Source organism: Neofelis nebulosa, chromosome X, assembly GCF_028018385.1.
Source record: "Neofelis nebulosa isolate mNeoNeb1 chromosome X, mNeoNeb1.pri, whole genome shotgun sequence".
In the NCBI taxonomy this organism is placed as follows: Eukaryota; Metazoa; Chordata; class Mammalia; order Carnivora; family Felidae; genus Neofelis; species Neofelis nebulosa.
The window spans coordinates 93579282-93867639 of record NC_080800.1 but is presented as its reverse complement, the minus strand read 5'-3'; the positions used below and the strand labels follow the sequence as shown (position 1 = coordinate 93867639).

The window sequence follows — 288358 nt, the reverse complement described above, 5'->3', positions numbered from 1 at the left end:
CATTGTGAGCGCTGTGGCTCTGCAGGACCTCTGTTTGGGGAGCAAAAATGTGGGTGGTATGTGTGCAGAAGTGACTAAACCAGGAACCACTTAAATGACCTCAAATCGATATTCATTTTGAGAATATCATGCAATCCAAAGGAATAAGGATGGCTGGTTATGTCATGAAGAGAAATTCTTTTTTTTAAATTTTTTTAAATGTTTATTTATTTTTGAGACAGAGAGAGACAGAGCATGAACAGGGGAGGGTCAGAGAGAGAGGGACACACAGAATCTGAAGCAGGCTCCAGGCTCCGAGCTGTCAGCACAGAGCCTGACGTGGGGCTCGAACTCACGGACTCGAGATCGTGACCTGAGCTGAAGTCGGACGCTCAACCGACTGAGCCACCCAGGCGCCCCCATGAATAGAAATTCTTAGCCATCCATGTTCATTTCTAAAGTATTTGAGTAATATCTGAGCAAAGATATGGAATCTATCAATGAGACTACAGAGTGTGGACAACGAAGCCAAATACACTAAAATATTTATTTCATGGAAAATAATTTTCTCTAGGCTCATAATTACTTAAAATTTTTTTTTAACACTTATTCATTTTTGAGAGAGAGAGAGAGAGAGACAGAGAGTGAGCGGGGGAGGGGCCGAGAGAGAGGGAGACACAGAATCCAAAGCAGGCTCCAGGCTCCAAGCTGTCAGCACAGAGCCTGACGTGGGGCTCGAACTCACAGACCGACTGAGCCACCCAGGCGCCCCACATAATTACCTTTAAAAGCATTAGCTTCGTATAGTATGGGTTGTTCTAAAAATAATCCTTTTATTTTATTAGAAATTTATATGATTTTTTTTTAAATAATAGAGAGATCCCATGTACATATATTCAGTCTCCCTCATCATAATATCTTGCAAAACTATAATACAATATCACAACCAAAATATTGACATTGATAAAATCCACCTATCTTATTCAGATTTCCCAGTTTTACTTGTACTAATTTATGGGTATATCTGTGTGTTTAGTTCTATACAAACTTATCACATGTATTACTTCTTTAATTCATATAATGATTGAGAGATTTCTCCTCACTATTCATTATTTTTCATTGCTATATAGTATTCACTTATATAAATATCCACAACTTTACTATTGATGAGATATGGTGCTGAGTTCAAGTTTTAGACTATTACCAAGAATATGACTATAAATATTTATTTTTTTCAATAGACATGTGTGTTTCTGTTGGGTATATACTTCAGAGTAAATTTGCTAGTCCTAGGGTATGTATTCAGCTTTACTGCTAAAAGTACTTGTGCCAATTTCCTTGGTCACCAGAAGTGTATAGGATTCTTGTTACTCCGTATATTATAACACTTGGTAATGTCAGTCTTGAAAATTACAGTCATTCTGGATGCCATGTAATATGATTTCATCCCGATTTTAATTTATATTTGCCTAAGAACTAATTAGATTAAGCATCTTTACATACATGCGTTGGACATTTGAATATGCTCTCTGATGAGTATTGTCTGTCCTTTTCTTTCTGATTAGTGGAAATTCTATATGCGTTCAGGATCCGGTCTTACGAACGTTTTAAGTATTTTTGTCTTCAAATGTGAGAAACGAAGATGCATCTTGTGTTTTTTTTTTTTTCTTCTACTTAAAAATTGACTTTTGATTACTATTAATTAGGACACAAAATTTCCAGATGTGAAAGTAAAGGTAACTTATTCAATTAGTATAAAACAAACTTTAAAATAAAATACAAAATCTCTGGTCTTATTACGCATGTAATTGTCACTTAGGCATCTTTTTTCAAAATATTCGGACACAGGAAATATCAAGTAAAATTGCCCTTTATATTGAAACTCTACTGATTTATATTCTGTTCAGTAACTATGTGTGGTCATATATTTAACTGAATTGAGGCAGCAATTTCTCAACATGGCAGTGTGTATAACTAAGTTATATAAACTAAGTTTTCATAATCAAGTTATAAAAATCTCAAACTTTGGAATCATCCAACGACATATTATTTTATGCAATTCAACATCCCTTTTTGCATCAATCAACAGTACTGTTTGATTTCCTTTAGATCTGGAAAGTCATACATCTACTATACAAACATTTATTTAAGTCAGAGGCCCAATTCTCCATTTAGGTAAATGAATGAAACCCTAGAACATTTCATTTCCTGCAGGGAAAACTGTTAAATAATAGACCCGTGAGGCAGTGTGCTATGCTCCTCTACATATGTTACTTTTTTATTCGGGTGACCCCTGTCTTACTTGCATTCATTTGTGTGTATGCGCACGGGTACTTAGCTCTGTATAATTTTGTCACATGGGTAGGTTTGTGTATCCACCACCACTATCAAGATACAGAACAGTTGGGGCACCTGGGTGGACTCAGTCCATTATGCGTCTGACTCTTGATTTCAGCTCGGGTCATGGTTTCATGAGCGTGGGATCGAGCCCCACAACAGGCTGTGTGCTGACAGCGTGGAGCCTGCTTGGGATTCTCTCTCTCCCTCTCTGCCTCTCTCCTGCTCACTCCCTCTGTCTCTCTCTCTCTCTCTCTCTGACTCTCTCCCTCTTTCTCGGTCAAAATAATTTGAAAAAAAATTAAGAAAGATACAGAACAGCTGTATCATCACAAAGGTCCCTTGTGTTGCCCTTTCGTAACTTCCCTACAGACTCCCATCCCGAATCCCTTATAACCACTAATGTGCTCTCCGTGTCTATAGTTTTGCTATTTCAAGAATGTTACATAAGTGGAGTCATATAGAATATAACCTTTTGAGATTGGCTTTTTGTCCCCCTAAAGAGTTGTATGCTTTTCTTACGTTTAGGTCTATTTTGAGTTAATATTTATTTGTGGTATGAAGGAGAGATCCAACTTCATCCATTTGCATGTGGATGTCCCATTGTCCCAGCACCATTTTTCGAAGTATATTCTGTCACCATTACAGTTTCTTGGCACTTATTGTCAAAATCCACTGACCACAATATATGTGTTGGCTTCTGCACTCTTAATGATGTTCCTTTATATGTCCACTTCCATGACGCTGCTACACTGTCTTGATTACTGTAGCTTTACAGGGGGTTTTGGAATCAGGAATGGTAACTATTACAACCATACTCTTTCCCAAGAATGTTTTGGCTATTCCGTGTCCTTTGAGTTTTCATATCAATTTTAGGACCATTTTGTCAACTTCTACAACGAAGTCAATGGGGCCACTAATATGTAGGTCACTTTACTGAATATGTAGACCGCGTTAGTGATTGTTGGCATCTTAACAAAATTGAATCTTACAAACCACGAACACAAGATGTTTTTCCAGTTGTTTGGATTTTCGTCATTTTCTTTCGACAGGATTTCATTGCTTTCAGCATATAAGCCGTATACGTCTTTTGTTAAACTTATTCCTAAGCATTTGTATTTTTTGATGGTATTTTATTATCTTTTTTTAATTTTAAATTTTATTCTTCATATGTCATGGCCAGTGTATACAGAAATACAACTAATTTTTGTATATTGGTTGTGGACCCTTCAACTTTGCTGAAATTGTTTTTTGCTTTGGCTAAAACCTCAAGCCAATGTTGAATAAAAGTAGCAAGAAGAGACATCCTTGTTTTGTTCCTGCGTTAATGGCCAAGTTTTCAGTCTTTCATAATAAGTGTGATGGCAGCTGTAGATTTTCTGTAGATGCACTTGGTCCGGTTCTATTCATAGCTTCTGAATGATTTTCTAATCACGAAAGGATTTTTACATTTCAGATGAACAATTAGTTGTTCATTTTATTGAAGATGCCTTGTCTGAGATAAGTCACTTTGTTCCCGCTGCTTTCAGGATTTTCTCTTTGTCTTTCAATAGTTTAATTATAATGTGTCTATTTGGGGGCCACTTTGAGTTTATCCTACTTGGAGTTTGTTGAGCCTCCTAGATGTACAGATAAACCTTATTTGCCATGATTGGGATATTTTTCATCATTAATTCTTCAAATATTCTTTCTGCCTCTCTCTTGCTTTTCCTGAGACTCTAATTATGGGTATGTCGACATGCTTGTTGGTTTGCCACAAATTTCAGAGGCCCTATTTATTTCCTACATCATGTTTTCTTTCTGTTCCTCAGGCTAGATAATCTTTGTGGACCTATCTTCAAATTCACAGCTTATTTATTCTGCCAGTTCAAATCCGAAGTTGAATCCCTCTAGTAAATTATTTTTTTAATGTTTGTCTGTTTGTTTATTTATTTGGGGGGGGTTGGGCAGAGAGAGACAGAGAGAGATAGAGAGAGAAAGAGAGAGAGAGAGAATCCCAAGCAAGCTCATTGCTGTCAGTGCAGAGCCCAATGTGGGGCTTAATCTCAAGACCGAGAGATCTGAAATCAAGAGTCCAACGCTTAACTGACTGAGTCACCCAGTGTTCTTGTATATGTTTACTTAACTGGACTACATTGATGAGTTATTAGAGTGATTACATACTTTTGTATTATAAGCGATACTATATTTGAATATCCTTGTACATACATCTTTGCACGCTTTTCAAATCGCCCTTTTAATGGAATTCCCTATTTATAGTAAATTTCTAGAAGTAAAATTGTTCAATGAGTCCATATAATTTTGTTCAAAGATTACAAAATATTGCCAAAATGCTCTACAGTCAGATCAAACCAACTTATGCTCTAGTCAGCAGTGAATGAGATTGTCTACTCCCTGATCCTTTCACTAAGACGGGCAATCAATGATAACTCATTTGGATTAATTCATATTTATTTGATTAGTGGTGAAATCAAACAAGGTTATACCTTTTTTGTCATTTGCATTTTTTCTTCTTATTTTTTTTTACAATTATCTGTACATGCCCTTTGCACATTTTCCTGTTGAGCATTTTTCTATCTTGGATTTATAATACTATAGTAGATTTTTACATACACAATATGTAACAGCTTTGTCGTATGCACATATTTTCAGTCATTTGCATTTAAATTCTGCCTATTTTCATTTTGAGGCATACAGTATATAGCTGCTTAACATGTTCATATCATGTATGCTATCATTCTTTTTCTTAATGGTCTCTGCCTTTAATGCCATTCTTAGAAAGACCATTGTCCTCCTCTTTATATATACGCATCAATTTTTTTTGAGTCTTTACAATTTTTTATTTTAGGCCTTTGCTTTTTATGCTATCTGAAATTTATTTGGATATGTTATATGAGGAGAGACTTAACTTTTTGTCAAATTATTAACTAGTTTTTCCAGCCCCATCTACTAAATGAGCCAACATGTTGGTCACTAAGTTTTGTCATTCTTAAGAGTATTTCCTGACTCTTTTGTCATTTTTAATTTCAAATACTTAATTATTTTAAGCACTTAAGGTCTTTCAGTAAAATGTTTAGGTCTTCATAATGAGTGTCAAACATTACTTAATGAGGTTTATTTCTAGGTACTTCCCTTTGTGCATGTGTGTTTAATGTGAAGAAGGTTTCTTTTATTTGTTTTATCTTATAAATGTTTATTCCCGATGTACAGGAAGGTGCATTTTTTCATATTGAATTAACAAAAATGACTTCAATATACTAATTTAAAAAAATCTTTTGGTTTGTATTGTTTTCCTTGTATGCAGTCCTACTATCTACAACTAATGGTGATTAATAATTATACCTCTTATTTATTTGTTTGTTTATTTGACCTGAATTGCATTGATAAGACTCTGCAACATGTACTTTTATATAATAATCAAAGTGCTATTATATCCCAGTATCGTTTTTTTCCTTGACTTACTGGGAATGACCAGAGTACATTTTGCGGGGAGGGGCCTCTAAATATTTTCTTTTGAGGTAAGCTCCATGCCCGATGTGATGCTTGAACTCATGACCGTGAGATCAAGAGTTACATGCTCTACTGACTGAGTCAGCCAGACACCCCTCTTATTTTTCCGTGTGCTTTTACATGTATGTGTAGAAATACTTCTGTCTTTTTTCATGTTTTAATTTAAATTCTAGTCAGTTAACATATAAATCACAAACCGAGGGTTACCAGAGGGGAGGTGGATGGAAGAATGGGTAAAACAGGTGATGGGGATGAAGGAGTGCACTTGTCGGGATAAGCACAGGGTATTATTGTAGAGAGGTGTCGAGTCACTATATTGTATACCTGAAGCTGATATTACACTGTATGTTGACCGTAGTACTTTTTGTGTACTTATTTATTTTAAAATGGATTTATTTTAGGAGAGAGAGAGAGGAGGGGCAGAGAGAGGGGGGAGAGAGAGAATCCCAAGCAAGCTCCACGCTATAGTGTGGAGCCTGACATGGGGCTTGATCATGACCTGAGATCATGACGGAGAGATCATGACCTGAGCCAAAATCAAGAGTTGGATGCGTAAGCGACTGAGCCACCCAGGCTATCTTTCAATATGATCATGTGTTTTTCCTTCTGTGATATGTTAATGTAAGTAATCATATTAAATCAGGTTTCCTAATATTTTTCCATTTATGCTATTTTTTTTTCCTATGGTGCCTTGAGGAGGTTTTCCTGCTTTTTAGAAAGAATTCTAAATTTTAAGAACTACAAAGGGATAACTTTAACTTACAAACATATTGTGAAAGAGCTACTGTATGTTCCAGAAATGCATAATCAGAATCATTGCTAAGTGAGGTTGATCTGTAAAATCAAGAAGAAAGCTGGAATATGTTGCCATTTGTTAGTCTTCCCTGTCTTCATTTTTTTTAACCTCTAAAGAAATACTTTGCTAAAGTATTTTTACTCATTTAGATGCTTCTTGTTAGTGCTTTTAAGGATTTGTATGCATATTTTTATGTCTGTGTATGCCCATCTGTGGCCATACGAGATATAATGTTTTTCGTCCCTTAAAACACAAATTTTCTTTTTTCCTCCAGACTATCAGTGTTGTCCAACTGATCCCAGGCCCTACTGGATCCTTTTAGGGTTTCCTAGGTTACGTGTCTCTATCTTGTTGAATGGCTGTTTGTACTTCTTTTTCTTAGTCTTGGAAAATAAGAGAATCCAAAAACCAGTAGAAGCTACTGTATTAAACACAATGAAGGCTTCTGTGGGAACACAGGACTCTGTCCCTTACCATTGACTCAATTCCTTTTCAACTCTGTCCCACTCTGATCTGCCAATCAGAGACCCAGTCTTTAGCTCATTTATTCTTTTGTAATAAGTTAACTGAGATAAAATAATTAAATGATTCAATTAGCTTCTTAAGCCTTATTCAAGCATCACGATTATCCACATTTTGAGTTTGTTCAAACAGTAAATTTCTTAAGTGTTCTTAAGAAAGTTGGCTTAAAAATGGTTTAATTTTAGAAGGAAAATAACTAAACATCATGCTGTGTAGCATATTACTACAGTACAGCCTTCTTGCTTTTTCTTATCCTAGATTCTTTTCTCAAGTGTCCACTTTAATGATATTGTGTGACCTTCACCTAACACAGTAAATGGTTATAGTATTAGTGTGCCAAATCATCCAAAAGGAAGAGGTTTCGATGCGATTGTCTGTAATCATCTATGCATTTTCTTCATTCAAATAGTAGTTTTTGTTAAGTTCTTTTTTGAGAGCTTCAATTACAAATTATCAGTTACCAAATATTTTAGAGATAAACACAACACGCGTTAAAATACATCAAGTTCAAGTTTGTGAGGCAAAAGAACAAAACTGTTTCTAAAGGCCAAAAAAAGAAAAAAAGAATGCGTTATATACGTATCATTCATGAGCTTTTAAGTCTCTCAGTAATATATGCGACAATACTATCATCCAACCAAGTGATTCCTCAGACTCAGAACACATTTTAGGCCTATTTTTTTGTCTTGTTATTTTTCTGTGTTATGTATTTCTAACTGCAAGGACAACAGAAATAATAAGGGACTGTGTAGACAGCAATTAGCGTTCCTTGTTTCTCATGCTTTCCAAGACTATCAAGTGGGACTAAATTGAATCAGTAATATGTTTTCATACCTTCTTATAGCATAGCTGATTTTGTAAATAAACTAGGATTAACATAATGTTGGTCCGGCTAATGGCAACGCGCATCACATTTGAAAAACATTCTTGTAAGGCCGCCTTGTTTACGTTTGATTTGGATTTCAAAGAATTCAGAGCTACCTGGAGGCAGATTTACACGACACTTTTATCAGAAGCCTGGAATATTGCTTTGTTGTTGTTGCTGTTAACATTTTCAACGTAAGAAGAGTCATTTAAAATTCAAGCAGACTCTTCTACGGTTTATTCGGCCTGACAGAGATGGCTTCTGACCTTCATTACTTTGTATCGAAGAACGATCATAGAAATTAATTCTGCAACATCGATATCGATTACTTTTTCTTTTTAAGCGTTAGCTAGAATATTACACGTAAGTCGTTTATGGTAGCATTACCTTGGTTCTTCCAAAGTAGCAGAGTACTTCTCACTCATTGCTCCTAACACTTCCTTATTTCTTTTACGTGCTTTACTTGGCCTTTTACTCAGGGTTTCTCAAACCGTGTTCCGTGATTCTTTTGCACTAGAATCTCTTATGTTGGTTGTCAGTTACAGTGAAACCTTCTGGGTTCTATCTCAGAGGGACTAAATCAGATTCTCTGGGTGTGGGCCTGGAAGTATGCATTTTCCGTTTCCCAGGGTGATTCTGAGACTCAGTGAAGTTTGTGAACCACTGTCTTCAGAGTAAGGGTTTTGAAAATATCCTCTATGCGTTCTTTTTGAGGAAGCTCAACCACATCCATTAGTATGCTAATAGCTCCAAAGCTATATCTATAGCAAAACTCTCTTCTGAGAGCCAGGTCTATATGGACATACATCACTACTTCTCTCATACAACTGACACAGGTCCCAAAGTGATCTCTTGATCATTCTGCCTATCTCACAACACACACACGCACACACACACTCCTTCCTCCTTGACCTACACTCCTTCTTTTGAAGTCTACCGCCAACCAATCACCACAACATTATGTCAACCATGACCACTTAATCACCAAGCCCTGCCAATTCTTTTTATATACTTTCAGTCCATCCACATCTCTCTTGTTAGATAACATCACCATCTTCTTTATTGATTTCTCTACTTATTGGTCCCTCACAAAAATGTTCTCTAAGCAACAGCAATAATGGTCTTTCTAAAACAGAAATATGATCGTGTAGCTTGTCTCCTTAAAACCTCCCATGGGGCGCCTGGGTGGCGCAGTCGGTTAAGCGTCCGACTTCAGCCAGGTCACGATCTCGCGGTCCGTGAGTTCGAGCCCCGCGTCAGGCTCTGGGCTGATGGCTCGGAGCCTGGAGCCTGTTTCCGATTCTGTGTCTCCCTCTCTCTCTGCCCCTTCCCCGTTCATGCTCTGTCTCTCTCTGTCCCAAAAATAAAAAAAAAAAAAAAAAAAAAAACGTTGAAAACCTCCCTCACTGGTCCCTGGAAGAGTCAAGATGAGTGTCCACACTTACTAAACTCTCACAGCTACTCATTGTATTCTTCATGATATGATTGGTCTTTTTTTTTAATTTTTAAAAAAAAATTTTTTAACGTTTATTTATTTTTGAGACAGAGAGAGACAGAGCATGAACCGGGGAGGGGCAGAGAGAGAGGGAGTCACAGAATCCGAAACAGGCTCCAGGCTCCGAGCTGTCAGCCCAGTGCCCGACGCGGGGCTCGAACTCACGGACTGCGAGATCGTGACCTGGCTGAAGTCGGATGCTCGACCAACTGAGACACCCAGGCGCCCTTCAAAAATTTTAATAAATGATTCAGCCTTGGGGCATACTTACCCCAGTACACTGTTATTTTTAACTTCAGTCAGTTCTTAAAAAGATTTGTGAAGACCAGGAGGTAAGTTTTACAGGATGAGGGAAATGGATATTTTTCATAAATCTGTATATAAAATTCTATAAGATTTTATAAGATTTGAGCTTTTATCTTTCTTTTGTTATTTTAGACCGCAAATCATCAGTGCAGAGAATCCGAAAAGAATAGTTTCCTAAATAAATGTTATACCTTTTTTTTTGTTTAAGTTCTGCAGTAATACTACAAGTAAAGTTTTAAGGGACAGTTTCATTTTTTTCCAAAACAAATCAAGAATCAGCATCTTGGAAATATGACACGGAAAATAGGACAAAAGTTATATCTCCTAATTCACAGGCATAGAAACTGGGGACCAGAAAATATATGTAACAGAGCTAACGTCACATAGCTGGATGAGTGTCAAGATAGAATGTGTGTGTGCTGACTTTCAATGTATTGTTTTATTAAAAACCAATAATCAAATTAGTTCATTATAATAGGGAAATATAATGAGAAAACAGTGACGATTGAAATGGAGGAAAGGATGCTACAAAACAAGTGAAAATGGTAAGAGGTGGCTAATTAGATCAAGGATATGATGGGGTAGAGAGTTTTAGATCTTGGGAGCTTCAAAATAACAGGTAACTTAATTGGGCACAGAACAATACTCGGGTACCTTGAAAGCTGTACCGAAACAGATCTTTTATGGAAGAGGACAACCATGTGGATGTAGGAACAATAAATAAAACGAATGGTGAAACTTTAGAAGCAGGTTTGTTCTTTAAAGACGTCGTATCGGGGCGCCTGGGTGGCTCAGTCGGTTAAGCGTCTGACTTCGGCTCAGGTCATGATCTCACGGTCCGTGAGTTCGAGCCCCGCGTCGGGCTCTGTGCTGACAGCTCAGAGCCTGGAGCCTGTTTCAGATTCTGTGTCTCCCTCTCTCTCTGACCCTCCCCCGTTCATGCTCTGTCTCTCTCTGTCTCAAAAAAAAAAAAATAAATAAATAAAAGTTAAAAAAAAAAAATTAAAAAAAAAAAAAATAAAGACGTCGTATTAAAAATGCCGTAACACTTATCTGACAAAACGACCAACCAGAGTCTAAATGTGTATTTATCAAAGGGCAGTTTGCTGACCATTTGCATTAGAATCAGAGCGGATGCTTTTTCAACATGCAGTTTCCGAGACCCCCCCCCCCCCAGACCCCCCTCTCAGAACTATAAAATCAGAATCTATAGGAACAGACCCTGGGACTGCATTTTATGATCACCACACACACGCGTGCACGCACGCACACACACACACACACACACACCACCACCACCACTTTGATTCTCTTGCAGGATAATATTTGAGGTCATAAATTAGTTTAAGAAATATTGATAAATATTCATATTAAAAAAAAACGGAGCGAGGTAACGTGAGCATTGCAGTGACATAAGATGTCTCTCTGTTTCTCCCCGTTTTAACCACAAAATAGACATATAACCACTCACCAAAACACCTTTGCAGGTGTTACGGAGTCTAGCATCATATGGCAAGAAGGAGTCTTACCTATCTGTGCATCTGGTAACAGAGAGACAAACCTCAGTATAGCTGCAGAACCAGCAGAACCAGAAAACCTGTCTGCACCCTTCTTCTCATGGCTGGGGAAAAGTCTGGAACGTGCAGATGTAGGCAGATACCCACGCAGGAGAGAGGATTTGCAGAAGCGTAGCCTTCCTGAGGGGAAATTCCAGCACGTGAATGTAGCAAAACAAAACAAAACAAAACAAAAAAACAAAAAAAAAAAAATTGACTTCGGTGGCAGTGCAGAGAGTAAGAAGAAAAACTTTCCAGCACCTCCTTCCCCAAGGGAACTCTGCATGGGATTGATCTATCCAGTGATGGTGTCCACCACTGTCGGGGAAAGGATAGCAGTAAATGAGTGTCCAGTTACACCGTTGTGCAGGTCAGCTGGAGAAACCTGTTTTGCTCCAACAGCACCCAAAGTACTGAGGTGGTACCTCCATGACTGGGCAGGGAGGAAGTTGGAAAAGAGGCACATAAGAATTTCAAAGGGCATTAAAGGGATTGCATTCAGCTCTACACAGGGTTCCCTGGGAGTACCACACTCAGGGATCTCCCTACTAGGTACACGGGCACCCCAACATTCTAAGTGCTATACCCCTACTTCTTCCAACTCTGTGGCTGGTTCTTTGTGCATGCTTCTGTGTGTGATGCTGGGAGAGTTCTAGTAGACCAGAAACGTGCTCGGTAAAAAGGCACCATCTGCAGACGAGGGGGGAAACACAAACTTGACCTATAACGCCACCTTCTGGAAAACAAGAGAAGTTTCCAGTAGCCAATCTGGTTAGTTACAATATGTAGAAAGCGAAATGTCAATACTCCCCAAAGCAATCTACACATTCAATGCAATCCCAATCCAAATTGCACCAGCATTCTTCTTGAAGCTAGAACAAGCAATCCTAAGATTTGTATGGAACTGCAAAAGACCCCGAATAGCCAAAGTAATATTGAAGAAGAAAACCAAAGCGGGAGGCATCACAATCCCAGACTTTAGCCTCTACTACAAAGCTGTAATCATCAAGACAGCATGGTATTGGCACAAAAACAGACACATAGACCAATGGAATAGAATAGAGTACCCAGAATTGGACCCACAAATGTATGGCCAACTCATCTTTGACAAAGCAGGAAGCAATAGCCAATGGAAAAAAAGACAGTCTCTTTAACAAATGGTGCTGGGAGAACTGGACAGCAACATGCAGAAGAATGAAATTAGACCACTTTCTTTTTTTTTTTTAATTTTATTTTTTAATATATGAAATTTACTGTCAAATTGGTTTCCATACAACACCCAGTGCTCATCCCAAAAGGTGCCCTCCTCAATACCCATCACCCACCCTGCCCTCCCTCCCACCCCCCATCAACCCTCAGTTTGTTCTCAGTTTTTAACAGTCTCTTATATAATTCACAAAAATAAACTCAAAGTGGATGAAGGACCTGAATGTGAGACAGGAAACCATCAAAATCCTAGAGGAGAAAGCAGGGAAAAACCTCTCTGACCTCAGCCGCAACATATTCTTACTTGACGCATCTCCAAAGGCAAGGGAATTAAAAGCAAAAATGAACTGGAGGGTATTATGCTAAGTGAAATAAGTCAGGCAGAGAAAGACAGTTACAATATGTTTTCACTCATATGTGGATCCTGAGAAACTTAACAGAGAACCATGAGAGAGGCAAAGGGGGGAAAATTATAAAGAGGGAGGGAGGGAGGCAAACCATAAGAGACTTAAATACTGAGAAAAAACTGAGGGTTGATGGGAGGTGGGGGAGATGGGAAAGTGGGTGATAGGCATTGAGGAGGGCACCTGTTGGGATGAGCACTGGGTGTTGTATGGAAACCAATTTGACAATAAATTATACTTAATATAAAAAAATAAAGAAAACTTTTCACACTAATTAAAAAAAAAACATGAGAATTCTGCCGCAAGAGGGAGCAAAGAAAAGTGGAGTAGGTATACCCATACAAAGGTGGAGAAAACCCCAGAAAATAACAAAACCATCAAAGAGAATACTTCATCTGAAGGCAACTAGCAAAGTTTTAAGGAGATGTCTGCTATTTCAAATGTGAAAGCAGCAACACAGATCTACAGGGAACATAAAAAAAATCAAGGAAACGTATCATCACAAGAAGAAGTAATTATTCTCCAATAAATGAGTTTAATAGCATGGAATTTTGTGATCTAGTAGATTAAGAATTCAAAATAGCTCTTTTGAAGAAACTCATCAAGCTACAAGAAAAATCAAAAAGACAATTCGATAAAATCTCAAAAATAATTACATGATCAAAATGAGATTTTAACAAAAATAGAGAAACCATGAAAAAGAACCAAACATAGCTAAAGAACTCAATGAATGAAATAAAAATGCAATAGAGAACATGTGCAGTAGTATAGAACAATTGGAAGGTAGAATAGGTGAGTTAGAAGATAGGAATTTTGAAATAACCCAGTTAAAAGAGAAAAAGAACAATTGAAAAAAGTGAAGAATGCCTACAGGATCTATGGGAATACATCAAAAGAACAAATATTAGAATAATTAGGATTCCAGAAGAAGAAGAAGAAAAGGGACAAGGGAGCAGAACATGTATTTAAATAAATAATAGCTAAGAACTTCCCAACGCTGGGGAGAGAATTGGATATCCAAGTTCATAAAGCTAATAGATTATCTCTATTATCTCATCGTAAAAATACCTTTTCCAAAACACGTTATAATAAAACTGCCAAAAACCAAGGATAAAGAAAGGATTCTGAAAGCAGCCAGAGAAAAAAAAGATTGAAACTTACAAAGAAACTCCCATTAGGCTACCAGTGGTTTTCTCAGTAGAAACTATACAGGCAAGGAGAGTGTGGAATGAACATTCAAAGTGCTGAAAGAAAAAAAAAATTGCCAGCCAAAGATACTCTGTTGAGCAAAGCTATCCTTCATTTATGAAGGAGCAATAAAGAATTTTCTAGATAAGCAAAAGCTGAGAGTTTACATCGCCAGACACCAGACATGCCTTGTAAGAAATGCTGACTGAAGTTCTTCAAGGTAAAAGGAAAAGATGCTAAATCAGTGACATGAAAACATACAAAAATATAGAACACACTGGTTAAGATAAATACACAGTCAGACATAGAAAACTAAAAGTCCATAATAGGATGTTGTGTTAACCACTTAACTATAGTATAAAGGTCAAAGGAAAAGAGTATTGCACATAAGTATAGCTAATACAATGTGTTATCAAATACATAATATAAAAAGAAGGAAATAATAATATCAAATCTATAAAAGGGGGAGGGAGTAAGAGGATGTTTTGAAGATGATTGAAGATTAGTTGCTATTAGCTTACAATGGACTGTTCTATCTATGAGACGTCTTATGAAACCTCATGGTACCCACAAGGCAAAAATCTAGGGTAGATGCACAAAACAGACAGAACAAGGGAAGGATAGAGCATACCACCATGAAAAATCACCGATTTACAAAGGTAGTCAGAAACAGAGTATAAAAGAAAAATAATGGGAGTGCAAAAAATCAGAAAACAATCAGATAAGATTAGTAAATCCTCAATTATCAATTATAATTCTAAATGTAAATGGATTGAATTCGCTAATCAAAAGGCACAGAATGGATAAATGGATAAGGAAAAAAAAAAAAGAAAAAGACCTAACTGGATACTGCCCACAAGGGACTCACGTCAGTCTTAAGGGCACATGCAAGCACAAAATAAAGGGATGGAAAGATATTCCATGCAAGTGGGAAACGAAGGAAAGGTGGGAGAGCTATGCTTATAGCAGACAAGATAGATTTTAAGCCAAAAATCGTTAACAAGAGACAAAGAAGATCATTATGTAATGATAAAGGGATTGATTCATCAAGAAGATATAACAATCATAAGTATATATGCACTCAACTATATATAGTAACAGATCTGAAGAGAGAAATACACAATATATAACAGCAGAGGACTTGAATAGCTTACTTTCAGCGATGGATAGATAATCCAGACAAAATCAACAAGGAACCAATGGACTTGGACCATATGTTAAACCAAATGGACCTAACAGACATTTATAAACATCCTTCCAACAGAAGCAGAAAACATGTTCTTCTCCAGTGCACACAAAACATTCTCTAAAACTGACCATGTGGCAGGATACAAAATAAGTCTTAGCAAACTTAAGAGATTAAAATAACGTCACATATCTTTTTTTGACTAAACTGGAAATCAACAACAAGAGAAAAGCTGGAAAATCTACAAATATGTGGCAATTAACCAACACGCTCTTGAACAACCGATGAGTCAAAGAAATCAAAAGTAAAATCAAAAGATAGCTCCAATTTGCGGTAACGTGGATAGAACTGGAGGGTATTATGCTAAGTGCAATAAGCCAGGAAGGAAAGACAGACACCATATGTTTTCACTCATATGTGGATCCTGAGAAACTTAATAGAAGACCACGGGGGAGGGGAAGAGGGGGAGAAGTTCCAGAGAGGGAGGGAGGCAAACCATAAGAGACTCTGAAATACTGAGAACAAACTGAGGGTTGATGGGGGGTGAGGGAGAGGGGAAAGTGGGTGATGGGCACCTGTTGGGATGAGCACTGGGTGTTGAATGGAAGCCAATTTGACAATAAATTATATTTACTAAAAAAAATAAAGCTCCAAACAAATGAAGTAAAACATGACATACTCAAACCTATAGGATGCTGCAAAAGCAGTTCTGAGAGGAAAGTTTATAGCAATAAATGCATATATTAAGAAAGTAAAAAGCACTCAAATGCACAACCAAACTTTATACCTCTAGGGACTAGAAAAAGAAAGAAGTAAGCCCAAATTTAGAAAAAGGAAGGCAAGTACAAAGCTCAGAATGAAAGTTAATGGAACGGAGACCAGAAAAACAACAGAAAAACATCAACAAAACTAAGAGCTGGTTTTTGGAAAAGATAAACAAAACTGGCAAAACAAGCTAAACTATGAAAAAAGAGAAGACTCCAATAAAAATCAGAAATGAAAGAGGAGACATTAAAACTGATACTATAGGAGCGCCTGGGTGGCTCAGTCGGTTGACCATCCGGCTCAGGTCATGATCTCGCGGTTTGTGAGTTCAAGCCCCGCGTCGGGCTCTGTGCTGACAGCTCAGAGCCTGGAGCCTGTTTCGGATTCTGTGTCTCCCTCTCTCTCTGCCCGTCCCCTGCTCGTGCTCTGTCTCTCTGTCTCTCTGTCTCTCTCTCAAAAATAAATATTAAAAAAATTAAAAACTGATACTACAGAAATCCATAGGATCATAAGAGACGACTGTGAATAATTATATGCCAAAAATTGGATAATATAGAAAAAAGGATAAATTCTAGGAACATAGAAACTATCAAGACTGACTCAGGAAGAAATAGAAAATCTAAATGTATCAATTATGAATAAGGAAATGGAATCAGTAATCAAAATCTAGCCAACACAGAAAAGCCCTAGACCACATAGCTTCACTGGTGAAGTCTACCAAACATTTCAACAATTAATGCCAATTCTTCTCAATCCCTTGTAAACAATTGAAGAGGAGGGAACACTTCCAAGCTCATTTTATGAGGCTCACGTTATTCTGATTCTAAAGGCAGATAAGAACACTACAAAAAAAAAAAAAAAAAAAAGGAAAACTACAGGCAAATATCCCGAATGAATATAGATATACAAAATCTCAACAAAATACTAGTGAACCAGATTCAGTAATACACTGAAAAGATGTCCAAGTGGGATTTGTCCCTGGTTCAGTGTATCAATAAATCGATAAATGTGAAATGAAGGTAAAAATCACATGATTATCTCAATAGAAGCAGAAAAAGCATTTGATACAACATCCTTTTATTATTAAAACCATCACAAATTAGGTGTGCCTGAGTGGCTCAGTCGGTTAAGCGACTGACTTAGGTTCAGGTCATGATCTCACAATTCGTGAGTTTGAGCCCCGTGTCAGGCTCTGTGCTGATAGCTCAGAGCCTGGAGCCTGCTTTGGATTCTGTGTCTCCCTTTCTCTCTACCCCTTTCCTGCTCACGCTGCCTCTCTCTCTCTCTCTCTCTCTCTCAAAAATAAATAAACATTAAAAAAAGCATCAACAAATTGGGTATAGAAGGTACAAACCTCAACAAAAAATAGGCCATGTATGGGGGCGCCTGAGTAGCTCAGTTGCTTAAGCGTCTGACTCCCGATTTCAGCTCAGGTCATGATCTCACAGTTCGTGAGTTCAAGCCCCACATTGGGCTCTGCGCTGGTGGTATGGAGGCTCCTTGGGATTCTCTCTCTCTCCCTCACTCTGTCTGTCTGTCTGTCTCTCTCTCAAAGTAAATATTTGTTTAAAAAGGCCAGGCATTGGGGCGCCTGGGTGGCGCAGTCGGTTAAGCGTCCAACTTCAGCCAGGTCATGATCTCGCGGTCCGTGAGTTCGAGCCCCGCGTCAGGCTCTGGGCTGATGGCTCGGAGCCTGGAGCCTGTTTCTGATTCTGTGTCTCCCTCTCTCTCTGCCCCTCCCCCGTTCATGCTCTGTCTCTCTCTGTCCCAAAAATAAATAAAAAACGTTGAAAAAAAAATTAAAAAAAATAAAATAAAATAAAATAAAAAGGCCAGGCATGACAAACCACAGCTAATATCATACTCAATGGTGAAAATGCAAAAGCTCTTCCTCTGAGATTAGGAACAAGACAATGGTGCCCATTCTCATCACTCCTCTTCAACATAGCATTGTAAATCCTAGCTAGAGCAAGTAGGCAAGTCAAAGAAATCGAAAGCCTCCAAATCAGGAAGGAAGAAGTAAAACTGTTATCATTTGCAGATGACATGATCCTCTCTGTATAGAAAAATCCTAAAGGCTCGAACAGAAAACTGTTGGAACTAATCAAGAAATGCGGCAAAGTTGCAGGATATAAAATCAACATACAGAAATCAGCTGCTTTTCTGTACACTAACACCCAAACATCTGAAAACAAAGAGGGGAAACTACGCCATAAATAATGGCCTCAAGAACAATAGAATATTTAGGAGTAAATTTAACCAAGGAAGTGAAAGATCTCTACAATAAAATATACAAGTCCTTAATGAAAGAAATTGAAGAAGACACAAAGGAGTGGAAAGGTACCCCATGTTCACAAACTGAAATATTGTTAAAATGACCATACCACCTCAAGCCATCTGTAGATTCAATGCAATCCCTACCAAAATTCTAATGGCATTTTTCAGAGAAATAGAAGAAAAAACAATTCTAAAACTTGTACGTCCACAGAAGGCCTCGCATACCCAAAGAATCATGCAAAAGAAGAACAAAGCCTGGGGCATGACACTTCTTGTTTCGAAAGGATACTACAAAGCTACAGTAATTAAAACAGTATGATACCAGCCTAAAAAAAGACACTCAGACCAATGAAACAGAATACAGACTAGGCATAAACCCAACGGATATTTGGCAAGGGAATCAAGAACACTCAATGGGGAAAAGAATAGTCTCTTCAACAAACGGAAAAGTGGATAACTACATACAGAAAAATGAAATTGGACCCCTATACTGCACGACTCCCCAAAATTAACTTGAAATGGATTAAAGACTTAAATGTAAGACATCACACAGCATAAAATTCCCAGAACTAAACATAGTGAATAAACTCCTTGACATGGATATGACGCCAAAGGCACAAGCCACAAAAGTAAAAATCAACAAGCAAGACATCAGACTGAAGCTTATACACGTGTAGTCAAAATAGCATGGTGCTGGCACAAAAATAGACACAGAGATCAATAGAGCAAAATAGGAAACCCAGAAATAAACGTACAGTTATATGGTCAAGTAATTAAAGGAGGAAAGAAGATGCAGTGGGGAAAAGAAAGTCCTTTCAACAAATGGTACTGGGAAAACTGGACACAACATGGAAAAGAATGGAATTGGACCACTTTCTTAGGCCACACACAAAAATAAACTCAAAATGGATTAAAGACCTAAATGGGAGACCTGAAACCCTAAGAATCCTAGGAGACACCCAGAGAGTAATTTCTCTGACATTGGTCATAGCAACATCTTTCTAGATATGTCTCCTGAGGCAAGAGAAACAAAAGCAAAAAATAAATTACTGGGACTTCATCAAAATAAAAAGCTTCTGCACAGTGAAGGAAACAATCAACAAAACTAATAGATAACCCACTGAATGGAGAAGGTATTTGCAAATGACATATCTGATAAAGGGTTAGTATCCAAAATATATAATGAACTGATACAACACAACACCCAAAAAATAATCCAATTGAAACATGGGCAGAAGATATGAAGACATTTTTCCAAATAAGACATCCCGATGACCCACAGACACATGAAAAGATGTTCAACATCACTCATCAACAGGGAAATACAAATCAAAACTACAATGAGATATCACCTCACATGTGTCAGAACGGCTAAACTCAATAACACGAGAAACAACAGTGTTGGAGAGGATGTGGAAAAAAAGGACCCTGGTGCTCTGTTGGTGGGGAATGCAAACTGGTGCAGCAACTGTGGAACACAGCATGGAGGCTCCTCAAAAAGTTAAAAATAGAACTACCTATGATCCAGGAATTGTACTACTGGGTGTTTACCCAAAAAATACAAAAACGCTAATGCAAAAAAAAAAATATGCAAAGAACCCTCACTCTAATGCAAAGGGATAAATGCACCCCTGTGTTTATTGCAGCATTATCTATATAGCCAAATTATGGAAGAAGCCCAAATGTCCATCAGTAGATGAATTGATACAGAAGACGCTACACACACACACACACACACACACACACACACGAATATTATTCAGCCATAAAAAAATGAAATCTTGCCATTTGCAACCACATGTATTGAGCTAGACAGTATAATGCTAAATGAAATAAGTCAGAGAAAGACAAATATCATAGGATTTCACTCTTTATGTGGAATTTAAGAAACAAATGAACACAGGAAAAAAAAAAAGAGAGGCAAACCAAGAAACAGACTCTTAACTATAGAGAATAAATAGGAGGTTACTAGATTGGAGGTGGATGGGGGGGTGGGTAGAAAGGTGATGGGGATTGAAAAGAACACTTGTCATGATGAACCCTGAGTAATGTATAGAATTGTTGAATCACTATATTGTATACCTGAAACTGTTTTAACACTGTATGTTAACTCTACTGGAATCAAAATTAAAAAGTTAATAAAAAATAAATTAAAAAACTTCTGCACAACAAAATGAAAAGGCAACCTACAGAATGGAAGAAAATATTTACAAACCATATGTCAGATAAGGGGTTAATATCCATAATGTATAAATAACTCACACAACTCAATAAAAAAAGAAAATCAGAGTGGCGCCTGGGTGGCTCAGTCGGTTAAGCGTCCGACTTCAGCTCAGGTCACGATCTCGCGGTCCGTGAGTTCGAGCCCTGCGTTGGGCTCTGGGCTGATGGCTTGGAGCCTGGAGCCTGCTTCCGATTCTGTGTCTCCCTCTCTCTCTGCCCCTCCCCCATTCATGCTCTGTCTCTCTCTGTCTCAAAAATAAATAAACATTTAAAAAAAAATTAAAAAAAAAGAAAATCAGATTAAAAATGAGCAGGAGTACTAAATAGATTTTTTTTTGTCTAAAGAAGATATTAAAATGGCCAACTTTGGGGCACCTAGGTGTTTCAGTGTGTTAATTGTCAGACTCTTCGTTTCGGCTCGGGTCATGATCTCATGGTTTGTGAGTTTGAGTCCTGCGTTGGGCTCTGCACTTGTTACAGCTTGGGACTCTCCATCTCCCTCTCTCTCTGCCCCTCCCCCGCTCATGTTGTCTTTCTCTCTCTCAAAAATAAAATAAACATGTAAAATGGCCAACTTGTACATGAAAAGGTGTTTTAATTGCTTATCAAGAAATGCAAACCCAAACTACAATGTGATATCATCTCACACCTGTTAGAATGGCAATTATAAAAAAAGGACAAGAGATACCAAATGCTCAGAAGGATGTAGGGAAAAAGGAAGCCTTGTACACTATTGGTTGGAATGCGAATTGTTACAGCCGCTATGAAAAACAACATGGAGGTTTTTCAAAGAAATTAATTTTTTTTAACATTTATTCATTTTTGTGAGACAAAGACAGAGCACAAGCAGCGGTGGGGCAGAGAGAGGAAGGCACGGAGTCCGAAGCAGGCTCCAGGCTCTGAGCTGTCAGCACAAGGGATCGAACTCATGAACCACGAGATGGTGACCTGAGCCGAAGGTGGACACTTAACTGACTGAGCCACCCAGGAGCCCCATCAAAGAAGTTAAAATAGATCTAGCATATGATCCAGCAATTCCATCCTGGGTATATATCCAGAGGAAATGAAAACAGCATATTGAAGAGATATCTGCACCCCTATGTTTACTGTAGCCTTATTCACAATAGCCAAGATACGGAAACAGCCTAAGTGCCTGCCAATGAATGAACGGCTAGAGATGTTGTCACACACACACACACACACAGGAATATTATTCAGCCATGAGAGAGAAGGAAATCCTGCCATTTGTTTCAACACGGATAGATCTCGAGGGCATTATGTTAAGTGAGAGAAGTCAGGCTGATAAAGACAAATACCGTGTGATCTGGCTTATATGTGGAATCTCAATAGGCCACATTCATAAAAACAGTAGAAAGCTGGTTACCAGAGTGTGGGGGTGGGGTGGGATGGGGGAACTGGGAATGTTTTTGTCCGAAGGAACCAACGTGGAGAACTAAACACACAGCAGAGTGCTTACAGTCAACGGTATTGCATCATAAACTTCAAAGTTGCTAAAGAGACTGGATCTTGTTTCCAGCACAGAAAAGAAATAATTACGTGATGTGATAGTCTTCACTGACACGACAGCGGTAATCATATTGCAAAGGTCAAAGTCAACACCTTATGCACCTTAAACTTACAGAATGTTATACATCGATTTCATTTCCATTTTGTAAAATGGAGCAAAAGCTTCATTAAGAATGCTGAACGAACTAACTTCTCTTTAACTGCATGTTTAACTTAATACGTATTAATGGAAATTCTCCTTTTTTTCCCACGTTCCTTGTTGATAAATTTTTCTGAAGCTGTTCGTTACCTTACAAAATGGGCATGACCCTCCTTGTGGCCCTTGGTAGACAGGATACCACAGCTGAGCAAGGCTGGAGAGGGGTCAGCAGGCTACTTCCGTGTCCGCAGTCAGATCTGAGATCAATGGTCTGTTATGAGGGGCTTGGGCCGGCATGGATCCTATTTGGTCCTGGGCAGACAGGACTACTTCTGGGACATCGGTCAGTAGGGAGTTCACTGGGGCTAGGGTCTAATTTAGGTTCCCAAACAGTGGACCTGTTACCAGGTGTGCAGACAGGTGTGACTCCTTCTGGGTTCCTGGGGTGGGGAGGGGGGCTCCTTCCGGATCACCTGGCAGGTCTTTGGATAGGCAGGACTGGCCCAGGACCACGGCCGGGAGTGGTACAATTGAGTAACAGGGCCGCTCAGGGTCCACAGCGGGGAGCAAAGATGGCGGACCTGCCACCGGGGGCGTGGATGGGGGTGTCTCCTGTCGGGTCCGTGGGCAGGCAGGACTGCCCTGGATCATGGCCAAGCGGCACCGGAGCTGGGCAAAGATGCACTTCAAGGTTTGTGGTCAGGTCTGACTTCAGGGACTTTTTATCGAGGGCACAGGAGGGCATGTATGCTCCCAGGTCCCTTGGTAATCGGGGCTGGTGGCAAGACTGTGGCCAAGGAGGGCTACAGCTGAGTCCACGAGGAAATGAGGCCATTTCTCGTGCGCAGCCAGGGTCGTGTTCAGTGAGCTGGACACTATGCACGTGCCTGTGTCCTCACGGCTTTTAGGGAGGAGCCATTTCTCAGAAGTCCTTATTTCCCCATTCCACTGGGGCAGTGGGTGGTTATTTTTAGTGAGTTCGTTTCGTGCCATTGTCATTTCTCTTGAGTCACATTTAAAACACATCTTTCTTTGGGGCGCCTGGGTGGCTCAGTCGGTTGAGTGTCCGATTTCAGCTCAGGTCACGATCTCACGGTCTGTGAGTTCGAGCCCCGCGTCGGGCTCTGGGCTGATGGCTCAGAGCCTGGAGCCTGCTTCCGATTCTGTGTCTCCCTCTCTCTCTGCCCCTCCCCCGTTCATGCTCTGTCTCTCTCTGTCTCAAAAATAAATATACGTTAAAAAAAAAAACACATCTGTTTTCTATTTCTCTTCTGAGATTTTCTGTCTTTCTATGCCTTTGAAGACTATTTCGCCTTGTTTCATGACACGTGGTTATGATGGCTACTGCCATGTATTTTATTTTTGGATAATTGCAACATTTGGGTCCTCTCGGGGTTAATGTCTGTTGCTTGCGTTGTCCCTGGAGACCTTACCAGAATTTGCTGGGTTTTTTTTTTTTTTTTTTTTGTATATGGAACAATTGTGACCTGGCGCTTGGGCATTTTTAAGACTATACAATTCTGAGTCCCTTAAAAAAATCCTATTGAGATTTGTTTTTGAACCGTCAATTGTGGGGACACCTGGGTGGCTCAGCCGGTTAAGCCTCCTACTTCTGCTCAGGTCATGAGTTCACGGTTTGTGCGTTTGAGCCCCGTGTGCAGCTCTGTGCTGACAGCTCAGAGCCCGGAACCTGCTTTGGATTCCACCTCTCCCTCTCTCTCTGCCCCTTCCCTGCTCTCTCTCTGTCTCAAAAATAAAGAAACCTGAAAAAATAAATTAAAAAATATAAATAAATGGTCAATTGTGCCAATTAGGTTTAGGCCACATGCTTCTACTTGCCTTCATTTGGCTATGGTTCCTATGTGAGTCCAGTTTCCAAAGCTTTAACAGGTATTTGGCTTCACCCACGGTGTGTGCCTCCCGGGGCCCAGCCTGAGACCTGTGGCGTGCTCTGACAGAATCGCATTTGATGCATGCACACCTTGGATTGGAGTCCAGAATTCACTGGCAACCTTACGGGATCCCATTCTCGAGTTCATCCTTCTCCCTGATCTCCTCCATGTTCTCTATCTCACCAAGGTCCTGTTTTTCGGTTATCTCACTAGAAATCCAAGGTGTTTTTTTTTTTTTCTTTCTGCTTTGTAACAAACTGCCCATATCTGGCCGTCTCTGAGGCCAAGCAGCAGGAGGAGAGAGAGAGAGAAAGAGACAGAGAGACAGAGAGAGAGAGAGAGAGAGTGTGTGTGCATGCTCATGCGGGCGACAAGTTTTCCCACCACAATGTGTGGGCCACAGTTTTTCAGATAATGGAGAAGGATTTTCCCTCTTCTGAGATTGAGGTGTTTGCTTGACTGCTGCTGTACCACTTTCACAGGTTTAAGCACCAGAATTGGAGCCGGCCTTGCAGGCCAGGCCAGGAAAATGCAGAGGATACCTGCCACTCTTTCTGTCCCTTAGGCATCCTTCTTTCCCTCACTTGTAACAGAAAGAGAGGACTTCTCCTGAACTTCTGTCTGTCCATGGTGCAGTTCCGGGAACAGGCTGTATGTGAGTTCAAGTCAGGACCTACGGAAGTGAAAAAAATGGATGACCCAGTGCCAGATGGTTCATTTCTGCAGTGCTCATATCTTTCCCCAGTCTTCTTGCTACCAAGTTACTTTTCCGATGCCCCAGTCAGCTGCTCCATTCGGTCTGTCCAGGGATTCAGTAGGGTCAGTCTGTTTTCTCCACCTTAACAGGAACCGGAGCTCCCTTCAGTGTTTGAAGCACTGGAAATAATCTTTTATTCTTTTTTTCTATTATTAAATATACATATTTAAGCTTTAAATTCATTCAAGTGTATCGTAGGAAAAAATTACCTGCAACGAACATATAATGACGGTCCAAAGAGCATCGCTCCTAACATCCAGATTAAAAAACAAAAAACCTCAAGACAGAAAATCTCTTTAATAAAGGAGGATTGAACACACTTATTTTCAGAGGCATATTTTTGTTCAGAGGTTAAAATATGGAACAAAATAAGCTCTTCTCTGTCTTCCGAGTTATGAGTAAGCCCACCCACAATACACCTCTCCTTTGAAATTTCAGAGTAATTACTCAGTTAGAGCAGTGAGTAATTACTAAGTTAGAACAGCGATTTGAAGAACCAGTCAAGTAAGGCTTATCCTAAAATCTTCTCCCAATTAATCTCAGACATTCAAGGCACATAGGAAGAAATTCCCAGTGTAATTCTGCTGGGAGCTGTAATACTAACAATTTGAGTTTTATCCAAAAGGTTATTCTTCAAACCCTGAATTTCTCATTTGTATAATATTATAGATAGGCATTATATTCTTGAAGGAAATTCAAGTGGGCTCTCACACCCCCAAGGACAAAATAACCCCAAATGCCAACAATGCTCAGAGACACTGATTTTATGCTAGTTCACTTTGAACTGATACCTAGATCAGTTCTTATCCGTTTGGGGGCCAGCGACCTTTTAAAAAATTACATGAGAGCTAGGTCCCTTCCCCCCCAGGGAACAATACACACACACACACACACACACACACACACACACACACTATTTTACACACATTTTCGGAGATTTCAAATACTCCTGTAGCCTGGATTACAAACCCTTGACCTAGATAGGAATGATAAATAACTTTATATTTTCAACCTCCTTCTCTCTTTTTAAAAAAATGTTTGTTTGTTTATTTATTTAGAGAGCGAGAGAGCACAAACAGGAGGGGTGGAGAGAAAGAGAGAGGATCTCTCAGAGGCAGAGGATCCGAAGCGGGCTCTGTGCTGTCAGAGCCCCCACGGATGTGGGGCTCTAACTCACAAACCGTGAGATCATGACCTGAGCCAAAGTTGGACACTTAACCGACTGAGCCACCCAGGCGCTCCTCAACCCCTCGCTCTTGAGTCCCAGGCATTCCTTTTCAATGATCTATGGGAAAACTCTACCTATGTGTACTGAAGTCACCTCAAATTGAACTATCATACCAAATTTGCCACTTGGCCAAAGTTGTATTCTCTCAGTTAATGGATTCACCATCTACGTCGTCACCAAAACGAAAAACCTAGGAGCCATCTGGGAATCTCGTCTCTCACAACCCACTTAGAATCAAAACTAGCCGTGTGTGTTCTGCCTTCTAAGTGCAGCTTCAATCTGTCCCCTCATTTTCAGCCCCGCTGCAGAGACCTGAACTGCAGCCCTCATTATGTTAAACCTGATCTATTGTAAAGGGCTCTTAAGTTGGCTCTCTGCCTCCATTCTTCCATATTCACTGTATTTTTCACGTTGTTGCCAATCAGATTTCTAAAACATGAATTCGAATATCGCATTCTCCTCTGCTGCCTAAAGCAGGGATGTGCAGAAATAAATAAAATAAAATAAAATAAAATAAAATAAAATAAAATAAAATAAAATAAAATGTAAATTAGGAGACTCCTGTTTGTTTCTCAAGCAAGATCTCTTGGGGAAGCCTAACATATCAAACAAACAAATGGGAAAAAATTGGTACAAAATATCATTTCCCAAACTTGCCATTTTCTGAATAACTCCATGCATGGGGAGCCTGTTAAAAGGAGCACTTATCAAAGACTCACTCCAGACTTATTCAGGCATAATTTCCACGGGCAGGCCATAAGTGCCAGGTGATTTTTATAAACAGGCTAGCTTGTAAACCACTGGCTGATTCACATATAAATGCTTTAACATGACACACACACACACACACAATCACAATTTGCCCCCGATTTCTTTGAATTTGCCACACCACTTTTGGTCAATATACCTTTGCACATCCAATTTCCTATTCCTGGAATGCCTATCTTTTTACTTTTTCTCCCTGTGGCTTGTCGACCTATCTTTGGAGAACTAGAACAAAGGTCAGTTTCTGTGGGGAACACTTCCTGACTCTTTATACAACACAGCACATTATACAATACATCTCAGTTTCTATCATCAGCTTGATGGCAGGGACTATATCTTAACTCTACTTGTGTCTTTCACAGCCCAATATCCAACACATAATAACTACTCAATAAATATATGTTGAATATTGAATGAGGGAATTCATAAATCCTCAATAAAAAGTGAGTAAATTCATAAATAAATGAACGACCAAGGTTAGCAAATATCATACTTTGAAAAAAGAATATAATAATTTGCCAAAAGGAAGACAGTGGGACTTATGTGCCCTTGACTGTAATTTACTGCAAAATGCTTTGACATAAATGATGTCATGATATGGGTGGGGGTCAACATTAATGTGTAACCCAGATGCAGTTAGTTAACCTTTGACGTAGTCTCATGCAACGATTCAGATTCCTCTGGTGGAGACTTATTCAAGGGTATGTTCCATTTTTTTTTCAAGTATTTATATCTAAATGTACAACCTAGGGTTTTGTAATTTGCATAAGAAATGAGTTTTCATAGCGATATGAGAATAGTTCAAGTTTATAGTTGGCTAGAAAGCCATGCAAGCTCAGCCAACTAACAACTTCAAAGAAACTCTCTAGAGGCAAGACACTGAATCTTTGCCAGTTCTCTACCTTGGGCCTCAATACTTAATATGGGAATCTGTTGTCTGATGCAATTAGAAGCCTCACTGATCTTGCCATCAGAACATTGGTGCACCCATTTCTAAGTGAAACTTTGACGCAAAGTGTTGTCTAAGTTTCCAAGAAGACAGATGACGAGGGCTTCGAAGAATATAGAACAGATCATATGTCTTTTTTTTTTTTTCACCTGTTAATATTTTTAGGTGTGGCACAATTTAGCCTGAGACTTGCTTTTATTGTAATATACCTCCTGACTGGTGGCGCCATCAGAAAAGACGTATATAACGCCTACTTATATTTTCTCCGTAACTTTTTAGTTTGAAAAAGTTTGAACCCGCACAAAAGCTGCAAGAATAATAAAATATGCTACCACATACTTTTCACCGAGATTTACGAGTTAGTTCACATCTGTGCATCCTCTGTGTGTGTGTGTCTCACCCCCAAACATATTTAGTACTTAACCAAGAGTTAGTTGTGTCTCCCCACCGTCCGTGTGTATTTAGTACTTAATGTGGAAAGTGAGTTGTACATTTCATGACAATTCACTCCTAAGTACTTCATCATGTATCTTCTAAGAAAAAGGGCATACATAACCACAATGCAATTATTACACTTAAGATCTTCACATTTATATAATACCATTGTCTAATATGCGATCCATACCTATGCTCCCTCAATTGTCCTTTATAGAGCTTTATTTCCTGATCCAGAATCCAATCAAAGGTCATGAACTGCAATTGTTGGACATGCCTCTTTAGCTTCTTTAATCTAGAACGGTTCCCTAGATATTTTCTCTTTTAGTTTGTTTTTAATGAAAGTGATGTTTTTGAGGAGTCCAAGCCAGTTGTTATGCACAATATCTATCAATTTGGACTAGTTTGATTTTTTTCTCCATGATTGCATTTAGGTGCAAAAGTTTTTGACAGAAAAACCACATAGATGATGTTCCACCCTCCTTAGTACATGACATCAAGAGGTAATTTTGTCCCATTATTGGTCATTTCAAGTCTGATCACTTGTTTCACAGGGTATCCAACAGATTTCTCTTGCCACTTGGTTAACAATGTATCCAACAGATCCCTCTTACAGAGGTAACTTTCTTCTTTGTAGTTAATAAGTAATCTGTCAGGTGATACATTTAGACCAAATGAATGTCTTATTGCTCAAGCCTTTGTGCATTGATGACTCTTGATATTATTAAGTGAAGCAATTATTATATGGTGTTTGTAAAATATTCGTCTTTCAATTCTATTACTCTTTCTATATTTATTAGATAGACTTTTCTACAAGAAAGAACTTCCCCCACTTTACTTTTTAATGTCACTATGCCTCCATGAGTTATTTTCTATTCATTGTGTTTCAATCCATTGCTATTATTATTTATTTTAATGGTTAGATTGTTTCCAAAATGATCCAGTGGATTTTTCCTCAAGCTGACCTTCATATCCTTTTGATATTTTCCCTTTTGTATATCAACAAGATACTCTTAGCTTGTCTTACACTTTCCCTCTCATACCTGAAATCAGCTGTTTTTTCCAAGGAGTTGTGGTTCTTTTTAGGAACAATAACATTTAAAACCAAGACGTGGGCAATAGGTTTTCTTATTGCTCCTGGAGTCTCATTGATTCTTGGACCTTTCATTGAACAAGGCTTTTGATTCATGAGTTCATACTGATAACTCTAATTCCAGTCCATATATAGAATTTTTTTCCTCTTTACGAATTTTCCTTTTCTCACTTTCGAACCATTTCCGCCTACGTATCAATATATTTACTCATTTGCTCAGTTTTACAGTTTGCATAAAATCGCTTTATAATTACTGCCATATACCACTGCTAACCAAAAATAAGTAAAGTTTCTTGATGTTTTTACAGTTCTTTATGCCTTTAGAATATAGCCCAGTGAGGATACATAGCAGAGTCATATGTTCAAATGTTACTCGGTTTAATTTTCTGTGTAGTTTTGTTATTAATTTGATTAATAAGTGCATCTATTTCTGTTAGTATTTAATTTTAACTTTTTTTCTACTCCTGCTAACTAAGTTTCAGTTTTTGAATATGTAAAATATCAACATGGTCTGAAAATCAAAACTATATACCAACAGAGTCGTTGGAGAAGCCTCAGTTTAGTTTCTTGTGTCTCTTTTTATAAAAATAAACACACACACACGCACACACTCCTCATATTGTTCCTTCTTTCTTAGCCAAAATAGATATTGTTGAATTCCCCATCTCCATCATAGGATTTGTATTATTTTGCATTCCCATTGGCAATATATGAGAGTGAACGTTTCCTACAATGTTGTAAACAAGCTTACTATCAAGCTTTTGTATTTTTCCAGACGAATAAATGAGAAATGGTATTCAGTAGAGCTTTGACTTGCATTTCTCTTATTATGGGCGGAGTTTACCATATTTTTGTATGTTTAGGGCTAATTGGTACATCTCTTTTTATGAACTGTCTATTCATGTCTTTTGTCCATTCCCCTTTTCTATTGAGGTTTTGTGGTTTTCTCAATGTTACGCTGTGAGACTGGCCCTTTATCTGATATCTCGCCTTTCCTTTATTGTCTAAGGCAATAAAATACCAATTGTATTACAAATTCCCTAATTTATTTTGGCAATAAATATTGTAAGTTAATTTACTGCTTTGAGTGCACTGTGATTTGAGTCTCCTTACTCAAATAAGAGGTGGACAGTTCAAGTGGATTTATTATGATAATCTGAATTTACGTCCTCAATTGCTTATCTGAAACTCTTGGGAACAGGTATTCTATACAACATAGGGTTTTTTGAATTTGAAAAAAGTAATGGATGCAGATACTGTATACTAGGTAATATCACCCATCAGATGTGGGCCAACAGCACATAATCAAATACATTAAATATTTCTAAAACAAAACTCACAAATATTTATACTAGATGGGATAAATAGAAACCACTAGGAGACTTATAGCAGCTGAGGTCAGGTTTAGTGGTCAGATTAGTTTAGGCAATATCAGATTTTGCCACCAAATGCTTTATAAATAAAACTTTCAGTTTCTAGAGGTTTTTTGGATTTTGGAATGGTGGATAAGAGACTTTTGACCTGAGGCTCATTAAACCAATCATCTCTGTGTACTGTTTATTAGAGAAAGTGGTATGCTATTAAATACAGCTTTAAGAAAATCATTCAAAACTCAGTAGGTGATGGGGATTAAGGAGGGCACTTGTGATGAGCACCAGGTGATGTATGAAAGTGTTGAATCACTATATTGTACACCTGAAACTAATAATACACTGTATATTAACTAACTGGAATTGAAATAAAAACTTTAAGAAAGCTTTTTCTTTATTCTTTTTTTTCTTTTTTACATTTATTCGTTTTTGAGAGACAGAGAGAGACAGAGCACAAGCGGGGAAGGGGCAGAGAGAGAGAGAGAGGGAGACACGGAATCTGAAGCAGGCTCCAGGCTCCAAGCTGTCAGCACAGAGCCCGACGCGGGGCTCGAACCCACGAACTGTGAGATCATGACCTGAGCTGAAGTCAGATGCTTAACCGACTGGGCCACCTAGGTGCCAGAAATCTTTTTCTTTAAAAAAGCAAATTATTTATACTAAGCTGACAATACCAAGTAACTTCCTGAAACTATACAGACCCTACGTAATCAATGTGAATTTGGAATTAGGTTCAAGGGTTGCTTGGGACGGTGTATAATTTGTTTTTCTTATGTTGGGCACATTTAGTGTAAGTTTTTAAAAAAAGATACATAAATAACTTTCTTCCCTCTCCTCTCAAATTATATATTTATTTGTTTGCTTATTGTTGTTATCCCTCACAGTCTATTTCATTCACTGCTATAACCCTAATATGTAACTCAAGGTCTGATGGGCTGTAAGTGCTCGATAATTATTTTTTAATTAATTCATGAATGAAAGAGATCATAAGGAGAAGACATAATAAGAGGAAACAAATATAATTGTCCACCCATCGGCAATAAAAATACAAGTTGAAAACAATAATCCAAAGGGTAATTCTACGTTACCTCTTATTCAATCCAAATTCAGATTTATCTGGAAATAAATTCATATACGTCTAGAGTAAATACAGCTTTTGCAAAAAGGAGGAAGCTCTGTTTGAACAGGTGGAAGCTTGTTACCTCCAAAAGCCATTACCTTATATCTTCTCTTCTTCCCCCCAATTATCACCCCAAAAGTAGATTAGAGAAAAATTAAAATATGTACCTCCTGTTCATATTTTCATTCTGTCCTCAATTTGTTGAACTGCCTTTGTCTAATAATACTTCTCCTCTTTTAAAATATTTGCTTTACTTTACATTTCATTGATGTATAAATCAATACATGTTTATGACAGATCATTCAGAAAAAATTATAGACAATTTGGAAAATGGGGAAAAATAGGAAGAAGGAAAAATAATCCACAAGTTTACTCCTCAAGGACAATTTAAAAAAAAAGTTAAGGGGCGCCTGGGTGGCGCAGTCGGTTGAGCGTCCGACTTCAGCCGGGTCACGATCTCGCGGTCCGTGAGTTCGAGCCCCGCGTCGGGCTCCGGGCTGACAGCTCGGAGCCTGGAGCCTGGAGCCTGTTTCCGATTCTGGGTCTCCCTCTCTCTCTGCCCCTCCCCCGTTCATGCTCTGTCTCTCTCTGTCCCCAAAAAAAAAAAAAAAAAAAAAAGTTAATTCATAATATTTTGGTACATTTTCCTGTAGTCATTCTCCTCAGCAGAGTATAGTAAACCATGGATTGTAACTTGTTCTGCGAGTGTTCTGCAAGATGAGCAAGCATTTCTAATAAATTTTAACTGGATAAACGAGCGATGGCTTGCAATACGAGTATTATGTGGAGCTGAATGTCACATGACCACAACTGAGCCTATGGTTCTTGAAATTTGCTTTGATATACGAGTGCTTTGGATTACAAGCAGGTTTCCAGAACAAATTATGCTGGCAAACCAAGGTTTTACTGTATTTTTTAAATGTGCCATATAGACATTTAAAATCTTGTTTTCCAACCCTTTACACTATAAATATGTTCTGTATTGTTACAAAATTTTAATGAACATAATTTTATTTTATTTTATTTTATTTTAAATGTTTTTATTTATTTTTATTTTTGAGACAGAGAGAGACAGAGTATGAGCAGGGGAGGGGCAGAGAGAGAGGGAGACACAGAATCTGAAGCAGGCTCCAGGCTCTAAGTCTCCAGCCCAGAGCCCGACGCGGGACTCGAACTCACAGACTGTGAGATCATGACCTGAGCTGAGGTCGGACGCTTAACTGACTGAGCCACCCCGGCACCCCAATGAATGTAATTTTAAACAAAGGCATAATCTTCCATTATTCCAAACACCACCTATTTCTTCATTTTGCCCAATTATCAGATGTTTCCATTGTTTCAGATGTCCAGATATTATAAAGCTTTAGAGAACAGGTTGTAAATGTTTTTTCTGTTCTTTGCGTTGTTTGCTTAGATAGTCTCCCCGGTGCAGAATTACTGGGTCACGTGGAATGAAGATATATAGGCAAGTTGGACACTCTTACAAAATCTTTCCATAAAGCTATGGAATCTTGAGAGATACCTAGCCCTATGAGATCATTCGAAATCCCAATAAGTATCTGGCAACATGAACCTGGAAACACATCCAAGAACTCCATTTCTCACTTGCAATAGGACTTTTGTTCTGAACTACTAATTATCCTCTTTGACTTTGAAATTGAGGTAGTTTTGTCAAGCAATGAAGGAGTCTGAACACTTGTTTTTAAGAATGTATTAACAAATTGCCAAGGAGATGTTTTCATCGTGTTTGCGCTTAGTAGTGTTCAAGTTACTCCTCATTTCATGGATTCAGTCATTGCATTATGTTTGAAAACACCTGTATTCACTTTTTACTGACTTGATCCTCAAAGTATTTGAATTCCCCCTGGGGGTTCTGAGAACACGGCAGCGTTTTGACTTATTGTTGCATATTTGCCATCTAGTGGCTTAAGTGGGAAATTGCAGATTTACGCCCTCTCCAGTTGGGGGAAGAAGACACTCCGAGAATGTTTTTCAAAAGAAATCCACAGTGATGGGAAACACAAACTGTGCGTAATACTCAGTAAGGATGGGTAGGATTGCTTTATAGGGTGTACCCATGTTCATTTAGAAGTCTACCCTAAAAGGTGGTAAGGCTCAATGAATATCATACATAGCTATTCTCCAGCAAAGGCTATCTCATCATCCTTATACCCAAGCACGCACTCCTCTCAGGTAAATCAGATTCTAAGGGATACTAAAGGCAACTTTCAAGTGTAAAACAAATCATTGAGGGCACCATGATCTTAAGCAAGTAAGAAAGGAAGAGTACCTCACTTAAGTAGCTTTGGATACTGGGTGTTTATTAGATGATTGTTTTAAGATGAGCCCAGATCTGTTACTTACCCTCTTAGAGAATTTCCTCCTTTCTCCTTCTTTGTAGTCTGAGGCATTTCTAACTAAATAGAATGTGTGGCTAAGAAAGCAAACGTGCCCAGATTTACTGTTCCTTTGAATTAGATGTATTTGGTAACTTTCTCTCTGCTCTTTAAGCTTTTCAAATTATCCCAACTTAATCAAATGATAAATAATTCTGAGAACAGGGGTCACACAAATTACATAAGAGATTCTTTCTAAAGATATACAGTGAAGATGGTCTGATTTGGGGAGTGAATAAAGGTAAGGGGGTAAGCAAAGTAAATAAAAGGATGGAGTATATATGGGTCTGGAGGGGCATTCTTGAAAACTAAGTTGCAGGGTTGATGGGGGGTGGGAGGGAGGGCAGGGTGGGTGATGGGTATTGAGGAGGGCACCTTTTGGGATGAGCACTGGGAATTGTATGGAAACCAATTTGACAGTAAATTTCATATATTAAAAAATAAAAAAAATAAATAAAACATAAAAAAAAAAAAGAAAACTAAGTTGCAGAAAGGGCTAAGAGCTGAGCTGATACTCAAAGTTTTTAGAAATTTTCTTTTGCCTTCAGACATACAGGACCCAGGAACGATGAAGAAAATGTTAAAAAGTGGGTGAAGTTAGAGGTAGTGAAATATTTTCAATAATGGCAGATTTACCAAAAATACTGAGTTGGAACCATTTCTGGGTAATCAGTTCCGCATGCCATTTACACAAACTTACAAACTGTAAACACACATGTGCACACACACATTTTTTGATACATGTATTCCAGAATCATTCCATTTTTTTTTCATTTGACAAGCAGCTACTAAGTGCACCTCAAAATAAAAACAAACAAAAAATATATACCTTTGACTCAACAAATCCATTGTGGAGGATTTTCTCTTTGATTATATTCAGGAAAGTAGCACAAAATACGGTTGTCAGCTTATTCCCTGCCACATTGTTTGAAATAGCAAAAAAAACTACAAATGGTCCATCAATGGTGATGAGGTTAAACTAATTAAAGATAAATTCAGATATGATTCACCACTACAATGGAATAGTATACATCTGTTAGAACTGAAGCAGAGGGGCGCCTGGGTGTCTCAGCCAGTTAAGCATCCGACTCTTGATTTCGGCCCAGGTCATGATCTCACGGTTTGTGAGTTCGAGCCCCGCTTCGGGCTTCGCGCTGACAGCACAGAGCCTGCTTGGGATTCTCTCTCTCCCTCTCTCTCTCTGCCCCTTCCCTGCTCGTGCTCTCCCTCTCAAAATAAATAAAGAAGCTGTAGAAAATTTGAAAAAAAGAATGACACAGAGTTCTATATGCTGGTACGTAAAATACAGCAAGTTGTAGTTAGTGAGAGGAAAGCAACTGATACAATAATACTTATACATTTATAAAGTATATACACACCTACATATATAACTGTATGAGGCCAGACATTTCATTATGATAATTTCCCCCTGCTGGAGTTTAGTTAAAAGAACAACGATAGCTAAAACAAAGCCTTACTGACAAAGATTGTGAAATTCTTCAAAGCCTTCAGAGCCCAGTTTATGAAAGCCTGATCAATGGTGTGAGTTTACCCAATCTGTACTATTTTTAACAATGGGACAGTAAAAAGAACTATCAAGTATTTATCTTTCTTTTTTTTTTTTTTTTGGATGAACCATGTTTTAAGTTAATGATGTCTGGAAGTATGCTAACATTTTGGATGGATGACCTAGGACTCCAGGATCTGTTTTTAGCTTTCAAACTGAAATCCTAATTCAGGTGCCAACGTCTGCAGCCGGCATCCTTTGACATACTGTTGAACTTCTTCACTTGAGTACTTGATTCTGTTATGTTGCTTATACTTGGTACAATGAATATTCGTTGAAGGCAATGGAATACGTAGTATTTACTGATTGCTTACTTAGTTACATACAATATACTAAGTGATGAAGTTTCGGGGTGATGGGAGGGGGGTTGATGGGGTCTGGAGCTGATGGCCAAGAAAGAATTTTTGAAGACGTCTTTGGTGCAAGAAGGTGATTTTATTAAAGCACGGGGACAGGACTCATGCTCAGGAAGAGTTGCATAGTTAAGTGTTGGGGGGGACCATTTTATGGAGTCAGGGGATCAAGAGGGAGTTTCCAAAGAGACTTTCTCCCATGCCGAAGACTTACTGGAGGCCTAGCTACTGTTAAGCTAAAGTCATTTTTCCCTCCAGCCAGGCATTAACATTAAGACAGTAGGGAGTTCCTGGACTTTAGGCTATAATGGGATTGCCTTTTTCTGGTAAACTGGTGGAGACTCTTATCAGTTCCAAGGACTAGCATACATATCCCACCTGGGGGGGGGGGTGTTAGCTTGTGCTCTGTCCCTCAACCTGCCTCATGCCCCCCTCATCACCAAGTACTCATTTATCTTTGCAACTATGTTGTAGGATAGGTATGCGTGTGAGTCTCACTTTACAAATCAGAAAACACATTTCGATGCCTTACCTAGCGGGACGTCTCTAAGTAGCCTATCTAGGACCAGGACTCACTTGTCTCTTCTTTCTTCTATTAAAATGTTTCTGTCCTCTGCATTACTCCTTCAGGACCATGTAAATTTTTCAAAGGTGATAAATCCATCTATACAGAGGTTTTTTTAGGCTTGATTGGAGATTAGCCTGTCAACCTTCTTTGAGAATATTTACTTATTTAACAGAAAGGTTTGCAGACAGAGCATATATTCAATTATTCATTAGTTGACCAATTTACATGATAGGCACTGGAGATCTCTCTTCTCTTGGAATTTACAGATTTGCGGAGCAGAGAGATATTAATCAGATAATTCATAGAAGCATATAACTTTGAACCCTGATAAATGCTGTGAAAATGAAGTGATCAGTGCCAGTCTGGAGGATTAGATAGGTTTATCTCAATATACATATAGGAGTTAATTAAGCAGATTGGGGATGGGGACATTCGCCTCGTGAATACAGCAAGGACAAAGGCTCAGGGATGATTGGGAAACCAGTGATCCAAGAAAGAAGGCCCGAGTGACTGGAATATTCAGCCTTACACTGAGAACAGTGAATAAAGAGACGGGAGGGGGTTAAAAAGAAAACCAGAGACTTAAAATGGCATCACTTTGGCTGAGTCACCAAACCATGGTGTAATACCTAATCTAATTGCACATTCAACCTCCCTCAGAAATGGAAGTCTTAACCAGGGCAGTCAGGAATTTTCCGATGAGCACCAATGAGGAAATGTGTGACATGAGCTATCTCCAGGCCCCAAATGAGGGAGGTCATCTACATGAGGTCATCTACATGGTCAGACCTCCTTCCCTTCCTCCTCAGGGAAAGTGACTTTACCTGGAACCATCCTTTTCTTTTGTTAATAACTTTGTTGCCCCACCCGTCTCCCGGTTACAACTTTTTTTTGCACAACTCCTTGGAGCTCCCCTCTATTTGCTAGGTGGGGTGCTGGCCCATTCATGAATCATTTAATAAAGCATATTTGATAGGGGCGCCTGGGTGGCTCAGTCGGTTAAGCGTCCGACTTCAGCTCAGGTCACAATCTCATGGTCCGTGAGTTCGAGCCCCGCGTCGGGCTCTGGGCTGATGGCTCAAAGCCTGGAGCCAGCCTCCTATTCTGTGTCTCCCTCTCTCTCTGCCCCTCCCCATTCATGCTCTGTCTCTCTCAGAGTCTCAAAAATAAATTTAAAAAAAGTTAGTAAAAATTCTAACTGGGGTTAGCGGGTGCATTAAAATGCGCATTCCCTGTGTTATAATGAGGGGGGAACAAAACAGGAAGTAAGAGTGGAGGGAGTTTAATTTGGGGGCATGTTAAGTGTTATGAATCTTTGGAGCATCCATAGGAACATGTCCGGTTGAGAGAGGTGTATTTGACTCTATAACAGGACAGATAGGTAGGCCAGAGTTCAAGATTAGGGCATTATCGGTATATTAAAGGTGTGGACATGAGAGTATACAGGATAAAAAAGGGCTTAAATGGCGGCCTGGGTGGCTCCCTTGGTAAAGCCTCCGACTTTTGGTTTCGGCTCAGGTTATAATCTCACAGTTCGTAGGTTCCAGCCCCGTGTCAGGCTCTGTGTTGACAACGCAGAGCCCGCTTGGGATTCTCTGTCTTTTCTCTCCCTCTCTCTCTCTCTCTCTCTGCTCCTCCCCTGCTTTCTCTCTCTCTCAAAATAAATAAACACTTTAAAAAGGGGCTTAGAATAAAACTTTAAAAACAATAGCATTTAAGGGGTGGGAAGGAAATAAGGATCCCCTGAAGACAAGTGATGAAGCGATTAGAGCAGAAAACAAAAATAGAAAAAATGATGTCACAGAATTCAAAGAAGGCATTGTAAGAAGGAAGGAATGATCGACATTGACAAATATAAGAGAAATCTAATAAGGTAAATACAGGGATGTATCCGTGAGGTACACAGTGAGGAATTTCTAGGTGATCTTTGTGTAGGAAATTTCATAGAAGTATCTAAATCCAGAGGGTGCTGGGATGAGGAATAAGTAGGAGGTAAAATAGTGAACACAGTGAGAACAGATAACCTGTTCATAAAGTTTGGTTGTAAAAATCATGAGACATATGGAGCGAGTGGAATCTCTCCCTCCCTCTCTCCCTCCCTCCCTGCCTCTTGCTTGCTTGTTGGAAGAGGCTTCAGAATATATAAATGGTGGGAAGGAGCCAGTATAGATGAGAAGGCCAAAGATCAAGGCAAGAGGATAAGAAATGAAGATAAGTTGCTAAGAACGAGGGAGTAAATGGGAGGCAGATTATAGGTGACAAGATTATTTTTTATGTTTATTTTGGGGGGAGGCGGGCAGAGAGACAGAAGCTCAAGCAGGCCTTAGGCTGTCAGCTCAGAGCCTGAAGTGGGGCTCGAACCCGTGAACCGTGAGATCATGACCTGAACTGAAATCAAGAGTCGGCGGCTTAACCGACTAAGCCACCCGGGTGCCCGGGCAAGATTATTACTGCCAAGGATGTGGGATGCTGTTTTGATTCTGAAATGTGGCGAGGAGAACAATATACTGACAATGGTCTAGAACTTGTGGTAGTCCCTTAATGGAGGATCTTTCTTACATTTTCTCAGTGAGGAAGAATTCGTTTCATCTGATTAGAGGGAGGGGAACAGATGGTAATGCAGACTTCTGAGGAGAATAGAGAACAGCCACAGTGGACAAGGGGAGAGAGAATGGATAAGGGAAAGAGGAGTGTTTGGTAGCATTTACGGCTCAGTGCAGGATGAAGACTAAGTCTGCATGGGAAGCCATTGGTATGGTAGTGTGATTTTTATCTCCTGTTCAGCAATCAAAAGATAGAACAGGGAATATTAGGTTAGACCCAGGTATGGAGACAGCAAACGACTGTGAAGGTGTATGTTCACCTGCCCTGGAAAGAGGCACTCACACTGTAATTTAAACCACACTGGGGCGCCCGAGTGGCTCAGTCAGTTGAGCATCCGACTTCAGCTCAGGTCATGATCTCAAGGTTCGTGAGTTCCAGCCCCACATCTGGGCTCTCTGCTGTCAGCCCTGAGCCTGCTTCAGATCCTTTGTCCCCCTCTCTCTCTCTGCCCCTCCCTGCTCGCTGGCCCCCTCTCTCCGTCAAAATAAACCCATAAATAGACCGCACAGCCTGTGAATATCCTACATGACTACACGCGGGAGCCCCAGCAAGATGGGCTTCCGGGCAGGTGAATACAGTGAAAGGATAGTGAAGAAAGGAGGCTGAGAGTCTTGTGAGATGTAAAATGATAGTCCATGGAACTAAGCTGGACTTAGTGAACAATCCTATGATATGTCTTGTGCCTCCCAAAAGGGCAATTCCAACATTCCCTCCAAAGGCCCTAAGACTCCCCCTGAACTATATTCTTTTTCTGGAACCCCAGCACGAGTGTATGGCCTGGCATCCAGTTGCGTGACATCTCAAGTACGGAATCTGACGGATGCCACGGAAGCTTGCAACCCCTGACGAAAATGACATCAGAAGTGTGGCCTCTGAAGACGGGAGTAAATAAGCGAGCAAGCAAACAACCTTAAAATGCTTCCCAGCCCCCTGGTGTTGGAATCGAGTATAGACATCAACAAGAAAAAGCTCATCCTGACCTTTGCTCAGTTGTCTTATTTCCAAGTGCGTAATTCCAGTAGTTTCAGACGTGTGATAATTTGGCAAATGCTTCTTTTGTCAAACATGTCTCCCAGAGAGGGGTGCCCGGGTGGCTCCGTTGGTTACTAACCGTTCGTCTCTTGACTTCTGCTCATGACTTCGGCTCAGGTTATGATCTCACGGTTTGTGAGTTCCAGCCCCGCGTCGGGCTCTGTGCTGACAGCACGCAGCTTGCTTGGGATTCAATCTCGCTCCCTCTCTCTCTGCTCCTCGCCTGCTGGTGCTCTGTCTCTCAAAATAAATAAGTAAACTTTTTTTTTAATATTTAATTTTTTAACACATTCATTATTGAGAGGCAGAGCACGAGCAGGGGAGGGGCTGGGAGACAGGGAGACGGGGTGACACAGAATCCCAAGCAGGCTCCAGCCTCTGAGCTGTCAGCACAGAGCCCGACGCGGGGCTCGAACCCACAGACCGCGAGATCATGACCTGATCCGAAGTCGGACGCTTAACCGACAGAGCCACCCAGGTGCCCCAATAAATAAATAAACTTAAAAAAAAGTTATCTCTCAGATAAAATTTGAAGTCCAAGAGGTAATCGTTGAACTTAATAAAAATAAATAAATAAAGCAAAATATGTGAGTTGATTTGTCAGGAAGACAGACAGAAAGCAATTAATCGAAATTTATGATTAAATCATCATTTACCAGCCAAACTGAGGGCAATTATATTCATGCTGTATTATGATTGATGAGTTAATTTATTTTCAGAATTCAAATTCTCAGTATGATGGGGAAGAGCTATCATAGATCTTGCAAATATATAATTTAACATATTTTTTTAATTCATGGTCTAAAATGTTTTGAGTGTGTGCTTAAATCTTCATTTTGCACTTTCTTCTCTATTTCTCTTGTCTGCAAATAGGCCATGAATCAACGATTTCATAGTCCATTCCTTTACGTTAAATGGTTCTGGAGATGGGGCACCTGGGTGGCTCGGTCGGTTAAGCGTCCGACTTTGGCTCAGGTCATGATCTCACCGTCCGTGAGTTTGAGCCCCGCGTCGAGCTCTGTGCTGATGGCTCAGAGCCTGGATGGAGCCTGTTTCAGATTCTGTGTCTCCCTCTCTCTCTGCCCCTCCCCTATTCATGCTCTCTCTCTGTCTCAAAAATAAATAAACGTTGAAAAAAATAAAATAAAAATAAATGGCTCTGGAGAGCCTAAGATCAGATTCTGGCCCTGTAATTTTATCCAAACCATACAAATTATATCTGTGGATCTTTCACCCTATTAATCCTAATTTGGAGCTGTGACAAAATAATAACTAAGAGTAAATACTTTGGCATAAGTCATATATTTGAAGTCACACAGACCAGAAAAGACAAACTGGAACTTCTCTAAAAGGAGAAATTAATGAACTTTGTGTGTGTCTGTATGTGTGTAGACCAAAGATAAAGTTTATTTTCCCACCCTCAGTCTCCCTCAGAATCTTGACAAGGGCATGAGAAAAACATGTGAAGCTTTAAGAAGTTAAACTGTTATCACTGAATTTGTTACTGAAGGGCCAGTAAGAAACCCTAAATAAACTTTTTTTTTTTGGTAAAGCATTTGACCTCAGTCCTATTTGACGACATTCCTCAATATGTGTTAGAATAAGTTGAGTGTGTGAACAATAAAAGGTTTTCTGAAACAATAATATGATTTTCCATGCCTCTACCAAATGAATCAAAGTATCTTGTTGGGTGGGGGTTGGAAAGAGTCATTTAACAACTTCAGAGGGTAAGTTTTGTTTTGTTTTGTTTTTTAATGTTTATTTTGAGAGAGAGAGAGAGAGAGAGAGAGAGCAAGAGCAGAGGAGGGGCAGAGAGAGGGAGACACAGAATCCGAAGCAGGCTCCAGGCTCCGAGCTGTTAACACAGACCCAACGCGGGGCTTGAACTCACGAACAGCGAGATCATGACCTGAGCCAGAGTTGGAGGCTTAACGGACTGAGCCACCCAGGCGCCCCAAAAGGGTCAGTTTTGTGTATACTGTCCACCAATTTATATTTGTGTGTATGTGAGTAGTAGTTTACAAAAGGACTGGAGGTGCCTGGGTGGCTCAGTCAGTTAAGCATGGGACTTTGGCTCAGGTCATGATTTCGTGGTTCATGAGTTTGAGCCCCACATCTGGCTCCACGCTGACAGCTCTGAAGCCCATTTTGGATCTGGTCTCCCTCTCTCTCTGCCCCAACCCCGCTAGTGCACTCGTGCTCTCTCTCTCTTTCTCTCTTTCAGAAATAAACATTAAAACAAAGTTTAAAAAAAGACCGGAAAACAGAAAACCATAATCTCAAGTGTCTCATTTTGGTAGACGCCTACTTTTACAACTTTCCATGAAAGTTTTATTGTTTATAATTTTTCCAGCTGAACAGCTTTCTTAAATTGGGTTTTCACAGAAACATACGAATATAGAAGTCGTTGACTACGTACTAAAATTGAAGAGAAATTGTTCACCGTATATGACACCATATATGTCTTCTCTGTGATCCTAGAGCATTTTCCTCCCTGATTTAAATTGTCACCTACAGGGGCGCCTGGGTGGCTCAGTCGGTTGGGCATCCAACTTCGGCTCAGGTCATGATCTCACAGTTCATAGGTTCGAGCCCCGTGTCAGGCTCTGTGCTGAAAGCTCAGAGCCTGGAGCCTGCTTCAGATTCTGTGTCTCTCTCTCTGCCCTCCCCCTCTCTCGCTCTCTCTGTCTCTCAAAAATAAACATTAAAAAAACTTAAATTGTCACCTACATAGAAATATATATATATATATGATTGCTTTACACACACACACACCCACACACACACACACACACACACACACACACACACCCCTTCCATTAAGTTTAGTCTCCTCTGAATTTAAATTTTAGTTCTTAGGATATCCAAGACTAATTACTTGATTTCAAAACATAAATTAGGAGAAGGCGATTGTTTTGGAAATTCCATCTTATTACACAAATTTCTTGTTAGACATCTTTGGCTTGTTTACACTTTGGTCCATATGTTTGTACGGCATTGTTCCATCTCATAAAATACGCCGGTTTTACAGAGGCACTAACTGTTCAGAAAAGACGGATCCAGATGGGTTATCTGGATAATGGCATGAGTATTATCACCTTGGAAAAATGCCCCCTCTCTGTGATAGGCTCACGTTGGTAGCCTATGTTTCCTTATTTTGACCTGAGGTGTGTCAATGATGGCATTTATCATCTTTCTTTGTCCGGTGGGGGGAAACCACCATGGGTTTTATGATCTCTTCAGCGCTCCTTTTTCCAGAACACTAAAAAGTGCGCGGCAAAACTGTGCGGATATAATTCATGGTAGGAACACATTATGAATCTGAGGGAAAGCTAAATCGTATTTTCAACAAATTAGACAATAAAAGTAGACGATGGCAATGGCAACATAGGGCATCCGTACTGACACTGCATTCTTGAGTGGTTTTTCATTTGGAAGAGGAACGAGGAATGACCGCAGATGGACTTTATATTTATATGATTTATACGAGGTTGAAGGCTTAGCAGAAGCAGAAAGTGTGGTTAAGTGTGTCTCATTATGAGGCTGGAATCAATAGCACCGCCAACTTGCATGCAATACTGTATCAACGCATTCAAAGTACTGGGTGGCTTGTTTTCTAATCTTTCCTAAATCTCATGAGAGTTTATGGCTGTCCTGAGAGAGAAATGCCTTTGTTTCTGATCTTCTAAGGAGATAGTTTGTTTAGCCTCTACTCTGGTAAATAAATGTGTCAAATTGCTTTGACCTTTTCACATCAAAATCCCATGCAAATCCAAATCGGTTTGAAAACAGAACAGTAGACTTCAGTCAAGCTACTTTTATTACTGAAGAACAAATGATTAGTAACTGGTCACACACTGATTACTTGACTTACGTACCTTTCCACACCCCTCCTAAACGAGCTTTTTAATGTGATGATTAAATTAGCCCTAGCATGTCTAATGCCTTTGAAGATTATCTTCTTAGAGTAAAATGTCAGTGTATATATTTGTATGAATTAAACAGCTTATATTCTCAATCACTACGACTTCTCAATGACTAAACAAATTACATTTATTAAAAAATCTTAGAGGCACCTAGCTGACTCAGTGAGTAGAGCATGTGACTCTTGATCTTGGGGTCATGAGTTTGAGCCCCATGTGGGTGTAGAGATGACTTAAAAATAAAATCTTTAAAAAAAGATACGGGGTCGCCTGGGTAGCTCAGGTGGTTGAACATCCAGCTCTTGGTTTCGGCTCAAGTCTGATCTCACGATTCACGGGATTGAGCCCTGCATGGGATTCTGTGCTGCCAGTGAGGAACCTGCTTGGTATTCTATACCCCTCTCTCTCTGCCTCTCTCCTGCTCAAGAGCTCTGTCTCTCTATCTCTCTCTCAAAATAAATAAATAAACTTTAAAAAATAAAAAAATATATATTAAAAAATAAAAATTTAAAACATTAAAAAAAAGAAATCATAGAGTATTCACCTCTGGACACTAGCCCCCATTTTGGCCAGTTTGGATCTGTTCCTCTTGTTTCTTTGAAAAAACCTTCATTGAAAATGCTTTTCATCTCCATGCTAAAGACAAAACTGTCACATCATTATATAATATAATATAATTTTATATTAATTATATATATAATATATTATATTAATATTATGTAAAATTAATATATTATATTATACAATATATAAATTTAATGATACAAGTGTGTGTATACTGTCGTTGATAATAACATTTTTGTCAGATAATCTATATGTTTAATCTCCTACACCAAGAACTGTTATGACAAAAATAAGTTAATGATGAAGTGATTATGAAATTACATGCATTAAATATTTTATATTCAGTGGCGCCTGGGTGGCTCAGTTGGTTAAGCGTCTGACTTCAGCTCAAGTCATGATCTTGCAGTTTGTGGGTTCGAGCCCCATGTTGGGCTCTCTGCTGACAGCTCGGAGCCTGGAGCCTGCTTCGGATTCTCTGTCTCCTTCTATCTCTGCCCCTCCCCCACTTGTGCTCTGTCTCTCTCTGTCTATCAAAAATAAATACATGTAAATAAAAAATTTTTAAATATTTTATATTCATTTTTTTAATTATGGACATAACTTACCTGACACAGTCAAGTAAAAATTGCTGTGGGAGCATATGCAGGAAGGTTTCACAGAGAGAGTGAAATTTAAAGAATAAGTAGAGATTTATCAAGCATAAAAAGAGAGTATCATTTTGATTACTCAAACATATTTGTCTTACAGAATTATGAAATGGTTAAATTTGAAGCTTGACTGTTTATAAATGATAAAGCTGCTTGAAACAATGACTTAAAAGCCAGTGACATCAAAGTCACTTAAGAGAAAAAAAAAAACGTTAAAAGAGTGCAAATTAATTGCTGCTATAAGATAAAAAAGGAGTCCTGGCCAAGTATCTCTGAACTTTTTAATTTTGCTGTAAAATTGTGTCTGGGGCAAACATGATTTCAAACTAAGCAGACATAAGAAGATTAGTGATTCTCAGCTATGGCTGTACATTAAAACAAATACTCAGGTGGGCTTTTCAGAAAACAACGTATCAGGGTCCCATCAATAGATGAATTCTAATACAGAGTCAAGAGTTGAGAAACAACGCTGGTCTAGATGATCCAAGAGTTCTCCTATTTTAAATGACTTAATATTCTGTGCTATGTCTAATTAATTTTTTAAATATTAGCAAAAGCTACTCATATGTAAACGGCCATTAAAAATGCTTATGGGGGTGCCTGGGTGGCTCAGTCGGTTGGGCGTCCCACTTCGGCTCAGGTCATGATCTCATGGTTTGTGAGTTTCAGCCCCACGTGGGGCTCTGTGCTGACAGCTCGGAGCCTGGAACCTGCTTCCGATTCTGTGTCTTCCTCTCTCTCTGCCCCTTCCCCACTCACGCTCTGTCTTTGTCTCTGAAAAATGAATAAACCGTAAGAAATTTAAAAAATGCTTATGGAATAGGTTCTTCAAACATGATCAAATCATTCGTTTAGATGAACTGGTAAAGGTGGCAAGGGCTAGTGTTTCTTAGAACGGTATCATTTTCAATGTCCTATTTTTCTAATTTATGGAATACCTTTCTTTGCTGCTCCCCACCTGTATTTGTACAGAAGTAAAATTCATTTACATATTCAGAGGCAGGAGAAGCGATTAATTGAGTGGCTGTATTTTATGTTCTTCTTTTTGTGTTAGTGTATGTTGTTCAACTGATTGATAGCTACAAAAATTTATCATTTTCCCAAAGATTTTTATTCTGAGACACCGTTTGTGTCCTGGAGATTTAGTTGGAACAAAAACATTAGTATTTTTTTTTTTTTTTCTGTGCAGACAGCATGACTGCTTCTATATGGCCAAATAAGAAGACAGAGTTGTCAGCAGCATGATGCAAATGTAGCATATGTTATCACTTAATTACCCACTCAAAGGTTGGGGTCGTGAGGCTACGAAATAAACATTTTTCAGGCTTGGAAATTAGCTACATGTTCCTTGATGTGTTGCACATATATTTTTGATGCAGTTCTTCTAAAAAGACGACTTTAAACTTTCCCTTAGTATATGTTAATTCTCTGCACCCCCCTCCCCCACCTCATAATACTCAGTGGAATGAAAGGAAATGCTTGGCAGTGGCTGAGTCCATTCTGTCTCAGAGACAGTATATATAATCAACACGAGACTCATTGCCGTGTATTTGAACGCTTTCGGTCAAGCTGATCTACTTGACAATATTCTTAATATTCACTCAGTTTTTCAAACAATGTTACTGATTGCTTTCCTTGAGCAACACATAGGTGATGTGATAAATCATGACCGAAATCTTTAAAAATTTTTTTTTTCCAACGTTTTTTATTTATTTTTGGGACAGAGAGAGACAGAGCATGAACGGGGGAGGGGCAGAGAGAGAGGGAGACACAGAATCGGAAACAGGTTCCAGGCTCCGAGCCATCAGCCCAGAGCCTGACGCGGGGCTCGAACTCACGGACCGCGAGATCGTGACCTGGCTGAAGTCGGACGCTTAACCGACTGCGCCACCCAGGCACCCCATGACTGAAATCTTTTAACACCTAGACTGTATAATCAGAAAGACACAGGTTAAATTCCTACTTCTGTTTATTGGCTGCTAGTCCTTGGCTAATTTGCTTAAATTATTTAATTCTGTTTCCTCATCTGTAGCACTAGAGACGAAAAATAACCCCCTGACTAGGTCTTAGAAAGGATTTAGACAGAAAATGTACATAAACACACACAGCAGAGTTTCTAACACAAAGCAGACATTCAATGTACATCAAGTTCATTTTTCTCTTACAAAATTATCTACAAATTTAGGCTAGACAAATTTTATTCAACAATTTTTTTTTTTAAATTTTTTTTTTCAACGTTTTTTTAATTTATTTTTGGGACAGAGAGAGACAGAGAATGAACGGGGGAGGGGCAGAGAGAGAGGGAGACACAGAATTGGAAACAGGCTCCAGGCTCCAAGCCATCAGCCCAGAGCCTGACGCGGGGCTCGAACTCACGGACCGCAAGATCGTGACCTGGCTGAAGTCGGACGCTTAACCGACTGCGCCACCCAGGCGCCCCTCATTCAACAATTTTTATAAATTGTTTAAGTTTTTTAAAAAAGGTTAACAGTATTATCTACTTACCAGTAATTTTGTATAGATAAGTTTTACGGTCCATTTCAAAAAGGACATAAAAGAATGATTTCTTTACTATAATATAGAAATTCTTTTTTTTTTAAGTTGACTTAGTTTAAGAGAGAGAGCTCACGTGTGCGAGCCGGGGAGGGGCAGAGAGAGAGGGGGAGCATCCCAAGCAGGCTCTGAGCTGTCAGAACAGAGCTCCATGAAGTTTGGAACCCATGAATTGCGAGATCATGACCTGAGCCAAAATCAAGGGTGAGATACTCAACTAATTGAGCCTCCCAGGCACCCCATAATATAGAAATTCTTAAAATTCAATGAGAAGGAAGCAGTACACTAGGAAAAAAAATGGACGTGAACAAGCAATTCAAAGAAGAAAAAACATTTAGGGTTAATAAACATATAATAATCACTCAGCCTAACCAAAAATTAATTATAATAACGATGAGATATTATAGAGCAAATCTTCGCTTATAGAGTACAAACTTTGCACAAAAGTCATTGTTGATAAGGATGCCAGGAAAAAACACAACCTATCCACTTTGGAAGGAGTATAAAGTGGTACAGCCTCTTTGGAGGGCAGTTTGGCAACATAGCATTGTAAAATGCATATTTTCTTTGATTCAGAAAATGCATTCCTAGAAATATATTCTATAGACACCCTTATAATACACAGACATCTATCTGTGCAAGAATATTCCTGCAGAATTGTTTGCCAGAACAAACATGAAAAGCAACTACACATCTAGCAATTGAAGATTAGTTAAATAAAATTTAAAAGGCACATAAACGCTAGGGGTAAATCCAAATCATATTCTATCAATTTAAAAAATCATTATTAAACTTGTCTTTTGGCAGTATACATTTTGGCCTTATAAGAAGTATAACCTGAAATGATTATACATTATATAAATATTTCTATAATAAATTTAATAAAGATATTAAAAACATACATAAAGTAGAATTCGTCATAAGAAAATATTTTTTCTAGTGAGTAAAATAATTATATTTAGTAAAAAAGTAGTCTGACGTGATTTTAATATTCTTTTTTTAATTTTAATATTCTAATTTTCCTCTAACATGGTAACAGAATGTAGCATTCAATGCTTTTTTTTAAGCATATTTCAAAAAGCCTGATAAGCTAATTAACATTATTTTGATACTCTTAAAGGGTAAGCATCAAATAATTCTTACAGATTGCCATCTCTATTTTTGAAATTTAGAAGAATATTCATCAAAATGTTTACCCAGTTGACTTTGAACAACATAGGTTTGAACTGTGTGGGTCCATTTGTATGCAGATGTTTTTTTTTTTTTTTTTTTTTTCAACGTTTATTTATTTTTGGGACAGAGAGAGACAGAGCATGAACGGGGGAGGGACAGAGAGAGAGAGGGAGACACAGAATCGGAAACAGGCTCCAGGCTCCGAGCCATCAGCCCAGAGCCCGACGCGGGGCTCGAACTCACGGACCGCGAGATCGTGACCTGGCTGAAGTCGGACGCTTAACCGACTGCGCCACCCAGGCGCCCCTGTATGCAGATGTTTATAGTGCAGTATTGTGAATGTATTTTCTCTCTTTATAATTTTCTTAATAACATTTTTTTTCTCTAGCTTACTTTATTGTAAGAATACAGGACATAACAAACAAAATATGTGTTAATCGACTGTTTCTGTTAACAGTAAGGCAGTCAACAGTAAGCTATTAAGTTTTGGGGAGTCAAAAGTTAAATGGAGTTTTGACGGCATGGGGGTGTGGTGCCCCTAACTTTTGTGTTGTTCATAACTTAGAAACTGTATTCTTATAATCTACTTTCTTTTTTGATGTTAATTTATTTTTGAGGCCGAGGGAGAGACAGAGCACGAGTAGGGAAGGGGCAGAGAGAGGGAGACACAGAATCTGAGCCTGACACGGGGCTCGAACCCACGAACCCAACCGTTTGATGGTGACCTGAGCTGAAGTCGGATGCTTAACCGACCGAGCCACCCAGGCACCTCAGATATAATCTCCTTTTTTAATTTAAAACCAAGTGATATTGCCAAAATTTAAATGAAATAAGATTACATTGGGGACATTGTAACACTGAAATTTCAGTTCATCCTTTATCAAAACGGTTAACACAAATGAAATACGATCAAATATTTAGTTCCTTGTGTTCTACTTTACGGCATGTCACTGTGTCTGTGTCGCATTTGGGTAGTAGGGTAACAGGGTTAGTTTTGTCTTCTAAAGCATAATACTGATCTAGAGAAAATGACCCAGTCATTGTGGAAATGTCAAAAACTAAAAAATGTGGTCATACAAAATGAATTGTTCCTCAGGGCCACAGTTCTAAATAGAAAAGAATCCTAGGAGAGCTTTCAATTTGGTTTCCTATAAATATTTTCCCAGTTCACTTGGTATTTGAAACGATTCAGGTGAAATGGAGAAAAGGAAACTGAGGAAGTCTAGCTTTCAGCCCAACTCTGCTTTCTTTTTAAGTAGTTGCTTAATGACTGGGGATTTTAGGTAGATCTCTAAAGAGGATTTTCAGGAAGATTCGCTGTTTGGGTCAAAATTTCTCCTTTCCCAATGCCAGGGATTAGCCTTCAATAAAATTTTGGAATAGGCAATATTTATCTTTAATGTTCTCAGTAGTGTTTTATGTCTTTCTGTCCATTTCGATCCCATATTCAGTGTCTTGCCTCCTCTCCTGTAAACGCCCACTCCTGTCATTCTGTCCTACCTTGGGCGTCATTGAGAAGCAATATTTTTCTTAAAAAAAAAAAAAAAAAACTACAGTGGTTGATGTAGTTGGCTTTTTAGGATAAAAGGGGAGACAGAGAAGGCAAAGTTACTGAGGGTATAATTTCATACACTGTGGGTGGAATATTTTTGTGCCAAACAGATCAGCCACAGAAATAATTAAAAGCCCTTCTGCATAAATGTCCTTTGGTTATTACAAGTTTAATTGGTATTTTATTTTTCACAATTTATTTTGATGTCCTTCGTTCTTTGGATTTCTGTATAGAACCTAGTTTATCAATTTCTACAAAAGTTCTTTCCAGAATTAGGATTTAAGATTGTGCAGAATGCATGGATAACATGGGAAGTATTCATATCTCATCAATATTGAGACTTTGATCCATAAACACCCATAAGAGACTCTTAAATACGGAGAACAAACTGAGGGGTGATGGGAGGGGCTGGGGGAGAGAGGAAAATGGGTGATGGGCATTGAGGAGGGCACTTGTTGGGATGAGCACTGGGTGGTGTACGTAAGCAATGAATCACGGGAATCTACCCCCGAAACCAAGAGCACAGTGTATACGCTGTATGTGAGCCAACCTGACAATAAATTATATTTTTAAAAAGTTGTATAATTCAACTTATTATCATCTCCTGTAAGTTCTGTTATTAATATTTTGCCTTTTTCAGCATAGACAGTTTATATATAATTTTTTCAATTGATCCTTACTTTGTTATGACTTTAAGAGACCTTGAGTTTTCACATTTAATTTGACATTTGCTTATTGACCTATATCCTTCTTCCTTGCTAAATTCACTTATTCGTTTTTACTGTGGCATAAGATGATCTATAGGACAATAGAGACAGTTTTCTTGCTTTCCAGTGATTTTTTTTTCTTTAGTGTAATGGCCTCTATCTCCAGGACAATGCCTTGTTCCTAATCTTCAGAAGAAAGCATTCATAATTGTATCACTAAGTATGATATAAGCCAATTACATTTTCTGTAGATGTTGTTTATCAACCTTAGGGGTAATTTTCAGAAAATTTTTTCCAGGAAGTATGTTTGGGTGGTAGCCCTCTGTACCTTGTCAAGATTAATCTCCCAGTTTTGCTAACTCAGATCTTAAATCACGCTTTGGGTTAGGTATTCTGTTTCTCTGATTTCTATTTTGTGGTAACATGCCCTTGTTTTTATTTCCTTCCTTCTACTTACTTTGGGTTTCTTTTGCTCTTTTGGTTTTCATCTAGTTTATCAAGGTGGGACTTTAGGCCAGGGATCAGCAAACTTTTTCCGAAAAGAGACACAGTAAATATTCTACGCTTTGCAGGCCATACGATCTCTGTTGCAACTCCTGGACTCTGCCATTGTAGGGCAAAAGTAGCCATAGACAACTTATGGGCATGACTATGTCCCAATAAGACTTCATTTACAAAAATATTCAGTACGAAATATTTCCTCTGTTTTCTCCTGCGATTTCTTCTCTGACTTGCGGGTATCTTACAAGTGTATTGGTTAATTTTCTAACATGCAAGGTTTCCCCAAGATATCCTATTGCTATCCTTTGTTATCCGAAAGATAATTCCTTTGTGGTCAGAACATACTCAGGTGATTTCAAATTTTTTAAATTCATGAGGCTTGTTTTACGGCCCAGAATATGTTCCCTTTCGTTGAATGTAACATACGCCCCGCCCTCAAAAATAATGTATATTCTGCAATTGTTGGGCATAGTTATCTATACATATCAATTTAGTCAAGGTGGTTGATAAAATAATGCGTATCATCTATGTGTTCACTGAGTTTTTGTCTAATGGTTCTATCTATTGCTGAGAAAGAATGTTGCATCTCCAAATATGATTTCATACTTACTTATTTATCGTTTTAAGTCTGTCAAATGTAGCTTAACATGGTTTTATTTGTTATGAAGCTTAGACATATTTATTTATTTTTATTTCTTTCATTTTTTTCATTTGTGTGTGTGTGTGAGAGAGAGAGAGAGAGAGAGAGAGAGAGCACAAGTGGGGAAGGGGCAGGGAAAGGGGGGGCAGGGGATCTGAAGTAGGCTCTGTCCTGACTGCAGAGAGCCAGAAGCAGGGCTCAAACTCATGAACCATGAGATCATGACCTGAAATGAAGTTGGACACTCAAACGACTGAGCCACCCAGGCGCCCCAGGCATATACACGTTTACGATTGTTATATCTCCTTGATGACTTGATCTTCTTTGATTATAATATTTCCTTTCCTTCTATTACTCCTTTTTTTCTTGAAATCTGTTATATCTGGTGTTAGTGCAGTCTCTTCAGATTTCTTATGTTTACTGTTTATATTGAACATCCTTTTAAGTTTCCACGTAATAACTATTTTACCAAATAAAGTGAAGGTCCTTCCTGGAAGATTTGCAGAGCCAAGAAGCCAGTGATTTAATGGTGTTGCCTGTGTCCTGAGGAGACACTAGGATTTTTGGAAAGCTTTCACGTATAGCCTATAGGTTGTCCCCCAGGTGAATTTTCAGCCCTGTAGGCAATTCTACTCTGTGGCTAATTAAGGAGAGGAAGAATTAGGGGCGCCTGGGTGGCTTAGTCAGTTAAGCATCTGATTCTTGGTTTTGGCTCAGGTCGTGATCTCACGGTGTCGTGAGTTCAAGCCCCGAGTCGGTCTGTGTGCTGCCAGCATGGAACCTGCTTGGGTGTCTCTCTCTTTCCCCCTCTCTCTGCCCCTCCCCCAACCCATGCTGTCTCTGTCTCTCTCAAAATAAATAAATAAACTTTTAAAAAAAAAACGAAGGAAGAATTAGAAAATAAGAGAAGGGAAAAAGGGGAGAAAGAAAGAAGAAGTCGAGACGGAGGGGAAAAGGGAGACAGAGATCGGTCAGTGCCAGTCCTACACTTTGGGGTAATGTCAGTGAAGGGGGTTGCCTGGGGAAAAGACTATATGATTCCGTCAACCACGACCTCCTTGGTAGTTTACCCTCCATCGACACTAATGTATTTTGGCATATGCTTTTTCGCCTATTTCCTTTCAACTACCTGTGACATTATATTGAAAGTGCCTCTGTTGTAAACGGAGTATCATTACGTCGGGATTCTTTAATCCTACTGACAACCTCTGCCTTTGCTTTGTTTTTCTTTCCTCTATTCTCTTTCTTTTCTCTTTTGGGTTAAATTGAATATTGTCAGCAAGCAGACCAGTCAGGAAGTTATTGCAGTAATTGAGGGGGTGGTGAAAGGGGCTAAAATCAGGTGGAACTGGAGAAAGGGATCAGATTCTAGATCTATTTTACGGTACAATAGACAATTCTTCCATACGGATTATGGATTAAGCTCGGGAAATAATACCAGAAAAGTGCCTCGCTCCTGTCTGCTACATAATAGGCACTCAAGAAATGTTGGTTTCCTCTTTTCTATATCCCTAATACACATCCTCAACTCCAGTTGGACTCTCCTCATTGTCCCCTCAAACACACGATGTTCGTTTTTGTCTTTACATGCCTTTGTTCGTGTTCAACTCCTGTGTCTTCCATTAAGTTGTTTATCCTAGAAAATCATTAATAAATAGCAAGTTCTTTAATTTTTTTAAGTTTATTTATTTATTCTGACAGAGAGAGTATGAGTGGGGTAGGGGTAGATAGAGAGGGAGAGAGAATTCCAAGCAAGCTCTCTCTGCACTGACATAGTGCAGAACCCGATGCAGAACCGTGAGATCATGACCTGAGCCAAAATCGAGAGTCAGATGCTTAACCAACTGAGCCACCCAGGTGCCACAATAAATAATAGCTTCTTAATACATACGTAAAAATAATAACATAAACTCCATCACATTCTAAGAGAAGCTTTCCTAGAAAAAAGGTCTCAGTATGTTTAAGAAGTAAGAAGCTGATGGGGCGCCTGGGTGGCTCAGTCGGTTAAGCGACCGACTTCGGCTCAGGTCATGATCTCACGGTGGTGCGTGAGTTCGAGTCCTGAGTCGGCCTCTGTGCCGACAGCTCAAAGCCTGGAGCCTGCTTCCGATTCTGTGTCTCCCCCTCTCTCTGCTCTTCCCCTGCTCATGCTCTGTCTGTCTCTGTCTCTCAATAATAAATAAATGTTAAAAACTTTTTTAAAAAGAAGTAGGAAAATAAGATGGAAACAAAGTCCATTAAACCTAAGATTATAGGTTGACTGGGGGTGGGGGGTGGTGAGCAGAGGACAAAGCCCTGTTTCTAAGAGAGAGAAATAAATCTCACATTTAAAAGACCGGAAAATCTTTGACTTTGATTACCCACCCATCAACCCCTCATTCCTCAAACACAGGCAACAGCAGGCTGTACAATCCCCTTCAGCCCCCCCCTCCCCAAAATGTGAATTCTTCTCAATGACCATTGAATATGTTCCTGTGGAGGACAAAGGACAGAGAAGATGTGCCCATAGAGCTGAAACAGGGCATGAAGAACAAAAGAAATCCTTCTAAATTACAAGCTCAATATTGTCTGATGAATTCAATTTGCGAGACTAGTGGCCCTTCAGTAATCCTAGCCAATGGCATGTGAGATACACTATGAATCAATATATTGTTTACTAAGTATTCTCTTCTCTGAGTGGGAATTTTTATTAGTTGCCCCAATCTTTTCCACCACTGTATACTGCATTCACTGGGGATGGATACATTGTCATTTTTCAGATATGTCACCACACTCTGAGGCAGCTACCTCTGGACTTGATAGCAAGGACAATACATAACCCTGAGATACTGTATTTGGTTCAGCTTTAATAACTGGATGAAATATTGAATCGTTTTCTCTGGATAGGGGAGGTGAGTGTGCATACTGCACATTTTAAGCAAAGCTTATAAAAAGGGAGTAGGTATTCATGCTGGACAGACAAAAAGATAGTTTGTAGTGGAAAATCTGGTTGCCTTCCAAATATCCCCAATGGTTTAGCACCCGTGTAGCTTCTGCGACTGGCCTAATCCCATTGGATAACTCCACTTTTTTGGTTAAAGGTGGTCTGATTGGAATGAGTTTAAAATATCTGTTTATGGGAATGCAAGCTGGTGCAGCCACTCTGGAAAACAGGATGGAGGTTCCTCAAAAAACTAAAAAGAGAACTACCCTGCGGCCCAGCAATTGCACCACTAGGCATTTATCTACGGGATAGAGGTGTGCTGTTTCAAAGGGACACATGCACCCTCATGTTTATAGCAGCACTATCGACAATATCCAAAGTATGGAAAGAGCCCAATGTCTATTGATGGATGAATGGATAAAGAAGATGTGATATATATATATATATGTGTGTGTGTGTGTGTGTGTGTATACATGTATATACATATATACATATATATACATATATATACATATGTATGTATATATACATATACATACATATGTATATATATATATACACATATATACATACACACACACACACACACACACACACAATGGAGTATTACTTGGCAATCAAAAAGAATGAAATCTTGCCATTTGCAACTATGTGGATGGAACCGGAGGGTATTATGCTAAGTGAAATTAGTCAGTCAGAGAAAGACAAAAATCATATGACTTCACTCATATGAGGACTTTAAGAGACAAAACAGATGAACATAAGGGAAGGGAAACAAAACTAATACAAAAACGGGGGGGAGGGGACAAAACAGGAGAGACTCCTAAATATGGAGAACAAACTGAGGGTTACTGGAGGGGATGTGGGAGGGGGGATGCGCTAAATGGGTGAGGGGCACTAAGGAATCTACTCCTGAAATCATTGTTGCACTATATGCTAACTAACTTGGATGTAAAATTTAAAAAATAAAAGATAAAATGAAAAAAAAATCTGTTTAATACATTTTGAGAAGAAAGTTCTCCTTTGCCCTAGATATAAATACAAAATATAATATGTCTCTCTCTCTGTATATGTATATATATCTGTATCTATCTTTATATCTATATCTATAGATCTATCTATCTATCTATATTTATATCTATCCATCTCTCCATCTCTCTATCTCTCTAGACCAATTTGCTACTGGTAGTTACCATGTGATTCCATGCATTGAGGATAGTAGCTTTGTATCCTTCCTACCTCTTCTCTCAATTAGGATGACTATCTCCTTTAATATCCTGGTAACTCTTTCTGGGACAATCTAGTTTGTGCTTCAGTGTGTAATACTCCACGTATAGTCAAATTAAGGCGAGGTGGAACAGGACTGTCTATCCACAGGGAAAGTAATCTCTGATGGAAAGAGACTGGGCTGGGATCTCAAATCTCAAAGTGACTATAGCATCAGGCCACACCCCTTTTGGGGCATTTGCAGCACAGTGTGGGTAATTTAGGCAAATATACTTTACTTCTACCCATGGCTTTGTCTCCAAAGCTCTGTCTGGTATACTCCTCATCAGCCTGGACTACATGTGAGCTCAAAGTTCCCTTTTGGCTTCTAGCTAAGGGCTTGAATGAGAAGCAGTCTAAAACCATCTCCTTGATCCTTTTCCCCATAGCCCTTCCCCTTGTCTTGATACAGTCCCATACAGCACTGACAACAAGGGGATGCATGGAAGAGAACGTGAGCTCATTTTCAAAAACACTGCCGCTTACTTAAATCATTTATTTTCCCTGGATCTACAGACCTCCTGCTTTACCGGCCAAAGACAGAGGAAGCGCTTCTCAAATAGAAAGCAGATTCAAGTCTGTGTTATTCTGTCAGGAACAACCATACTTAATGGGGAAAGAGCATGAGGAATTCCAAAACAGTCAAGAAACAAGGCAGCTTCTCTTGCATTCCCACTTTGTCAAGTCACAGGATCTCTTGGCTTCTCTCTGTCTCTCTCTTCCAATCATGCTTTCTCTGCTCTACTTAAATACTGTCAATGTCATTTCAGTCTCCAGTTTACATACATTACCAACTCAATGCCCGATGTTCCCTGATCTAGTCTCTCTGGTTACAAACTGCAAATTCCAAAACAGAGAGCCTAATGGAGCCAGACAAGACTTGGCATGACACCTCCTGGCTGAGATGTCAGTTCTTGTCCAAATATGCTTCCCTATAGAGGCCACCCCTTGTGGGTGAAGAAGAGGTATCAGAAAGAACCTGTGGCTTACTCTGATCATGGTCAGGGGTCAGAGCAGCTCCTTTTTGCAAAACAAATGACGACGGTGAGAAGGAGAATCTGCAGGTATTAGGATATCCTACCAAATAAGGATCTCAACACGTAAAATCATCTTGAGTTTGATCTGCTTCTTAAATGGCCCTGCAGGAGAATGTATCCTCTTAAGAACAGAATGAAGCTCCCTAGGGCGCCTGGTGGCTGAGCTGGTGAAGCGTCCACCTCTTGATTTCGGCTCAGGTCATGATCTCAGGGTCGAGGGATCGAGTGCCATGTAGGGCTCTGTGCTGAACATGGAACCTGCTTAAGATTCTCCCTGTCTTTCCCTCTGATCCTTATCCCCCACTCGTACTCTTTCTCAAATAAAAAAAAAAAAAGAAGAAAACAGAGCTCCAGATTTTGATAGGAAACAAGGAGCAAGCAAATACTTAAATTACATACTCTTGCCAAGAACGGTTTTGGTTAGATGGGTTCTGATTTCACCTACTCTCGTGTTTTCACATCATGGACTCACCTGTGACTTCCAAATCTATATTTCTGACAAATTTCTCTCGTGAGATGATCTACTTTTGCATCTGGAAACACCAATAGTTTACAACTGTTTGACAAAAGAGAACATGTTACTTACTTGTCTATTGCCAGGATCTAACTTTCCGTCTGGCTTATCGTAATCATTTGCTGAATGAATGGATGAATTGAAAGCTTGATTAGCTGGGAAGGCAATCCAAGGATGCACTGAAAGGGAGGAGGAAAAAAAAAAAAGAAAAGGACAAGGATGATGGTGGTGGGGGGAGGCTTGGAGCAATGGGAAAACATCAATTTTGCTTACTTAATATTTGGCCAAAAATTGATCTTGGGAGTAAGACAAAGAGAACTGGGTTGAAAAGGTGTGTGGCTTCCCAGAAACTGTCTTTAGCTAAATGGATCCAACAACCAATGTTCTGATCCAATGTCATTCTGGCATATGCCATTGTTTTACATTTTCAGTTACCCTTTAGTGTCTTATTATTTCCATTCAGGTGCTTTGCCTCCACTTTGGGTGTCAACTTTCAAGCAAAAGGTGGAGTTGTGTGTTTGATTGCATATGCTCAAATGTTAGTCTATTCCAGAAAAAACCACTTAGAAATATAATTCATATTTAGTCATCTTTCTTTTACTTTTCTTGCTTTTTTAAAAATACAATTTATTGTCAAATTGGCTAACATACAGTGTATATAGTGTGCTCTTGGTTTTAGGGCTAGATTCCCATGATCCATCACTTACATACAACACCCAGTGCTCATCCCAACAAGTGCCCTCCTCAATGCCCATCACCCATTTCTCCCCCTCCCCACCCCCCCATCAACCCTCAGTTTGTTCTCTGTATTTAAGAGTCTCTTATGGTTTGCCTCCCTCTCTGTTTGCAACTTATTTTTCCTTCCCTTCCCCCCTGGTCTTCTGTTAAGTTTCTCAAGTTCCACATAGGAGTGAAAACATATGATGTCTGCTGATTTACTTTTCTTTAAAGATATTTGTTTTAAAAACCAGGATAGATAAATTATTTAGCAACTCATTACACAAAAGTGATATTCATGGTAAAACGAGACTTCCTTGGGGCCAATTTATAATCACAGCTTCCCCAAATTTCAGCTTTCCTTTTTTTTGTAATTTTAATTGATTCTTAAATACACGCATACGACTGTAAGTACCTTTGAATGTAAAGATTCAAACAAATAAAAGGTAAAACCAGAGTCCTCTTTGGCCGCTCAGATTTTGTTTCTGCTGTGATAATAACCACTTTCTGTCCCTTAGGCTGTGATTATTAGTGGCTCTCCACTGTTATCCTGCCTCCTCTTGGCGAAGGCTCCCCACACCCAGGCCCCACTCTCTTGATAAATCAATCACACAACTTCCTTCTGCAATCTGCCTTCAAGAGCGATTTTGTGTAGGACAGATTCCTCACACTAGCCTGACCCCGCTATGCATTTTCCTATCCCTGCGTGTGCTATTCTCTTAGCCTCTCATCGCCTTCCCCCTTCTCTCCACCTAGCATAAGCCCACGTTTTCTCTTCCCGCTGTGATCAAAGGTCACCTCACTTTTGAAGTCTTTTCCCTTGTCGGCCAGTGGTTTTACGTATTAAGAGGACCTTGCAGAAATGAATGCCATGAGATGTGGAGCTAGATTTTGTGGGGTTTCGTGTCTTGCAAGGTCCGTGAGACCTTAGACCAGTGACTTAACCTCCCCGGAGTCCTTCCCTCATTTGTGAAATGCGTACAATATCAACACCTACTTGATCATGCTGTGAGCAGGGTTCAATGCGTTATTAATGCATGTGAAGATTGCCAGCCTTTGATGAAGGCTAGTTGTGATTAATAAGGTACCTTCCTTAATTAAAATACTTACCAGGGTTTATTAAAACTTTTGCCTGTCTGCCTACCTTGTCTTTCCTCAAGGGTTGCAGTCCCGTTACTGTTTAGTTTGTTTCACTCCAATTTCATCGTGCACCTACCCGAAACTCCAAAGCCTGGCGCGGAGCGGGCATTCCATAAAGAAAAAAAAAAAATGAATGGGATGGCAGTAAGTTCCTTCGGAACAGAAATCTTCAGTCTGGGGGTACAAAACAGCATGTTTTCAGGGGATTCTTTATTCTAGCTCGCAGCCTCCAGGCTCTCCTGCTTTCTCTTTCCCTTGAGGCTAAATGAAAAAAGAGGTTTTTCTATTCTCAAGATGCAGCAAATGGTGTTGAGTCCACAGCAAGAGGTTTCTTTGGCCCCCGACCGCTCTTCATTCTTTGTGTCTCATTTTCCCATTCCCTACAATTCCACCTTATTGATCACTTTTTACCAATCGGAGGGTTTCTTACAGAAGCAGTCTTGGCAATTTTGACAGAGTGCTTCAGGTTTCTGGCCCCAATTGATCCGACATTAACAGTCTACGCTTTCATTCTTTCTTGCCCTCGCCCTCGCTCCAATTTTGAAAACAATGGAATCAAACAAAAGAGCTCTTCTGCTGGATTTCACCTCTCACAGTTAACTGGAATTGAGCCTTGTAGCTTTTAACCCAAGGGAATGACGTTGGAAAAAAAACAAAACAAAACTATCTTATTGGTGTGTTTCAGTTGAGTAAATTCTGTTCTCTAAGAAGTTTATTTTTTATGTTTAAGTTTATTTATTTTGAGAGAGACAGAGACAGCGCGAGTGGGGGAGGGGCAGAGAGAGAGGGAGGCACCGTGAGTGCAGAGCCCAGTGTGGGGCTCAATCTCACGAACTGAACTGTGAGATCATGACCTGGGCCAAAGCTAAGAGTCGGCAGCTTCACCGACTGAGCCACCCAGGCACTCCGGTTCTCTAAGAATTTTAGAAAGTAACAATGCACCTGCAAGAATACAGTTAAGATAAAAAGAGATATAGAATGAAATGCTGCAATTAAGTGATATAAGCAAATAGATTCATAACCGACATGGCTTCTTGATTCATTAGAAAAATGAACACATTATCCTAGCTTTGGGTGAAACCAGTGGAAAAATTCTTCTGGAAATGCACTGGGGTATTTATGAGGAATGTTCAGAGAAATGGACCTGGTTAATTCTTAATGAAATGCATGTTACTATAAAGTTGCTATAAAATCAGCTGAACTTATGGGAATGTCTTAGAATGAATCCTCTTTTATAATGGCCAGTAATTCAAAGGCTATACTTTATTAAAAGAGCCCAGCGATGTTTTAAACTGTATTATACACAAACTCCAAATCTAGCACACTCCCAATGCCTTTTCATTTTCTACTTCAGTACTTATCTGCTTTAGTATTTCCACTTACTATAAAGGATTTTTTGACGAGAATCTTGGAAGATCAAACAAAGCACTTAAAATAAGAAGCAAAATGGGAAACGAGTATTGTTTAGTTTCAGAGCAAACCCCCAGCAGTTTGGAGTTCTCATTGAAGCTTTTTCCAGAACATACGTTTTGACCTTTCTCAACTCTCCTGACTTCTAGGAGAATGAAATGTTTATCTCAGAAACTACTGAGACGATCTTACGATTCCAGGCTGCTTGCGAAAGTAGCTGTGCAAAACTTTTCAGCAGATAAAAACAAACGAGCAAAAAAAGCACTGTGCTGAGCCAGGAGGCAGGTCTGAATTTTAGCTGCTAAACTAATGTCATGTCACTTAATTCCACCATACGATGGGGATAACAAAAGCTTGTATTATTCTCACAGGGTTGCACCCTCGGGTGAGAAAACGGATGTATAAAAATAGTGAAAAATAGTTTACGACATATTACTTTTATTATTTATATTCTCATTTCGAACCATACTATTATTACTCTTTTTTAAAGATTATAGGGTTGGCATGTATCCAATACTATAAATTGGTTCCTATGGAAAAATTTTAACGTTTATTTATTTTTGAGAGAGCATGAGCGGGGGAGGGACAGAGAGAGAGAGAGGGAGACACGGAATCTGAAGCAGCCTCCAGGCTCTGAGCTATCAGCACAGAGCTCGATGCGGGGCTCGAACTCACAAACTGTGAGATCATGACTTTAGCTGACGTTGGATGCTTAACTGACTGAACCACCCAGGTGCCCCTCCTATGGAAAATTTTTACAAGCGGGGATTTAAGAGTTGACGTGTATTGACCCAAGCCAGTTTTGCATTCAGCATATGACAGCTTCTTTTTGTAAATATTGGTAGTGTCCCACACTTATAGTTAGGTTGGGCCTTTATACCTCCTACCCTGCAAATTTACTGTATGCGCCACAGCCCTAGGCTTTCCAAGTGCTACCTTATGTGAAAGATTCACCTGAAGGCAGACACGATGATATTCTGCCTATAGGATGCAAGAATAATGGGTCTCTAGACCTCCAGCACTGCACAAATGATCCCACCTTGCCTTGTTTGTTTGATTCACATATGTAGTTCACGGGAGGGCAATGCGACTCGTACAAATCTACATATCAATGACCGACTCTGAACACTGTGCATTTTACCAGTTGCAAAACATTTATAATATCCTTTGTGGGGGCGCCTGGGTGGCTCAGTCGGTTGAGTGTCCGACTTCAGCTCAGGTCATGATCTCACAGTTCATGGGTTCGAGCCCCGCGTCGGGCTCTGTGCTGACGGCTCAGAGCCTGGAGCCTGCTTCGGATTCTGTGTCTCCCTCTCTCTCTGCCCCTCCCCCGCTCATGCTTTGTCTCACTCTGTTTCTCAAAAATAAATGAATGTAAAAACAAAAATTTAAAAAAAATTTAGAAATATCCTTTGTGCTTAGTTATGAAATCCTTTCATGTAGATTTCACTTATGATATTTGAGGTACCAAGTGATCAAATCTCACATATTGACCTCTAATTAGGCTACCCCTAAGATGGAGAATAGAAGTTTTGCACGTTTATGTATTACATGGCATAATGTAGTTAGTATAAAATCCAATGCCAACTATATAATGAGTGTCATTTGGTCATGATAGGAAATAAGACTGTATTCCACTCTAGGAACTGTTATCAAAGTCTCATATCTGTTTTTCTTTAAAAAAAAATGTGCTTTAAAGAATACATAACGTCTATATGTATGGTTCCTTAACAGTGTACGTTAAGGAAACTTATTGTGGAAATCATTGCGCAATATATGTAAATCAAAGCATTATGCCATACACATTAAACTTACACAGTGCCAATTATATCTCAATAAAACTGGAGAAAAGTAATGCTTTTGACATTTGAAGACACAGACATCACTCGTTTTTTAAATTTATTTATTTATTTTGAGAGAGAGAGAGCAGGAGCAGGGAGGGGCAGAAAGAGAGAATCCCATCAGGCTCCTCACTGTCTGCGCAGAGTCTGATGTGGGGCTCGAACTCACAGACCATGAGATCATGACCTGAGTGGAACCAAGAGTCAGAGGCTTAACCGACTGAGCCACCCAGGCGCCTCAGACATCATTCATTTTAATAAATATTTCCTGAGTACTTAGTATGTGCCAAGCACTATGATGCATCCTGGGGTGATTAAAAACTAAGCGTGATTTTAAGTTCTTACAGTCCTAATAAGGAAGCAGGTGTCGAACAAATAAGCAGAAAACTGCAGTGTGATATTTGCTCCAAAAAATAAAACACAATGCTATGAAATCCTTTAAAATATCATGACACTATGTAGAAAAAGCTTATGGGGAGAGGCAGAGATAATTTATCTCATGAATTAGAATTGCAAATACTGAGTTATCATGGTTAATTTCTTTTCCTTTTACTGTTTTACATAAAAGATGAAGATAAGGAGCAGAAGCACTTCTAACTGGGAAAATAACTATGTACTGTTGGATGGCGTGACTGAAACTATGAAGCAGGTTAACAACCGAATGTCACAGGAATTAAAGACACTTCCTTTGAGTCAATACATCAATACATTACTTCCATTTTCCCTGAGGAAATCAACTTGCTTCATGGACAATTCAAGGCATAGTAACATTTTTCTGTGGCCACTGAGGAAAACCACCACAACGCAGAGAACGAAGTTTAGGGTTTTAACTGATTTTCTTCTGATTTTTTTTTTCACTGTTAGTGTTTTATACATTTAGGCAGAAAACATCAATAGGGTTCAAGTGGAAAATGACCTTAAAGACAATTTCCAGTTGTGTGGCATACTTCCTGATTATGCCGAGACCTGATTCATTTACCTATTTAATTTCTGTTATAATTGATTTGAATTTCCTTTTGCTAGTACTTAGTATTATAAGTTCGATGCTTTTCACTGCACTCTTGGGAACTCTGTGAATTTTCATATGCATTTCTATAGAATGTATATGGTAAACTCTATTGAATATACATCATTAGAATAGTTTTATGCTTAGTCACTGACATACAGTTTAAGAAACATAAAGTTCACTAATGAAAAGAAAGTTGTTAGATAAGGTTTATTCATTTTGCTTTTTCATAAGATGGTGAATACATGAATAACGCAATTCTCAACAAAAGAAGCTCTATTCATGTTTTTCTTCTGGTCTTTAATTACTAACATGCCTTTTCATAGACTTTGATTCATTTGATCTTTAAAAATTCTAGCAGACAATATTGAAATCAGCAAAATGCACACAAAGGAAAACCTAGCAATTATAATCTGATTGACTCTGAACCCCTTCTTACCATTTTTTCTACCAGTATTTTAAAGTCCCATTAGAATAACAATTCATTGAAAATTATCATAGAATTTGAAATATTTAGGATACGAACTCAGACATACACGAACACAGGCACGAAAACAGCATACACGCACTCACACTCAAGTGCATCATTGTTTGGTATATTTCCCTGACACCTGAGATAACACCACTGCGATATTGACATCAGCAGTTTCAGTGTCTCTATATTTTGACAGGTATGATTATTCAGCAAACTCAGTGGCTCAAAGAATCTGTATAACTCCTTTACATGTTTGATGTCTTGATATAGTTGATAATATTTATTGAGTGCCTACCATGTGCCACGAACTGTTCCAGATTTGGGGCTTAGACCAGTAAACAAAGCAAGCATGGCTTTTTCCCTCATGGAACTTTTATCCCGCAGAACCACAGATAAATAAATAAATCAGTACACGGACACACAGATGGATAGGTAGCTAGAAAGATGAATGATGGATGATAGATATAAATATAGATGCAGATATACCTATAGATAGTATGAGACACACACACGCGCACACACACAAAGATGTTGATTGCTGTTTGTTCTATTGGCTGATCTTTCCTGTAACTATTGGTGCTAAAAATCACTCAGCTGAAACAAAAGTTGCTAACAACCCTGATAGTTTTTTTTTTTTTTAATGTTGGTTTTTAAGAGAGGAGAGACAGAGTGTGAGCAGGGGAGGGGCAGAGACAGAGACATAGAATCTGAAGCAGGCCCCAGGCTCTGAGCTGTCAGCACAGAGACCGACGCGGGGCTCAAATTCACGAACCCGTGAGCTGAAGTCAGATGCTTAGCTGACTGAGCCACCAGGCACCCCGTGGCTATTCCAGGTGCCCCACAACCCTCATAGTTTAAAGAAAATACCCTCTTTGGCCACCAATTTGGGAACAGGCTGTCAAACTGTTTCTATCCTCCTTCCCAATCTACAGGAGAGGATTAGATATGGGAAAAATTTGTTGGGGGCTGTGTAGGGTGTTGGTTAGTGAGAGAATACTCTTTTCCTTGGTCTTCTCTTTCTATGCCAAGTAAAGGGGGAATTCCAAAAGGCTATCTGAAGACTGGAAATATTTTTCAAAAAGGAGACACTAGCATCACGTTCCTTGGCTTAGATGTTTGAGGTGATGAGAGCAGTATTAGAAACACGCAAGGAGACAGATTTCTTGAAATCGCTCTTGAAGTTTGGGGTCCCCCCAGAACATAGAAATGGCGTCCATTTCACTGGGCACCTGGGTGGCTCAATTAAGTGTCTGACTCTTGGTTTCAGCTCAGGTCGTGATCTCACAGTTGTGAGTTTGAGCCCCGAGTTGGGCTGATAGTGTGGAGCCTGCTTAGGATTCTCTCTCTCCCTGTCTCTCTGCCCCTTCCCCACTTGCGTTCTTTCTCTCTCAAAGTAAATAAATAAACATTAAAAATGGGGGGGTCACCTGGGTGGCTCAGTCGGTTGAGCGACTGACTTGGGCTCAGGTCATGATCTCACGGTTGGTGGGTTCGAGCCCCGTGTTGGGCTCTGTGCTGACAGCTCAGAGCCTGGACCCTACTTCGGATTCTGTGTCCCCCTCTCTCTCTGCCCCTCCCCCGCTTGTGCTCTGCCTCTCTCCCTCTCAAAAATAAATAAACATTAAAAATTTTTTTAAATGGTGTCCATTTCTGGCCTAGAGATTTCTTAAGACAAGAGACCCAGCTAAGGTAGCTCATGCCCACAGCATGTGAAGAGACCGCGGTGTAATGAGCTGGGGCAGAAAAAGGCGGTGAGTGGCAACTTCCATTCCAGTTTGCCCTGGCTTTTAGAGTCATGGAAGGAAGGCCCTCGGAGGCTCCCATGATTCCTCACGAGAGCGAGTGAAGAGTAGAGGTTACCCTGGTGGCTCCCAGGGTAAAGCAACAGAAAGTCCAATTGAGACAAGGAGTTGGGATCTGATGGAAGGGCTATAGCGAAATTTGGCTACCTTTCTCTGAGGGCGGTCTTCAGAAATAGCGGATGCAGGAGGAGAAAAACTCGGCTTATGTGATACGATTTCAGGTGTGCTGAGAAGAATTGCTCACCCCTTACAAAAATTCCGTTCTCCTTATTTACATTGCAAGTCCCTTTTCCATTCAATCAGATATTTCTTGAAGACTATGTTCCAGGCACTATTGTAGGTGTTAGGGATATAACACTGAACAGAACAGATAGAGGGAGAGAGAGACTGTAAATTGGGTCCACCATGAGTCGAAGCTCCTACCACAGGAATTGCGAGCTGTACTGATCACAGTGTTCGGCATAAAGTGAGAGCCGGATATGTGTTATAATGAACGAATAAGTGAGGGTGAACTAGACGACGTATATCTTTTTTTTTTAACTTAAAAAATTTTTTTTATTGTTTATAATTTTTTGAGAGAGAGAGAGAGAGAGAGCAAGCAAGCAAGCAGGGAAGGGGCAGAGAGAGAGGGAGACACAGAATCGGAAGCAGGCTCCAGGCTCGGAGCGCTCAGGACAGAGCCCGACGCGGAGCTCGAACCCCCAGACCGCAAGATCATGACCTGTAGTCGGCCGCCCAACTGACTGAGCCACCCAGGCGCCCCTAGATGACATATATGATATTAAACTACCTTCCTAATTTTAATATTTTTAAATTTTCAGTGCTAACTGTATGCTAGATAATGCTAGCGTCTGTCATGTATTTGCATATACTATCTCATTTAATCTTCATGGTAACACTAGAAAGTATATTTTGTTATCCCATTTGATTTTAATTTAATTTAACTTAATAATTTAATTTAATTTAATTTAATTTAATTTAATTTAATTCGGTTTTGTTTTATTTTATTTGGGAGAGAGTGAGCAGGGGAGAGGGCCAGAGAGAGAGACAGAAACTCTTAAGCAGGCTCCACGCTGAGCACAGAGCCTGATGCAGGGCTCTACACCACGACCCTGGGATTATGACCTGAGCTGAAATCAGGAGTCAGGTGCTCAACTGACAGAGCCACCCAGGTGTCCCTTACTATTCCCATTTTAGATGACATGTTTTACCCAATCAGCAGAAGTGGAATTTGAAGGTCAGGTATTTCGCTCCAAAGCCCGTAAGTTTCCTACTAGGTCACAGTCTCTCCTACTATTATTGGACTGTATACTACTACAAAGTGTTAGAGCATCATATATTCAGCATTTATAGTGAAAACTTAATTTGTATATCACGTAACAGTTTTCAAACCATCATACATATCACCTCCCTTGGCATAGAAATATTGACTTTTCCTATTTATACTCTGCGTAGGTGGGAAAGATCCTCTTTTCACCATTTTACAGGTTAAGAAACTGAAATTTAGGAAAGTTAAATGATACAACTAATACAACTAATAAGGAACAATACTAACAATGGAACGCGTATCTTCCAATGCCTTCAATATGCCACAGTATAGTATACTAGTTTCAATATACCACAATCTTTCAGTGGTCCTTGGAAGATGCTCTTTCATCCCCCAATCTCCTTCAAATTCCATTTAAAAACTTCTAGAAAGAATTTCTGGTAATACCACTTGACCTCATATCGTGTGTATTCTCCAAGTATTTTCTGTACTTCTGTGTTACATACAGTAACAATGGCTGATGTTTATTAAGAGCCTACCTGGGGCACCTGGGCAGCTCAGTTGGTCAAGTGTACAACTTTTGATTTCGGCTCAGGTCATGATCTCACAGTTTCATGGGTTCAAGCCCCGTGTCAGGCTTGACACAGACAAAACAGATGAACATAAGGGAAGGGAAACAAAAATAATATAAAAACAGAGAGGGAGACAAAACAGAAGAGACTCATAAATACAGAGAACAAACTGAGGGTTACGGGAGGGGTTGTGGGAGGGGGGATGGGCTAAATGGGTCAGGGGCCCTAAGGAATCTACTCCTGAAATCGTTGTTGCACTCTATGCTAACTAATTTGGATGTAAATTAAAAAAAAAATTAAATTAAAATAAAAGAAAAAAAAGAAAAAAAAAGTTTAACCATGTGTAGTGATGGATATTAACTAGACTTAACTGTGGTGATCTTTTTGCAGTTATATATACAAATATGAAATCATTATGTCATACATTTGAAACTAATATAACGTTGTATGTCAATTCCATCTCAATTAAGAGAGAAAAGAAGAAATTAAATACCTAAAGACCTTCTTACAACACAGATCAGTGGATCCCACTCTAAGATTTTCTGATTTACTAGGTCTGGGACAGGGTCCTAGAATTTGTATTTTGATCATGTTCTCAAACGATGTTGATGTGCTTGTTCTAGGGACCACACTTTGAGAACCACTGCTCTACAGAATTCCTCTGCTCCATGAATTTTGAAAACCTTTCTAAAGTATCCAATTACTTACATTTTTCATTTCTTATGGATTATTATAGAAGAGAAAATCGGGCTCTATCATAACCATCTCCTGACCACTTTGATTAGAAGTCTCAGGGCTCTATACCATTAGTTACTACTACTAATGATCAAATGTTAATAAATGTTAGCTTTGAAGGCTTATATTATCAAACCATTATGTAGCAGATGATCTCATTTTATTATATGATAATCTATCAGCTCGGTAATATTACTATCCCCATTTTACAGATGTGAAAACAAAGCCGCACAACAGTAAGTAGGGCCAAGATTCACACAGAGGTCTGTGGACACCAGATTATGAGGCTTTACTCCCTCCCCACCATTTCCTATCAGATAGTAATTTATGAAAACCAGAGATGTTATTCTGGTGTTTGTCACAGAGCTTAACTGAACAGAAATCATTAGTCAACTAAAGGTTTCCTGAAGACTTAAAACATTTTTTCAAGCTTATTTATTTTGAAAGAGCGCAAGCGGGGGAGGGGCAGAGAGAGAGAGGGAGGGAGAGCGTCCCAAGCAGGCTCCATGCTGTCAGCACAGAGCCTAAGGCGGGGCTCAAACTCCCGAGCCATGAGATCATGACCTAAATCTCAAAGGTGAAATCAAGAGTTGGACACTTAACCAACTGAGCCATGCAGGCACCGCTTTATTGGAGATCTTTAAAAGAGCCTACTATGTGCGCTGTGATGTTCTCAGCACTACCCACGCGCTGATTCACTTAGAGCTCACGGCAACCTCTTGAGATAGATTCCGCTTCAGTTCCCATTTTATGGACGAAGACACTGAGGCACGGAGAGGTTACATGACTAGTCCAAGAAATAGTAAGTAGAAAAGCTGGGATATTAGTGCAGACAATTGGCTTCAGAGGACCTTCATTCCTACCCAGTTCACTGTACATTCCCTGTGAATTGTTTTAATTTGCTTTCTTTTTTTTTTTTAATTTTTAATGTTTATTTAATTTTGAGAGAGACAGAGCATGAGTGGGGGGAGGGGCAGAGAAAGAGGGAGACACGGAATCCTAAGCAGGCTCCAGGCTCTGAGCTGTCAGCACAGAGCCCGATATGGGGCTTGAGCCCATGAACCGTGAGATCATGACCTGGGCCGAAGTCAGCTGCATAACCGACTGAGCCACCAACGCGTCCCTATTTTACTTTGCTTTTGATTAGATATTGTTTAATGTGTCGTTAAATCTTTTGTCATGTCTCAGTCTTTTTTTTTTTTTTTTGAGAGAGGGACAGAGACAGCGAGGGAGGGGGAAAGGGAGAGGGAGAGAGAGAGAGAGAGAGAGAGATTGAGAATCTTAAGCAGGCTCCTTGCCTAATCATGGAGCCCAGCACAGGGCTCGATCTGACAAACCATGAGATTATGACTTCAGCCGAAATCAAGAGTCGGATGCTTAACCGACTAAGCCATCCAGGCGCCCCTGGAAATATTTGACATTAATATGAAAACATATCATGGGGCTTTTCTTGTATATTAAATTTACTTTTCCAAACTGACATTTAGAAATTGTTTTCCAGGAATCAGAATTGGTTTGAGCTGATAATTCATAAGTTTTTCATCCACTGTCCCTGGTCATCAAAACACTGATTCTCAAGTTAGTTCCAGAGGGGAGGGTGGCATTCTGTACGCAGAGTTTAGAAGAAGACAAAAGAGTCCACAGAAGAGTTAGGTCCACTTCTAGTCGGTTTCTATGTTACACATACATGTTATTTATTCCATGTTACATATACATACTTGCCAGAGTTGAATCTCTTAAGCAAACATGATTCCTCCATTCCCATGATTTACAACATTCAATGGCTCCCATATGCCTGTGACGGTGTTCTTCAAATCTGGCTTAAATAAAAATAACCTGGACAGCATGAAATAAATGTAATTTCCAAGGCCAGGGAAATTGTGTATTTGCCAGGCTCCCCAAGGGATTTTGATACTCATTCAAAGTTGAAAAACATTGGCTTCTTAGAATGAAGTACAGCCTTTTCAGCTTTGCATTCAAGAGTTCCCATCATGTTGTTCTGTTCGGGCATTTCCAGCCTTTTCGACTGGTAAGTCTATATCTGAATCAGCTTCATATTTCCAAAACCTTTAGTACATGTTTTGCACAGAGCATTCAGTCCGTTTATAAACTGACCTTGTGATTGTCGTGTTCTAGTCCACTGAGCTAAGCAGCCATCAAGGTGTTGTGGGCAGTGATATTGTTCCGTGTCCTTTGCTTACTCGGCTACTTCTTTCTTCCCCGTCCAATGTAGCGCTGCCCGAAAGATGAAATACCAAGGTGACGTTCAGTTTTTACTTAGTCATTGAACTTCAGAGAGGGTCACGGTAGACTGGAGATGTAGAAGCCAGGAGTATCCCTCATGCCCTGAATAACAACCCCTAAGGCCGAGCAAAAATCCCAATCCAGTCACCTCCACCATCATGTCACATTAATGATTACAGTTTCAAGGTTTAAAATGCTGATTCTTTGCTGTTTCCAAAAGCCCTCAGTTTCTCCACAGTCCCAATGCCACCTTAGATTCAAAGGGAAAGACGTAACGCCAGTTCTTACTCTCCTTATTGGCCTGTCTGTTGAGGTCTTATTGACCTTCGCTCCCTTGAAAACAACGTCAACAGCTATAAGATCATGTCACGGTTTCCTGCTGTCTATTGTGAAAATTCTCTACATGGAAACACGAATTCTGCCGACACGAAAACCAACATAGCCCAACATTTACTTTAATGTTTGACAAGTCAAGTTGACAAGATATGAATAGTAAGTAACCAAACCAAAGCATGTGCTTGTATGGGCATGTAGGTGTGTTTGTGTATTCATTGTGTTTGTATTTCCTTAATGAGTGGTCAGGTCGAGAACTTTTTCAAATGCTTAATGGCTAATTGGTTTTGTGTTCGACTAGTACCTGTTCAAGTCGTTTTCTGTTTTGTTTTGTTTTGTTTTGGTGTACCTGTCGTTTTCTTTTTGATTTGTAGGAGTTCTTTATATGTTCCGGATATGAATCCCTTTATTCATTTGTCTGCAAATATCTTCTTTCATTCAATGACTTGCATTTTCACTCCTATTAATGATGTATTTTGATCCAAAAAATTCTTAGTTATATTGAGGCAAGATTTATCAATCATTTATTTTACAGCTGGTGAACTCTGTGTTCAAGACGTTGTTCCCTCTCTCAAGGTCATAAAGATATTCTTCTTTGTTACTTTATAGATCTTTACTTTTTTTCTATCACATTAAATTCTAAAATCTAACTGTAGGGTTGTGTGTGTGTGTGTGTGTGTGTGTGTGTGTGTGTGTGTTTTCGGTATAATGTGAAATAGAGACCCGATTTCATTTTATTTTCATTTGGATAGCAGTTATCCCAGCAGCATTGGTTTAAAAGATTATTTTGGGGGTGCCTGGGTGGCTCATTTGGTTAAGCCTCTGAGTCTTGGTTTCAGCTCAAGTCATAATCTCACAGGTTGTGAGTGCGAGCCCTGAGTAGGGCTCTGAGTTAACAGTGTGGAGCCTGTTTGGGATTCTTTCTCTCCTTCTCTCTCTGTCCCGCCCCCACTAATGCTCTACCTCTCTCTCTCAAATAAATAAATAAAAACTTAAAAAAAGAGATTATTCTTGCCCCACTCCTGAGCTATGGCAGCTGTGTTATAACTTACTTGTGTCTATATATGTGGGTCTGAATCTGAGCTTTGGTCTGTTCCACTAGTCTATTTGATGACCCTGAAAAAATGTAACACTGTGCATAGAAATTTTAGAATCAAACTTTCAGTTCCCACAAACACAAAGAAAACCAGGATTTTGATGTTGATTGCCCTGGGTGTGTGGATTAAATTTTGGAGAAATGTAAGTTTATAATCTTGAGCATTCTAATATATGGATATGGTGTGTTTCCTTTATTTATTTAAGGTTTCTTTAATGTCTTTCTATAATGTTTGTAGATTCCCATGTAGACTTATTTCTTGATTTTGACATTGTGGATTTTATCTTTTTAACTTTAACTTTTTAAAGTGTTTATTTATTTTTGAGAGAGAGACAGAGGCATAACACGAGTGGGGGAGGGGCAGAGAGAGAGGGAGACACAGAATCCGAAGCAGGCTCCAGGCTCTGACCTGTCAGCACAGAGCCCAATGCAGAGCTTGAACTCATGAACTGCGAGATCATGACCTGAGTTGAAGTCAGACGCCTAACCGACTGAGCTACCCGGGTGCCCCTTAACTTTAATTTTTGAGAGACACAGAAATAAAATTGATATGTGTGTATTGACATTCTGTTCAGACTTCATTTTCTTTTTTATTATGATAAAATACACAGAATATAAAATTCACTGTCTTAACATTTTTAAAGTGTACAATTCAGTGGTTTTTAGTATATTCACAAAGTTTGTGCAACCATCAACACCATCTATCTCAGAACATTTTCATCATCCCAAAAGGAAGCCCTGTACCTATTAGAGTCCTTCCCCTCCTCTAAACACAGCCCCCCTGTAATTACTAATCAGTTTGTGGTCTCTATTAATTTGCCAATTATGGAAATTCATAAATGGAATCATAAAACATGTAGCTTTTCATGTCTGGCTTCGTTCATTTTAGCATAAATACTTTAAAGGCTCAGCCATGTCATAGCAGACATCATCCTTCATTTCTTTTTGTGGCTGAATAGGATTCCATTTAGGGATATACCACATTCTCTTTATCCACTCATTAGTTGATTGGCATCTGGGCTCTTTCCACTTTTTGAATATTATAGATAACGGTGCCATGAACATTCATATATAAGGGTTTCATGGATCCAGGTTTTCATATTTTATGGGTCTATGGCAAAAGCTGAAATTATTGGGTCATATGACAACTCCAACTTTCTAAGGAACTGCAAACTGTTTTCCAAAGTGCATCGTCTTACCTTCCCACCAGCAATGTATGAAGACTCCAATTTTTCCACATCCTTGACATCGCTTGTTATCCAATTTTTCCATTATAGCCATTCCGGTGGATGTGGGTTTGCTTTATATTTCTTTCAAGATTAATAATATTGAGCAACTTTTCATGTATTCAATGATCATTTGTATACATTCTTTGGAGAAATAGCTGTTCAAGTTATTTGCCTAGTTTTTCATTGGGTTGTTTGACCTTTTTTGTTGAGTTATGAGAGTTCTTTATGTATTCTCTATATATCACAACTATTCTCTCCCCTTTTGTGGGTTCTCTTTTTCCTGTCTTGATAGCATCTTTTTTTCTAATTTAAATTTTGGTTAACATACAGTGAAATATTAGTTTCAAGAGTAGATTTCAGTGACTTATCCCTTACATACAACACCCAGTGCTCATCATAACAAGTGCCCTCCTTACGAGCCATCACCTATCTAGCCTATCTCACACCCACCTCCCTCTGTCAGCCCTCAGTTTGTTCTCTATCATTAAGAGTCTCTTGTGGTTTGTTTCCCTCTCTTCTCTTTTACCCCCCTTACCATATGTTTATCTGTTTTGTTCTTCAATTCCACATGTGAGTGAAATCATACGGGATTTGTCTTTCTCTGATCGACTTATTTCACTTAGCATAATTTTGGTAAAGCCTTGCTTACCTATTTTTTTTTCCTTTTGTCACTTGTGCTTTTGGTGTCTTATCTAGGAAACCATAGCTAAGTCCAAGACGGGAAGGTCTCGCCCTAGGATTACTAGCAATAGTTTTATAGTTTTAGCTCTTACACATAGGTCTTTGAGTTAATTTTTATATACTGTGTGAGGTAGGGGTCCACCTTCATTTGATTGCATGGGGCCATCCAGTTGTTCCAGCAATATTTGTTGAGAAAAGAAAAAAACGACTGTTCTTTTCCCCATGGAATTGCCTTAGCACCCCTGCCCAAGTCGATTGCCATAAATGTGTTGGTTTATTTCTGGACTCTCATTCTATTCTACTGAACTATAAGTCTGTTCTCATGCCGGTACCAGATAGTGTTGATTAGTGTAGCTTCGCAGTAAGTTTTGACATCGGGTAGTGTGAGTTCTTTGTTATTTTTTGTTCAAGATAGTCTTGGCTATCTGAAGCCTCTTAAATTTTCATGTAAATTTCAGAAGAATTTCATCAATGTCTCCTAAAAGGCTGTCAGGGATTTTGATGATTGCATTGAATCTGTAGATCAATTTGGGGGGTACTTAGTTCTTAACAATATTCAGTCTTCCAATCCATGAACATGAATAGTGGATGTGGGAGTGAACATCCTCATCTTCTACCTAAATCGTAGGGAGAAAGCATTTTACCTTTCACCATTACATGTAATGTTAGCTGTGTGTTATTCATAGATGCCCTTTATCAGGTTAAGGTTATTCCTAGGAGCCGTTTTTTTCTTTTCTTTTTTTTTTAACATGAAATTTATTGGTTTCCATACAACACCCAGTGCTCATCCCAACAGGTGCCCTCCTCAACGCCCGTCACCCACTTTCCTCTCGCCCCCACCCCCCCAATCAACCTTCAGTTTGTTCTCAGATTTTATTTATTTATTTATCTTTAAATTTTTTTTAACGTTTATTCATTTTTGAGAGACAGAGAGAGACAGGGCATGAGTGGGGAAGGGGCAGAGAGAGAAGGAGACACAGAGTCTGAAGCAGGTTCCAGGCTCCGAGCTGTCAACACAGAGCCTGACACAGGGCTCAAACTCACAAACCGGAAGATCATGAGCTGAGCTGAAGTTGGACGCTCAACCGACTGAGCCACCCAGGCACCCCTAGTCTCAGTTTTTAAGAGTCTCTTATGGTTTGGCTCCCTCCCTCTCTAATTTTTTTTTTCCTTCCCTTCCCCCATGCTCTTCTGTTAAGTTTTTCAGGATCCACATAAGAGTGAAAACATATGGTATCTGTCTTCCTCTGTATGACTTATTTCACTTAGCATACCTCTCCAATTCCATCCACGTTGCTACAAAAGGCCAGATTTCATTCTTTCTCATTGCCAGGTAGTATTCCATCGTGTATATAAACCACAATTTCTTTATCCATGCATCAGTTGATGGACATTTAGGCTCTTTCCATAATTTGGCTACTGTTGAAAGTGCTGCTATAGACATTGGGGTACACGTGCCCCTATGTATCGTCACTCCTGTATCCCTTGGGTAAATTGTTAGCAGTGCTATTCCTGGGTCATAGGGTACATCTATTTTTAATTTTTTGAGGAACCTCCACACTGTTTTCCAGAGTGGCTGCATGGTCTGAAGTTTCTTTTTTTTTAAATTAAAAAAAAATTTTTTTTAACATTTATTTATTTTTGAGACAGAGAGAGACAGAGCATGAATGGGGGAGAGGCAGAGAGAGAGGGAGACACAGAATCGGAAGCAGGCTCCAGGCTCTGAGTCATGAGCCCAGAGCCTGACGCGGGGCTCGAACTCACGGACCGCGAGATCGTGACCTGAGCTGAAGTCGGACGGTCAACCGACTGAGTCACCCAGGAGCCCCTGTAGTTTCTTTTTAATGTTCGCTTATTTTTGAGACGGTGAGAAACAGAGCATGAGCGGGGGAGAGTCAGAGAGTGAGGGAGACACACAATCTGAAGCAGGCTCTGAACCGTCAGCACAGAACCCGATGCGGAGCTCGAGCCCATGAACCATGAGACCATGAGAACCGGAGCCAAAATCAGTCACTTAATCGAGTGAGCTACCCAAGCACCCCGGTGCGTAGTTTTATTTTCATGTGATGTTCTTTTGGGTGTTGTTATCAGGTAACATCAGTCTCATAGAATGAATTGGGAAGTGTTCTCTTTTCTTCCATACTTCAGTAGAGTTTGAGATGGATTGGTGTTAACTCTTTTTTAAACTTTAGATAAAATTCGCTAGTGAAAACACGTGGTCCTGGACTTTTCTTCATAAGTTCATTGATTACTAATTAAATCATTTTACTTGAAATAAGTATATTCAGATTTCCTATTTCTTCTTAAGTTAGTTTCAGAAGTTTGTGTCCTTCTATGAATATATCCATTTCATCTAGGTTATCTAAGTTTTTTGACATACAGTCATCCATAGTGTTCTGCAATAATCCCCTTTATTTTTTAAGGTTGGTAATATTGTACCATTTTTCATTCCTCATTTTGGTAATTTGAGTTTTCCCTATTTTTTTCTTGGTCAGTCTAGCTAAGGGTTATCTGTTTTGTTGATTTTTGCAAAAAGCCAACTTTTAGTTTTACTGAATTTTCTCTTTTGTTTACTATATTCTATCTCATTTATTTATGCAAAAATTTTTACCATTTACGTCTTTTTGCTTGCTTTGAGTTGGTTGATTTCTTTTTCTTTTTCTCGTTTCTTAAGGCGTGAGCTTATGTTACTGACTTGAGATCTTTCTTATTTAAAACATAAGCATGTACAGATATAAATTTCCCTCTGAGTATAACTTTAATTGCATTGCATATAAATTGCAGCATGTTATGTTTTTATTTATCTTAAAATACTTTTAACTTCTCTTTTCATTTCTTCTTTGACTCATTGTTTATTTAACTATGCTTTAATTTCCATATATTTGTGAATTTCTCAAATTTACTTCTGGAAATCATTTCTAACTTTAGGTCCCTGGTCAGACAACAATATTTGTATGATTTCAGTACTCTTAATTGAGACTTGTTTTATGGCCTAGCATACGGTCTGTCCTAGAGAATGTTCCATGTGCACCAGAGAAGTGTTCAATGGCTGTCTGTTAGGACTACTTGGTTTATAGGGTTGTTAAAGTCTGCTATTTCCTTCCTAGCTGATCTTCTGTCTAGTTGTTGTATCCATTAATGCAAGTGGAGTTTTTATGACCTGTGGTTGTTCTATCTGTTATGGAAAGTGGGAGGTGAAGACTCCAACTATAATTCTTGAATTGTCTATTCTTCCTTTAATTCTGTCCGTTTTGCTTCATGTATTTTGGGGCTCTGTTGTTAAACATTATAATTGTTATATCTTCCTGATGAATTGACTTTTTTAATTATTACAAAATGTGCTTCTTTTTCTCTAATGACAATTTTTGTCTTAAAGTCTTTTGGTTACTGGTTTCATGGCCTATCAGTTACCATTTCTTTACTTTCAACCTATTTACGTCCTTGAAACCAAAGTGAGTAGACGCTATATGTCTACTATATGTAGACGGCATATAGTTAGATCATTTATTTTTATCCAGTTTGAACATCTCTTCCTTCTAGTTGGAGTTTTATTCCATTTAAATTTAATGTTATTGGGGCACCTGGGTGGCTAAGTTGGTTAAGCATCTGACTCTTGATTTCAGCTCAGGTCATGATTTCACAGTTTGTGAGTTTGAGACCCACATCGGGCTCTGTGCTGACAGTTCATGGAGCCTGCTTGGGATTCTCTCTCTCTCTCTCTCTGCCCCTACCCTGCTTGCTCTCTTTGTCTCTCTCAAAATAAATAAAAATAAATTTAAAAAAAATTTAATGTTATTACTAATAAGGTTATATTTACTTCTGCTGTTTTGCTATTTGTTTTCTATTTATCTTATGTGATTGTTTTGCATATAATTTTATATATTATTATATATTTTATATATACCGTATGTTTATAGTATATGTACTATGTATATATATTTGTAAAATGTACACTATATATTTTATATACCATGACAAACCTGGAAATCTGATTCTCTCTCCTTCCCAGGGTTTGTTTCTGCTGCTGGTTGTTGTAGTTTGTTTAGTGACTTTTCTGCACTGTCTATAGGTTCTGTATCTTTTTTCGTGTGTGGACTCTGAAATCTCTTTTCAGTTAGTTTAATAGCTAATCGGCAGAAATTTCCTTAAATGCCTGGAACCACTAAGCTTCTCAAGTCTTTTCTGAGGGGCTCTGCGTGCATATTGGGGCATGCCTTGGAAACCAGCTAGGAAATCTACTAGTTTACCTTATCCTTCACTACTTGCTTTCGAATAGCCATTTTTCATCAATGTCATCTTTTCCTTTCTTTCCGATTTAATATTGTTTGAGGACCTGGCATGCATCCTTCACATGGCATGGATCATCCCATATTCTCCTCCCTGTATCTTTATAAAGTAGGTAGTATTACCCTCACTGTATAATGATAAAGCTAGGTCTCTGTCACATCTTTTGAGTGTCTGAGCCGCATCTTGAGTTCACATATGACTTCAGAGTTTGTCCCCTCAAGCAGAATCCTGTGTTAATGTTTTCTTAAATAGAAAATCAACGAGAGCGTCCTTCTTCCATTTTAGATCAGGTGAAGTATTTTCATCCCCTTCTCACAGCGAGGAGCCATCCATCTAAATACTGTTAGTGTGGATCCCTGAGGGGCAGGAAATTATTTTTGCAAAGTAACAAGAGATTCAATTTCCCGCAAGTGCCATCGTAGTAGGCCCTTTGCACTTTTCTTATATTCAAAATGGCTAGTGATAGCTGACATCTCCTCAGTGGCTATAGATTCAACTTCCGTTATTATGTCATAGAGCGTGTTTTTATTTCCTCTAAACTCACAGATTCCTCTCCTCCTGTATTTTCTTTCTCTTAAGCGCTGTGACCCCTGTGCATGTGTGTGAAAGTGTGCCTTACGGTCTTTCTCCTGGAGACTGATTTCATGTAAATCTTCACTGGTGGTTCAAATAATCACTCTGACCCCCCCCCCCCCACCAAATCCCATGAAGTTTATCCAGGTCATGGCCAAGATTTATATTCATTTTTATCATTTGGAGGAAGTGAGGTAACATTATTGTGTTAGCTGAAGCCCTCTGAGGAGCACACTCCAAGATGCAATTAAATATAAAATAAAATTAAGGGATTCTGTGAAGGATAAATAGGGAGGAGGCAGGAGAAGGCAGAACAAGGTTACAGCCTGTGAAACAGGTAGGCAGAGAGAGGCTTCAGACTCTGACACTTCCTAAGGAAGAGGGGACTAAAGTAGGGCTTGGTAGGAAAAATCTGAGAGAACAGTGGAGTTGTGTCCACAAACCAAACTGCCCATTAGCAGAATCCCATGCCCCACAGGAATGGGCCAGAAATAGTGTCATTGCCATGTTCAGTCAGTGGCCATGAACAGTCCCGGGAAAGTGTGGTCTTGGCACTAACAGGGTGGTGAATCCACATGAGCAGCAGCTGGGGCTATCACTCAACTGTGCTCCCCACGGTGGGGTAACTTGCTGGTGCATATTCATGGCTTCACACTTAGATTGACATCTCACGTGGTCATTTGTTTCTGTAAAGCATTCGGATTTATGAACCAGATCAAAGGTAGACAAAAACGACGAGAAGAATTTCCTACAACAACCATGGATTGCCAGAACCCCTCCAAATTATTAAACCTTACAATAATTCAAATATAAGCTGGGTTTGCGTAATCATAAAGCAAACGTTACTAGAGTAAAAAAACAATTGTCACTTGAACCCTTCCATACCGGTAAGAAAATAAACTTACCAGTTACTTGAAATTTTATTCTAAGTTAAAAAAAGTTGGTATCCAAAAAGAGAAAAAATATAAGTGAATTGATTCCGTTACGTAGGGATTAGAGAAACAAATGTTAAAATTGTGTCTATAGCCATGGGGGGAAAATGGTTTCACCGTTTAGACTAACTAGACTTTTGCTTTAAAAGAGAGCAGAAATTTTTCACAGCACTAGTACAAATAGTCTTAAAATTTGTATGAAACCACAAAAGACCCCAAATAACCAAAACAATCTTGAACAAGAAGAACAAAACTGGAAGTATTCAGATCCTAGATTTCAAGATACACTACAAAGCCATAGTAACAAAATGGTATGGTAGTGGCACAAAGATAGACACAGAGAGCAATAGAACAAAATAGAAATCTCAGAAAAAAACCCCATAATTACATGGTCAATTAATCTGCAACAAAGGCGGAAAGAATATGCGATGGGAAAAGACAGTCTCTTCTACAAATGGTGTTGAGAAAACTGGGTAGCCATGTGCAAAAGAATGAAACTAGACCGCTTTCTTATACCGTACACAAAAACTCAAAATGGATTAAAGACCTAAATGTGAGATGCAAAACGATAAAAATCCTAATAGAGAGCATAGGCAGTGATTTCTTGGACATCAGACACAGCAACGGTTTTCTAAATATGTCTCCTGAGGCAAGGGAAACAAAAGCAAAAATAAACTACAAGGACTACATCAAAATAAAAGTCTTCTGTGCAGTGAAGGAAACAATCAACAAAACTAAAAGCCTGGTGAACGGGAGAAGGTATTTGTAAATTACATTTCCAATAGAAGGCTAGCATCCAAAATACATAAAGAATCTATAAATACAACTCAACACCCCAAAAACAAATAATCCAATTAAAAAATAGAAGACATGAACAGACATTTCTCCAAAGAAAACATCCAGATGGCCAAAAGGCACATGAAAAGATATTCAACATCATCCAACAGGAAAATGCAAATCAAAACCCAAGTGATATATCACCTCACACCTGTCAGAATGGCTAAAATCAGAAACAGAAGAAACAAATGTTGGTGAGGATGTGGAGAAAAAGGAACCCTTGTGCACTGTCAGTGGGAATGCAAACTGACGCAGTCACTGTGGAAAACAGTATGGAGGTTCCTCAAAAAGTTAAAAATAGGACTACCATATGATCCAGTATTTGCACGACTGGGCATTTACCCCAAAAGATATGAAAACAATAATGCAAAGGGATACATGCACCTCTATGTTTACTCTAGCATTATTTACAATGGCCAAATTATGGAAGCAGCCCAGGTGTCCATCAATAGATGAATGGATAAAGAATACACACACACACACACACACACACACACACACACACTGGCATATTCCTCAGCCATGAAATTTTGCCATTTGCAACAACATGGATGGATCTAGAGGGTATAATGCCAAGTGAAATAAGTCAGTCAGAGAAGGACAAGTCCCATATTATTTCATTCATATGTGAAATTTAAGAAACAAAACAAATGTACAAAGATACAAACAAACAAAAACCCAGACTCAACCATAGCGAACAAACTGATGGTTACCCGAGGGGAGGTGGTTGTGGGGGATGGGTGAACTAGGTGAAGGCGATTAAGAGTATACGTATCATGATGGGTGCTGAGTAATGTATAGACTTGTTGAATAGCTATATTGTACACCTGAAACTAACATAAAACTGTATGTTAAATATGTTGGAATTAAAAATAAAAATAAAAAAACAGCAAATATAGCAACCAGAAAGAAAAAATAGATAAACTTTATTTCATCAAAATTAGAGTCTTTTGTACTTCAGTGGACCACCAAGAAAGTGAAAAGACAACTCCTAGAATGGGAGAAAATATTTGCAAATCACAGATCTGATAAGGGGCTTGCATCTAGAACACATAAAGAACTCTCAGGACTCAACAGTAAAAAGACAACTAACCCAACTTGAAAATGGGAAGGAATCTGAATAGACTTTCCTCTAAAGATATACATAGCCAATCAGGGTAGAAACAGTTGCTCATCACCATTAATCATCAGGGTAATGCAAATCAAAACCAAAATGAGATACGACTTCACACCCACTATGATGACTATAATCAAAAACACTTAACAATTACAAGTGTTGGTGAGATTTGGAGTAGCTGGAACACTTACAGCTGCTCGTACTAATGGAAAGAAGTATGATTACTGTGGAAAACCGTCTGGAAATTTCTCGAATAATTAAATATAATTAAATAATTAAATACCTTCTGGTTGCAGAAGGTCCAAACAAGGCAAATTTCAGTCAACTAATAAAGGGATAAATAAAATATGGTAAAATCCATACTAAGGAATGTGATTTAGCCTTAACAAGGAATAAAGTAATGATGCGTGTTATATGTAGATGACCCTTGAAAACTATCCTAAGTGAAAGAAGCCAATCTCAGAAGGCCATGAATTGAAATGTCCAGAATAGTCAAGTCTATAGAGACAGAGATGAGCTGTTGTGTAGGCATGGAGGGATACGGAAATGGAAAGTTTTGACCAAAGTATGGGATTTCTTTTGGGGCGATTAAAATACTCTAAAATGTATTGCGGTGCTGGTTCCACAATTCTGTGAATACATTAAAAACCAGTGAATTGTACATGTTGAATGGGTGACTTTTATACTGTGAATGTTACGCTCAGGAAAACTCTTACAACAAAAGACAGTGACAGTAACAAACTGCTTTGTGATTACAGATGATTCTAAGTATAACCCATTGTAAATACGATACAAAGATGTTAGTAACATGTCTGTTAATCTGTGTGATAGAATCTGCTTTATTTCACTGCTGAGAGGTGAGTTCAAATGATTACCAAGTATAATGTGTCCATATGGACATTTCAACTTGAAATGCAATTACATTTAGAAAAGCCATTAGCAATATAAAACAAGCTTCAATGAGCTCGATGCTCAGTAATTATCCTAGAAAAGCAATATGTTATTAAAGTATAAAGAATCCTTGTTGCATGCAGAAAGTAGAAATCTGTCAATAAAATGAAACATAAGGCATTAACAGTAATTAAAGCCTCTACACTAGAGCGAGTAAAAGTACAACAGCGTTTAAGTGGGAACATTCATTTCTGTGATAACACAGATACCACAAGTAAATTTAAAGTATATTGTTCTCGGGGCGCCTGGGTGGCGCAGTCGGTTAAGCGTCCGACATCAGCCAGGTCACGATCTCGCGGTCCGTGAGTTCGAGCCCCGCGTCAGGCTCTGGGCTGATGGCTCGGAGCCTGGAGCCTGTTTCCGATTCTGTGTCTCCCTCTCTCTCTGCCCCTCCCCCGTTCATGCTCTGTCTCTCTCTGTCCCAAAAATAAATAAAAAAAAAAATAAAAAAAAAAAAAATAAAGTATATTGTTCTCAAAGTCAAGGTTGTATTTTCTCTTTTATCCTTTTAGTATTCTATTTCACTTCTGCACTTAGGAATGAACAATCTTCAACCTTTTAATTTTTTAATTTAATTTATTTATTTATTTATTTATTTTTTAACGTTTATTTATTTTTCAGACAGAGAGAGACACAGCATGAACGGGGGAGGGGCAGAGAGAGAGGGAAACACAGAATCGGAAGCAGGCTCCAGGCTCGGAGCCATCAGCCCAGAGCCCGACACAGGGCTCGAACCCGCGGACCGCGAGATCGTGACCTGAGCCGAAGTCGGACGCTTAACCGACTGAGCCACCCAGGCGCCCCAATCTTTAACCTTTTTAAAAATGAGATAGTGTCTTAGCTCAGTGTAAATGAAGTGTAAGGACCAGAGAAAAATTCAAATGATTTCAAAACAAAGAGCTTATGGCATATGGAGACTAAAACTGAAAACCGGTCAAGAAATCAAGGTAGTTAGACCAGAGACCTCCATTCTCGCTCCTTTTTTCTTTCCCTTTGGCCCTTCTTCTTGGACAGTTTGCTCCATTCTTTGCGTGGCATCTGTATTCTCGATGGTCTTTTTTTACTGTTCCTCAAAATTTTGCCTTCAAGATGGCTTTTTTGGCATATACTCTCAACTTTAGCGTGCCCCTCCCCATTAGGCAAACTCTCTATCCCAATGACTTCACATAAATACCTCACTGGTGACTGAGTAGATGAAGTCATATTTCGTTTTTGTTTTTTAACCAGATTATAAATCATAAGTTGCTAGCAAGCCTATGGATTGGCTACACTTTGGCTCCTGCCCAGTGTGAATTTCTGCAATTTGCTGTAAAATGTGAAAAGGCCACACAGCATAAAACCACCTAAGCAGTAGGAGGTATAAGGCAGCTACTTTAGAAAAGCATGTAGTCCCATAACTCAATTTCCTTAGTGATGAATATACTTGTAAATGTATAGGTGCCATACATTAATTTTAACTCATTCCCATAGGCTACTTGTAGACAGATAATGCCTCTTGCCTGATAAGTCTAGTACGATATTAAGTAAATTTTGAATTTCCCATTTTGTTATAATTTTTTTGTTTAAAATACACTTTTTTAAACGTTTATGTATTCTTGAGAGACAGAGAGAGGCAGAGCACGAGCAGAGGAGGGTGAGAGAGAGACACACACAGAATCTGAAGCAGGCTCCAGGCTCTGAGCTGTTTGTTAGCACAGAGCCCGACGCGGGGCTTGAACCCACGAACTGCAAGGCCATGACCTGAGCTGAAGTCGGACATTCAACCGACTGAGACACCCAGGCGCCCCTGTTATAACAATATTTTTAAGGTCATTGCTTGGTAACCTTGAAATCATTTTCAAGATATTTCATTCTATCAGTGTGTTAATAAATAACACAATCAAAAGGAAAAGCTTATAAAATATATATGGAGGACATAGACTATATGACTCTATTGGTTAAAAGTTTGGAGGTCTGAGAGCCTAGGTTAGACCAAGTGAACATTATAAATTGTCCTATTTCCTTGAGTCTGATATACCATATTGCTTTGCTACTATGGAAATTTACCCTTCGGAGTGGTTGAGGATATATGAAGAAAAGCCTTTAAATAAATAAAAAAAAATCTTTTAGGATGTATTGCATACAGTTAATATATAGATATTTTGGTTCTTCTTAATTTCATAAGGTTAATTTGATTGAATATTTTGTATATTTTTCTAAATAAGAAAGTCTTCAATGTAATAAGGTGTGCTCTGTTTTACAAAGATTTCTTTTATTTTGGGTTTATCATTGGCTATTGATAAAAAATAACCTTTCAACCACTATTATGTTACATGACTCCAATGCCATTGATATAGAGTCACATAATTCAATTTTGTTAGTGATGGATATACTTGTAAACTTATATGTGCTACATGGTTAATTTTAAGTCGTTTCCATATGTTGGTTGCACATGAAAACTGGAGTACAACATCCTAAAAGTTATAGCATCATATGAGAGACTGATAAGAATCAGCTGAAATAAAACCACATAGTTGAAAGATGGGAATAGGATTCAGGAGATTGTTCTAGTCCAGGATTTAAGCCAGTATTATCTATGTGAAAAAGCAATTCCTCTTTTATGGGTCTCAGATGTTTCAAGTATCAAATGATGAAATCCAAGTAGATCTCTAAGGACCTTTCCTCTATGGCAGATACTAGTGATGCTCACTATATGTTTGCTTCTCCTGCCCTCTGGGGCCCACACTTCCCTACTTTCCTAAAGTCGGTCATTTGCTTTGGCCAATGAAACGTGGGTACACGTGAGATGGGTCATTTCTGGGTGGAAGCATTGAAGAGAGAGTGAACAATTCTCCGTTTTGCCTTTTCCTGCTGCAGCTACGTGAACATTGATGATGGTGGAGGCTCCATCACCCTTGTGCTCTTGAGTGGAAATAACATGAAGCAGAGAGGCCTGTGAACATGAAATGGGCAAGTGGTGAGATGAGAAATACACCTTGTTCTTTTGAAGCCGCTGAGAGTTAGGAGTTGTGCATTCTTTATAGCATAATCTAGCCTTTCCCGACCGACACAAATGTTGGTACCAGAAGTAGAACATCATAACCAAAAACAAAAACAAAAACAAAAACAAAAAACCCTGTGATAAATGACATTAGCTTTGAAGTCCAGTAATGTTTGGAAGAGGAAATGACCACCTGAGGCTGAAAAGATGAGGATATATTGACAAAACATTTGCCCAATAGGTCTTCTGTTATATTTTGGAATGTAGCTCATGTACCTAATGAACTTGCAACTTCAGAAGAGATTGGGAAGCTGAATGTTAGTAGCAGGAGTTACTTGCTTTTGGCAGCGTTTGATCATAAGAAAAAATGAGTTCAGAAAAGAAAAGAGAGTTAGAGATCAGGAACAATACAGTGTTGGAAAAGGCAACTGCTTCTTGGAGGATAAACAGTAAAGGATAAAATGAAGAGAGACTTTGAAAAACTCAGGTTAAGTAAAGCTGACCCTCGAAGCAGAGGCCAATGGAGAATAAAACTCCTCGCTTGTTAAACTCTACAAATGGATATAGGTGTTTCAAAACAAAGGTCAAATTAAGAGTGTTATGGTCAATAAATCTTTTACAGTGGAAGTAATGACTCAAAGAAAAACATCTAAAAGAGAGGTTCTCATTCTGAACCCCTTGGCTTAAATAACTGGCCATTGATTTGACATGGAAACAGGGAAGCATTAGATCCAATAAATAAAATCTTTCTAGAAAATATGTCTTGAACAGAACTGCTGTTGAGGTTTTTGGCACACGAAATGGACTATAATGGATAAGAAGACTATTAAGTTTTTGAGGAAATTATATTGCTAACTGGAGCATGCCACTGTGATCATTACGATTTAAAAGGAACCCACGGGGCGCCTGGGTGGCTCCGTCGGCTAAGCGTCTGACTTGGGTTCAGGTTGTGATCTCACAGTTCGTGAGTTCAAGCCCCGTGTTGGGCTCTGTGCTGACCGCTGGGAGCCTGGAGACTGCTTTGGATTCTGTGTCCCCTTCTCTCTACCCCTCCCCCTGCTCATGCTCTGTCTCTCTCACTCTCTCTCTCAAAAATAAATAAACATTAAAAAAAAAAGATTTAAAAGGAACCTTGAATCCCCAGCTATTTAAGCTCGTTAAGAAAGCTGTTCAGCCCTTCAGGAGTCCATATGACACGCATTCACATATGGCAAATTCGGTAGTGCGAAAACAAATGCGTTGGGAGGCCTTTCCCAGAGATCAGGATCATCCCCATTATGTCTCGCTTTGGATACTGAAATGAAAATATTTCAGGATTGTAGTTTTGGCGGTTAATTAAATGGAAAGCACATAAAATTGCTCAGTGACTATTAAAAAATTTCATAGACACGGACATAAAAGACAACTTCTAGGCATTTGATAATTAACCCCGGGGGGGGGGGAATAGTCCCTTAAATGTTGTTTCTTTCCCAAAGAATTTTTTTTGTTTTTATTTAGTTTTATCTCTTCAAAGACAATTTTCGAACCCTTTTAGGTTCACGGCAAAATTAAGAGGAAGATGAAGAGATTTCCTCTATACCTCCGGCCCCTACGCTTGCATACCCTCCCAATTATCAATACCCGCCACAAGACAGGTACGTTTGTTACAACTGATAAACATCATAATCGCCCAAAGTCTGTAGTTTACATTGGGATTCACTCTAGGTGTTGTATAATCCATGGGTCTAGAGAAATGTATCCATCGTTATACTATCACACCTGATGTTTTTGCTGCCCCAGAAATCCTCTGTGCTCTGCCTATTCATTCTCCCTACCCCAAATAACCCCTGGAAACCACAGATCTTTTTACCCTCTTCATAGTTCTGCCTTCTTAGAATGTCATACAGTTGGAATCATACAGCACATAGCCTTTCAGATTGGCTTCTTCACTTAGTAATGTGCGTTTAACTTTCCCCCACGTGTTCTCATGGCTTGAGAGCTCATTCCTTTTTCATGCTGAATAATATCCGATTTTCCGAACGTACCACAATTTATTTAACCATTCACTTACAGAAGAGAATCTTGGTTGCTTCCAATTTGGGGGATTATAAATAAAGCTGCTATCAACAGCCATGTGCAGGTTTTTGTATAGACCTGAACTTTAACTCCTTTTGGTAAATGCCAAGGAGTATGGTTGCTGGACGGTATGGAAAGAGTATGATTAGTTTCGCAAAAATTCAGCAAACTGTCTTCCAAAGTGACTGTACCATTTTGCATTTCCGTAAGAAATAAATGAGAATTCCTGTTGCTTCACATCCTTACCAGCACTTGGTGTCGTCAGAATAATAGATTGGGGCCATTTTTAAAAGGTGCGTAGTGATACATCATTGTTTTAAATTGCAATTCCCTGATAATGTATGACGTGGAGCATCTTTTCATGTACTTATTTTCCACCCGTATATTTTCTTTGGTGAGGTATCTATTAATGTCTGGCACATTTTTAAATGTTTTTGAGTTTTAAGAGTTCTTTGGGGGTGCCTGGGTGGCTCAGTCGGTTGAGTGTCCTACTTCGGCTCAGGTCACGATCTCACGGTTCGTGGGGTTGAGCGTCTCCTCAGGCTCTGTGCTGAACACTTGCTCAGAGTCTGGAGCCTGCCTCAGATGCTGTGTGTCCTTCTCTCTCTGCCCCTCCCCTGCTCGTGCTGTGTCTCACTCCCTCAAAAATAAATAAATAAATAAATAAATGTAGAAACAAGTTAAAAAAAAAAGAGTTCTTATATTTTTTGGATAACAGTTTTTGATCAGGGGTCTTTTGCAAATATTTTATCCCCATCTGGCTTGGCTTGTCTTTCTCTTGACATTGTCTCTCGCTCAGCAGAAGCTTTTAATTTTAATCAAGTCCAACTTACCAACTATTTCTTTCATGGATCATGCGTTTGGTGTTGCACCTAAAAAGTCATTGTCATGCCCAAGGTCATCTAGGTTTTACCCTATGTTATCTTCTTGGAATTTTATACTTTTATATTTTACATTTAGGTCTGTGTCCATTCGAAGTTAATATCTGTGAAGTGTGTAAGGTCATGCCTAGATTTTTTCTGCATGTGGATGTCCAATTATTCCGGCACCATTTGTGGAACAGACTATTTTTCCTCCATTGTATTGTCTTTGCTTCTTTGTCAAAGGTTAATTGACTAGATTTATTTGGGTATATTTCTGGACTCTCGATTCTGTTCCATTTATCTTTTGTCTGTTCTTTTAGCCATGTCATATGGTCTTGCTTACCATAGCTTTGTAATAAGTTTTGAAGTTGGGCAGTGTCAGTCCCCCAAGTTTGTTCTTTTTCAATATTGTGTTGGCTGGTCTGGGTCTTTGTCTCTCCATACGAACTTTAGAACCAGTCTGTCTATATCCACAAAATAACTTGCTGAGATTTTGACTGTGATTGCGTTTACTCTATAAATCAGGTTGGGAAAAACTGACATCTTGATGATACTGAGTTTTCTATCTATGAGCATAGGTAAATCTCCATTTATTCATTCTTTGATTTAATTTATCAGAGTTTAAATTTTGTTTCCCCATATAGATCTTGTACATATTTTGTTAGATATATACTTAAGTATTTCATTTTGGGGATGCTAATGTATGATATCGTGTTTTTAATTTCAAATTCTACATATTCATTGCTCGTACATAGGAAAGTGTTTGACTTTTGTATATTCATCTCGTATATCCTGCATCCTTGCTATAATCACTTTTTAGTTTCAGGATTTTTGTCATTGCTGATCTTTTAGATTTTCTACATAGACAACCATGTCTTCTGTGAATAAAGATGGTTTTATGTCTTCCTTCCCAATCTGTATACCTTTTGCATTTCTTTTTCTTGTCTTGTTGCATTAGTCAGTACTTTTAGTATGATGTTGAAAAGGATTGGTGAGAGGGAACATCCTTGCCTTGTTCCTGATCTTAATGGGGATGCTTTGAGCCCTTAGAGATTTTAATAAAAACATACTTCTTCTGACAAAGTACAGATAGTTAATTATAACCGGTAGAAATTATAAATTTTCTTACAATTAATGACTTTTCTTTTCATGGACTTTTCCTGATCCAAAAATCCTATAAAGGGTACTTGTATTTCAAGTAATGGTGGGGCAGCTACTTTGGACTAATTCTCCCACTTAAAACAACCAGGATAGCTGATTAAAATATAAAAATCATCTGCTCAGATGTATTTGGGAGCTAACAAGATAGCATAAAATTACTGTGCTAAAATTTGGGATAGTATGGAAATTTTGGAGGTGGTTGGACATATAGAACCGTTTTACTTTTATGGCGGGATTGGTGATTTGTGACCAACAGGCCATATCTTGCCTAGCTCCTATTTTTGTATTTAAAGTTTTATTAGAACGTAGACTCGCCCATTTATTTATATATTATCTGTGGTTACTTTCATGCTACGATAACAATGTTAAGTGGGTATAACAGGGACCTTATGGCCTACAGAACTTAAAATACTTACTAATTGATCATTAGGGTATTGGGTGATTCTAGAGGAGGCAACTGAGAGTCTGAAAGGCTGAGTAGAACTTTGAAATACCTTTCAGAGGTAGGGAGGTAAGGTTTAAAGTCCAGCACCCACTTGATGGGTAGGCAGGACATCTTACTTCTAAAATTCGATGGAAGTGATCTCAAATTGCTACTGTCAATAGGCACCCAGCAAAAGGAGACGCAAATCCCTCCTGGTGAAAGACTGTTTCTTCCAACAATTGTTCAAATACAATGGCCAGGGAAAAATAAAGAATAATCAGGTACAAAAGAAGAAAAGGCTACATGCATAAAAATCAGCATAAACAATAAACGATGGAAACAGACTAAAATCAACTCTGCAGACACACTTCAAAACCCATCTGAGACTTGATATTGGAGGAGATATTTCATATCAATAATTCACCAGGTTTCCCTAAAAGTTTTTCTTTAAACCAACCACTTGGATGGTTGGCATGTGGCTAATAAAAAAAATGGTGCTTTTTTGATAGTATTTTAATACATTGAATCATTGTTTATGTCATGTCTATTCAGCTGGCTCTGTCCTATTCCTGTATTCTCAAAGGCATAGAGTGTATATACTGTACAAATTGATTGATGGAAATCAGAAATGCTGCTCTCTCTAAATCACTTATTGAAACACCATCAAGTATCCTGTCGCCAAAAGATAATGGCTCTTGTAGCTTCCAATGCCCGACCAAATAGCTTAGATTTCTGATGGACTGCTAAGATCAATCATTTATTTTAAGCAGGCAATCAAAACCAAAAATTTATTCACACCAAACAGCTAAGTAGGGCTAAGTAAAGTTAAGATATTAATGAAAGTTGGGGCATAAATAAAATTGCCTAAAAGAAACATCATTCTGTTTGACAAGAGAAAAATGAGGTTGTCTAAAATCACAGTGTGAAAACGGAATTGTTTTAAAGTGGTCCAAACTACTTTTCAATTTATTAAAAGCCAGAGGAAAGTGAGGAGAGCCAAAAATAGCTCTCAAAAGATGCTAGTATCGGGGACTTGGCATAGATGGTGTCAGCCAAAACCTTAGCCACTCAGCAAGGTGGGGCAGTGCAAGCAGGTGAGTCCAAGTTCAGAGGCATCGGTCTTAAGTCAGTAATGCTATCCCAGATGGAGGAAGACACTTTGCAGGCATGCAGCGTATCATCGCGAATTTTCTGTAATCTGTATGTTCTGTCTCTCAGTTTGCACGGCAATCGCTCTGACCTTTTGAGTCGTTTACTGAGCCAGAAAAAATGAAAGGCCAGTCAAATCTTTGAAGAGAAATGGAAAGGAAGACAAATGCTTTTCAGATGTAGCCCCCTCCCTTCTGACAACAGGCATCTTTTCAGCTCTAATCAACAACTTGGGCAATTTCTAAATCTATAAAAAGTAGGCAGTTGCCATGTACTTTCCCTCTTTCGCTGACCCATGTTACTTTCTAGATCCTTTCGGTATTCTTTGAATACTAAAGACTTTACCTATTTAAAGAGGATTTGGGGGGCGCCTGGGTGGACAGCTCAGAGCCTGGAGACTGCTTCGGGTTCTGTGTCTCCCTCTCTCTCTCTGCCCTTTCCCTGCTCGGTCTCTCTCTCTCTCTCTCTCTCTCTCAGAAATAAATAAATGTTAAAAAAATTTTAAAGAGGATTTGGAATATAAAGACGAGAACTAATTGTTATGCTCTCAACTACTAAGTAAATCATCTTAAACTCATGCTGAATGTCCTGATAATTGGGCCCTGATCTATATTTTTAAATACATCCTACAATGGTTTTGGGCCTTCTTCTCGAAGTGTACTTTCTCTTAGTTTCTTCCAAAGGAGAAATCTAAGTTCTCCTGGTTATTGACTTCAGTAGTAACCTCTCTGGGTTTTAACTGCTCCTTTTGCTTCATACCTGGAATGGTGAAATAACATGATCATGCTTGCTGATCACGTCACTTCGGTGTGCTTTGATTTTCGGGTTTCAGTGTACCTTCTGATTAATGTTTACCCCTGTAGCTATTCCTCTTTTTTATAATGGAGAGAACTTTAGACCCTTAACACAGATATCACTGTCAGATGTGAGAGACAGTAGAGTGGTTAAGTGCTTGGATCCTACAATGAAACTTCCTAGGTTCGAAACTCAGCACGCCCATGTATCAGCTATGTGGCCTCAGGTAATCTATTTTAGTCAGTTGCTCGGTAGTTAGGTTCCAGTTTTTAACCACCAAGAGAAAAGAAAATCTGCTTTGAACATTTGCATAAGATTTGATTTCCATTGATTTTAGTTAGACATCTACTGGAATTTCTGGGTCCTATGGTTAGCGTATGTGACTTTTAAGTAACTGCCAATTCTTTTTTTTTTTTTTTTCCCTTTTATTTATTTTATTTATTTTTTAATATATGAGATTTACTGTCAAATTGGTTTCCATACAACACCCAGTGCTCATCCCAAAAGGTGCCCTCCTCAATACCCATCACCCACCCTGCCCTCCCTCCCACCCCCCATCAACCCTCAGTTTGTTCTCAGTTTTTTTTTATTTATTTTTTTTTTTGGATGGAAGGGAAATTTTTAATTTTATTTAATATTGAAGTGTAATTGATGTACGATATTATATTCATTTCAGATATACAATATGCTGATTCAATATTTATGTACATAATGAAGCAATCACCACGATAAATCTAGCTACCATCTGTCACCATATAAAGTTGTGGCAATATTTTTAATTAGATTCCCTATGGTGTATATTGCATTTTCATATTTTATTCATTTTATAACTAAATTTATGCCTCTTTTTTTTTTTTTTTTTTCCCTTCCCCTCCCCCATGGGTTTCTGTTACGTTTCTCAGGATCCACATAAGAGTGAAACCATACGGTATCTGTCTTTCTCTGTATGGCTTATTTCACTTAGCATCACACTCTCCAGTTCCATCCACGTTGCTACAAAAGGCCGTATTTCATTCTTTCTCATTGCCACGTAGTATTCCATTGTGTATATAAACCACAATTTCTTTATCCATTCATCAGTTGATGGACATTTAGGCTCTTTCCATAATTTGGCGATTGTTGAGAGTGCTGCTATAAACATTGGGGTACAAGTGCCCCTATGCATCAGTACTCCTGTATCCCTTGGATAAATTCCTAGCAGTGCTATTGCTGGGTCATAGGGTAGGTCTATTTTTAATTTTCTGAGGAACCTCCACACTGCTTTCCAGAGCGGCTGCACCAATTTGCATTCCCACCAACAGTGCAAGAGGGTTCCCGTCTCTCCACATCCTCTCCAGCATCTATAGTCTCCTGATTTCTTCATTTTGGCCACTCTGACTGGCGTGAGGTGGTATCTGAGTGTGGTTTTGATTTGTATTTCCCTGATGAGGAGCGACGTTGAACATCTTTTCATGTGCCTGTTGGCCATCCGGATGTCTTCTTTAGAGAAGTGTCTATTCATGTTTTCTGCCCATTTCTTCACTGGGTTATTTGTTTTTCGGGTGTGGAGTTTGATGAGCTCTTTATAGATTTTGGATACTAGCCCTTTGTCCGATGTGTCATTTGCAAATATCTTTTCCCATTCCGTTGGTTGCCTTTTAGTTTTGTTGGTTGTTTCCTTTGCTGTGCAGAAGCTTTTTATCTTCATAAGGTCCCAGTAATTCACTTTTGCTTTTAATTCCCTTGCCTTTGGGGATGTGCCGAGTAAGAGATTGCTACGGCTGAGGTCAGAGAGGTCTTTTCCTGCTTTCTCCTCTAAGGTTTTGATGGTTTCCTGTCTCACATTCAGATCCTTTATCCATTTTGAGTTTATTTTTGTGAATGGTGTGAGAAAGTGGTCTAGTTTCAACCTTCTGCATGTTGCTGTCCAGTTCTCCCAGCACCATTTGTTAAAGAGACTATCTTTTTTCCATTGGATGTTCTTTCCTGCTTTGTCAAAAATGAGTTGGCCATACGTTTGTGGGTCTAGTTCTGGGGTTTCTATTCGATTCCATTGGTCTATGTGTCTGTTTTTATGCCAATACCATGCTGTCTTGATGATGACAGCTTTGTAGTAGAGGCTAAAGTCTGGGATTGTGATGCCTCCTGCTTTGGTCTTCTTCTTCAAAATTACTTTGGCTATTCGGGGCCTTTTGTGGTTCCATATGAATTTTAGGATTGCTTGTTCTAGTTTCGAGAAGAATGCTGGTGCAATTTTGATTGGGATTGCATTGAATGTGTAGATAGCTTTGGGTAGTATTGACATTTTGACAATATTTATTCTTCCAATCCATGAGCAGGGAATGTCTTTCCATTTCTTTATATCTTCTTCAATTACCTGCATAAGCTTTCTATAGTTTTCAGCATACAGATCTTTTACATCTTTGGTTAGATTTATTCCTAGGTATTTTATGCTTCTTCGTGCAATTGTGAATGGGATCAGTTTCTTTATTTGTCTTTCTGTTGCTTCATTGTTAGTGTATAAGAATGCAACTGATTTCTGTACATTGATTTTGTATCCTGCAACTTTGCTGAATTCATGTATCAGTTCTAGCAGACTTTTGGTGGAGTCTATCGGATTTTCCATGTATAATATCATGTCATCTGCAAAAAGCGAAAGCTTGACTTCATCTTTGCCAATTTGGATGCCTTTGATTTCCTTTTGTTGTCTGATTGCTGATGCTAGAACTCCCAGCACTATATTAAACAACAGCGGTGAGAGTGGGCATCCCTGTCGTGTTCCTGACCTCAGGGAAAAAGCTCTCAGTTTTTCCCCATTGAGGATGATGTTAGCTGTGGGCTTTTCATAAATGGCTTTTATGATCTTTAAGTATGTTCCTTCTATCCCGACTTTCTCAAGGGTTTTTATTAAGAAAGGGTGCTGGATTTTGTCAAAGGCCTTTTCTGCATCGATTGACAGGATCATATGGTTCTTCTCTTTTTTTTTGTTAATGTGATGTATCACGTTGATCGATTTGCGAATGTTGAACCAGCCCTGCATCCCAGGAATGAATCCCACTTGATCATGGTGAATAATTCTTTTTATATGCTGTTGAATTCAATTTGCTAGTATCTTATTGAGAATTTTTGCATCCATATTCATCAGGGATATTGGCCTGTAGTTCTCTTTTTTTACTGGGTCTCTGTCTGGTTTAGGAATCAAAGTCATACTGGCTTCATAGAATGAGTCTGGAAGTTTTCCTTCCCTTTCTATTTCTTGGAATAGCTTGAGAAGGATAGGTATTATCTCTGCTTTAAACGTCTGGTAGAACTCCCCTGGGAAGCCATCTGGTCCTGGACTCTTATTTGTTGGGAGATTTTTGATAACCGATTCCATTTCTTCACTGGTTATGGGTCTGTTCAAGCTTTCTATTTCCTCCTGATTGAGTTTTGGAAGAGTGTGGGTGTTTAGGAATTTGTCCATTTCTTCCAGGTTGTCCAATTTGTTGGCATATAATTTTTCATAGTATTCCCTGATAATTGTTTGTATCTCTGAGGGATTGGTTGTAATAATTCCATTTTCATTCATGATTTTATCTATTTGGGTCATCTCCCTTTTCTTTTTGAGAAGCCTGGCTAGAGGTTTGTCAATTTTGTTTATTTTTTCAAAAAACCAACTCTTGGTTTCGTTGATCTGCTCTACAGTTTTTTTAGATTCTATATTGTTTATTTCTGCTCTGATCTTTATGATTTCTCTTCTTCTGCTGGGTTTAGGCTGCCTTTGCTGTTCTGCTTCTATTTCCTTTAGGTGTGCTGTTAGATTTTGTATTTGGGATTTTTCTTGTTTCTTGAGATAGGCCTGGATTGCAATGTATTTTCCTCTCAGGACTGCCTTCGCTGCGTCCCAAAGCGTTTGGACTGTTGTATTTTCATTTTCGTTTGTTTCCATATATTTTTTAATTTCTTCTCTAATTGCCTGGTTGACCCACTCATTCGTTAGTAGGGTATTCTTTAACCTCCATGCTTTTGGAGGTTTTCCAGACTTTTTCCTGTGGTTGATTTCAAGCTTCATAGCATTGTGGTCTGAAAGTATGCATGGTATAATTTCAATTCTTGTAAACTTATGAAGGGCTGTTTTGTGACCCAGTATATGATCTATCTTGGAGAATGTTCCATGTGCACTCGAGAAGAAAGTATATTCTGTTGCTTTGGGATGCAGAGTTCTAAATATATCTGTCAAGTCCATCTGATCCAATGTATCATTCAGGGCCCTTGTTTCTTTATTGACTGTGTGTCCACTTCTGTAAGTGGGGTGTTAAAGTCCCCTGCAATGACCACATTCTTATCAATAAGGTTGCTTATGTTTATGAGTAATTGTTTTATATATCTGGGGGCTCCGGTATTTGGCGCATAGACATTTATAATTGTTAGCTCTTCCTGATGGATAGACCCTGTAATTATTATATAATGCCCTTCTTCATCTCTTGTTACAGCCTTTAATTTAAAGTCTAGTTTGTCTGATATAAGTATGGCTACTCCAGCTTTCTTTTGGCTTCCAGTAGCATGATAAATAGTTCTCCATCCCCTCACTCTCAATCTAAAGGTGTCCTCAGATCTCAAATGAGTCTCTTGTAGACAGCAAATAGATGGGTCTTGTTTTTTTATCCATTCTGATACCCTATGTCTTTTGGTTGGCGCATTTAATCCATTTACATTCAGTGTTATTATAGAAAGATACGGGTTTAGAGTCATTGTGATGTCTGTATGTTTTATGCTTGTAGTGATGTCTCTGGTACTTTGTCTCACAGGATCCCCCTTAGGATCTCTTGTAGGGCTGGTTTCGTGGTGACAAATTCCTTCAGTTTTTGTTTGTTTGGGAAGACCTTTATCTCTCCTTCTATTCTAAATGACAGACTTGCTGGATAAAGGATTCTCGGCTGCATATTTTTTCTGTTTAGCACACTGAAGATATCGTGCCAAGCCTTTCTGGCCTGCCAAGTTTCAAAGGAGAGATCAGTCACGAGTCTTATAGGTCTCCCTTTATATGTGAGGGCACGTTTATCCCTTGCTGCTTTCAGAATTTTCTCTTTATCCTTGTATTTTGCCAGTTTCACTATGATATGTCGTGCAGAAGATCGATTCAAGTTACGTCTGAAGGGAGTTCTCTGTGCCTCTTGGATTTCAATGCCTTTTTCCTTCCCCAGTTCAGGGAAGTTCTCAGCTATAATTTCTTCAAGTACCCCTTCAGCACCTTTCCCTCTCTCTTCCTCCTCTGGGATACCAATTATGCGTATATTATTTCTTTTTAGTGTATCACTTAGTTCTCTAATTTTCCCCTCATACTCCTGGATTTTTTTTATCTCTCTTTCTTTCAGCTTCCTCTTTCTCCATAACTTTATCTTCTAGTTCACCTATTCTCTCCTCTGCCTCTTCAATCCGAGCCGTGGTGGTTTCCATTTTGTTTTGCATTTCGTTTAAAGCGTTTTTCAGCTCCTCGTGACTGTTCCTTAGTCCCTTGATCTCTGTAGCAAGAGATTCTCTGCTGTCCTGTATACTGTTTTCAAGCCCAGCGATTAATTTTATGACTATTATTCTAAATTCACTTTCTGTTATATTATTTAAATCCTTTTTGATCAGTTCATTAGCTGTTGTTATTTCCTGGAGATTCTTCTGAGGGGAATTCTTCCGTTTGGTCATTTTGGATAGTCCCTGGAGCGGTGAGGACCCGCAGGGCACTTCTCCCGTGCTGTGGTGTATAACTGGAGTTGGTGGGCGGGGCCGCAGTCCGACCTGATGTCTGCCCCCAGCCCACCGCTGGGGCCACAGTCAGACTGGTGTGTGCCTTCTCTTCCCCTCTCCTAGGGGCGGGATTCACTGTGGGGTGGCGTGGCCCGTCTGGTCTACTTGCACACTGCCAGGCTTGTGGTGCTGGGGAGCTGGCGTATTAGCTGGGGTGGGTAGGCAAGGTGCACGGGGGCGGGAGGGGCAGGCTTAGCTCACTTCTCCTTAGGTGATCCACTTCAGGAGGGGCCCTGTGGCAGCGGGAGGGAGTCAGATCCGCTGCCGGAGGTTTGGCTCCGCAGAAGCACAGAGTTGGGTGTTTGCGCGGAGCAAGCAAGTTCCCTGGCGGGATCTGGTTCTCTTTGGGATTTTGGCTGGGGGATGGGCGGGGGAGATGGCGCTGGCGAGCGCCTTTGTTCCCCGCCAAGCTGAGCTCTGCCGTCCGGGGGCTCAGCAGCTCTCCCTCCCTTTGTCCTCCAGCCTTCCCGCTTTCTGAGCAGAGCTGTTAACTTCTGACCTCCCAGACGCTAAGTCGCGCTTGCTGTCGGAACACAGTCCGTCCGGCCCCTCCGCTTTTGCCAGCCCGACTCGGGGGCTCTGCTTGGCCGGCGAGCCGCCCCTCCGCCCCGGCTCCCTCCCGCCAGTCCGTGGAGCGCGCACCGCCTCGCCGCCCTTCCTACCCTCTTCCGTGGGCCTCTCGTCTGCGCTTGGCTCCGGAGACTCCGTTCTGCTAATCCTCTGGCGGTTTTCTGGGTTCTTTAGGCAGGTGTAGGTGGAATCTTCAGCTTCCCCAGCGTCAGGCTCACGTCCCCCAGTCCCGGAAGAAACCAATGGCCTCGGTCGCCGCGCTGTTCCACTCGCTCCAGCACTACGGAGCTGACCACCTTAGAAGGAAGTGACGTTACACCCGGAGGCCTCCAGAACACGACAGACCCCAGAGAGCGGACAACCCGAGTAATCCTCCCCGGGCTCCTAACGACAACCTGCTGCTCCTCCGCTCACTACCGACGAACCACGCAACCTGACAGTCCCAGTTTCCCACCGGGGTCACTCGCAATCGCAATCCCGGTTGCTTCCGGCCGTAACTGCCAATTCTTATCAAAAGTGGCTGTACATTTTACATTCTCACTCTCAAGGTATTAAGGTTCCAGTTTCTTGACATCATTGACAACAGTTGTACTTCCAGTCTTTGTTATTATAGGGGTTTTAGTGGGTTTGTAGTGATATCTAACTGTGGTGTTAATTTGCACTTCCTGAGTGATTAGGGGTATCTTTCCATGTACTTACAGAGTAGTTGGTATATCTTTTTTAGTGATACTGAGATGCCTATTCAAATAATTTGCCAATTTTTAAAGATTTGGTTTGAAATGTTTATTTATTTGAGAGAGAGAGACAGGACAGGAGCAGGGAGGGCAGAGAGAGAGGGAGACACTGAATCCAAAGGAGGCTCCAGGCTCCGAGCTGTCAGCACAGAGCCTGATGAGGAGCTCGAACTCACCAACCGCGAGATCATGACCGGAGCTGAAGTCGGACGCTTAACTGACTGAGCCACCCGGGTGCCCCTAATTTGCCCGTTTTTAATGGCTGTATTTCTTCTTATTTAGCTGCAATAATTCTTTATATATTCTGGACGTAAGACTTTTAGTTGTTTTATCAGGGCTTAGCAGATGTTTTCTGTAAAAGGTCAGAGTATAAATACAGTAAAACCTTGGTTTGGGAGTATCATTCGTTCTGGAAACATGCTTGTAATCCACAGCACTTGCAAATCCAAACAAATTTCAAGAACCATTGGCTCAGTTGTGATCATGTGACCCCTGGCCTCATGTCCTACTCGTACATCGTTCATCGGGTTAAAATTTCTTAGAAATGTTTGCTCGTCTTGCGGAACACTCGCAGAACAAGTTACTCGCAATCCAAGGTTTTACCGTATTTTTGGCTCTGTCAGCCATACGGATCCCGCTTCAACAGCTCACCTCTGCCATGTAGCTTGAAAGCAGCCATAGACCATACTTTAACAAAAGGGCATGACTGTGTTCTAATAAAAGTTTAGTTATGTAAAAATAAGCTGGCCCGTGGGCCGTAGTTTACTGATCCCTAAATTCCATGGCTTGCAAAAGCATTCTTGAGTGAGACAGTTGGAGGCTATGTAAATATTCCGTTTCCCTTTTACATCTCACCCCTTCGTTTTAGCATTTCCCTGTGGATCTTCCTTTCAGCAATTATTACTATACCGTCCTCATGGTGATTTTCTACTTCCTGCATTTCTTTTGCATTTATTACTTGGACTTATTCTATAAAAATAATTTATACCTTCTTTTTTTATTTGTGCAATAATTTATTCATAGGAGTCTGATTTCATGTGCATTTGTTTCGTTGCCTTTAAGGGTTATAAACTGATACTCTCAATATTCATTTTGTTGCTCAAATCATTCTATTTAGGAGCTCCCTCAGAGCTGTGTCCCTTTGGTTCCTGTATTCTTTTGACATGCCCCCATCCTTTGTGTTCTGAACACTTCCTTACTCCCTGGAACTCTGAGATGCTTCCGGCTCATGTTGGATTTTTGTTACTTCAGCCCTTGAATCAGCCATTTCTCCAAGGAGACCTGTTCTTTGGTTGCTGTGGTTGAGGTTTTATTGGCAAATGGTATTTAGAAACTAAGATGTGTGTTTGGCATAGTCTTGCAGTTTCACTGTATTCCTAAGGTCTTTTCAGTCCCTGCATGTATGTATGTATTTCTATCTATAACAAAATACACATGGGTTCCACTGATATCTCTCGCTCTAATATGCCACCCCATACGCACTCTAGCTTTTCCTGCTTGCTATTTGTCGATTCTTCAGCTGACAGTGAGAAATTCAGCCTTCACTGTCTACAATCTCTTTACTTACGGATTCAAACCTAGTTCCATAATTGCCCACCCATACCCTCTGAGAAAACAACTTTACCAACTAAAGGACAAGATTTATATACAGTTTTGTTTTTTTTTTAATTTAGATTTACACCATTCAGCCAAAACGCTATGTTACAAAGACACTCAGGTCAGCTCCTTTTTCCCACTCTTCTCGGGGAAGTTATATTACACGTTTGTAATACAGGTAGACTCATTCGTCCAAATCTGCGCTCCCTCCTGGTTTCCCTCTGACATTCTGGTTGATTTCGTTTTTCTTTTTTAGGTCTGCGTACAACGAAGTGTCCTCTCTGTGGTGAATGGTTGTATGAATTTTGCCAATGAACAGAGTCACGTATCCACGACCACCATAGTATATATGATGTTGCTCTGCCCCTGAGCTTTGTCTGCTAATCCTGACTTCTGAACTCACTCAGATCCCCTTTCTGTTGACTGCTTCATTTTCTGGCTTTGGGCCGCACTTCCTCTTTCTTCGCACGTCAAGTAATTTTTTTTTTATTATTAAAAACTGGCCATCGTAGATTACACATTGCAGTGACACGGGAACCTGTTCATCTGAAGATTACTGCTCATTTACTGAACCAAGCACTGATCTTGCGTGGACTCGAGATTCACAGTCTTTCTTCCAGTGATGCTGGAAGCGGGGTGCCTGGGTGGCTCAGTCGGTTAAGCGCCCGACTTCGGCTCAGGTCATGATCTCGCGGTTTGTGGGTTCGAGCCCCACGTCGGCCTCTGTGCTCAGAGCCTGGAGCCTGCCTCGGATTCTGGGTCTCCCCATCTATCTGCTCCTCCCCTGTTCACACGCCCTCTGTCTCAAAAATAGATAAACATTTAACAAGAATTAAAAATTGGGCAGATTTAGTCCAAGACTTTTGCTCACTCTATGTTCCTTTGCTTCTAGAGTTTTCTTCCTAAATTTTCCCTTGTTATTCCAGGCTTGAATTCTCATCTCAAGCCAGTAAGGTCTCTAGTTTACATCATTTAAGCTGTGTGTGTGCGTGTACGTGTGTGTGTTGGAGAATGTATTATGTCAAAATCACAGCAAAGTCCCAAATCTGATCATGAAGAGTTCTGTGTATCAAGGTAAGTTCCCACCTTCTAGATTCTATTTGATTTTTCAAAAGATTCCCTTGGTTATCTACATGTCTACATGCCTAGTTTTAAGACCGGTCTAGAAATTTGGGCAAATATTGTATTCACAGTTTGGCCATCAGCCTTTTTATTTAATAATTTTTTTTGATGTTTTATATTTGAGAGAGAGAGAGAGAGAGAGAACCTGCACGCGCATCAGCGAGGGCAGAGAGAGATGAAGACAGAATCCAAAGCAGGCTCCAGGCTCTGAGCTGTCGGCATAGAGCCCGTCGCGGGGTTTGAACTACTGAACCGTGAGATCATGGCCTGAGCCGAAGTCGGACGCTTAACTGACTGAGCCACCCAGGTGCCCCTGGCACCAACCAGCCTTTTTATAGCTCTCTCCCTTTCAAAGTTTCCACCTTAAATTTCTCCCTGCTCTGCTGCTGGCCGTTCTATAATCTGCCACCTTGAGCCAGGGGCTGAGTTTTTCCACTACTAGGGTTTCGGACTGCTACCAGGGTTTGGGAATTGAAAGCACTTGCAGGAAAAGAATACACAAACCTGCAGTTCTTTAAGTAGCAGTTATTCCAGAGTAAACCCTTAGCTAGTTTCAACCTGCTTGTGGTCTTTCCCCGGTATTTTCAAATCGTTCGCCTTAAAATAATTTCTGTCCCGTTGTTATAGCTACTATCTGCACGGGGATTCATATGACGGCTTATCCTGCCATTACTGGAAGTATCCTTGTCTTTATTTTCTCGTACAAATAGTACAGAAAATAAACTAGTATATTTCCCCACATATTTGCCTTATTCCCAGCTACAGTCCCTTCTTTTAGGCTCTTTATCTTTATTTATTTATTTCTTCAAAGAGTGTCTTTCACTGGAGTTTCGGTTTTTGGTATAGGCAAAACAATGCCCTCCCAAGGACGTCTATAACCTAGCGCTTGCAACTTGTGAATAATTACCTGACATAGTAAAAAAGACTTTTCAGATATGATTAAGTTAAGGACCTTGCTGGGAGATTATACTGGATGATCTGGGTGGGCCAAATGTAATTATAAGAGACTTTATAAGAGGGTGGGAGGATCAGAGTCAGAAAGAGAGTGGAAGATGCTTCTACTGCTGGTTTTGAAGTTAGAGAAAAGGACCCTGAAACAACGTATGCAGGAAGCTTTTAAGAGCTGGAAAAGGCAAGGGAATAAACACTGTCTCAGACCTTCCAGAAGCCATGCAGCATAGGTGACACCTTCCTTTTAGTCCACTGAAACCCATTTCAGGCTCTTGACTTCCAGAGCTGGGTGATAACAAATTTATGTTGTCTTAGCCACCAAATTTGTGATATGTGTTACAATGGCAATAGGAAATTAAGACACAGGTTAACTTTTTTTTTTTTTTTTTTTCACATTAAAGATGTCTCTTGTCCTCTGTGGTCAATAAAGAAAAGTCAGAAACTCTTCTTATCGCTGTTCCTCCCTACGTAGAGTGTCTTTTTTCATCCTAGCTGGGAAACATTTTTCCTTTATGTTTATATCACAGCAGTTTCATTATGATTTGCTTAATGCAGCATGCTTCGCGTTTATTTTGCCTAGCGTTTGCTCAGCTTTTTGGATTTGGGGGTGATGTTTCTTTTCATTGAATTTTTCAGCTGTCATTTTTTTTCAAACACCTTTCCCCCCTCTTCTTTCTTTTCCTCATTGTACGATAGACCATATAATACTGGCCCACAAATTATTGAGGCTCCATTCATTTTCTTCCTCTCTCAGTGCTTCAGATGGAATCATTTATTTTACTGCCCTCAACTTCCCTGATCCTTTCTTCTGCATTGTCAAATCTACTATTAACGACATCTAATGAATTTTTTATTTCTGAGTTTATGGTTTTCAGTTCTCAGATTTCATTTGCTTCTATTTGAAGACTTCATATCACTTTGCAATTCACCTTCTTCTTCTTCTTCTTTAAAAGTTTATTTATTTATTTATTTTGAGAGACAGAGAGAGCACCCAGGAGGGGCAGAGAGAGAAAGAGAGAGAGAGAGAAGGAGAGAGAGAGAGAATCCCAAGCAGGTTCTGCACTGTGAGCACAGAGGCCGGTGCGGGGCTTGAACTCACGAATCGTGAGATCATGACCTGAGCCGAAATCACACGTCAGATGCTTGACTGACTGAGCCACCCAAGCACCCAACCATCTTACTGTTCTCTATGTTCACATTTTCTTATAAATATATTGGCATGTTTATAGTAGCTAATTTTAATGTCCTTGTCTGCAGATTTCAACATCTGGGTTATTTGTGGATCTGATTTTATTGCCCATTTCTTGTTTAGGGGGGTCACATTTCCCTGCTTCTTGACATGCCTAGATATTTTGCGTATTTACTGAGCATTGCAGCGTATTTGTTATATTGACTCTAGATTCTGTTCTTTTTCCCCAAAGAGTATTAAATTTTGTCCCAGGAGGCAGTAAAATTACTAGCAAATCATGGCTATCATCTGAATGCTTGGTTTTAGGCTTTTTAGGGCAGGCCTACTTTAGTTTTGCCTTTATTTGTTAGGCACAGTATGTAGTCCTGGGATATGGCACTTAGTTCTAAAGTGTAAACCTTCTGAGTTTCTAATGGAAACCCTGGGTGTTCATCAAACTCCCCTGACTTAGCAAAACTTGAACTCATTACTATGTTTCTCCAACTATTGGAAAATGCAAAAATATCTACTCAGTTCTTCAGACCTTTCCAGAAGGACTTTTCTTCAGACCTTTCCAGAAGGACTTTTCTAAGGACTTCTTGGAGTCTCACCCTATGCAGACAGTGTCAGCAGAGTATATAAAGATAATTTGTATGTAAATTTTGGCTCACCTCCATCTGTGGGTCCTTCCATCCCAGAATTCTTCCAATCAATTTTCAGGCTGTCTGGAAACTTCAATTAGCAACGTTGTTGCCCTCTGCTGGAATTATATCCCTCATTTTCAATGAAGTTTATTTCACCTAGGAAATATTAAACACTGGAACAGAGATAAACAGAATAAATAGAAAGCAGAAAAGCAGTAGGATTAATGAAATTAAATGTTTGTTCTTCGAAAAATGCAACAAAGTTGACAAAACTTTAGTTAAACTAAGGAAAAAAAAAGAAAAAGCCTCAAATTACTAAAATCAGAAATGAATGTGGGGGCATTAATACCGAAACTTACTGAAATTAAAAAAAAAGGATTATACGAGAATACTGTGAACAATGGTATGCCAGAAAATGAGATCACATAAATGAAATGGACACATTTCTAGCAACACACAAACTACCAGACCAATCAAGAAGAAAGAAAAATCTGAATAGACCTATAACAAGTAAAGGGCTCATATGAGAAATAAAAAAAATCTCACGACCGGGGAAAGCAGAGAGATGCCCTGGAGGATTCTACCAAACATTTAGAGAAGCAGAATGGTGATGGAGATCTAGTGCACATCATCGGGACTGTGATTAACAATACTATATTGCACACTTGAACTTTGCTAAGAGAGTAGATTTTACATATTCTCACCACACACACACACACACACACACACACACAGATAACTATGTGAGATGAGGGAAATATTAATTAGCTTGGTTGTAGTCATCATTTCACAATATATACATATATCAAAACGTCGCATTGCACACTTCAAATATAAACCATTTTTACTTGTTAATTAGATGTGTATAAAGCTGCGGGAAAAAGAGAAGAACTGATCGTTCTCGAAGTCTTCCAAAATATAGAAGAGGGGGCAACAATTTATAACATGTTGAGGCCGCCGTGACTCTGATAACAAAGGCGGGCAGAGACATGATAAGAAAACCACAGAGCACATTCTTTATGAAGGTAGATGCAAAAATCCTCAACAAAATAGCAGCAAACTGAATCTAGAACATAGTCCAAAGATTATTCCTAATGACCAAGTGGGGAATTTCTGCCAGGAATGCAGAGGTGGCTGAATATATGAAAACTGATCAAATGTAATACACTGTGTTAACACAATGATGGAAAAAAATACATAATTATCTTGATTAACTCAGAGAAAACATTTGACAAAGTCCAACACCCTCTCTCAATAAAAATGATCAACAATCTAGGAATAAAAGTAAACTTTCTCAACGTAATAAAGGCAGTATATGTAAAAAACCCATGTCTAACATCATACTCAATGGTGAAAGACTGAATGCCTTCCCCCTGAGATCAGGAACAAAACAAAAGTGCCACTTTCATCATTTCTATTCAATACTGTACTGAAGTTCTAGACTAAAGAATGAGACAACGGGGGCGCCTGGGTGGCTCAGTCGGTTAAGCGTCCGACTTCGGCTCAGGTCATGATCTCGCGGTCCGTGAGCTCGAGCCCCGTGTCGGGCTCTGTGCTGACAGCTCAGAGCCTGGAGCCTGTTTCAGATTCTGTGTCTCCCTCTCTCTGACCCTCCCCTGTTCATGCTCTGTCTCTCCCTGTCTCAAAAATAAATAAAATGTTAAAAAAAAAATTAAAAAAAAAAAAGAATGAGACAACGAAAACAAATAAAAGGCATCCAAAATGGAAAGGAAGAAGTAAAACTATCTCTATTTGCAGACGACATTATCTTATGTATAGAAAATCCTAAAGAATCAGAGAAGGAAGAAACCCAAAGAAACTCTTAAATACAGAGAACAAACTGAGGGTTGCCGGAGGGCAGATAGGTAGGGGGATGGGCTAAGTGGGTGATGGATATTAAGGAGGGCACCTGTTGGGATGAGCACTGGGTGTTATATGTAAGTGACGAATCACTAAAATCTATTCCTGAAACCAATACTACACTGTATGTTAAACAAATTTAATTTGAATAAGTAAATTTAAAAAAGAATCCACAATAAGCTATTAGAACCAATAATTGAAGTCAACAAAATTTCAGGACCCAAGATATATAAAAATCACTTACATTTTTATACAGTAGCAGTAAGCAATCTGAAAACAATTAAGAAATCATCCTATTGGTAATAGAATCCAAAAAATTAAAATGCCTAAAATTAAATTTAACCATGGAAGTGAAAGACATGTTCACTTAAAACCATAAAACATTGCTGGAAAAAATTTAAAGATCTAAATAAATGAGAAGACATTCCATGTTCATGGGTTAGCAAACTAAATGCTGTTATGATGACAATTCTTCCCCAAATAACTTATAGAGTCATTGTAATCCCTATGAAATGCAGATAATGTTTTACAGAAATAGATAGCCTGATCCTGAAATTCATATGGAATTACAAGGGACCCCAGCTAGCTAAATTAATCTTGAAAAGAACAAAGTTGAATGACTCACATGTCCTGATTTCAAAATACACAACAAAGCTACAGTAATTAAACCAGTGTGGTACTGGCATAAGGACAGACCTATCGACTAATGAAATAGAATTGAAAATCCCCAAATAAATCCATACATCCATAAGCAATTGACTTTCAATGAGGGTGCCAAGACCATTCAAGGGGGGAAGAATGGTCCCTTCAACAAACAGTGCTGGAACAGCTAGAGGGACACACATTCGAAAGACTTTTAAAACTTACTTCATATCTTATACAGAACTAACTGAACGTGGATCAAATATCTAAATGTGAGCATTAAAACTATATACTTCTGGCAAGAAAACATAGGGATAAATCTTCTTGACCTTGGATTTGACAATGTTTCCTTAGATGTGATTCCAAAGCGACAGCAACAAAAGAAAAAAAAAATAGATGAATTAGACTACATCAAAATTAAACCTTTTATGCATCAAATGACACGTTCAAGAGAGTAAATGTGTATGTGTGTATATATATATATATATATATATATTACATTTACATAGTAAATGTATAAGTATATATATCACTACATATATTACATTATAAATACTACATTACACTATTATACTACACTATTATACTACATATATATGTATATTATACTACATATATATACATGTATATATATGTGTATATATATATATATATGTAGTAATACATATATAAGCAACTTGACAACAAAAAGGCAATTTAAAATGAGCAAAGGACATGAATAGATATTCCCCCAAAGAAGATATACAATGGATAACAAGCATATGAAAAAATGCTCAACATTATTAGTCATTAGGGAAATGCAAATCAAAACCACAGTGATATACCATTTCATACCCACTAGAATAGGTATAATCAAAACCACAGAAAATTACAAGTATTGATGAGGAGCTAGAGCAATTGACCATCATATATTGGTGGTAGAAATACAAAATGGCATAGTTACTGTGAAAAAGTTTGGTGGTTCCTTAAAAATCTAACAAAATTATCATATGGCCCATTACACACTCCTAAGTATATACTCAGTAGAATTGAGAGCAGATGCTCAAATTAATATTTGCACAAAATGTTAGTTACACTATTTGTAATAGGTAAAAGGTGGAAACAACCTAAATGTCCAACAACTGATGAATGGAAGAATAAAACATAGTATGTTCATAAAATAGAATATCATAAAAGGAATAAGGAATAAAATTCTGATACATGTTATAACATAGAAGAACCATGAACACACTGTGTGAGTAAAAGAAGCTAGACACAAAGGCGGCATAGGAACCCATTTATATGAAATACCCAGTAAAGGCAAATTCTTTTTTTTTTTTTAATTTTTTTTTTTAACGTTTATTTATTTTTGAGACAGAGAGAGACAGAGCATGAATGGGGGAGGGTCAGAGAGAGGGAGACACAGAATCTGAAACAGGCTCCAGGCTCTGAGCTGTCAGCACAGAGCCCGACGCGGGGCTCGAACTCACGGACCGCGAGATCATGACCTGAGCCGAAGTCGGCCGCTTAACAGACTGAGCCACCCAGGCGCCCCTAAAGGCAAATTCTTAAAAAAAAAAAAAAGGAAAAAGAAAAGAGATTTGTAGTAGCCAAGGGATTGGGAGGGATTGGGAAATGGAGAACGACTACTTAATGGGTAAGGGGCTTCCTTTTGGGGTGATGAAAATGTTCTGGAACTAGATAGTGGTTATGGTTGCACAACATTGTGCATTTGCTAACTGTCACTGAAATGTTCTTCTTACATGGTGTATATGGCTAATTTCGTTACGTGTATTTTGCCTCCATAAGAAAACTTGAAGCAGAAAAAAAGTAGATCTCATTTAATGTCCTTTTGGTCATTAAGTGTTCATATTCCAGAGCTCATATTTGTTCCTGATGGTAGTGTCAGTCCTATATGACATGACCCAGTGCCTTTGTACTCTGTGGGTACCCCTTGTATGTGCCTACCTTTCAAGTGTTAATTCTTTCTTGCGTTGAGCCACATTCGTTGGTTCTTGGTGGATTACTCCACTGAGGTGCTCTTATGATGGTTTCAAGTTATGGACGATACATTTCCTCCCTGGTTCTTTATGACTGTGTTTCGTCCGGACCCTAGTGACTGATGCAATATCTGTTTTTGGGTCACCAACCAAGCTGGCAATCCTCTTGAGCAGAATCCATTTCAAGACGACTCAGCTTTGTTTACTCCCACAAGACCCATAACTGTCTTATGGTAAATGTGTACCTTTGCCCCGTCACTGGTGGAGCTGCAGCTCTCTGTTTACTTTCCCCATGTCTCTCCCTGCTCTGTACCACAGGCTTATTAAGTCAAACCTTACGTGCCCTCCGTCTTTTTCAACGATGGTTATTTGGCCCTCCCTTATATAACTTGGCAATGGGTGCTTTCTGTTGGCAGGCCAATTTTAGTGATATAACCATTTCACCATATCTTAGCATGTTTTGGTGTACCATCTAACTTGAGCATGTGAGGCTAACTTAGCCCCTATTTACTTGTTCTCTTAACTTTCAAGCCTTTGCTGAAACTCTGAGCCCTTGGGAACAGTCATATTTAACACCGTGTTTTATTAGTAATTTATTTGTTATCCTCTTGTTACGCCTAGCCATTTAGATTTCGCTCAGCTTCCCTTATCTTACATTTTCACAATCATCATTCGGCTTGGCAACCTAAGGAACTTCCTTAAGATCTCCTTTACTCATCAGATCACAAAGTATTGTAAGTAACAATTTTATCTTATATAAATAATTTTTTTCTCTCGCAATTTTCTCGCCATGATTTTTTTTTATTAGAAAATAATAACTTCTAGGGGCATCTGAGTGGCTCAATCGGGTGAGCGTCCAACTCTTGATTTCAGCTGAGGTCATGATTCCAGGGTTGTGGAATGGAGCCCCACATCGGGCTTGCGATTTTCTCTCTTCAACCCCCGTCTCTCTCTCCCTCTCTGCCCCTTTCCCCCAATTGCGTGTGCTCTCTCTCTAAAATAAAAAAGAAAAGAATAAGTTCTGGGCAAAGTATGACTAAGAAGCCTGTTCCTTTTAGAAACAATATGTCCTATTTTCTTCGACCATTGGCTGCTTCTACTTTATAAATGCAGGCATACCTCATTTTACTGCGCTTTGCAGATACTGTGTTTTCAACATATTGAAGGTTCGTGGGAACCCCACATTATCGTGGGAACCCCACCCCACATATAAAGTCTATCGGCATCATTTTTCCAACAGCATTTGCTCGCTCTGTGTCTCTGTCACATTTCGGTAATTCTCATAATATTTCAAATTTTTTCATTAGTATTGTATTTGTTATGGTGATCTGTGACCAGTCATCACGACTTGCTTAAAGCTCAGATGACGGTTAGCATTTTTTAGCAACAAAGTATTTTTAAAATTAACATATGTGCATTGGTTTTTAGACTCAATGCTATTGCATACTTAATAGACTATAGTATAGCTTAAACATAACTTTTATATGCACTAGGAGACAAAAAAGTCATTTGACTTGCTTTATTGCAATATTTGTATGATTGCAGTGGTCTGGAACTGAACCCGCAATAATTCTGAGGTATGCCTGTACCTTATCTGACAAATAAAAAACAATTGATAAATTTATCATATGTACCATCAAATAACTGTAGTGTTTTTTTTTTTGCAAACTGTTGTCATTCAAGGGATAAAGTTTATTTTTAATATTCTGAAGTCTTTATCTCTCTCCTATCCTAATATCACCTAATACCAAATTACTGTAAAACGCTCCTTACATACTGCTGTTTGTTTTTTGCTTTGGGAAAAGAATCAGGGTGAGAACTGACAATGTGATTTACTTCATGCTGCACAGGAAATTCACAAATAGAGCCAACACGGAGAGCGCTATTATTCCCAGTAATTGACATTATCCAAGCTAAATTACATTACCTATGAAGTTTGAATAATAACCAAACACAGTCTAGGAGTTCTTTGGAATTGCTTTCTGACTCGAAAAAAACAAACAGGGTTTCTCTACTTATTTCTTTGGGACCAAGTTATCACTGTCAACCTTATGATCTACTGCGCGCTTCTGAAATGTGATTCTTGTAATTCTTTGTGTCCCCTGAATAAACTGCTTAATTTGGTCCCGAAAAAGAAGTGTCTGCAAAATGATTAAGGTAATGTTGTGTAATTATGTACGCTGTCACAATGTAATTAACGTGATAACTACACAAAGATGTAACCTTAGATATCCTATACGACACGGTCTCACATTAAAAAAAATTTTTTATGTTTATTTTTGAGAGCAAGAGAGACAGAGCACGAGTGGGGGAGGGGCAGAGAGAGAGGGAAACACAGAATCCGAAGCAGGCTCCAGGCTCTGAGCTGTCAGCACAGCTCGATGTGGGGCTCGAACTCACAGACAGTGAGATCATGACCTGAGCCGAGTCGGCAGCTCAACCGACTGAGCCACCCAGGGCCCCCGGCATGTTCTCACATTTAATGGAGATAGTATAATTTATGGAGGTTGATTGCTAATCTGTCCTTCACGGCACACACAAGCCGAGTAAAAGAGGGGAATAAAGAGGCAGCAATTTCGCGGGTTCAAGTGACTGAGAGTGCTTTAGGCATTTTGCTGATCTTTAAATACACTGTTGCTCAAATAAATCTTTAAGCTTCCTGACTGGACTGTACAATAGGCTGTGGTTTCATTTGAAGATTTTCCCACATTCCTTCCACCACCCGTGAACTGCTTTATAACACACGGACACCAGGAAAGATAGAATGACACATTTCAGAGCATTTTGGAAGGTTGAATATTGTTCAGCGTGGATCCTCTTATGTAATGGCTCCAGGACCCCACTGCACATCAATCTTATCTGAGGATCTTTAAGAAATACACATGCCTAGGGGCGCCTGGGTGGCTCAGTCGTTTGAGCGTCCGACTTCGGTTCCGGTCATGATCTCGCGGTTCGTGAGTTCTAGCCCAGCATCGGGCTCTATGCTGAAAGGTCGGAGCCTGCTTCGGATTCTGTGTCTCCCTCTCTCTCTGACCCTCCCCCATTCATGCTCTGTCTCTCTCTATCTCAAAAAGAAGTAAACATTAAAAAAATTTAAAAAAAAAGAAATATACGTGCCTATCCTCATCCTTGGTGTTAGGATTAACTTTGGCCAAGGTGGAGGGAGAGGTTTGGGGGAAGATACTCCTGCTTTAGTACAAACTCTTTCTGTTCAATATGATGAAACAGACCTAGGGAAGGGAGGCTACAAGGCAAAGGTCATAGCAGTGAGTAGCAGGGGTAACACTCCTAGGACTGTGTCTCTCCATTTCTGTCACATGATATCCTTTTCTGAAAAACATTAGAAAGTAAAACCGTTATTCAATAACTGAGATTTCAATTTTTTAATGTTTATTTTTGAAAGAGAGACAGAGCGCAGTTGGGGAGGAGCAGAGAGAGAGGGAGACACAGAATCCGAAGCAGGCTCCAGGCCCTGAGCTGTCAGCACAGAGCCCGACGTAGGGCTCAAACTCACAAACCGTGAGCTCATGACCTGAGCCGAAGTCGGAGGCTTAACTGACTGAGCCACCCAGGTGCCCCAAAAACACATGTTTTAGGTGACTGTGTTCAGCTATCTTTTGATTTTGTATATAGGGTCTAGAAATCCTTAATTTTCAATCGGTCAACTTTATCAATTTTTTTTTGCCATGGGGCAATGACTGTGATTATCTTGGACTAATGAAACTTTAATTGTTGGGGCTGGGGAGAGAAATAGGTCATGTCATCAGGGTATAAAAGTTGGAACCCTATTGACAATAAAGAAAGGAAATGAGGGTGGATTTGGGGCAGGCAACCTACAGTGTCTGCTGTGCTAAAGCACAGCCCATAAGATCCTATATGGTATGGCCCATCCCTATTCTTCTGTCCTCATCTACTCCCTTCACCCATCTATACTGCCATTCACTGTGTTCTACTTTAGAGTCTTTACACTTTCTGCTTCTTTTGCCTGGGATGTGGAAGGAAATGACTGGGCAAGAAACCAACACTGTCTGCCAAAAGCCCATTTTCATATCCTTTATTTCATCACCCAAACAAGTTAACTGAGGTAGGAAGGGGAAACTCAAGGTGGGGGCCACTTCCCCTTCTAATAATCTTGCTCACATTCTCTCTCCTGCTCACCTAATAGAGTGGCAGAATGTTTTGTGTATCTTAGTGTGCTCTCATATGGTGCCTCAGTTGATTCTTATGCAAGATCCATAAGGTAGGCAGAAGAGCCCAGAGAGGTCAAGTGATCTACCTAGAATCATCCAAGTGACTCTTGGATCAAAAACCATTTTACCTTTCCATGCTACCCAGGGAGGGGTCCGTATGGCATTGTTTTGCGTTCCCGTCGTAAGTTAAAGGGGAACTTTCACAAAGGCCAGAGCCCTTGACGTCCTGCAAATGAAGGAGGACGATGTCCTCAAATTCCTTGCAGCAGCAACCCACGCAGGTGGTGCCAACCTTGACTTCAAATTGGCACAATACATCTACAAAAGAGAAGTGATGGTATCTGCATCATAAATCTGAAGAGAACCCGGGAGAAGCTTCTGCCAGCACCTCAAGCCACTGTTGTCATTGAAAACCCAGCTGATGTCAGTGTCCTATCATCCAGGAATACTGGCCAGCAAGGTGTGCTGAAGTTTGCTGCTACGATTGGAGCCTCTACTACTGCTGGTAACTTCGCTCCTGGAACCTTCGCTAAACCAGATCCAGGCAGCCTTCTGGGAGCCGAAACCTCTGGAGGTTACTGGTCCGGGGGTTGACCACCAGCCTCCCACAGAGGCATCTTATGGTAAGCTGCCCACCAACACTCCACCATTGCCATCCATTGCAACAGCAAGGGAGCTCGTTCAGTGCGTCCGACGTGGTGGCTGCTGGCGTGGGAAGTTCTGTGCATGCGTGACACCGTTTCCCGTGAGCCCGCAGGGGAGGTCATGCCTGATCTCGACTTCTAGAAAGATCCTGAGGGGACGGAAAAAGGAAGAGAAGGCTGCTGCTGAAAAGGCTGTGACCGAGGAAGAATTTCAGGGTGAATGGATGGCTCCAACTCCTGAATTCATCGCTACCCAACCTGAAGTCACAGACGGGTCTGAGGGTGTGCGGGTGCCCTCTGTGCTTATTCAGCAGATCCCGACTGAAGAGCCGCTTAAGACTACTCAGCGGTTGTTCGTACCCATTCAGTGGAAGACTGGAGCCCTCGGCCTGCCGCCGAAGGCTGGTCTGCAGCTTCCACAGCTCAGGCCACTGAATGGGTACGAACAACCGCTGAGTAGTCTTAAGCGGCTCTCCCACAAGGGCAAACAAAATGGAAATAACGATGACGGAAAATAAACAGTCGCTCACAAAACAATTCTTTCACACAACTGTGACTCCTTACGCCTTGGTCCATACAGTCTTTCAACTGACCGTTCACTGTTAACTGTGATCATACTCCCACTTCTTTCATTTGCGAAACACTGCACTAGATAATAACAGGGGATCGTTTGGACAAAGGAGCTGAAAGAAACTGTAGAAAGAGAATGAATTTAGTCGAGGGGGAAATATTTGCCAAATCATGCCTAGGTCTCAGTACTCAGGCAGTAGGAAATCTGAGCCCACAGTCCAGTTAAGTCAGCCATTTGCATAAACCTCAGCAGGAAACTCCAGAATGGCTTTGCACCTGCTCCAAAATATTGGCAAACGAAGCACTTTGAAACAGGCCAACCAGGGTGCATTGGAAGTAGGCTTCAGAGGCTTGCTCATGCCTAGCCAGTTTGCAGTAAGCCCAGATGGTCTCATACTGTGTTGCTTATATCATACAGGATGGCTGTGGATTCTGACATTCAAATGTCTATTGCAACATCCATTTTTTTCAGTCCCCCCACCAAAAAGATGAAAGCAGACAAAAACAAAGCCATCCCCCTCCTAACTAAAATCAGATTGATGTGACCATTATCTTTTATCATGAATTATGTACTTCTGTTTACCTGATTATTGCTTTAGGTATCATAATATATGACTGGGCCTGACAAGCTGTTTTCATTTGAATACACCATCTGAAAAAAACTTAATTTTCTTTGTTTAGGTGTGTGGGTTTAAATGTGTACGTTTGTTTGTGCAGGTGGTTTTGCGTTGTACACGTTCTATGCAGGAAATAATTTTTGCTGTTTTATTTTTTCCTCTAAGTGAAAGCATGCCTAATAGGACATTTACAGGGCTATACATGAGCTTAATTAGAAAGATGCGATTAACATTATGAGTCTTCTGTTCCGCTTCTTATGTGCTTAACAGTGTACTATCCTGTACCTCCCTCAAGCCTCATACCCAAACCCTACTTTCATCCCTAGATGTATTGTCTATATTATATTTGTTTTTTAAAATTTTTTTAATGTTTATTTATTTTTGAGACAGAGAGAGACAGAGCATGAATGGGGGAGGGTCAGAGAGAGAGGGAGACACAGAATCTGAAACAGACTCCAGGCTCTGAGCTGTCAGCACAGGGCCCGACGCGGGGCTCAAACTCACAGACCATGAGATCATGACCTGAGCTGAAGTCGGACGCTTAACCGACTGAGCCACCAAGGCACCCCTGTCTATATTATATTTGTATTAAAATATAGCTCACTGTTTTCCTTTACCATTGGAGTAAATCCTTTGCATGGTCTATTTTTATTATTTAAGAGATTTTCTTTGTTCCTAAATTTCAGTGATTTGGAAAATAATATTTTAAGGGACAGAATATTTAAAATGAAAATATTCAGTGGAACAGAATAGAGTCTATAAAGAGACCCATGCTTGGGTTTGATCTTAGGTAAGCTATTAAATTGCCCTAAGTTCCATTTTATGCATAAAAAAGGGACGATTTTCATACTTCTCTAAAAAGTTTTAATGATTGAATACTTAATGAAGCATAAGGGAACACTTCTATATTCATCTTATGAGGCAAGCATTACCCTGATATTAAAACTCAGACAAGGACACTACAAGAAAAGGAAACTACAGGCCAATATACCTAAAGAACATGGATGCAAAAATCCTCAACAAAATATTAGCAAACTGAGTTCAATAATAGATTAAAAGGATAATTCGCCATAATTAAATGGGATTTATTCCAGAAATGCAAGATGGTTCGACATCTGCAAATCATGTGATACACTACATTAATCAAATGAAGGATAAATATCATATGACTGTCTTAATAGATGCAGAAAATGTATGCAACAAAATTCAACATCCATTCACGATAAAAGCTCTCAACAAAGTGGATATGGAGGGAATGTACTTCAACATAATAAAGCCCGTGTATGACAAACCCACAGCTAACATCGGACTCAATGGTGAAAAGCTGAAAGCTTTTCTTCTAAGATCAGGGACAAATAAGTATGTCCACTCTTACCACTTTCATTCATATAGTGCTGGAAGTCCTAGTCAGAACAATTTGGTAAGAAAACAGAAATACAAGGCACCCAAATATGAATGGAAGAATTAAATCTGTCTCTATTTGCACATGGCATAATATTATACATAGAAAACATTAAAGACTCCACCAAAACACGGCTGGAATAAACAAATAACTTCAGTTGAGTCACAGGATACAAAATCAATATACAAAAGTCAGCTGCATTTTATACACTAATAATGAACTATCAGAGAGTAAAATTAAGAATCACACTTATAATTGCACCAAAATAATAAGATACCTAGGAATAATAAACCACCAAGAAGGTGAAGGATCTTATGCTGAAAACTGTAAGAAATTGATGAAAGAAACTGAAGAGGTCACAAAAATTGGAAAGATATTCCATGCTCAGGGATTGGAGGAATTCATAGTGTTAAAATGTCCATACTACTCAAAGCATTCTACAGATTCAGTTCCAATCCCTACCCAAATTCCAATGGCAATTTTCACAGACATAGAACAAAAAAATCCTAAAATTTGTATGGAACCACACACACATTAAAAAAACCCAAATAGCAAAAGCAATCTTGAGAAAGAATTTTTGAGAAAGAGAGAGAGAGAGAAGGAGACAGAGACAGAGACAGAACATGAGTGGGGGAGGGGCAGAGAGAGAGGGAGACACAGAATCCGAAGCAGGCTCCAGGCTCTGAGCTGTCAGCACAGAGCCTGACGTAGGGCTCAAACTCACAAACCGTGAGATCGTAACCTGAGCCGAAGTCGGAGGCTTCACCGACTGAACCACCCAGGTGCCCCAAAAGCATATGTTTTAGGTGAATGTGTTCAGCTATCTTTTAATTCCATCAGATCAATGGAATAGAATAGACGGCCCAGAAACAAACCCATGGATGTAAGGTCGGTTAATTTATGGCAACAGAGCCAAAAATACATAATAGGGAAAGGACAGCCACTTCAATAATTGTTGGGAAAACTGGACAGCCATATTCAAAAGAATGAAACTGGAGCCCTATCTTACACCATACACAAAAATCAACTCAAAATGGATTAAGGACTAAAACATAGGATCAAAAGCCATAAACCTCCTAGAGAAGAGAAAACATAGTGGGTAATGTCTTTGACATCAGTCTTGGCAAAGTAAAAAGCTTCTGCACAGTCATGAAAACTATCAACAAAATGAAAAGGCCACCTAAGGAATGGGAAGAAATATTTATAAATTACATATCGGATAAAGGTTAATATCCAAAATACATAAAGAACTCATACAACTCAAAAAACAAACAGTATAAAAAAATTATAGAACTTGCCAATAAACAAAAGTGAAAAGTAGACTAACATCTCAGGAGAATAAGGGGCAGAGGCTTTAAACAGATATTTTATATAAAAGAAAATAGAGGGGCGCCTGGGTGGCTCAGTCGGTTTAGGGTCCGACTTTGGCTCAGGTCGTGATCTCACGGTTGGTGAGCTGGTTGGTGAGTTCGAGCCCCACTTTGGGCTCGTTGCTGTCAGCACAGAGACAGCTTCTAATCCTCTGCCCTCCTCTCTCGCTGCCCTTTCCTCCACTCAAAAATAAAAATAAACATGAAAAAAAAGATTCTCTCTCTCGCCCTCTGCCTCTCCACCCCATTTGCTTGTGCTGTCTCTCTCTCTCTCAATAAATAAATAAATAAATAAATAATAATAAAAAAAAAAGAAAATAGAAATGACCAAAGTCAGTACTCAGACTTTATTAGCAATAAGGGAATCTGGTCAATCCTGAATTCTACTCCCTCTACTACTGCCTTTCATGTAGTGATCATAACAGGAGAGGAAATGTGAGTTCATTAGTTACAGTGAGCTGAATTGTATGCCTTCCAAAAGATACACCAATATCCTAATTCCCAAAACCTTTCAATATTACCTTACATGGGAAATGGGTTGATTTAAATGTCTTGAGAAGAGAAGTTTATCTTGGATTATTGGGATGGACCCTAAGTGCAGTCACAGGTGTCCTTATAAGAGAGGGGTAGAGGGACTTTCGACACACGCAGAGAGAAAAAAGCAATGCGAACACGGAATCCGAAATTAGGCTGGTGCAATCAACAAGCCAAGAAATACCAAGCAATGCTGATGGTCACCAGATCCCAGAAGAGACATGGAACGGATTCTCCCTTAGAGCCAGAGGGACTATGGCTCTTCTGACACCATGACTTTAGATTTCTGGTTTCCAGAACTGGGAGATAATTGATTTTTGATTTCTGTTGTTTTAAGCTACCAAGTCTGTGGCCATTTGTGACGACGGTCCTAGGAAATGAATACACTAATATTTGCTTATCTAATCTGGCCAATAGAAAGGATGGGCAGGTGCTCTGATGGTCCTTAAATGCAACACAATTGGTTTCTGCTTTCCTCAATACCACCCATCTAAAAACAATTGTTTCCCCTCAGTTTGAAAAAAAAAATTAAAGATTGATAATATCCAGTATTAGCAAAATATGACTCAAAGTTCCATCTCATACACTCCTCATTAGAAGAGTACACTCTTATTAGTACAGTCTTTTAGAATAATTGTCAATGACTATTCAATTTTTTTTAAGTTTATTCATTTATTTTGAGAGAGAGCATGTACACAAGCTGGGCAGGGGGACAGAGAGAGAGAGAGAGAGAGAGAGAGAGAGAGAGAATCCCAGGCAGGCTCGGCACTGACAGAGTAGAGCCTGACTTGGGGTTTGAGGTCAGGAACTGTGAGACAATGACCTGAGCTGAAATCAAGAGTCCCGACTGAGCCACTCAGGTGCCCAATGCCTATTTAATTTTAAAGCTTACACAGGGAGGCGCCTGAGTGGCTCAGTCAGTTAAGCATCCAACTTTAGCTCAAGTCATGATCTCAGCTCAAGTCACGGTCTCAGGGTTCCCGAGTTTGAGCCCCGCATCGGGCTCTGTGCTGACAGCTCAGAGCCTGGAGCCTGCTTCGGATTCTGTGCCTTCCTCTCTCTCTGCCCCTCTCCCCCGCCCCTCTCTCTCAAAAATAAATAAACATTAAAAAAAATTTAAATAAGAAAACAAAGCCTGCACAGCAATTCTACCTCTAAGTCTATTCTGAATAATATTTTCACTCTTCACTGCGAGGCACAAGAATATTCATTGCAGTATTGAGGAAAAAGAAAAGATATATTCACTTATATGTCCCAGAATGGAAAATAGGTAAATCAAATCTGGTTTAGCATATTAAGTGCTGGTTAAAAAAGAAAGCAATCGATTTATATAACTGACGTGGAATGCTTTATATCATGCATACTTTTATTGGAAAAAGATCAGAACATAGGATGTATAGTCTAATAAATATAATTATGAAAGGAAAGAACTTAAGTCCTTCTGCAACACCACTGTTCCCACCATAGTCCAATCTACCACCTTCTGTGTCATTACCATTGGGCGTCTCTCAGCCTCTCGGGGACTTGATTTACATTTTCTATCACAGGCATTTGGCCCAATAACCAATAAACCTCTGGTACTTCTCAACTCATCTTGGTGTCGGTGTCTCAGTGGAGCAAGACTAACACCGTTATCTAACGCGGCTTCCTTCAGTCAGTATTTCCTCTTTTTGTTTATTTTCTTCAGAGTATTAATGTAACCAGAGATGATGGATAACTTGTGTACTCATTGCCCTCCCATTACACCATGAGCTCCATGAAGACCTTATTTGTTCTGATTCATCCTGTGTCCCCAGATTGGTGCGTGGCACTAATTAGGTACTCAGTAGATAACTGTTGAACCAATTGATCTATTCATCAATCATGGGGTGAACAAAGAAAAGGTGAAACTACAAAATCGTGCTAGGGGTATTAAAAAGAGGTGGGGTGCCTGGGTGGCTCAGTCGGTTAAGCATCCGACTTGGACTCAGGTCACGATCTCGGCAGTTCGTGGGTTCGAGCCCCTTGTCGGGCACTCTGCTGAGAGCTCAGAGCCTGGAGCCTGCTTTGGATTCTGTGTGTCCCTCTCTCTCTGCCCCTCCCCTGCCCTCTCTCTCTCTCTTTCTGCCAAAAATAAAAAATAAACATTAAAAAATTTACAAAAATAAGAAGAGTTAGCAATGCTTAAATTTACCTATAGCGAGGAGAGTAAGATTGGGGGACAGTTTGGAAGAAGAAATTTCAAATTTTCTTCTGTGTATTTCTAAAATTCAGCAAATTTGTGTTGTCCTCACTTAATTTATAATTTCAAAGAAATTAAGATAAACTAGGTAAAAATTAAAAGATGAATCACTCATATCGATGGAAGAAAAAGAATTCAAACCAAGTGCCAGTAGAAATCAAAATAATTCATTATTACATTCACTTTATGATAATCTTAATGAGATTTTAAAACTTATTATACATTGTAGTATCCCTTTGTTTAATGAATATAAGATAATCTTCATACTTGCTTCGTAATCCCATAATTTAAAGAGAGAATGGGTAATGATTAAAATACATAAGAAAAGGATGAGAAATGTTTCCAGAGTCACTGCATGACAAGGCACAAAATAGTGTCTAGCGTTCTCTAATCCTCATTTGCGATCTTATGATGATTAAGGAAAAGCTGCCCGAAAGAATTAATAATAGATTTTAGGAAAGGCATGTTGTCAGGTAAGCACAAGGATGTCATTTTAAACATATGAGACCTCAAAGTATTAGCTGAGATTATACAACTTCAGCAAACCAATAAGGCAGGTGTAGGAAAGTGGTGTCTGTTATAACAACCTCAGTGCTTTTCAATGCCTACGATGTGTCGGGTGTTGAGGTAGAAAATTTGGATAATAAAGTCACAGTTCTTAAGCTCCTATGACTTATTAGTTTAATGGAGAAGTCTGGTGTGCAGATGCATAAACGTCTTTTTTTAATGTTTATTTATTTTTGAGAGACAGAGAGAGACAGAGGGTGAGCAGGGGAGGGGCAGAGAGAGAAGGAGACACAGAATCGGAAGCAGGCTCCAGGCTCTGAGCCATCAGCCCAGAGCGGACGCGGGGTTGGAACTCACGGACGGCGAGATCGTGACCTGAGCCGTAGTCGGAGGCTTAACCGACTGAGCCACCCCGGTGCCCCGAAGTGCATAAATATCTTATGATGTGCACTATCAACAAATGTGGTGGCAGCGTGGACCAAGGACAGTGGTGGTAGAAAGGAAAAGTACCACCTGCATTCTGTGTGTTAAGGATGCTGGAGAACAAAGTGGAAGGAGCTCAAAGCCGGAGAATGAGGCTGAGGCAAGACATGGAGAAGCTTTGGACAATATGCTAAGTAATTTGGACTTCTTCTCAGGGGACAGAAATAGTCTTTATCATCACTTTGGACAATAGGTGTTATGTAGGAGAGTAAAATCAGATTTGTATTTCAAAAAAAAAGATTACTGATGGCAGTGTGGAGAATAGATTGTAAGAATATGGGTACTTGAAGACCATTTTTGAGCCTGTTGCACTCGTGATGACGAGTGACTAAAACGGCATGGTTATTAGGGAAATGAAACATTGGGGGTAGATTTCAAAGATATTTACTAGAATAGGTATTATGAGTATTTGACAGGTCAGATATGAACGGAGATGGTCAATGCAAAGATGAATTAGAGGACTGATCTAGAAGTTTAGGCTATCTCCCTAATTTCTTAGTTTGATTTTTGCTGCCATTAACAAACAAAAAGACAAAAATGAGACTCAAAAGTGAGCAGAGTTGAAAGTGGGGTAGGGATAGATTTAATATTGGACTTCTGAGTTTGAAGTGCAAATGTAATATACAGGTGGAAGTGTGTGACAGGCATTTGGGTTTGTAGAAATGAAGCTCAAATCAAAGATGTGGAGAAAACAGAGAAGGAGGCAAACCATAAGAGACTCTTAAATACAGAGAACAAACTGGGGGTTGCTGGCGGGTGGGGGGGTGGGGGGATGGGCTAAATGGGTGATTGACATTAAAGAGGGCACTTGTTGGGATGAGCACTGGATGTCATATGTAAGTGATGGATCACTAAATTCTACTCCTGAAACCAATACTACACTGTATGTTAACTAACTTGAATTTAAATAAATTAATTAAAAAAATAAAGATGTGGACAAGACATCTACTCTGGAGAATGACAGTTGAAATCACAGGCTTTCTACCACATTTTCCAAAATTTCTCCTGTCACCGTTCATGGCTAAATTAAAAATCCGTATTAGACCAGTTATTTTTAATGCTGCACTTACATTGTAATCAGCTGGGGAGCTTCCTTATTTGTTATTTATCTTTTATTTTATTTTATTTTTTTATCTATTCTCAAGTTAGTTAACCTGCTGTGTCGTTTTGGTTTCAGGAGCAGAACCCAGTGTTTCATCACTTACATATGACACCCAGTGTTCATCCCAACAGGTGCCCTCTTTAATGCCCATCACCCATTTTCCCCACCCCTGTCAACCTTCAGTTTGTTCTCTGTATTTAAGACTCTCTTTTGGTTTGCCTCCCTCTCTGTTTTTATCTTCTTTTTCCTTCCCTTCTCCTACGGTCATCTGTTCAGTTTCTCAAATTCCACCTCTGAGTGACATCATATGATGCTTATCTTTCTCTGACTTATCTCGCTTAGCATAACACATGCTCGTTCCATCCCTGTTGTTGCAAATGGAAAGATTCCATTCTCTTTCATCGCCAAATACTATTCCATTGTATATATATGCATCTTCATAATCCATTCATCAGTTGATGGACATTGAGCTCTTTCCATACTTTGGCTATTGCTGATAGCGCTGCTATAAACATGGGGGCGCATGTGTCCCTTCAAATCAGCATTTCTGTATCCTGTGGATAAATTCCCAGTAGTGCTATTGCTGGGCCGCAGGGTAGTTCTAGTTTTAATTTTTTGAGGAACCTCCATACTGTTTTCCAGAACGGCTGCACCAGTTTGCATTCCCACCAGCAGTGCAGAAGAGACCCTCTTTCTCCTCATCCTCGCCAATATCTGTTGTTGCCTGAGTTGTTAATTTTAGCCACTCTGACCGGTGTGAGGTGGTATCTCATTGTGGTTTTGATGTGTATTTCCTCATCTGGGAGTTTTTTTTTAAAAACACTACCGTAGATTGATTAATTCGGAATCTCTATGGGTGAAACTTAGGTAGTGATACCTCTTTTTAATACCCCCAGCAAGATTTTGGCTTCTTATTAGTTTATTCCTAGTGATTGGCATTTTATGTTATTTACGTAGGCTTTACATTTTATTTCCCAGTTTTTTGTTGCTATTATGTAAAAACACAGTCAATTTTGTATTAATTATAGTTCTAGTCGTGTTGTTGTTGTTCTTCTAGTGGATTCCTTAGCACTCACACATAAATAACTGTGCCTTCTTTTGTTAAGTACCACTTATTCTTAATGCATGATCCTTGCCATATTTTGAAGTATTTGATTTGTTAATATTTCATGAAGGATTTTATATCAGCGCACATATGGGATATTCTTTACTTGTTATGTGCTCATCAGGTTTTACAATCAGGTTACGTTGGTCTCATAAAATGAGTTACAAAGTTTTCCCTCCTCTTTTATTTTCTGAGAGCTTTTGCATAAACCTGATATTAATTTTTTCCTTAAACAGTTGATGGGAGTCAAGAGTGAAGCCTTCCGGGCCAAAAGTTTTCATCGCGGAAATCTTTTTTATTTCGAATTCAATTTCTTTATGGGATACACTGTAATGTCCATTTTTTATTGTTGTGTTTTGTTAAATTGTGTCTTTTGAAGAAATTGTGTATTTCTTGGAATCTGTTGAATTATTATCATAGAGTACTTGGACATGGTTCCGTATATTTGGCCCATAAGAAAATAAGTGGAAAGAAATTATAAAAATCTATGACTCATAGCATAGCAGGCGGTATGAACTTTATGCTCACTGATCAGTTCTCCTTCCCCTCCAAGTCCCATGGGGGTGATGTGGAGTGAGCCTAGATGGATACCGAACACCTAACTTCATAGAAAAATGAGAGATTCATGAAGAATCATCTCCCAATATTTGCTTCTTCATTGTTGTTACTACCTGTGTTTTTTCCCATTGTCTTTCTTCTACATTCTTCATAATTGTTCATAAATCTGAAAAAGATTTTCAAGGCACGGTGGTTCATTTTCTGCCTCCTTAATGATTGCTCTTACTTTCATTATTGTGTTACAGTGACTTTTTGTTTGAGTCTTGTTTTTTTTTGTTTTTCTTTCTTGCACTTTCAAGGATGGACGCATAAATCCCTACTTTTAAACCATCCTTATTCTCTGATGCGTGCATTTAAAGATAAGATTATCGGGGAGCTTGGGTGGCTCAGTCAGTAAAGTGTCTGACTTTGGCTCAGGTCATGATCTTGAGGTTCGTGGGTTCGAGCTCCGTGTGGAGCTCTGTGCTGACAGCCCAGAGCCTGGAGCCTGCTTCGGATTCTGTGTCTCCATTGCTCTCTGCCCCTCCCCTGCTTGCACTCTGTCTCTCTCTCTCTCTCTCTCAAAAATAAATAAAACATTACAATTTTTTTTAAATAACAACAAATTAAGATAAAACTACCTTATTGCCACTTTACCTGCCTCCCACAGTTTTTGATATGTTCTGGTTTCATTATTATTTCATTATTATTCAGTTCTAGGTAGTTCCCAATTTCCATCAGAATTTCACATTTGACCTTTATTTAGAAATGTATTTCTGAATTTCCAAATATTTAGTAATTTCCTAGATAGCTTACTGTTAATCATTTCTAATTTAGTTATGTCGTGGCCAGGGAATATATTATCTCTGAGGTAGATCACTTGCAATACAGCGAGACATGTTTTATCGCCTAACGTAAGACCTATGTTGATGAACACTCGTGAGCACTAACAAAGGATATATATTTCTGTAGCTATTGGGTGTATATTGTATTGTATGAATGTCATTTAGATCATGTTTGTTGAGAGTATTGTTCAAATAAGCTCTATTATTACCGAATTTTTGGCTATTTGTTCCATCAGTTTCTAAGACGGGGTTGTGGAAGTTTCCAAGCATGATTGTTGATTTTTCTGTTGGTCACTTTCCTTCAGACTATTTCAGTTTATTGTGTCTGAAGCTCTGTTGTTAGGTGCCTACGCATTTATGGTAGGCACTTCCACATTTATCACTAGTAATACACCTGGAATTAATTCTACGTTATCTGATATTACATAGCCACACAGGTTTTCTTTTTTTTTTTTTTAATTTTTTTTTTCAACGTTTTTTATTTATTTTTGGGACAGAGAGAGACAGAGCATGAACGGGGGAGGGGCAGAGAGAGAGGGAGACACAGCCTCGGAAACAGGCTCCAGGCTCCGAGCCATCAGCCCAGAGCCTGACGCGGGGCTCGAACTCACGGACTGCGAGATCGTGACCTGGCTGAAGTCGGACGCTTAACCGACTGCGCCATCCAGGCGCCCCGCCACACAGGTTTTCTTATGCTTAGTGTCTGCATGCATTTTATCACCCCTCTATGTTACTTTCAGTCTTTCTGTGACTTTTTATATGATCAGTATTTTTTTTAAATAAACAGCATAAAGTTGGGTCTTGCCTTTTTATCCTGTCTGACAATCACCTCCTGGTAAGTGGACTGTTTATATTTACTGTAATTATTGGTTAGAACATGCCTCGGTGGTTGTCTCATCTGTTCTTTTTTAAATTATGTTCCTTCTTTCCCCAGTTCCTTTGGATTGACGTAATATTCTTAGTACTCAATCTTATTGCTCCTGGTGACTTTTTAGGTCTAAGATATTTTCAACAGTTACTCTAAAAATTAGAATATGTATCTTTAATTTACCTTCATCTATCTTCAAGTACCAGACATAAACATTTTTACCAGATGAAAAATCTTCAAACAATTTAATTTAATGTATCCATTTTTTTCATAGATTTTGTTCTATATATGTTATATACCCACAACACATTGTTGGTTTTGATTTTCAATATTAATAATCGTGTCAGTAATTCACATGCATGTATATACATACTGTTGCACGTGCAAGGCAGTTCGTTGGGAAGCAGCCTCTTAGATGAAGATTCCCATTAAGAAATTTTATTGGGGATATTCTCCATATTAATAACTGTAGACGAGAAGGAAATAGGATTTGGCCGAGAAGTTGGGATACAAAGCTATCTCAACAAAGGCCTTCGCCTATCCCACTGGGGGCTGTCAAACTGGGATGAACCTTCAAATTGGTCCTGTGATGCAGCAAGGGAACTAAGATATATTCTCATACTGACACCGATAATTGGATGCACGGTTCCCAGAAAGAAGCTGTGATCTTGGAAAGAGTTAGTTATCGCCAATACGGGCCATTTTTGGGCTGAAAGCTGAAGGCTATCAGTCAAGAGAACTCTGAGTAACTTGAAACTCGTTGATCTTGGTTGGATCTGTGGGCTGTTTTGTCAATCATGAAAAATTCTTAGTCATCTCTTCAATTGTTTTTTTCTTCCTCCATTCTTACTCTCTTTCCTTTGTCCAGCTGCCATTACGTGCATGCTAGACCATTTGGCATTGCCAACATCTTTCAGATGTCCAGTCAGGCATTTTGTTTTCTTTCTCTTTGTTTCAGTTTGGATATATTTCTGTTGACTATCTTCGAAGTCCCTGACCATTTATTCCACCATGTCTATTCTTCTATTAAGCCTGCTGAATGAATTTTCAATTCCAATGCTTTCTTCTTCATTTCAGTGCTTCCACGTAATCATTTTATACATTTTGCGTTCTTCTGCGTACACTGCACCTCTATTCAAACATGTAGGTTACCTTTTCTCTAGACTCTTCCACATTATTTATCATACTTATCTTAAAATCTTTCTCTGTTAATTCCTGTATCTTAGTGAATATTTGTCGCCTACGATCGATTGATTTCCCTCTTTATTATGAGTCATGTATTCCCACTTCTGTACATTTTTCATATTATTTTGATTGAATGGCAGGTACTATTTGTAAAACAACAGTAGACACTGGACTATATTATACTAACCCTGAGAAAAGGGCACACGTCTTCCTGTGCGAGACAATAAGGTAGCGGTTTGAGTCGTCTAAGCTGTGACGGAGCTGGGTCTGGGATTTGTTGCAAATTCAGTTCTCCGCGGAATTAAAATATTTTGAGGATTTTATGACTTCATCTTCAGTATTGCTTGGGCATTATTGTTTGCTTTAATCCCAGCTTCCTGCTTTCGGAAATGTAGGCACATATACCCTGTTTTTAAGCTCATTTCACCATCTTTACAAGACAATCAGGAGTTCTGTTTTATCTTCATATCCAACTTGGCTCTCTGTGCCTTAGGAGAGCTTTCCACTCTGCTTCTCCGACACCAGCCTTCTGCAGACCATTAGTGCTGTACTCAGCAAGACCCCCATTGGCCTTGATTGGAGTCTCTCTCAGTCCTCTTAACCTTATGTCTAGCTCTCAGCATGCTGCACCCATGCATTCAAGGAAGGCCATGGAAAACTTAGGCAGGTAAGTGGAAATCGGTTTTGTGATCACAGCTCCTCTGGATTCTTATCTCTTGCTCAAAGCCACAGCCAGCTAGCCATTAAACATTTGTTAAGATTGGCCGATGTCTCCTTTACCCCAACTGTAGTGAATTTCCTCCTCTTCGTATAGTGCCACCAAAGTTATGAACGTGGCAGTCACACACACATCTGTCCTCTCCTAGGAAAGGGTTACCCTTTATTGGAAATTAGTGCTTTTAGTTTATTAGCTCTCTGTGTGATACACACACACACACACACACATGAAAAGAGAAAGAGAGAGAGCCAGGGAGAGAGAGTGTATTCCATTCTTTCTCTTTGTCGGGCTACCAGTGGGGGTGGTCTCGTAAATTTCTACATCGAACCTGGACATAGAAGTCAGGTTATTACTTACTAATAAATATGTCCTCACAGTATGTATTTTCTTTATCAATACTCCGACTTAATATTGTATTATAAATTCTCAATCACATTTATAATTTCCGTTTAGATTTAAATTTTTCTAAGATGCATTGTTTAGCACCACTTTTCTTTCCTTTTTTTTTTTTTCTTTCCAGTATCATATGTTTAAAATACTTGCATGTCTCGGGTGCCTGGGTAGCTCAGTTGGTTAAGGTCTGACTCCTGACTTCGGCTCAGGTCATGATCTCACGGCTCATGAGTTCGAGCCTGCATCAGGCTTTGTGCTGACAGTGCAGAGCCTGCTTGGGACTTGCTCTCTCCCTCTGTCTCTCTACCTCTCCCCTGCTCATGCTCTCTCTTTCTCTCTCAAAATAAATAAATAAAATTAAAAAAAATACCTGTCTGGTAATTGCTTTTGTTTCTGACAGGGGAATGCTATCTTGATTGGCATAGTAAACTCAGATTTTATTGCTTTTTCAAGACAGTCTGATATCCCCCCCCCCCCCCCCCCCGCATCCTAACTTCTTGCTTCTATTAAGGTAGTCTGTGGACCGATAGCTCTGTCATCACCTGAACGTCTGGTAAAATTGCAGACTTTATAACTCTATTCCAGACCTACTGAATCCGAACTCACTTTTTTTTTTTTTTTTTAAATTTTTTTTTTTCAACATTTTTTATTTATTTTTGGGACAGAGAGAGACAGAGCATGAACGGGGGAGGGGCAGAGAGAGAGGGAGACACAGAATGGGAAACAGGCTCCAGGCTCCGAGCCATCAGCCCAGAGCCTGACGCGGGGCTCGAACTCACGGACCGCGAGATCGTGACCTGGCTGAAGTCGGACGCTTAACCGACTGCGCCACCCAGGCGCCCCTGAACTCACTTTTTGAAAAGACCTTTAGGGCATTGCTGTGTACATTATAATTTGAGGAGCACTGCTCTAGTTTTCTCCTTTTGTGATGACAAGCCTGATTCTAGTCTGAATCTGTGCCTTTGTAATTAAACCGATCTTCCTGAGTGAAAGCTTTTTGTATTTTTTCTTTGACTTTGAAATTAAGGGATTTCACCAGGGGTTTTGTCTAGTTGTGCACCTGTTTTCATCAATCCTGCCTAGTAACCTTTTCAATCTCTAAAGTTAACTATTTCTATATATAACATGTATTTTATTATTGCTATAATTCCATCTGCATTTTTCTCTTGTATAAAACAATGCAGTATAGTTCTTATTGTATAAACTGGTGCTATTCAAATCCTAGCTTTGTCACTTAAAACCTCTGTAACCCTGGGGATTTTCCTTAACTTTCCTTTGCTTTAGTTTTCTTATCTATAAAATAAAGATTATGATAATGACAGTGTCCACTCCATATGGTATTTTGGTTTGTGTGGTGTTTTGAGGCTTAAATAAGGCTTAATACATATCTACTTGAGGCTTGATACATATCTATTCCTTAGGAAGAAGGCCTGGCAACTTTCAAGTGCTCAGTAAATGTTAGCTAAATCTCGTATCTTTAGGGGCACCCGGGTGGCTTACTCGGTCGAGCATCCGACTCTCGATCTCGGCTCAGGTCATGATGTCATAGTTCGTGGGTTTGAGCCCTCTGTCGGGCTGTGGGCTGACAGTGCAAAGCCTGCTTGGGATTCTCTATCTCCTTCTCTCTCTGCCCCTCTCCTGCTCGTGTTCTCTCTCTCTCTCTCTCTCTCTCAAAATGGAAAAAATTTAAAAATAATAAAATAAAAATCATTTCCTTGAAATAAAAAAATAAATAATGTTTCCAGTAGTGATTATTGACTGCATTTCAAAAAGAAAAAAAAAATCAGGGCTTAAAAATAGTTTCAGAAACTATTTTATATAGTTCTAACTAGATTTTCACTGAGAACTCTCCTATTTTTCTTTCTTTTATCTTTTATGACCTTGATCTCTATTGCAAGGGGATAAAATACAGTTCATGAAATCATTGGGGATAAAATTGTTCCTTCATGTCACCCAGTCCTTTAACAGGGTTTTACGTTTTTCTGTCTCCTCGGAATGTGGAGCTTCCAGAGAATCATGCATGCGACATCATTCCAGTTCCCTGACATGCAGTAAACCAGCAAGAAATGATTGACCCTGAAGTGTCTGCTGTTCTCCCCACTCTGCCACAATGCATGGAGAATGTCTTTCTGCTCTCAAGTGTCCCCATTTCTCTTCCAGCTACAGCGACTAGAAATAGGTCAAGTTACCATTCCATCAACACAGCGGGTATTCCTCTGTCTGATGCATTTCTGCCAGGTGGGATCCCTCAGATGACCGTGAAAGCTAGCCTTCTCTTTTTTTTCAACAAGACGTAAGCCTTTGACTCTTCTGGTGGTCCCTTGGCTCTTGCGCAGTGTCGGGGAGAGTGAAGTGTCATTCTCGAAGAACGAAACTCCCTTCTTTGATAGAATCTGAAAGCGTCAGGAGCATTTTCTAGGCTATGACAGCACATTGGTTCCGAATCCACCTTTCAAGACACGTGTGCACGCGGACGCGCATCCACACGTTTTGTATTTTATACACTTCTACAGGTTAAAATGATACGTTTTTGAGAGCAATATGTATTGCTAAAAATGTGAATAATACCTTCTTTAAATGAGTGAATGATTATGTGGGAAGCAGACAACTACCAGAGACTATTCTCTTAGAAGTATGGCTGATGACAGATTATGGAAAGAGCCTAAATGTCCATCAACTGACAAATGGATAAAGAAAATGTGGTTTATATACACAATGGAATGCTACTTGGCAATGAGAAAGAATCAAATCCCGCCATTTGCCACAACGTGGATGGAACTGGAGGGTATTGTGTTCAGTGAAATAAGTCAGTCAGAGAAACACAGATATCATATATTTTCACTCATATGTGGATCTTGAGAAACGTAACAGAAGACCATGGGGAAGGGGGAAAAGTTACAGAGAGGGAGGGGGGCAAACCATAAGAGACTCTTGGATACTGAGAACAAACTGAGGGTTGATGAGGGAGGGCAAGGGAGAGGGGAAAATGGGTGATAGACATTGAGGGGGGCACTTGTTGGGATGAGCACTGGGTGTTGTATGGAAGCGATGAATCACGGGAATCTACCCCCAAAACCAAGAGCACACTTTACCCTCTGTATTGTTAGCTAACTTGACAATAAATTATATTTAAAAAAAAATGGCTGATGAGAAAAGGAAACAAATACATTATAAGAGGAAAACTAGGATCAAGAGATGTTTTGTCTGGTTTCTTTTGATTTGTTTTTAAAGACAGAATAGCTATGGGGCACCTGGGTGGCTCAGCTGGTTAAGAGGCCGATGTCGGCTCAGGTCATGATCTCGCGGTTTGTGGGTTCAAGCCCCCACGCTGGACTCTGTGCTGACAGCTCGGAACCTGGAGCCTACTTAGGATTCTGTGTCCCCCTCTCTCTCTGCGTCTCTCTGTCTCTAACATTGATAAATAAACATTAAAAAATTTTAAAGATGACATAACCTTGATCGTATTTACATATCAAAGTGCAGGGATTGTGAACAGAAAGATGTTGAAGATACAGAAGAGAGATGAGAATATATTCTTTTTTCAACCAACCAGGGTGCTTGCACTATAAGCACGATCTTAACAATTGGCTGTTAGACTCTTTTGTTTCATCTCATTTGGTTGAAAATTCATTTTAAAGTTCCAAACCATCTTTGTGCCTTAGTAAATAAATTCTGGTGAAGAAGTTTCAAGTATATCTGGATGATAATAGATGTGCAGAAAATGGGATTTGTGTTTAAGTAAATATTTTAAACACAGTTTACAAGGCATTTTTTTAGTAGAACTTATTACTTTATTTACTTAGTTTTAGAAAGAGAGCATGAGCAAGGATGAGGGGCAGAGGGAGAGCGAAAGCGAGAGAGAGAGAGAGAGAGAGAGAGAGAGAGAGAGAGAATCCCAAGTAGCCCTCACTTTCAGCATGAGCCCAATTCAGGGCTTGATCCCATGACCCTGGGATCATGACCTGAGCCAAAATTCAAGAGTCAGAGGCTCAACTGACTGAGCCATCCAGCTGCCCCAGAACTTATTACTTAAATGTGTTAAAGGAAAAATTACTCAGTCTTCCCTAAAGTTCTTTGATCATGCCATTCCCCACTTCTGCCAACCCTGAGATCAACTTAGGAGGCTACTATCATGTAACGTACATTAGGAAACTGTTTGAATTACTAGATGCTTGTCAATTTTTTATCAATCATCTATTGTTATGGAATTAGAAAACCACAGTGGTATATACTAATAAATATGTATTTCTTTCACATCTGTATATCACCTACTCTAGGATGGCTGAGAACACAACACATTTTGTTACCAAAATTCAAATACCTGCTTTGAATTATGTCTACACATGTCCCATTGACCAAAACAAGTTATATGGCCAAGTCCAAACTTAAGGACCTGGGATGTATAGGACCCTTTCTGTGGAGAGATTGCAAAGTGACATGAAAAAGGGTGAGGGTATGGAGTGTGAGGAAGAATTTGGCTTAGTGACTCAATCAACCAGAGTTCCCAGGTTTATCATTTTGAATAATGCTGCATGTAGGTAGGAGTCAGGACACCTGAGTGTTTCCTACTGGAAGTTCTATTGACGTTTTGCATGGGGCAATCCTTCCCGGATGTCAGATTTTAGCATTGCTGGCTTTCACCTACTAAATGCCAGTAAGCATCCTGACAAACTTTTCCAAATATTCCCTAGGAAATTGATAACATCACTAGTTGAGGGGCACAGGTCGATTCAACTGTTTACTAACTTTGTAACCTGGGGCACACAATCAATCATCTCACTTTCCTAAGCCATGGAGAAGAGGTTGGAATTAACAAACTTTAATTTCTGTTTCAGCATCAACACTTGACAAACTGAAAGGTAGACGATAGGGATGGCTGGAATGAATGTATCTGAAAACCAGAATATCTGCTCTGGGCCATTTCTTCTACCTCCAAATCATCCTGAAAGTGTGTGGTTCCTTTCTCATACTTTAAGGTGACAGTAAAAAGCTAAAGAATGTCAGGGGAAGGCAATTAGAATGGTTGTTGAGGACTGAACAACGTCATATTAGTGACATTTGATCCAACTGGAGTTGTTTAGTCAAGGAATAAAGAATGAACTTGCTTAGAAAAGAGAATTGGAGCATGAGGATAAAAGCCTAATAACAATTTCATTAGCTCATTAAATCATTATCGAGTGCCTGATATGTGCTTTATGCCATGTTGGGCCTTTTCAAAATTACCACGAAGACAGACTTAATATGCATTGTTCAGCGTCATTGGATGAAAGGGAAGGTAAGTTAATTTTGACTTAAAATAAGAAAGAAGGGCATAATTATTAGGAAGTCTGAAAAAGAAATGGATGATTTCAGGAGTCATTTGAGGTTTTCCATCTTTGACTCCCTGGTAACGTAGCACATGCTGAGCACATAGTAGGTGTTCAGTAGGAATGTATTATATAAACAAAAACATCAAATGGGTGACAGACATCATTTCTTTCTAAAGTCACCCAACTCAAAAATTTTGTGATTTTTTTTTTTAAATATGAAATTTATTGTCAAATTGGTTTCCATACAACACCCAGGGCTCATCCCAACAGGTGCCCTCCTCAATGCCCATCACCCACTTTCCCCTCCCTCCCACCCCCCATCAACCCTCAGTTTATTCTCAGTTTTTAAGAGTCTCTTATGGTTTGCCTCCCTTCCTCTCTTCTTTTTTTTCCCTTCCCCTACCCCATGGTCTTCTGTTATGTTTCTCAGGATCCACATAAGAGTGAAAACATATGTTGTCTTGTCTTTCTCTGTATGACTTATTTCACCTAGCATAACACTCTCCAGTTCCATCCACGTTGCTACCAGAGGCCATATGTCATTCTTTCTCATTGCCACGTAGTATTCCGTTGTATATATAAACCACAATTTCTTTATCCATTCGTCAGTTGATGGACATTTAGGCTCTTTCCACAATTTGGCTATTGTTGAGAGTGCTGCTATAAACATTGGGGTACAAGTGCCCCTATGCATCAGCACTCCTGTATCCCTTGGGTAAATTCCTAGCAGTGCTATTGCTGGGTCATAGGGTAGATCTATTTTTAATTTTTTGAGGAGCCTCCATACTGTTTTCCAGAGTGGCTGCACCAGTTTGCATTCCCACCAAAAGTGCAAGAGGGTTCCCGTTTCTCCACATCCTCTCCAGCATCTATCGTCTCCTGATTTGTTCATTTTGGCCACTCTGACCGACATGAGGTGGTATCTCAGTGTGGTTTTGATTTGTATTTCCCTGATGAGGAGTGACATCTTTTTAAGTACTGTTGGCCATCGGGATGTCTTCCTTAAAGAAGTGTCTATTCATGTTTTCTGCCGATTTCTTCACTGGATTATTTGTTTTTCGGGTGTGGAGTTTGGTGAGTTCTTTATAGATTTTGGATACTAACCCTTTGTCCGGTATGTCATTTGCAAATATCTTTTCCCATTCCGTCGCTTGCCTTTTAGTTTTGTTGATTGTTTCCTTTGCTGTGCAGAAGCTTTTTATCTTCATGAGGTCCCAATAGTTCATTTTTGCTTTTAATTCCCTTGGCTTTGGAGATGTGTCAAGGAAGAAATTGCTGCAGCAGAGGTTGGAGAGGTTTTTTTTCCACTTTCTCCTCTAGGGTTTTGAAGGTTTCCTGTTTCACATTCAGGTCCCTCATCCATGTTGAGTTTATTTTTGTGAATGGTGTGAGACAGTGGTCTAGTTTCAACCTTCTGCATGTTGCTGTCCAGTTCTCCCAGCACCATTTGTTAAAGAGACTGTCTTTTTTCCATTGGATGTTCTTTCCTGCTTTGTCAAAGATGAGTTGGCCATATGTTTGTGGGTCTAGTTCTGGGGTTTCTATTCTATTCCATTGGTCTATGTGTCTGTTTTTGTGCCAATACCATGCTGTCTTGATTACAGCTTTGTAGTAGAGGCTAACGTCTGGGATTGTGATGCCTCCCACTTTGGTCTTCTTCTTCAATATTACTTGGGCTGTTCGGGATAGAAGGAACATACTTAAACATCATAGAAGCCATTTATGAAAAGCCCACAGCTAATATCATCCTCAATGGGGAAAAACTGAGAGCTTCCCCCTGAGATCAGGAATATGACAGGGATGTCCACTCTCACCGCTGTTGTTTAACATAGTGTTGGAAGTTCTAGCATCAGCAATCAGGCAACAAAAGGAAATCAAAGGCATCAAAATCGGCAAAGATGAAGTCAAGCTTTCACTTTTTGCAGACGACATGATACTATACATGGAAAACCCGATGGACTCCACCAAAAGTCTGCTAGAACTGATACATGAATTCAGCAAAGTTGCAGGATACAAAATCAATGTACAGAAATCAGTTGCATTCTTATACCCTAATAATGAAGCAACAGAAAGACAAATAAAGAAACTGATCCCATTCACAATTGCACCAAGAATCATAAAATACCTAGGAATAAACCTAACCAAAGATGTAAAAGATCTGTATGCTGACAACTATAGAAAGCTTATGAAGGAAATTGAAGAAGATATAAAGAAATGGAAAAACATTCCGTGCTCATGGGTTGGAAGAAAAAATAGTGTTAAAATGTCAATACTCCCCAAAGCTATCTACACATTCAATGCAATCCCAATCCAAATTGCACCAGCATTCTTCTCGAAGCCAGAACAAGCAATCCTAACATTTGTATGGAATCACAAAAATTTGGTGATTTTAAAGAGAACATGGAACCCCGCAAAGTCACAGTCTTTTCTTTACCTCATAAAATATGTTAAGGGGACGTATCTCTTCAAAAGAAGCTTGAGGATAAAATAGAGAAAGAAACTAAGTTATTCGAAAGCAGCCAGATTCATGTATATGGAAGGGGATACAAAGTAATACTGGGTTTTGTATGGTGAGGTCTGGTTGCAAGCTGACAGTATGCACATGAGTCATACATTCCCTTTTGCCTCCCTCCTTCCCTTTTGCCTGTAATGCTTTGGGAAGTGCTAAGTTTTCTAGAGAAATTCCCCTAATTCTCCATTTCCTTCATTACTTTTGAATTGCTACAGCAGATCGTTTCTTGTCATTAGTTTCCTTTAAACAAATAAACAAAGCTGAATGGAACGATAATATCAGAAGAAAACAAGTCAATTATAGGCTTCAGTTAGTTAGGTTTTGGTTAATCAAGGTTTTATCTCACTATAAACGTGGGAAAGGGTGTTCTTATTGATTGGAAGTAAACAGTTGCCAGACATAAGCAACGGAGTGGGAAATCATGTGTGAGTCACACATGACTCCCCAAGGAAAATTTTATGGTTAGAAGGGCCCTTCTTGATATGACTTCATCATCCAAATATAATTTGTATTTCCACCACATATAAATTTTAGTGCCAAAACAGGAAATAAAGTCTAAACACTAATCTCTTGCCCAATTAACTACCTATTGCCACCTGACGTTAGGCGGCTGAGTCAGAATCGCACTGAAATTGAAAGATAAGTCCTAGGGGCGTCTGGGTGGCTCATGTGGTTGGGGGACCGACTTCGGCTCAGGTCATGATCTCGCGGTTTGTGAGTTCGAGCCCCGCGTCGGGCTCTGTGCTGACAGCTCTTACCTCAACAGAGAGATGTGCTCGTCCTGTGGGCAATAAAAAAAAAAAAAAAAGTAGATGAAATGTACTTCTTGTTTCTGGCTAGGATGAAATAACAGGTTTATCCTCCCACTGAAAACAACTAGAAGATTTGACCATATATGCGACGTAACTATTTTCAGACATTGGACAACGGGCACCAGAAGGGAAATAATCGAGGCGAGCCTGGTGATAACATTGTTTACCTGAAGGCATAATCTGCATGACAAAGCAGCAGCAGTTCTAGAACTCAGTCTAGAACAGGATGGTTTCCCTGAACTCAAGACACAGACATTAGGGAAGCTGAGTGGGCAGAGTCCTGAGAAGGCAGAGCTACCCAGAGGAAGGAATCCGGAAATTTACTTGATGAAAATACACTTCAGAAATGAAGACAGAATCGAAATACTCAACTAAATTTTTTTAAGAAATGGGAAAAATTTTCACCAGCAAACCTACACTAAAAGAAACGCCAAAAGAATTTCATCAGGCCAAAGGAAAATTATACTTGAGAGGAAATCAAATCTAAAAAAAAAAAGGATAATAAGAACAAAAAGTTGAATATGTCAATAAATATAATAGACTTCGTTTTGCTCTTCTTAATTCATGTAAAAAGCTATCGATGATTTAAAGCAAATATCATAGGGTATTCTGGGTTTAGACATATGGAGACATAAAACACATGATGGCAATAACAAAAGGAACAGGGGTTAAATAAAAATATACTGCTATAAAGTGCTTAGGCTGTATGTAAAACTATATACTACTAATTCAAGGAAGAGGATAAGTAAAGGATATATAATGTAATTAATAAAGTATTCTCAATTCTATGAAGTGCCAATAAAACCGGCAGAATGAAGACATCTGAAAATCAAGAATAACAATGGCAAAAAAATGGCCAGAATCAGCATTTTCTGGTTGCTGGAAATTCACCAAATGCTCGCAACAATCCAGACAGCATTTATTCCAGAATATAAGCTGAACCTCAGTAAGAACAGTGAGCTCTGTGGCTTTTTAACTTGCTCAGTTCCTGCTCTCTTGCCCTCACTGAGGTTCACGGTAGCCTTGAACATCAGCAACCCACAATCATGATGGAAAGCAGTGCTTTGACAGCCACTGGAGGGGACAAAACAGAGCTGGGGCCCCTTTCCAGTCCTCACTCCCAGAAATTGTTGCTTTTCTTTTATTTTTTTAATTCATTTTGTATTTTTTAGAAAGAGAACGCGAGTGAGTGAGGGAGAAGGAGAGAAAGAGAGAATCTTAAGCAGCCTCCATGCTCAGCACAGAGCCTGACACGGGGCTCGAACCCACAACCCTGGGATCATGACCCGAAAGGCAATCAAGAGGTGGATGCTCCACCAACTGAGCCACCCAGGCACTCCCCAATATTGTTATTTTTTTGGCCTGGTGGTTCCCTGGAAGACCCTACTTGCGAGGCATTCTATTTGACAAGACCTGAAAGTAAATTGAAAAACAAAGCCGTTCCTTGGGGTATTTGTCAGCACATTTAAAAAAAAAATGTTTAAAATAACAGATGCCTAGCATGGAGCATATCAGTTGGGGCAAAAGAGGGTAGCCAAAAACCTTCAAAGGAAAGCCTAAGGAATAAGAGGTCCATGGGAGCTTTGGAAAGCTCTGACATATTACTGGGAATCTAGAAGATGATGTGAATGTGTAGGGCTGTGTGCACGTGCTCAACCAAAATCTGAGACTTCCTCAGCTATCACTAAACCCCTAGCTACAAATCCCTGCTACAATTAGCAATCCTTGCAAGGCAATCGAGGTGATATAGGAGCAAGGTTTTCTATATTAATGACATTGACTTGGTACTAATTTAAAATAGAGTGTTGTGTTATTTAATTTTAATACTCTGGACATGCACCAAGAAAATACAGTAAAGAAATGGCAAGGGAATGAAAATGGTACACTGGAAAATGTCTATTTAAAACAAAACCACTTATCAAATAATTCAATTTATAGGAAATGTCCAGAAGAGGCAAATCTACGGAGACAGAAAATAATTAGCTGTACCTAAGGCTGGAGGGATTGGATAAATGGGGAGAAACTGTTAATATGTGTGGGGTTTCTTTTGAGGGTGAGATGTTGTGAAAGTAAATAGTGGCAATTTTATGCAGCTTTGTGAAGATACTAAAATCACCGAGTTGTATACTTTAAAAAGCTGAATTTCATGGTTTTTAAATTGTATTTCAATTTTAAGATACACAATAAGAATGTAAAGCACTAAGCAAATAGCCCGTGTTGAAGAAAATGGAAAAGAGGTACCAAGAACAGATGGGTGAGATAAAAAACAAATCCTAGATCCTATAATGTCAGTAATTACAATAAAAGTAGATGAATAAGCCCTGTAGCTAACAGGCAGAGACCGTCATAAAAGATATGAAGGAAAACCCAATCATATGCTGCTTATAAGAGATTCACGTTACATATAATGACAGAAACAGGTGGAAAGGAAAAGAATGTAAACAAACAGTATCATGATAATGCTAGGGTGACTATCATGGTCAAGATGGACCATATACTGGACCGTAATACAAATGATTTCTGAAAATATCAAAGGATTAAAATAACACAGGGTATTTCCATCTTTTCAAGCTAAAATATACTAACTCAAAACCAAAGTGATTTGAAGGGGAGATATATTAATAATAAGACTGGACATAATAGAGGAAACCAACAAAGTAAAACGTTGATTCCTTAAAATGGCTCTTAAGATTTATAAATAGCTAGCAAGAACAATCCAGAAAATAAATGACTGTCAATGAGCCAAATCAGAAGTGAAAGGGGAACCATGAATCTGGATACTAGAGACGTTAAAAATAATAATGGAGTATTATGAACAACTTTATGCCAATAATTGGAGAACACTGACAAAATGGACAATTCCCTTTAAAGATACAACTTACCAAATTGCCTCAAAGTAGCTGGCAATCTACATTTGTCGTTAAAATCTTGTCATAAAAGAAACTTCAGACCCAGAGGAATATTCCACAAGCTTTTTTATGAGGCAAATACAATACAGAGACTAAAAGCTGAAAAAGATATTACAAGGAGAGAAAATTATCGATCAATATCCTCCATGAATATAAATATAAAAATTCATTTAAAATATTAACACATCAAACTCAGCAATATATAAAAGCGACAATTCATTATATGCAGGTGGGTTTTATCTCATGATTGCAAGCTAGCTCAACATTGGAAAGTCAATCAATGTAATTGACTACATTAATAATACAAAAGAGATAAAACACATGATCATCTCAATGGATGCAGAAAATACATGAGACAAATATCAAAGACCAGTCATGATTTTTTTTAAAACATAAGCTTTTAGCACAGAAAACATTGAAGATGATAAAGTACATTTATGCTAAACCTAAAAGTAACCCTAAACTTAATGCTGAAACATTTAATGTTTTCCACCTAAGATTGGGACCAATGCAAGGATGTTCACCCTGGCCGCTTTTAATCAACACTCTACTGAAAATTCCAGCCACATAAATAAATTAGAGAAGAAGCAGCAAACGCGTGTTTATTTTCATGGCATGATTGGCCATGTAGAATAGCGTAAGGAAGCTGCCCTCCAAAATTCTTAGTGTTAATTAGAGATTTTAGCAACTGCTTTGGATATAAGGTCAATATAAAAAGTCTAATTGCATTTCTATAACTACCAACAAACAATGGTAATATAAATGTAAAAGTAAAAAGTTAAAATGGCATAAAATAAAGTAGTCATCAATTTGACAAAAAAAAATGCAAAATCTTTTCACCAAAAGCCCAAAACTTCACAGAGAGAAATAAAGAATTAGTGGATAGAGGCCTTTCTTTTGTTTTTAGATGCAAATCAGGTAATTAACAATGCCTTTGGTCTTGAAGTGAGAGCTAATTCCCTCTTAAGCAAAGCTCTTTCCTTTTATTACATCAAGATTAGAACATGTGGAAACTTGGGGACCTATGCACAGTGCATAAAATCAAAATTCTGATTCCCTTCCAAATAAAAATCTTGCTTTCCAACTTTCTGCACGTGTGTGATTAAGCATATGCGGCTGGGAATGCCGCTGTGCAAAATAAATTACTCACTGCAGTGCAAAGCAATTCCCTGAAATCTGGCTTCAATTTTCCAAGGAATAGTACTTGTCGGTACTTTGAGCCTCCTATTTTGAGAAAGTATCTAGTAACTCTTCACGTACGCCCCTGGAAATCTGGCGTGTGTTTGGACCGCGTACTGACTTTCTATCAAGTGAGCATTATCACAGAAGCGCCCAATTAGTACTGCTGTGATGTTTCGGATTTAGATGGTAGCCTTCAGGATATGAGCCCGATGAACGTATTTTCATCTTCAAGAGGAATTTATCCTCCAAATCATTTTGCCTGGAGAAAGTGTGCACTCATCATTTATATTCTCCATTTTGCAGAAGGCTTACCTTCTGTCATTGGGCCATTCAGGAATCACATTACCACGTTAAACTCTATCAATGAAAACTGCTGAGGAAAATAGTGTCTCCTCGCTTTCCCATGAGCAAGAATTTGACCTGAGAGCTTAGTAGTCAATGCCATTTTAGAAGTGAATTGTGAAGGGAATTTCATATATTACCCTGCTTCTCCTTAGAGGGTGACAAATGGATTATTACTGCAAAACTACATAAAGACTCCAAAGGCTGAGAAACCGGGGCCGCTGTTTGACTTACACTTAAGCAAATGGATATTGCAGTCCCAGTCTGGGCTTGGAGGCTTAGTATTCTCTTGTGAATTTTTTTATGTTCCCAGTATCAAGGATTCTAAGGGGAAACCTTTACAGCGGAGTTCTGTTACTGTGCTCCTACCGAGAAACCAATCGGTTCACTTCCTGTCATCTAACCTATTATATTCCACTTTTGCCTGTATAAAATTATGTGTCTTAACGCTGACCTATCAAACCTAAGGGCTAGTGAGTCCCCTCATTAAAGGGGATTTTTCTGTGTGTTGTTGAAATACTGCTTATGTTCTTACTGCATAGTTGATCATGTCTATTATGTCTAAACACATAAACCAGCAATAGAGAAAACAAGGCATTGGACAGTTTCGCGAGCAGAATCTTTTACGACTTGTTGAGCTCAGGGAATATGTATCATTCACCTTTGCATCCTCAGTGTTCAGAACAATGCCTGATAAATGAGTATCCAACCCGTGCTTGATAAGTAAACACGTAAATGAAGTAAAACACCTCCATTTTAAGACTATTCAATATCATCATAACTGGTTTCACTGATTTGTTTTCCAAGTTTCATGTGTATGTGTATGAGTGTGCGTGATTTATGGATGAAATCATAGCTTCAAACCCATCTAATTACTACAGTTCTTCTGTTGAAAGTCAATGGGGGTGAAATCAGCACTGATGTTTTCTGTAGGCTTTATGTCTTTTTCTCTGGAAAAGCAATAGTCATTCTCCTGAAATCAAGCATACAGTGTCAGGGTCATTTCTCACACATTCCCGCACATTCAAAACATGACTAAGTCTACTGCCACTACTCTATAATTTCCCAAGTCCTCCCCTGTCACAACATCAATAGACCCTGTTTATGCTCTGGTTATCAAATTCCTTGGTTACAACTTTCTGACTTTATTTCCCTTAGTGCCTATACTATGGCATGATGAAATGACCAGCACTAAAACCAGTTTGTTTGTTTGTTTGTTTTAACTCATCACACATCTTCATGTTCTTATGATGGTTTGCTATTGGACTGTAGGATATTTAAATATTTATTTTCTCACTTTGAGAAAAATATAGTACACATATGCACGTGTGTATTTCTGTAGATAGAAAAGAATGGGGTCTTCGACCTTGAGAAAATTGTAATCTATAGGGGAAAACGCACATGCGCACACACACACGCACACACACACACACTTTAAGGCATATTTGCAAATGAGTCATCTAAATCTCCCTTGCATGTTATCAAGATATGTATATTTGGATATGTATATATATGTACTTTAGAATGAACTAGAAATATTGATCATTTTTGATAATAAACTGTTTTCATGTCCCCTGTGAATACTTCCCTTCTCTTTTTCTCCCACTCTTTCTAGCTGCCTGTCTCCAATGCAAAATAGTCTACTATATATCAAATTTTTATTGAGATTCTAATTTATTTAAGAATCATCACATGCCATACAAGAAACCTCAAAGCATGTGATCAGTAGTGTAGGGAGAAGCCTCACAATCCAAAAAGCATGCCTTTGTTTTAAATGTCCATGAGCCCTGGACCCACAGATTTTAATGCACGGAGGGACACACGTTCTCAAAAAAAGACCTTATTCATGTCTCCTAAGGGGGCAGCTTTCTTCAGCTGCCTGTCCCAGACACCAGGATCATGCCTATAATTTTCAGTCCAGACATGTTTGTAACATTAGGATGAATTATTTTACCCAGGACTTTAGATTGACAACAGAAAAAAAAATTAATTGATTATAATCAAGATCACGTATCATATGAGTTATACAGTTTACAACAATCAACTTAAGCACAATTGTATAAAAATTACAGATGTTATGCTTTGGGTTTCAACTATTAACATCCATTGTTTGTTGCTAAATTGGTGAAGCCATTATCAAGGTGTGGCTTGAAAGGACTGTCTCTATTGGGATAGAATCCATATCTTCTTCCACTGCCTTCATTCTGGAGCTGGTACTCTTCTGTGACTGTTACCAGTCTGCATTTGTATTTCTTGTATCAGACATATTAATCCCAGAAGATTCTATCTTCCTATCTGCAATGCCTGAAACTTCACACTTTCTGTACAGCCTTCAACAGCTACATTTGCATGGCCATAGAAATCCTTCTTCTTGCTTTACTGCTGGACAGATCTCTTAAAGTCCTGGAACTGCCACACATTTTCTTGGGAATGTTCAATGGCTCTCTCTCGAGAATGGCTTCTTTCTCCTTGCTGTGCTGTTGCTCTGAGAACTTATTCTCTTTCTCCTTTCTGTGCTTGTGATTGGCTGTGCAGGGACCATGAGAGGTTTTGCTGTCTGCTTTGGCTTCCTGGCACAGACAGGAACACTATCTATGTAACTGAACGTTATCCGAAGAAAGTTCCAGGCTGCTTAGAAGACACAGATTGTGATTCTGCTCAGGTAGCATTATCAAAGGCTCCCATTTCCTGTCTTCAAAGACCACCCGGGCAAAAGTTGGCCAGATTAGAACAGCATCGAATTGTGTGAAATGGGACCACAAAAGCAGTGGGCAGGAATATCTGGGAATTCTGCTGGGCCACAGAGGGTAAGTGGCACTTATCTATGGAAAGAAGAAAATAAGAAAGTTCTCCAGGGAGAGCCAGTTATCAGGGGCCCAAAGACTTTTATGAATTTTACCTCTAGGAGCTTGACCAGGTTCTCACAGTGAATATCAGAGAAAAGTCACCTGATATCTTCTGGCAGGTGGAGGGGAAAAGGAATCATTTTGAAATATGGCAGACCATTCTGTTCTTCTTAACAAAGTCTACCTTCAGGAGAAACTAACCAGAGTCTAAACTCCTGGGGTTTTAGCAGAGTCTTCTAGCAGGGAAGAGGGGAATACAAAACTCCAGCCCACTCTGGTCACCCTGTCCACTGAAGGAAAGGGTGGGGACTGAGAAGTATAGTTGACCCTCGAACAACATGGGTTTCAAGTGCATGGGCCCATTTACATGGTGAGTTTTTACAGTCCAGTACTGTGAATGTAGTTTCTCTTCCTTATGACTTTCTTAATAACATTTGCTTTTCTCTAGCTTCCTTTATTGTAAGAATATAATCTATAATACACATAACATACAAAATATGCATTACTCAACTATTTAGGCTTTTGGTAAGGCTTCCAGGCAACAGTAGGATGTTAGCAGTTAACTTTCTTGGGAGTCAAAAGTTATACATGAATTTTTGACTGCACAAGGGCAGTGGGTGTTTCTCTTTCACACACACACACACACACACACACACACAGTTTGAAGAGAGAGCAAACATCAGAACCAGAGTTAGATATAGCAGGGATGTTGGAATGATCACCTCCTGGTGATTTAAAACAACTATGATTAAGAAGCTCTAACATATAAAGTATATAGTCTGCAAGAACATATGGGAAATATAAGCAATTAGATGGAAATCCCAAGAGAAACAAAAAAAAAAATGCTAGAGATCCAAAACACAATAGAAATGAAGAATGTCTTTGATGGGCTTATGAGCAGACTGGACACAGCTGAGAAAAGAATCTCTGAACTTGAGGATATTTCAGTAGAAACCAATAAAACTGAGAAACAAAGAGAAAAAAGCCTGGGAGAGGGGATCAGAAGAGAATGTTCAAGAACTGTGGGACAACAACAAAAGATAGAACATATACATAATGGGAATTCCAGACGAGGAAGAGAGAAAGGAAAAGAAGAAACATTAAATAATGAGAGAATTTCCCCCAAACTAATGTTAGGCACCAAACCATAGATTGAGGAAGCTCAGAGAATATCAAGCAGAATAAATGCATACCTCTTGTAGGAGATCTCGAAGAAGAGAATAGACTGATTCAGGTAGAGTCAGTATTCAAAGAGATGACAGAAAATTTTTCATAATGAAGAAATAGATGTATCTTAGGATTCAAGAAACACAGTGAGACCCCCAGAAAAAAACACATACTTGGATGCAGTGTAGTGAAATTGTAGAACAGCGAAGAAAACAGGTCGCTCTGAAATCAACAAGAAAGAAAAGACAAATTTTTGTGCAAAGCATTGATAAGTCACCTGACAATAGCCTCATTCAAATGTGTATTCCAAAATGCTATGATATTCCCAAAATTTCGTGGGGAAATGAAGAACTACTATGATTCATAATAGCAGCTATTTATATTGGGTCGAGTAGAAAGTTCTGATTGTTCTGGGGGCACCTGAGTGGCTCAGTTGGTTAAGCGCTTAGTCCAACTCTTGATTTCGGCTCAGGTCATGATCTCACAGTTCATGGGATCTAGTTCATGCTGTCAGCGCAGAGCCTGCTTGGGATTCTCTCTCTCTCTCTCTCTCTCTCTCTCTCTCTCTCGTAATAAATTAATAAACTTAAAAAAGAAAGTTCTGCTTTTTTTAAATAGGGGGAAATTCTACAGTTCCACATGATGGTTTCTCTCTCCCTCTCTGCCTCTCTCCTTTTTTCTCTCTCTCTCAAAATAAATTAATAAACTTAAAAAAAGAAAGTTCTGATTTTTTTAAATAGGAAGAAAAGCTATAGCTCCACATGATGGTTCCACAACTGAGAATAAACAGCCATCCTTTTTTGTATATAGTGTTGAGTTCACTTTAAGCCACAAAATGTAGCTGGTTATAAGGAAAATTCAAACAACCGTATAGAACTTTCATGTTTCCTCCTCTCAAAATATGTCAGAATACTCATGAGTGAGAATGCCATCATCATGGAGAGTCTTGAGCCTGTTCTAAACTACAAAAATGAAGCAAATCATTACTGTACTAATTATCTGAACAGTAATAAATTTTATATGAATATGACTTGATGAGAATAATTTGCATAAAGACACATCCTGCCTTGCTGATACCCATAATAGTTATTTCTGTTGAAGGATTGACATACTGCTGTTTTTAAAATGTGTTTATTTCACTGCATTATAAGAGCTGGTAGAGAATAAGAGGATAAATAGCACTTTTTTTCGAAAGCGAACTTGAGACTTCTAACAACAAAGTTAGAACATTTTCTTGATTGAGTGATTCTCCCTTGTTCTTTCCAATTCAGAAGACTGATTGATTGTTCTGAATTGGACAATATTGCTCTCTGAAGTAGTTCTATTCAGAAGCTTTATTTATAGGAGTTAAACGCCAAACAATCTTTTCATTAATGTCCACATGAGGCTCAACTCTCGAATGTTACAAATGCATTCCTAATTCTTGGGATTTTGGCAGCATTGATTGAAAAGGAAAAGAAAGGTATGCTTTTTGTTTGCTCCTAAGGTCCGCATCACAGAGAAGTCCAGGTATTTAAAAAACACTTTGAACATATTTTACTTTAATATCCTTTCAGTGTCTCTGGCGTTCCTCCAGAAAAATCCAAGTGACTGTAAAAGACTAATAACAATGTACTGGCCATGTATGGATGGTGAGGGGGAGTTAGTGAAAATAAAAACAAAAAAGCAGTCATTCATCAAACACAACTTACTTTCGGAAAGTAAATATGTGGAGAATATACATAAAATAGCCTGTGAGATAAACCTTATTAATAGCATAGTTCAAGTCTTCTCTATTTTTATTATATTTGGCGTGATTTATTAGTGATGGAAATAAGCTTTTTTTCCAATATCACATTTGTAGTTCTACCCACTTTTGTGTTATACATATATATACCACATATAAAAATATAGAGTATATTTGGTGTGTTGAAGAGAGTTTTTTAAAATTTTTTAATGTTTATTTTTGAGTGAGAGAGAGAGACAAAGAGCAGGGAAGGGGCAGAGAGAGAGGGAGACACAGAATCCGAAGCAGGCTCCGGGCTCTGAGCGGTCAGCCCAGAGCCCGACGCGGGGCTCGAACTCACGGACCGCGAGATCGTGACCTGAGCCGAAGTCGGACGCTTAACCGACTGAGCCACGCAGGCAATCCTATTTTTTATTGAATATATTTGATGTGTATCATTGTGTAAGTTTAAGGCATACATTGTGTTAGTTTGATATGTATATATTGTAATATGATGGCTAATACGGTGATATTGATCACATTATGTAATTATAGCAATAATATTTTTGTCTAATTCATTATACCATGCATTAGATTTCTATGGCTTATTTACTACTCATTACATGTTTGTAGCCTTAAACACCATCACTCTTATCCACCCACATCCCCTTATAACCATGATTTTACTCTAGGTTTTACAAATTTGACTATATTAGAGTCCACATGTAAGTGGTATCATAGAGTCCTTGTCTTTCTCTGACTTATGTCATTTACCGTAATGTGGTCCGGGTCCATCCATGTTGTTGCCAAGGGGAGAATATCTTCTTTTATCATAGCCAAATAATATTTCATTCTCTGTATGTACCATGTCTTTTTCTCTATTCATCTGTTGATGGGCATTTGGGTTGTTTTCCATACCTTGACTATTGTGAATAACGCTGTGATAAACATGGGAGTGCGTATATATCACCAGAATCCTATTTTCATTTCTTTGGGTGTATACTCAGAAGTGGAATTGCTGGGTCATATGGGAGATCTATTTATAGTTTTTTGAAGAACCTCTACAGTGTTTTCTATAGTGGTTGGACCAATTTACATTCCTACCAACAGTGTGTAAGGGTTCCCTTTCCACCATATCCTTACCAGCACCTGTTGACTCCTGTCTTCTTGATGGTAGCCATTCTAACAAGTGTGAGGTGATATCTCACTGGGGTTTTGATTTTCATTTCCCTGACGGTTAGTGATGTTGGATATTTTTTCATGTGTCTGTTGGTCATCTGGATGTCTGCTTTGAAGAAATGCCTATTTAGTTCTGTTGCTCGTTTTTTTTTTTAATTTTTATTTATTTTGAGAGAGGGAGGGAGAGAGAGAGAGAGAGGGAGTGTGTGTGTGTGTGTGTGTGTGTGTGTGTGTGTGTGGTGGGAGGGGGAGAGAGAGAGGAGAGAGAGAGAATACCAAGCAGGCTCCACTCTGTCAGCACAGAGTATGACTCAGGGCTTGATTTCATGACCTGAGCCAAAATCAAGAGTCAGACACTTCATCAACTAAGCCACCCAGGCACCCCTGCTGCTCATTTTTTAATTAGCTTTTTCTTTCTTTTTGCTATTGGGTTGAATGAGTTCATATATTCTGGGTATTATTCCCCTATTTTTTTTTTTTAAATTTTTTTTTCAACGTTTTTTATTTATTTTTGGGACAGAGAGAGACAGAGCATGAACGGGGAAGGGGCAGAGAGAGAGGGAGACACAGAATCGGAAACAGGCTCCAGGCTCCGAGCCATCAACCCAGAGCCTGACGCGGGGCTCGAACTCACGGACCGCGAGATCGTGACCTGGTTGAAGTCGGACGCTTAACCGACTGCGCCACCCAGGCGCCCCTTATTCCCCTATTTAATAAATAGTTTGCAAAAATTTTCTCTTGTTCTTTAGGTTGTCTTTTCATTTTGTTAATTGTTCCTTTTCCTGTGCAGAAGCTTTTGAATTTGATGTAGTCTCATTTGTTGATTTTTTTCTTTTGTTGTTTATGCTTTTGGCATCCTGCTCCAAAAATTATTGCCAAGACCAATATTGATGTGCCCCTTTCCTACATTTTCTTCTAGGTCTTATGTTCAAGTCTTTGGTATGTTTTGAGTTAATTTTTTGTGAGAGGTATGAGAAAGGGGTTTAACTTCATTGTTTTACAGTGATGATCATGTAATTTTTATCTTTCATTTTACTGATGTGATGCATTACATTTATATTTCCAAGTCATATATCTGATAATGGTTTAATATACAAAATACATAAAGATCTCATATAACTCAATAACAAAAAAATAATCAGATCAAAATAGGCAGAGGATCTCAATAGACCTTTTTCCACAGAAGACATCTAGATGGCCCACAGGCACATGAAAAGGTGCTCAACATCATTCATCATCAGGGAAATGCAAAATAAAACCACAATGAGATATCGCTTCCTCCCAATCAGAACAGCTAGTATCAAAAACAAGACATAGGGGTGCCTGGGTGGCTCAGTCAGTTAAGCACCTGGTTCTTAGTTTCGGTTCAGGTCATGATCCCATGGGTGTGGGATCAAGCCCTCTTGGGATTGTGTCTCCCTCTCTCTCTGCTCTTCCCCTGCTTGTGTGCCATCTCTCTCAAAATAAACGAACAAACAAAAAGGAAAGTGTTAAAGAAAACACAAGAAATAACAAGTGTTGGCCAGGAGGTGGAGAAAAGGGAACCCTCATGACTGTTGGTGGGAATGCAAACTGGGATAGCCACTGTGGAAAACAATATGGAGGTTCCTTAAAAAATAAAAGTAAACTATCATATGATCCAGTAACTCCACTACTGTAGATACTCAAGCACAAATTTGAAAAGATATATGCTCCCTTATGTTCACTGAAGCATTATTTATATAGCCAAAATAAGGAAACAACCTAAGCGTCCGTGCATAGATGAATGGATAAAGAAGAGGCAGTAAACGTCCACAAGGTAACACTACTCAGCCATACAAAAAGAATTAAATGTTACCATTTCAGGCAACATGGACGGACCTTGAGGATATTACGCTATGTGAAATAAGTCAGAGAAAGACAAATATTGCATGATTTCACTTATATGTGGACAATACAAAAACCAAAACAGGCAAACACAACAAAACCCAGACTCAGATACAGAGAACAGATTGGTGATTGCCAGAGGGGAGGGGAGGGGGGCGGGGCGTGACATGGGTGAAGGAGATTAGGAATTAACAAAAATCTAGTTATTAAATAAATAAGTCATAGGATTTTAATGTAAAGCATGGGGAATATAGTCAATAATGTTGTATTAATTTTGTAAGGCAGCCGATTGTAACTACACTTAGGGTGAACATTTTGCAATGTATACAAATGTTGAATCACTATATTGTACACCTGAAAATAATATAATATTGCACATCAGTTGTATTACAGTACAAAAGGAACAGATAAGGGCAACAAACTGATTTAGAAAGATTGAAAATAAACGAACGTGAAAAGGTGTACATAAAATTAGCAGAGTCCATAACCTTAATACCAGACAAGGTTGAATCTGAAGCAAAAGTTTTAAATGAAACAAAAATGTAGCATTGGATGTACTGAAAGTTACAGCCGCAATAAAGTTATAATACTTATAAATATCTCTGCATCCAATACCATGGAAGCAACATTTATAGAGTCAAAACTACAAGATACCAAAGAAAGAGTAAATAGGAATACATTATTGGCAGTAGATTTATTTATTCACTCAGCCCATTTCAGGCCAACTGGACGAGGACTAAATACAGAAGACCTGAATAACACAATTTGTAAGGTGTAGGTATTTCATATGTATTGTATTTTATACCATGAAATACAGAATACATTTTGTTCTAAACGATACCTTGGAATACTTTCAAAAAAATGACTATATTTTGCTAGAAGAAAAACATCATGGTTTTTTTCAAAATAGATGGAAAGGAGAACAATTCCAAAAATATTCATTCATTAAAACTCAATAAATGTGGAACTTGTTAACAAAAGCAGGAGATAAAAAAAATCATGTTTTAGACACTTTATCTTAAACAACTAAAAAAGAAAATAAAGCCTTACATCAGAATATCTAATAAATGATGATAATAGAAACACTACATATCAGAACATAAGTGAAGTTTCTAGAGCGGGGCCCTAATAAAATTCCACAGTTTTAAGTACTTATATTAACAAGAATATTAAAAACTAAAAATATCTGAATCATCAAGCCAGAAAAGGGAAAAAGGACAAATAGAAAATAAGTGAAATGAAATCAAAAGTCACCAACTAAAAAGATAAAAGAAAAAATAATAAATTTTTAAAAGTAGTTGGCTTTTTGAATAACCATAAAATTCATCAGCAATCCCCTGACCTGACTTAAAAAAACACATGAGGGGGGTTAAAATGAAGAATAAAATAAGCACAGATAAAGACATAGCAGAAAATAGTAAGAGACTTCTTTGTTCAATACTGTGCAAATAAATTTGAATATGACAATGAAATAGTATTTTAGAAAAAGATACCAAAAGTCATTCAAGAAGACACAGCAAATTCATCCTAAGCAAGCATTAGGGGACAACTGCTTTACAACATTTCTACTTTTTGCTTTTTTAACTTGCAGATAAATTTGTGTTTAGGAGAAGTGATGTATGCACAAGGTTATTTCCTAGAGGATTATGTGTAATAGCAAAAAAAATGAACCTAAATTTCATCTGTGCAGAATTGCTTAAAATGAATGACAGTATAGCAATATAGAATAGTATGCAGCTGAAAAAACAAAGAATAACAAACATATGGAAGCTTTCCGTGTTATAATGGACAATCTCCAAGATAATGTTGTAAACTGGAAATAAAAACTGGTACACAAACGAGCGTATAGCACATTAGCAAAGGCTAAAAAACATCACCGTATTTGATTTTGTATGTGGATGTACGTGTATGCATAAACATATACGTGCATAAAAGCTTTCTGTGAGTATGACAAGAAACTAATAACATAGCTAGATTCTATGCAGTAAAACTAGGTACTTAGGGGACAAAAGTAAGAAAGATTTTTTTCATTTTACATTCTTTTTTACATTTTGAATTTTGAATCATGACAACGTTACTTATTTAAACGTAACTATAATGTAAACTTTTTTAATATTTTATTTTTTAGAGAGAGAAAGAGAGAGAGAGAGAGAGAAAGTACGAGAGGGGAAAGGGCAGAGAGAGAGAGAGAGGGAGACAGAATCCGAAGCAGGCTCCAGCCTCTGAGCTGTCAGCATAGAGCCCAACGCGGGGCTCGAACTTGTGAACCGCGAGATCATGACCTGAGCCGAAGTAAGATGCTTAACTGACTGAGCCACCCATGTGCCCCATAAAAATAAGTATAATTTAATTTTTAAAAATAATAAAGGAAAAGAAACACCACACACACGTACACACACACACACACACACACACAAATCCTTTATCAAGAAAGGAACTGAAAATTCAGGGTTGCTTTAGGTATTTGAGCTCTAAAGCCTCATCCCTACCTCTTAAAATACACCCAAAGCAAAACTGGAGGAGCCTGTTTGTTTTTTTTTTTTTCATTGAGTCACCTTGTCCTTCAGTGTCAAAGAAAAATGAAAAAAAAAAAAAAAAAGGAATGCGTTGTTAAAATTCAAAACAAATCTTGTGAAGTGACCGGAAGTCATTATGAATAAAACCAATTTCAACATGTAACTCACAAAAAAGACACAATTTTTTGACTACGAAGCAAAATGTCGTCGCTATTGACATCCCAATTTGCAGCATTAACTAAGGAACCGGTGAATCTTAATTCAGGTTTAATAACTCCTCTCCTGTCTGGAAACTTTCAGCTACAGTTCCTGTGTGCTACCGAAATGAAAGAGTTCTAAAGACCTTTCCACCTCAATTATAGTCAGCTTCGCGGAAGCAGGGGAGAACTTGTAAGAAGTGGAACAGGGTTTGGTAAATCCCAAGCTTTCTTGATATTTCATTAACAAATCAGTAAGAAAAGTCAGTTCTTGTACTTTATTATTATTTTTTTTTCTTCAGAAAGGTAAGGCAATTTGTAATCTAAGTTGCTATGTTTGCTGATAGGTGACATGGATGTCATTTAATCATTGGAAAGATATTTTTTTTTTTTTTTAGGGTTTGCAAGGTCTGTTTTTTATTTCCAGGACTATAAACAGCCTGGAAACAGCCTCTATAACATTGGATGACTCATAATGTTTTGATGTCCAAGTCTGGATCTTTCCAAATTGGGTTGATAAAATCAATGGCTTAAAGCCATCTCTGTAATGTTCTTAACAAAATCACGTTTAAGTAATGGATAGTCTTGAGTTCAGAAACAATCCCTTAGGCTCTAACAATACAAATTAAAGTGATTTAACCTGCTGAAGAGAAAGTAAAAGTGCAAGAACAGTTTTTAGCCTATCAGGAATCATTTGAGCTATATCCAATGACAGGAGCTAACTTGAACTGTATCATGTAAATGGGTATGTTAAGATCGTGAAGTTCATCACACGACTCACAATTTAGTGCTAACTGCCTAAGGAATGATTAAGGACCAATTATTAAAAAAAAAATTAAGTTTATTTATTTTGAGAGAGAGAAAGAGGAGAGAGAGAGAGCGAGCATGCACACAGGCAGAGGAGGGGCAGAGAGAAGGAGAGACAGAATTCCAAGCAGGCACCAAGGAATTAGCACAGTACCTGATGTCGGGCTTGAACTCACAAACTGTGAGATCATGACCTGAGCCGAGATCAAGAGTTAGACGCTAAACCTACTGCACCGCCAAGGCTCCCCATGCCCAATTATTTTAGAATGGGCAAAATGTTCGCTATGTATAACTTCAATTAATCTTTTTTTTTTCTTTTTGCATTTCCCTTATATTTCCTAATCTGTTTAGTAAGCAAAAGCCAAAATTCTTATCCAGAACAAGCACTTTCTAATAAAACTATCTTGTGCTCTTCAGTGTCTTCCATGTAGAGTAGAAGCTGTCACCTGATAGTCTTTGGGAACACGTTTTATCTTTAATGTGCAGGTTTAAGTCCTGCCATGCTGTTTTTCGTTTATTTTTATTTTTAGTAGCTTTAATGAGGTATAACTGACATACGATAAGCTGCACATATTCAAAAGGGACAATTTGGTAAGTTTTGAGCTATCAGCCACTTTTGCCCTTCCTGCTCCCTTCTCTCCAAGCAAGCATTCATTTACCGTTTATCAATACATATTCATTTTACTAGAAACTTATATAAGGAGAATCATACGTGGGGGCATGTAGGTGGCTCAGTGGATTAAGCGTCCAACTCTTGATCTCTGCTCAGGTCATGAACTCACCAGTTGGTGAGATCGAGGTTTCGTGAGATCAAGCCCTGCATCAGGCTCTGTGCTAGCAGCATGGAACCTGCTTGGGATTCTCTCTCTGTGCTCCTTCCCAGCTCGTGTGCTCATGTGTGCTCTCTCTCTCTCTCTCTCAAAATAAATAAATAACCTTAAAAAAATAAGTGTGTATACTCTTTTGTCTATCTTCTATCACTAAGCATAACTTTTTTTAAATGTATTTATTTTTAAGAGACAGAGAGAGAGAGAGAGAGAGACATAGCAGGAGCACCAGAGGGGCAGAGAGAAAGGGAGACACAGAATCCAAAGCAGGCTCCAGGAGCCTGACGCAGGGCTTGAAATCACGAACTGCGAGATCATGACCCGAGCCGAAGTCAGATGCTTAACCGACTGAGCCACCCAGGTGCCCCTCACTAAGTATAATTATTTGAGATGTAGCCATGTTGTTGGGTTACCAGTAGTTATTTATTTATTTTTTTGTATAGCTAACTAGTATTCCATTGCATAGATATACTACAATCTGTTTATTCATTCACCAGGGGATGGACATTGGGTTGCTTTAGATTGGTTATTACACACAAAGGTGTGATGAACAATTATATACAAATCTGTATGGGAATAGGCTTTCATTTCTCATGCATAACTGCATAGGCATGCAATGCTGAATCATGGTAGGTAGGTATGTTTAACTCTTTAAAATTGAGGTATAATTGACATATAACATTATATTAGTTTCAGGTGCACAAGATAATGATTTGATATTTGCATATATTGTGAAACGATCACCATAATAAGTCTAATTAACATCTATCACCATACATAGTAACAATTTTTTTCCTGTAGTGAGAATTTTTAAGATCTATCCTCTTAGCCACTTTTAAACATGCTCTACAGTATTATTAACTATAGTCAACAGGCGAGACATTACATCCCCATGACTTCTTTATTGTATAATTGGAGGTTCATGCCTTTTGACTCACTTCACCCATTTTGGACCGCCCCCACCCCCACCTTTGACAACCACCAGTCTGTACATTTGGCTTGCTTCTACCTTTTGGCTGTTGTGAATAATTGCTGCCCTGAACATGGGTATACGAATATCCATTTGAGTCCCTGCCTTCACTTCTTTTGGGTATATACTCAGAAGTGAAATTGCTCGTTCGTATGGTAATTCTACATTTAATTTATTTAGGAATCACCATACTGTTTTCCAGAGTGGCTGCACCATTTTATATTCCCACCAGAAATGCAGAAGTGTTCCGATTTCTCCATATCACCAACAATACTCTCTATTTTCTTTTTTTTTAAATAATAGCTGCTCTAATGGGTGTGATTATATAACCTAGTGAACATTGACTAAATGAAATGAATGAAAACTTAATTAAGTGACGCCCGATGTTTTTTTTTAAGAGATTTTAAGCCCCAGAGCCCCTTTGTTCAAACAAACTGTATGTAAAAGCTTACTCTGTGAAAGAGATAACAATATGGCCATTCTATTTGAAGTGAGGATGGGGGCAATATTGCTCTGTCAAATTTCTAGGCTCCCAGCCTTGTTCTTCTCCCTGTGGTATCCTAAAGAGACAGTCTAAAGCAGTCAACAGTCAAATGGCTCAAAATAGCACCACGTCAAATCTATAATTGTTCATGGGCACTTGGGTGGCTCAGTTGGTTAAGCATCTTACTCTTGATTTCAGCTCAGGTCGTGATCTCACGGTTCATGAGATCAAGCCCTAGATCAGGCTCCACATTCACAGTGTGGAGACTGCTTGATATTCTTTCTCTTGCCTCTCTCTGTCCCTCCCCAACTTGTATTCTCTCTGTCTCTCTGTCTCTCTGTCTCTCTCTGTCTCTCTCTCCCAAAATAAACATTTTGGGTAGGGATGGGCTCAATGGGTGATGGGCATTAAGGAGGGGCACTTGTTGGGATGAGCACTGGGTGTTATAGGTAAGTGATGGATCACTAAATTCTACTCCTGAAATAAAAAATAATAATCATCATAAAAAATAAATAAAATATACAAGCGAAAAACCCTATAATTGTTCAGACTTGCAACTTCTGTTTCGGTAACTAGTATAGTCACCATTTAATTCAGTAAAGTTAGTTTGAAAAGTTAAGGCAAATAATTAGAAACTCAGAGCTAGACTTGAGGCTGTTAAATATCCTGTGTAATCGTACAAGTGCCCTCATGGTTCCTTGGTATCTCAAAGTACTTTGGCAAATCCATATTATCCCTTAATCCTCTCAAATTGACTTGAATGCATTGACATCATTTAAAAACTAATTTCAAGCTCATGAACCTTTTACTGTCCTTGTAGTTTAAACATGAATAGGCTGGAATCTAAATCTCAGGATCATCCAATCATCCTTAGATGCACGATTTTCCAGCAAATATACTCTACAGGAGTCCCTACTGAGTCCCCAATACTCCATTACTCTCTTAGTGAAATCTAAATTCATGAATGCTTGTTAAACATGTATACATAAGAGTTTCTGAATCAATCAGACAGTTAAGAGGCAGCATCGTGTAATGGGTGAGGGCATGAACTCTATAACCAGACTGCCTGAGTTAGATCCTGGTTCTACCATTTACAATTTGCACCACCTTGGGTATATCGAGTAACTTCTCTGGGCCTCAACTTTCTGATCTGCTAAACAAGGATAATGACATTGGAACCCACTTTATGGAATTGCAATGAGAATTTACTAATGTTTGTAAAATTATTAGACCAATGCTTGGCACATAGCAAATAAATAAGATTAGATGAAATTTCCTTCTTTTCTGACAAAGGTTATGTTACAGCTAAATTTCCCTAGAGATGTGCTGAGTTTTAATACAGACTTCCTTGACTTATGATGAGGTTCCATCCCAGTGAACTCATTGTAAATTGACAATATCATAAACCAGAGGGCTCCTGGGAGGCTCAGTCGGTTGAGCATCCAACTCTTGATTTCTGCTGGGGTCATGGTCCCAGGGTTGTGGGATCAAGCCCTGGGTCAGGCTCGGTGCTGAGCACGGAGCCTGTTTGAGACTCTCTCTTTCTCCCTCTGCCCCTTTCCCCAGCTCTCAATCTCTCTCTCAAATAAAAAATAAAGTAAAACGAAAAAAAAAAAGAAATTATCTTAAGTCAAAAATGCATTTAACACACCTGACCTACTGAGTAGCATAGCTTAGCCTAGCCTGCGTTAAATGTGCTCAGAACACGTCCATTAGCCTACAGTTGGGCAAAGTCATCTAACACAAAGCCTATATTACAACAATGTGTTGAATATCTCATATAATTTATTAAATACTGTACTGTGCTGAAAGTGACCAATACAACAGAATACTTGCATGGGGACACAACTGTTGTCAGCGTGTTGGTTGTTGACCTTCATGATTGGTAGCTGGCGGGGAGCCGTGGCTGCCTGGCATCAGGAGAGAGGACTGAACTGCATATCTCTAGCCTGGGAAAGGATCAAAATTCGAAGTGAAGTTTCTACTGAATACATAGAGCTTTTGCACCACTATAAAGTCAAAAAATGTTAGGTCGAGCCATCGTAAGTCAGGGACCGTCTGTGTATGTTGTCTATGTGTACCTCACTTGATAAAGCCAAGGAACTGCCTATCTATCGACTCAGTGTCTTTCTACAAAGTGTTTTTAATAAAGTTTTATTTATTTATTTATTTATTTATTTAGAATCCCAAGTAGGGTCTGTGCTATCAGCACAGAGTCCAACATGGGGCTCAGTCTCACAAACTGTGTGATCGTGACCTGAGCCAAAATCAAGAGTAGGACATTTAATTGACTGAGCCACCCCGTGACCCTCTGCAAAGTGTTTTAAATGTCAGTAGAATAAGAATGGATGACTGAGAGCATTTACCTCCCTCCATAACCTGGTGCCTGCCACTTTTTTCTTGCCCTCTCCCACCAATCTCTAAAATACCTCTGATTCCAGCCATAATGAAATACTGATCGTTATCCAAAGGAAGCGTGCTATTTCAGCTTCAACACCATTTTGCATCCTGTTCCTTCTTCCTTGTCACATTTTTTTGTCTAGCTAAATCGCGTGAGATTTCGATACTGATTAAGAAATTGATTAGCTAGTGAATTTATTTGAGTTCTGGGCGTGACGACAGGCTATCGAAACGATCCCTATATCGATGGGGGACCTGGGTGGCTCAGTCCGTTGAATGTCTGACTTCACCTCAGGTCATGATCTCACGGCTAAGCTCGTGAGTTTGAGCCCCACGTCTGGCTCTGTGCTGACAGCTCAAAGCCTGGAGCCTGCTTCGGATTCTGTGACTCCTTCCCTCTCTGCCCCACCCCCGCTCGTGCTCTGTCTTTCTCTCTCTCTCAAGAATAAAGATTAAAAAAAAAAATTGAAAATCCCTAAATCAAGAAACACTGCCACTAAGCAAAATAGAAAATATTCCAGATTAGCTTTCTCACCAAGTGTTATAGCATAAAATTCATTCCACTTAATATACGACTTATTTCTTTCATAGAAAAAGAAAATAGGTGACCGTGCTACACGTAACCACAGCATCGGTCCCTTATCCTGTTCTCCCTTTCCTCTCCCTGGAGTCGGTCCCTTGGCAGTGTTGCTTAGTCCTCCTGATTCAACTCTAGACCATTTTTCATCACTGATCACCCTTTAGAAATTCTGGACACAGTTGCCTCATGAGCTGTTATTCCCCTTTTGTGCAAGCCGGTGGCAATTTCTGCTCCATTGGTGTAACTGCCACCAACACTAGATAGAAACATACTCAAAGCCTTCATTCTACTTCCCAGTCAAGAGCCTGAAATAACCACTACTCCAATTTCTACCATCGTATTGGCTGTGATACATTTCAGATCAATATGATATAGTATATGTACGTCTTGCTTTAACATTAACGTAAACAAGATGCAATCTTACGGTTTGGCAAAGTAGCAGTTTGTTCTTTTCATTGGCGTTCCCGCACATGGATCGACAGCAATTAATGTAAACACGATATAGTTGGACATTTGTGTTATTTTCAGCTTTGCGTGTTACAAGTACATTTTAGAAAGCTTTGTACATGTATCTTGGCACAAACGTGCACTTTTTTCTTTTGTGTGTATACCCTAAAGTGGAATTCCTGGGTAGCAGAAATGAACACACAGATGTGAATGTACACACATGCACAGACACACACACACACACACACACACACACACAAACCTCCCAAGGACAAATATTCTTCGAGATATGACTCTAAACCTATAATGGGTGAGAGAATCAACAATCATTCACTAGGTGACTCCGTCTTCATGACATATACTAGGCCTGACTGCCTCATAATGTGTTAGCCAGATTGTTTTCCGGTATAAGCCATATTTAACATGATGATGAAGATAATGTTGGTTCCTTTCTTTTATTACTTACCACTCGCCTAGGGCTCTCAAATTTTACAACTCCAGACATGCTTTACATCCCAAAGGACCATAATATTACCATGAATGCCTCTTCACTTCCATTCTCTTACCTAGGAAAATTCAGCGAGCAAAACTTACGACGCCAGTAATTCTCACCCAAGGATCTGTCTCGTCTTTTGTCTCTGAATAGAAGAGAAGGAGGTGTGTGGTATCATAGTAAGAGGTACGTCTTCTGGTTGCCTTAGGGTCATATAAGCATGTATAGTAAAAGGAATAAGGCATTTTCCCAACTATGTTCCAGCAAATGTAAAGTATTAGTAACCTGAGAACACAGGTGCTCGAGATTTGTGGAAAATGAGAGCCTAAAGAAGATTATGGCAGGTTTCTTTACCATAAGAATCATTGGGTCATTTAATATTTTATGACGTCCGATGCTAGCGAGGCAGACTTTATAATTTCCCAAACTTCCTGAACATGAAACTATTTTCTCAGAGTACCTGGTAACATCTTTTTGGAAGCAGTGATTATTAGAACCCGGTCTGAGAAATACATTCAGAGGGATACAAGGGATGCCGTGTGGCCAAATGCACTGAGCACATTACCTCTCTCCAGAGGGGAAGGAGAAGCATCCTCTGTTCACCTCTGTTCAACAGTTATTCACCGTATGACTCATGTGTTCCCCTCTGTACAATGGGTAGAGGAGAGATGAACATCATAAGATTCGGGCCGTCCTCTAGAGTTGCTCACAGGCATGGGTAGCTCTCAATTATGCAAAAATTCATCTTATTCAGGGCTAAAACGGTAGAGCAACTTTTTTTTTTTTTAACCTGGAAGCATACCTAAGGGTAATATCTCCCTGAGGCTAAATTGCTCGTCCTGTTTCTTTATGAACACAAGCGTACATCTCCCTTAATTCCGACCAGCGTTTATAGTCGTGCTGGCTTCTAGAATCACAAGACGCTCTATTTGGATAGTACTTTGAATGGTTTCAAGATATTGCATGTTCTTTATATCAAACCACCCAACTCCTACGATGATTGGACAAGAGAAAGATTATTATTTCTATCAGATATACGGAGAAATGGAGATAAGGAAATACTACGGAAGTTAGCAGGGTACGTCGGAAAATAACTGAAATGAGGAGAAAACACATGCCCTGGCTCCCCAGCAGATAACTAATTGGCTGTATGACTTTTTATAGTTGTTTACCTGTTTATGTCTCCTTTGAAATAATAAAATCTGTGCTATGTACCTGTTGGGGTTGTTGTGACTTAAAATGCAGACAAAACACTTTGCAATAGTATCAGCCCTAGACGAATGGGGGCGGGGAGTCTTATTCACTTACTGACAGCTATACATTTCATCAGGGATGCAGTTAGTAGGACAAACCAACCCTCATGGATGGTAGTGCTTTTGTACATATGAAGATATGGGAAGCCCTGCACATGTCTTTTTCAAATGTCCTCCTGTGTTTCCTGATTTCATGCTGGAGCTACTGTAGCCTGAGAAAGCTTTGAAAACATGAACATATTTTTTTAATTTTGTTTTACATTTATTTACTTTTGAGAGACAGAGTGAGACAATTCACGAGCGGGGGAGGGGCAGAGAGAGAGGGAGACACAGAATCCGAAGCAGGCTCCGGGCTCCGAGCTGTCGGCACAGAGCCCGACGCGGGGCTCGAACCCACGAACCGTGAGATTGTGACCTGAGCTGAAGTGGGACGCTCAACCGACTGAGCCACCCAGGTGCCCTGAAAACATGAAAAATTTGAACATGTCATTCCTCTGCCTAAAACCGTCTTATGACTTCCCAAAGCACTAAAAATTAAAAAAAAAAAAAAAAAAAAAAAGTCGACATTCTGTTCCATGCATGATCTACAAGACAAGGCCTGATCCGGCTCAGGCCTATCTTACCAATCTCTATTTGCTATTCTTCCCATTTGCTTCCCTACCCTTCAGATACTATTTTATTTCCTTGAATTCTCCAAGCTTTTTCCAATCCCAGAGCTTTGGTACATGCTAGTGCCTCTGTGCAAAATGACCTTGCTTCCTTCACCTGGCTAATGACTCTTCATATTTTAGATCTCAGATTAAATGTCAGTTCTTCAGAAAGGTCATCTGGGTATGTGATATATATCATGGTATTTTCTCTCATTTTTCTCCGTTTAAAAAAATGTCATAGTCTTTATAATCTTTATTTTAAAAATACCAACTGAAGGGTCTTTTTTTATTTTTTTATTTAACAATTTTTTAATGCTTATTTATTTTTAAGAGAGAGAGAGAGTGAGAGAGAGACAGAGTGTGAGTGGGAGAGGGGCAGAGTAAGGGAGACACAGAATCCAAAGCAGGCTCCAGGCCCTGAGCTGTCAGCCCAGAGCCCGACGCGGGGCTCGAACTCACGAACTGTGAGATCATGACCTGAGCTAAAGTCCGACGCTTAACTGACTGAGCCACCCAGGTGCCCCAAAGTATCTATTTTAATGTTTGCTTTCCCTGATGTTTGCTTTTCCCTGATAAAACTCATGAAGGCAAAGACTTTGTACGTTGTGTCTATTGGCCTATGTACAATGCTTATTATAGTCACTGACAGCTAGGAGCCATTTAATAAGTGTTTATTGAATTGTTTGGTTCCGTATTTTTTTAATCAAAAGTATCAATATTCTCTTGATAAAAGAAAGAGCACTACTTTCTGAGGGCAAGCAGTGACGAAGCCTTTATTTTGAAAGAATAATCATTACTTGTATCAAATATTTTGAGATCATAGGACTAATTTTTGACCTGTGGTCCCTATCCGAAGCATACTAGAAAGTCCTCCGTCCATAACAGCTCACGGGTAGCCACCATCCACTTTTGTCTTTACTGTCAGTACCCACTTCTCTGATTTCACACAAACTTTGGGAGATAACAGCTCCTCCTGACAAATGTTCATCTGTTGGGCAAGCGAATGGAGTCACCACTAATGGGAAGGATATATTAACTGCAGTATCTATACAGTATGCTATTTTTTAAAGTTTATTTATTTATTTTGAGAGAGAGAGAGAGAGAGAGAGAGAGAATCCCAAGTCCCACGCTGTCAGTGCAGAGCCCGACGCAGGGCTCGATCTTGCAAACTGTGAGATCGTGACCTGAGCCCAAATCAAGAGTTGGTTGCTCAACCCACTGAGCCACCAGGCGCCCCTACAGTATTCTATTTTTAAAGGAATTCTTGGGCATTAAATAAATGTTTCCCTTAATCACGTGCCATTTTGATTCTTATAGAAAAGGACTAGAATAAATAAATTTTATTTGTATGCTATTTCCTTTGTACTAAATGGCAACAGAAGACAAAAGTCAAATAGTGACTCCTCAGGTAAAATTTCACTCTAGTCCTTTCTTTCTCCTCATGTCCCAAGGGACCACTCCTGCTTTCCAGATATTTCAGCTGGAATGAAACAAATGACTCCTAGGTCATGTGGCTGCTGAGGATGTGGTCTTAGAAATGATCTGTAAAATATTTTACAATTATCTTTCAATGCTTCTGGATTCCTAATGATACCAGGTCACTAAGCTTTGACTATAACATAGCATCTTCTACATAAAGGAAAAAAAAATTATAAAACAAACCATGTTTTCAATTTTAATTTCTTCTTCTTTTTTTTTTTTCTTGTCATCAATTAACGGTTCGGCATAGTAGCTGGCATCTGTTTATTTTACTTACTACCTTACTTCCTTACTTTCCTCACTCATGCATTCATTTCTTAACATCTTTATTTTGAAACAAGTTGAAATTAGCTTAGTAATTGCAAGGATGGTACAGAAAGATCGCCTGTGTCCTTCACCTGGCTTCCCCCAGTGACAACATCTAACAAAATACTGTACAATGACCTCACCAGGAAACTGACATTACCACAGTTTGTTGAGATCGCGACAGCGTTTACATGCACGCTTTTTGTTTTTGGTGAATGATTCTGTGAAATAATATCACGTATAGATCTGTGTAACCACCACCACAATCAGCACACAAAACTACGGCATCATCCTAAAGAGATTCTTTCACCCTGTCCCTTTATAACTACACTCTTCTGACAACTCTAACCCCTGACAAACACTGATCAGTTAGTTTTCCATCGCTGCAGTTTTGTTATTTTGAGTATGTTATGTAAATGGAATCATAAACAAGGTAATTTTTAGAAACTAGCTATTTATTTTTTTATGTATTTATTTCCAGTATAGTTAACAAACAGTTTTCTGTATTAGTTTCAAGTGTATGATACAGTGATTCAACAACTCCATACATCATCCGGTGCTCATCATAACGAGGGCACTTCTTTTTTTCTTTAATTTTCTTAAATATTTATTTTTAAGAGAGACAGGGAGACAGAGCATGAGCGGAGGAGGGACAGAGAGAGAGAGAGGGAGACACAGAATCCGAAGTAGGCTCCAGGCTCTGAGCTGTCAGCACAGAGCCCAATGCGCGGCTTGAACTCACGAGCTGTGAGGTCATGACCTGAGCCGAAGTCAGACACCCACCCGACTGAACCACCCAGGTGCCCCACCAGCAGCATTTTTTAAATGTTTATTTATTTTGAGAGAGAGACAGAGAGAAAGAGACAGAGAGAGCGTGCAAGCAAGCATTCTCAAGAGGGGGAGGGGCAGAAAGAGAGGGAGATCCCAAGCAAGGTCCCTGCTGTCAGTGCAGAAACTGATGTGGGGTTCAGTCCTATGAACCATGAGATCATGACCTGAGCTGAAATCAAGAGTCTGACATTTAACCAACTGAGCCACCCAGGTGCCCCCCAAGAGCATTTTTCACAGAACTAGAACAAACAATCCCAAAATTTATATGGAACCATAGAATACCCCATATAGCCAGAGAAATCTTGAGAAAGAACAGACGCTGGCATTTTAAAATTCAGCATCTTGCTGTTGAGGTCCATACATATATCAATAACGTTTCATTTTATTGCCGAGTAGTATTGCATGGCAATCCATTCACCAGTTGTTTGACATTTTGACTCCAGTTTAGGGCATTACAAATAATGCTGGGAATAAGATTTCCATACAGAATGTTGTGTGAATATAGCTTTCATTTCTCTTGCAAAAAACACCTAGGAGTAGAATCGCTATACCATCTGGTAAGTGTAAGTTTAATTTTATGAAAACTGCCAACATATTTTTCAGAGTGACTGTTTCAGACTGCCATTTTCATTCCCACTCGCAATGTAGGAGTAATCCACTCTTTCGATATTCTTGTCAGAATTTCGTGTTGTGGCTAATTTCTATTTTAGCCATTCTTTTAGGTATATGGTACTACCTTATTGTAGTACTATAATAGTGCTACAATTTTAATCTAATACTATAGTAGTGCTTTAATTTGAACCTCCTTAGTGGCTAAGAAAGTTGAACCTCCCTTCACTGGCTTACTTGGCATCTGTATTATATTCTCTTTGGTGAAATGTCCTGTTCCTGACATTTTCCCATTTCAAATTGACTTTTTACTGCTGGTTTTAGAGAGTTCTTAAATTTATCCGGATATAAATCCTTTTTCTGGAGAGTTGATTTGCAAATATTTTCTCCCAGTCTGGCTTGCCTTTTCACTCCCTTAAGGGGGTTTTCTCAGTCAAAAGTTTTAAATTTTAATGAAATCTAATTTTCAATTTGTCTTTTTATAGCTCATGCTCTTGGTGTTGAGGCTGAGAACACTTTGCCCAATCTGAAACAATGAAGGTTTTGTCTTTTTTCTAAAAGTTTTATAGTTTTACACTTTACATTTAGAAGTGTGATCAATTTTGAGTTAATTTTTATATGAGGTATGAGGTTTAGGTTGAGCTTTTTCTTTTTCTTCTTTTTTCATTAACCTATGGATATCCAATTGATCAAAAAGACTGTCTATCTTTCCTTCTTTGAGTTGCTTTTGCATCTTTGTCAAAAATCAGTTGGCCATGGGGCTCCTGGGTGGCTCAGTCGGTTGAGCATCCAACTTCAGCTCAAGTCATATCTCACGGTTCTTGGGTGCATGCCCCGCATCAGGCTCTGTGCTGACAGCTCAGAGCCTGGAGCCTACTTTGGACTCTGTGTCTCCCTCTTTCTGCCCCTCCCTGCTTGCACACTGTCTCTCTGTCTCTTAAAAGTAAACATTTAAAATTTTTTAAAAAATCAGTTGGCCATACATTTTTGGTCTCTTCCGGACTCTACTCTGTTCCATTGAGTTTTGTGTCTATCCACCTACCAAGACCACGTTATCTTGATTATTGTGGCTATCTGGTGAGTCTTAAAATCAGGTAGTGTGATTCTATCAACCTTAATCTTCTATCAAAATTGTTTTATATATTCTACATCCTCTAGTTTCCCATATAAATTTTAATATCAGCTTGCTCATATCTATAAAAAGAATCCTGTTGGAATTTTGATGAGGAGTGCATTAAACCTGTACCTCAATTTGGGAAGAACTGACATTTTTGCTACTCTGAGTCTCCCAATCCATGAACACAGTATGCCTCTCCATTTATTTCAGTCTCATTACTTTCTTCATACATGATTTGCCAGACATATACCTATATATTTCACTTTGGGGATATTGTAAATGGTTCTGTACTTTAAATTTTGATTTCCAATGCTAAAACTTGGTTTGTTTCTTGCTAGTATATAAACCTAGGATTTATTTTTATGGGACAATCCTGTATCTTTTCAATTGCCAAATTCCCTTGTTGATTCCAGAAGATGTTTTTTAAAATAATTATCTATCTATCTCTATCTCTCTCTATCGAGAGAGAGAGATAGAGATAGAGATAGATATATATTCACTCCTCAAGACTTTCCACATAATCATTCAGCATGAATAGTTTTTTGCTTTAGGTTTACACTAAAACTTTGTGAATTGGTGACTTATAATGATTCTCTCTCTCTCTCTCTCTCTCTCTCTCTCTCTCTCTCTCTCTCTCCCCCCCTCTCTTTTACAGACTATTCAAGGCTTTTTAAATTTTTCTCTTATTTAATTCTGAGGCTCAAAATCAAGTAATAACACTAGATAAGGCTTTGCGTATCCAACACAGTATGCCTCAATTGAAAATTCTGTCTCTCTCTCCTCCTTCATTTTGACCCATTTGTAGTATCGAGAAGGTTATCCTGATGCCATCTGCACATCTCTGCAGAAAAGGGCTTCGGAAACATTAAAGTTTAGAGATAAGAACTCATAGTAAAAATAGCTACAGAGGCCAATCTTTCTCTCTTGTGAAAAATGCAGGCTAGGAACTACGAGTTTCTTTCCAAATATAAAAATGTGCTTTGTATCCAGTCATCAGATATTATTGTAACTACAAATACTGCAGACTTTCTTCACGTTTACTCTTCTCAAAGATGTTCTATGCCAACGGCGGGAATCATATTTCTTCTCAGATGTTCTCATTAGAAGTCTTCTTTGCAGAGAGAAAATTTATACATATATATATATATATATATATATATACACACACACACACATCGCTAATAGTTGTCTCTTCCATACATCTCAAATTGTCTCTAGGTACCCATCCAAACTTATGACAAGCCAGCTCGTACTTGCTGGACAATGAAGTATTGCCAAGGGGGCGTGTGGTTCAAATTAATTGTATTTATGTTTGAGTTCTTTGTTGAGAGGCATTCTCCCTTTGGAGGGTATCAGAATCCGATGAGATGAATTTGTGTATATTAGTCCAAAAAGCTGGCCATTGATCACCACCATTCCCTCCTCGAAAATTAGCAGATCACATTTTCTGTATGTGGGGTGGTATGGGGTTAGCGAGAGTATTTTTAACCTAGTAAACCTGGTTGCTTATTAGGCTTTTCTTTCCCAACTGGATTAGTGCCACATTAAAAATCGCATAGGGGAGATATACTATTCACTAGATTTTTCATATCTCCACTGAACTGTTCTTATAAACTTCCTGATGCCAAGATGGGATACACACTAGTCTTAAAAATCCCCGTACAGGAAAGAGTTGGCACTCTTTCTCAATCTACGTCATCTACAAGAGTCAGATTAAATGAACAAGTACTGAAATACTACTATGTTTATTATTTTTATTTTTTTGACTTTATTTATTTTGAGAGCAAAAGAGAGAGAGCATGACTGAGGAGGGGCGGGGGGGGGGGGGGGAGAGGGAGACTCCCAAGCAAGCTCCACGTTAGCACAGACGCTTAACTGAGCCACCTAGGTGCCCCTATGTTTATAATTTTTTAAATAATTGTATGCAGTGTTAAATTTAATAGAATTTTGCTGACAAACTCTTATTTTAATTTGGTGATCTCAAATTAGCTCAGGTGCCTCTGAGATAAAATCTATATCAGCAATAAACTCAAGTGGATAGAATTGGTGTTTAACAAGAAAATTTTGAAAGGAAAACCGGTATGTAAATAAGTAAGAATTGATGTGCATTTCTTTGATGTCAAATTAGGATTGGGGGGGGGGGCAGATATTTTATTCAGAAGGTAAACATTACTAGAGACAATGCAATAAAATTGAATTACAATTCATGATGTAAAATTCAAAGAGATGTGTTGGCCCACTTTGTGGCAAATTCATATTTATACTGGTCACTATAATTTTACAACGAGCAGTATTATCATTATTTGTTTCCCTTCAATTTTAATGTCCTGAGACACAGTGACTTTGCCCTAGTTCCAGCTTTTACTTACAAATCAAAACACACATCTATTAACCAAAACTCAAGTAACCCATATGCTCAAGTTACGATGTGTCTTACCTGCATTCCACCCGAAGAGATCAGAGTTTTAATTTTGAAAATGGGAAAAAAAAGAAAGAAAAATTAATCCGGAGTCGTCCGAATAAATGAGAATGGATCTTCAATCGAGACGGTAGCCTTGAAACCTTCCTTAATTATAAAGTCAGGCAATTTGGCACATTCCATGGGAGGTGAGGAAGGACGGGGGGGGGGGGGGAGGACATGTGCTAGTCAAATATTAAAATAGGTGGGGGAGAGGGAGAGACACAGAAACCGAAGCAGGCTCCAGGAGGCTCTGGGCTGTCAGCACAGAGTCTGACGCGGGGCTCGAACTCACGCACCGCGAGATCATGACCTTTTGCTTAGTTTTGCTGTGCACCTAAAACTGCTCTAAAAAAAACCCAGTACATGTAAAAAATAAATAAACTGCATTTTCTGCTAACCTTTAGCTATCCTGAAGTTCAAAGAATGGGAATCAAAGTTCCAAAACTATATGCCGGTTAAATATGGCTTTTCTTTTTCTCTCCGTATTTCAAGTCAAAATGATAAATTACCTGCCCTCTGTGCTTTAGGTATGAGTCCCACATCAAGTGAGGCTGATAGAGAATTCTCCCGAAGGCTCATGAAGCTGCAAGGCACTTGACAGTGACTAATACATTCAGCTGACAGTAATAGAGACTCCTCAACACGTAGATGTGGAGTTGCATTCAGCCCACACTCGTATGAGGAACAGCTTCTAGAACACTTTCTCATGCACTCATGTTTCTCTGCCGGTGAAGAAAATGTATTAGGAGCATTTTTGACTATCTCATCCGCAAGTACAGAAAATCTTCCTGTTTGCCAAATTTTGGAGTCAGATTTAGAAGTTTCAGTTCTGATATTCCCTTCCTGCCCCAATTGCTTCCTATGCCTTCTGTTTTTTTTTGTTTTTGTTTTTGTTTTTGTTTTTGCATTGCTTCTGCAGCAGCCTGGGAAGACTCTCCGTATTAAAATGGGTATTAGTTAATGTCCATGTAGGCTTTCAGACATAACGTTTGAAAAAAAAATCAAAAGACATGGGAAAAGAGAGAGCATTACTTCAATAAAAACGAGAAGAAGAAGCAAGTATCTATTTGGGGAAACCTATAGCCTAATGTATAGGTATAAGTAGGGTTGCCTGTATTCCTAGAGTTGGAAAAGTCTAAGCCATAAAATGGTCCAGAATTTCTTTCTGTGGAATATTCTAGAGGCAAAATATTTGCCATTTAATTAGAGCCAGAGCCAGGCTAATTTCCATGGCAGCAATGCCATGGAGAGAGTTAAGACTGTTTCAACGCGGTATGCTAAACTAAAAGAATACGCTAGATTGGGGCACCTGGGTGGCTCAGTCGGTTAAACGTCCGACTCTTGGTTTTGGCTCAGCTCATGATCTCACGGTTTGGTGGGTTTGAGCCCCGCACAGGGCTCTGGGCTGCCAGCGCGGAGCCTGCTTGGGATTCTGGCTCCCTCTCTCTCTACCCCTCCCACACTCGCACTTTCTCTCTCTCTCTCTCAAAATAAATTGATAAAATTTTTTTTTTTAAAAAAGAATATGCTAGATGAAAAGAACCTGGCCAATAGCTGTGGAAAAATTAGAAATAATTTTAACGTCCTCTTTTTCTCAGAAAGCTTAAGAATGTGTAGGGAAATACAAAGAAAACACTGTCCTTACATTGCAGTTCTAGGGTTGTTTGAGGGAAAAAAAAAAAAAATGTTTTTCAAAGGGGACTAAATTCCCGGCGTCTTTCCTAAACTTATTAAAGTGTTGTATTTTGCCTTCCAAGTGTCACTTTTTACCTTAACTCCAGTATTATAATGTTTTGAACACATAACAAGGGAATAAATGGTCCCTCCACGAATAATTTTCATTTTTGCAGGATGAAGTTATTAAGCAGCAAGCCTCAATAGACCTGCTGTCATTGTTTTAGAGATGGCGAAAGAAAGAATATTCAAGGTGATATGTCTGACTGCCACAAGTAATATTCACTTCAGGTGAAGGGCCACAGATGTGAAAATCCATTCCAATAAATTATGGGAAAAAAAGATCTGTTCTAAGTGAGTAATTTTAAAGAATCTTAGTTATGTCACGGGGTTATGATAAAGACACAAAGTGAACTCATAAAATTCATTCCCAGCCAAATACATAAAATATGGAGTCAAGCCTGGTAGAAAGCCTGTGTCTAGAGAAAAAAAGGAGTTACATTAAAGAAATTCCACATGGCACAGAGAGGGAGGGAGAGAGAGAGAGAAACATAGTAGACAACGAGTTGAGTAGCTGTGGACTGCATTTGACCTACAGGGTAATAATGTATGGAATACTGAGGTTCTTTATAATGGAGGTTTTCTATATATCTACGATATTTGCAATAAACTGTGAGCTTGAATTTCTCTTTTAACGTTAAGGAAGCAAGATAAATTCATGTGCTTCCAGAATTGCCCTCCACACTCTTTCTCAAAGAGCCACTGAGGGTCTCCTGGTTGCCAGAGATAAAGTATCCTTTTAGGGACAAAAAAAAAAAAATTCCCTTACCACTTGTTACAATTGTGCAAGTTTTCCTGGAGTGAGACAGGAGGCGACGCCTTTTGGTCCTTTTTCCCATTACCATTTTTCACTCTCCTCATGCTGTCAAAGAAATGAATATGAGATACCACCGTATGATGAAGCCTAAAACGTTACTATCTATCTCAAAGCTATCAATCCTTTAACTGGGGATCAAAGAAATAAGGCAAAAACAAAAAATCAAACTACAACCGTGGCATCTGTCCAATTTGGAGGTCCAGGTATATATATCCTTGGGCAAGAGATCTGATAACGTCGCAAGGTCATACTATACTCCTCTCTCCATATCTGAGCAAGACGAATGGACACACGCTGACTAGTTCCACCCTTCTTTTAGCTACAAATGTGGTGGCTCTGATAATGCACGTGAGGAAAGCTGTACTTCAACGGTGAGGATTGATACACCCCCTGTGCACGTAAAAGGCCACATGGAAGCATCTTACCAGTCGTACGTCACGTATCATATAAAAACTTGGGATGTCACAATTGGAAGGAATCTTGGAGATCGCCTAGTTCAATGATCACATTCCTTACAGGTGGAGAAACTGAGGCATATGGGGAATTATACAACAGCACTCTGCCAGTTAGTCGTAGATCCAGGACTGGATCCCGTATCTCGTGATTACTAGTCTGGCAAGATATCCCACATAATGAGAGGGTTTCCCAGTTTCCCTCCCAATGCTGGGGATGATTACTTCAACACGATCCATAATACAAACTTATGTTTATGGTATATGCCATCTTTCTCTTGAAGATAAAAGACTGCATATTCTGTTTTACTTTATGATTTCATTTATTTTTATTTTTTAAGTTTATTTCTTTTTGAGAGAGAGAGGGGGGAGAGAGAGAGAGAGAGAGAGAATCCAAAACAGGTACCACATTGACAGTGAGGAGTCCAACACAGGGCTTGAACCCACAAACCTGAGCTGAAATCAAGAGATAGACACTTAACTGACTGAGCCACCCAGGCACCCTTATTTTATTTATTTCTTAGGAAGGTTTCATGCCCAGCACAGAGCCCAATGCAGGGCTTGAACTCACAACCCTGATATCAAGACCTGAGCCGAGATCAAGAGTCGCACGCTTGACCGACCGAGCCACCCAGGCAGCCCAAGAGTGCATATTTTTAAGACTAAAGAGAACCACATTTTTTCTCTAATGGTTTTCTTTGACCGCTCTATTTTCATACTCTAGAATTATTGAGTTGAGCAAACCTTGATATTTAGTATTAAAGTGTTTCCCATTATTCACCTATTGATTCAAGTTTTCTTAATGGGATAATTCATTTCTATTTCAAAGCACTTTGGCCATAAACTCCCAGGAACCACAATATTACATTCTAAAAATAGGAAAAAAATTTAAATGCATTATCTGCCAAAGGCATATCTCAGAAAAAAAGAAAAATAATGCTTTTTGAGTACCTGGCCACCAAATATTTTCCAATATATACTATTAGGGTTTAAGTGCAAAACTCGTTCAGTGCTAGTTGAGTCTCAATAAGGAGCCAAACTCAGTCTCTTGAAATGTGTTAGTCTAATGCACATATTCTCGTATTATTTGTTGCTGTGTATGCTTAGGCTTCTTCTCTCCTCGGTGACGTGAATCACTCCTGTAAGTGTAGGAAGTATAGGAGTCAGTGTTCCATATCTAGTTCTAAAATGAACGGATTTATTACTTATCTCTAAGGTAATAGTTATATAGTGTTTTTTTTTTTTTTTGAAGGACACAGGCTTCAGAGAGAGAGAATCTTGGATAGGACGATACAAATTTACCAGCTATGTGGCCTTGCAGAAATTCCCTGACAAGGGCTGACAGTTTCTCACCTGCAATACAGAGAGAAAACATCAATGATTTTAACTGCCTCACAAGCTTGCCGAGAAAGGAGATAACATTTGTGAAATATCTAGCACGTTTCCTGCTTTGCACAGTGGACAGAAGCAATAAGTGTTCACCCGCTCTTCTCTCTTCCTGTTTTATTTCTCCTAATTAGAATCAAATAATGATAGAAATGACCTGGACGACCCGAGCAGAAAGCAAACAAGCAAAAAATCGTGCCACGGCATTATGTAGAACAAGTTACTTTACAGCAATTCATTATTTATACAATGAAGATAATATTATTATCCTCACAAAGCTAATGGGGAGATTGAGAATAATAATGTAAGTCAAGCAATTACTGCAGTGCCTCAGTTCAGACTAGATACTCAATACATGACATTTATTATTGGGATGTTTTATTCAACCTAAGTTCTTTAATATGAAGTCAATTTTTCATATATTCGTCGGTTCTAAAATTATCACTAAGAGATAATATTGCCTGACTATATATATATTTTTAAAAATTATGTTTATTTATTTCTTTCTTGAGACAGGCAGAGAGCAATGGAGAGAGAGAGAGAGAGAAAGACTGGGGCCACAGCAAGGAGAAAAGGGAAACACTGGGGCTGAGAACACTATCTTTCCAAACATACACAAAAGCAGAGAAAATCAAGCAGACAACTCTGAAGTCCACATTACCAGTTTCAACAATCATCAAACGTGCCGCCTTTGTTTCCTCTGTCGGGTCCTAACTCTATCTGTGTGGGTATTGGACTATTTTAAATACGACACCAGACATCATGCCATTCCACCCACAAATACTTCAGGATGCCTGATACAGACTTTTTATTAACCTAAACACCACGCCGTGCCCTTATCACACCATACCCTCCCCCCATAGTCCGCCCGTAATGAAATTGATCTGATTTTCTCAAAACACTTGTATAGTTGATTTGGTTCCCATCGGGATTCCAACACAGTCTACACATTATCTTTAGCTGTTCCTTCTCTTACGTGTATTTTATTCTGCAAGAGTCATTCCCCTTTCTTTGCCAATCTGGGTTGTAATATGGGGAAATTGGGGACCCTCATGCAGAGATTTTGCCTGGCACTGGGAGCGCAGAGAGTAAGTTAGAATGGCTCATTGTAGATACTCAGATATGGTGACCGTTATTAGTTGAATTATTCAGTGAACACTAACAGACGCTAAAAATAGTCTGAGTACACCTGCTGAATGGGAAGAGAAGTTACTCTTTAAAACAAAAGAACAGAAAACCAAACAACAGCCATCTTGTTTTTGTTGCTTAACCTTAACTTCTGTGTATCATCAGGTGGTTTACTGTTACACTTCCCTTTTCAGAAGGTAAAGGAGATTCTCTACAGTCATGCAGGGCATGCCATTGAAATGGTCACTATACTAATGATAAAACACACACACACGCACGCACGCACGCACGCACGCACACACACACACTCTTCGGTTAATGTCTTTCCCCCAGAACTGCCCTCTGGAGAGATTTAGCTTCAAGCTTTTATCCTGCGGCATGATCCAAGCTTGCTCTTCCATGAAACTTTTAGCTTCAAGGTGAATTTAGCTGATAAACCCTAACATGATCTGTACTTTGCGCTGTTTAACGTATTAGAACATTTTCCTTAACCATTCTTTATTGCTCTTCAGCTTCTCTAGGCTTGGCAGTGTCCTGGAGGGCATTCATCTGAGTCATGCAGTTTGCTGCAAAATAAAGTAATAGTCAGTGAATTGATAGCTCTGTTATAAGAACAGCCACTTTGAGGTAAGCACAGTTTCACCCCTAAAAGAGCAGATGTTCTTGGACCACTAGCATATCACATTGCACCGAAATTTATTCTAGAATTTACATTTTATTTGTTTATTTGAAAATTTTTAATGTTTACTATTTATTTTTGACAGAGAGAGAAAGAGTGTGCGCGGGGGAGGGGCAGAGAGAGAGGGAGACACAGAATCCGAAGCAGGCTCCAGGCTCTGAGCCGTCAGCACCGAGCCCGACGCGGGGCTCGAACCCACAAACCGTGAGATCATGACCTGAGCCCAAGTCCGACACTCAACCGACTGAGCCACCCAGGTGCCCCTAGAATTTACATTTTAAAAATCCACGCTAGCATTTTGTGTTCCCTCAGTTTACATCTCTTCTTCAAGGTGTCTTATTTCTTCATCAACTATATCTTTTGGGATTATTCTCCTCATCCTGGCATTCAAAACTCTCAAAAATTTCACCCAGAGGTGGAATTGCTGTGAAGCCAATTGAACTTAACCTGCAGGTACCTCACTTGCATCAGTCCCTTTCGAGGCTCCGGCAGGACCTTAGCAATGTCTTCACTTGGGCATGCATTTCTGAAAAGTTTGCAAAAATACCATGCTTTAACTAGATTCTTTTACGACCACTGTTCCATTCCACTCTGATTTTGCCTCACGTCAGATGGCGTTGGAGGGATCATAGTCATAGGCCTTTTTACATCTGACAGAAGACAAGTTGACAAGTTATCTGAAACTGACAAAGATAACATCAAATTCACAAGTTGCCATTATAATGTGTACACTGATGAAAAATTCGTTAATGAGTGCCATCAATTCAAAGAGTGTCTAAGATTAGTCATTGCCCAAGAAAATATGAAATGTCAAAGAATCTTCCAGCTTACATATGAAAGGAATTTGATAGCAGTTTTATCTAAGTTGACAATCCTAACAATTTACATGACATTATTTATAATGAGTTGTGAAGCTGAAAGAACCATTTTTAAACTTACAGTGAACAAAATTCCTATCTGTTGCACTACAGGTTAAAAGCCATCGTCTCTATTCTTTCCACAGCCATTTATATTACAAAACCATTGTTTTAAGAAGAGGCAATCAATAAGTTCCAGGCAAAACTTGTATAAAGAAGGGGCGCCTGGGTGGCTCAGTCAGTGGACCTGAGCGTCTGACTTCGGCTTAGGTCATGATCTCACAGCACGTGAGTTCGAGTCCCGCGTCAGGCTCTGTGCTGACAGCTCAGAGCCTGGAGTTTGCCTCGGATTCTATGTCTCCCTCTCTCTCTGTACCCCTCCCCACTCATGCTCTGTCTCTGTCTCAAAAATAAATAAACATTAAAAAAAACTTGTATAAAGTATAGTAGAGGTGGTCAAGCCGTGATTGAATAAGAAAATGTTATTTAAAACAAATGTTTGCCAGCTTTCTAAAACTTGAAGTTTGTTGAGTTTGCTTTTCTATAATTATTTTTGTTCACAACTAAAACTGCCTTCAAAATTTTGTGCTATTTCTCTTACAGAAGGCCCTGAATTAGACAAGATTTAGAACCCGCCACATCTAGATGTGCCCCCCAATCTGACCACTCATTACCTCGGTAAAATTGTCTCCCACTGCTTCCCAATATGAACCCTCTACATTCATGGCGCCAGCTTCCATTCCTGCTGATCCAGCCAGTTTCCTGGCCATCCATGTTGACACATGCCTGTAGTTTTCTTCAGCTGAGTTTGTCTTTCATCCTTCACTTGCCCAACTATGCATACGTTCTTCTTCCTCCTTAAAGAGTTAACTCAAGAGCCATCACCTGTGGGAGATTTTTCTTGATTTGATCCTTCCCCCTCAGAGGCAATCTGGTCACCCTTTTCTCTGAATCAGCTTTCCCTTTGTGTTAACTTACATAGGAGTCAAGGACTATAAGTTAATCCTTCGCTGGATTGTGATTGTTCTCAGAGCAGGAGGAAGCTTTTTTAGGGTAGTTGCTGCCAGAGTGCCTGATACGTTGTTTTCCTCACTGTAGGCTTTCAACTGATGTTGGTTGAATCAGTAGGTGGGTCTGTAGCGGGAGCCTATTTTTAGAACACAACTGAATTCCACCCCTATGAAGCTATTTTGTCCTGTCTACCCAAGCCCAAATTGATTTCTCCCTTTTTAAAAATTTCCTTTTGCATTACGTTCTGTGTCTTGATCATTTATCATATAACAACATTAATTAATATATTCTGTCTTCCCATTTGAGTTGAGAGTAGGAACCATGACATGGATTTCCTTGGGAACTCTCCTAGAGCCTTGCTGTTCCGTTAGCTGCATTTTAAAGCACATTTATTTCTCCACTACAAAATATTCTTCTCTTTATTTTCATTGACGATGGAATATAACATTCACAACCACAGCGATAACTTTCCAACACCTGTACACTCATTTATTTATTATTGTCTCTCAACACACTCATTTAAAAGAAAAGGTGTATATATATATATATATATATATATATATATATAATTAAATATATATAGTCTTTCAACACATTTATTTAATTTTTTTTCATTTTATTTATTTTAAAGAGGGAGATAGAGAGAGAGAGAGAGAGAGCGCAAGCCAGGGAGGGGCAGAGAGAGAAGGAGAGAGAGAGAGTATCCCAAGCAGGCTCCACACGGTCAGTCCAGAGCCCAACGCGGGGCTCGATCCCACGAACCATGAGATCATGACCTGAGCCTGAGCTCACAAACCGTGAGATCATGACCTGAGCCTGAGCTCACAAACCGTGAGATCATGACCTGAGCCGAAATCAAGAGTTGGATGCTCAACCAACTGAGCCCCCCAGGCGCCCCTCTCAACACACTTATTTAAAAATGTATGTGTGTGTATGTATGTGTGTATATAAATATTATACATATACCTATATATATTTATATACATATATATATATATATATATATATATAATTAAAAAGGAAACAGCTTAAATGGAAAATCAGGATTGCTAGTCATATAGAATAGCTATGATTTCTAGCTTCTGCCAAATGCTCTAATCCCAAATCTATTTCCTGTTCATGACACTGGGATATTGCCAAATGGTAGAAAGTTGTTAAAGACTCATTAGCCCCAGATAGAGACTTTCTCCTTAACATAATCCACTCATTCATATAAGTGATATTTGTCGTCCCTGTACCTGGTGCCTGGATACTCAAGGTATCTGGCCTCACTGGGACCCTAACTGGGACAAAACAACAATCAATACAAATAAGCACACAAGTTAATCAGAGTTGGAACAAATTCACCGAAGAAAATCAAATGGAGGAATATGAAAGAGAAGGAATGGGATGAGAGTCACTTTTGATTGGGCAATTCGAATAATATGAAGATTGCTAAGAAAATAGCTTTCTCGCTCAGTTATTATTTATAAAGGCCATGTCTGCGTGTCACCTAAAATAACCCACGTACAGCACAGATGTCCATGTCTTACATTTTGGCAAACAGTAGACCATATTTACATTGTGAAGTAAATAGATCTACATAAACCTCTCAGCTCTACCTTTTATTGGCTGTGAAATCTTGGCCAACTTACCTAGTTCCTTTAGGCTTCAGTTTCCTTATGAGAAAAAAAAAATGAGGACACTGAAAACACACTAAAAAATAAAAGCCAAAGGACTGCTATAAAGATGAAGAGAAAGTAGGTAACATACTTAGCAGAGACCTGCGCAAAAATCCTATGGCAATTTCACACTTAACAATTGTCAGGATCTTCTGGTAAGTACAGGGGGTTTTCGTGGTGAGAAATGGGCAGAGGTTGAACACTTCCCTACTCCAAAACCCCACCGCTCGGTGGCATGCTTCATTGAAAATAGGTCTTTGACCAGATTCTGTCATATGTACCAATATTTATAAGCACAAAATCATTCATGACTGCGCGTGGCTCAAGTGAATTTCCACTCTGCACTGAAACACACAGACTGAAATTTGCGGAAACGATTTACTCTAGGGCAGAGACAGTGATACTCTTCCAGCAGAAGCAGCCCAAGTGGTAGTCTCATCAGCCGGCCGTGTCCCCTGTGAAGTGGAGGGACGCAGAATCAATGGGGACGCAGATTGTGAGCGCTGCGCAGAGGGTCATAGGTTGCTGGGATTATCAGATTCTTATACCTGATTCTCCTAAGGGTAGCTGGACCTGCACAAGCTTTCTAACCAGCCATCTCTTCAACTCTCTATTGACGAGATGTAGTAACGTCTTTTATTTTAATTACAGAGCCTCTGGTGTCGATTTTGATAATAATATTGGAAATGCTGAGTAACTATTTCTCTTTTGTGGATTCCAACTCAAATTACTTCAAATGCCCATTAACTGCCCCTGCAGTGAGGCTGTCTTAATTTGCCCACACATTTATATCGCACTGTAGTTCCTGAGGTGGTTTCAAAGTAAAACACTCCACCATCACCATATAACAACTCAGTAATGTTAGCTATTATTTACAGTCTAATAAATCGAGGTAGAACCTTTGTTGTAACAATTGGAAACAGTTTAAGGGAAAATGCAATTACCTTATTATTGGATAAGCACCTATTTTTTTCTGTCCCTAATGATTCTGTGAAAGTATACCAGAAACGAATAAACAAAAAAAGCAAACAAACAAATAAACCAGCAGAAAAAGCTGACTAACTCCTTCTGGTCACCAGTTACCCAGCACACTAACCTTTAGGAACTCATGAGCCATGTTAGGTAAATAGCAGGTGTTTAATGTCAACTTACTTTGGATAGACAAGAAAGTCCCAAAACACTGATTGCTGCTTTTGTTATGATGACTGCGCCTATTTCAGATGGAAAGAGAGAAGGAAAACTCATAGTTTTCCTTCATTTTCCCTCCAGGTTTATTCGTTTGTAGCAGATACAGCATGGTATCCGACAGAAATACAGGATGCCCTCAATCCCGCTCTGCAATTTCATTATCTGTATAGCGTGGATCACACCCATTCTTCATAACTAGCAGAGCTGTTTTGAAAAAGAGAATGACGTTGCTAGACGAGGACAGGCCCTGAAAAATTTAAAAGCACTACCCTAATATAGACTGCGGTTATTAATATTTTTCCCTTGACTTGATTTTTAATCAGAAGGCGTAGTAACATTGGAGCCAACCGTAAAAGCATTAGCGACCACAGTCTAATGAGACATCAGGGGATGGCAGAAGGTAGGACACAAAGATCTATCAGCATCTATAGAAGTCGTTCATTTTCTCATAAATGCCAAAGTGAAAGAAATTTGTTCGTCAGTGGAGAAGCTGATGCTGTTATTTATAGAGCTGTAGTAAGCTGCTCAGTAGTTCTCCGTCTCCAACTCTCTACATTTGTATTTTACATTTATATTTAGAAGTCTAGCAGATACGTCTTCTTGATGTTTTTCAATTGTACTTGAATACCCTGTCACGACCAATTCTGTAGGCTAGGTAGCTGCCTATATGCCATACTTCCAAAAGTGCAAAAGGTTCTTCCTTCTCTGATCATACTTCTATATTCCTAAACAGGTCGAGACCATTTGTATCAACTTGTATGAGTTTTCCTAGGCGGATTTTCACCAGACTAGGGTGTTCTCTTACACCGGAGGAGAAATATAGTAGGAACCATGCTGTAGGGATTTATTTTGTTGGCGATTCAACGTCAATGTCCAGGAAGCAATGGAATGAGTGAAAACATGGAGAAAAAGCTCTACAACGATGTTCTATCTTGCTCTAGTGAAATGTAAAGGAAGCAGAGGGAGAGAGGAGGGACTCCAGGGGACAGCTTGAGGACAACAGAAGGGATGGAGAGATGGGGTGAACAGAGGATCAACTTGAAATCCTTGACCGCTTTGAGATAAATCTGAAAACAGAGAAAGAGAGGCCACATCAAAACGAAAACGTTACCTTGTCATGCTCTGGGTGAAGCTAGATATTCTTCAGTTCAGAAGCCACCTATTTACTGCTTGGGCACTGTGATAAAATCTGCAAGGTATATACAAGTTGGAAAAGAAAAGGGGGATCTTTCATCTCCAAGAGCCAACACGTTTTATAATCCTCTCCCCACTGCAGGATCTGAAGCCATACCTGAAGTCAAATGTCTGAGATCCCTCAATGCTAGGTCTGGGTTTCTGGGGGTTATCTGGTTCACTGGAACGGAAGCCTTGTCTGGATCCTGAAGACTGGATCCTAGAGTATGTTTGGGGCCTTGAAAAACTTTCCACATGTTGCCAATTATCTTTTTCTGTATTTCCTCCGGAGTCTTGCTCAAAATTTCATACAACACCTATAAACACATAGTGCTGCAATGAATCTGAGATGGCCAACCACCACTTTCTGAAGCCTCCTGTATCTGTGACTTTACACACTAGATCAGATTCCTTAGGACTCCACTGCCTGCCAAGATAAAGCACAAGTTAACCACATCTGATTGAATACTCGAATTTAAACTATTGACCATCCCTCTCAGGAATTAGTTTTAAAGTCATGTCAGCAAATCATCCCCATTCTACCTGTTCACCTATCCTTTCCCCACTAGCTTTGAAATTTAGCCTACCTGGGTATTGCAGTCACCTTTGTAGTTAATCATTTTCCTGATCATTGTCAAAATATATGTACACATGTTCTACTGTGTCCTGTGTGCTCTTACAATCCCAAAGTACAAATTATTTTTATTTTCTTCTCATCTGCAAATCAGAAGATTAATTTATGACCGCATAGCCATCTGTTGTTTCCAAGAAATATCCACAATGTATTTACTGACATCCTAAAAAAGGTGAGAAGGAAGGAAGGAAAGAGGGAAGGAAGGAAGGAAGGAAGGAGGAAAGGAAGGAGGGAAGGAAGGAGGAAAGGAAGGAGGGAAGGAAGGAGGGAGGGAATGAAGGAAGGAGGGAGGGAATGAAGGAAGGAGGGAGGGAAGGAAGGAATTGTTATTGTTTGGAAATAACAATTTCTTGTTATTTCCAAGAAATATCCACAATGTATTTACTGACATCCTAGAAAAGGTGAGAAGGAAGGAAGGAAAGAGGGAAGGAAGAAAGGAAGGAAGGAAGGAGAGGAGGAGGGAAGGAGGGAAGGAAGGAAGGAGGGAAAGAAGGAAGGAAGGAAGGAAGGAGGGAAGGAAGGAAGAAAGGAAGGAAGGAAGGAAGGAAGGAAGGAAGGAAGGAAGGAGGGAAGGAGGGAAGGAAGGAAGGAGGGAAGGAAGGAAGGAGGGAAGGAAGGAAGGAGGGAAGGAAGGAAGGAAGAAAAGAAGAAGGCAGGCAGACTTCATTAAGCACAGTGAAAAATTCAGTATTCTGGATGTTGGCTTACATTTCAAGTATATTTCAGAAGGAACATAAAAATGTGCAATTTATGACACAAATGTGAAAACTTCTCCCTTGATGCAAACTTTCTTCGGTATTTGTCAGCTGGAATGCAAAACAAAACAAAACAAAACGAGACAAAAAACACCGTTCTCCAACTGTTCAAGGAACACACTTATTATGCTGCATCAAGACACCATTAATGCAGAAATAAACGTTTTTTAACATTAAAAATTTATATTTGTGATTTACAGTAATTGTTTGCTGTTATGATTAAAGCACTTATCTTTTTAAAAAACACTGCCCTAGATGGCAGGGGGGAAAAAACTAGCAGAAGTAGGAGTACAGAACATGAAGGTGTAAATTGCCTTCAGAAGTCAAGTCTAGAAAAAGAGGTTACAAAACAAATTTCACATTCCTGTTTAGGATCGAAAGTGAAGTCTAATTATAAGATAATGAAAGTTATTTTCTTGTGTGAGACATCAACTGACTCCAATGGCAGCTACCAAAATTGTAGTGCAGCCAGACTTACAGGAATATCAATAAAGTTAGAGTAAGTGTATGGTCTCATAAGGTGCCTGTGTGAAATAAACAACATGTTCATTTTGGTTATGAGTTTCAATCATATTGGCTTACTGAATATCACCCCATAAATCGTTCAGTGATGTGCCCAAAGACAGAAACACACAAACGGACCAGAATACAAGTTTCTATTCTCATATGAAATTGTAAAACTAGCAATTTCAACGTCGTAGAGAGTATTGGGGAAGTTTCACAAGAAAGATGTATCACACGACTAAATAATTCATATTCCTTTTTTTAGGTTACATCTTTAGTTTTTTCTCCTTCTTAGAGCTAAAGTAAAGATGGTAAAACAAAGACGGGAATACCTATTTGAGGTGGTAGCCAAGAAAACTACTTTCTTTATGGACAAAAGGCAAATTATGACCATAAAATAACCAAAGAAGAGAGTGATATAGGCTTTAAGAGAGGAAGTGGCATAAATTCAGGTTTATACTATCACCTCTTCCCGGGAGGGGGGGGGTCATAAAAAGGGTAAAAAATTAAAGTATCATTGAAATTAAGACCGCATTCTAATCATATAACACAGCTTGGGGGAATATCATGCAGATATAAATTATTTTGAATAAATGAAAAAATATACACTAAGTACCAACTATAGAGAGAAGAGTGTAATTTGATGGGACTGCAAGGATAAGAAAGGACAAAAAAACCTCACTGCTGTTTCTCATATTGGATGGGCAGTTAAAAATATTATGTCAGCCAGGAAATAGGGGAAATATAATAATGTCATCTAATGTTAAAATGTAATTAAAGTAGAAGATTGCTGATTTTTTTTATGGGCCAAAAAACTGGTGAATGCCAAAGAAGGATATAGAAGAAAACCCCTTATGGATAGATACTCATAAAATGGGGATTCCAAATCAGGATAGCTGCAATGCCTGATAAAAGGGACAACAAAATATTGACAAAATACTGACAAATAGAAAAGAAAATCTGCCAGAAACGACAGAAGTCCTAAGTCTGCATAAGCGAAGGTTTCACTCTTCCAAGAAGAGTATATAATGACGACACAATACAGAGGGATTCCTCATTATTTCACTTTGGAGGTGGAGAAGGACTAGTGTAGATACCCAGCTAGAAGAAGAAGATCACTGTCTCCCGAAGACATTCTTGGCAACAAGTCCAAGGATGAGTGGTTTAAACTGGGTTAAAAATAGGTGCTTCAATTTGTGTTGGTTTGTTTTACTTTGTTTCGTTTTTACTTTCCCCACATCAGAAGAGATCGGAAGGAGGTTCTTCCAGAGTTGGCACAGTGGCTCAGTGATGTCCACAAGGATCTGGGACCTTTATATCTTTTCACATCGCCATCCTTCGCATGAAGGCTTTTCTCTCCAGTTTTTTCTCTCCTGGTCACACGGCTATTGTGTCATATCTCATCAAGCCCTTACACAGCTACACCCAAAAGCAGAAATAGAGGGTAGATGCTTTCTCCCGATTGTCTGTCTATCTATCTATCTATCTATCTATCCAGTTTATTTGACTAGAAGTTTTGATTTAGAAGTACAATGGAAGGAGGTGTAATAATATTTGGCATTTTTAAAATAATTTATTTCTTTAAAGTGTATTTATTTACTTTGGGAGAGAGAGCGAGTGGAGGAAGGGCAGAGAGAGAGAGAGAGACAGAGAGGGAGAGAGAGAGAATCAATCCCAAACAGGCTCTGCACCGAATGTGCCGAGCCCAATGCGGGGCTCGAACCCAAGAACTGTGAGATCTTGACCTGAGCTGAAACCAAGGGCCCAACGCTTAACCGACTGAGCCACCCAGGCATCCTAATATTGGGCATTTTTAATTAAGATTTGCTTTATTTAACTTTAATGTTAATCCCACGCAGTGGTTAAATAAGACCAGTACAGATTCTGTATCTGTGGCTCCAGACGGATATCCAATAGTACAAATGAGCTTCAAGTTACATATAATGAAAAGAAAAAAAAAGTTGAGGGAGTGAAGTGGGGGAGGGTCCCTGGGGGAAGGGGAAGGGGAAGAAACAAATAATATAATGCCCATGAAGACTTTTCCATACCACCTTCAACGGTAGCCTGTTTGAGAGGAAGGAAAAGGATACCACCTACACCTCCGTAATATGATGAACCCGTCTCGTAGATGCTTGCATCACTTAGAAGTCTAATGGCTTTTGACCTAATTTCTATTTCTTTTTTTAAGTTTATTTATTTTTGCGGGAGGGAGTGGGGGGAGGGGCAGAGAGAGAGGGAGACAGAGAATCCCAAGCAGGCTCCGTGCTCTCAGCACAGAGCCGGACGCGGGGGGGCTCGATCCCGCGACTGCGAGACCATGGCCTGAGCCAAAACCAAGACTCGCGTGCGTAGCCAACTGGGCCACCCAGGCACCCCTGTAATTTCTATTTCCAATGGTGGTCTTGCCACATTTGGCAGGAGATAATATGGTAAACCTGAAAAGGCTTCTGTGCAGTCCTGTTAGTGTCTTAAATGAATCTAAAAGAAATGCATTCTTGCCTTTAAGAACTTTTGAACAATGAAAAAAAAAAAAAAAAAAAAAAAAACAACCCAAAAACCAACAGGGCAGAAACCTCAATTCTGAGACCAACTATAAAAGTCAGATTTGGTGTTCCTTAGTGACTCTGGAGGAATTGCCAAGGGCGGGGTGGGGTAATGGAAAGGAGTAGGGTGGTCAGAGGTGGCTTCTCTTGATGGCTTTTAGGTCTCACTGCCTTCCGTCTTCTACCTCCTGCAGATTTTTTTTTAAATTTTTGTTATGTTTTTATTTATCTTTGAGCTAGAGCGTGAGTGGGGGAGGGGCAGAGAGCGAGGGAAACCCAGAATCCGAAGCAGGCCCCAGGCTCCGCGCCGTCAGCACAGAGCCCACACAGGGCTCGAACTCAACGCACCGCGAGATCACGACCAGCGCCGCAGTCGGACGCTTAACCGACGGAGCCACGCAGGCGACCCTGCAGACATTCCTTATTCTGCTCTTTAACCATCACCCTGCACGTCTGAAGTCCATAGTGTCAGATTAGAATGTAACAACCGCATCCTGAGGATAGAGTCCCCAGAGCTTCTTTCACTCTGTGTATCCATTTCTGTAATTGTATCATCAAAAGCCACTTTGGCCAACCTGCAGGCATGGTCAGAGGAATTAAGAAAGTCACAGTAGAGTATGGAAACTTTGAGAGCAAGATCTCAGCGGATGAGGGACCACGGTCGAAGTTCTAACGTTGCAGTATCGTTAGCAGCCTTAAAGCCACTGTGATAGCCCCCTTTCATCTTATAGTGAGAAAAGCTTGGACTCGCCAGTGTTAGCTGCTGGAATGAAGTGTTTGCCCAGGGTGCATCCAAACTGTCAGAAAACATTGGCCCTAGCTCAGTCGCAACCACTTGCCAAGATGCCTGAATTGTTTTTAGTTTACTCCTTCCATGTTTTCTTCTATCTGCTCAGTGCTGCTGCTGATTCTCCAGGAAGATCTTCTAGCCCACTCCAATGACATTTTTATATGCAGTAGGTAGGAGGCTTCTTCCTTTGACTATCATCTCGACATTTGTCCCTGCGACTTTCTTCATTCATTCTGCCATTTCAATCTATCATTAAGCCCGTTTGGCCAGCTTCACCTGGACACCAGATCCTCCTGAGCATCCATGGTGGCAGCAGTTCTTGTGGGGTCTCTGTGACGGATCTAGCAAAATTCTCCTCTCGTCTTTTAAGCCAGAACAAGGCCATACATATCACTACACCAGAGCTGTAAGGGGGTCTAGGGAAGTGAAGACCTGACATTCCCATGCTCTATTATTAACCGTGGACTCTGAAGGCCAATAAGAAGTAAAAGGGGATTGGCTAATGTGTAGGCAACTAAAAGTGGAAAGAGCCCAAATGTCCACCGACTGATGAATGGGTTAAGAAGAGGTGATACACACACACACACACACACACACACACAATGGAATACTACTTGGCGATTAAAAAGAATGAAATCTTGCCATTTGCAACAATGTGGATGGAGCTAGAGTGTATTATGCTAAGCGAAATAAGTCAGGCAGAGAAATACAGATACACGATTTGACTCACATGTAGAATTTAAGAAACAACAGATGAACACAGGGGAAGGAAGGAAGAATAAGATAAAAACAGAGAGGGAAGCAAACCATAAGAGACTCTTAAATACAGAGAATGAACCGAGGGTTGCTAGAGGGGAGGTGGGTTGGGGGATGGGTTAAATGGGAGATGGGCGTTAAGGAGGGCACTTATTGGGATGAGCACCGGATGCTGTACGTGAGTGATGAATCACCGGGTTGTACTCCTGAAAGCAATACTACACTGTATGTTACCTGTGAGAAATAAGTCCACTGGCCCAATCAAAGGAGGGACGCGGAGACTGGGAGCACAGTGAAGCAAGGCTTTAATGAACGTTCTTGCAAGAGCAGATGTCTGATGGACAGGCACACCCGGGGCAGTTACAGCAGGCAATTTATCTCCTAGCAAGAAGTCCCTCCCCTGATATTCCTCATTGGCTGAGTACCACAGAGGTTACAGCCTTACCCGGATGTCGCCTATACCCATGTAAGGCAAAAAGTAGTCTGATAGGAACAAATGTACCTTCCTGAGGTGATGCAGAGACTTCCAGTCCCTCCTCTCTTTACTCTATAGCACATGCTCATTGCAAAGCCCCTCCATAATAAGCCCGTGAAATGGAGAGGGGAAGAAGAACCAGGAAGTGAAGTGTCTAAAGGTTTGGGACTCCACCGTGTGTGTGTGTGTGTGGGGGGGTGTACATATTTCTAGTATGTTGTAAACATGCAGTTAACTGGACAGCACAGTTTTATTTAGCATTGCTGAAAGTGAATCATCTCCCTTACTTCTCACATTAACTAATCTGAATTTAGGTAAATAAATTTAAAATGTAAAAAAGAAAAAATAAATAAAAGTGCTATGGTCATCTACTAAGGGAAAAAATGATTGGGCTATTCTTAGATTTTCAATAATACAGAGGCTAAAAATAAAAATAATATCAGAAAAATTTTGTAAATCATATATATATATATACACACACGGGTATACATACACATGTATATATGTGTTTACACATGTATATGTACATATAAGTACACAAATCATAAGTCTATATAATTTATTGAATTTTATACACAATGAACATAGTTATAAAGTCACCCGGATTAAGAAATAGACTATTACTAGCATCCCAGAATCCCCTCTTTTACCGATCAGCTCTGCAGATGTAAGCATTATCTCAACTTCCAACATCTCTTATTAATTTTGCCTGTCTTAAAATTTTCTATAAAAATCAAATAATTTTTTTTTTTTTATAAATTGAAGAATACAATATGTGTACTCTGTTGTGTTTGGCTTTTATTCAGTCACTTTTGCACAAATTGAAGTTGAATTTGGTTCATGCTGAACTCTTTCCCCTATTGTGGTAGTATTACTCAATAAAACCTACCCTTACCACTTTAAGTAGTTATCTGGCTTTATTTATCTTTCACAGCAATTAAGGACATAGAGCATAGCCAGGCTACAGTGTTTCAAATCCCAGCAGAACCACCAGCTTGGTCAAGTACATAACTTCTATGTATCTCAGTTTCCACATCTGAAAATAGGAATAATAATAATAGGTTTGTAGACAGGATCACGTGAGCTAATCCACGTAATTAACTTAGAAGAGAGCCTGGCACATAGTAAAGGCTACATGATGGTTTTACTAATTACTATCACTGTTCCTCAGCAACGTGCTTTGTAGAAATTGGTGGAAAATTGACATAGAGGGAAATATCTGCATAAATATTTGTAATGTTTCTGTCAAAGAGTGACTTTTAAAAAATGTCCTCATGGGGCGCCTGGGTGGTTCAGTCGGTTAAGTGTCTGACTTTGGTTCAGGTCACGATCTCATGGCTTGTGAGTTCGAGCCCTGCATCGGGCTCTGTGCTGACAGCTCACAGCCCGGAGCCTGCTTCAGATTCTGTGTCTCCCTTGCTCTCTGCCCCTCCCCTGCTCATGCTCTCTCTGTCTCTGTCTCTCAAAAATAGACATTAAAAAATTTTTAAAACGAGTCATCGTAAGTTAATAGGAATGAATGTTCTGATAGAAATGTTTGTAAAAAGCAGCAACAGACAATTCATAACAAAAACAAAAATCTGTCAATAAATGTATGAATGCAATTTGACCAAAGAAGAAATGCAAACAAACAAACAAACAAACAAACAAAAATATAAGAACCAACAATGAGACATCATTTATCTTTCTGAGCCTGGAAAAGATGAAAGAATAAAAGAAAACTAAAATACCCAATGTTGGTAAACATGTAGGAAAATGAACACTCATTCTTGGCCTCTTAAAGTTTCAAAATAGTACAATTTTCCAGAAAGTTATCTGTCAATGAGTATAGAAATTTTTATATGTGTATATATACTAAAGAAATACCCCTACTAGGAATATATCTTCATAAAATTATTGGAAAAAGGAAAAATATGTATAAAAATAGTAGTCTTTGAATTGCTTATAAATGAAAAAAAAAATACAAATGCAAATGCCCATCCATAGAGGTTTGGTTAAATAAATCATGATATTTCCACATAAGAGAATGTTAGAAAGCTGTTTACATATGATGCTACTTTATTTAGTGAATAAAATTCATTGACTAGAGAAAATGTCCACAACACAATGATGCATGAAAAAAGCAGATTGTGGAACAGCATGTAAAAATGTTTTAGTTTTATCTAGTTGGCAGGATTTCACTGATATAAACAAATCATCTTCTAGTTTTCATATTACTTGAATTTTCATAAATATTTTTGGAAGCTAAAAAAAATTTGAAAACAACAAAAGTGGCACGGTCTTAAGTAGTAGATGAAGAACGAATATAGAAATTTTTAGGACAAAAGCAGTGAGATTAAAACAGTGCTCAGAAAGAGCCTGCTTTGCCAGCATTATGTAGTAGGACTGCTCGCAAGGAACATCCTACGAGAGTTCAGTTAGAAAGCCACCTGTGGTCTTAGGGCAACTTGGAGAAACGTGACATAGGCCCCAAATGTAACTTATTGACTAGGGCTAGGGACTAAAATTAAAAAAAAAAAAAACAACAACAATAAAAACAAAAAAACAAAAAACCAAAAAACATATATATATGTTCCTTCTCAAGGAGGAGAAGACTTCCTTCTTGAGCAATGTCGCCATTGGTGAGCCATGGCACTATCGGTTAGAGATTAACTGGACCTAAATACAGACTTTGAGTGATTGTAAAAGAAGATGATTGAGGGGCGCCTGGGTGACTCAGTCAGTTAAGTATCCGACTCTCGATTTCGGCTTAGGTCATGATCTCATAGTTCTTGAGACAGAGCCCTGCGTCAGGCTTTGCAATGTCAGCGTGGAGCCTGCTTGGGATTCTCTCTCTCCCTCTCTGCCCTTCCCTAGCTCACACTCTCTCTCTCTCTCTCTCTCTCCCTTTCTGTCTCTCTCTCTCAAAAGAAATAAATAAACATAAAAAAATTTAAAAAAGATGATGGGAAGTGAATGAAGAGAACACTGCATTAATACATTTAGCCCTTACCACGGTCCTCTGAGGTAAGGACAATGATTTTTCCTACTTTGTAGATGAAGAAACTGAAGTACAGAGAAAACACACTCGTTCAGGGTCATGCGATTACTTATTAAAACCCCAGCCTGAGGTGTTTGGGATGCATATGTGAGAGTGCTTGTCAAATTTAACTCGTAGCATGTGGAAGAATAAGAATATTGGCAGAAGTTGTAAACAGGTGGTTCCGAGGCATATCCAGCTTGTCGATCGCTTTGTTTGGCCAACACAGTGTTTGCCGTTTGCTTGTTTATTTCATTTAGTTTTTAAAATATGGTAGATGTTTTAAAGTCACAAAAGTCCACATAATATTTCAGACCAGCAGTTGTTTTGTATTTTTTTTTTCTTTTCAAAATCAGAAGTTCTGGCAATACTCATTCCTGCACTGCAGCCATCTGTCGGGTCCGAGCTGAGGCACGCACTCACCACTGAGCTTGCCTTCCTCCCTTATACCATCTGCACGGCCATATTGGAATTTATGGCGTCTGCTGTAACACACACAAAGACCATTAAGAAGGGCCCTTAATTGTCTGTAAAGATTAAAAGACGACAATTTACTCTTTTGTAACCCAGATATGACTGTCATTGGGTGAAGACAGAAACGATTCAAGCTAACTGGTAATACATCCTGTCATTTTCTATTCCCTGACAAAGAAAATCCACTCTACCAGCAGTGTTGTTTGTTTGTTTGTTTGTTTGTTTGTTTTTCTCAGAGAGGGAGAGAGTGCACACCTGGGAGAGCAGGAAAGGGGCGGAGGGAGAGGGAGAGAGGGAATCTTAAGCAGGCTCCACGCCCAGTGTTCAGTCTGATGCGGGGCTCGATCTCCTGGCCATGAGATCATGGCCCGACCTGAAATCAAGAGTCAGATGCTTAACCAACTGAGCCACCCAGGCGCCCCTCTACTAGCAGTATTAAAACACTGATGGGGCGCCTGGGTGGCGCAGTCGGTTAAGCGTCCGACTTCAGCCAGGTCACGATCTCGCGGTCCGTGAGTTCGAGCCCCGCGTCAGGCTCTGGGCTGATGGCTCGGAGCCTGGAGCCTGTTTCTGATTCTGTGTCTCCCTCTCTCTCTGCCCCTCCCCCATTCATGCTCTGTCTCTCTCTGTCCCAAAAATAAATAAAAAATGTTGAAAAAAAAAATTTAAAAAAAAAAAACAAAACACTGAGACTGGGGTGCCTGGGTGGCTCAGTCGGTTAAGCGTCCGACTTCGGCTCAGGTCATGATCTCACGGTCCGTGAGTTCGAGCCCCGCGTCGGGCTCTGTGCTGACCGCTTGGAGCCTGGAGCCCGTTTCGGATTCTGTGTCTCCCTCTCTCTCTGCCCCTCCCCTGTTCATGCTCTGTCTCTCTCTGTCTCAAAAATAAATAAACGTTTAAAAAAATTAAAAAAAAAATAAAACACTGAGATTTTGGTGATGATTTTGTTCTGGGAATGGGGGTTAGGTTTACGTCACACCCTGAAGGAAAATTATAAGAAAATATCGGTGAAGTACCTCTGTTGTTCCTCTAAAGTTCTCCTTCAACCATCAGTGCCCCCGTTTCCCCCAGGCCTGGCTTTTAGCCCGTCTACTTTGCTGGCTTTGGCTTCCCAAATCAAGCACTCCACACCTCCAACGATCCCTCCTTTTCCTATGTAGAGAAATTCCACTCTTTCTTATTCTTTTAGCTTATAATGTAACTCCAGTAACAAAGGGCCGACCTTAGGATCAACTCGCTGTAGAAATTACACGGTGATTATAAATAACAACTTATTTACATGTTTCCCAGTCACATGTTTCCCCCTTTTACGCTTGTATTTTAATTCCTCCAAAGTCATGACTATTCTGCATCATTGAGACAGCAGTAGACTTAGAGAAAAAAAAAAAAGAACCACATTTTACCCCGTGTCTGCCACCTGCTAACTGGGTAACGTAGGGTGAGTTGCATACCTCTTGCGTTCTGTGACTTTTCTTTTGTACGATGAGAATATAATAAGCACACGTCTTTTCTAACAAGGTTATTATTAATATCAAGTGCAGTTTCTAGCTTGAAAACATGTAGAAAATAAAGATTGTGATTCAAAAAAAATTCAATGTTTATTTACCTTTGAGAGAGAGAGAGAGAGAGAGAGAGAGAGAGAGAGAGAGACATAGCACAAGTTGGGGAGGGGCAGAGAGAGAGGCAGACACAGAATCCGAAGCGGGCTCCAGGCTCCAAACTGTCAGCACAGAGCCCAAAGCTCAAACTCACGAACTGCGAGATCATGACCTGGGCTGAGGTCGGACACTTAACTGACTGAGCCACCCAGACGCCCCAAGAATGTAATTTTTTAAAGTGCATTTTCAAATGTTCTGGAAGTTAGGTTTTCATACGATGAACATCTTTCTTGAATTAGTATACTCCATGCACCGTGTTGGATGTTTTGCAAACACTTCTTATTTTAATCTTCTCTGCAACCCGTTGAATTAGCAGCGATGTGCATTTTCCACTTAAAGAAACTGATGCCCGGGCAAGTTAAAAAAACTTCCCAAAGGCCATCTGTCTGAGTGAAAAGCCCATGTTCTTTTGATGACACTACAGTGTCATCTGCCCATTAATTTGGAACTCTCTGGATGTGTCTAGGGAGGATTATAAAATTATTTGACTTTACAAAAACATTTTTATACTCAGCCGAGTACCCCGAGGTACGCAGCCTCGGGGGTAAAAACGCTAAGCCAAGTGAGGATCTTTTCTATCAAGGACTTAGTGTTTAAGTACAGTATTTAGTGTAAGTACGATATTTATATAGCAATCAATTCTATTTACAAATAGTCTTATTCTATTCAGTGTTACCTATCAACCATTTCTGGCTTCTTGCAAACCGGGAAGCAACCACAGAAGATTAGGCTCCAGGGGGGTGGAGACAAACTATCATATACATGTGATTGTTTAAATACGCTGGAACAATATGGGGCCCCTGGGTGGCTCAGTCGAGAGGCCAACTTCAGCTCAGGTCATGATCTCGAGGTTTGTGAGTTCGAGCCCCACGTCGGGTTCTGTGCTGACAGCTCAGAGCCTGGAGCCTGCTTCAGATTCTGTGTCTCTCCCTCTCCCCCATTCATGCTCTCTCTCTCAAAAATAAACATAAATATACTAGAACAATACTTTGGACCAAAAAAGCTGATGGAGCTAGTGGATGTTGTGCAGGTAGGAACTGCACTGAAAGCCCCCAATGACCACCAAACACATCAAGCCCATCTTTTGTTTGGTTTGCATTTTCAAATGGTCTTGGGTTAAAATGGCAACCCTGGGGCACCTGGGTGGCACAGTCGGTTAAGCGTCCGACTTCAGCCAGGTCACGATCTCGCGGTCCGTGAGTTCGAACCCCGCGTCGGGCTCTGGGCTGATGGCTCAGAGCCTGGAGCCTGTTTCCGATTCTGTGTCTCCCTCTCTCTCTGCCCCTCCCCCGTTCATGCTCTGTCTCTCTCTGTCCCAAAAATAAATAAAAAACGTTGAAAAAAAAATAAAAATAAAAAATAAAATGGCAACCCTGTCTCAATGCATCCTTGTCTTTGGAGAGGTTCTCGGCAATGCTCTTCGACGGACAGCATTGGAAGAGGACAGAATGACTTAGCAAAAAGCACTGAAAAGAGTTCCACTTGGTGTTTTCCAATGTTACAGAAGAAAGTGTTTTGAGAAAAAAAATATTAATGTTCATTTCTACTCACTAGGTGAGAATTGAGTTTCCAATTTGATTGACAATGTTGTGATATCAGAATAAAATTAAGTTTGTATGCTAATAAGAGATGTTTCCTATTTCATTCTTCCGGTAATACTTCCAAGGCCTCAATTCTATTTTGGCTGAAAGTAATAACAGAGAATTAAATGCTAATGTGATTTTGCCCCCTCCACTATCCATAGCCAACTGTTTTCTTAGGCACTTCCCTTTTGGATATAAAAGTTTCTTTGGATATTAAGTTTCTTTAACCTTAAGACTCTAGAAGATAATATCTGGCATGCTTGGGTGGCTCAGTCAGTTGGGTATCCGACTTGGGCCCAAGGTCATGATCTCACACTAAGCGAGTTCGAGCCCTGCATCGGGCACTGCGTTGACAGCTCGGAGCCTGGAACCTGCTTCTGATTCTGTGTCTTCCTCTCTCTTGGCCCCTCCCCTGCTCTCCTTCCCTCTCTCTCTCTCTTTTGCTCTCTCAAAAATAAATAATAAACATTTAAAAAATGTTGTCGGCCATCCCCGCTCTCCCTTCCTCAGGCTTGAGGCTAGTATATAGTTAGAGAAAGGAACAAACACAATCGGCAATGGTGACTTCTAACTTGTTGAAAATGACAAATCTATAGGAGTTCACATGGGGGGCCTCAAGGACATATGGAGAAGCTAGAACTTAGAAGGAAACTATCTTATATATGCTGATAGGACCAAGAGAAAAGCTGAACTGTTATTTCTACAACAAGATAGTTAAAAGGGCTGCAGACGTTTTTATTTTCTTTAAAGATAATGATAGTTTTAAAAAAAAGTATTGGCACAGGGATAACGGTCTCCTATTGCTACGTAAATGTCAAGGGGAAGTCAGTATACCTATTTCCTGAAAATATTGGATTGATCCTTTGTGCAAGTTTAGTACAAAGAACACTATTATGCCCAATAATAGATGTACACCAAGCCATTTTATCCCAAGTACAGAGGTGTGGTTGAATAACAACTGTACCGTAGTCTATTGATAACTACCTTTTTTTTTTTTTAAATACAGAGGAACAAGGAATTATTACCTGCTGTGGCAATCAATTAACTCTGCCAAGAAAGAAGAAAAACAACAGATTCAGTCATTTTGTGATTATTCTCATTTTAGGGCATCTTACGTATATTAAGACAAGGTATGAGTGTAAAAGAGTACGACTAGTGTTTAGATAGGCACACGGCCTTATTACATTTCAGTGAATTTTGTCTTCTTCAAAGTAATCATCTTGGCTTTATACTTGATAACTATGGGCTCCAAACTGTCCAGGGCAGGTAATCCAGATGACCCATAATTTGATTTTTCTCAATAAAGGTGATTCACTCAAGGTAGAATGTGACAGTACTTAATCGGAATAATTTTTAAGACGTTTTACAGATATTTAGAAATCAGAAAAATACTCAGCTGAATCATGTGTTGTGATTTGGAGTTCGGCAAATATAGTTACAGAAAAGATGTCGTTATTCTAGCAACGTGTGGAATTCTTCTGGCAACTGCCACCAGAATGAGCTTATGAGTCACACAAGGAAATCACTGTTATTACTTTATCTCACTGTGAGATATGTTCCTACAGCCGAGCATAAAAGCATCTCAGCATCCCATTTTCTCTGCACAGGTTTCCTAAGCTGACTTCTGAGTACAGCGTTTCCATAATAAACTGACGTGCTTAAATGTAAAAAAAGAGCATGATTCCCATTCTTAGTGGTTTCCTTACTAAAGTGTTTGAAAAGGTTGAATTCTGAGAACAGGAGTATAATGAGGTCTAGGATTACATTATCACATTAGCATATTACATTAAATGCATTGAAAACATTGATCCTAGGGATTGAAAATACCCTCCTCATTTTCACATATAACTTTCCTAGGGACGAATCCATGAATCTGTAACAATCGAGTGATCTATTTGTGCCTAGTACTGTGGTCAAGTGCAGAAAGGCACCATCCATTCCAGTTTTAATAATGAAGGGCAGATGAACTAAGAAATTAAATCATTAGCCTGACTTCACATAATGACACCTTGGCAGCCCCAGCAGAGAAAGCCAGCTTTCTTAATCTTGACCCAGTGATCTTTCATGAATAACTCTTTTTTTCTCTTTCTCACTCTAAATGTGTGTGGCCGTTCCTGTGTGTGCTCACTCACATGCACACACGCACGCACACACATCGTTTGTAACCCTCTTTTCTAAAATATTTAAAATCGTGACAGCTAATGGTCTTTGTGCTGACCACGTTGTATCTCTTTAAGGGGGTTCAGAGTGAAGTATGGGGATGTGAGATGTAGGGAGAGAGAATGAAATCATAGCATGAATTAGGATACGTCTCTTAAAGAAAATTTAAAAACACTGCAAATCCACAAGTAACCTGATTGGGCTCACCTGTTTGAACAAATGATCCACAGAGAGAAGATACCAACTGATCAGGAGAGAAAATGGAAAAATGCCAGAGTCTTAGAATGTTACGTTTATAATTTGCTTACCTCTGGCTTACAGGCACCCTGACATATCTCACACATATACTCTGAATTGCTGGCTGAGTGAAGAATCAGTTATGCATCAGCGAGGAAAGGTAGGGAGAATGGTTGGGGTAACAGGTGCAGTCCCATAATGTCAACCTAACAAAAAAGCCCACATAAATCTGAGGACGGGGTGGTAGAATTACCAAATTTTCTGACAAGATGTTAAAGGCAATTGTTCATACCTCTTCCGAACCACAGTTGTCCTTATCATTGTGATGCTTGGGTCCCAACAAAAATGTTTATATATTTGGGGTAAACGATCGTAATGAACGGTTACCGGCTGAATTTGTCATTCCTTATTACAGGTAGGCACCATGTTGCATATTTCTGCCAGTTTATGCTCACGATGGTCTTCTGAGATAGGTGCTATTATTATCCCTATCCTACAGGTAAGAAAATTCAAGTTCAGGGAGCTTAAGCAACATGTGTTTTATCACACTACAAAATACTGATGGGATTAAAGCTCCCGGTTAGGTTGGTCTGACTCCATTTGGGCCACATAATAGCCCTGTAGGGAAAGTGAGTAGAAAAATGGAGTCTCCTGCTAGGTTCTTCATTCATTCTTTCATTAAACAATTATTTGACCTATATCCAGGTCACTGCGTGTGCACGGAGAATAATACAGTGATAAACAAAACAGACCTGGTTACTGTTCTCGTGGAGCTCACCATTATTGGGGAAATATCATTATAAACAAAATCTCTTCCCAGCCCGGAAAACCTCTCTACAAAAGTAGCAAAGAAAAAGACTTCATTATTGAATAAGAGTAATGCACAATAAGAATGCAGTGCACATTATAGGTAATGCGCTAAAGACGTCGTTAAGACAAGAAGAAATACCGCTCTTTTATATAGCTAAGTAGATACAACACACTAGATTCATGATATCAGGGCACCTGGGTGGCTCTGTCAGTTAAGCGTCTGATTCTTTTTTTAAAAATTGTTTTAATGTTTATTTTTGAGAGACAGAGACACAGAGCATGATAAGGTGAGGGGCAGAGGGACAGGGAGACACAGAATCTGAAGCAGGCTTCAGGGTCAGAGCTGTCGGCACAGAGCCCGACGTGGGGCCCGAACCCACGAACTGTGAGATCGTGACCCGAGCCCAAGCCTGATGCTTAACCCGTTGAGCCGCCCAGGTACGCCTTAAGCGGATGACCCTTGATCTCAGCTCAGGTCATGATCTCACAGTTTGTGGGTTCAAGCCCCACGTCTCTGACAGCACAGAGCCTGCTTGGGATTCCCTCTCTCTCTCTCTCTCTTTCTCTGCCCCTGCACCACTGGTGCTCTCTTTCTCTCTCTCAAAATAAATAAACTTGAAAAGAATTTCATGTTCTCATGACCACATTGCTAATTTTCTCCTCTCTTTAGGATTGAAGGTAGGTTTTGCCCTTTGGAGTCAGGTGACAGCTAAACTTAGGTCTACATCATCCTAGGACGCTGGGAGATAGGGCCTTATATTATTTGATGATTACATTTCAACAAGATGACCCTCGGGTCCTCAAGGAAATATTCCTAAGGGATGACATTGGCAAAAGTTTTGTTTAGTCATTAAAAAGATTCACATATAGTTGAAGAGGACTGGGAAAGAAATTCTGAAAGAAAAAGGCAAAGGAGAATCTCTTCCCTTCTTTTCAATACGGAGAAGTTTAAGTCATTTATGTTTGCATTTGCTCTTACACCATTAAGTGGGGAAAGATAACACTAAGTAAAAACTTGAATAGAGAGTTACATATTCTGGCAAAGTCTATGAAACCAGTATTTTATAAGGAGAAATAGGAAGCACTGAGGCTAAACGTAGTATAGGAATCACTCCCCAAAGAAAGTTATTTTTATGATGCATCCTGAGCTGGGGCGCCTGGGTGGCTCAGTCGGTTGAGTGTCTCACTTCGGCCCAGGTCATGATCTCATGGTTCTTGGGTTCGAGCCCCCGGTAGGTCTCTCTGCTGCCAACCCAGAGCGCGCTTCGGATCCTCCTCTGTCCCCGTTTCTCTCTGCCCCTCCCCCACTCACATGCACAGACACTCTCTCTGAAAAATGGATAAAACATTTTTTTCAAAAAAAGATGCATCCTGCGCCTGAAGCGGGAATTAGTTTCTTGGTGAATAGGAGGAAAATTGTTCCAGGAAAAGGCCACAACGTGTGTGAAAGTTCTGAGATGGGAGAGTGCTCACTGTCCTCGAGTATCTAAAGGAAGGCTATTGCTAGAGCGAAATGAACTAGACAGCAACTGACATGAGGATTGCATAAGTGGGTAGAGTTACAGCATCTCTTAACCGCCGGATATGTGGAAACAAGGGAAACATGACTGTCCTCTGAGATTGAAGTTTTATTTTTTATTTAAAAAAAAATTTTTTTAATGTTTATTTATTTTTGAGACAGAGAGAGACAGAGCATGAACGGGGGAGGGTCAGAGAGAGGGAGACACAGAATCTGAAACAGGCTCCAGGCTCTGAGCTGTCAGCAGAGTGCCCGACGCGGGGCTTGAACTCAAGGCTGGCGAGATCACGACCTGAGCCGAAGTCGGCCGCTCAACCGACTGAGCCACCCAGGAGCCCTGAGATTGGAGTTTTAAAACAAGGAGAGTAGAAAGTCGTTCGCGCCACTGAAAAAAAGAAAATGGCGCCAGGATTTGTAAGCCTGGACAGGGGCTCGAGGGCAATTAGTATTACACCTAAAGAAAGGAATTGGTCAAGATTGCCACACTGTGCACTTCAAAATTTGTCAAGAGAGCAGATTGTGTGTGACATGTTCTTATCACAATAAAAGATGACAGTGCGGCGCCTGGGTGGCTCGGTTGGTTCAGCGTCCGGCTCTTGATTTCGGCTCAGGTCATGATCTCACATGTTGTGAGTTTGAGCCCTGCTGACGGTGCAGAGCCTGTTGGGATTCTCTCTCTCCTTCTCTCTGCCCCTCTTGTGCATGCACACTTTCTCTCTCTCTCTCTCAAAGTAAATAAACTTGAAACAATGAAAATGCAAAGAAATAGAGGAAGCCACACTAAATCATATCAAATCGAATTGCTTAAGAGTAGTGGCCAAGAGAAACTCTTACAAGCAACATATATACAGAGCAGCAGAGAAAAGGAGGATACCAGGTCTCTCATTAGAAACAAGACAACGAGAAGACAGTAGGGCAGCTTTTTTAAGGTGCTAAAAAAAAAAGTTGGCCTGGACTTTTATAACCCAATGGAAATATCTTTTAATAGGAAAGGCAAAATAAAGACATTTTGAGAAGGAAAACAACGAAATAATTAATTGCCATCAGGCCATTCCTACAAGAAATGTTAAAAGAAGGTCTTAGGCCAGAAACAAACTTACCAGGTGGATATATGCATTTACACAAAAAGAATAAAGAGCATTGGAAATGGTAACCATGTTGGGTAAATATATACCATTATTTTCTTATTATTTAAATGTCTTTTAAAATATAATGGAATTTCAGGGGCGCCTGGGTGGCGCAGTCGGTTAAGCGTCCGACTTCAGCCAGGTCACGATCTCGCGGTCCGTGAGTTCGAGCCCCGCATCGGGCTCTGGGCTGATGGCTCGGAGCCTGGAGCCTGTTTCCGATTCTGTGTCTCCCTCTCTCTCTGCCCCTCCCCCGTTCATGCTCTGTCTCTCTCTGTCCCAAAAATAAATAAAAAAATGTTGAAAAAAAAAATTTAAAATATAATGGAATTTCAGAAAAAAAAAAAAAAACATTAGGAGAGTTGACCTGTAAAACGTAACAAAAACGTCACTAAGACAAGCAAAGATAATCTCAAGCGAACAGTATTTGGAGTGCCCTGGTCCAAAGATAAAATATTTTGTCCCTCTGGCAAGTACCTCCTTATCATAGGAGTGCAATTAAATAGAAAACCTAATAAACTCTTCTTATCCTAAATTCAGATTCATCAATTAAAATTTAGATAATATTTAGGTATTCCATATAGGGGAGAAGACAAAAGGGAGAGAGAAGCAGAGTCCTGTTCCACCTGACAGTTCTATTCCTTCATATCAAATTGCTATAAGATATTAAGTTAAGCTGAATGTGAGTTTGTTCTGTTGAAAATTCGTTCATGTCCACCAACACTAAAAGTCCGTAAGTGCCCACTGGGGCAGCTCTGGGGGCTTCCTCTCCGTTGCTATTCGGTTTCCTCTGGAAACTTCTATAGGCCAATTACTCATCATGGGCCTATTCACTTATTTTTCTTCACTTACAGGTTTTCATTCATCTCTTTTTTTCCTCTATGTTGTTCGCCATTTATCTTGTCATGAAGATCCTTCTCCCCCAGCTGCCCATAAAACATAATGCATCTTTACCCCATATCTAGCCATTGCTGAAAATACAGATGACATAAAAGAATTGTTCTAAAAATATTTAGAGAGTAGTGAGTTCTTACTGGTTTTGTTTTCTTTTTCCTACCATCTGGCCCCCGTTGTTTACTGAAGAGCAGGGGGATAAGATCGACTCTCTAACAGTGCCCTTAAGGACTCTTAACTTGCTTATGATCTCAGAAACTGACATCTTCAATGACTCCCTTTGTTTTTAAGTTTTTATTTATTTATTTTGAGAGAGAGAGATTACAAGCAGGGGTGAGGGGCGGGGGGGGGGGGGAGAATCCCCAACAGGGGATTGATCCCATAACTGTGAGATCATGACCTGAGCCAAAATCAAGAGTCGGTCCTTAGCTGACTGAGCCACCCAGGTGCCCCTCCCTGACTCCCTTTTTGAACCAATTTTTGCCTCAATCATGTTACTATAGCTAAGTGTCCGCACACGGTATGTAGCAGTGTGGTGGGAAAGTACATATATACTGTAGCCAGGCTTCTTAGGTTCAAGTTCAGAGGCTAATCTTGGCTCTAGGGTGAGTTACGTGACCTTTTGTGCCTGTTCCCTCATTTGTAAAATAGGATCTAGTAATCTTATCTACCCCACTGAGGATGAAACACCACAGATTCAAAAAGTATCTATAAAGTACTTACATGATAGCTAATACCATATTTTTCTATACTTATCATTCTATACTAACTTTACTCATATGAGACAACCAGCACCCATATGGAAGCTATACCCCCAGGAGGTAATCAGGTTTTGATAATGCCTTCTTCTTTCCAAATGGCAAGGAATAAAGTACCCCCATTATTTGTAATTCCCCATTGACTTACATGAGAAATGGTAGTTTACATAGGCTGTGGCATAGAAAAAGATAACCTTCAGGATCTGGGTAATTACTCCTTGAACCCTAGGGGATGGAAAACTTTTTTTCTGCCCTCTTAGGTTCATGGTCGGGACTTGCAAATTAAGCTTATAAAATACAGATGAATAGGGAAAAAGGCAAAATTTTATTTCACCTGCACCGGGGCTTTACATACACCCAAAAGTAAAAAGATCAAAAGAAGTGGTTAGACTTCAGGGTTGACATACCATTTGAGCAAAGGGCAATAAAACGTGAAGAAGTGAGTAGACAAAGAAAAGCGAGTCTGGGCTTCTAGGAGCAGTCAGCGTGGGAAGGTAAATATATGGGGGGAAATGAATGGTAGGGGAGGGGTATTTAGTAAGATTTGTTCAGGCTCATCTCAGTGCTATCTCTATCGCTGTATTAAGAGTTGCTCTCTTCTCCCTGGCATGGGAGAGGGCAACGTCTTCACAAAGGAAATTTATGCCCTGCTTTTAGATAGATAGGGGAGGCCAGAAAGTTCTTCATGTGTCTTTTTTTTTTCCCCCGCAGTTACCTTCAACTCAAAATAATCCTTATGCCAAAGTCTCATATCTTGAGTGTCATATTCTGGATCTCACTAGAGTTCATGGATTTTACCTTTGGGTTGGAGAGACAGAATATAAATAAACAGAAAATACATGTGATGTTGGGTAGATAACACATCTTTTTCTCCCATCACAAGAACACATCATAGTGCAGGCTTGAGTGACGTTGCTGTTGGGATTATAGTCTTTTTTAAAATTTTTATTTATTTATTTTTGAGAGAGAGAGAGAGAGAGAGAGAGCAAGCGAGCTGAGTGGGATAGGGGCAGAGAGAGAGAGAGGGAGAGAGAGAGAATCCCAAGCAGGCTCTGTGCTGATGCAGTGCAGAACCCAATGTGGGATTCAATCCCATGAACCGTGAGATTATGACCTGAGCTGAAATCAAGAGTCGGATGGATGCTTAACCGACTGAGCCACCCAGGTGCCCTGGGATCATCTTCTGTCTAATTTACCTTACCTCTAAATGTAAAGCTTTTAGAAACTTTGGATTAAGCATAGTTAGTAATAATGTGAGCATAGGGCACAACTGATTGCAATATTCTGGGTCCTAAGTATCTGACCCTAAACTCCTGGGGAGCATCTGTGCTCCATAGCCACACTGAAGATCTCTACATCGTCCTTACCCAAATTATCACCCATTACACCTTCCACTGTATACTGGTTTCTGAAGGGACCCCCTTTACTCTTGGCAGAGGTACAAAGCAGAAATGATTAACACAAGCTCAAGGAATGATCGATTCTTTTCTGGCTCAGGTTACACGCCATTCCTCCTTCCTCTTGATCTCATGGAAGGTGCTACCCCTTCTGTGCTCAAGGGAATGACGTTCGGAAAATTGTTGTTGATAGTTCACCCTCACAAAAACAAAGCATCATCATCAACATCATCATCATCTCATCATTTTCAATAGCAACAGGAAATATTAACCTAAGGTAGCAACACGGACAGTTTTAATCTGGGAGGTTAACTGACTTGCTCAAAATCGCACAAGTTAATGGCAAAGCGAGAGACTGAACCTATAGTTCCTCATTTTAAAAGATCATGCTGAACTCTGAAACAGAACTGAAAGAACGTTTAAGGGATAAGAAAGGAAAACAAAGGAAATTTTCCTCTGAAAACTTCCGGCGCATAATAGATTCCTCTCAGTCTGTGGAAACACACCTATCAGGATGGGCTAACGGAATTAGAGAAGGCTGAAAAATTCTGGCTGAAAAAAAGGCTGGTCCAGGGATCACTTTACAAGTGGAAAAAGAGCGCTATTTTCAGCCTGACACAAGACGCTTCAAATCCTCAAATCCTCCTTCACAGCTGATCCAACTAAAGGCCCAGCCAAGGCCTTTGTTTTACCAAGATAAGGGTATCGCCACGGAAACTTCACATCAAACTCTATAGAACCCAAATGGCGAGTTTCCTCATGAAAGGAGAAAAGAACATCACTGACACAGGAATATGAAATTAATTGGATCTATATTTCATTTCAGATCTCCACGTCACCGCTGATAAAGGAGTCTTTAATCTCCAATGTAGAAGGGCTCTGTATTGCAGACACAATTGACATCTATCCCCCAGACTAGCTGTTTGAAAACTGCAGCCTTCATAACCTTACCAGCATTCAGGGGGATGATTCCTTACCACCTGCATTATCAGTTCTGTCCCTCTTATTAGAGCATCTGTCAAAAATGCAGTCTTGGGTTATGATTTTAATCTGTCTGGTGGTTGCTTCTCATCCTATGAAATAAATTAATAACCTTTGGGGAAGAAAACCCCCCTAAGGTCTCAATAGTATTTCTGTAACACCAAAGTAATCTCAAATAACGAACATGCTCTGGAAGTTACTTTGTTCGAATTGCTAGGAAAATGTCTAAATGTCAAATAACCTTGACCTCTAAAACACCTACTAACTCCTAGTCAACATGGAAATATATTCACGTGTGCATATGTGAAACACACACTAAATACACAACAGGATACGTGTAAAGGGACATCAAATGGTGCCCACAGCTGAGCATGTTTCTGAACTGGCCCCCATACCACCAAAAAGAGAAGAAAGCATCTGGGGTGCCCAAGGGCGTCACAACAGTTAGGAAAACTCTATCAGTAGAAAGCACGTAATACTACATCAACAGGTGCTATGCCTGCATGGGCTGAACATTATTCACAGAGAGAGATTTTTTTTCTTCTGATGAATTGTGTTTTCGTACTGTTTCTGAAAAAGAAGGATGTCAGATGATTGGAGAATGAGGGTACATGCTCTATAAGTATTTTGGCTCTTAAATGCGAGCCAATGCACGTGTACATTTGCACCAGGTTCCGTGACGTTGTAAAGGCCACAGGATGTGGGCAGGTGTTGTTTTCCGACCTCTCTCCAACTCACAGTCGGTGCTCTGCCACAGGCCCCTTCCATCCAGAGCAAAAGCCTCTCTCAAAAGCCCCCTGCAAGTTACCTAGTGAGATTAGCTGAATGTGTACAAGAGAAAAGAGAAAGGTTTGTCAGTTTAGTGTGGAGCGATGGGGAAGCAGAAAAAAATTAAGAGGAGTGGTGGGGAAAGAGACACTATATAGGGGCGATCGGACCCCACTGCTCTCTGACGCTTTCTCCAGGCACATCAGACTCTCTTCGATGCTAAGAAACAGGGTATATTTAATGAGGTTCATTAACACCCTCAGCATACATTTCTAGACACGTGAAGTATCTAGATTATTTTACGTCAGTACTAGATTTTTATGCTTGCAAGCCGTTAAAAATCAACCATTTTCGCGTATTTTCCACGCTACTTGATTGGTTTGTTAAAGGCTTCTCTCTTTCATTTGAGTTTTGCCTCAGCTGACTTTCTATACCTGATCTTACTTTTCTGGAACTCTTCTCCCCTGTCTTCATCTGTCTCCTGAAAGGCGGATACACTGAATACTGCCTCCTCTTGGGGTGCCTGGGTGGCCCCGTCGGGTTAAGCCTCCAACTTCGGCTCAGGTCATGATCTCATTGTTCATGGGTTTGAGCCCTGCAACGGGTTCTGTGCTGACAGCTCGGAGCCTGGAGCCTGCTTCGGATTCTGTGTCTCCCTCTCTCGCGGCTAAATACATAAATACATAAGTAAGTAAATAAATAAATACAGAAATAGGAAATACCTAAGACTTTCCGGGATTCTATTTACAGTTAAATAGTGCTGTGTTGTTGCTAACCTTCAGAATCCAATGGAATAACTACTCTCCACACCATTCTTACCAGTAACTACATCCATGTTATTTAGCTTACTGAATTGTGTTGCAGGAAAGGAATCTGGCAAATCAGTTTTGCTCCCTCTGAATAGGCTACAGGTGATGGTCGGGGAAGAAGCTGGGCGTGAGAAATCGCGTCAGAGTATTTTCAACACGCGACCTCCACCAGCTTTCTTATTTCCTCGAGGCAGAACATTCTGCACCCCCGCGAAGGCACTGTGCGATGGCCTTTGCCTACTCTGTATTCTTTGAAAGTGCACCCCTACACCTGCACCCCAACTATCTTCGCTATACAGAATAAATAAATATATACATGAAGAGGATAGACTGAGGAGATGAGACGAAGACTGTGACAGAATATGAGAGGAAAAGGGCAAAAACAACCAAAGAGAAAAGGAGCCGGAACATGCGGAAATGGAACATTGTAGGTGGACTGCAACAAACGTAGGTAGGCACAGAGAGTGATTATATTTTCAATCAATACTACTCCCTTTCTTTCTTGGATTCTGTAGGATAATCATCTATAATTTCCTGTGCTCATTTGTGTTCCCATTTGTTATTCAGAAAGATAAAGCTCTGATCTCTCGCATTTTGAACTCCAACGGCATAAAAAGAAAAAAGAAAAACCACCACAAGATCATGTACTATGATGAAAGCGATTTTGCCCAGGCAATTCAATCACAGTGTTGGCAGGAAGAGAGATAGTTTGAGAGGGAAGATGCATAGTTGAATTTGGGAACAGGGTGTATTCGAGGTGGTGACAGCGTTTCCAAAGGCAGCTAATCCTGGCAACAGCAGAAGGCCAGCATGTGGATAGAGCGCGGGTGGGGATGTGTGGCTGGTGAGTAAATTAGAGCGTCAGCAGCAGAGACTGGACAATCAAAACGTAGGAAGTGAATGCAGATAAAAACACATCCTGTAGGAATTCTGGGAAATACAGGCCCGGAGGAGAAAGCAGCAGAGTCATCAGAGAGAGAGAGGGAGGGAGACAGAGAGCAATCAAATGGCATTTTATTTTTTTTTTTATTTTTTATTTTATTTTATTTTATTTTATTTTATTTTATTTTATTTTTTTTATTTTTGGGACAGAGAGAGACAGAGCATGAACGGGGGAGGGGCAGAGAGAGAGGGAGACACGGAATCGGAAACAGGCTCCAGGCTCCGAGCCGTCGGCCCGGAGCCCGACGCGGGGCTCGAACTCCCGGACCGCGAGATCGTGACCTGAGCCGAAGTCGGACGCCCAACCGACGGCGCCACCCAGGCGCCCCCTCAAATGGCATTTTAAATACACACGCTGTGCCTGGTCCTGTGCTAAACGCTGGGGATACAACGATCCCCCAAATACGGTCTCTGCCCTTAAGCTCCCAGTTTGCGTCCCAGAGAACAGATGTTCCGGCAACTACTGCAAAGAAGGCACAGCGTGGACACAAAGCATCAATGAACTGTGGGGGGAAAGGTCATAAAATCATACACTCTTCGAACAACTGATACGGCATTAGCAATGTCTAAAGGCTTTGCATAATTGTTTATTAAATCTCCACAAGTACGTTAGGTGGGAGAGGCCAATATCATGTTCACCTTCCAGATGAGGAGACTGAGGCCCGGAGAGCTTTAGTGATTTGCCCAAGAGCTCAAAGATTTGAACTGGTAGAGCGGGCAGGCAGTCTGGCTCCAGAAGACGTAAGCGTACCCTCCACGCTTCAGAGGAAGAAAACAGACTATGAGGTATTGGGCTCGCTATTAAGGAATGTGTTAGGAATCAGTCAGGTATTCAAGGTTGGAGAAAGGTATTCTAGAAAAAGAGAGAAGCATAAGCACCGAGCCATGGCATGGCCTGTTGGCTAAGTCAGTACCACCTGGCTATTTACACGGCATCCCGACTGGGAACCTAACCTTGATGGTCCCCAATGAAACGCTTTTGGCTGCAGTAGGTCACAGTTTTCTTAAATTACGCAAACTGGGGTGCCTGGGTGGCTCAGTCGGTCAGGTGTCCGACTCTTGATTTGGGCTTCAGATCGTGATCTTGCAGTGCGTGAGTTTGAGCCCGGCATCATGCTCTGCGCTGAGAATGTGGAGCCTGCTTGGGACTCTCTCTCTCTTCCTCTCTCTTTGTGCCTCCCCCCCCCCGCCCCCTCATGCTCTCTCTCCCTCTCAGCCTGCCCCTTCCCTGCTCACATTCTCTCCGCTCTCTCTCCCTCTCTCAAAATAAAGAAATACACTCTAAAAAAATTTTGAAAACTATTTTCTATGTATTTGATGCCTCCACTGGTCTCACTTTTAACTAAATGCTATATAAAACTATGTTCTCAATCGCAGGTGTTTTAGACAATCGTATAAAAAGAAAATAAAAGTAGAAAAGCAGAGTGGAGTCCAGAATAACAACGACAAAAAAAAAAAAAAATCTAAACAATCCAAAGCAGTTGGATTTACTTTGATTTATAAGTCACACATCCCAGCTCAAAGACTCTGCCGAACCTCGCAGTCTGTGCCAAAACACGGACGAGAAATTTTTGTTGTTCTAATTCAACACGTAGCTGGTGTTTCTGCCTTTCCTCATAACCTTTATAGACCAATTATCACTCCCCACTTGCCTTCTCGAATCATCATTTCCCATCTTCCTTGGCTAGTCCTTGTCATCCCTCCTCCTTTCCTCTGCACATTTGTTCAATTTCCTTTTGTCAAGTAGTTGTTCCAAGTCTCATTCTCAGTAACGACCAACAGCACCGGCATCTTAAGGCAGAGAACACAAAACTGGGAGGTTGCTTTCTATGCTGATATGGGGCAGACCAATTACTACATTTTACTTCGCTGTCTGGTCCAGAGATGAGCTCGGAGATGGGCTGTCATCCCAAAGTTGAGTTTCTGAAACATTGTTGTAGGAGTATTTTACTTGAATTTCTCTTTAACCTTTTTTATGTTGTCATAGAGAAGGCTGTAGAATGAAACCGTCCTGCTGCATCTTTCAGATTTCTCCTCCTTTTCTGCTTTGCCTGTCTTGGTTCAACAAAGTGAATTAGAGACGAATTTATTGTGTTTGTCTATGGAAAAACACGCCTGTGTAGAAGTGACAATCGTCAAGAGATGAGAGAAAAGACTTCGGGGATGTTTATTATGCTCCAAAATGACTCATATGCTAATGAAGCAAATGCCTTAGGGCCAGTTGAGAACCTTATGCATAGATTAGAAAAGGATTAAGAGCAGCAATTAATTTAGTAACAAGGATAAGTGAAAATGGGAGTTTTTCTTGAGGGAACTGTTTTTAGAAAGTGTATTCAATTTGTTCCCACTTTCAAGTTTCCTTTTGCATCTTTTACCTGTTGACTTTAAAAAATTCAGAATAAGGGGCGCCTGGGTGGCTCAGTCGGTTGAGTGGCCAGAGTGGCCAGCTTCGGCTCAGGTCATGATCTCACAGTCCGTGAGTTCGAGCCCCGCGTCGGGCTCTGTGCTGACAGCTTGGAGCCTGGAGCCTGTTTCAGATTCTGTGTCTCCCTCTCTCTGACCCTCCCCCGTTCATGCTCTGTCTCTCTCTGTCTCAAAAATAAATAAACGTTAAAAAAAATAAATAAATAAATAAATAAATAAACGTTAAAAAAATTAAAAAATATATATAAATAAATAAATAAATAAATAAATAAATAAAAAATTCAGAATAAATCCCGTGCCCCTACATTTACTGCACATTATCCTTATGTTCTATATGTTTGAGTTCAAGAGAAATACTGTTCTATTCCCAAGAAGGTAGGTCACAGTCTCATGGGAGGAATATCACATCGTATTATAACTGACTGTTTACTTATTGTTAAAGAACAATTGGATATAGGATGTTACTACAGGGCACAGGGGACCAAGCTCCCTCTAGGCATCCTGGAAGAAGTGGTTTCTAAGAGAAAACTTAAAGAACAGCCCTGGGTTAGCCAAAGAAAGAAAAGTATAAGGAAGTGGTGAAAAATGCATCTTTTGGAGAAAGGTAGAGAAGACCTTAGTTAATACACCCCTCCACAAAAGTAACAAAAACCCTTCCACAAAAGTAACAAAAACAGTGGAAAATGGTCAAAATGAACTTTTTCTAAACTCTGGAAACTAACCAAATACAAGAAATGCAAGGAGCATTAAAGAAAAACTGCTGAAGACAGTATGTTACTGGCACAAGAACAGAAACAGAAATCAATGGAACAGAATAGAGAATCCTGAAACGGACCCACAAATGTATGGCCAACTAATCTTTGACAAAGCAGGAAAGAACATCCGATGAACAAAAGACAGTCCCTTCAGCAAATGGTGTTGCGGAAACTGGACAGCGACATGCAGAAGAATGAACCTGGACACTTTCTTACACCATACACAAAAATAAACTCAAAATAGACAAAAGACCTAAACATAAGACAGGAAGCCATCAAAATCCTACAGGAAAAAGAGGCAATAATCTCTTTGACCTTGACCACAGCAACTTCTTACTTGCCATGGCTCTGGAGGAGAGGGAAACAAAAGCAAAAATGAAGTATTGGGACCTTATCAATATAAAAAGTTTCTTCACAGTGAAGGAAACAATCAGCAAAACGAAAGGTAACTGATGGAATGGGAGAGGATATTTGCAAATGACATATCAGATACGGGATTAGTATACAAAATTTATAAAGGACTTATCAAACTCAACAGCCAAAAAACAAATAATCCAGTGAAGAAATGGGCAGAAGACATGAATAGACACTTTTCCAAAGAAGACAGCCAGATTGCCAACATACACATGAAAAGATGCTCAACGTCACTCATCATCAGGGAAATACAAATCAAAACCACAAGGAGATATCACCTCACACCTGTCACAATGGCTAAAATGAACAACTCAGGAAACAACAGATGTTGGCAAGGATGTGGAGAAAGAGGATCTCTTTTGCACTGTTAGTGGGAATGCAAACTGGTGCAGCTGCTCTGGAAAACAGTATGGAGGTTCCTCAAAAAATTAAAAATAGAACTACCCTATGACCCAGCAATTGCACTACGAGGCATTTATCCAAATGATACAAAAATACTGATTCAAAGGGACACGTGCACCTTGATGTTTATAGGAATGTTATCAACAATAGCCAAATTATGGAAAGAGCCCAAATACACAACAACTGATAAATGGATAAAGAATTGGTATATATACACAATAGAATAAACAAGAATGAAATCCTGCCATACGCAATGACATGGATGCAGCTAGAGAGTATTGTGCTAAGCAAAATAAGCCAGAGAAAGACAAATATTTAATTTCGCTCATATGTGGAATTTAAGAAACACAACAAATGAACATGGTGGGGGGAAAGAGAGGTAGATCAAGAGACAGACTCTTCCTCTAGAGAACAAACTGATGGTCACTGTAGGGAAGTAGGTGGGGGGAATGGGTTAAACAGGTGATGGGTACCAAGGAGGGCACTTGTGATAAACACCAGGTGTTGTATACAAGTGATAAATCATGACATTCTACACCTGAAACTAATATTACACTGTATGTTAACTAACTGGGATTTAAATAAAAACTTGTAGAATTAAAAAAAAAGAGAGAGAAGACCTCGATCTCTTATCTGGGCTGACCTATACACAAACACAAACACAGAGCCCCTCAGGAAAAGTTGAAAGAATAATTTTTCAAGGCATTTGCAGATCTCTGAGTGATTATTAGCTGATCATGAAGCTAACCAAGCAGAATTCAGTGGCTGGAGAAGAGATGGAATGCATGCTGTAACAAATGGGTCTAGAAAAGTCACTAAACAGACAAACAGCAACGGGGATGACAGTAGTAACAACAAACCCTGGAGAAAGGTAACTGACTTCTAGAGTTGTCATATTATATTACCTGAAATTCAGTTTTCAACAACAACAACAAAAATATTGCAAGATATACAAACAAAACAAAACAGGAAAGTATGGTCCAGGCCGGAAAAAAATTGTCAGTGGAAACTAGTCCTGAGGTAGTCAGGACATTTGACTGACTAGGAAAAGACTTGAAATCAGGTATTACAAATAGGCTGAAAGAATTAAAAGAAAGCATGTCTAAAGAGCTAAAGGAAAGCATGACCACAACCCCTCACCAAATATCAACAAAGACTGAGAAATTATTTTTTAAAAGTATCAAGTAGAAATTCTGGAAGTTAAATTGCAGTAACTCAGATGAAATATTGACTAGTGGGGCTCAACAGCATATTTGAAGGGACAGAAGAAAGCAACAGCCTGTTTGAAGACAGGCCGATTGAGAATCTTCAGTCTGAGGAGCAACAACAAAAAGTTGGAGAGAACTGAACAGAGACTCCGGGACCTGGGAGCCATCTTCAGTCGTACTTACATATGCAAAAAAAAAAAAAAAAAAAAAAAAAGGGACAGGAGAGGCAGAAAAGTGCAGAATTAATATTTGAAGAAATAATGGTTGAAACTTTCCCAGATTTGATGGAAAACCAATCTACCTATCCACTAAGCTCAACGAATGCCAAGGAAGATGAACTCCAAAATGCAGCAAAAATGTATTTTTGTTTGCAATTCTCCTGATTTAAAATGCAAGTACATAAGACAATAATAGCAACAATAATTAGACTGTGAAAGGCAGGGAGAAGACCCTCGAGTGGCAATAGAGTGTGTTTACTGAAGAAAAATGCTGCCTTGAACGTTTTACTTCCCAAGGATTCAGAAGACCGTGAGTTGGAAGAGGAAGTTGAAGATAAAATGTATGAGGTAGAATGCCTCTTTGAAGAGGTTAGTCCGCTGGCCCCTGTGACTTCTTCCGAAGGAAGGATTTATTGCAAGGCCAGCAGGATAATGACGATGCCACCTGAGTGGTCTCTCCTTCCCCAACTTCCTGTCTGGCCCGCCAGAAATAGAGACAGGTCAAAGCATGGTGAAAAGGAGAGCATCCCTATGGTATACGAAGTGACAGGACAGGATGATACGCCCTGAAGGGAAAGTACGATGGCCAGGCAGCAGGGATTGGAGTCCAAGAGAGCCTCTCGCAAGTCATGGGGATGTAACTGTGAGAGATGGAAAAACAGGATACCTAACAAAGTTTCAAACAGATTTGAGGCAGATGCTGTAAAGCTTAGAAAAGAGCCAGCAGGTACAAAGGAAACAAATTACTGATTTCCAGCCACATACAAGAGCTAACTATTACATCATCATGATGGTTTAGAATACGTGATCATCCCTTGATTCCAACTAATAAAGCTATTATACCAACAAACAAGAAAATATGACATCGTACAGCCTTTGGAATTAAAAGATAATAAAACAGCAAAAAAAGGGGGGAGGTTACCAAGGTTTACCCAAAACCCTGTTGATGGGCTCATCCTGTATAAAGACAATGTGTATGACAATAGCAATACAGAGAAGGGCAAGAGAATGGAAATATGTTGTAACCAAATTTCTATGAGGAGTAAATTGGTATTAGACCGAGATTAAGTTGTTAATTGTGATTCTCAGCATAACCCTTCAATCACCAAATCATTCAAAATATATAGAAAAAATGTAAGTGACACAATGGAAACTATCTAGCACAAAAGAACACAGTAATGAAGTAATGGAAACTATCTAGCACAAAAGAACACAGTAATGAAGTAATAAACCAGCAAGAAGGACATAAGACAAATAGAAAACAGCAGAATGGTGGACTTAAATCCCATCTTATCAGAAATTACATTAAGTTACAATGAATTAAACATTGCAAGGCAGAAATTGACAGAATAGATCTTAAAAATCAAACATATAATCTGACTGTATGTAGTCTATAGGAGACATACTTGATTTATTTAAGGTTATTTATGTATTTTGAGACAGAGAGACAGGGAGACAGAGAATCCCAAGCAGGCTTCACGCTGCCAGTGCAGAGCCCCATGCGGGTCTTGAACCCATGAACTATGAGATCGTGGCTCGAGCGGAAATCAGGAGCCGGATGCTCAACCTACTGAGCCACCCAAGTGCCCCTGTAGGGGACACACATTAGATTCAAAGACACGAAGAGACTGAAAATCAAAAGATGAAAAAACTATAGATCATGCAAACAGTAACCAAAATAGGCAAAAATTAAATCGGGAACTGCTAGCTCTTTTTAATACCGCATACAACAGCTCATGTGAAAATCCTGTTGAATTTTATTTTTGGTATTGATATCTACTTTACTTGGAATGTTCAGAAAACATGGTGTAATACAAATTCCTTGAAATTTGTTAAGACTGATTTTCTTTCTTTCTTTCTTTCTTTCTTTTTTTTTTTTTTTTTACAATTTCTTTCCTTTAGTTTTCTAGCATTTTAAAAAATGAAATCAATTCGATTAGAAAATAGTGTACAATATACATAGTTAGGGCAAGGATTATATTGTAAAATGTTTGTTTCATATACATATACGTGTACATTGAGTGACAATATAAAAGATTTATTACTATAGATCACAGTTAAAAGCACTTGAGAGCCATTGGCTCTCAAAACTTAAAATTCCCACAAGCAATGTTTGAGGGTCTCATAAGGACTTTAATGCTGTAACTCTTTTTTTTTTTTAAATATAATTTATTGTCAAGTTGGCTAACATACAGTGTGTACAGCGTGCTCTTGGTTTTGGGGGTAGATTCCCATGGTTCACTGCTTCCATACAACACCCAGTGCTCATCCCAACAAGTGCCCTCCTCAATGCCCATCACCCATTTTCCCCTCTCCCCCACTCCAAAGACTGATGTTATACGCTAATATGTTGCCACGAATCCTTAAATTGTCTACATATACTTGAAAAGAATATACATGACTTTAAGCAGAAAGGATGGGGTAGGGGGACATGCCATTCTCATGCCTTCTCTTATTAGAAAAAAAATGTAGGGGCGCCTGGGTGGCGCAGTCAGTTGAGCGTCCGACTTCAGCCAGGTCACGATCTCACGGTCCGTGGGTTCGAGCCCCGCGTCGGGCTCTGGGCCGATGGCTCGGAGCCTGGAGCCTGTTTCCGATTCTGTGTCTCCCTCTCTCTCTGCCCCTCCCCCGTTCATGCTCTGTCTCTCTCTGTCCCAAAAATAAATAAAAAACGTTGAAAAAAAAATTTTAAAAAAAAGAAAAAAAATGTGAGTTTGTAGTACCTATAGAATATTCAGATGGAAATCACCATAAAATGGCATACAGATCTAGAGCGGTCTGGATTGGAATGAAGGTTTGCAGATCATTGGCAAAGAAGTATAATAAGTAATGACAGAGATGTCTTCCGTTTGTGATCAGAAATTAGGTTTCATTGTAGGCTCTGAGGAAGGGCAATGATATTAAGGAGAACCCTGCTGGCATTGGTCAAATACTGCTTTGTGTAGGTACCATGCTATAATTGCAGAGAAGGAATATGGTCTCTTTGATGAGCTTATGGTATTAAAGGGAAATTCAAGAATTACCAAACATGTCTACCTTCTCTGTTACCTATTTAACAAGTTGATATTTCATTAATAATTCTTTAGATTAAATTCTCTCTGCTCAATGACATGGATTTTATTTAGTAGAAATACTGATTTTTTTATAAGAAGTAACTCAATGTTTAACGTGTTATTAAAGATATCTAATAAAAAAAACTGGTGAGTATTTTAGAAAACCAGATTTGATTCTGGTTAGGCATTTCATGTTGCATAGTTCATATACTCTGTTGAGTTTTTATTTGTTCTGTTTTAGCTTTTGTGTTTGTTTTTGCTCTTCTGTAATGTTGCGTTATCAATTAAACTCCACAAATAATTCCATTATGACATGAATTATTAAATATAAGCAATATGAATTTATCATTAATTATAATGACCTATAGTTACGTTTAGTAAATGTATTTCATTGTTACGGACATTTTCTCAGCACGAAAACAAACTAGTGTTCAAATTTAGCAGAATTATATACATTTTTAATATTACATAATAGAGAATTATAAGCTAACATATCATCTATCTCGGATGTCAAAAAGAAAATCAATGAAATTACCAGCATGAGAGAACACAAAATATAAAGCCATTAAACAAGAATATTAAATAAAATTATTTGGATGATTAACCCCATTTTTGAAAAACATAGATGGAAAAATTAAAAATAAAATTTAGAAATTTCTAGCCACAGGAGAACATAGCAGAGAAACAACACAAATAATGTAGACTGAGGATTTACTTTATCTTCAATACCCATGTTAACCAAATAATATTTGTAAAACTATAAAATAGAAATAACTCTCAGTTATTAACTAAATGCATTTTCTGCCAATCCAGGCACATAGGAATATAATTTAAATATTAAATGGTGGATATTCTTGTTGAAAAACTACATGGTTTGAAGTTTTATGATACTTAGTCTACACGCACTGTTTCTAATGACAAAAATCACTTGACTCTGGTTATTTATTTTACCTGAAATAATTCCACAATTTTTTCAATGCTCCAAAATCTTAAGATAGAAAACAACAACAACAATAAAAACACCTGCAAAACAGGAGCACCAAAGATTGGCAGCATTGTGTCAAGTTTGTTAAACTCGAAGAAAGTAAAAACTATATTAATAGCCCTAGGCACTCAAAATTTAAATTCACGTTGAAATAACTAAAATTTTAAAGACCATTAAAAATAGGGAGATGTGAAAAATATTACTACACTTTTCCTGAATGCATAATATACAGGTTTCTACATTTGGCAAAACAATACCTAGCATTCAGACTAAGGTTATCCAGGAAACTTTACAAGCATAATAATGGCAGTTTTATTCATTTGGAAAAAAATAAATACTACATTTGATAACATTTAGAGCTAAAACATCTATGCAAAATACAATGACACAAAATACTACTAAAGATTTTAGGGGATCAAATCCAAAGGCAAATAATTAAAATTATAATAGATGTGGTGAGTAAAATGACTTTGAGTAATGTAAAAATTTGTAAATACTATTGGATTATTTTAATATAGTTAGTATATTACTTTTTAATTTTAATTTTAATTTATTTTTTTTAAATTTTTTTAACGTTTATTTATTTTTGAGACAGAGAGAGACAGAGCATGAATGGGGGAGGGTCATAGAGAGAGGGAGACACAGAATCTGAAACAGGCTCCAGGCTCTGAGCTGTCAGCACAGAGCCCGACGCAGGGCTCGAACTCACGGACCGCGAGATCATGACCTGAGCCGAAGTCGGACGCTTAACCGACTGAGCCACCCAGGCGCTCCTAATTTTCATTTTAAATCCAAGTTAGTTAACATATAGTGTAGTAATGGTTTCAGTAGTAGAATGTAGTGATTCATCACTCACATATAACACCCGGGGCTCATCCCAACAAGTGCCCTCCTTAATGCCCATCACTCCTTTAGCCCTTCCCCCAACCCAACACCCTGCCAGCAGCCCTTAATTTGTTCTCTGTATTTAAGAGTATCCTATGGTTTGTCTCTCTCTGTTTTTTTTTTTTTTTAATGTTTATTTATTTTTGAGAGAGACAGAGACAGAATGTGAGTGGGTTGGGGCAGAGAGAGAGGGAGACACAGAATCTGAAGCGGGCTCCAGGCTCTGAGCTATCAGCACAGAGACCAACACGGGGCTCGAACTCACGAGCTGTGAGATCATGACCTGAGCTGAAGTCAGACGCTCAACTGACTGAGCCACCCAGGCGCCCCTCCCTCTCTTTTTGTATTATTTTTGCTTCCCTTTCCTTTTGTTCATCTGTTTTCTATCTTAAATTCCACATATGAGTGAAACCATATGATATCTGCTTTTCTCTGACTTATTTCTCTTAGCATAATACACTGTCATCCCTTCCACATTGTTGCAAAAGGCAAGATTTCTTTCTTTTTGATTGCTGAGTAATATTCCATCATATATATATGTGTGTGTGTGTGTGTGTATATCTCACATCTTCTTTATCCATTCACAGTTGGTAACATTTGGGCTCTTTCCATACTTTGGCTATTGTCAATAGTACTGCTATAAACATTGGGATGCATGTGTCCCTTTGAATCAACATTTTTGTATCCTTTGGAAAAATACCTAGTAGTGGAATTTCTGGGTTGTAGGGTAGTTCTATTTTTAGTTTTTTGAGGAACCTCCATACTGTTTTCCACAGTGGCTGCAAAAGTTTGCATTGCCACCAGCAGTGCAAAAGGGTTCCCCTTTCTCTGCATCCCTACCAATGTCTGTTGTTTCCAGAGTTGTTAAGTTTACCCATTCTGAGAGGCGTGGTATTTCATTGTGATTTTAATTTGTTTTTCCCTGATGATAAGTGATGTTGAGCATCTTTTTACGTGTCTGTTAGCCATCTGGATGTCTTCTTTGGAAAAGTGTCTGTTCATGTCTTCTGTTCATTTCTTTACTGGATTATTTGTGTTTTGGGTGTTGCGTTTGATCAGTTCTTTATAGATTTTGGATACTAACCCTTTATTTGATATGTCATTTGCAAATATCTTCTCCCATTCGGTCGGTTGCCTTTTAGTTTTGTTCATTGTTTCCTTTACTGTGCAGGAGTTTTTATTTTTGCTTTTTTTCCCTTGCCTCTGGAAACATGTCTAGTAAGAAGTTGCTGTGACTGAGGTCAAAGAGGTTGCTGCTTGTTTTCTCCTCTAGGATCTTGATGGTTTCTTGTCTTATGCTTAGGTATTTCATCTATTTTGAATTTATTTTTGTGTATAGTGTAAAAAGTGATCCAGATTCATTCTGCTGCATGTTGCTGTCCAGTTTTCCAAAAACCATTTGCTGAAGAGACTCTTTTTTTTTTTTTCCATTGGGTATTCTTTCCTGCTTTATTGAAAATTAGTTGGCCATACATTTGTGGGTCCATTTCTGGGTTCTCTGTTCTGGCCCATTGATCTCTGTGCCTGTTTTGTGTCAGTACCATATTTTTTAATAAAAGATTTTATTTTTTAAGTAATCTCTATACCCGACATGGGGCTTGAACTCACACCCCCAAGATCAAGAGGCACCTGCTCCACCAACTGAGCCCTCCAGGCACTCCATATGTTAGAGATCTTAGTATATTTAGCTTAACAAAGGGCAATGGATAGGAAGGTGGCAAAAAAATGAAATACAAATAAAACAAATGAACCCAAATGTATTTCAATTAAATAATATCACATTGCATTGATGCTAACTCAAAGTACTTTTGAGCAAAGGATTTTGATCACAGGCCCTTGGAATAAAGATAATTAGAACTATAAACAAATGGTGTGCACTTTAACGTTTTTTTTTTTTTATTTATTTATTTTTGGGACAGAGAGAGACAGAGCATGAACGGGGGAGGGGCAGAGAGGGAGACACAGAATCGGAAACAGGCTCCAGGCTCCGAGCCATCAGCCCAGAGCCTGACGCGGGGCTCGAACTCACGGACCGCGAGATCGTGACCTGGCTGAAGTCGGACGCTTAACCGACTGCGCCATCCAGGCGCCCCTGGTGTGCACTTTAATTGGTTAACTTGTTTTCCCAGTGGATTGAGTTAGCAATTTTGAAATTACATCATGTATATTGCAGGACTGATCAAATAAGTAAATATATTGTGGATAATTAGAATCAGGTTTTCTGCTGTTGGAGATGAATTAAAAATATGGAAACAGGAAAGCAAGAATAAACCCTGTGTTGTGTACTGGATTTGAAAGTATCAGCATTAATATATATTAATATATATATATATGTATATACATATATAATCTAGGTTATATATATATATATATATATATACACATACGTACATATCCTAGAAAAGATAAGACATATGTATATTTATCTAAATACATGTACATATTTATACATATATATTTGTAATATGCCTATATTATCATATACATATATACATGCATAATGTAAATATAGATTATAAATATAATACATAGATTATAAATATAATACATAATTATAATATAAATAAAGATATAAATATAATACATATAATACATACATAAGTATATTATATTTATATTCTATATTTGTATATATGTATATATAGGACCTATATAGTGGTAATCATTGAGTTCATCTAGCACCCAGATCTCGGTTTCTGAATACAATTTTCCACTAACAGGAAGCGGGTTCCTTAGGAAGTCTTGAAGCAGGGAAAGTACAAGATAAGCCTATAAGAATTTTATGACAGAAAATGAGGAAATGCTCCAATAATGATTAAGACATGTTAAAAGGACACAGAAGTCAGCTTGAAGGGGTAACACTTGCCAAATCAGGAAGAATTTAAGAATCACAATAAATAATGCAGTAACAGACAATAATCCATAGATTAAAATGTAAAAACGTAAGTCTATATTACTATATATGTAAATGAATAAAAATAAACAGGGGAGAAAGGAAAACTCATCTTTACACTAGAATCCCAACTATTAAAAAAGAAAGGAACAAATTAGAACATCACCATGTGGCAACTACAACAGCAATAAGACGGGGAATAAGATATTTAATTAGTCTCAAGGCATCTCTCCAAAAAATACATATTAATTGCAAAGGGAAAACTAGTAAATTTATAGGTGGAAGAACCTGGAAGACACTCTTTTAACCAAATGATCAAAGTTAACATCGCCAGTAATGGGACTGGCGGGACATTTGATAAAATAAGTGGCCACTACTATCCAAAAATGTCAAGAAAGAAAAACAAAGACTTTTTAAAAGTCTCTGATGAACGTAGATTAAAGTGATATGAAAATGAAATGCAATGTGTGAATCCAGAAAAGACTCCTCGACCAGATTTGTTTTTCTTTCCCAGTGAAGAACATTACTGTGGTAATAGGCAAAATTACATGGGACTGAAAATTACACAATATTATTTCATCATTTTTAAGTTCCTCATTGTGATAAGGATCTATGCTTATGGAATGGAACATACATTTCAAGGAAATGCATATTGGCATATTTAGAGATAGATGGAGTTGTATCCCCAACCTTTTCTTAAATAGTCCTGGATAAAATTCATATACATATGACAGAGGAGAGAAAGACAGAGACAGCAAATGTGGTAAGGTAAAATTTTAGCATTTAGGGGATCCGAATGAAGAATATATAGAAATCATTTGTTTTTTATATTTCGGTAATTCTGACTGTATTTCAAAGGGAAAAGTTAAAAGAAAAAAGACAATTTTAACGATCACTCAAGCTTTTAAGGTACAACTGCTAATGTGTGAACCAGTGAAAGCAAATGGAAATTAATAGATTTTTGAATTTCTGAAATGCAAGTATCTTTATATAGAACATGTGTGGGTATATTCCCCAGCAGATGGCACAAATGGAGAATTTGTACATGTCTTTAGCAATCTACTGTCAAAAAACTGAATGTTGAGAAAAATAACTTGAGAGGACAGGGATACTATAGTGCCATAAGTATTTACTGAAAGCCTACAAATTTCAATAAGTCTTAAACAAAATCTCAAGTATTCTTTTTTCTGTAAATTCTTTTTTTAAGTTTTATTTATTCATTTTGAGAGAGAGATTGAGAGAGAGAGAGAGAGAGAGAGAGAATCCCAAGGAGGCTCCACACTGTCAGCTTGGAGCCAGACACGGGGCTCGAACTCATGAACCGTGAGATCATGACCTGAGCAGAAATCAAGAGTCGGATACTCAACCAACTGAGCCGCCCAGGTGCCCCTGTAAACTCTTTCAATTTGATAGCTGACAGTGAATGATACAGAAACATCTCTTTTCACATCTCAAGGAATTACATTATTCAAGAACTATACGCAGCTAGTTTTCTGCTTCAAAAAAAATCATTGGAGCATACTGAAAACACATCTGCCCAGCAAATTTAAAGCATTCCAAATATGCAATAGAAAAAACTAAGTTGATCCCATCATGTCACTAGAAACACAATGAAAGTAACATGGATATTCCTTGATATTCCTTGATATTCATATACAGACTCAAGAACGGAAGTTAATTGCTTGCTTTTAAAATGCTACCTGAGCGTGTGTTTTCTCAGGTGATGCCGTAGGAAGCTCTGCGCTGTATTAATGCATCTGGTTTCTGAGCAAACAATGGGAAAATTCTGCCAGAACACCTAATGCCACTATCTTAGGAGGGATCCGCCATATTCAAGATCCGGTTCTAGGGCCCTGCTGCCCCTGCCGGAGCGTTGTCTCCACCCAGCAACTTCCCCATCCCATCTCACCCTCCAATACATACAGAGCAAAAGCTTCAAGCCTTCCTACGACTTAAAAAAAACTTAAGTTTTTCCTTAAGAATGTCAGCAGCTATTGCCTTTCAGTCCGTGCTAAGTTTCCAATTATAGTAACCATGTACCACTCTCTTCACCATTGACACTTTAAGGTAATTGCCTTGTAGGACCACTGGCCATAGAATATCTTAGAATACTGAGGCCCTGCGTTGGTTTGCTGGGGCTGCTGTAACAAAGTATCACCAACTTGGTGGCTTAAACAACAGAAATGTATTGATCGGTAGTTCTAGAGGCTAAGTCCAAGATCAAGGTATTGGGTGGGTTGGTTCCTTCTGAAGGCTGTGAGAGAAAATCTGTTCTATGCCTCTCCCCTGGCTGCCGGTGGTTTGCTAGCAATTTTTGGCATTTCTTTTTTTTTAATGTTTTTAATGTTTATTTATTTTCCAGAGAGAGAGAGGTGGAGCGTAAGTGGGGGAGGGCAGAGCGAGAGGGAAACCCAGAATGCAAAGCAGGCTCCAGGCTCTGAGCTGTCAGCACAGAGGCCGATGCAGGGCTCGAACTCACAAACTGTGAGATCATGACCCGAGCCGAAGTCAGATGCTTACTGACTGAACCACCCAGGCACCCCACAATTTTTAGCATTTCTTAGTTTTTGGAAGCATCACACTTTATCTCTGCTTTCGTATGTCATTCGATATGCATGTCTCTGTCCAAATTTTCCCATTTTATAAGGACACCAGTTACACTGGATTAGGACCCACCCTAGTGACATCATTTTAACTACTTATGTCTGCAACAACCATATTTCTAAGTAAAGTCACAGTCTGAGGTACTGGGGGGGTTAGGACTTCAACATAGGAATTTTAGGTGGACACAGTCTAACCCACATAGGCATGAATTACTTCTCATTCAAAAATAGTATCATTTCCAGCATGGGCTAGCATGATTGATGAAGAAGTTCATTTTTTCACTGTGGGAGTTTGCTTAGTGTCAATGACTAGACATCTGAAGAAACCATAAAAAGTGATTGTGGTGAACCTCCATTCAGGTTATGTCATGCCTTCTCCACTGGATATTCTGACGAGATGTTCTCTATGACCTAACTCTTCAAGCTATAAAGATTACACAATTGACCTTATTCTAAAGTGGATATGGATTTTTGCAGCAACGGAGAAAGTCATTGAATGGAAACCTTTTACGAGCCGCTAATAAATTATCTACCCCTCGAATATAACTTTTTATAGAGAATGTCTTGTGTCATAGAGAAAATCTCATGTTTTATTGCCTGTTCCACATATGGCATATTTGGAAAACTTCATATAAAGGCCATGACCAGAAATCATGTCTCTTGAAAGTTTGTGTAAACTTTCATCATCTATCCTCATCACTCCTAAGCAAATGGTTCTAGTGAAAATAAATAGCGCCAATTAGAATGCCATAGGAGAGATTGTTCCAGAAGAAATTGGACACTGGCCCAATGGCTAGCTATCCCCAAAGACTCTGGCTCCCTCACCATACCGTAGACCAATGGCTGGATAGTGACTACCCAGTCAGAGACCACATTTTTCAGGCTGCCAAGGAATTAGATAGGGGCATGGGACTAACTTCTGGCTAATGGAAATAGAGTTGAGTAATTTTTGTTATTTCTAGATACAGTCATGGTTCATAAAAACTTCCTCTGCAATAATACACTCTCCTCCCCGATCCACGAACTAGATTTGAGTTCTAGGGTGACACTAGGAGCCGCACGTTGACAACGAGAGTGCTTTTGAGGGCCTGAATCCCAAGCAGATGTTTTCACCACTACCAAATGGATTTCACGGAAGTGAGAAATACACTCATATTGTTTTAATCCACTGATAATTTTCAACTGAATCTTCTCTCACCCAAACTAGCATCAACCTTTGCTAAAGCAGACACAAATTGTGTCATGTTCTTTATTGTTTGATGTGCCATATTGTGTGTGACAACCAAATTAAGTCCTGGAATTCCTTAGCACACTTTGCCTCAAAAACTACACTCCAAATTTAGTGAGACTTTTTAAAAAAAAAATTCTCATTTTTTTGTTTTTTTATATTTATTTGTTTATTTATTTAATATGAAATTTATTGTCAAATTGGTTTTCATACAACACCCAGTGCTCATCGCAACAGGTGCCCTCCTCCACACCCGAAAATTTCTCATTTTTTAAAAAATAGATGAGAAGCTTTCCACGAACTACGGAGTGAGACCAGGGGAGAGAGTGATATTATAATTGGATTCCAACGCCTGCGTTAGCTTTTTGCACGTTGCCATATGTTGAGAATGGAAGGTAAATAAGGAAGTGAGACATAAAGATTCTACTCTTCAAGGACAGGGTCAATGACTTACTCAATTTGGTAGGTTTACCAACTAGTGTATGGTAGATAATTGACTGAGTGATAGAGCAAAAGGCTTAGTAGCCTCTCCCCTAGAGTAAGCTTCAAGGGGATTTATCAGATCAAAGTGCCAACACCAAGTGATTCCAGACACCACCTTTAAACATGGAAAGGTGACCATAAAATAATATTTGAAATTATATCAGCATGGGGAAGAAAGCTCGAGTTGCTATGATTCAATGTTAATTCCTTTGTTGTCTGCTGAACTAGGTTTAGAGCAATTTTGTAGCAAAAAATTCTTAATTCTTGAAGCATGATTTCCCCTTTGCTTAAATTTTGCTCTTAATATATCATCAGCCTAAATGGACCTAAATCGCATCCTACAAAAAAATGCAATGCACCTTTCCATTTCCATATTTCCTCCCATTGTTCCTCCCGTCTGGTTATGTCCCCGTTTTCCCTCGGTCCCCCTGTTTTCCCTGTATCTTTGCCTTTACTTCAAAGCCGGGCTCAATCCTATCGCTTTCCCCAAACCATTTCAAGCCCAAGTGACCTTTTCCTTCTCTAAATTCTTCTGATCCTACATTCCTTGTATCACTCAGTTAGAAATCATAAACCATTACGTTGCTTTACCTTTACAAGTGGACATTTAGTTTCTCCAGTTACATTGAAAATTTCATGGGAGTAGATCCCCTGTCTTAGACTACTTTGCATCCCCCAAACCTACCAGAGTACCTTTGTCTGACGTAGTTAATGTTTTAAAAAGTTTTGACCTGGGGTAGTGGAGAAAATACTCTAACTGGAAACAAAAGATGCAAATTTGAGGCCAGATTCTGATGTTTATTAGCTTAGTAAACTGGGACAGGCATTCAACTTCATTAGTTCTCTGTTTCTTCCTCTGTGAAATGGTGATTTAAAGACCTGTTCAACTTACTTTATAGCCTAATTCTAAAAATACAATAGGGCAAATTCATCTGAAAGTGGGTTCTACCCTTGAAAGTTGTAACGTGGTAAGCAGAATTACTTTTTCACTAAGTATGGGATGGGATGGTATCCCCACAATGCCTGGCACAATAAATACTTGACAAAAGAATGGATGAATAAATAATATACTGATCAGCAAATTAAAGCATGTCATTCTTATCATTTAAGATCCCTAAGCTACCTTTCTTTTTTTTTTTTAATGTTTCTTTATTTTTGAGAGAGAGAGACAGAGAGACAGAGAGACAGAGAGACAGAGACAGAGCACGCAAGCAGGGGAAGGGCAGAGAGAGAGGGAGACACAGAATCCGAAGCAGGCTCCGGGCTCTGAGCTGTCAGCACAGAGCCCAACACGGGGCTCTAACTCACGAGCTGTGGGATCACGATCTGAACCGAAATCAGACACTTCACTGACTGTACCCCCCCTTTCTGAGACAAGCTCCCTTTCTGAGACAAGCACGTGCTATTTCCATTTTTATTTTTCCTTACCAGAGAACAAATAGCTGACCTGGCTCTTCATTTCTCCTCACTCAAAGGTTCTAACAGGAGGAATATGTTGGCTTCTGTCCAATAGTACTTCTCCCTTCACACGTTCTGCTGTGCCAGGCTAATTTCCTTCCTTTGTTTTTAAGAGTGTTGCCAATCAGTACAGAGGTAGCTCATTCTAACTTGACAGGTACTTCTAGCTATTATAAATCTCACTTTCAGAAGGTCTTAGGAGGTCATTGTTAAGACAATTTTTCAAAATCAAGACAAATAATAGTGTTTAAGTGTCGCGACTCAGCCAATTAGTAGTTGTGTGACCTTGGCCAAAGTATTCAACCTCTGGTCCTCAGTTTCCTCAACCCTAAACTTGGGAGAAAAAAATAATAATATCTACTTTATAGAGTTTTCATGAGAGTAAAATTAAATAATACATATAAAAACACCTTAAAATACTGTCAGACTGATAGTAAATGCTCAATAAATGATAACTATTATTGTCAAATAAAGTAGAAAGGCTTTAAATAACCCCTATGTCCATTACATTTGTAAGATTTCCTACTATAGTGGTTTGAATCTTTAAAGCAAAATTCTCTGTTTCTGTGCTTCTCTCTCTCTCTCTCTCTCTTTCTGTGTGTGTGTGTGTGTGTGTGTGGTAATAAGGTAAAATGGAAATGCATACTAATTAGGAACAGTCTTTGAAAAATGGACGGACTTGTGTTTTAATTTTGACTACTGTGCTGTCTGACATTGGCAATGATGTTTAACCTCTGTAAGCCTCAGTCACTTCATCCTTACAAATGGGGATAATAGCACATCTCATACAGTTGTGTTGAGTATTAAATGGTATGAGGATTAATGGTATTTTCATGTTAAAAAGCATATCTTTTTTTTAATGTTTACTTATTTTTGAGAGATAGATACAGAGCATGAGCAGGGAAGGGGCAGAGAGAGAGGGAGACACAGAATTGGAAGCGGGCTCCAGGCTCCGAGCTGTCAGCACAGAGCCCGACGCGGGGCTCGAACTCATGAACCACGAGATCTTGACCTGAGCTGAAGTTGGATGCTCAACCGACTGAGCCACCGAGGTGCCCCTAAAACAGCATATGTTTTAAATCAATTACCTACTGGGTGGCAGAGAGCAAATGCTCAAAAATAATCAACATTTTTAATTTTCTGAGGAACCTCCACACTGTTTTCCAGAGCAGCTGCAGCAGTTTGCATTCCCACCAACAGTGCAAGAAGGTCCCGTTTCTCCACATCCTCCCCAGCATCTATAGTCTCCTGATTTGTTCACTTTAGCCACTCTGACCGGCGTGAGGTGGTATCTCAGTGTGGTTTTGATTTGTATTTCCCTGATGAGGAGGGACGTTGAGCATCTTTTCATGTGCCTGTTGGCCATCTGGATGTCTTCTTTAGAGAAGTGTCTATTCATGTCTTCTGCCCATTTCTTCACTGGATTATTTGTTTTTTGGGTGTGGAGTTTGGTGAGCTCTTTATAGATTTTGGATACTAGCCCTTTGTCCGATATGTCATTTGCAAACATCTTTTCCCACTCCGTCAGTTGCCTTTTAGTTTTGTTGATTGTTTCCTTTGCCGTGCAGAAGCTTTTTATCTTGATGAGGTCCCAATAGTTCATTTTTGCTTTTAATTCCCTTGCCTTTGGAGGTTCCTCAAAAAAATGAAAATAGATCACCCTGTGACCCAGCAATAGCACTGCGAGGAATTTACCCAAGGGACACGGGAGTGCTATTGCATAGGGGCACTTGTACTCCAAGGTTTATAGCAGCACTCTCAACAATAGCCAAATTATGGAAAGAGCCTAAATGTCCATCAACTGATGAATGGATAAAGAAATTGTGGTTTATATACACAATGGAGTACTACGTGGCAATGAGAAAGAATGACATATGGCCCTTTGTAGCAACGTGGATGGATCTGGAGAGTGTTATGCTAAATAAAATAAGTCATACAGAGAAAGACAGATACCATATGTTTTCACTCTTATGTGGATCCTGAGAAACTTAACAAAAGACCATGGGGGAGGGGAAGGGAAAAGAAAAGTTAGAGAGGGAGGGAGGCAAATCATAAGAGACTCTGAAAAACTGAGAATAAACTGAGGGTTGATGGGGGTGTGGGGGAGAGGGGAAAGTGGGTGATGGGCATGGAGGAGGGCACCGGTTGGGATGAGCCCTGGGTGTTGTATGGAAACCAATTTGACAAGAAATTTCATATTAAAAAAATAATAACCGTTCATATTAAATAGAGCCATTTTAAAGCATCTTCTGATAACTTATTCATAGTAGCATCTCAGCACACATTTATTACACAGTAAAGGAAGCACTTGACTTGGACAGGATAAGGGATATCGAAAAATAATTTGATAAAATTCCCTCTGCATATTATCCATCAGTTAAAAAGTACTGCCAACTGCATATTGGACTAATTGGATCATATTTAAATTGAGCTGGTGGATGTTCTGGTGGGTGTAAATGGTCCGTGATTTGAACATATAATAAGCACATTCTCACAATGAAATTAAAACACAAGAATTTGGATATTCCATTAATGCTACTCTGATGTGATCTGAAGTATTAATTGAGCAAGTTATTTACTAAATTCAAATACATTCTAAGTGTTGAATTAGTGCTTAGTATACAATAGTGATTAAAACAGACATGCTTACCTTCATACCAGTTTATAAGTTCTACATCAAGCTTATTTCACTTTAAAAAAAAAAAACTTTTAAATGTTTACTTATTTTTGAAAGAGAGACAGAGCGCGAGCAGGGGAGGGACAGAGAGAGAGGGAGGCACAGAATCCGAAGCAGGCTCCGGGCTCCAAGCTGCCACCACAGAGCCCGACACCGGGCTTGAACTCACAAACAGTGAGATCGTGACCTGAGCCAAAGTCAGATGATTAACCGGTTGAGCCACCCAGGTGCCCCCAAGCATATTTCACTTGAATGGATCACTAGGGAAAATGCAAAGTATAGTAAAATAGTTAATTTTTATAGTTGACTTCTGCATGTGCTTTTGAAAAAAGGCTGTATAAGCTAGTATGCAATAAATGAAAAGGCTTTTCCCAGCTTAGAAAAGTATGATATAATGATGGTGATGATGAGGAGGAGGAGGATGATAATAATATAATAATAATAATAAACTAGTATTTTCTTTTCTTTTTTTTTTTTTAATTTTTCAACGTTTTTTATTTATTTTTGGGACAGAGAGAGACAGAGCATGAACGGGGGAGGGGCAGAGAGAAAGGGAGACACAGAATCGGAAACAGGCTCCAGGCTCCGAGCCATCAGCCCAGAGCCTGACGCGGGGCTCGAACTCACGGACCGCGAGATCGTGACCTGGCTGAAGTCGGACGCTTAACCGACTGCGCCACCCAGGCGCCCCATAAACTAGTATTTTCAAAGGTTATCTTTGGCTCACAGATCCTGAAAATTAAATTTAGTCATTTAAAACTATCATTCCACTGAACTTCAATACTGTAAATAACATTGGAATATCAGGAACGAATTCTCACTTGAAGATTACATGGAAATTGTTATGTTGTCAAAAACATTTTTAAAGCATATATATCCAGGGGCGCCTGGCTGGCGCAGTCGGTTAAGCGTCCGACTTCAGCCAGGTCACGATCTCGCAGTCCGTGAGTTCGAGCCCCGCATCAGGCTCTGGGCTGATGGCCCGGAGCCTGGAGCCTGTTTCCGATTCTGTGTCTCCCTCTCTCTCTGCCCCTCCCCCGTTCATGCTCTGTCTCTCTCTGTCCCCAAAATAAATAAAAAACGTTGAAAAAAAAATGTTAAAAAAGCATATATACCCAGGCAGTATGCTTCCTAAAAATATTAAAGCACAGGACAAAATATCAACATGGACATTAGCTCCAGTCTGCCTGGTTCACTGCCTTCCCCAGATTCTCACTTAACTAAGCTTTAAATACAGGCTTCCTTAAGAGTTTGATGGTTTGACAGTTCACAATCAACATCCCATCTCTACGTGTCTCTAAGTACCCTACCACGTGTGTGATTCACAATATCAGGCACATTCCAGAACCTACCTGATGTCCACATGGTAGCACAAGTACATTCAAATATTTTCGTACCGTCAGTTTGAAAATTGGATTTGAATGTCAACATTTGAAGTTACCCAGTGGTATTTCCACTTCTAAGAATGACTGTCAGACCGGAGGGAGCACAGAAAAACATAGAGAATGCCATTTCGGTGATTTGGGGGGTACTAACTGAAGACTGGAAATGCAACAGAGTATTTTGCAGCAATTCAAAAAGAAGAATCCTACTGCATATGTGTATGCGGGGAAGTATCTTCAAATGTACATTCAGTGAAGAAAGTAACATTCTTTGTGTAATAAAACATTACGCTTTTATCCTCATTGCCATTTCAAGGAGGATACACAAGAGACTGATAACATTAGTTATTTCTGGGGGTTAGAAAGGAAGGCCAAAATAACTATGTTTTCTAACTTCACAGCGGGATTCCAGTGAGGCAATTTGCCTGATTGATTATAGAAATTAGGCACATTCCGAAACACAGAGTTAATTGAGATCCACTCCTCAAGATTATAGTCAAGAGATAGAGAATGAGCACTAACCAATCAGAGGGAGATATCATCAGTAAAAAATCAGCAGTCCAGGTGAGTACGTGCTGAATCCCAGTCTAGCTTCTCAATGGATTCACTGTGTCAGCGGGACTGGTAGTATAAGCAATTTTAAACTCCTACTCAAAAATGATTCTTTAAAAATATGGGGCGCCTGGGTGGCTCAGTCGGTTAAGCCTCCCACTTCAGCTCAGGCCATGATCTCACGGTTCATGAGCTCGAGGCCCGCGTCGGGCTCCGTGCTGACAGCTCAGAGCGTGGAGCCTGCTTCGGATTCTGTGTGTCTCTCTCTCTCCGCCCCTCCCCAGCTCGTGCTCTCTCTGTCTCTCCCAAAAATAAATAAATATTAAAAATTTTTCAAAAAAAAAAAAAAAAAACCACCCGTAAAAGCTAACCACCTTTGCTAATGAAATTGCTGAAATACTGAACTAACCAAGGCTCTTTTGACATTTAAGGTGTTTGTCATTATTCCCACCCCTGACACTAGTTACCAAATAATAAAGCAAAACATCCAAATAGTTCAATAGAGAAAACTCACTGAGAGATTTCTGTGGTAACAGAAATCCTAACCCTAACCATGTAGAATACAATTCTGGAAAACCAATTATTTGTTTCAAAGCCAAAGGTGGGGGGACAATATTGCATTGGCCACTAGATGGTCCCCATATTCTGCACCCCCCTCTATAACAAAACCATGAAAGAAACAAAAGAGAAATATCTGATAATGTATGATTTTTTTTTTTTACCTTTTGCCTGGATAGTCACATATAGAAATTATGAGCCCTCGATTACCACTTATGTTTAAAACATATGTGTGGAACTAGCGAAACACCTACATTTATCAGTAACATTTTCAAAGGTTTTATGAAACTATTTCAAGAATTAAAAGTTTTAATGTTTAACGTCTAGGCAACATCAAAATTCTTTGTCTAACGTTGTCCCTGATGGCTAGCAATAACAATTTTTTTTCCTTCTTGGTTTGGAGTCCCTGATGATTCCCATGTATTTCGTTTCTCTACTTTAAGTAAATCTTCCCGTTTATTTATTTATTTTAAAATTTTTTTAGCGTTTATTTTTGAGAGAGAGAGAGAGACAGAGTGGGAGAGGGAGACACAGAACGCCAAGCAGGCTCCAGGCTCTGAGCTGTCGGCAAGGAGCCTGATGTGGGGCTTGAACTCATGAGCTGTGAGATTGTGACCTGAGCTGAAATCACTTAGCCCACTGAGCCACCCAGGTGCCCTTTAGAGCTTCCCTTTTAAAAACAAAAACTTCGTGAGTTTAAATTTTGAGCATACACAAGTCATTTATGTACAGATTTGCACAGCTTTCTCTCATTTGCCATATTCCATATCTAATAGCCAATACGTTTTTTTATGTGGAAATGACAGTTAACTTAAAACGTCAGCTGATTTGTATTTCCTTTGGCTCATAACCCATTTAACATTCAGCTACGTCTAAAGAGATGCTTTCGTTATTGTGCATTTATAATGGAAAGATCTGAGATTCCTAAAAATAGTGAAGAAGTGATTGCCTTAATGATTAATCACCTGTAGTTTGGCTGGTGACAGAATACCCTGTGTATCACATTTCACTAATGATCATTACCTTGATTTTCTCATTTTCTACTTTCCATAAAGAAAGAGCTAATCAGTTTCATGTCCTGTAAAACTTTAAGTACAAAACAAATTTTACTTCCCCTTGTACGTTATATTTTCCCCGTGTGTGATCCAATTCAGACATCCAAGTCTGGTTGTGTACAGTCTAAAATCATGCCCCCCACATCACCCGTGTTTAAAAAATTTTCAGGCCTGGGGGCGCCTGGGTGGCTCAGTCGATGAAGCCTCCGACTCCGGCTCTTGGGCGTGACGTCCCAGTTCACGGGTTCGAGTCCCACGTTTAGGCTCTGTGCTGACAGCTCAGAGCCTGGCGCCTGCTTTGGACTCTGTGTCTCCCTCTCTCTCTCTGCCCCTCCCCCGCTCACACTCTGACTCTCAAAACTTAATAAACATTAAAATAATTGTTTTCTCAATTCTGACGTCACATTTTTTATGGACAGTTTCCTAATTCGATTCTGATTCCTAAGGGCATTGGGCACGACCGAAAATACCTAAGATGCCGCAGACTGCTCTCACCGCCCCCCTTTTCGGCTTGGTGGTCAGGCTTGCTTCCTTTGTTCAGGTCTTTTACTTCTTGATTTTCTCAGCCCTTGGAATCTGCTTAATGACGGGGGTGGGGTTTAGAATCTGAGAACTAGAAACTGTTGTATAGCATAAACACAACTCTAGGACAGCCTTCCTACCCTAACATTTGGCTTTTGGAAAAGGAGAGGCTGCAAAAGTGACTGAAGCAGTGTGGCAAACAAACCAGCAGGTTCTCAGTGCACGTAGACCTTTCTCTTCGTAGGGAGGCAAGTATCCTACGAACTCTGGAATAACCCTGATTTTGTTTGTTTCCTTGTTTTACATGGTAAGAAGTTATTAAATGCAATAAAGCAGGGCGATGAAAAATATTGCCTCTGTATGGATACATTTTGCGCTTTGTTCACATTCTCTAGCTAGTTGGAAAAAAAAAAAAAAAAAAAAAAGCTCCTGAGATCCAGCAGGGGCCATGGGACACCTGGCCCTCCTGTCAGTTCCCAAAGGTGACTTCCAGGTCCTTTGCATATAATAGTCATTTGAAGGATTCCTTCTCTTTTCTTTGAATGGCTGATCAGAAACCATTCAGAAAACACGTTCCCTCAGGCAATTTCAAGCTATTCAAATTCTCTGAGAACTTTAAAGGTGTTAGTTTCTGAACTGTTTTTACTGGGTAAGTCTTCTCAGATGGCCCTGGAAGAAAGGGCTATTGAAGAGAAGAAAGGAGATGAGTTCATGACCTCCCCTCCACTTACAAAGACACCATCTGAGAAATGAATGTTCATCTGCATAGGTTTACTTACCATTGAATTTGAACTGTGGAATCAGAAACTCACAAGGCAAGGAAGAAATATAAAATCATTTAATACCGATTCCTCTCCATAATATCCCTATCAAGTATTTCCCTGGCTTTTGCATGATCTTGCCCAATTACTAGGAGCAACTAACTACCTTGAAGACAGAGCTTTCAAAAAATTATCAGAATTTCAAAGATAGGGCTAACACCTCTTCATCCAGGCCCCATCCTCCATCGCAAAGGTACGGAGGGGCCGTTACAAAGGTAACTACTATTGGAACTTTCTTCTTGGTCTTTTACTAAGCTTATCATCATATTTAAGTGGACATAGATGCTATTTTTTCTTCGCGACTTGTACTAAATAATTATGGCTTGGGAAACTCCCCATGTCATTTGGACGTGCTTCATTCTTTTTAGCCGCTGCATAGTGATCCGTAACATGCAACATGGTGTAATGCCCGAGGTCGCGACCCCCCCGCAAGAGACCACCAGAGTCATAAGTCAAAGCCAAGCGGCAAGGGTCATTTATTGCAGGTTCGAACCTGGACCTCTGCGTACTCGTCGCCAGTGACGCTGAGAGGCCCCGATCAGGGTTGGTACAGCGTTTTTATAGACAGAGACAAATAGCACAGGGGAGGTTTCAAATTATGAGGGGCCTGATTAGTTGGTTTTAAAGTAAGGACATTTGTTGTTCTCTGATTGGGCGTCCTTTGTCCTTTGGCGGCAAGGCTTTGTCCGTTACTTGTGGCGGGAGGAAAAGGGGGAAGGGAGGAAAAGGGGGAAGGGGAGGAATGTGTTAAGCAAGCAGGTTTACAGAAGTGAGAAATGCCGGTTAGTTTATGTACAATCACTTATTCTATTACATATCAGACTACATTTAGGAAGTTTCACAACTTATTCTATTACCTAGCGGGTTACATTCAGGAAAGATTTCACAATGCTCGTAGCAAACAGCAAGCAAAACAGACTTCTCAGCAATTGTATTTCTTATCAAAGATCCATAATAAGCAGAAAAGAGAACTTAGCTTTAAACTAAGGCAGGGCTGGGGCGCCTGGGTGGCTCAGTCGGTTAAGCGTCCGACTTCGGCTCAGGCCATGATCTCGCGGTTTGTGAGTTCAAGCCCCGCATCGGGCTCTGTGCTGACAGCTCAGAGCCTGGAGCCCGTTTCAGATTCTGTGTCTCCCTCTCTCTCTCTGACCCTCCCCCATTCATGCTCTGTCTCTTTCTGTCTCAAAAATAAATAAACGTTAAAAAAAAAATTAAAAAAAAAATAAACTAAGGCAGGGCTGTCACTTGGATTTAAAGCTGTTCTTTTCAATGGTTCTCCTGTGTTTTACCCGTTTCACTATAATAAGCAGTGCTACAAACATTCTCTCCCATGCCTCTTGGGTATGTTTCAGCACTTCTCTGGGGTAGACATAATTTAACTTTTGGCAGGGGATCGGGAAGGTAATTGACACTATCGCATTTTATTCAACAAATCCACTCAAGAAATATTTATTGAGTGCCTACTAAATTCTAGACATTGTGCTGGGTCCCAGGGATGTAGCAAGGACTGAAACAGACAAGGACCCCCTTAACATTTTCTCATTTGATCATCGTCATTACCTTCAAGGTTTGCCCCTTTTACAGGTGAGGAAATCAAAGCTCAAAACAGCAACTTGCAAAGGAAAGAGTTGTAACTTGAACTCAACATCTATGTGGATCAAGAGCGCAGGTTTTATACCTTCTCTCACATACTAGAGAGCTCTTACTATTAACGAGTTCTTTTGTCGGTGGAAATGCAATGACAACTATATCTTTCTATTTTCCTAGAACACTTGTTTGGCGGTCAAGTCTAATTCCACTTTCACATTACAGTCCTTGAAAAAAAATAATACCAGTTATCATGTTTTAAGTATTTACTAGCCGCCAGACCCAATAAGTACTTTATATATGCCAAGGCATTTAATCCTGACAAAACCTCTGGGTGGTTTATTTTATTTGTTTTGCAAACACATCACAGTTGATCTCTATCCGTCTCTTTTGTTTTTTTGAGGGCTTTACAGATATTAATTCAGTCTATCCTCATAATACACCTAAAGTATAGGTGCTGTTACTATCCAAATTTTACAGAAGAGGAAAATGAGAAGTTAAGTAACTCACTCAAGGTCACAGATGTGTGTAATGGCAGAGTCGGGGTTTAAACTTCAGCAGTGTTTCTACGACCTACTTTCCTACTATATACTGTGCTAGCTTTCTTTAAAATCTCAGAGGATGAGTATCATGCAATCCCCTGTCTTTGCCTTATGCCAGTATTTCTCATAACAAGAGTAAATATCTTCAGCCTGGTCTTACCAACTGATATGGAAAATCAGCTTTGTCATTCGATTTACTTTCCTCTCAATGCAATGCAATTTATTTCCTTTTAGAATGTGGTTTCTGGGGGCACCTGAGTGGCTCAGTTGGTTAACTGGCCAACTCTTGGTTTCAGCTCAGGTCACAATCTCCTGGTTTGTGGGTTCCAGCCCCACATCAGGCTCTGCGATGACCATGCAGTGCAGAACCTGCTTGGGATTCTCTCTCTCCACCTCTCTGTCCCTCCTCCACTCGTGTGCTCTTGGTTTTCTCAAAAAAAAAAAAAAAAAAAAAAAAAAAAAAAAAGAATGTGGTTTCTGGAACAGATACAGTATTCTAGGTGATCATGGAACCATCCAGAATTCTGGTTACTAGGTGACTATTATTATAACCTAAAATCTCATTACGTTTTTGGTAGCCACCTCAATCTTTTGATGCATTTTGAATGTACTGTTGCCACCCCCGACCTTATCCTTTTTTATATCACAATGACTGATTCAGTGCATTATTCTAGCTGGCCAGACAGTTGAGGACCCTGACTCTGCTCCTCAACATAGAGTCTCTTACTTCCAGTTACGTATTATCTGCATATTCTATGAGCAAGTTCTCCCTATGTCTTCATCCAAATAAGTCACTGATAAAAATACATGTCAATGTCAAGGACAGATCCCTGTGACTCATCACTAGAGACTCCTTTCCAGATTAGCATCGATTCAAAACAAGGTAGCTTTAGTTATAGTTGTTGATCTAGTAATAAGGCTACCTGAAATGTCTTTGCATTCAGCTCACATTTGTCTACAGAAAAATACAGAAAAAATTAAGTATATCAAACGCCTTGCTTTGTTTAGTTATACGATCTTCTGAGATTTCCTTCTCTATAGACCAATACATTCATTTAAAAAAGATTTCGTTACAGTGATTTAACAGAGGAGCTGGTCAAAAGTTATGTGGGTTACCCTCTGTAAAACCTATGAATTCTCCATTGTTCAGTAGCCATTCATTCACCTATTCCGGGTCCACTTATTGAGTTCTGACTGTGTACCAGGCACCCTTCCAGGTTCTGAGGATGTAACAATGAAGGAAACATAAAAATTCTTTTTTTTTAAGTTTTCAAAAATTTATTTATTTCGAGAGACAGCGTGACTGGGGAAGGGGGAGAGAGAGAGAGAGAGAGAGAATTCTAAGCAGTCTCTGCACCATCAGCACAGAGCCCGATGTGGGGCTTGAACTCACAAACCATGAGACCCGAGCCAAAACTGAGCCAGACGCTCAAATGACTGCACCACCTGGCCACTCCAAAATTCTTAACATTGTAGGTGTCACAACTGATTTTCAACAACCAGTGCCTTATAAAGTATAAAGAAGACCCATAGAGTTTATTTCTATAGGAGAGCTAGATGCAAACTACAATTCACTGCTGGTTCCCCAATGTTATGATCTTCCATTTTGCAACTTCTGCACTGAATGCCAGATGCTTACTGCTGATCAAAAACTAAATAGGCTTTAGGGGTCACCACTTCCAACCTCCTGGACCGTATGTAAACCCCTGTGACAACATCCCTCCACGTATTCTGCTCAGCAATTTTAATAATTACACATCCCTAGACTTGATGTTGCTGTAGGGATATTAACCAGCGTAGAAGACAGACTTCAGATATGCTTGGTTTTGGAGCTGCTAGACTTTTTGCATATGGACTAAGGTACCTATGCTACACAATCTACATAATGAATCTATTTCCTTGCCCTTTGGGGTTTCTAGAGGCCACCCACATGACATGGGCCATGGTCCTTTCCTCTCTCTCTAACACCAGCAACCAATGGATCAAGTCCTTCTCATATCACGTCACCCTGACCACTTCTGCCTCCCTCCTCCACTATTAAGAACCCTTGTGATCACATGGAACCCACTGGTTCAGGACAATCTCCCCATTCCAAGATTCTTAACTTAATCACATCTGCAAAGTCCCCTTGGCCATGTGATGTAACATATTCACAGGTCCCAGAGATTATGAAGACATGGACTTTGGGAGGAGGCATTATCCTGCCTCCCACATCCTCTTTCTGGTCTGAGTTGTATTTTCTTTCTTTTTGAATTATTGAACATCTTCGCTATTTATGTAGCAAAATTATTTGCTTGCCTTTTTTTTCTATTCTTCCTGCCCTGTTGTTGACCCAGCACTCCTCACTGAAGTCAGATCAGCTTCTTCTCTCCCCTTTTTTCACCTTTACACTTGCTCAGCTGAAGCTTGCCAGGACCCTTTTGTCTTGAGTTAAAGGTCTAGATCACTCATGGACCGGTGACTGAGACTATGAACAGTCTTACTTCCCCTCTCATAATGTTCTCATTTCCAAATCGTTCTCCACCATCATTAGTCTTGCCGTGCTTAGCAAGTATGAGCACGAGGAATATGGGAATTCTGGTCTCATTGCATCTAGTGACTTCATATATTTCACCAGATAATCTGACTTGATTATCAGTATTCATGGCACTTAGAAGATATTCAGGATTTTTTCAAAGGTCATGTGTGTGTTGTGAGAGACAGACAGACAGAGTGGGAGAGAGGGAGGGCAGGAAACAGACACAGACTTAGCAAATGTGCCTCCCGCTTTTCTACACATCATATCCGCTGTTTGTCTGTGGGAACAGTCATCTATTTTCTGCCCCATTATGCCCCTCTTTGTTACCCTACTGACTCCCTTCACACTGTCTGCTTGGTTCTGAGTCATCACGGCTGCTCATCTTCTCCTTAAACTGGCTCAGATTTATCCAGATGTTACGACGAGGGACTTTTATTGGGGCAATTTCTGCTTTAATTTCTTATACATCATTCCAGTATTAGCTACATAGTGGCTCTGTTGTGAACGTGTTATCTGTTCTTTGAATTGTTCTGTCTTGTCTCTACTTTTTATTGCTTTTCTTATATTTTGACTCCGCAGAGCATGATCCTGATTGGCACTGGGGAAGGTAGCCAACTTCCTTCCCTGTCCCTTGATGGTCTTTAGGCCATGGTTGTTGTTTTGTTTTTGTTTTTTTTTTAAGTATAATTGATACACGATCCTGTCATAGTGATTTGACAAGTTTATACCTTATGCTCCATTCACCACAGATGTAGCCACCATCTGTCCTAGCACATCTCTATCGCAATATCGTCAGCTATATTCCCTATGCTGTACTTGAGCCATGTTTTAACGTCATCAGGCTCAAAGCTGAACTTGTCCGGTGCCCATATTCCTCTGGCACACGTCCTGCCTTTTGAGAAACTGATGTGTACCATCCAGATGGCGTGATTTCAAAAAAGAAAAAGAATGTGGGGCGCCTGGGTGGCTCAGTCGGTTAAGCATCGGACTTCGGCTCAGGTCACGATCTCACAGTTCGTGAGACTGGGCCCCGCGTCGGGCTCTGTGCTGACTGCTCAGAGCCCGGAGCCTGCTTCGGATTCAGCGTCTCCCTCTCTCTCTGCCCCTCCCTGCTTGCACTCTCTCTCTCTCTCAAAAATATATAAAAACATTTTAAAAAATTAAAAAAGAAAACGAATCGAAGCTCAACTTCCATTTTGTATTGGCATAGAATTCTAATAAATTCTATAAGCAGAGGTTCTTTTTTGCATGCAAATTCCTGTGTAGACAGGGGGAGGGAATTAATATTTATTGATCATTTTTTACATACTAGGCACTGAGATGGGTGCTTTAAATCTATCATTAGTTGATTCTTAATCTAGCAATTTGCCCTAAGCACATTTGCATAGCCTTGATGAGAAACAATTGACAATTATAAGTTTTACGAAGGGTGAGAAGGCTGAAGAAGCACTCTTCCAGAAATATCCTTGTGTACACGTGTCTTAGCCAGCTTGGACTGCTTTAACAAACTACCGCAGAGTGCGTTAAATGACAGACATTTATTTCTCCCAGTTCTAGAGGCTGGGAAGTCTAAGATCAAGGTGCCAGATTTGGTGGTAGGTAAGGGCCCCCTTCCTGGCTTGCAGACTCCTGCCACTTCACTGTGTGCTCACATGACCTCGTTTTTGGGCTCACAGAGGAGGGACAGAGGGAGAGAAAAGGGTGGAGGGGGAGGGAAGGAGAGAGAGAGAGAAAGAGAGACCGCGTTCATGTTTCTTTCTTCTTCTTGTAAGGATACTAACCCCATCATGAGGATACCAGTCTCATGACTTCATCTAAACCTAATTACTGCCCAAAGGCCCATCTCCAAATACTATTATACCAGGAGTTTGGGCTTCAGTGTATGAATTTTGGGTGGATACAAACATTTAGTCCATAAAAACATGGAAATAAGTTCATAATAATATTTGGGTATTTGGAACAGAGTAGGACCTTTCTGAGGAATTGAAACACAGTATCTCATTTCTCTAACTTTTTAGCCCTGGGCTGATAGGTTGAACCATGAAGAGTAATGGATTTTCTTATTTTATTTATTTATTTTTAGAGTAATGAATTTTAAATTCCACAATACAGATCCAATTATCTCGTGGGTCTAATTGTCCTCGGGGAGAGAATTAATGTCCAGAGTCTACCCTCTTCATGTATTCTTTATTTTTAATTTTATTTGAGAGAGAGAGAGAGAGTGGGAGGGAGAGGGGCAAAGGGAAGAAGAGAGAATCTTAAGCAGTCTCCATACTCAGCATGGAGCCCGACATGGGGCTCAATCCCATGACGGTGAGAATGTGACCTGAGCCGAAATCAAGAGTCGGACACTTAATCAACTGAGCCACCCAGGTGCCCCTGCTTTATACATTGTTGAAAGGAACCGATATTTATTGAAAATCTAGTATATGTGAAGCACACTACTAGGCAATTTACATATAAAATTTTATTAGAATGGATACACAAATGAGCTAGTGTAGGGGAGGAGAAATTTTTCTTTTACCCTTTCAGGGTCGGTAGCTGAGTCTAAGAATTAAACTAATATAAGACAGTTTAACAGGGAAAAAAAGCATACAGGTTTCATTAGAGTTTTACATGTACGTGGAAGTCTGCACAAGAATATAAAGTCCCAAAGAAGGGACCAGAGCAGACTTATATATCTTTACACAAAGAAATGATGAATTTGTGAAAAAAATGGTAAGTCTATGGTGAGTCTAAAAATGGTGTAGGCTAGGAATGGTAAATTATGTGTAATTGACAAGGAGATTAATGGTGGTGGGGGGGAAATAAGTGGAAGATAAGGGTTATTTTAGGAAGTTTGTACAGATCCATTTCAGAGTTGATTCTCAGTCTCTGGTAATAAGGATGCTCTTCTCTTCCTGGTACAGGGAGGGCACCTTTCTCGTGGGAAATTGTATGGCTTGATTTTAAAATAAAAAAAACAAAGGAGGGGGTGCCTGAGTGGCTCAGTCGTTTAAGTGTCTGACTCTTGATTTTGGCTCAGGTGTGGTCTCGAGGTTCGTGAGATCAAGCCCCATGTTAGGCTCTGTGCTGACAGTGCGGAGCCTGCTTGGGATTCTTTCTTTCTCCCTCTCTCTCTCCGCCCCTCCCCTGCACATGAGTGCACATGTGCACACATTCTCTCTCTCTCTCTCTCTCTCTCTCTCTCTCTCAATAAATAAATAAACTTAAAAAAAAAGAGGAAGTCAGCATATTTTGGTTGGCAATCCTGAACTCCTTCACTAGGAGTTCACTAGGGGTTGGGAAAGGGGTATTATTCCAGCTAGAGGATACAGGAAGTTCAAAGACAAGGCATGAATGAGATTGACTTTTTCAATAAAGATGAGCCATTTGGAGAAGGGGTGACAATGTTATTGTTATACTTCTCTTTCCTCACCTCTTCCCTTTAAGTTCTTCATTACCTGTCAGTAATACTCAGGACCTCTCAGTCCTTTACTGCTTCTCTACTTTTTCAGGCACATTCATAGCAACGTAAGAGACAAATACGTCTTTACTGTGATAGAAAATGCAAATCTCACTCTACAGCAGTCGTCTCTAATCCCTTTACTACTCCCAGGACACACAAGAACTTTCCTTATCATGGAAAAAGAATCTTTTCTGCCTGGCTTCCAAAGCTGCCTCTTTGTTTTCCCTAGAAACTACTTTCTATACAAAAAAACAAACAAACAAACAAACAAAACAAAACAAAACAAAAACACCAAAATCGTGTCTTGGCGGGTCCACAGATCTGAACATATAGTCTGCACTGGAATGTAAGCTTTACGAGGACAGATATGTTTCAGCTGTTTTATTCACAGTACCAGTTACACACACACACACACACACACACACACACACACCTTCCTTTATTTCAGTGTAATCTAATTCCTTTACCTCCCCCATATTCCAGAAACAACTATCCTCCTTCTATAACTCTGCTACACCATAAGCTCTGAGCTAGTGAGGAAAAGGAACATTGAAGTCACCAAGTAATCTTTGCATTACGTAAGCCTGTCAGAACATGGGCTTTCCTGTATAGCTTTTAGCTGGTGTCTAATCATGTCATTAGGCCTGTCTTGTGTAACAGATGATATTAGTGTTCGGGAAGATTTTTGGTTTCTTCTCTACTTTCAAGCCCTCCTCAGAGTTAGATATCCAGATGTGGTTTGTTTTGGCCAATGAACTGTCATTGCAAGTGTCATTTCTGGAAAGAAGCATTTAAGAGTCGCTATGCAATTCTCCATGCCCTTCCTTTCCAGATTCTAGAAATTGTGGAAGCATGTGTTGATAAGAGGTCACAAGATTAAAGCAATCTGGCATGCTATGCCACCGTATGGAACACGGCTCCCCTTAGGAACTCACCTGGACCTGAAGGACTTTGAATGAGCAAGGAATACACTTTGGTTGTGTTAAGCTGATCAAATTTTGGTGGCCTTACCTCAACATAACCCGGCGTATCCCGACTGGTACAGAAATTGGATACACAGAAAAACGAAGGAAATCCTACCATGTGCGACAACACGGATAAAGTTAGGCTAAGTGAAATCAACCAGACACATAAAGACAAATATTGTATGATCTCACTTACATGTAAAATCTAAAATAGCCAAAGTCATAGAATCGAAGAGAAGAATGTTGGTTGCCAGGGGCTAGGGGGTAGGGTGAAAGAGGGAAATGTTGGTCAAAGGGGTACTGAGTTTCAATTGTACAGAATGCATAAGTCCTGAAGATGTAATGTACAACATGGTGACCACAGTTAATATTACCGTATTATATACTATAGTTGACATTTTCTAAGGGGTTTTATCTTAAGTACTCTTTCCACAAAAAGAGGAAAAAAAGAAAAAAAAGTAACTATGTGGAAGTGATAGATATGTTAGTTAGCTGAATTGTGGTGATCAATTCACCATGCAAATATGTATCAAAACATGAAGTTGTACGCCCTAAATATATATAATGTTTGTTTTTCAATTACACGGTTGATCAACACAAGGTTGAACTGCACGGGTCCACTTATATGTAGTTCTTTTACAGTACAATGCTGCAGATGTATTTTCTCTTCCTTATGATTTTTTTGATAACATTTTCTTTGCTTTACGTGATAAGAATACAGTATAAAATATATATACAGAACATGTGTTCATCGACCACTGATGCTATCAGTATAGCTTCTGGTCAATAGTAGGCTATAAGATTTGGGGGAGTCAAAAGTTATATGGAGATTTTTGACTTTGTGGGTGATGGCTCCCCTAACCCCTGTATTGTTCAAGGGTTAAATATACTTCGCTAGAGCTAAAAAAAAAAAAAAAAAAAAAAAAAAAAAAACAACCAAGACATTGGATAGAAGGAGGCTGTTGCAAACACATAAACTATCTGACATTGGTTCCGAGGTTGAAAGGGGAAACCACTATTAGAAGCTACAAAGATTGTGACCTAGATTATGGGAGCAGTGCTCTTATACTGTGATAACTGGGGAAACAGATCATGCACCTAATTCACTTGTACTTCTAGAGAAGGATGTTGGAAAATTGAAGGAGTTACAAGAAAGAGTTTGGCTTAGGACAATTTGGCCAATTTGAAAACTGATGTAAGGAGACAGAGTTCAGAATTTCAGATCCTTTTCACGGTTGAAGAAATAAAGACAGTTACTTCTCAATTTAAAATCCTTCAACTAAAAAAAAAAAAAGGTAAGATTGAGAAAACTGTTGAGGAATTACCACTTAGTAGATGCTTTCTCCTAAGTAAATTGCATTAAGGCAAGCTGACTTTGAGTGTGGATTCCCAGTAAGTCTTTTCAGTTTTACGAAATGAGCCACGGGATATAGGTTCAAGGTTCCAGTCTTTATGAGAAGACAGAGAGGGAAGGGGAAAGAAGGCAAACAAATAGATCTGTTTTGTAGATTACATCTTGAAAAATAACTGTGGGTTCTTAGAACATGTTGTTGATTGCAATAAAATGGTTTAAGATCTACTATGTTTTCAGACTTGTACCTGCCAAGAAAACCGTGGCTCTGGAATATAAATGTCTACCTAAGATTTAAAGCAACCCTTGTACCTTTCTAAGGGTAAGAAGTAAGCTGAAAAAGCTGCTAGGCCTGAAGTCATACATATTCCGTAATGCCCGGTTTCCTTGGAGTCAAAGAGGATGATGGAAATGGGAGACCATCCCAGCTGGGAGAATGAAGATCTGTAGCTCTGAGGAAACTCTTCCCTCTTTCTAGTTTGTTGTTTCGGAGATTTTATTTTTAAGGAATCTCTACACCCGACATGGGGCTCGAACTCACAACCCTGAGATCAAGGGTCGCATGCTCTTCTGACTGAGCCATCTAGGCGCCCCCCAGGTTTAAATCATCCCCTAATTCAGAGATTTGCTATCAACAGGGAACGACTGACCGTTGGGATTTCAGAATTGCTAAAAACCTTCACTGCTTTTTATACGTCTGTCATTCTTCCCCTTTCCAACGGTGGTGCTAATTGAGACTATCCTGTCCTTGCCCCACCAGAGTGTGCTGAATGTGTGAGGAGCCGATAACTTGTCTCTAGAATTTTCCCAACCATTCTCAGGCTCTGAGGTAGGCAGTTATTCAGAGATCCTAGGCTTTGTGCTTACGTCCTTGAAAAAAAAAAAAATCCAGCGTTTTGGTTTGTCTTCCTCAGAGAGGGAGGGAGTATATCTGCCCGCAAGCCGGAAAGTGAGCCAAATATTTATTGAGCGGAAGGGTGAATGGTCGTAGCCATTGAAGCTGCCTGACAAATAAGTCAGTTCTCTTCTCTTTTCAGGTATACATCCCCTTCAATAAGACAAGGCCTTGTTTGGGCTAATCCTGGCCTATCTTAACTGAAACATATCTCCAGTGCTGGGTACATAGAGACAATAAATATTTCTTGACTTGAATAAGTGAAATAATTACTTTGGGACTCGCTCCCCTTCAGTCGTGTCTAATTAGAACACAGAAGATGCTACACTCTGACTCAATCTACTAACAGAATCAGAGGATGCCCTGGCACCCTCTAGCTCAATCTATCTTGGTCATGGTTTGATCCTTCAAAATTTTCCAAGCTAGCAGTATTGATTAAAAAGTTTCCGGGCCAACAATATCGGCTGCCAACTGCTGAAATGCTGGTGCATTAAGAGTAGTGTGAAACCATTCATGTCTTCATTTCTTCAACAAACATTTACTGAGTGGCTACCTATCATATCCTAGGTAGGGATTGCTCAAGAAGCTGGAGTATATGGTGGTGAACAAGACAAAGTCCCTGCTTTCTAAGAGTTTACTGATATCTAGAGGTAGGGGGGGAAGAACAATAAAAAATGAACGTATATTTGGTGACAAATTGTGCTGAGAGATAGCCAGTGCCATGAAAAAGAATGATAGAAGGGACCTAATTCTAATTGATTGCCAGTAGGGAATTCCTCTTTGGGGAAGCGATTCTTTGCTGAGGTCTGAAGGATGACTGGAACTTAGCAAAACAGTGTTGGGAACAATATTTCAGGCAGAAAGCACACTAGTTTTTTTTTTTTTTTTTTTTTTTTTTTTAACTAGTGAATGAAATGACCAAAGACTTCTTTGTCATAAAGAGGAATTTAGATTTTTCCTATAACTACATTGACTTTCATTCTGATGAACCTTGTTGAACACAGAAAGAAATGGGCATAATGATATTCAGGGCACCACGAAATGTGCGTAAATAACTGTGTATTCTGCAGACAGCATGCCTCGAGTGTAAATGGTTGAACCCACCAGTATAAAGAAACTGATTTTAGAATTTTGTGAGTTTTTTTTTTCATATTTATTTTGTTGTACTGTAGTACTACAATAGTTTTTTTTTTTTCTTTAATATTTGGAACATTCTTAGTATTGGGCCTCTGTGTTTTTTGTTGCCTTTTCTTTCTAGTATTTTAGACTTATTTTTCTTTTGCTATTTTAACTTTTGTGTTTTGAGACCACTATCATTTCAAAAGTATTTACTCTTCCTTTAAGCTCTTAATGCTTTACTGTTTTTGAATTTCTTTCAGTTCTTTTAAGTTTTTATCAGTTGTTGTATTTCAGACCTTGGAATGTTTTCAGATTGAGCTTTTTGGCACTCTTTCCTGATTGAACCACTAATAATATTATTTTTGAATCATTTAATAACACTTTACAACTTTAAACATTTTAAAATAAAAGGTTAAGATACTTTCACACTACATGGTGCCATTAATTTCCATTGAGTATAGATACAGTCAAAGGTCAGGAAAATAAATGAATATCTCCCAAAACAATCATTATCACCTAATCATAAACCCAAAGGTAATAAATGCATTAGTTCTATCATTCTTCATGAAATCATAACTTATTGCATTATTTTCAAATTGAATAGTTTAAATGCGGTAAAATTTAATTTTCAGAAGAAGAAAAAGAAAACAACCAAACAACTAGACTCCATTTCAACTACCAAGCCTTACCCACCATGCTTACATACTTAATTCTAAATATTGAGAGGATTTTGATAAAACTCTTTTATTTGACAGCTAAAACTCTAAACAAAATGAAATGTAAATTTCATTAACAATAGGCAATTTCCTCTCAATTAACAGTGTAAACGGAATATGCCTTGATCTGACTCAAATTGATAAAAACAAGATGACGCCTATGAAAGACACTAGTGGTACCAACCCCAAGCCCCCAGTAAAATACGCTGAGGAGCTTTAGATGCAGAAAACTTATTTTTAAAGAGTTGACAAATAAGATGCATTTACAGTTTCAGTCTGGCTATCTATCTATCATCAAAGGATATAGCAAAAATCCTATTATAATGGTGAACCCAGAATCTATTTAGAAACTCAAGTGATAGGCTCAGAGGTTTGGGGGGAAAAAAAACCCACAAGTAATCCTTACTGAGTACCTACTGTGGCAGTTTAAAAATAAATACCAATTTTTTAACAGTCCCCCCACTGAGATTTAGGGCCTAATTCCCCTCCTATGAATACTGAGCTGGTTTGACTAATAGAAGTTGACAGAAGTGAAATTCTGGGACTTTCGGGGTTAGGCCGTAAAATTTCCTGCAGCTTCTACCTAGGTCTCTGGGGGCACTTATTCTTGAAACCCGGAGCCACCATATAAGAAATCTGCTGGTCTGGGACTACTGTGCTGGAGAAATCATGTGCAGGGACCCTGGGACTACCGGGAGACAGTCCCGGAAGAATTCAATCTTCCAGATGTCACTGCCGAGGCATCAGGCAAATGAATGAATTTTTCTTGGGTCCTTCAAGCCTTCTCAGCCATCAGCTGAATGCCGCTGAGTGACCCTGGTTGATACATGTAGAGATGAATCACTCAGCCAAGCATTGCTGGAATTCCTAACACAGAAAAACCATGAGCTGTAACAAAGGGCTATTCTTTTTGGCCACCAAGTGTTGGCATAGTTTGGGTCAGAAACCGTGCAGAGCCTGACTTACCGTGCTTGGAGGCTAACTAGCTGACTCTCTAGGTGAGAGACAAAGGACTTTATCAGTCACAGCAAAAGGAGTCAGGAGAGCTTCATCTTGGTTTGTGTAGTATCCCCATGGGCCCATGTCCCACTGGGGCAACCCACAGGGCCCATGATAGATGCGTATCCATCTAGTGGGTTGTGTTACAAGAGAGTAATGTGAAGCTTAGAACATTCAAAAAGCGTAGCAAACTTGCTCTTGGGAAGGGGCTAATACCCCATCCTTCAGCGTTTCTTTGCAAACACAACCTCAAGAAATGGTCCAGGCAAAGAGTGATCAATACCCACTGAGAATATGCAGAGATGCTCAGACGCCATGATGGACTGCTTCTCCTAACGGCCCGTTACACAACAACACGCTTCGTTTTCTCCTGGGCATTTATCATTACATAGTAAGAGCATAGCCTGGTTCCTGGGTCCAGAGGAATAAAAATTATATTGTTTTTGTGGAATTTCATGGGAGGAAAGAAATAACGTATGATAGAGATTCGCCACCTCTTGGCAAAATTTCTTGTCTCATTTAAAAAAACAAAACAAAACACTTCCCTTTCAGTGGGGTCTTCATTTTCAATTCCCCTTTCCTCCCACTGACAATTCTAAAGCAGGGCTTTTTAATGTGGTGTTTCAGTGCCATGATGGGTTTAATGGAGTATGCGAATGCCTTGAAATTGTGTACAAAATGCTATATATGTCCATGTATAGATTTCTCTGCGGAAAGAAGACATAGCTCTTTTCAAATTTTCAAAGAAATGTTGACTTAAGCAGGGCTGAGAATAGGGAAGATCTGGGGAAATCCATTATTTTTATATTAACCAACCTAGAGATTTATCTCCAAAGCCATAAAAATGATTCGCTTGCCGTCATCGGCAAGCTAATTGCTGATCACTGATGGTTCTCAAACGGTTTGGGGTCACACTGTGTGGGGCTATTGCAACTTCGGTGCCTCTAGAAAATCCCCTTCCCACGGTTCGGTGTGTGTCATGTGGAAATTTCGTTGGCAGAGTTGGACCAGGTAGATGGGACTGTGACAAATGTAATCTGCACAAATGACATTAATCTTTTTTTTCTGATGAGAATGAGCCTGTACAAGCACATAGATTACCTGGTCTTAGATTTCTCAAGTTATTGTTCCTCTATTAGCCTGTACAATCTCCACAGGGCCGCACATAATAGGCCTTTGGAACATAAACCTTATTCCCAAGAAGTCAAAGATCTCAGGGCACCTCTGGTCCCTTCTGACATTATACCTAAATTAATAGCACTGGAGTTAGCAATATGACTAAAAGCTCAGGTAACAGTAATAAACCCGACTTTACCTCCCTCCCCTATGTAACTGGTCTATCTGTAGAGCATAAATCTCATGTCAACATTTATAGGTTTCCTCGCCTTCCGAGTATATGCCAGAGTGAACTATATGTTTGAAAACCATTATATTTTGATCACCGTAATTCCAGAGAGATTAAAACTAATTAATTTTTAAAAACTAATTAATTGAGAGATTCAGGGGTTGTGTTGAGGACAGATTTATTTCTTGGTTGTTAAAGGCCCTGTTAAACCGAACTCTCATTTCTTTTATTTCAACTTTAAAGCAAGTCCTTTTAGGTCCAGCAGAGATTCGAAGCAACTTAATTAAATTAAAATATAGTACTACTTAAATGACTCCAATTATTTTTTAAAGATACAATTAATTTAAATCACAACAGCATTATACTCTTACCCCCGCGATTGAACTCCTCCTCGCTCCCACCCTATCCCAAATGTGTCTACACATGCAATCACACACAAAAAGATCCTGGCTATTTATAAATTTGATCTTACTATAATGAAAGCAAGCTGAATGCCAAACCTTGAACTTTGGTAAAAGAGTAGTAGTACCTTTAAAACAATTTTAATCGCGGGCACCTGGGTGGCTCAGTCGGTTGAGCGTCTGACTTCAGCTCAGGTCATGATCTCACAGCTCGTGAGTTCCAGCCCCGCGTCGGGCCTGTGCTGACCGCTCAGAGCCTGGATCCTGCTTCGGATCCTGTGTCTCCCTCTCTCTCTGCCCCTAACCCACTCGCATTCTGTCTCTCTCAAAAATAAATAAACATTTTAAAAAAATTAAAATAATTTAATCGTTATTTATTTTTGAGAGAGAGAGACAGAGTGAGAGCAGGGGAGCGGCAGAGAGAGAAGGAGACACAGGATCCGAAGCAGGCTCCAGGCTCTGAGCGGTCAGCACAGAGCCTGACGTGGGGTTTGAACCCACGAACCAGGTGCTGCTCATGACCTGAGCCGAAGTCGGACGCTTAACGGACTGAGACGCCCAGGCGCCCCTGTAGCAAACCATTTCAATTCTCATTCACTATCACATTTTGTCTTTTCAAAATGATTGTTCATAGAGCTAAAATATTTTCTTACTCTGTTATTCGCCTGTCATTCAATTAGCATGACTGCTTTTTGAAAATGAACTGTTGCATAACTTTCATTTTATTAAATATTCAATGTGGTTGTATGTGATTTTATACTTACATAGATACTTAGCATTTATTTAGCGTACTCAAACAACTACAGCGATTAGTCCATAATTAAATGCTACCAAGGTTAATAGGCACTGTTTCAAACTCTGAAAATTTTTCTGTTTTGGAATGTCTATAGAATGGTACTAATCAGCATGCAGATGATTTTAGGTATAGCTGAAAGGCCCACCTCCATCAATATCAATTAAATCTGCTGCACTGCCTTTTATATTTCGCACACATATATTTATTTCATATGTGTTCATGAAAAGAACCATTTTCTGTGACTTACGGAAAGTGGCTTAAACTCTTTGAGCCTCATTTGCTCCATCCGCCAAATGGGGAGAATGATACCTAACTCATAATGTTGTTTTAAGAGTTTAATGAGTTGTTGGTTAACATAACTATCACCTCTCTGCTGGTCATTATGTTCCAGGTACGTGTATGGGCTGGAACCCAAGCAGAATCCAGCAGTCCAGCTGAATTAAAAGACAGAGATCAGAAAAAAAAAAAAATAAAAAATAAAAAAAAAATAAAAGACAGAGATCAGAGTTCAGGGTAACTGCACTCTGTGCAGCAGGTTATCAGAGACAAGGGTGCTATGCAGAGGGGGCTCTGAGTCTACCCGAACGTCCCCTGCAGGTCCCTGGCTGAGAGCCAGGCTGCGAATGATAAGACACAGTGTGGCTGCTGTCGGATCGCGACTGCGACGCGACCGGAGCTGTGTTCCTACTGAGTTACTTAGTGATGGAGAACTTGGCATTTCTGGCATACCAGAGAGGAGCTCTCTGCTTAGCACTAATGCTGGTAACTATAGCATCCAACTGAGACATCCACAAAGACTGTGCCTTACGAGGAAGGACCATGTTCTCGAGCAAAGGATTGGCAAAATGTTTCTGTAGATGTCTGGGTAGTAAATATTTTAGGTTTGGAGGCCCATATAGGCTCTCTTACTCCTCTTTCTCATTCTCCTTCTGCTGCTTTTCTTCTTGTTTTGCCTTCTTTTAAAAAGCCCTCTAAAAACATTAAAAAAAATATTCTTAGTAGAGAAAAACAGGTCCGTGTGTTTGCTGAGCCCTGTTCTAGAGTAAGATCTCGTGAAGGATCACAATAACAAGGCTCAAAATCAAGGCCTTAGAAAATTCTAGGTGAAAAGAGTTTAGAGGTTGAGTTCTACTGTGTTATCGGGGTTTTGAGAATACTTTGGGTTTTGGTTTGTTTTTGTTTTTGTTTTTTTTTTTTTTTACAAACTTGCCTTGAAAACGTGCAAAACCAAGCCTGCCGAAATTCATGGGGATTATACAGTTATTTGGTACTTTGTAAGATGGAGGGTGTGCTCAGGGTATACCCAACACAACAATCACAAAGGTTATTATGGTGCAAGCAACATTGGACGATAAGACCAAAAACACGTCCTGTTGTCAAGAATAAAGCAGTTAATAAAAATCAACCCTAAGGTGGTCTAGATGTTGGATTTTAGTAGACAGTAAATAAATAAATAAATAAATAAATAAATAAAATGATCATTAAAAATACGTCCAAAATATTAAAGAAAATGTGAGTCAAATAATTAAGGAAAAACATGGTATCAACGAGTAAAAGGGAAGCTTAGTAGAGAAATGAAAACTATACATAAGAATCCAAGGGAAACTTTAGGAAAGCAATGCAGAATGCATGAACTGTAAATTTTACTCTCTTGCTTAATAATAGATGGGTGATGGTAGGAAGAAAGTGAACCTGGATACAGGTCAATAGCAATTTCTTCAGAAAGAAAGAAGGAAAACAATAAAGATTTCTTGAAAAAAAAAGATAACAGAGGTGCCTGGGTAGCTCAGTTGCTTCAGCATCTGACTTTGGATTTTGGCTCAGGTCATGATCCCAGGGTCACGGGATCCCAGGGTCACGGGATCGAGCCCCAGGTTGGGACCTGCTTCAGATTCTTTCTCTCTCCCCCTCTGCCCCTCCCTGCACTCACATTCTCTCTAAAATAATAAAATAAATAAATACATAAATAAATAAATAAAAATTTAACAGAGTCACAGAGAATATGGTACAATATCAAACAGCATAAAGGAAGTAATAGATACATACACAAATATAGCTGGAGATTTGTAGCCACCTATCAATAACTGACATACTCTCATTACTTCCAAATACACATAATTGGAGTCTGCAAGGAAAGAAGAGTTATAATGAGAAAAAAAGAGACTATATAAAAAAAAAAAAACACAGGAGTCACATAAGTGAACTGGTAGAGAAGTTTTTCTCCAAATGTCTGTCTTTCCACAGAAATATTAAAAAACAAGCAGACGTCTTCAGAAACAACTTTGCCAGATTCCTGGAAAATAGTCAAGGGTTTACCGCAACCAAGTGAACACTGAATCAAGAAAAAGGCAACTTAAAAATGGTGGGAGGGGTGCCTGGGTGGCTCAGTTGATTAAGTGTCCGCTTTCGGCTCAGGTCACGATCTCATAATTCGTGGGTTCGAGCCCCGCGTCGGGCTCTGTGCTGACAGCTCGGAGCCTGGAGCCTGCTTCGGATGCTGTGTCTCCCTCTCTCTCTGCCTGTCCCCCACTCACGCTCTGTTTCTCTCTCTCTCAAAAATTAATAAATATGAAAAAAACTGGTGGGAAAGCTCTGTGGAGGTTTTACTTGCCTTTGTCCCACACCCTCCCTGGCTCAGAAACAGTCTCGGTGATGACAGACTACATTCCCATGGTGTGACCCTGGTCTCTTATTTTGAAGGGAGTAGAACAGATCACACTGATAAATTACTGTGCTTGTGTGTTTTAATCAGTTTGATCAGTTGGAGGACTACCTGAAGTCTAAAACAAGGCATTCTTCTTTGTCCTGCCCGACTTGGAACTCACTCTGGGCGGAAAAGCATCAGGTATTGTTTGAAAATCTCGTAAGGAGAATACAAAGCCAGCAGCTGCCTAGCTAAACAATTATGGTTGAGACATACAAGAGACTGTCTAAAGCCTAGGAGGAAAAGCTAAGACGAGACTTTCTTTAGGAAATGAGGGTGCTCAAAAACGTGAGGCTCCTCTAGGGAATTAAGAAAGCTACATGCATATGCCTAGCACAGGATGCATGCTCTGAAAAGACATGAGAAAAGCCCAAGCTTTTCCCTCTGGCTGATCTCCAGGCGCAGGGCAAGCAGGAAATGAAGGCTAAGACACAGTGACAAACAGACCCAGAACAGAGACACTGCAAAGTCTAAGAGACACGCTATTTGGCATGCACGTCTTCTTGTTTGTTTCTAATCCTGTGTTGAAGGACATTTTTATCAAAGCACTAGCTGAACACAAGATAAAAGAACAGAAGCTTTAGCGACCACACATGACAAGCCATAGAGTCTTTCTAGAAAGAATCTGGAAAGCTAACGAGCCAAATAGATGATCATAACCTTTTAACAATCAGGAACAGCTAAGTCTCGGGAAGTGGGAGAATCTGATTCCCCGAGTTATCACAGTAAAATACTTAAATTTTTTTTTAACGTTTATTCATTTTTGAGAGACAGAGAGAGACACAGCATGAGTGGGGGAGGGGCGGGGGGGGGGCAAAATCCGAAGCAGGCTCCAGGGTCAGCACAGAGCCCGACGCTGGGCTCGAACCCACAAACTGTGGGATCATGACCTGAGCAGAAGTCTGATGCTCAGCCGACTGAGCCACTCAGGCGCCCCTCACATTACAATATCGAAATGCTGAGTTTTCAACAACAACAACAAAATCACAAAGCATACAAATAAATGGGAAATTATGACCCAGAGGAAGAAATAATAATAAGCTGACAGAAACCGTTCCTGAGCACAAGTATAGGACTTACTTAGAGAAAGACTTTAAACCTGCTGCCTTATTAAATATGCTCAAAGCCAAAGGAGACCACGAACAAAGAATTAAAAGAATTGAGGAAAATTACTTATGAACAAAATTGTGATATCAATAAAGAGATAGAAGTTATAAACACAGAAATTCTGCAGCTGAAAAGTGAAATAACTGAAGGGAAAATTTCACCGGAGGAGTTCACAAGCAAATTTGAGCGGGAAGAAAAAAAAAAAAAAATCAGTGACCTTGAAGATAGGAGCACTGAAATTATCCAGGTAATCAATAAGCCCCAAGAAGGATAAACTAAAAGAGATCCGCACTAGGCTATATTATAATCAATGTGCTGAAATCCAATCAAAGAGAATCATATACAAGCGATTTGCAATGTGATTATCAGCTAATTTCTCATCAGAAAGCACAGAGGGCAGATGATGGGGGGGGGGGGCGGGTGGGAACTGTCACTCAATTCTATATTCAGTAAAACTATCTTTCAAAAACGAAGGAGCAATTAAGATATCCTCAGATAAACAACAGCTGAGAGAGCTTGTTACCAGGAGAACTGCCCACACATAATGATAAAGTCAGTCCTCCACGCTGAAATGACCAGACACTACAAGTTAACTAGAAGCATACAATGAAGTAAACATCTCTAGTGAAGATAACTACGTGGGTAATATAAAAGCCAATATTGGGGCGCCTGGGTGGCTCGGTCGGTTGAGCGTCCGACTTCGGCTCAGGTCATGATCTCACGGCCCGTGAGTTCGAGCCCCGCGTCGGGCTCTGTGCTGACCGCCCGGAGCCTGGAGCCTGTTTCAGATTCTGTGTCTCCCTCTCTCTCTGCCCCTCCCTTGTTCATGCTCTGTCTCTCTCTGTCTCAAAAATAAATAAACGTTGAAAAAAAAATTTAAAAAAAGCCAATATTATTGTATTTTTAACTTATAACCACAGATTTTATTTTCTACATGATTTAAGGGACAAATGCATACAAATAAGACAAAAACAGAGAGGGAGGCAAATGATAAGGGCCTCTTGAACATAGAGAACAAACTGACGGTTGCTGGAGGGGGGGTGGGTGGGAGGATGGGCTAAAAAGACAGTGGGCATTAAGGAGGGCACCTGTGATGAGCACTGGGCGTTATATGTAAGGGATGAATCGCTAAATTCTATACCTGTAACCAATACTACACTATATGTTAACTAACTTGAAATAAATTAATTTTTAAAAAGCCAAATGCATAAAAATAAGTATAAATCTAAGTTATTTGTCATGTAATATATGAAGAAGCAACTTGTAAAAGCGACAATGGAACGGAGAGGGAGGGAGTTGCATAGGACCAGAATCTCCCTCCCCAGGAGGGACTATTTATTTCTGAACACAACATGCCCACCAGGGCAGCCTGGCTGACAGCCTCTTCCCCAGGCAGGAGTACTGGGGGGACGGCTAGGGTGTGTGTGCATGGAACAGCTGCTGTCACACCCCTGGTGGGGACAGACCTGGGGCTGAGTCCTGCCCAGCACCCCTCTGGGTGGGGGGGTTGGGGACACGCCCTGGATGCAAGGCTGAGGTCCCAAGAGTGGAGAGGTGGGGTGTGCAGAGGTGTAGCTGACTGGGCAGGCGGCCAACCCAAGGAGAAGAGGACTAGAGTTTTTGTATGTTATGGAAGGTAATTGGGTATCTATTCAAGGTAGATTGTTATAACTTTACCATGTTAATTATAATTCCCATGGTATCCACTAAGAAAAGACCTAGCCCAATATAAACAGAAGGGAAGGGAATCGAAACATGTCACTCCAAAAATCAACGAAGCACAAAAGAAGGCAGTAATGGAGTCAGTGGGGGGAGAAAAGTAGAAGACATTTTGAAAACAAACAGCCAAAAGAAAGTAATTAAGTCCTTTTTTGTCAGTAATTATTTTGAGTGTAAGTAAATTAACCTCTCCAATCAAAAGTCAGATATGACCAGAATGATTCAATAATATGCTGTCTACAAGAGACCCTTTATTTTTTTAAGTTTATTTATTTATTTTGGGAGAGAGTGCCTGCAAGCAGGGGAGGGGCAAAGTGAGAGTGAGAGAGAGAGAATCCCAAGGAAGCTCTGCACTGTCAGCACGGAGCCTGATGCAGGGCTCAAACTCACTAAGCATGAGATCATGATCTGAGCTGAAATTGAGAGTCAGACGCTTAAGTTTAATCGACTGAGCCACCCAGGCGCCCCAGGAGACTCACTCTCTAGATGAAAAGGCAGAAATATGTTGAAAGCAAAAAGATGGAAAAAAGATGCTCCAAGCAAATGGCAACTAAAAGAGAGATGGGTATTTATATCAATATCAGAAAAAAATGGACTTGAAGTCAAATATTGTGATAAGATACAAAAATATTACACATTGAGAAAAGGGTCAATTCATGAGGAGATACAACAATATTTTAAACATATTTTAGAACAATAACATATAATAACAATAAACAATAACAATAAACGTATTTTAAAAACAGAGCCACACAATATAGGAAGGGAACACTGCCAGACTTGAAGGGAGAAATAGTTTTAAAATAATACTTGTAGACTTCAATACTCCACTTTCAGTAATCGATAGGTTATCTAGTCAGAAGAGCACCAAGAATACAGAGGACAAAATCAAAACTAAGCTAACTATATGGAGAACACTCCCCCCCACAAAATAACAGAACACACATCCTTCTCGAGTGCAAACAGAAAATCCTCCAGGCCCATACATTTTATACTATTGAAATCACAGTCCATTTTATACTATTGAAATCATGCAAAATGTCTTCTCGACCCCAATGAAATGAAGATAGAAATCAATAACAACAATAACAAAACCCTGTAAATTTCACTAACACGTGGCCCTTAAACAACACATTCAACAGCCAACGGGTCAACAACAACAAAATCGCAACGCATCCCATTCTTGATTTTGGCGCAGGTCATGATCTCAGGGTCCCTGAGCGCAAGCCCTGTGTCAGGCTCTGTGCGGATGGCATGGAGCCTGCTTGGGATCCTCTCCCTCCCTCTCTCTCTCTCGGCTCCTCCCTTGCTCACACGTTCTCTCTCTTTCTCAAGATAAATAAACTTAAAAAAAAATCACAAGGCAAATTAGAAAGTATTTAGACGTGAGTGAAAATGAAAACACAACATACCCAAACTTCTGGGGTGCAGTGAAAGCGTTGCTCAGCAAAACATTTACAGCAATTAATGCCTACGTTAGAAAGGAAAGATTTCAAATAAGCAATCTACTCTACATTTTATGGAACTGGAGCAAGAAGAGTTAAAATAGCAATACTCCTGCAAGAGATCTTCAGATACAGTGCACCCCCCTATCAAAATTCAAACAGCCCCTTTCTAGCACTTTCCTTAATTTTCTCTTTCGTTTTCAATTCGATTGTTCCATGCACTTGAGTAAAGAAGAGATTCATCTTGGGAAATGCTGATCTTCTGATTCATAAGGAATGGCAGGGGCCTTGACTAGCCAAAAGAGGCCGGAAAAAGAAAAACAAATTGGCCCAAGAATGCAACGCCCCTCTACTCTTTTCACATGCATCCCAAACGTCACGAACGCGTTTCCTTGGCATGCCACACTATTTGGTTTCCAGAAGAAAATGGCACGCCGTCTCCACTAGGAGGCAGTGGAGTCACTCGACAGCCCACGAGCTTCCTGCTCTCTCATTATACCGGGTGAAGCAGGCGGGCGGTGGCTGGCTATGGGAAGAACGAGTTGGGACACATTCAGTGTGACATCTGGACCTAATTCGGGGGCCTCTTGATGGAGGCTCCTTTTAGAAAAAGATAGTGACTTCGTATCATTTTTTCCCCCACGAGTTTTCAGCTGGGGGTTCTGGTGGACCACCTCATGGCAATAAGAGAAGTCCTATTCGACATTCTGTTTCGTTAGATTTCCACATTTATCACGGGTGCTGATGCAAGCATCCTATATTCTCCCAGTCTCACTCTGCGTATCAGTACATTGGAAAGAATAAGGCACCTACCCTTTTAGAGTTTTGGGTTTTGTTTTGTTTTGTTTTGTTTTTTAAGTTTAAATAAGAGTGGATGTGAAAGGCTGGCCAAGACTTTCCTTGTTCAGGAAAATGTAAAGGGTACTTTTAAATGTTTCTTTGGGGAAAAGCCGGATCTCCGTAGAAATTAAACTAATACAGTGAATGTAATGTGTTGTGACTTTAGGGGAAATGATCTCTTACAGGATGTAAACTTTATTACATATTCTTAAGTCAAAATGAATTACATCAGCAGTGACAATAATACATGACTCGATGGATCGGTCATGGAACTATCATTACCCTTCAGCGAAACACATTTCCTTAATTTTACCTTTCGTTGTCAATTTGATTGCTCCATGCACTTGAGTAAAGAAGAGATTAATCTTTGGAATTTGCTCCACGTTTTAAACCGAAGGGCTTTCATTACTCTGCACTGTTTTCCTCTCAGAAGCAGCAGGCTTTTCATATTATGCTGCGTTACTCGCTTTGGAACGAGGCACCGAGATGCTTCATTATGATACGTATTTGACACAAAAGTGGGTATGATAGGCTACTGGATGATAGCATGTCTTATAACTGGGAGTTAGTTTCAGAGCTGTGCAAATTAAGTGGGCTTATTCCCATGAAGCACTTAGCAAGGTGACTGGCATGTAGTAAAGCCTCCACAAATGCTAGCTACTGTTCAAATGATTACGAAGCTTTCTACATAGGCTTTTAACTATTATCATCATGCCAAGTTAACTTAAAATAATGAAATGCTAATAGGGGAACAATGGAGTCGGACAATGATAATTGAACACCATATTTATTCGCATGACTTCTCCATTTTAGAAAGCATATATTTCATGTTATTAAACCCCTGTTGATTGGAGAGACCAAAAAAAAAAAATATGTATCTAGCCATTCTCCAGAAGACTGTTTGAAAATGAAAGTTTCGTGGGGGTGCCTGGGTGGCTCAGTCAGTTAAGTGTCCGACTTCGGCTCAAGTCATGATCTCACAGTTCACGAGTTCGAGCCCTGAGCCAAGCTCTGTGCTGGCAGCTCAGAGCCTGAATCCTGCTTCGGATTCTGTGTCTCCCTCTCTCTCTGCCCCCCCCCCCATACTGTCTCTCTCAAAAATAAACAAACATTAAAAAAATTAAAAAAGAAAAGAAAATGAATGTTTCATGGCTAATCACACATCAAGGGGCACAGATAAACCGTTTTGTTGTTGTTCTGTGACATTGTGGTACAACTTTTTTTAAGTGTTCTAAAGTGTGGAAACATAAAGATGACGAACATGTGCCATAAAAGTTTAAAACATAAAATGTACATTTGCCCTTTTTTACATAGGGTCTTTGCTTTGAGTATACAAAATCAGTAGTCTGCGGTCAAATGCTCTGCCCCTGAGCTATACCCCCTACAATGTCAGTAGTCTGAACTCCACATTATCTTTCCGATGTAAACTATACCCTATAATTCATTTTTCTACAATTTTTTTGAGTTTCCTTAAAGACCTAAAGAACTGGCAAGAAATCCGAGTTCAAAAACCTTTCAACGTTCATGGAATTTTGCCTACATTTGCAGTCTCGTCCACATCAAGTTCAAAAGCAATGTTTAGAGACACACATTTTTTTTACTTACATAGATATCTATTTTTATTTTTTCCAAGTTTTTATTTAAATTCCAGCTAATTAACAGAGTGCAGTATTAGTTTCAGGTGTAGAATTGAGTGATTCATCCCTTACATGCAACACCCGGTCCTCCTCACAAGAAGTGTTCTCCTTAGTCCCCATCACCTGTTTAACCCACCCCCCTCCCCTCCCCTCCAGTAACCATCAGTTTCTTAATAGACTTACGAGTCTCTTTTTTTGTTTGCCTTTTCTCCCCCCGTGTTCGTTTTGTTCCTTAAATTCCACATATGAGTGAAATGATGTGGTATTACGTCTTTCTCTGACTGATTTATTTCATTTGTCATAATACTCCCTAGCTCCATCCATGGCATCATCATTCTTTTTTGATGGCTGAGTAATATTCTATTGTATGTTTTTTTTTTGTTTGTTTTGTTTTTTTTTTAATTTTTTTTTTTTCAACGTTTTTTATTTATTTTTGGGACAGAGAGAGACAGAGCATGAACGGGGGAGGGGCAGAGAGAGAGGGAGACACAGAATCGGAAACAGGCTCCAGGCTCCGAGCCAACAGCCCAGAGCCTGACGCGGGGCTCGAACTCACGGACCGCGAGATCGTGACCTGGCTGAAGTCGGACGCTTAACCGACTGCGCCACCCAGGCGCCCCTCTATTGTATGTTTATATACCACTTCTTTATCCATTCGTCAGTCGACGTACATTTGGGCTCTTTCCATAATTTGGCTATTGGTGACAGTGCTGCGATAAACATCAGGGGGCATGTATCCCTTGGAGTCATTTTTGTACCTTTTGGGTAAATACCTAGTAGTACAATTGCTGGATTGTGGGGTAGTTCTATTTTTAACACGTTGAGGAACCTCCATACTGTTTTCCAGAGCGGCTGCACCAGTTTGCATTCCCACCAATGGTGTAAGAGGTTCCCCTTTCTCCACATCCTCGCCCACACTTGTATCCTGTGTTGTTAATTTTAGCCATTCTGACAGGTGTGAGGTGGTAGTTTTTGTAGTTAGTTATTTTGTAGGTAGTCATTGTAGTTTTGATTTGTATTTCCCTGATGACAAGTGATATTGAGCACATTTTCAGGATTCTGTTAGCCATCTGGATGTCTGTCTTCTTTGGAAAAATGTCTACTCATGTCTTCTGCCCATTTTTTTAACTGGATTATGTATTTTAGGGGTGTTGAGTTTGATAAGTTCTTTATAGGTTTGGGATACTAACCCTTTATCAGGTATGCCATTTGCAAATGCCTTCTACCATTCAGTAGGCTGCCTTTTAATTTTGCCAATTGTTTCCTTTGCTATGGAGAAGACTTTTATCTTGATGAAGTCCCAATAGTTTATTTTTGCTTTTGTTTCCCTTGCATCAGGAGACGTATCTAGTCAGAAGTTGCTATGGCTGATGTCAAAGAAGTTATTGCCTGTGTTCTCCTCTAGGATTTTGATGGTTTCTTGTCTCGCGTTTAGGTCTTTCATCCATTTTGAATGTGCTTTTGTGTATGGTGTAAAAAAGTGGTCCAGTTTCATTCTTTTGCACGTAGCTGTCCAGTCCTCCCAACACCATTTGTTGAAGAGACTGTTGTTTTTCCATTGCATATTCTATTCTGCTTCACTGAAGAATAATTGACCATATAGTTGTGGGTTCATTTCTGAGTTTTCTGTTCTGTTCCATTGAGCTCTGTGTTACAGACACACTTTTATTTTTTTTTAATTTTTTTTAACGTTTGTTTATTTTTGAGACAGAGAGACAGAGCACGAATGGGGGAGGGTCAGAGAGAGGGAGACACAGAATCCGAAACAGGCTCCAGGCTCTGAGCTGTCAGCACAGGGCCCGACGCGGGGCTCGAACTCACGGACCGCGAGATCATGACCTGAGCCGAAGTCGGCCGCTTAACCGACCAAGCCACCCAGGCGCCCCACAGACACACTTTTAATAGTAGTTTCCAAAGCACTGAACTTCGTTTTCATAGAAAGAACAGCTCTTTTTTGCATTTATACTTCATCACTTTACATAGCATTTCCTTAAATCACCTAATATATTAACATATAAAACTGGCATAAATAACTTTTGGAACAACCTTGGTAGACTCTTCGTAAGCACAGAATTTGAATAGTGGGAGGAAAAGAATGTGAAAGTACTAAGAATATAGCCAACTATCAGCATTTAGCCTGTCCTGGACATCAATTAGAATGCTTTATAGAGAGGGGCCCTCGGGTGGCTCAGATGGTTAAGCATCTGACTCTTGATTCTGCTCAGGTCATGATCTCATGGTTTGTAGGTTTGAACCCTGCATCAGGCTCCATGCTGGTGGTGTGGAGTCTGCTTGGAATTCTCGCACTCCCTCTCCCCTGCAAACACTCTCTCTTTCTCTCTCTCAAAAGAAATAAACTTAAACAAAATTAGGATGCTTTATAGAGGAAACAGAATATTGATTATTTTGGCAAATCAATGAATAGATGGTGCGGTTAAAGGACCTTCTTTGTATTGTATTCTAATAAGATGATGCTTTACACTGCTATAACTTGAGACAGTTGACCCATTTCGTCACCATCTGTAGGTAGTATAAACTTTTGTCAATGAGTTCAGATTTTTACAATTTATTTTCATTTTTATTGGAATGAAAAAAAAAATAACTAAATCTCTTTGAACTAAAAGTGAGCTCCAAAGAACCACTTCTGTATCATTTTCCTCAACCCTTTCTGAAAGATGTCCCCCAAAAGGTAAGTAATATTGAGATGTCCCTAGAACACAATTTCAAACTATTAAAGTAATGGCTTCGATTCACTTGTGATAATAAATTGTTGTTTTGCTCCTCAGAATGTGCCACATGTCTGGGAGATGGGAAAGGGCATTTTTTTTTCTTGGTGTCTTTGTGCATCATTATTTAACTTTAAATGTGTATGAAGCCCATCCTCACAGGGTGTGATTCAGAGTTCCAGACATCCCTTAGTGCAATCAAACAAGAAACTGTTTTTTTTCTTTTTTGTATTTCTTTTTCTCATTCTCCTTTTGCGTTTGGGGGATTTCCAGAAGGTCAAGGTAGAGAATTTCATTTTACTCCCCATTTTATAACCAGATTTCTCAATCAAATCATTGCAAAAATAGTGAAAACCAAAGATATTTAAAAAGCATCTAAAATCAAAGTCATTCGTTTACATGCACACACATACATCTTTCATAATTTCTTTGGAAATTAAATATTCACACTTGACAAACATTATTTCAAAACTCACTGGCATCATGATTTATTCCCACATCTACAGAGAAGAGAAAATATGAGAAATATGAGAAAAAACCACTTCTGGGTTAAAATATAAATGACAGAGACTACCTTTTGTTGTTTTGTTTTGGCATAATTTATCATTTACGGCTGAGTTTTTATTATAAACTTCCACATTTTCTTTTGGTATTATTTTTCTTAATTTTGAAAAATCTCCTACGTAACTTTTTTTTATAATGGAAGTCTGTTAATAACAAATTATTTCTCTTTTTTTAAAGTCTATTGAAGTTAACACATAGTGTGGTAATGGTTTCAGGAGTGGAATTTAGTGATTCATCACTTACATACAACACCCAGGGCTCATCCCAACAGGTGCGGTCCTCAATGCCCATCACCCATCTAGCCCATCCCCCATCCACCTCCCCTCCAGCCACCCTCAGTTTGTTCTCCGGATTTAAGCCTCTTATGGTTTGCCCCCTTCTCTGTTTTTATCTTATTTTTCCTTCCCTTCCCCTATGTTTATCAGATGTGTTTCTTAAATTCCACATATGAGTGACATATGATATTTATCTTTCTCTGACTAATTTTGCTTAGCATAATACATTCTAGTTTCATCCACGTTGTTGCAAATGGTAAGATTTAATTCTTTGATTACCGAGTAATGTTCCATTATATATATATATATATATATATATATATACACACACACCACATCTTCTTTATCCATTTATCAGTTGACAGACACTTGGGCTCTTTCCATACTTTGGCTATTGTTGATAGTGCTGCTATAAACATTGGGGTGCACGTGTCCCTTCAAAATAGCATTTTTATATCCTTTGGATAAATACCTAGTAGTGCAATTGCTGGGTTGGAGGGTAATTCTATTTTTAATTTTTTTAATTAATGAATTGATTTTTAAATTTACATCCAAGTTAGTTAACATATTGTGCAACAATGATTTTGGGAGTAGATTCCTTAATGCCCCTTATCCATTTAGCCCATCACCCCTCCCACAGCCTCTCCAGCCATCCTCAGTTTGTTCTCCATATTTATGAGTCTCTGTTTTGTCCCCCTCCCTGTTTTTATAATATTTTTGCTTCCCTTCCCTTGTGTTCATCTGTTTTGTATCTTAAAGTCCTCATATGAGTGAAGTCATATGATATTTGTCTTTCTCTAATTTCGCTTAGCATAATACCCTCTAGTTCCATCCACGTGGTTGCAAATGGCAACATTTCATTCTTTTTGATTGCCGAGTAATCCTCCATTATATATATATATATATATATACACCACATCTTCTTTATCCATTCATCCATCGATGGACATTTGGGCTCTTTCCATACTTTGGCTCTTGTAGATAGCGCTGCTATAAACATTGCAGTGCGTGTGCCCCTTCGAAACAGCACACCTGTATCCCTTGGATAAATACCTAGTAGTGCAATTGTTGGTTCGTAGGGTAGTTCTATTTTTAATTTTTTGAGGAACCTCCATACTGCTTTCCAGAGTGGCTGCACCACTTTGCATTCCCACCAGTAGTGCAAAAGAGATCCTCTTTGCATCTTTGCCAGCATCTGTTGTTTCCTGAGTTGTTCATTTTAGCCATTGTGACAGGTGTGAGGTAATATCTCCTTGTGGTTTTGATTTGTATTTCCCTGATGATGAGTGATATTGAGCATCTTTTCATGTGTCTGTTAGCCATCTGGATGTCTTCTTTGGAAAGGTGTCTGTTCATGTCTTTTGTCCATTTACTTACTGGATTATTTGTTTTTTGGGTGTTGAGTTTCATCAGTTCTTTATAGATTTTGGATACTAACCCTTTATCTGATATGCCATTTGCAAATATCTTCTCCCATTCGGTAGGTTGCCTTTTGGTTTTGTTGATCATTTCCTTCGCTGTGCAGAAGCTTTTTATCTTGATGTGGTCCCAATAGTTCATTTTTGCTTTTGTTTTCCTTGCCTCGGGAGAAGATGCTGCGGCTGAGGTCAAAGAGATTATTGACTGTTTTGTCCTCTAGGATTTGATGGCTTCCTGTCTTACATTTAAGTGTTTCATTCCTTTTCAATTTATGTTGTGTATGATATAAGAAAGTCGTCCGGTTTCATTCTTCTGCATGTCGCTGTCCAGTTTTCCCAATACCATTTGCTGAAGAGACTGTCATTTTTCCATTGGATATTCTTTCCTGCTTTGTCAAAGATTAGTTGGCCATATGTTTGTGGGTTCATTTCCGGGTTCTCTGTTCTATTTCATTGATCTGTGTCTGTTTTTGTGCCAGTACCAAACTTTCTTGAAGATTACAGCTTTGTAATACCGCTTGAAGTCCAGAATTGTGATGACTCCAGCTTTGGTTCTCTTTTTCTTTAAAAATTTTTTTTTTTAACGTTTTTATTTATTTTTGAGACAGAGAGAGACACAGCATGAATGGGGGAGGGGCAGACAGAGAGGGAGACACAGAACCCAAAGCAGGCTCCAGGCTCTGAGCCATCAGCCCAGAGCCCGACGCGGGGCTCGAACTCGTGGACCGCGAGATCGTGACCTGAGCTGAAGTCGGACGCTTTAACCGACTGAGCCACCCAGGCGCCCCTGGTTCTCTTTTTCAATATTACCTTGGTTATTTGTGGTCTTTTCTGGTTCCATACATATTTATTTTATTTTTTTAATTTACATCCAAATTAGTTAGCATATAGTGCAACAATGATTTCAGGAGTAGATTCCTTAATGCCCCTTACCCATTTAGCCCATCCCCCCTCCCACAACCCCTTCAGTAACCCTCTGTTCTCCCTATTTAAGGGTTTCTTATGTTTTGTCCCCCTCCCCGTTTTTATATTATACATATTTTAAAACTGTTTGTTTTAGCTCTGTGAAGAATACTGGTGTTGTTTTGACAGGGATGACATTGAAAGGGTAGATTGCTTTGGGTGGTATTGACATTTTAACAATATTTGTTTTTCCTCTCCAGGAGCATGGAATGTTTTTCCATGTCTTTGTGTCTTCTTCAATTTCTTGCAGACGATTTCTATAGTTTTCGGCATACAGATCTTTTACCTCTTTCTGAAAATGAATTTGTTTGGCCTTCATTAACAAAGTATAATATCACATTTTAGATTTTTTCCAGCACTTAACACATTCTTCTACTATCTACTGACTTTCAGTGTTTGTTCTGCTATGTCGCTGTTTATTAAATAATTTTCCCTGATTTAATGCATTACTTTTCCATATGCATTCCTTTTGACCATATAATTGTGGGGGTTTTTTTCTGGGTTTTCTGTTCTATTCCACTGGTCCATGTGCCCATTTTTATTCCAGTACCATACTGTTTTAATTACTACTGCTCTATAATATAACTTGAAATCCGGGATTGTAATGACTCCAGTCATCAGTAAAGTTGCGAGTTGTTTTTCAGGATTGCTTTGGCTAGTCAAGGTCTTTTGTGGTTCCATACAAATTTTAGAATTGTTTGTTCTATTTCTGTTAAACATGCTGTTTGTATTTTGATAGGGAGTGCATTAAATCTGTAGACTGCTTTGTGCACGATGGGCATTTTAACACTATTTGTTCTTCCAAGCTCTGAGCATGGAATGTCTTTCTATTTGTTTGCTTTATCTCGAATTTCTTTCACTAGTATTTTACAGTTTTCAGAATATAGGTGTTTTGCCTCTTTAGTTAGTTTTATTCCTAGGTATTTTATTATTGTCAGTGCAATTGTAAATGGGACTGTTTTGCTAATTTCACTTTCTGCTGCTTCATTATTAGATATAGGAATGCAACACATTTCTGTATACTCATTTTGTATCCTGTGGCTTTACTGAATTCATTTATCAGTTCTGGCAGTTTTTTGGTAGAGTCTTTAGGGTTTTCTACATATACTACCATGATATCTGCAAATAGTGAGAGTTTTACTTCTTCTTTACGAATTTGGATACCTTCTATTTCTTTATGTCGTCTAATTCCTGTGGCAGATGGGCTAATTTCTATTGATCTACCTGCAAATTTACTGACTTTTTTTTCTAGCATTTCCATTCTGCTGTTAAGCCTATTCAACAATTTATGTTACGAGATTGTATTTTTTTTAATACTACAAGTTCCCTTTTATTTTATAGGTTCTATTTTTCTGTTGAGATTTCTAGTAATTCGTAACAAGCATAATTTCTTTTTTTTTTTAATTTTTTTTAACGTTTATTTATTTTTGAGACAGAGAGAGACAGAGCATGAGCGGGGGAGGGGCAGAGAGAGAGGGAGACACAGAATCTGAAACAGGCTCCAGGCTCTGAGCAGTCAGCACAGAGCCCGACGCGGGGCTCGAACTCACAAGCGGTGAGATCATGACCTGAGCCGAAGTCGGACGCTTAACCGACTGAGCCACCCAGGCGCCCCAACAAGCATAATTTCTTTACAGCCCTGATCATAATTATAAAATCTTGGGTTTTTATGAGGATGGAGAAGGGAGGCAGCTTAAAGATGAATTAAGGTGAATCGTTACCATGGCAGGCTTTCCCCTTGTTGTTTAACAAGGTGAAGGAAGAGAATTGGGGAACCATATTCTCTTCTCCCTGCCTAAAAGGGGCTGAGATGAGGTGGTTGGACTGTGGAAATCTGAGAGTGGGATTCATCTAGGCTCACACAATAACCTTTTGGTTTTTTTCAGAAAGGAGACTCCATTGGCAAGATGGCAGGGTAAGGGTCTTCATTTCCAACTTTTTACATTAGCTGATTCAAGGGCTCCTTGTGATGGGGTCAGAAATAATCCAGAGTGTGGGAAAGTGACAGTTAAAATCCTAGCTGGAGCAAATTAAAAAAAAAAAGCATACAAAATGTAAAAAAAAAAAATTAAGAAAACAAAATAAAATAAAGTCTTGAGTCTTCAGAGTAATAAAATAGTCATAAAATCTTGAGGTTGGTCTCCACGGACTTTCTTTCTGTTTGAATCAGTCATTTCTCCAGTTATTCATATTTTGAGTATTTTTTTATTTAAAGCTGTAGAGCTTATCTTGCAGAGATTCTGGCTTTTGTTTTGTAATATTTTTCAAAAGAGTAGCATTTTTTAAGACAGTAGTTGAACTCATAATGTGAGCAATGTCTCCGTGTGGTGGATAACAGCTGAGATCTCAATCCATTTCCTTTCGTTTCGTTTTACTGGTTGTGGTCTGTCTCATTCATACATCATTCAGGGATCAGCCAGAAATTTGGTCATAGACTATTCATAGTATTTGGGCATCTCGCTCCGAGGCTCTATCTTCTGCCATTTTTCTCTTCACTTTTCAGTGGCTGTGGTTCCCCAGAACTCCCTCCTCTGGTTTTTCTAGGCAGTTAACACTACAAACTTTCCGTCACAGTATTATCCACAAAGCTGGCAGTGACTAGGGCCTGTCTTCAGGCTAAAGGACATTAAAAGAAAATAAACCCCACTAGTATTTTAACTTTCTTCCTATAGTCAAATTTTTCCAGTTGCTGCTTGCGTTTGGTCATAATCCAATGCGTTCAAATATTTTTTTAAACATTGCATCCAGAGTAGCGTTATCTTTACAAGGTTTGTTCTGATAAGGAATACTGAGCCATTAATGGATGCCAAACCCATCCCCCCTTATATCTATTAAATATCTACACATGAGAAGACAAAGTAGTCACGTGAATACTCAAAAATACCCAGTTGAGTCTCTCTAAAGGCTTGGCTTCAGAAAAAGTAAGGGAGGGTCTTTGATTCTTAGAGTTGCTTGCTGTTTCTCTTCAAGTCGAAAATTAAGGGAAGAGAGACTCATGATTTGTCTTTCAAATAAAGCAGAGACAGTAGATTTTGTAGAGAAGACGGCATGAAAACAGATATGTTTCTAGAGTAGTAAAAACATATTGCCAAATGCTTTTTGATATGCATAGATAATTCCACAGGCATGTAATGTAGTGAACAAAATTTTAAATTATACATGTATATGCACACCCCTGTGTATGTGTGTGGAGAGAGGGTGAGAGAAAGAAAGAGTAGGAGAGAGAGAGGGAGAGAGAGAGAGGTTAGGGCACATATTATTCACATCCACAGTCAATTTATTTTATTTTATTTTTTTTTAATTTTTTTTTTCAACGTTTTTTATTTATTTTTTTTGGGACAGAGAGAGACAGAGCATGAACGGGGGAGGGGCACAGAGAGAGGGAGACACAGAATCGGAAACAGGCTCCAGGCTCCGAGCCATCAGCCCAGAGCCTGACGCGGGGCTCGAACTCACGGACCGCGAGATCGTGACCTGGCTGAAGTCGGACGCTTAACCGACTGCGCCACCCAGGCGCCCCACATCCACAGTCAATTTAATTTAAAATGCATGGGTGACTCTAATCCCAAATTGCCTGTTCCTTATTTTTGTGCCTATCCTGCCACATCTTGGTTTAGAGAAACGTGTACTTCAGCCTTAAAAAGTAAGTTGTTTTCTTTTTTAAAAAAAAACGAGATTTGTTCTACATGGATCACTAGGTAATTGAAAGGCTTATAATTTAGCAAACGATAGTAATTATTGCTTAGTGTATTATTATGTTTAATCATATGTGCTATAAATGAAGAACCACACATGAAGGAGTATACATTTTCTCCAGAATGTTAGTAATATTGACAATCATAAAGGTATAATTAAATTCTCCTCCCTCCTTAGCCAATAAATTACTAATGGTTGCTGAAAAGGACTACTTTCAACTTTCTTTAATATTAAAAGTTTTTTTTTTTACACATTGATTCCTAAGTGCAAGGTGTTATTTCATGTGGCTAACTTGAGTAGAAGTACAAGAGTAGGCTCTAATCATTTTTCTTGGCTTACTGGCAAATTTAGAAAAATTGCAGGAACAAGTAATAGCTTTTCCCTCCTACACTTTTCTACAATCATTTATGAGTATTGTCCCCATCAAGCTAACTAATGGTGTTCCATAATGATCATCAAATCCATTTCGTCAGTTATCTAGGTTCAAAATCTGAGTCATTTCTGACATTTCCTTCATTCACACAATCAATGCAGTCACAGAGCCCCATTTCTACTTGACTCATAATGTCCCCTCTGTTCTTCCGTCTTGATTATTACTGAAATTGACCTGACGCTGATGCTTAATGCCTCATGCCTGTAATACTACCATTGATTTATCATACCTTTCCTTGTTATTGACATCCTTACCTCCAGACCATCCTGTGCGGTGATGCAAGTGATAATAGTCCTAAATATTGCTAACAGTCCTAAAATATTGCTTTCTAATGTTAATTGCTTGCTCATTAATACTTGATGGTTCATCATTCTATAAAGAGATTAAATTCCTTAACGCGGTGGCAAGCATCCTTCCAGTTTCAACTATTTGTTTCACCAGTTTAGTCTACTCATTACGTCCCCAAGCACAACATGAGCTATATGTTGCTACAGGGAAGGGACAGTATAGTTCTCTTTTGAATTTTAATATTTTAAGACTGTATCTTGGTATTTTTTTTCCCCCATGATTCAGTATAGGTTAATAATCACCTGATACATTCCTAGGCTTTCATCCACAGAGATTCTAACTCAGCAGGCCCATAGGGGGCACTTTTTAGCCCCAAAAGTAATCCACAGAATTACTTTTGTGGATTCTGGTGAGGGTGATCCATGGAACAAAAGGAGAAATACTGGTCTGTCCATTTGTTAACTTTACTTATCCTCCTAAGACATATATTCCATTTGTCATGCATGAAGACTTCGGGGAACTTGGGTGGCTCAGTCGGTTAAGCATCCGACTTTGGCTCAGGTCATGATCTCATAGTCCAAGCCCCACATTGGGCTCTCTGCTGACAGCTCAGAGCCTGGAGCCTGCTTTGGATTTTGTGTCTTCGTGTCTTTCTGCCCCTCCCCAGCTTGTACTCTCTGTCTCTCAAAAATAAATAAATATTTAAAAAAACATGAAGACTTCAAGATTACTCTAGCCAAGTAAACATCTCTCAGTACCGTTTATTCATTCAGCTTTCACAGAGGGCTATGGTTTTCAGAATAGCTATTCCACTCCTTTTTATCCCCTTCACTTGCTTTATTTTCCTCCATACCATTTTATCACTGCTTGATATTACAGTATATCTATCAGTCTCTTTTCTTTTTAAAATTTTTTTTAACATTTATTTATTTTTGAGACAGAGAGAGACAGAGCATGAACGGGGGAGGGGCAGAGAGAGAGGGAGACACAGAATCGGAAGCAGGCTCCAGGCTCTGGGCCATCAGCCCAGAGCCTGACGCGGGGCTCGAACTCATGGACCGCAAGATCGTGACCTGAGCTGAAATCTGACGCTCAACCGACTGAGCCACCCAGGCGCCCCTATCAGTCTCTTTTCTTATTTATTATTTTCCCCACTTGAAAATCAGCTTCGTGAAGGTAGACATTAGGCTGTGCACTCCAACAGTATTATCAGAGCATAGAACAACATAGCAGGTACTCAAGAAATCCTGTTGAACAACTGAATTTTAAAGCATGCAGGCATTTTATTGTTAATTGCATTTTCATGAATGTTCCTGACGAGCCATCAATATAGTATGCTTTTCAAGGTGGGCCTCCTTCACACTTCTTTATATTTTACTTTATAGCACTCAACCCAATGGCACAGATTTGTTGATACATCGTGTTCTATTGACATGAGTCTGAGATTACGTTAATTGATCATTAAGTTTTATTCTTTGTGTGTGTGTGTGTGAGAGAGAGAGAGAGAGAAGGAGAGGGCACAAGGGAGTGTGGGAGACACAGAATCCCACAAGGGGCAGAGAGAGAGAGAGAGAGAGAGAGAGAAGCAGGGCTCACCTGAAGCGGGGCTCGAGCTCACCCATTGTGGGACTCGAACTCACAAACCTTGAGATCGTGACGACCTGAGCCGAAGTCAGATGCTTACGGACCGAGCCACCCAGGCACCCTTAAGTTTTATTCTTTAAGTTATAATGTGGAAGAAAGAATAATGCCCACCCCTCCAAAATCTCCATGTTCTAATCTGCAGAACCTGTTAATATATTACTTTGTGTGACAAAAGGAACTTTAAAATTGTGAGAAGGTTAAGGACCTTGCAATGGGGCGATTATTCTGGATTATCATGGACTGTCCAATCTAATCTTATGAGTCCTTAAAAGTGGAGAATCATTCCCAGCTGCAGAGGATCCATGACATAGTAACATGAGAACAACTAAATCTGCTGTTGCTAGCTTTGAAGGTGGAGGAGGAGGAGGACCATGAACCAAGGAATGTGGATAGCTCTTAGAGGCTAGAAAAGACCAAGAAACAAATTGTCCCCCAGAGTCTTCAGGAAATAATGCAGTTCTGCTGATGCCTTGATTTTAGCCCGGGGAGATCCATGTTGGATTTAGGATCTACAGGGATCGTTTTATTTTATTTACTTATTTATTTATTTATTTATTTATTCATTCATTCAATTTTTTTAAATGTTTGTTTTTGAGAGAGAGAGAGAGAGAGAGAGAGAGTAGGGGAGGGGCAGAGAGAGAGGGAGGCACAGAATCGAAAGCAGGCTCCAGGATCCGAGCTGTCAGCACAGAGCCCAACGCAGACCTCGAACTCATGGACTGCAAGATCATGACCTCACCCAAAGTTGGACTCTTAACTGACTGAGCCACCCAGGGGCTTCTATTTTATGTATGTATGTATGTACTTACTTACTTAAATTTACATCCAAGTTAATTAGCATACAGTTCAATAATGATTTCAGGAGTACAATCCAATGATTCATTCCATCCATATAACACCCAGTGCTACAGAGATCATTTTAAACCACTAAATTCATGATAATTTGTTTGGCAGTGATAGAAAATGAATGTAAACGATTTCAACAATAAAAAATAAGCCCTTCAACGTCTCCCTATGAGAAATGAAGCAGATTTTCTGCAAGGCTCGAGAATTCTACAAAGATGCTCATTTAGAAGATAATTTTGAATATAGAGACTTTTTCTATTTTCTCAAGGAGAAACAAAATTTTGAAAAGGAATCTGTGGCTAAATTGAATACAGAAAATTGTTGAAATAGAAGCTACATAAGCAAATATCTACTTATAATATTGATTTTGAAAATACTTAATAAATTAATCACACATATATACTTAAAACCACACATTTAGTAATGCTATATTCACTGTCTCATGTTTCATGAAACAGTTTTATTCACACTCTCCTTGAAAATTGAACACCGGTTTTTATCATCACTAAAGTTTCTCCTTGAGTGATCTGACCCAGTTTTCCAAAGTACAACATATTTATTTCTAAGATATTTTAGAGAAAAAACTTTTTAAATCTACATATAATGCTGTCATGAGAAATGTATTCTAAATCATAAGTAGGTATCTGTTTTCATCATTTTATGATATAACCACTTATATATTTGCTTTTATTTTAATTTTTTATTTATTTTTATTACGTTTATTTATTTTTGAGAGAGAGACAGAAAGAGAGCATGAGCAGGGGAGGGGCAGAGAGAGAGGGAGACACAGAATCCGAAGCAGGCTCCAGGCTCTGAGCTGTCAGCACAGAGCCCAATGCAGGGCTCGAACTCACAAACTGGGAGATCATGACCTGAGCTGAAGTCGGACACTTAACTGACTGAGCCACCCAAGTGCCCCTATATATTTGCTTTTAAAGTAGTCTTTAAAAGGCTTGTTTACAATGGGACCTAAAATCTCCAGTTGTGATGTCATCTCCTCTATGCACAATCAGTTATAATTTAGTATTGATTTTTCATTGTCTTCTTTTTTCTTATCAATTGTAACTGGTGATTTCTACCGATATCCAAAACTAGCCTTAATAGGGATTATTTTATACTAATGTATCTTCCTCAAGTAGTTGGTTAAAATAAAGTAATTGTGAAAGGTCTCATCATATGAGAGAAGAATTATAAAGTTCTCTCCTATGCCATAAAATTTTGGAGCTGAAAATTCACCTATTATTCAGGAAGATACTTTCATTCCATCCACTTCGTTTTCTTCCCTTTAAAAATTTTTTTAATGTTTTATTTATTTTTGAGAGAGAGAGAGAGAGAGACAGACTGAGACAGAGTACAAACAGGAAAGGGCAGAGAGAGAGGGAGACACAGAATCCAAGAAGCAGGTTCCAGACTCTGTGCTGTCATCACAGAGCTCAACATGGGGCTCGAACTTGTGAACCACGAGATCATGACCTGAGCCGAAGTCGGATGCTTAACCGACTGAGCCACCCAAGTGCCCCAGTTTTCTTCCCTTTTTATGGCTTCTTTAATACAGGTATTTCGACAATATCCTATTTAACATTCTCTTTAATTGCTGTAGGCTATTTTCCCTTTCCCTCTCTTAATGAACCTTTAAATTGATTCTAATTTCTAACAATGAAAAATGATGATGCAAGTTTGTTGAGTATAACAGTAGGATAAATTCCTAGGGATAGAATCAGATGTGAAAGGGAACAAGCATGTTTGTTCAAATTTGAACAAGCATGACAAATTGGAAAACTATTGCCGAATTGACCTACAAATATATAAAGAAATTGATGTTGCCAAGCATAATGGCACGAAAAGGTCCTTTTCGTATCTCTGATGGTAGACGGTAGGGAGTGTAAAGGCCCTGCAGCCCGGCTGCAGCACTTTCAAAATCTATCACCGTGTTTGCTCTGCTCAGAGGCCATTCTTCTTACCAGGTACTCCCAGCCAGTGAATAATTGAGCACAACAGAGATGCTAAGACAGGTCTACTTCTGAGACATTCAGAACGGCTCTGATGGGAGACTTTGGCTCAGGGACTCCCCAGTGACCTTGGAGAAGTCTCTTTGAACCACGGTTCAGGCTAGGATGCTTTTACCCAACCTTTATGCCTCCCTTCTTTACCTTTCTCTTTCATCCAGAAGGCCCCGCGTATAGCACCGAACAGACCTAGGGCTACGCACATGTCCAGGAAACATCTGAGAAGGCCCTCAGCTCTCACCTCTCCCTAACCTTAAGACTTTAAGCAAGGGGGAAGTAAAAGCCAAGGTGGAGTTGTAAACTGCTGGGCTGGGTGTTTAAGACATATCCTAGCATGCACACATACCCACACAGAACCCTGCTACAAAAACAAGGAGATTTATTGGTTCCGGATATCTAAGGAAATCTTTGCATACTCATTAGCTGCCCATGAAGCATCCTGGGCAGAGAGGTCAGTGGTGACACATAACAAACAATACAGGCTTTACTACAGTAGTTTAGAAACTCCACTAAAATAAAACCAAGATACCAGTACTCACTTATTAGAATGACCAAAATCCAGAACATGGACACTACCAAATACTGGCAAGGGTTTGGAGAAGGATCTGATTGGAAGATGTCCTGCATGATATCTAAAACTTCCAGGTTTTAATAAAAATTGCAACAGATGCAAAAAAAAAAAAAAAAAAAAAAAAAAAAAAGAATGTATGGCTGATACATAGGAAAAGAAACAGTCAGTATGAACTATCCCTGAGGAAGCTCCAACGTTAGACTTTCTAACCGAAACTTTGAAATGGCTATTTTTTATTTAACGTTTATTTATGTTTGAGACAGAGAGAGACAGAGCATGGATGGGGGAGGGTCAGAGAGAGAGGGAGACACAGAATCCGAAGCAGGCTCCAGGCTCCGAGCTGTCAGCACAGAGCCTGACGTGGGGCTTGAACTCACGGACCGCAAGATCATGACCGGACCCGAAGTCGGACGCTTAACCGACTGAGCCACCCAGGTGCCCCTGAAATGGCTATTTTTAAAATGTTCAGTGAACTACAAAGAAATCATGCCTAAAAAACTAAAAATATGAGAATAATGTCACCAAATAGAGAATACAAACAAAGGGATATAAAAATACTTCTTAATAGAAACACATAGCAGTTCTGAAGTTGAAAAAATAAAATAATCTGAAGGAAAAATTCACTAGAGGAGCTCAGCAGCAGATGGGAAGAAACAGAAGAAAAAATCAGCAAAACTGAAGCTAGCTCAATTGAGATTATCCAATCTGAGGAAAAGAAAGAGTCATGTGATTCAAGAAGGAAGCAGATGACCACTGCTTTTTTAAAAAAATTTTTTAATGTTTATTTATTTTTGAGAAAGACAGAACATGAGTGGGGGAGGGGCAGAGAGAGAGAGAGAGAGAGAGAGACAGAATCCGAAGCAGGCTCCAGGCTCTGAGCTGTCAGAGCCCAACGTGGGGCTTGAACTCACGAACTGTGAGATCATGACCTGAGCTGAAGTCGAACACTTAACCGACTGAGCCATCCAGGCACCCCCCATCGCTGTCTTTGAAGGTGCAATGGGCATGAGCCAAAAAAGAATGCAGGTGGTTTCCAGAAACTGAAAAGGCAAGGGAACAGGTTCTCTTTTAGAGCCTGCATAAAGGAACACAGCTATGTAGACCTCTTGAAGTTAGCTCAACGAGACCCACTTAGGCTTCTGAAGTATGGAAGTGTAATTCAAAGAATTGGTTATTTTAAACCCATTCATTTGTGAAATTTTTTACAGCAGCAACAGAAAGCTAATGCAGATTTGGGAACACATTCGCCAAAACTGACTACAGTTAATCCTTGAACAACACAGAAATTATGCATACCAAACCCCCACACAATAAAAAAAATCCACATAATAACTTTTGACTCCCCAAAATGTTAGCTACTAATAGCCTACTGTTTACTGGAGCCTTATAGATAATATAAACAGTCTATTGACACACATTTTATATGTTACAGATAATATAAACAGTCTATTGACACACATTTTATATGTTATATGTATTATATACTGTATTCTTAGAATAAAGAAAGCCAGAGAAAAGAAAATGTTATTAAGGAAATCCTAAGGAAGAGAAACTGCTTTTACAATATGGCGCTGTCACAAAATCCACAGAAAAGTGAACTCGCGCAGTTCAAACCCATGTTGTTCAAGGATCAACTGTATACATTAGGCCACAAAATAAGTCACAATAAATATAAAAGGAGCGAAATCATACGAAGTATGTTTTCTGACCGCAATGGATTGAAATTTGAAATCAACACCCAAAAGAGGTTTGGAAAATTCTGCAATCTCCGAAATTAAATAACACATTACTAAATAACCGATGAGTCAGTAAGGAAATTACAGGACAAATTAGAAAATACTTTGAAATAAAAGAGAACAAAAACACAACATATCAAAGCTTAAGGGATGCAGAGTGAGCTGTGCTTAGAGCTAAAATGATTGCTGCAATTTATTATATTAAAAAAGATCTCAAACTCAGTATTCTAATCTCTTACTTTTATTATTTTTTTTTTTAATTTTTTTTTTTTCAACGTTTATTTATTTTTGGGACAGAGAGAGACAGAGCATGAACGGGGGAGGGACAGAGAGAGAGGGAGACACAGAATCGGAAACAGGCTCCAGGCTCCGAGCCATCAGCCCAGAGCCTGACGCGGGGCTCGAACTCACGGACCGTGAGATCGTGACCTGGCTGAAGTCGGACGCTTAACCGACTGCGCCACCCAGGCGCCCCTCTCTTACTTTTAATAAACTAGAAAAAGAAAGAAGAACAAACTCCAAAGCTAGCTGAAGAAACAAATAGTAATGACTAGACTGGAAATACATAAAATATTGAAAACTAATGAACTCAACCAAAAGTTGCTTTCCTTTGAAAACAATCAACAAATTGATAAACATTTAGCTGGACAGAGCAAGAGAAAAAAAGGAGAAGACCCAAATGATTAAAATCCAGAATGAGAGAGGAGATACTAGATAGGTTACATGGGCAGGTCCAATTCTGATAGTAACACAGACTATCAAAACTGACTCGAGAGGAATAGAAAATCAGAATGGACCTCTAAGAAATAAACAGATTGAATAAACCAGCACCCCCCCCCCAAATTCCACAACGAAAAGCCTAGTTCCAGAGGGCTTTCTTGATGAAGTATACCAACCATTTAAAAAAGATCTAACATCAAACCTTCACTAACCCTTACACATAATGAAAGAGGAAGGAACAATCCCATTCCATTTTAGGAGGTCAGTGTTATCCTGACACAAAAATAAGGCAACGATATCGCAATAAAACTAGAAGCCATTATCTCTTATGAGCACAGATCCAAAATCTTCAACAAAACATCAGCAAATCAAATCCAGTAACGTATGAAAAGGTTCATATGGGAGTGAGGTCAGCAAGACCGTGGAGTAGCAATTTCAAACATTCATTTCTCTGCAAAAGCATTGAAAAGCAAGGAAGAACTGTCGGAGCCGATTTTGTTAGACATCTGGAAAACAAAGGTTTACAGCAAACAAGTGAATGCTAAATCAAGAAAAAAGCGACTTAAAAATGGTAGGGAAGCTTTATGGCATTTTCACTTGTCCTTACCGCACCCTCTCCTGGGTTCAGCAGTGTCCGCCCTTTTTACCTGGCTCTGGAGGGAACCTAGCAGATGTTACTTGCAAATTACAGTGTTTATCTGTTCTAGTCTGCCCGGGGCTACCTGATAGACTGACAAAAGGTACCATCTCTTTGCCTAACTAAAAACTCGCTCAGGGCAGTGGGGGGGGGGGGGAATGGCAGTGTTGCTCAAAAACATTGTAAACCTAAAGAAAATTCCTCAGCCAACTGGGACCATGGATTATGTGTGAGCACACAATTGGCCACCTGCAGCCTGGCAGAAAACTCTGGAGAGAGAATTGCTTTGGGAAATAAAGACATTTGAAAGCACCTGTGTACCCTGGGGAATTCAGAAAGCCACACGCTCATCGCAAGACAAGCTGCGTGCTCAGAAAAGAGAAGGAGACAATTCGGCGACGTTTTCTGGCAGTATATTGAAAAAGGTGATCTTTCCTCTGATTTCCGATGACATGTTCCCCATTTCTTTCCGAGCCTTCACCAGAAATGCCCTTAATGTTTCTATTTCTACCAGCATCCTGTGCATGATGACAGGTAATATGTGTATTCCCCAAGATGATGCAGGCTTTCTCTACCATGTTTCTGATTTCCTCCTGAGACCTCAATGGCGGAACCTTTGAAATCCTTGGTCCTATCAACAGGCTATCAAGGACATCAAAGCTTTTTCTACCGTGTTTCTCAAATTTCATCCAGCCTCTATCCATAACTCGAGGCGAAACCACTTTTAGATTTTTGTATTTGTTACAGTAGCATCCCATTTCCCGGTACAAAAATCTGTATTCGTTTCTTGTGGCTTCTATAACAAATTACCCCAAAGAGTGGATCGTTTAAGAATAAACAAAGATTTATCCTCTACAGCTCTGGAGACCAGAAATCCAAAATTAAGGTGTCCGCAGAACCATGCTCTTTTCAAGGATCTAGAGTAGAATATGTTCCTTGCTTCTTCCAACTCCTGGTGGCTGACAGGATTCCTTTGCTTCTGTCCATAGCACTCCAATGGAATCTCATTCTAACTTTCTCTTCTTTTTTTTTATTTTTTTATTTTTTTTTTAATTTTTTTTTTTAACATTTATTTATTTTTGAGACAGAGAGAGACAGAGCATGAACAGGGGAGGGTCAGAGAGAGGGAGACACAGAATCTGAAACAGGCTCCAGGCTCTGAGCTGTCAGCACAGAGCCTGACGCGGGGCTCGAACTCACAGCCCTCACAGACCGCGAGATCATGACCTGAGCTGAAGTCGGCCGCTTAACCGACTGAGCCACCCAGGCGCCCCCTACCTTTCTCTTCTAAGGACACTGATGATGGCATTCAGGGTCCACCTCAATAATCTCCTTATCTCAAAATTCTTAACTTAATCATATCTCCAAAAACCTTTTTGTAAATAAGGTAACATTTATATGCTTCAGGAGTTAAAACCTAATAATGCCTTTTTGGGCCACCATTCAACCTACTACATCCTTGAAAAGAGGAACCAGCTTTTATTAACGAAAAATTATAAACAAATTCGTGGCCCTAAAATCACTTGACGTGTTCAGTTTCTCTGTTATAAATAGCTGTCTCTCAGATGATAAGCCAAAAGCTACAGATTATTCATAATGCATTTACTGACTATTGAAATTGACAAAAAAATTAAAATGAGAGTAATCTGGCCTATTTTGTGTTCTTAATTGTATATGACAAATGCCTCTTTACTGAATTGAATGTTGAGTAATTGAATGTTTTCGGCATTCAATAAAGTTCTATTATTGTCAAATTGCTTTACTGCAGTTCCTGTCTTTATCCATCTGGAATGTAAATATCTAAGTTTTATTGAAACCAAGGCTAGTGAAAGATGCTATAGTTTTGAAAAGCCATAAAATATGGAAAGTATAAAAACCAGTGGTAGTTCATATATTGTCCCAATTGTTCATTTCAGATATATATATATATATATATATATATATATATATTTCAGATATATATATTTCAGATATATTTTCATTTCATTTCAATATATATTTCAGAATATATATTTCAGAAATATATATATATATATAAAATCCCAGTCTGGTTTTTCTTCCTTTCTTCATTTCTATCTAAAACTGATTTTTTTGGTCATTTCATATACTGTAAAAGTTCAATGCAACTTGTGATTGCTGAAATAGTTGTCTAAATTGCTATCTATTATTTAGAGCTGTTGACATGAAGCTTGAATGAAATAAAAAAGAGCTTATGACGGTTTCTAAATCTAAAATAAAACAAAGAGCTTTGTTAAATTTTGACAAATACCAACGCCAAATTCAGAGATTTTCTTTTCGTGCCGGGACACTGGCAGTATGTTGGGTCACCGCCGTCATCTTTCTGTTGAATAACAGGCATCAGAGCTTTCCTCAAGGCCTATTTGATAAACAAGTATCATTATCCAGGAACTAGAAGAGACACAAGAATTGAAGAGCAGAGCAGGAAAGTATCGCACAGGACAGAAAAAGGCTGTGCAGGGCAGGGTAGTGCATACTCGAGAATGTAGTGTGGGTTCCAGCCAGAGTAAGGAAAGTCTGGGAAAGGTCAGGAGGGGTTGAGCAGGACCTTTTCTCTTTCGCGAGACAAGGAAAAGGTGGGGTGGGCTAGAGATGCTTAGGACAAGGAAGGGTTGAGTACGTTGGAACGATGCAGGGCAAGGCAGGGCATGATGGATTATGTCACGGTAAACTAGCATAAGGCAGGCGGGGCACTGCAGACCAGTGGTCAGGATAGGGTTGAAAAAGTAAAATCTATATAGTGCTAGGAGGGATGTAGCAGAGTAAGCCCACTGTAAAACCGTTATAAAGTGGGTTATGCTAGGCCACAACCATACCTAACAGAGAATGGAAAGGCTGACTAGGATAGAGCAGGAAGAGGGCACAGAATACTGGGTAAGGTGACACAGGGAAGGGAAAGGCAATGATAAGCAGAGTTTGTAAAGAAATTTTGAGTCTCTGAGGAAACTAAGAGAAGGTTCCCATTAATTAACAGAAATTATGTGGAATATCGTTATGATTAACATGAGATTTCAAGATGGCTAGCACACGTTAAGCAAGTCTAATTATTGATCATCCCAAATTCTAAGGGTCCTACATCAAGACGCCCATCAATACTCATGTTACCAATAACAGAACGTTGTTCTACTATTGGTCCTTAAACCTTAAAGTCTGTTTTAAAAGTATACTATCAATAAATTAATGCCTATTGTTATAACTATCTCCACATATTCATAATTTAATAGTGTTTATCAACTTGAGTGTTAAGAATCACACGCGGAACTTGTAGAAATGTATATTTTAAGGTTCCCCCTGTAATGGCAGGTATAATGAGGTCAGTGCTCTATTATTCTCACCAGATTTTTGCAAACAGGAGAGATGAACACTTACGTTGTTGTGCAAAGTTCTAAGAGGAGGCGTTAATACGACATCTGTCATTAGCGACATCTAGTCCAAAGGGAAGAATGTTCAGAGTCTTCTTCTCTGAGACAGAGGGTGGGAGAATGGAAATATATTTAGTGGGCACCACTCCTTCCCTCCAATTAGGATGTATGTTTTCCTGTTTTAATGTGCCTAGCATTTGAGTATACAATTTATGTGAACCATAAATATAGGCTACTGCCTTGGTTAAAGACTAGATTCATCGGATCCTTGAACTACTGTATAAGTATTCCAAGTGGTCTCCTAGAGTAATATCCCTCTCCAATTTGTTCTTCATAGCACTACTCTGTGTAAAATCTTTCAGGAGCTCCCACTGCCAATAGGAGAATCGAATGAAAATGGAAAAACACTCCATTCTAGACTACCACTTAGGCTAAAAAACACAACAAAACAAAACAATTCTTCCCATCTTTTTGGCCAGATGGTCACACACTCAGCTAGAATGTACATTTCCCACTCTCCTCTGCAGCCGGATGTAACCATATGATTAAATTCAGGCCCATGGAACATGAATGCATGTAATGCATGTAAGATCTGAGTCATTTCCTCCTGAAATATAAGTTAATTTTTCTGGATTGTGATTGTTTATGCTTCTCAAAGGCTAGTTTGAGCCTGTCAAAAGATCAAGATCTTGGGGGAAGGTAGATTAATAAGATGGGAGGAAAATTTTTTCCTCTTCTCTCTGTCTACCTATTCTGGACCTGAGAGAGAAGTAAACACATTGTGGAATCCACTGTAATTGTGGATGTCTTTTTAGAATAGTGTGACCTTTAAACTAATGAATTAACAATTTTTTATGCTCTTCCTTATTTATCTGTGCCTGGATCATGAAGTGTTTCATGAATGAATGAAGAGTGACACAGTAATACCGACCCATCATAGGGGGGCAGGCATATGCTATTCAATATACAAAATATATTTTATTACCTATGATATCTTGTTACCTTTAATTCTCATTTCTAGTTTGTACTTCAATTAATATAGATGTTTCTGCATGACTGCCAGTTTTCCACAAGATTTTTGTTGAGCGTGGAATCTCCATAAAAATAAATTTGGCGGTAAGACCAGGAATATCAATCCATTCCCCATTCTCTCACCACAATCTGTCTAACGGAATTAGAATTGGAATTATATCCTCTGTATTAATTTATAGGGCCTCTAAGAGGCCCTAGTTAAGATGAAAGTTAACACATCAAGTGACTCTCACCCATTTACCGCCCGAAATAAATTAGTCTTTTTTTTTTGAGTTTATTTAGCTTGAGAGAGAGAGAGAGAGAGAGAGAGAGAGAGAGAGAACAGACAAGAGGCAGAGAGAGGGAGAGAAAGAGAATCCCAAGGAGGCTCCATGCTCTCAGCATGGAGATTGAGGGGGGGCTCAATCTCACAAACTGAGAGATCATGACCTGAACCAAAATCAAGGGTCTGACACTCAATCAACTGAGCCACCCAGGTGCCCCTGAAATAAATCAGACTTGATGTTACTTGCAAATATGAGAGTTGGGGTTCATAGTCCCTAAATAATAAGAAATTTAAAGGAAGATTTGGTTAGGTGGAAAGTCAGAAAACTCAGGGCAGGCCATGGAGTGCTGCTGGGAGAGCACAAATCTAGTCAGATCCTAACTCTGTTTCTTTACCCAACTGCTGAATGTTCAAAATTTACATGTAAGTACTCACTAATTCTTACCATTCATATGTCCTCAGATTGAAACTTATGTGTTATTGGTTCGTTAAAATTTGCTTTTAAAAAGCAAAAATATGATGGCAATTGAATATATACGAAAAAGAGAAATGTTTGTTAGACACTGGTTGGTAATATTGTTGGTTTTAAAAAGGTTTAAAAAAAGATATTTCAGTTAAAATACAAGATAAAAAAATAAAAGATGAGCTGGGATAACACCATCAGGAAGATCACATGCAATTTATAATGTTGACTCGGTAGCATGCCCCAAAATGAAAACGATGAATACATTTTGAGAAAAAAAAAGTTTCTGATTTTCATTCTAAAACTGAAGAGTAAGATGATCATGTTTACAGTTTGAATAAAAATTTCTCTGATTGGGGCGCCTGGGTGGCTCCATTGGTTAAGCGTCTGACTTCGGCTCAGGTCATGATCTCGCAGTTCTTGAGTTCAAGCCCAGTGCTGGGCTCTGTGCTGACAGCTCAGAGCCCGGAGTCTGCTTCAAATTGTGTCTCCCTCTCTCTCTGCCCCTCTGCCCACTCACACGCTGTCTCTCAAAAATAAATAAACTTTAAAAAATTAAAAAAAAAAAAAACTTTCTCTGATCTTGTCCATGAATTGTTGTATTAGATAATAGAGGGATTGATCTCAAATCATTTCCACTCCCCTGGTCAGTTACTAAATAAAAGTAAAATAATTGCCCATAATGAAATTGTCATTCTCCTTAAAGGACCTTGATCTTTCCACATGGGCAGTCCTCTTGGTGAATTTTCAAAATATATTATTGGTCATTGGTTTCATTTCATGTAAAGTTAGCATTAAGAACCCCATCATGAGATGATAAACGATAGGCAGTTGGCAAGACCACTGGTAGGTAATTTTTACCATCAATTTTAAGTGGAATCACAAGCCACAAATATCTTGCTAGACATGTCAGAGCCTGCTAGCCATTAATGTTAAGTATTCAAAGCTAGCCCTCTCCCGTGGGGTTTCTCATAGCTGAAATCCCTCCCCTGGTCACCGTTCTGCCACGAGAACTTTTGCGTGTCCCAACTTACCGTTGTCCCCTGGCCAGATCTTACCTTTGAGACCTACGGAATTGGATCAGGTCTTCTTCCTTCCGCATCCTCAACTCTACAGAGCCTTTAATTTAAACATACCCCATCCCATCAAGAGAAACAAGGAGTGGCAAACCTGTTTCTCCACACTGTATAGTCTGCTGCTCCCTAAAAAGAATCCTCAGACTTGATCAGTACCAATGATCTCTTTTACTAAAATGTACTACCATTATTCCACCTGTGACTTCATTTCTTTTTTTTTTTTAATTTCTTTTCTTGAACGTTATTATTCATTTTTGAGAGGCAGAGACATAGCACTAGCTGGGGAGGGGCAGAGAGAGAGGGAGACCCAGAATCTGAAGCAGGCCCCAGGCTCTGAACTGTCAGCACACAGCCTGAGGCAGGACTCGAACTGACGAACCGTGAGATCATGACCTGAGTCCAAGTTGGACGTTTAACTAACCAAGCCACCCAGGCACCCCTGTGACTTCATTTCTTTTGCCAAAAAACAGTCTGTTGTCTACTCTACTTATGCATCTTGCATCAGTTCAATTCCCACCTCTTCCATTGATGTCTTCCCTGAAAACATTGATTATAAATATCTTCCCTCCTTTTAAATTCTCTATGGTTTACAGTCTTCACCACAAATGCCGTAAAGTTGTATACCTATTTTGTACTGGTAACAAATTGCTTTATATTCACTAATTCTGTGTTCCATCTACATTGTGTTTATGTACTTCCACATCATCCACAGTGTCTAGTTATCATTATCACAGAGCATCCAGAATAATCTTTTTCAAAACATAAATCAAGTTATTCCACCTCCTAGATTTCAAACCCTCCAATGACTTTCCATCACAGGTAGAATACAATCAAATCTTTTTACCTACAATGCCCGGTGTGATCAACGTAGAAAACTATATTAAGGATCAGCCCTCATTGGTTTTAATCCTATGATTAGGACTTTTTCCCAACCAATCAGACGTAACAGTGCAGTATACCATTGAAATGTTGGGGCGCCTGGGTGGCTCAGTCAGTTAAGCATCCGACTTCGGCTCAGGTCACGATCTCACGGTCCGTGAGTTCGAGCCCCGCATCGGGCTCTGGGCTGATGGCTCAGAGCCTGGAGCCTGCTTCCGATTCTGTGTCTCCCTCTCTCTCTGACCCTCCCCCGTTCATGCTCTGTCTCTCTCTGTCTCAAAAATAAATAAACTTAAAGAAAAAAAATTTGAAATGTAGCCCTGCTCAGCTTGCAGTGTTATTTCACACATTCTTTCATTCAGAATATTTATTCGATACCAACTATATACGCAGGATTCTGTTCTAGAAACTGGGGTCTAGAAATAAGAAAATGTCTCTGACTTCTTGACTCATTCTAAATAGGGTGACCAACTCACCTGGTTTTAATGGGAAAAAGAAGTTTTTTTTTTTTTTTTCCTGCAATGTGGGACTTTTGGTGCTAACACTTAGAAAATCTGAAAGCTGAAATCTGGGATGAGTTGATCACTGTAATTCTTTTTTTAATATTTATTTATTTTTTTTTGAGAGAGAGAGAGAGAGAAAGAGAGAGAGAATGAGCAGGGAGGGACAGAGTGAGAGGGAGACACAGAATCTGAAGCAGCTCCAGGCTGTGAGTTGTCAGCACAGATCCCGATGTGGGGCTCAAACTCACAAACCATGAGATCGTGACCTGAGTTGAAGTTGGACATTTAACCAACTGAGCCACCCAGGTGCCCCTGATCACTGTAATTCTAATGGAAGAAACAGACTACAAATATATATACATACAGAAAAGACATGTAATATATGTATCTAGAGAGAGAGAGAGATACGTAGATATACATATATATATTCAGAAAAGACATCTAATAAACATCTGTTGAATCAATAAATCAATTCTAATTGATTGAGGAGGAAAAAAAGCCTTTGCGTATTTCTTAAAACCTCAGTTAATGATCTTGAAGACTGCCTTACGATTTTCACATGGAATTTACCATGTGCATTGTTGCACAACAAATTATTGCAAAACTTAGTGGGTTAAAAAAAACACAACAAGGATTTATTTTCTCAGTTTCTAAGGGTGAGGATCCATGTCAGAGTGACTTACCTTCGCGGCTCTGGTTCAAGATGTGGCATGAGGTTGCTGTCCAAAGGGCAGCGAGGGATACGGTCATCAGAAATCTTGATGGGGACTTTGGGGTCTTCTACTAAGCTCACTTATATGATTATTGGTGGGCCTAAGTTCTTCATAAGATGTTGGCCAGAGGCCTCTGTTAACCACCATGCTGGCTGCTCTATAAGCTGCCTGGGTGTCTCAGCTGGTTTCTTCCAGAGCCAGTGATCATAGAGAACCGCAAGATATACCATCATTTTTGCCATATTTTATTGGTGACAGAGACCAAACATGATCAAACGTGGGAGGGGACTATATGAAGGTGGGGAGATGGGGTTTATTCAAGGCCAATTTTGGAGGCTGGCTAACACTCCATGCTTCGCTTTCTCATCATCTCTGCTTCTTACCATAAAATAGTAGTTTTAAAAGTTCGTTCTAAGGAATCCCCGGGGATACATACCAAATTTCAGGGCCCACTCCTAAAGATCTTGATTCAGAATGTTAGGATCCAGCAGATTTATGAAGGCCGTGTGAAGATCACACATTGAAAACAGTACTCAGAGCCTGTCCGCAGAACACTTTCATCTAGTCTGATCAGTTTAAACTACTCCTTATATGATGATGACTTCCAGATACATATTTTTTTCTGGTCTAGCTTCAGTATCATTTCACAGAGACGTTTCCCAGGTAGCTCCAACCCATTTCTTTTATTCCCTACCCACATCATTCTACAGCTGCAGCTTTCTCCAAATTCCTGAAATCAATGAGCACAAATACCATTTTTTCAATAGCTCAAGTCAGAACTCCTTTGCTTTGCTAAAACTCCTCCTATCAACATATCACAAAGTATGTTGCTTCTATTTTCTTATTACTTTTAAATTAGTCTTCCCCTTTGCCTTTGCCAATGCCTTAGTTCACGCACTCACTTCCTGCTGGATTACTGCCCATAAGCTTTTACCAAGTATACTTGCTGTCAATGCTACCCTTTTCCAATCTATTCTCCATACCGCTGCCAGGACATTTTTCTAGAAGGCTGATCTGATCATCTTCTTTCCTGCTCAAAACCCTCCAGTGACTCCCATTACTTTCTGGATAAAATACAGGTCTCCCCGGTCTTCTTAGGTCTGTAAACTCCTATTCATTTTGGGACTCAGCTCAGGTATCCCCTTTCCTAGAAATCTTTTGCTATGGTTTTCTATACCAAAAAATGCCATCCTCTTAATCCTTTTCTTTGAATATGTAGTTCCTTAACTGAGTAACTGTTAATTGAATAGTAAATGTTTCATAAAACATTCACTATTGATTGATAAATATAATATGTGAATTATTCTCAGGGAATAGAAGAGGAAATTTTAATTTAGGCTAACAATACATCCTCTTTGATTCTGCCTTTAGAATCATAGAATAATGAAACAACACAAATGAAAATGACCTCAAGCTTGGATAACATCTGATTTCTGTCCTATCCTCATTTTGCACATAAGAATACTCAGATTTGGAATAATTA

The 288358-nt window shown here is 39.4% G+C and overlaps 1 pseudogene; it reads right to left on the bottom strand.

The window, feature by feature from the left end:
• Positions 1-186555: 186555 nt before the first annotated feature.
• LOC131502123 (14-3-3 protein epsilon-like) lies at positions 186556-187269 on the bottom strand (annotated as a pseudogene).
• Between the last annotated feature and the right edge of the window lie 101089 nt (positions 187270-288358).